The sequence below is a fragment of the Myodes glareolus genome, chromosome 23 (assembly GCF_982192425.1).
Source record: "Myodes glareolus chromosome 23, mMyoGla1.1, whole genome shotgun sequence".
Taxonomy (NCBI): Eukaryota; Metazoa; Chordata; class Mammalia; order Rodentia; family Cricetidae; genus Myodes; species Myodes glareolus.
This window is the reverse complement of record NC_142048.1, coordinates 17,329,395-17,617,752: the sequence shown is the minus strand read 5'-3', so window position 1 is coordinate 17,617,752 and position 288,358 is coordinate 17,329,395. Positions and strand designations below refer to the sequence as shown.

Sequence of the window (288,358 nt, the reverse complement as noted above, 5' to 3'; positions counted from 1 at the left end):
GTTTGTAATCTTATGGCTGGGGAGATGGACATCAATGGCCATTAGAGATCACTGGCCAGCCTAACTGGCTTACAAGACCCAGACCCAGAGACAGATCCTGTCTCAAGAACCAAGGTGCTGGAGAGCTGGTCCAGCACTTAAGAGCACTTGGTGCTCTTGCACACGCATGGTGGTTCACAACCATCCATAAACACAGTTCCAGGGCATCCTACAGACATGCACATGGTACACATACAGGCAGACAAGCAAAACATACACAATAAGTAAAATTGGAAAAAAAAATAAAGAACCAAGCTGGACGGCTCCCTAGGAATGATACCAAGGTTAACTTCTGGCCTCCACCGTCCAGCCCAGCCAGCTATTCCACATGTACATATTTGTCCAAGAGTAATAAATGCCCTGATCATACAAAGACTTATACAGAAGTGTTCCTTTATTGTAACTGTCCCAAATTAAAAAATGACCCAAATGTTCATTAACAGGCAAATGGATAGACAATTTATAGGATATACAATTGGACTACTTAGCAATAAATCATCTAAACCTCAAAACGACTGTACTGAAGTAAAACACATGAAAGGTTGTGTGCTTTCACATATATTATTTTATATAAAATTCTAGAATATTAACATTACCTATGGCTTCAGGAAGCAAATCAGCCATTGCTGAATGGAATAGGTAGCAAGGAGGGGAGGGATGGACGATAAAAGGGCATGAGGAATAAGGATATTATATGAATAATGTCTTGATTGTAGTGATGGCTTCATGGGGAAAAAAACACACCCAAATTTCACAAACTGTGTGTTTGAAGTATTTGCAGTTTATCGTATGTCAATTTCATTTAAAAAAAAAAGCTGTAAAAAAAGAAATCTTTATGCAATGAGTGGAGCCTATTAGTTCCACACAAGTACTTCCTTAAGGACTGATGGCTGTAATTTTTCCTGCCACATAGCAAAGGTTCACAATGTGGTGGTTCTAGTCTTCTTGAAAAGCAAAGTGTCAGGGGGTATGTGGTGTGGGAAGTCCTTCTGTCTATGTGTTGCTTTTATTGGTTAATGAATAAAGAAGCTGTTTTGGCCTGTGATAGGGCAGAATGGGGGGGTGGGGACTAAATTGAATGCTGGGAAAAAGAAGGCGGAGGCAGGGAGATGCCCTGTAGCCCACCCAGAGACAGATGCTGGATGAAACTTTATCCAGTAAGCCACAGCCATGTGGCGATACAAAGACTAATGGAGATGGGTTAGTTTAGGATATAAGAGTTAGCCAGAAATACACTTAAGTTATTAGCCAAACAGTATTGCAACTAATATTTCTGTGTGGTTATTTTTGGTCCGGGCAGCCAGGAAATGAACAAGTGGCGTCTGCCAACAGATATGTGGTTTTGTTTCTGAAGAAACACATCTGGTTAGTGTTAAGGAAGTAGCTGAAATGAGAACACCTCACAGCGTTAAGGTTTTCACCATATGAATACTGCTGGTATAATAGCGCGTGCACATTGCCAGCGCTCATGTGGAGGAGACAGGAGGAGCAGGGCTTCAAGCCTCTACATACTAGCCAGCATGGGCTACTTGAGACTCTATTTCAAAACGCAAACTAACAAAACTAAAAGAAAAAAATAAGTATGAATTATAGTCTACAATCTGGGAAAAGTCCATTTTAAGGCTATCATATATATATGCATATATATCTCATACGTAAATATTGGACTGTGATACACTGTAAAACTAATGTTTTGTTCTATTAAATCAGAGGCTGTATACATAGACCTCATTTTCGTCGCTTCTTTTAGTAATGTTTATAGATAAGAATTAAGTATACCCAATTTAAAAAATTATAAGCTGGATCAAAAATGACTAACTCAAAGGAGACTATGAAATAAAACTTGAAATTTTTAGGAATATGATGAACTATTTTTCTTCTCTAAACTTAAAATATCAGGCTTTATTGAACATTTCGTATTTTACCTAACATGAGCTACTCGTAAGCTGTCCCTAGTCATGGGAGGTCTCGTAGTTGAATTTCCTTTCAGTACTATTGTTCCCTGTCAAAGAGCAAGACTCAGAAAAATCAGATACGTGTTCACCCTTGTTGTGTGTGTGCGTGAGTGTGTGAGTGTGTGAAGTGTGTGAGTGTGTGTGTGTGTGTGTGTGTAAATGACAATAGATGGTGAGACCAGAAGGGGAGCAGAAGAGAGGGAAAAAAAGTCATAAGGAAGGGGGAGGGAAAAAAGAAGGAAAAAACCGATATAAAAGCAGAAAGGGGACTCAGGAGGAAGAGTGCAGGAGTTGGGGGGATGGAAGTGTACTGGGGGGCGCAGATGGGAGCAGGAGGCCAGAAAGCAAGTGAGTATGAAAATATCACATTGAAACCCACTGCTCTGTGACTTAATTAAAAACAATTTTTTAATTTTTATTTGACTTAGTAGTAAAAAGCAACAGTGGATATCTTTAATTATTAAAATTTGCAAGTGACTAAATCCCTCCTGTTCAAGACCCTGGGATTGTTCCCACAGCCCATTCAGTGAAATCATTCGTAGATCCATACATTCTTTCCTACTGGTCCTTTAGTCTCACCGGGTTAGCATATGTTTATTTTGTAGAAGAGACTCATGGACAGTTCAGCATCATAGTCTGAGATGTTTCTTTATTCTTCCTTTTTTTAATTTATTCTTTCTGTCTTTCGCATCTCTGTCCACTTCACTTCCCTGTCCCTTCATATCCACCCTCTGCCCTTGCAACCTGCCCCCAAAATAAAAAAATAATAATAAAATTTAAAAGAAAAAAGAAAATGGAAAAAAAAAAAACAGCCTTGTCAAGGAAGCTGTAGTGTGACCAGTGACCGCTTCTGTCCATATAACTTTACCTGCAAGTGTTCATTGCAAAGAGCCATTGATCTGGTTCGAGGCCTCTGGTTTCTGCTACACTATTGATGCTGGGCCCTCAATGGGACTCCTCTTGGTTATCCTGATGTTTCCTTGTGTTGTGGAGATCCTGCAGCTCTGGTTCTGCAGGGCTGGACCCTCGTGTGTTCCGGCAGATCACAGATGGGTGGATGCTGGGGTGAGCCAACACCTAATCCTGCTTCTGGGCCTGGGCAGTTGCAGAGTTGGTCAACCTGCCTGCTCTCCCTGGCCCTCACCAGCAGGGTGCGCTCTCTAGCATTGCCCTGGCTAGTTCACCCCTTACAGCACTGAGCAAGGGGCAGGGCCAGTTCCCCTGCTTTCATGTTCTCAGGGTTGGATCTCCCACACCCGCAGCTTCAGGTCAGCTCTACTGTGCTGACTGGGCTGTGGCATAGGGGCCACTCTCCTGAGTGCTGCGGACGAGGGGCAGGAACAGCGTTTCCATTGGTCTTATGACCTCAGGGCCAGTTCTCCCAGCTGCCCCAGGCGTTGATTGGTCAGGATGGGGAGGGGGAGGGGAAATAATGGCACATGCCTTTAATCCCAGCGTCGAGGACAGCCTTATCTACAAAGTAAATTCCAGGACAGCCAGGGCTACACAGAGAAACCCTGTCTCAAAGAAAGAAAGGAAGGAAGGAAGGAAGGAAGGAAGGAAGGAAGGAAGGAAGGAAGGAAGGAAGGAAGGAAGGAAGGAAGGAAGGAAGGAAGGAAGGAAGGAAGGAAGGAAGGAAGGAAGGAAGGAAGGAAAATTCTTAAAGTGCAAGGTTCCCCCCCCCCCCCCCCCCCGGTCTAACACAGAGTAGACTGATTACAAACATACCGAATACCCTAGTCCTGTGTGACCACTGTTAACTTAATCTCCTGGGGTACCACACTTGTTTTGTTCGGACGGAGACTGATGGGTAGAAGATAAGGAAGATTATTTTACAATAAGTGCGGTGTTAGAAGTCCGTCCGCAGAGTATGTTCACGTGTTCACGTAGCAGCTCCCCAAGGTAGGTGCTCATGGCTGCGCTAGAGGAGGGAGAAGGAATCCAAGCCTCCATTTTCAGTTACAGATTAGTAGTCTAGGTGGGTAAAATTATATATATAAGTTTGTAACAAGAATGAGTCCAAAGAATAATTCCAAGATATTTGAAAATAAGTGGACTATAAATATATCTATAGACTATTACCTGTGACTATTGGCATAAATCAGCTTCTTGTCCCAGTGAGAGTGGGACCTAGGCTCTTTGACAATGTTATGGTTCTATAGTATGTGAGACGTCAAGTTCATTTGACAGCGCTGGTTGTTCTACCAACTCTTATGACTTTACATTCTCTTTAAAGCAGCTGTTCTTGAAAGACTACACACAGACAAGTGACTTTGGGTCCGTTACCAAAGGCAGAGTCTCATCCCTAGTCCCTTCAGTATTGTTTTGTGTGTGTGTGTGTGTGTGTGTGTGTGTGTGCACGCGCACGCACGTGCATGCACTCGTGAGTGCAGCTGTGAGTGAGCCCAGGCACATGCACACCACGGCACCCATGTAGAAGGCAGAGGGCCCGAGGTTCTCTTTGAGGAGTTATTCTCTCTCTGTCCACCTTGTTGGCACAGAGCTCTGCTGGTTTTGCTGCTGGCCTGTCTGCTCCAGGCGAGCTGGCCCGTGGTTTTTGAGCCATTTGCCTGTCTCTTCCTTCTAACTCATCAACCGAATGATGGAATTACGGATGCAGGCCAACACCTGCGGCTTTTTACATGGTTTCCAGGGATCGACCTCAGGTCCTCGGGCTTGGGTGGCTAGTGTCTTTATGCCCTGAGTCAACTCCCTGGCCTTCACTATTTTTTAAAGTGGTGTCCAGATAATTGAATTTTTAGACAAGGATTTCAAATTTAAAAAAGGTAAATGGTCAGAAAGTTACACGGTGAGAAACACAAAGAGCACGGAAAAGAATAATTCCCCTCATACCCAAATGTATGACACCATACAAAACTTTATGCTCAGATGAATCCCACTTATTAGAAAACAAACGCTGACCTATTTCGTTTGTTATTCTATCTCAGGAACAAAAGCCATGATGAAATCGGTGGTGCTTGTCACCCTCGGGCTAACTTTGCTGTTAGGAGCCCAGGCCATGCCTTCCAGTCGCCTTTCCTGCTACAGAAAGATGCTGAAAGACCGTAACTGTCACAGCCTTCCAGAGGGCAGAACCGACCTGACGCTGATCGACCCGAATGTCCAGCATCACTTCTGGGATGGGAAGGGATGCGAGATGATCTGTTACTGCAATTTCAGCGAACTGCTCTGCTGCCCAAAGTAAGGGAACGAAGCTTCACGGCGTACTGCTGTATTTGTCGGAAAGGCCGCTTAAAGGATCAGGTTTTATTGCCTTGGGTTTTTTTTTTCCAAATGATTAATTTATAATTAGGTATCTCCACCTTTCAGTGCTGGTATGAACATAAATTTCCCAATTATTTCTCTATGCAAATCTTTAAGACACGGACTGTGAAAATCTACACAAATGCACATAACACGGTATAGCCAACTGACACATATTTTTAGCATTATTTTTATTTATTTATAAGGTTTATCATGATTATAACAACAACCAGAAATGCATTATTTCATTTTTTGAATGTTGTAGAAATATGACATTCAATGAAGGTTTATTATATGCCATGATGGTAAATTAATCCTTCATAGATATATAGGTATTAATATATTCCATCCACTCAATACACTCATGGTTCGGTTACCATCTTTTTTTTTTTTCCTGACAAGATCTCAACTGTAGCTCAAGCTGGCTGTGTTATATAGACCAGGCTGACCTTGAGACCTCACCTGTTACAATCCTCCTCCCTCAGCCTCCTAAGAGCTGGGTTCACAGCACGAGGCACCAGACCTGGCTTCGAGCAGGTTCAGAGCTAGGTTTGCTGAAATGAATGGCTCTCAAGTAGACTCAGATCCCAGCTGTTTTCAGAACTATGCAAGCTGTGTGGTGTTCTTGTTGAGTCGAGTTGTACAGGCCAGAAGAGCGGGGCTGGAGGCTAGCCTGAGCTACAGAGGCTAGCCTGAGCTACACAGTGAGACTGTCACAAACAACAATAGCAAAACCTACATAAAAATGTGAAAAATAATACCTTAGCCTGTTCAATTCTACATTCAAGTCTTACAACAACAACAAACATGTATTGGTAGTATAAATGAACTTCAAAGGAAGCATTGTAACTAATCTGGAAACTGATAATTTTTTTAGATTAGATGAATTAATGGACAGAATGGGGTAAGTAAATGGGACAGAAAATGTCAGTAAGGGCCATGGGAGGGTCTTCCAGCTCCACACATAAGTTAATTAGAAATGAAATACGCTTAAAACAATTTACATTTTGGAAAATACTAATACTTAGCATTTTGGTATATACTGAGTAAAAAAAAAGAAAAAATCAATGGAAGATTAAATCAAGTTTTTAGCCCTTGATTTTAAGATAGTTTTCCTTTGATTAAGAATTATTTCAAATACTTCGATCTTGGACATTTAATACTATTTCAAATTGTTTTCAACATCTGACATCATATTTTCATCCTTCGAAGAAGACTCTTACCACGGGGAAGGCAGATTGAAGTGACAGGTGACACCTCGCATAACTAGCTAATGCTACTATGGAGACAAAAACCCAGTTCAGACCCAGCTGGCTCCCAAAGCGAGCCTTCCAGAGCAGTGCCTGTTCAGTGTGCACCTGCCCTCGGACCCCAGGGCGCACCGACCGGACCAGGTGTGCAGGGCAGGCCCTGCCATTAGAGTTCAAGGGGCCCTCAGGTGGCTCTCAAGCAGGTTTCAGAAGCACTGTATTACATGACGCAAGAGCATGTCTTATTAACCCCATGAAGCGCGTTTCTGTACTGTAGAAATTAAATGCCAATCAACATTAAAATGCTTTTTCTCATTATTGGACTATTAAGCCAACTCACTGCAGTGGGCTTACATTTATTTTCTGATATAACTTTGTGACTATGACTGTTAACACATTTAAACAGAGGTGTAAATACACAGAAACTGTGTTTCCGTAACTTTGAGATGTTTTTCCAGCAGCAACAGAAAAACTATGCAAAGTGTGTTTCTAACAAGTCAGAATCCCACCTCCCTGTACATACAGTTTTATACTATCTCACGCATTTGTTGTTATCTTATCCTACCTTTCCTACCCAAAAAGGTAATCGCTTCTAGGATACTTTCATATGCATAAAATCTAGGATACTTTCATAAGCATAAAATCTAGGAAGCTGAGATAGTTAAATTAAATACAATAAAATAATAAATTAAATATAAGAATAAATCTAATAAAATTAAAAATATTTTAAATAAATATTTAAATTAAAATAAAAATTAAGTGTCTACCGATCTGTCTCTTGCCCCCAAATTTAAACTTCATAACCCATCTCCACAGCAAAGTGAAGTCTTTTGTATAAGATTTTAAAGTTATCTATTTTTTTCCTTTTATTTATAGACAAATAATAACAACATCAATGGTAAGTGGGCAAAAGAAAACACAGATACCTTTTTGGTCTTGAGGCTCCTATGGGAAGACCTCCTGCTTATTTTTTTTTTTTTTTTTTTTTGGTATTTGACTTGCCTATAATGAAATGAGATGAAACCCTGTGAAAAACCATCCAATTTTAATCCAGAAAAGACTAACATATGCCTCAGTTCTCCACTGAGTTTAACTGTGTTCTTCCTTTCAGAGATGTCTTCTTTGGACCAAAGATCTCCTTTGTGATCCCCTGCAACAGTCCTTGAGGATCTGCATGCATTCTGGAGAACGCGGTCCCTAATTTCCCACACACTGTATCAGTATAGCTACAGTTGTGATTTCTGTCGTGTCTGAAAGCCCAGATTGGATAAAGTCTCACTTGCCCTAGTAAACCTGGCTAAAGCAGCAATAAAAGTTACTTCCGTTCGGCTTGTCTCTGTGGATGTTGTTAGTACTGTTTAAAACGTTTGGCTAGAGGACTTTTATTTAGGAGGAGTTCACTACATCCAGTAAGGGTCCTGTCCCCTGATGGATAACCACAATCCTGATTCAAAGATAGAAAACTTCAGTTGTTGGTTGTGACTTTTGATCGGGCAGATTGAACAGAGAGAACCAGATAATAAAATGAATCTACTGGAAGGGAAGCTACACATTTTCTGTTAAAAAGGAGAAGAAGTACCCTTCCTTAGGTATATTGTTACATATGCCACATCTTTAAATACAATTTAATTTTTCTGTTTTGAAAGAAAAAACAAAAACCTTAAAGGTGATATTGTTAGTTCCATTTTTTTCCTACTCGAGTCTAAGATTACAACAAGCCAAAGCAGAATTTGAATACCATTCAAACACACAGTTGTATCCTTAGACCATGATACATTTGTCTGAAGTATCTTTTTTTTTTAAAGAACAAAAAGGTGCACTTTAAAAGACACAGAAAGAACTGGCATGTGACTCATTTGAAAGATGCCAGAGGCCTGGATTCAAGCCCCAGTACAACAGAAACTGGATGTTTTGTTTTGTTTTGTTTTGTTTTGTTTTGTTTTGTTTTGTTTTGTTTTGATCCAGTGACTGCACTGTAAGCCACTGCTGTCCTAGTCAGCAATTGCAACACCATAGCTCCCAGGAGTTCTTCGGTTGCACCAGCTGCGGTCAGGCTGGAATTCTGTGCCCTCAGGCACGGGCTAAAGGAACCTTTACCTAGATCTCTAGTCGTCTATAGAACTCAGGTGAAATTCTGCTCGCTCAGAGAGGCTGAATAGCAAGTAGCTAACCTTCTCTCCTTGCTCTTGTCTCCCGAAAAACAGGACGTCTTTCTGGTCAGTCCCCCCCCCCCCCCCCACCCAAGAACCCTAGCTACACATGGTTCCTCCCTACCACTTCCTGTCAGCTAGTTGCTGACTCAGCCTCTTGACCCCAGGTTAATTTTATTTCACCAAACAAATGTAACACGTCTTTGTATCTTTAGACAAATGTTCCACAGTATAAACGAATGCAACACGTCTTAATTAATATTCCACAACAGGATATGCTGGTACATGCCTTCACTCCAGTGCTGGGAAGGGAGAGGTAGAAGGATCACAAGTTTAAGGACATTCTCAGCTATTGTAGTAAGTTTGAGTCCAGTCTGAGCTACATGAGACATTATTTAAAAAGAAAAGAAAGAAACAAAGAAACAAACAAAAAAAAGACTTTTAAAAAGATGTTATAACCTTATGCTTTAAAATATAAGCGTTGACTCATAATAACCAAAAAAGTTAATTTCAGAAACTTCCATTTTTTACAAAAAACATATTACATGCTGGCTAGGTGCTAGTCATTATTAAGGTTCTTGGACTCTTAGTAATGAATAAGATAGGCATGTCTTCTCAGAACATGTGTTCTAACAAAGTTATCATTGTAATCAAGTTATTATTTGTAAACGTGAAGCCTGCTATAGGGAAACAGAGGGTACTGTCAAAAGGCTGTAGGGGAAAGTGTGAGACACAACACGTCTTGAAGGCAGGTTAGGAGGTACCATTCCGTGACAAAGCAGTAAGACTATGCATTGACGTCCTGTTAAGACCCATCCAGAAGAGTAACTGCTGTCTATTCAACACAAGTATTACCAGATTGAGGCAAACAATTTTCGGGTAATCTCAGTCCTGCCCCTCCTAAAAAGTCTTTACATATATATATATATATGTGTCAGAACATGTTTGTAAACATCACATCACTAAAAATGCATGAAGAAATTCAACAGAAAAAAAATAGCAGTTATCTAAATAGCATGCAATTTTATTGGCCTTTCTTCACTGACTGGACAGGTAATAAAGCCAGACTCAACATGAGATGTTGTACCTCCTTTCTGGACCAGCTAAATATCAGACAGCTAAATAAAGAAAACCATCTGTCATCTGTTTCATTTTCTGTCTGTTCTGACAGGTAAGTATTAATAATCCACGGTCTGGAAAAGTGACACATCAGAAGGAAAGCAGATGAAGCAACAGGTACTTTAAACAAGACTTTCCTTACTGCAATCAAAACCTGATCAAAAAAACCACCATTTGAATTAGGCAGGGGAGGGGGTGGCCCACACCACTCTTCCTAGCCCCCAGGAGCAGAGGCAGGGGAATCAGAAGTTCAAGGTCATCCTCAGCTGTACTTTATCTCAAAACAAAGGCAGAAAAGGAAAAAAGAGGGAGAGATGACTTAGCAGTTAAGAGCACTTGCTGCTTTTTCAGAGGACCTGGGTTTGAGTCCTAGCATCCTTAAGATGGCACACAACCATCCACACCTCAGTTCCAGGTAATCTGGTACCCTACCCTATTCCGGCCTCCTAGGGAACCGGGCACGTAAGTAATGCATAAACATATATGCATGCAAAAAAAATTTTAAACATAACAAAATACTATTTGAAAAGGAAATTCAATGACATTAACTGAATGCATTATAAAACCACACCCCTTCCTTTATATTACCAAGGAAACAAAGACATCAATGTTCACACAACTTGCTTTCCAAAACGTTTTCTGACTTGGTCAAAATGTCTTGAAATGCAAATGTTTAACTCACTTACATTAATGACTTTAGTTGCGTTTTTATTTACAATTTACTGCTATACTGCTCTCAACACTGACTTGCACCAACGAGGGACATAGACGGCATCTTTCTTCCTGTTCTGTGGGCACAATGGCCAAGGTTTACAGAAACTGTTGTGAGCCGCAGAGCTGTGTTTTGAATACAGGCAATCTTAGCCTGACATCTAATCTTACCCGCTACACTGTTTCAAGACGCAGCTTCATCTACTTCCTTTCCAGAAAAACAATTTCTTCTCGCCCGGACACGGGCTTGCACATTTCAGATAGCTCACCAAATGCGTTCTGCATTTTTGTCTTGGACAGTCTGCACCCTTGTTGCTACTGCCCTTAGTCCCATGTTGCCGAGGACAAAGTGGACAATCATGCATAAAAGGCTCATCACTTCCTGATAGAATTCTTCGTTCCCAACCAGCCCAAAAATCACAATCCCAGAGAACCTAGACAACAAAGACAACCTAAGAGAGACATACATGGATCTAATCTACATGGGAAGTAGAAAAAGACAAGGTCTTCTGAGTAAATTGGGAGCATGGGGACCATGGGAGAGGGTAGAAAGGAGGGGAGAAAGAGGGGAGTGGAGAAAATTGTATAGCTCAATAAAAACAATTTTAAAAAAAGAATTCTTCTTTTCTTCTTTGCCATGTTGAGGGGTTCCTTCAGCATTTACTCTGCCAGAAGGAGTACTTACTGATCCGACATGATTACTGGAGAGCTGCGAGCAACATAGACAACCAAAAGCAGGGTCTCTCAGCAGGAAGGGCAAGCGGTATTATACATAGTTCACTTCACAGTTTTAACCTCTATAACTGCTAATAGGTATGAATGAGTTCTTTTTATTATCACTTTTGAAGACAAAAAAAGGCAAATAAAAAGAATAAAACAAGAATGTGCTTCATCGGTGATGGTCAACCTACCAGAGAAAGTATCAGTCAGAGCAACTTGGCAAAAAAGAAAAAAGAAAGAAAGAAAAGAAAGAAATGGCATGCAAATAGGGAGGGTAAATGACTGTCCTTATTTACATTTAATATGACTATATCTAGAATAACTCATCCCGCATGCGCACACACACATCTTAAGCTAGTAAACAGCACAGCTGTTGTAGGGTCAACACACAAAATCAGCTGTTTCTATACCACTAACAACAATACAGAAAATTAAGAATGCAATTCAACTTAGTATAGCACCATAAGACTAAATGCCTACCAATAAATTTAACCAAGGAAGCTAAAGGCAACGGAAACACTAAAATTCTACAAAAATAAATTGAAGAAGACTTAAGCAAATGAAAGGACTCCATGCTCATGGCTTAGGATGCTTGACATAGTTCAGATGGAAATCTTCCAGCACTGCGCATATTCAACGACATCCCATTGGAAAAGTCTTTTTTCAAATTCATATGGAATTTCAAGAGACCAAGAATGATTAAAATAAGAACAAAGAATCAACGCTTCTTGATCTTTAAGACTCAAAACAAAGCTAAAAAATCTAATAAGTCAATGGAAAAGAATTGAAAGCCCAGAAATAAACTCTAATATTCTAGGCTGAGTGATTTCTCAAAGAGGAAACTAAGAACACCCATTAAGGAAATAGTATCTTCTCAAAACAATGCTTCCACAACTGGTTAGCAATAAAAAGAGTATTGCTCATTACCGTGTTATGTTTAGTATTGTATTGTAGACTCAATGCCAAAAGTAGAGCCACAAAAGAAAAACTACTTACACTAGACAAGGTGAAAACGTAAAGCTTTAGTGCATCGAAGAACACTATCAAAAAAAGGGGAAAAAAAGACAACATTTGGAAATCTCTAATAAAGGTTAAATACGAAAAATAGAGAGAGAACAGCTGAGTTAAAAAAAAAAGAGGCCGTAACTTTTTCTACAAAGCAGATATGTTATCTGCAAGCCTATAAAATGTTTGATATCATTGATTGGTCTCTTTATATTTAAAAAAATAAATATAAATCGGAGGCTAGAACTATGGCTTGTCAGTTATGAGCCCTTGTTCTTTCCGAGATCCGGGGTTCAATTCCCAGCACCCACACACTGATTCATAACTGCCTGTAGCTCCAGTTCCAGGGCTCCCTAGGCCCCCTTCTGGCCTCAGAGGGCACCTACATGCATGTGCGTTCACAGATAGACAAGGAAGTACAACAATGAACATAAATAAAAATCAAAAAATTAAAAAGATTATGTAAATCAAAGCCACAGTAAGATACCACTTCATACCCAGTAGCATGGCTTTAGTTAGGGGGAAAGGTACAGGTCAGGTGTGGTGGCACAAACCTTTAACCCCAGCACTTGAGGAGCAACCTGTTCTTGTTCTACATAGTAAATTCCAGGACAACCAGAGCAACATAATAGAAGGACTCTGTCTCCAAAAGAGAGGGAGAGAGGGTGGGAGGGAGGAAAGAGAGAGAGAGAGTACAAGTGCCATATGTCAACAAAGTCCCAGTCACTTGGAAAACTTTGACAGTCCATTGAAAAGTTAAATAGAAAATTAGTTTATGCCTTAGCAATTTTCCTGCTAGGTGCACACTCAGGAGAAATGAAGAAATGTGGCCACAGGAACACCTGTTCAGGAACATTCCTACAGTAACACTGTTCATCCCAGCTAAAGGCTGAAACTCAATGTTCAATGAATGGATAAACCTATCGCAGAGATACACTAATAGACACAATAAGAGGAGCATGCGTGAGGGAAAACATAGGAAATCAGACATGGCATAATATTGTGAACACACTGACTACCACTAAATTATGTACTTTAAATCGATTGACTGTGAATTATGTAAATTCCCCTTTAATGAAAAAATTACATAGTATTTGGGGGTTTTGAAAATCAATTTTAGCCTTTTCCTAATTTTTTTTGGTTTCTAAGTAATTTTTAAAGCCCCTCTACAAATTTAATATTCTTTCTTTATCCAACTCCTATGGCAAATTTGGATTCTTCTCGTGATGCTGTTAGAAATAACCTACACCCGTGTAAAGATGCGTTTCAGCCTACTTTTTATTGAGAAACAAATAAGTAAAAAGAATGCTAGTGAATTCATAACATTAAAAACTCAACAGCATAGGAACAACATTTTTATAGAAACCTCTTTATACTACAGCTTCAGTAGCTACTCAGTCTTGGTGAGATTGTAATTTTCAATGAAATAGACCCACTTCTTAAATGTTCTAAGTTGATCTGGCAAGAGCCCAGGAGATTGGCTCAGGGTGTGAAGATGCTATTCCAACAGGCCTGATGACCGAGTTTGATCCCCTGAACTCCTGTTATAAACTCGATCTTGTGGTGAGCATGTGTAAGCCTAACACCTCTACAGCAAGATAGGAAAGAGATAGGGAATCTCCCAGAAGCCCCAGGGGCTGGCTAGCTATATACTGTGTTGCAGCAGTAAAAAGAGAAAGCTGTCTCACTAGGTGAAAACTGGCTCCCTGAAGTGGTCCTCTGACCCCCACATGCACACGATCCCCAACTCACATGCACACACACGCCCCATTTTTTTAATACTGCTTTAACAAGGAATTGGTTAACCACCATTCAAAACTCTATTCTTCAGGGGCTTTTTATCATTTTATTATGCAAATAAGAGTAAGAAACTAAACTGCTAGTTGTGAGTTTGTGAGGATGCTTGAATCAAATCATTTCAAGCTCTTTGCACAAGGTAAGTTTTCATAGGGAAAAGCATATAGCTGTTAGACTCAAGAAATGAAATCTGTATGGATCAGGTAAAAATACAAAATATGGAAGAAAGATTATTTTCAAATAAACATCGACATCTTGCAGGTATGTGGTTCATTTTCGTACAGCTAAGAAAAACAAACAAACAACAACAACAAAAACCAAACCTTTGTCCCAGAAGTGTCTAGGTCACCACAAATAAGGTTTCCAAAATGCCTAGAATCATAGCTTCTACTCAACAATCATCTTCTACAGACATTTTAAATGCCGCTAAGAACCAAACACCAGCGGTTGTATTTTCTAGTTGTGAATACAATCAGAACACTTGAAAATGAGCAGTTAAACCTGATAACCACTGACAGAGAATAAACTTGAGAATGTATAAAACGACCTCAGCCCTTACACAAAGAGCTCCTTACACATCTAGACTTTAACCCCAGACGAGGTTTGCTCTGTAGCCAGGATGGTCTCGAACATGCGCTCCTCCTGGTTCAGCCTCCAGAGCTGGGATTATAAACACTCAGCACACACTAGATTTATTAACAGGGTTTGAATTTGCCAAGCAAACAGCACAGGATGTGAGTTGTTTTCTATCTTCATACCCTCGCAGCAAGCACCGCGCTTACCTTTGCTGGGTTGTTGGGGTGTTTTTGGAAAGAGAGAGGCACAGACATTACCCGTTTTTCTTCATACACTTTCAATGAATAATAATAACGCATAAAGGGGAGTTTAAAAGTGGTTGGAAATCAGTGTAAGTCTAGCTTTCAAATCTGCTAACATACATTGTAAAGCACTTCAAGAAAATACTGCTAGCTGCAGGTGGTGGTGGTGCACACTTTTAAGTCTCAACACTTGGGAAGCAGAGGTGGGTGGGTCTCCGAGTTCTAGGACAGCCTGGCATACAGAAAAACCCTGTGTCAAATACCGCCCCCCAAACATACACACACACAAACACACACACACACACACACACACACACAAACACACGTGAATGTTTACTTTACTTCAAATTGGCCTAGGGAAAGCCAAGTGCCTTATATTTATATCTGTTTTCTCCTTTACCTTAAATTACTTGTAATTTTCAAGAAAGGCTTACAAAATAAGAATCATTACCTAAAACCTTAATATCAATCCCTGAAAGCTTAAAATAAAAACTAAGTTTCACAAAATAAATACACTGAAGCAGCTATAATAGTAATAACCTTTATTTAAAATAGTTTTAATTTAGGAAGCTCAGTTTATATGAGTTTCCAACTAATTATTAGAATCAAAGACAAACAAAAAAAAAAAGCCAAAGAAAATCCTCTGTAGAAAAAATACACAAGAACATTTCTACATATGAAAAACAGTAAACATTCTTTACAGCCAGACACCCACGTGCTAGTGTGAAAGCCACCTAGTGAACACCACTGTCGACCTTGAGATCTGATTTGTTCTTGTCGTTCTTCACCGAGTAGATGAAATATGTTAGGGTGTCTTTTTCATTCACGGGAATAGACCTAAAGTGGCAACCAACTATCTGCAAAGAAGAGAGAACCACGTAAATATTAGATATAATAGATGCTGCTGCTTTGTCAAAGTGTTATAGAACCCCAAGAGATATTCTTCTGAAAATAAAGCTGTTTAACAAAAATATAAATAAGCCCCAAAGCACATAAAAACAATATATGATAAACAAAAGGCAGTCTGATTTCAAAGGACCCATCAGTCTACTCAGTTCATGTATATGAACTAATTCTAATGCTTTGGTACACTCCGTTCATGTGGCACTGGTTATGCGTATTTTTCCCTTTAAACTTTTCAACTAGCTTAGAAAGTACATATTCTTAAACATTAAATATCATTGAGATAAGAACTGAGGTACATCATATGAGGGAGAGTCTAGACTGTATTCCCAGGAAAAGATTAATATAAAGTAAACAAAACAAACACTGGTAACAAACTAGGATACCATAAATATCTTTGGTGCAGTTAATATTCATTCTTCATATGTTTCTTGCAAAATTTTCCAAATAAAACTTAAGAATGGAGAATTAGAGGAGCTAGAGGGATGCTCAGCAGGACCGCTTTCCTGCTTCCTTGTCTTCTCACTACACAGACTGAATGTGGACACAGCTACACCCGAGTAAGAAACGGAGCAGCTACGGTGTGCGTTCAGATTCTAGAAGGCTGCCTGTTCTAGAACAGAAAATAACTCTGAACTAATACAACTGTTTTAGAAGACCAGATTTGAGTTATATACTATATAATGCCATATAAATATAACGTTTGCATCAGTTCTTGGTTCCTGTCTGTTACAGAACACAGACGACTATGCTTCATTAATGTCTAGCATATTTCATCATAGTAGGGGGGATGTCTTTATATTTATGTAGTGCCGCAGTAAAAGGACTAGATCTTTTAAAGAAAAGTTAATTTTTGTTGTCTAGGCAAGAAATATAGGAGAAAATTTGGCTAGTTAGCACACCGAATTCTAACAATGTTAAAGAGCTTTCTGCAAAGAATTTTAACTTGTGTTTACCTTTTATTTACTATGTACATTAGTTAAGGTGAAGAATATGAGAAAACTCATGCAAACACACACACACACACACACACACACACAGGGAGAGAGAGAGATTTCTGTCCTGTCTATTCAGTGGAAATTTTTACTTTAGATATAAAGTATAATTATTTAAATCTGCAAATATGTTAAAGTGCACTGACTTTGTGGTTCTATTACTTCTTGAACCACCCCCTTCTTGTGCCACACACACACACACACACAGAGCTAACTTCCAAAGCACATTGAAAGAAGCAAAGTCCCACACAAAGCAAACTTTAAGCAAAAGCTTGAATAAAATCTTTGCTCTCTCTTGATGTAAAGAAAGCATCCTCTACTTAAAAACGACTGTTGACAACAGCCCAAAAGTGAAATCAGAAAGTTAAGAAGCCCTGCTTCAAGGCTCATCCTGTAGGCCTATTCCACAGGAACTTTGAAAACTGAATTCTAATAAATGCTTATAAACTTATTTATTTGCTATGCCTCAATTAGGTGTTCAATAAATAGTCACTGAATAATTGGAAATTTAAAGCGGATTTCTAGAATGATAAGAACTTCTTGCTGAAAACTTATTTGAAAAATCACTATAAAAAGACGCTGTGGATGGATTGTCTAGGTGGCAGACGGATGTTTCCAAACAACTCTATTCTCCCACAATAGACTATTAACTTTAGCTTTCCTATGTGTAATGTACTATTCCATATACAACATTTACCTAGATCACCATCACTTACTGACCCCTTGTTAGTGCAAACAGGTTTGTTTAAACTGTATAAAACGTACATATACCTCAACAAGTTGTGCTTTATTAAGACCTGGTCTGGTTGGAAGCTTGAAGTGTCTTTTGTATCTTCTAAGTGTATTTACTTGCAATTGGTACAAATCAACCTAGAAAAAAATTAATATACAAATTAGTTCACTCCGCTGGAAGGATAGCACTGATCTGCATGGCAAAGGGCACCTCCACCTCAGCGCAGTAACAATCTCATTTGCATAACCAGAGCTACAGTTTATTAAACAGTTCCAGCTCTGGGGGATACATAGTATAAACTTTTAGAGAACAAAAAAGGAAGTTATATGCCAAGGGCTATGAAAACTGTCACCTGAGATTTAACACGAGTAAATACAAAATTGTAGTATTTGTATTTAATTTTGAGATTTCTCAGATGCTTTAAACATTTAATACTTAGCGCAAATATTAAAGGCTAAAGTAAAAATACTAAAGGCTCTGGAATCGTCAGTCTGCCTATGATTGACACTTCCTGAAGTCTCATCTACCTCTGGAGTATCGATATCCTGGACAGGCGAATCTCCTCCATCGTCGTCACTCCCTTTCCTCTTCCTTCTGTTCCGAACACTCTGAATTAAGTTTTTGTGATAATCACAAATGTAAAGATGTCTTGCCTGAAACAGAAAAAGTTTCGTCGATTTTGAGTACAGAAAAACGCAGCTCTGTAATTAGTAAAAATGCATAGGCCTGTTATGCCCGAATCCGTGGGTCCCCATAAAAGCCAACAAACGAGATGGAGTCCCACATGTAAAAGCAAAGAGCCTTTATTTTAATCAAGTTTGCAAACTCGGTCTCCCCGCATGTCCAACGTATTGGAATAACCGGAGAGCCCTGAGCTCAATTAGAATAGGGATTTATAGTAGTAAAGGTGGGGGTGAGGGGTTTCTGAGTTTCTGAGGTTTTAAGACCCCTGATTGACTGACATTCGTCTAGGGTTTCTTGGTGACTTTGTGCTGGCAGGTGTTTCTATCTACATTGCTTGGAATGCCAGGAATTTCCTTGGAATGGTCTGTTCTTGGGTCGGGGGTCGGGTGATCTCAGCTAGTGGTTTCTCCTGCAGCCCTGCATCATCTAAGGGTAAACAAGGGAGACTCCAGCCTCCATCGAAATTCATCGATGGCCAGAGTCCCAGGTGATAATGGTTGGAGGAAGTAAAGAACTTCCTTTCTGCCCAGACTTAGATTATCATGGTTGGCCCTCACAGGCCCAAGTGAATGACTGAACACACATACAGTCTAAGCGGGCCACTGTTAAGACGATGTAATGTCCCTTTCCAATTTTAAAACGGGTGCCGGGCTCTAACATTAGCAGGTGGGTGAGGGGGCCGTCAGGAAGAGGTGAGTGGTACCACTGGAGAAAGCAGGCAGGCTATGCATTTTTCTAAAATGTGCCTTGAATCCATATCCTAATTATGTTTAAATTTCAAGTGCTATAGTTTCTTTTTTAAGAATTAAATGAATGTATTTATCTCTATCATGTTGTTTTCAGTTAAAGCAAACGGAAATTATTCATGTTCATTTGCAAAGTTTCTCATGGGCCCTACTGAAAAACTGCTTAAACAGAGTCACAAATAGAGAGAGAGAGAGAGAGAGAGAGAGAGAGAGAGAGAGAGAGAGAGGGAATACTGAGCTGAATACTGTCTCCCTCTCCTCCCTTTAAGGCTACACTTAAGGGCCGAATGAACACTTTTAAATTAACTTCTAAGCTAAGGGCAAGTTAAAAATATACACTATGTATGGAGGTTCTGTATCTTGTTCTTCCTTTGCCATCAGTCAGAGCTTTGAAAAGTAGCAATGGATCGCTCTTAAACCTCATAGTTGGCCAAAAGAGCAGACGTACATAAAAACGGAAAAAAAAGAAATCCCGATGGCTGCCGAGCGGGCTGTAAAACCGCAGAGGCTTATTTGCAGCCTCGGTTCGGAGCAGCTGCCCGAGGAGCTGACACCGCAAACGCCGTTTACAACCACCTCCCACCAAGGCACTGTTGAGCTCGGCTTCTCTCTCCGTGTACAAGAGAAAGGATTTCCCTCCTCTGTGTCGTGGGGTCCTGCCAGACACTACTTTCCCTAAAGGAGCGGAGCTACTCCCCGGGGCCAAACGCTGGCTCGGGCAGCAAAACAAAGGCGCCTCCATTCCAGAAGGGGCTGCCCGGCTACAAGAAAACTACTTGGGCCCTCAGTGCCGCGGTCCCCTTTGTTTCGTTTCCAGATCGCAGCAAAGGAGGAAGAGGGAAGCCTGGCGTGGGAGAGACGCGAGGCAGCGGGAGTCCGGGTGAGGGGCGGAGGGGACCCGCACCACACTGCGCCAGCGCGCGCTGGGGGAGGTGGCCCGAGTTGCAGCGACTTTGTTTCAATCGGAGAACCCACTAATCCCACCTGCAGCCCAGTCCCGAGGACTCGTGAACCCCGCCAACGACCCGACTGGGCAAGCAGGGTAGGGCAGGGCAGGGCGGTCCCGTTGCCACTTACACTCTTATCCAGCTCGATCTTCACCTTCTTCTGCGAGATGCTCTTTTGGATCCTCTTGCTGAAGCTGGCATTGCCAGCCGCGCGCCCGCACCGCTCGCCGTCCTCCCGCAGACAACAGAGTTGTCCGGGGCCAGGACCCGCCGCTCCGGGGGGTCCTGAAGCCGAAACCGCACCAGCACCCGGTACCTCTGCCCCACCGCCCGCCGCGTTCCCATTCCCCGCCGAAGTGGCGGCCGCTGCAGCAGCGACCACCGCGGCCACCGCGGCGGCCGCGTCCCCGCCGCGGCTCATCTCCTCCGGAGTGAAGCCGTTCATGTCTGCCAGCTCGGGGGCGCCGGCGCCGCCACAGAGCCCCGCTCTCCGCGCCGCTCCGCCTCCTTCCCCGGGGCGGCCGTTCACTCCGCACCCCAAGTGTGGCGGCGGCACGGTCCGACGCCCAGAGTCCCGGGCCTGTCGGTCTGTCGGCGCCGGAATAGTGGCCGCTTCCTGGGACTGTGATCAGGAGTGGAGTGGCTCCTAGAAAGGGGACCTCACTCACTGTCACATGGAGACTTCAGCAGTTGGACCGCGGCTCCACCGCCTCTTCCAGCCCCAGGACCTGCGCGAGTGAGACGCCCCTCCTCCGGCCCCGCCCCTCCAATGCCGCGCGGCCCCATGGGAATAGTAGTTCTCGGTCGCAGAGCCAATTTAAACTCCGTTCTCATTATGGGGTAGACGGGCTAGATGAACTACTCATCCCAGCGCGCACCGCGCGGCGAGCAGCCCATGAGGGTTTTTTTTTTTCCATTCCAAGCACCGGGCTAATCCGAGTATGAGGTCAGGCTTAACACTGTTTCCTCGCTTCTTTTCTTTCCTGCGAACAAGGGCTGTTTTTAGCTTCTGTTATGTCGCAAAGTTAGTGTTTTGGACGGCCAGCCGACTCCTGGGAAGAAGCATAAATTGTGTGTCAGTAGTGGGGTACTAGGGAGTAAGTGAGAAAAAGTTTATGGACTGTTTCATATTTATTAAAAAAACTCGGGCGATCTGGCGCTCATTAGGCGCTGGGTCCTGCATCTCCACCTCTTCGCCCCAGCGGACTTCTGGAGCATGGCAGGTCCTAGGCACACCCGTGTGCCCACCGGTTGACAGGCACCTGGCTGCTTTCCCCTCTACTGCCCGTTGAGTTCCTTGCAAACGGATCTAAGATTATTTAAAGGAACCTCGCTGCAGGACTCCTCAAAAACTTCACAGCGCTGGCTATAGGGAACAAGGAGAGAGAAAAACCTTTCTTGAGTCACACACATGCGTACACGTATGCTTGTGTGTGTCGCGGGTGTGTGTGTGTGCGCGCGCGCGCGCTCGCGTATGGGTACGTGTTTGTGCTCGCGTAAGCATGTATTCCTGCCTGAGCCTGTGGTGGGCGGGGTGGAAGGATGGGCGTGGCCGTGCCAGCTTTGCACCTCTGCTAATTGTTGGACTATTTAGCAACCCCACCGATTAAACTAAAATAATGTATTTCAGGTCGAGGAGTTTTGAAAGAAAGCCCGTTTAGACCTAGTCAATTTCCTAACATTTGAAACGTTTACGGAGAAACTCAAAGCTATCTGTGAGTTTCTGTTCTCAAAGCAGTGAAAATTAGTGAATACACTTTTATTATTAATGGTAATTTTTATCTCGTACTTGTTAAATTATAGATTAATATATTTAGTCAGTTGTTCGAAAAATCCAGGCTCTCATGACTTCCCCCACGTCATTTCTCCCGTCTCGGGGACTCTAATTCAGTACACGTTAGGTCTCCCACTGTATCCTTTGAGTTTCCTACCTAATCTTCAGTGGCTTTGTTTTGTTTTGAATTTCCTTTGAATTCTTTTAACCTGAGCTTGGTCTCACTTTGTCTGTTTAGGTGTGCCTCATCTGCTCTAAAATTCACCATAGTTTTGGGGTTTTGTTATTTTTCTTAGTCTTATAATTCCTATGTTGTTTTTTCCCCCCAAATCTTAAATGTCACCAATTTTCCAGTCCTCTGACAAAATTTAGAAGTTTGACTTTTTCTTCAATAAAGCTTGCGAGAACAATGATTTTTTTTAGACTCTTTATTAAGTCTGTTTCACTTGTCTATTGTTTCTTGTGATGACTCACACCTGACTCTTCCAATTCATTGTCTCTGCACACCTTTCGTTTTATGTGAAAGAAATAATTATAAAATAATTTGAGCTATGCTACTACAGAGCAGCTCCCAGTCCTTCTCTGTGGGGCTAAAAATCTTTAATGCCGGAGGTCTTCCTATACAAGTGGGTGTTCCAGTTCATACACCCATTGTGGGGTTATGGTCCTTCCTCTATAGTGAGTTACTTACTGTTGTGCCGAGAATTGAACCCGGGGCTTTGTGCGTGCTAAGTGACTGCCCTACTACTGAACTACAGTCCCAGCCCAAGAAAGACCTTCTGCCGTTCCTTAAGACAGACTGAAGTCCCGCCCTCTAAGTGACTGACAAACTCTTCGCTCTTCCTAATTTCTTAAGTGTCAGTGTTCGATTAGTCGGCCTGACACAGACCTAGATACACCTGGAAAGAAGGACTCTCAATCGAGGACTCACCTCCTTCGGATTGGTCTATGGGCATTTCTGTGGGGCATTTTCGGGGTTGTTGATTGATGTGGGAGGGATCCGGCCACCGCTGCTGGGACCAGCCGTGTGGAAGTGGGCCTGGACTGTGAGGAAGGAGGATGAGGATGCTGGGGGAAGCAAGCCAGTAGATAAGCTATGTTTCTCTGGAGGTCTCTGCTTCAGTTCCTGCCTTGGCTTCCTTTAACGACAGGCTGGAACGTGCAAACCAAATAAACCCTTTACCCAAGCTGCTTTTGGTCATGGTGAGAGAAGTAACTAAGATACCTGGATGTACCCGCATCTGCATTTTGATGCAATCTATAGTTTAACATTTTGCTCGGCTAAATCTGTGGCTTCTGCCGTGGTGGTTTGTTTCTCATCAATATAAAGTCACCTCATGCTGGAATTTGCTCTGGCTCTAAAATTATTTGTGACTAACTATCACAAAACTATTCCTTTTAAAAAGAAATTTAATGTGACTTAAAATGCCCAGGACCCCAAATTAAATACACAAATGTAAAGATTTGATGCTAAGATACAGTTGTGAGAGTGTAACAGTGTCTTTCTGGGTCTGGGTCACTTAGTGCAGCCTTTTCCAGCTCCATTCATGTACCTGCAGATTTCATGAGTTCATTTTTCTTTACAGTTGACTAAAATGCCATTGTGCGTAGACACCACATTTCTATTACCTCTCACCAGTTGGTGACTGTTTGGGCTGTCATGTCCTAACAGCTCAGTGAACACGGTGAGCGTGTAGTCTCCACAGCAGAAAAATCGAGTTCTTGGGGCATGTGCCCAGGACTGACCATCTGACTCATATGGTCAACCTATTTTTCATTTTCTTGAAGAACCGGTGCAGGGGTTCCCATTGTGGCCGTACCAGTTTACTCTCACCATCAGTGCCTGGAGGGTCCTCTTCCCCACATTCTTCCCAGAATTTGGTATCTTTTGTTTTCTTAATCTAAAGCCGTTCCGACAGGGCGAAGATGAAATCTCAAAGCAGCTCTAAGTTGTGTTTCTAGGGATAAGGGTGGGGGCCACTTTAAACATATGTCTTAGCCATTTGCATTTCTTCTTTGGAGAGCTCTGTCCAGTTCTATATCCCCCCCCTTTAAAAAAACTGGGTTGTTTGTTCTCTTGATATTTAGATTTTTTAATTCCTTGTGTATTTCAAACATGCATTTTTCTGTCAGATGTTTTGCTGCAAAGATGCAGGGAAAAAAAATTGCTCCCGTTTCTGTTGGCTGTCTCTTCCGTCAGTTAAGTTTGCTTTGTAGTATAAAACCTTTTTAATTTCATGATGTCCTTCCCACGTGTTGATGGTCAGTCCTATCTGCTAGGTGACCAGAGTCTGTAGAAAAAAAGTGTTGGCAGAGTACTCGGCCAGAAACCGGATGTCTGTCTGTCTGTCTATCTCTCTGTCTCTCTCTCTCTCTCTGTCTCTCTCTCTCTCTCTGTCTCTCTCTCTGTCTCTCTCTCTCTCTCTCTCTCACACACACACACACACACACAGTACTCAGGACCATCTTAGTTGAGGAGGTAGATAGACTGTAAAAGCCCGAGGTTGACAAGGACCGGCAGTGTTTAGCAGTGCCTACTGTACATAGCAGGACCCCTGCAGTCAGAGTTCACAGCCCCTGTGCTCGCTTGAACAAGACCTGCACCAGACCAAGCCAGACAGTGTCAGACAGTGTTTAACATGGAAGGTGAAGGGGTTCACAAGCCTCCTTCCCTAACTGAGGTGGTGTGGATAGTTGAAGGTGCCTCCCGAGGGACAGAGAGTCCCTTTTCTTTCAGGACATGTCAGACATGCTGTGGTACAGGCCCCGCCCCCAGGAGCATGTGGGTAGCATAAAATGGACTCGAAAGGCTGTAAACAGCAAAATAGGGAATATGAAGTTGGGGAGGCAGGGCTAGGGAAGTGAAGGTGGATCTGAGAGGAGTTCACGGGAGGAATGACTGTTGAAAATGATCAAAATACAATGCATGCAATTCTCAAATAATTAATAAAGTCATATCTGAAGTTTTATTTATTTTGAGACAGAGTCTCACTATGCGAATTATCTATTCTGGAATTCACTATGTGGACCAGGCTAGCCTTGAACTCACAGAGATCCACCTGCCTCTGCCTCCCAAGTGCTGGGATTAAAGACATGTGCCACTCTTCCCAGTTATAAAAAAATCCCAGGACCAGAGCTCAAGACATGGCTCAGCAGTTAAGAGCGTTAGATGCTCTTGCAGAGGTCCTGGGTTTAATTCCCAGCAACCACAGGATGGCTCACAACCTTCTATAACTCCAGATTCAAGGTATCCAGCGCCCTCTTCTGGCCTCTCCAGGAATTGCACATATGAGGTGCACAGATGTACATACAATCAAAATATTCATGCAAATAAAATAAAATGAAGAGGAAAAAAAATCTAAAAGGTCCAAACCAAGAATTCAGATGTTTAGCTGGCAAAGATGCAGCCAGCCCCACATGAATGCTTTCCTCTTAAAGTGTTGCCTTGATCACAGTGTCTCTTCACAGCAAAGAACAGTGATCAAGACAGGAGGAAAGGTTTATTTTGGCTTCCTGATATAGAGGAAATGCATGAGGGTAGACAAGGCATGAAATCAGGGTCCAGAGGATGCTCAGTGGGAAGACCTTGCAGCAGGGTCCAGAGGATGCTCAGTGGGTAAGGTACGGCAGCATGGTTCATGGGATGCTCAGTGGGTAAGGTACGGCAGCAGGGTCCAGGGGATGCTTAGTGGGAAAGACATGGCAGTAGGGTCCAGAGGATGCTCAGTGGGGAAGACCTGGCATCAGGGTCCAGAGGATGCTCAATGGGGAAGACCTGGCAGCAGGTTCCAGAGGATGCTCAATGGGGAAGACCTGGCATCAGGGTCCAGAGGATGCTCAGTGGGGAAGGTATGGCAGCAGGTTCCAGAGGATGCTCATTGGGGAAGACCTGGCATCAGGGTCCAGAGGATGCTCAGTGGGGAAGACATGGCAGTAGGGTCCAGAGGATGCTCAGTGGGGAAGACCTGGCATCAGGGTCCAGAGGATGCTCAGTGGGTAAGGTATGGCATCAGGGTCCAGAGGATGCTCAGTGGGTAAGGTATGGCAGCAGGGTCCAGAGGATGCTCAGTGGGGAAGACCTGGCATCAGGGTTCAGAGGATGCTCAGTGGGTAAGGTACGGCAGCAGGGTCCAGGGGATGCTCAGTGGGAAAGACATGGCAGTAGGGTCCAGAGGATGCTCAGTGGGGAAGGTACGGCAGCAGGTTCCAGAGGATGCTCAGTGGGAAAGACCTGGCAGCAGGGTCCAGAGGATGCTCAGTGGGAAAGACCTGGCAGCAGGGTCCAGAGGATGCTCATTGGGAAAGACCTGGCAGCAGGGTCCAGAGGATGCTCATTGGGGAAGACCTGGCAGCAGGGTTCAGAGGATGCTCAATGGGGAAGGTATGGAAGCAGGGTCCAGGGGATGCTCAGTGGGGAAGGTATGGCAGTAGGGTCCAGAGGATGCTCAGTGGGGAAGACCTGGCAGCACGGTCCAGAGGATGCTCAATCCATTGCATCTGAAGTCAGGAAGAAGAGTGCCATGAAAGTGTTCTCAGCTCACTTTCTTCTTTTTGGTTAGGGCCAGGACCCCAACCCCTAGAATGGTAGCGTTCACAGGTGGGTCTTCTCATTCAACTAACTGGCTCTAGATCATACCTTACAGGCATGTCCTGAGCCTACCCTAATCCAGATAATCTGCCACAGGTTTGCCCTCCAGGTAAACTGACATCCTATCAAGTTGACCATCAATATTAACCATCATATCTTCCCGCCCATAATTCAATGAAATTGAAATGAGGCCCTCTTAAACACTTCTGCTTCGTATTCCAGTAGCTTGTGCTCGGGAGAAACTTCTTGAAAAATCTTTTAGCAGTGCCATAACAAAACGTTGCTTTATCTTAAAGAGCCCCAATTTAACTTTTAAAAAATATCTATGTTATGATGCTGCTAACAAATCTTTATGTTATCTACTTTGGGTGTACTCTGATGTAGCTTTACGGTCAGAGCACGTCTATATAACTGATTCTAATTCAGATACTTAGAATTACAGTGTTCACTGTGTGGAGCCAATAACCAGAGAACTTCAGAGAGACTTTCCATGTCCTCAGAACACGTGCAAAGGGAGCTGAATCAAGTTCAGTTTTCTGCTTCGATTGTGATTTGTCTCTCAAGGTTCATGTGTTAGAAGTTTGGTCTCCAGTGCGGCAATTGTTATCACCTAGTGGCACATTCAGCATATGGAGACCAGCGAGAGGGCCACCAGGACACTGCCCTGCCCTGAGAAACTGAGTTCTCTTGCCAGTGGTTTGTTAGAAAAAGAACAGGGCTGCCCTGTTTCGTTTCTTTTGCTTCCTATATTGTGGCATGGCTCCTGTCATTGTGATGTCATGAGGTCTTCACCAGAACATACACAATGTTATGTATGCTCTTGAACCTTCTAAATAAAATTTCTTTTTATAGTGGACTTAGCCTCCACTGTTAGGAAGGGGGCTCCTCCAGAAGGGCATTACCATGGAACTAAGTCGTTGCTGCAACCATGCTTGAAGATACGGAAGATATTTTAGACCTCGGTAGCATGTAAAGGATGGAAACATTTGGAGGGATGCTTAGGAATTTGCATGTGATGCTGGCGAGGTACAGCCATGAGAAACCACCCTTGTCACACTGCTTACCCTGCTGGAACAGAGTTGGCTGTGATGTGTCCACAACCTACAGCTTTAAGGCACAATCTAAGAGTTACTTCATTAGGAAAAACCCCCAAAGTATAAAAGCATTTAGAAAGGGTATTTTGTGGGTTTTTTTTTTTGTTTTGGTTTGGGTTTTTTTTTTGTTTGGTTTTTTGTTTGTTTGTTTGTTTGTTTGTTTTTGAGACAGGGTTTCTCTGTTGTCCGGGAACTCATTTTATAGACCAGGCTGGCCTCGAACTCTCTGAGATCCGCCTGCCTCTGCCTCTCAAGTGTGCACCACCACTGCCTGGCTCAGTAAGGGACTGATGGCTGATTTGGGTCAGATTTACAGTAAGACTCGGGAGCAAAAGGAAACAGTTGCAAGGTTTTGAGGATGCGCTTCCTGACACATTTTCAAGTGTGGCAAGGGAGGAAGAGACAAAATGTATCACAGTGCAGCTGCCATGGTCCCTGCTGAAGATATTGGCCAGGATAAAAGAGAGCAGGGGCTGTGCATCCAGCTCAGTGGGAAGGAGAGGAAGACGGAGCTGCAGGAAGCCATGAGACTTCCTCTCCCACCACAGCTAGCTCATAGGCTAGCTCGCTCACTGGGGCAGAATGCTTCAGGAATGAGCATGAGGTCACCTTTTGTGTTCTCAGAGCCCAGGACCCACTTGGGATTCTGTGTGTGCTGAAGTGCTCTGAAAGTCCTGCCACCATAGTGATGTCACCCTGGGCTGGAAGTTATGACATCATAGCAATTTCCATGGCAGAGGAGGTCCCATGAGACTAGAGAGAAGTCTGCCGTGGAGTCTGAGCCCCTGCAAGAATTTGGTCACCAGGATATGTAGCAGAACCTAGGAAAGTAGAGGACTCAGTGGTATTGCAGGACCGACTTCATTAAGCCTCAGACATTAGCTTACTACCTGAGAGAGAACCCAGGCTTAGTTTATACAAAGGAGAACCTGGAAGGATTAAAGTGACACTGACTGCATCTAATTTCATATATATATATATATATATATATATATATATATATATGTATGTATGTATACATATATATATTATGATCTGTTTAACTTTATTTTATGTGCATTGGTGTGAAGGTGTCAGATCCCCTGCAACTGGATCTTCAGACAGTTGTGAGTTGTCATGTGAGTGTTGGGAATCAAACCCAGGTCCTCTGGAAGAGCAGTCTGTGCTCTTAACCACTGAGCCATTTCTCCAGTTCCTACATCTAATTTCTTGTGACTTAGTGTCTTGAAATAATGTACTCCAGAAGGAAAAATGACTTGTCTTGGGGTTGCTATGCTGGGCAAAAGAAAGAGAAATGTGCTCTTTAAAAGGCTACAGATCAGGAGCTGGTGGAATGGCTCCGAGGTTGGGAGCACTTACTGTCCTTCCAGAGGATCTGAGTTGCATTCCCAAGGCTGCTAGGGTGGTTTCCAATAGTCTGTAACTTCAGTTCCAGGGGATCTAATGCCCTCTTCTAGTCCCTGAGGGCACCAGACACGTATGTAGTGCACAGACATGTATGCAGACAAAACACGCAACAAGTAAATAAATAAATCTTTTTTAAGAAGTTATGAATCACTGGCTACATTCAACAACACTCGTCTAAAAGTATTATTACCCTTCTTTTCCTGACATAATAAGACTAGGAAAGGTACTCTTCTCCCCCCCCCCACCCCCCCCACCCCCCCCACCCCCAGCCACAACCCTGTTCTCCTGTTTGGACCCAGGGCTCTGCTGATGCTAGGCAATCAGTCTGTCCCTGAGTTACATCCCTAACTCTGAGGAGCTATTCTTACTGGGTCCAAAAGTAGACAATGCCAAAGTGAGATTGCTGATTTTCTTGCTTTTCTCCCATGACTCTGAAAACTGAATTCTCTACCAACGGCTTGTAGAAACAAGTACTTTTAAAAGTAGGAATGAAGGACAGCGTGGTTATTAAATAGGTGATTAAGAGTGTTCTTTACAATGATCTAGATTTTTTAAGAAGACTGGAAAAGGGATAGAACAAGATACTTTACATTTTTCTTTTTTAATCATTTATTTATTCCTATTTTTACGTGCATTGGTATTTTGCCTGCAGGTGTGATGGGTGAGGGTGTCAGATCTTGGAGTCAGACAGTTGTGCAAGAGCAGTCAGTGCCCTTAGCCGCTGAGCTCTCGCTCCAACCCCTAGATTTTTTCGAGATGAAACTATTTAGTTTAGTAGAAATTATTTATTGTCCTTAATTAGCTTTTAAAAGCAACCTGTTAACCTAGAAAATAATGTGTTCAGTTTTTAAATTGAAAAGTTCACCCACTATTTTAGTCATTGACATTTGGGGGCGCTGTCCTGAGAACTGCAGATATTCCCAGCCTTCAAGAAACTTTGGAACAAGAATTCTTTCTACCACACACTCTCCTTCACAAAGCTTCTCGGGGTTTTAATTCTTTTGAAATTCATAAGCTTTTTTAGGCAGAGGAATTTTTTATCTGCTGGAGAAAGAGAGAGGTAAACATACCATGCTCCTCACCCTTGCCTCGGCGTCTCTAACCTATTCTACTTCGCTGTTCATTTCTGTCTCGGGGAGTGGGGGGCTGGGGGGAGTTCTTTTTCCTAAGTGGAAGAAGGCAGCTCCATGCCCCACGTCGGGGCAGTTTGGAAATGTCTAAGAATGAACTACCTCCCATGCTGGCAGCCTTCCTCCAGTAAAAGATTGGTTAAACAGATCACCCGTCTCTCTTGGCTCTTGGGGGGATAACTCTGAGGCTCCCGTTGGTTCCCAGCGCTGTCCCGTGAGACTATGTTCAGGTCATTAGCAGTGGTGGCTGACTCGATGGCACACCCTTTATTGACTGCCTTCCCCCCTTTGTCCTGCTTCCCCACCTTCCACTGGTGTTTCCTCAATCCCTTAGATAAACAACTGCTCGAAAACTCTTGTCTGGGCTTCTAAAGGGCGTTTCCACTCCGTTCTTCCCCTAATACCTGCCCCTTAGCTAAAATACTTAGTTGAGTGCGTGGGCACATGATTTAAGAAAAGCCAGCTGGAATCCTTCCCAGGGAATTTTGCCAATCTGGAAGAGGGAGCTTTCGGCTCTCTTTTCTGTTCTGTTTTCTGTTTTATGTAGGCACCATTCATTCTGCATCCAAGGGACCACTGTCGGGCCCAAAGTAGAAACTTAACCGCCGTAGACTATTTAATGAAATAAATTGTTGAAATGTCTCTGCTGCCAACCTGCGTAGGTTGTCAGCCATAGACTTAAAGATTATGCAACCCTGTTATTTCAGCACACCACAGAGGCATCATAGCCTGTGACCATAGTTAGAAGCAGAGACTCGGGACCACTTGGGATTTACACTCTGTCACACGCCAGCTGTTTGTGCTGGCTATTGTTTCTCGCTTCCATCCCAGTCTTGTAGGACTCTTGGTGTCCTCCAAAGCGGTTCCCAGACTCACATGGTAATTGCTTTCCAGGTCACTTCTGATGATAGGAGAATAAAAGGCACGCAGGACTCTGGGAGTCTCTGCGACGTTCTGGGCTCTTTCACTGTGGCCCCTCCAGTGGCAGAAACAGGGTGACGGCAAAGCAAAGGTTCCTGCAAAGCGGCTGCCAGAGGTGCTCTGAAGACACAGTTATGTTGCGCTAACCTCGGGAGCTCCGGATTTGTGGGTCTGGATCCCAGTGTTCCATTCGGCTTTTCCTAGTACTAGGAGAGCGGCTGTTGCCTATCAACACTGGCATCAAATGTGAGCATCAGCAATTAAAAGTCACCTCTGAGTAACAGTAACTTCTCTTCCTTTTCCTCGGGCCCTTCCAGTTCTTTTGTTCTGATTCCACCAGCAATCAAGGTCATTAGACTTTTATTTCCGTTGATGAAGCCAGGCTAATGCTGTGGTCTTGAGCGAGCGCTTGCTCTTCACCTCAACGGACTCTTGTAAAACAAAGGCAATGGCACCCCCGCCCCGCTTACCTATCTCATAGGTGTTTTTGTGAGGGTTGAGTGAGCAAACGCTTCCAGTGCTTAAAACAGTACAAAGCAAACACGGTCCTTAGCTAAATAATTGATACTGAGTGTCATTCCATCACTAAATGTGTGGATGGAGTGTTGGCTGGATTATAAAATCTAAAGCGTGCCTTCGTGCATGGTTAACTCTGTGCGATTTGCCTTGACCGCCACGACTGCCTTTACTGCCATGGCTTCTGTGTGCTCCTGGGCCCCAGCCTTTCACGCAGCTCTTCTTTTCTAAGTCAGCCTGTATAGTGCCCAGTGTCCTCTTACATGGTTTAGACATACGATGGGTACTTTGGAGGCCTGTGGGCCCAAGTGTTCCGTGATATTCTGTGTGTGGGGATGCTGTAGCGGTGGTTACATGACACAGGAAGCAGCTCTGGCAGCAAAAGATAATTAGCTTTTTTTTTCTTCTATTGAAAGTAGGTTGGGTTTTTTTTTTCCTCTTTCATATAATATATCCTGAATGTAGTTTCCCCACTATGTAGTCCTCCCTGGTCCTCCTCACCTCCACTTCCATCTGGATCCTCTCTGTTTCTGTCTCTCATTAGAAAACAAATAGGCTTCTAAGGAAGAATAATCAAATTTTAAAAATTAAGAAAAAATCAACACTGACACATTGAAATTGGACAGAACAAACAGAAGGAAAAAGCATGAGAGAAGGCACAAGAATCAGAGACTCACTTGTTCGCACACACAGGAATCCCATAAGAGACACTAATTGGAAGCCATGGACCTGGTGCAGACTCATTCAGGCCCCACGCAGGCTGCTTCAGTCTCTGTGAGTTCGTATGAGCTTTGGTCATATAGATTTAGATGACCTGGATTTCTTGGTAGGCTCCAGCACGCCTGATTCTTACATTCTCTCCGCCTCCTTTCCTTCAGGTTTTCCTGAGCCCTAACGGGAGGGGTTTGATGAGGACATCCCATTTAGGGATGAATAGTCCAGGGTCTCTCACTCTCTGCATAATGTCTGCATGTGGGTTTCTGTGTTTGTTCCCATCTGTTGTGGAGGGAACGTCTCTGATGACAGCTGAGCAAGGCACTGATCTATGATAGAGCAGATGACGTTAGGGGTCATTTTATCTTAGTGCTACCTTTTTTTAAAGAGTAGTAGTATTTGGTTTCCCCATAGGTCCCAGGGCTATCTATCTAGTCTCAGATTGTTGGTCACCAAGCAATGGGCGTTATGGGTTTCATCTCGTGGGGTAGGCCTTAAGTTAAAGCAGATGTCTGTTGGATACTCCCACAAGCTTTGTGCCTTCATTGCACTAGCGTGTCTTGCAGACAGGGCACCACTGTCAACCAAAGGGTTTGTGTTTGAATTCCTACATTTTTCATTTCCAGATTTCCCAAGTTTGGGTTTTCTTTATTCTATTCCCACTTTCATTTCTTTCCACTGTTTGTGTTTTCATAGATTTCTTTAAGGGATTTATTCCTTTCCCCTTTAAGGACCACAATCATATTCATAAAAGCTATTTTAAGGTTTCGGCTATGTTGCAACACTCAGGGCCTGCTGCGATAGGTTTGCTGGGTTCTGATGGAGACAGACACATGGTCTTGTTATTCCTTGTATTTTTCTACTGGCATCTAGTCATCTGGGATTGGAAAGATTGTAATTCTAGGTGCTGATATCTGGTCTTGTCTTTGTTGGATGGGTGTTTTGTTTCTTGATTTCTGTTGCCCTCACTGGTCCTAGGGAGAATGTGGTGACTGTGTATAGCCTGGTAGGAAATTCTTGGATCTTGATAGTTGTGGTCACTGGGGGTTCCAGGTAAAATGTGTTTCTATGTCTTGGTAGTTGACACTTAGGAATGAAGGTGGACTAGGTGGGTTGGGAGACTGAGGGGGTCTACAGGAGGGAGGGTAGCAGGGTGGTTCCACCAGGATCGGCTTAGTTCCCTGGGAATGAGGACAGAGAGTGAGGGAGAGGTCACAGCAAAAGGTCCGCTGCTGAGCTAGGGATGAGACTGGAGAATTGAACTGGGAAGACTGGAAGAAGAGGGGAAGAGCTGTTAGTCTATGTGCTTTTCTCGCTGCAGTGGTCTGGGGGCTCCCAGGGCATGCCTGCAGAAATCAGGGGCTGGGATAGAACCGTGAGTCAAGGGAGGGAAGTTAGGAGCAAAAGATCTGTGTCATTCACAGGAGATGGGGATGTGGGCAAAGGAAGGATGAAGCCTTTGGTCCATTGCAGAGTGGGGATGGGGTGAGGTGAGAGGATTGGATTTGGAGGAGTTGAAGGAGAGATTTAGATCTTCAGCTAAGCCTACCTGCTACCCTGTCTGGATTAACTTGTGGATTCCCATGCATGCCTGCTGGTGTTGAGGGCCGGAATAAAGCCATGAGTGGGAAAAGAAGATCTATGTGGTAATTAGGTTTTATCAGAGCTTGATAAACACAGACTGTTGGTTAAATATTGTCCACACCACTTAAAATTTGAATGGAATTGTACTACTATCTTTTATTCTTGGATTTTGAGAATAGTTTGTTTTTTCTTTTTGTTTGTTTGTCTTGTTTTTTGTTTTTAACTTGAATCTGGGGCCTCCTGCATGTGAAGCAAGCTCTGTACTACCGAGCGGAATCCCCAGCTCTAGACTTGTTTCTGAACATAGCCATCCATTTTTAAAAATTTATTTATTTATTATGTATACAATATTCTGTCTGAGTGTATGCCTGCAGGTCAGAAGAGGGCACCAGACCTCATTACAGACGGTGGTGAGCTACCATGTGGTTGATGGGAATTGAACTCGGGACTTTTGAAAGAGCAGGCAGTGCTCTTAATCGCTGAGCCATCTCTCCAGCCGAGACAACCATTTTTTTATTCTAGGATTAGTTGTTCTGTTTCCAATCTTCAATACTTAGCCCTCCAGCAGCAAACACATGTGGGAATGAGTGAGGTTGAGAAGTTACTGGACAGACAAAGTGCTTCTGGAAATCCTAGAGTGACTTTTGATGCTTTCAACAAAGGGCACTTCTTTAATTTTTGCTTTCTGCAGGCAAATCCTACCAGACTCAGGATATTTTATCATTATCTTTATTATTACTATTGTGATTGTTATTGAAACAGGGTCTGGTTATGCAAGCGATACATCGCAGACACAGACAGGCTATATTACTGTATAGTGCATGTTGTCACTGTATTCTCTGTCCTACTAACTTCAGAAGTGCTGGGATAGCATAGAGCTGGGATGATAAAGTGGTTGCCACCATGCCCACCTGTTCTTTATTTAGTCCAGTCTTCTGATGTGGGTCTCCCCTCTTTATACTGTGAATATGTTTTGTTACCATTGGTTAATAAAAGAACTGTTTCAGCCAATGGATTAGCGGAGTAAAGTCAGGCGGGAAATCTGAACGGAGGTAGAGAGAGAGAGTAGGTGAAGTCAGAGAGATGCCATGTAGCTGCCAAAACAGAAGGATATGCTGGAACCTTAGAAACCTTACCAGTAGCCACAACCTCATGGCAATATACACAGTATAGAAATGGGTTAATTTAAGATGTAAGAGATAGTTAGGAATACACCTAAGCTATTGGCCAAACAGTAGTATAATTAATATAGTTTCTGTGTGATTCTTTGGGTCTGAGCAGCTGGGAAACAAAAGAGCAGCCTCTGCCTACAATCTTCAACTACTCATACATGTGTGTAGCATGAATAATAAAAATCCAGAGACAGATATTTTTGTTCAACTTGAAGATCAGAGAGGCAAAGCAGCTAACTACTAGAGAGACCTTTTACCTCTACCAAATCTTCAGACAGAAAAGGTGAGATCCTGTCTCCACGAATCCTCAGACTCCACACTCAACTGAGTTCCTGTCTCTTCCCCTTTATATTACTGTCTTCATCCAGCCTTATTGCTCCTGTCTCTACCTCCTTAGTGCTGGAATTAAAAGTGTGAGGCTCTTAAACACTGGGATTAAAGATGTGAGCAAACCTCCATCTGAATCTGTTTCAGTCTTGTGTAGCCCAGGGTAGCCTTGAACTCACAGAGGTTCGTTTGTCTCTGTCTCCCGAGTCCTGGGATTAAAGGTGTTTGCTACCATTCCCTGGCCTGTAGGGATGACTACAGTGTGGCTGCTTTGCCCTCTGATCTTCAGGCAATCTTTATTTATTAAAACACAAATAATATACCACTATATTTCCCCTGTTTTGTCTAAAATAAAGAAGGCTATAACAAATATAAGAAAAATTATATACAATAACTATATACAATATATACAGGCAATAAATACATCAACAATGTCTAATCTGTTTGTGCTTGAAAAATTCAGAGAAGATACTCCATATCTAGCCTAGTATGATGAGTTCAAAAAGTTGTACCTAATTAACTTTCTATTCTAACTTGCAACATCAAGTTATCTTTTAATGTCTCTCAGTCTTTTATACTTCTTTAGCGAATTTCTTTTCTGAGTCTGGTAAACAAGGAAAACTATAAATATCTAGTCTTCAACTCCCTCAGAGACCCAAGGAGGAAATATTATTAACTGAGTAAGCAGGAAGTGCAAGCAAACAACTTCCAAAGAATGTAAGAAATGACAGAAACAACTGGCTGCCTGGACAGTCACCCAAAGTTCCTCTGCAATGTTGGGGCATCATCTTCAGCCTACAGGCCTAAAATATTCAAAAGACTTTTCTGCAAAGCAGGATGTTCTGAAGGGCTGTCCCTCCTTGTCCTGACAATGTTTTGCAGTCAATCTCTTTTGTGTCCTGCTTGTCCATTTAGGACAGCATACTGTCAGTAGTCAAGGCAAGGGCATTTTCTTGCCTAGTGGCTTAATTTGCTACAAAGAAAGTAAACTCCATGTGGTGTTTCTTCAGTGCCTGTTATCTTCTCTGAAGTAGATTGATGCTGCCAAGAGCAGACATGTCTTATTGTCATAAAAAAGAACTTATGTTATTAAAACATCTTAAATGCCATATTCTATAGATCTCTGAAGTGTTTGAAGATGATCTGTCTATCTAAAATATATCTTTGTTTGACCTTGAAAACATACCTAATGTGATTACAAGTTTGATTATAATAGGTGATTAACTACTAACCTGCATTTCCTTATTATCCTAAACCATTGCTAATAACAATTTTCAAGTACTAGAAATTTGCATTACATTGCTAAATGAGTTGTATAGGTACATTACCTTGGAAAAGAATAGAAATGTGTGTATAGTATGTTCTAACAAAATAATTTCAAATTTGTATCAATATATAAAATTTGTATAAGATATACAAAAATCCGATCCACTGTAAAACATTTAAAACTAGTAGTTGCTTTTTAAAAGTAAATTCAATAATCTGCCTCTTTATCTTATCATATCTATACCTCTTTTTCCTTTTCAAATCAAGAACCTTGAATCTAATTTCCTTTGTTTAGTTTTTTACCTGACCATTACCAATAACAATTTGTAATCAATCACCAAAACAACAACAAATACCCATAACCCAATGAAAACCCAAAAACCACCCACCCCACCTCTTGGAATGTGAGCATCATGTTCTTAAATTTACTTCCTGCTGTCTGGAGGTATGGCATCTCAGGGGATTCTAAGTCCTGGGAGAGGTAGCTGCATCATTTATTGCCCAGTTTCTGCATCATGGGAAAGTGCAGGGTTTGTCTCAAATCCTGGCTAGAGTAGTCTGTTAGACTGGATCATCTCAGCTAGCCTCCTCAAATTTTTTCTGATCAGTCTGTAGTACAAAGCTGATCTTTAGGTGGTGTTTTTCAGCTTAGTGGTGTTATCATTGTCCTGGAGGAATCACTGTTATGGGCCCATCCTCCTTTTGGAGACTTCAAAGGTCGCTGTTAGGTATGCTCATGGTTCACTGCAGAAAACTGATAGAGACTCAAATCCTAAATCATGTACAGGAAAGTAGATGAAACTCTTTTCTAGAATTAACTAGTCTTCGATATGACCATTAACATCACAACAAAAAGTTTAAAATATATACACATTTGTCTTATAAATTTTATACCTTAGAGGAGAGAGCCACACTCCAGCTCCAAAGTCAGCTATAATTTTTAATTAGACTGAGACTACAAGAAGACTATTTGCATTATAAGTCTGTAGAGAACAACAGAAACAAATATTTGGGAAGATTGAAGAAATTTTATCCTGTTGGAGATGTGACATATCAAGAGGCCAATTTATTCTTTTTCATGAGACATTTTTTTTTCTGGATGATTTGTCCTTTTTCTTTAGATGTGTTATTTGTCCAGGGGTCTTCAGATTCCCTAGTTGGATACCCTTATTCTGCTGCAAAGACAGAAACAAAACCCTTCCTCAACCCTAATTTTGGGAAGATTCTCTTTTGGCAAGTTATTTCTGAGTAAATAAAATGCATTTGTCAGTGTCATAGGTTAGTTTAGATTAGACGCCTATGCTGTTTGAACTATAATTTCTTCTAATTAAGAGGTGTTTCTTTTTCAAACTGAATCTTTATAAATTTGATAGTATCCATAGCTTTTCTTCTCCTGTGGAAACAAACACAAAACCCTTCCCCAATATAGCACATGTCCTGGTTTCCATTATGAGGTTAGTACATCTTTAAAGTATATCGACTGATTTAATTCTTTAGTTTTTTCTACCATCTAATGTCTCTCTGCAGCTGTTGTTCCTTTCTTATTAACATTTAGAAAATTCAAAATTGATAAAGCATTATGCAGTCTATTTCTGGGGGTATTTATCACCCCTTTCTGTTTATTTAACATATCCTTTAGAGTTCAGGTTGGTCTTTCTATAACAGCCTGACCTGGGATTGTGTGGTATACCTGTAATATACTTTATATTATAATAAGCAGAAAACTGTTTCAATTTCTTAGAGACATATGCTGGAGTAAGAAAAGTGATAAATGTTTCAATAATTATCCTATCCTAAGGAGTCTAAGTCTTGTATTATAAATAACTTGGCCAAGTCATGAGAGGAAAGTAACTACAACTATCTAGTCTTCAACCCCATCGAAGACCTGAGAGATAAGATTACTTGAGTAAGCAGGAAGTGCAATCAAGCAATTTCCAAAATGTGCAACAAATAACAGAGACAACTGGCCACCTGGGCAGTCACCCAAAGTCTCATTTGCAACATTGGAACAACCAACTTTGGCTAAGGCCTAGAGTAACTGACAGACCAGTTTCAGAAGCAGGAAATTTTTCAAAACCATCTTACCCTGTCTTGGCAGGATTTGATAGTCTTTTTCCTTGTATCCTACTTGTCTTGTTCGAACACCCTGCATTTTGTCAGTGGTTGATGCATTGGCAGTTCCTTGCCCACAGGCCAGTTTGCTAAGAAGAAAACAAGCTCCAAGTGGAGTGTCTTTGGTGCTCAACATTCTCTCAGGAATAGATCAGCGCTGCAAGGAGCAATTGTGTCTCATGTCAACAGAACCCTACATTATTTAAATGCCATATCCTACAACTTTTTGAAGTGATTGAAGATTACCTATCTATGCAGAATACAATCTCTATGTATCTAAAGAACCTGATTAGTCTAACTATAAGTATGACAAACATGGATGACTATTGACCTATCATTCTATTCCTGATTATATCTTGAACCTGTATGAATAATGTAGTCAATTCTGTATCATCTTGTATAAATTCAGTGGTTTCAAATATGCAAGACAACTCTTTCTGCATATTGTGAATCAGAAACTATTTTAAGAAGTTCTTTAAAATCCCTTAACACCATGAGAATAGCATATAATTCTGCCTTTTGGATAGAATTATAGGGCTTTGTTCCACCTTACAAAAATCTTCTGATTTGTAACTTGCCTTTCCTGATATATTTGCATCAGTATAGAATGTGTGGGCTCCAGTTATTGGTGTGTCTTGTACTATGTGGGGGAAGGATCCAAGTAGTACACTTTATAAGGTTAATTCTATCACTTTGGGGATAATTGCTATTAATCTTTCCTAAAAAATTAGCATAAGCTGTTTGCCAAGTTTCATTGTCTTACCATAATTTTTTAATTTCATCAATATTAAAAGGCACTATAATCTCTGCTGGGTCTATACCTGCTAGTTGACAAAGCCTCAATTTTTCTTTTATAATTAATTCAGAGACTTTTACATATAAGTTTTTAATTTTTTGTCTTGGTTTATGTGGTAAAATATCCATTCTAAGATAATATCTTCTCTTTGCATTAAAATTCCTGTAGGGGAAATTATGAAAGGCAATATGACTAGAATGCAATTAAGATTTGCATTCGCCCTGTCCACATGTGCCTCCTATAATTTTTCTTCAACAACAATCAATTCCTTTTCTGCTCCAGCTGTTAATTCTCTGGGACTATTTAAGTCTTTATTACCATCAAAGGTTTTGTTTAATTGAACTATTAGACCAGGTGTTATCCCCAACAACTGGTCATAGACTGGAAATGTCTTCTAACAATCTTTGAAAGTCATTCAGAGTCCGCAATCGGTCTCTCCTAATTTGTGCCTTTTGTGTTCTAATTTTTGGTAAACCTATTTTATAACCTAGGTAATTGACAGAATCTCCTCTCTGTATTTTTGTCAGGAGCAATTTGTAATCCCCATTTTGGCAAAACTTTCCTTACTTCTTCAGACATTCTTTCTAAAGTATCTATGTTTGAATCAAATAGCAAAATGCCATTCATGTAATAGTAAATTATAGATTTAGGAAATTTTGTGTATTATTTCCAATGACTGACTTACAAAGTATTGGCATAGGGTGGGGCTATTGAGCATTCCATGTGGAAGGATGGTCCACTGGTATCTCCTAGTAGGTTGAGAATAATTATAAGTAGGCACTTGAAGGCAAATTTTTCTTTGTCCTTTTCTTGTAAAGTATAGTGAAGAAACAATCTTTCAAATCAATAACTTTGAGAGACCAACATTTTGGTAATAGAGAAGGCAGAAGAATTCCAGATTGTAGCAGGCCCATAGGTTGATTTATCTTATTGACAGCTCTTAGATCTGTCACCATTCTCTATTTACCAGATTTCTTTTTAACAACAAATACAGGAGAATTCCAAGGGTTGGTTGATTCTTCAATATGGTAAGCATCTAGTTGCTCCTGTATCAGCTGTTCCAAAGCCTGCAGTTTGTCTTCTGTTAATGGTCACTATTTAACACATATTGGTTTTTCAGTTAACCATTTTAAAGGTAGGGCTATTGGTATCTCTAAATTTTTGCTAGTTGCTTTGTGTTCTTGTACAGCCTGAATGGCTGGTGACCTTTGTGTATAGTACCTTATAATGTCCTTCCTAGAATTATGAGTTTCTGGGACTGCAGACATGTTAATCTGGGTATTTGATTGCAAGTCACAACCCCATAAATTCACTGCAATATTAGCCACATATGACCTCAGCCTTCCTCTCTGTCCTTCTGGCTCTATGCATTCAACTTATCTCATGCTTTGTTTCACTTGAGATAGGGTTCCAATTCCTAGTACTGAGCATCTGCCTCTTGAAGAGGCCAATTTGGATGTCAAAATTCTGGAGTAATGATACTCACATCCACATCTGTGTCTATCAAACCCACCATTGCAATGCCATTTACATGCACTCTTAGCTTTGGTCTTTGATCATTTATAGAAGTCTGCCAGAATATATATTTCCTATTGAATTTTTGATTTATTCTCCATGTTTATTCCATCATCGAGAACAGTATGTTCTTTTACAGACGGCTCTAGATGTTTTAAATTTTCCTGTTGAGACATGTCCTCCACAGTGACAGGGAATAACTGGACTTTTGGGCCCTCAAGGTGTTTCCTGATGGTATCAGGTTGCCATGCCTGTCCTTTGTTTATCTGCATCCATTGGTCCAATGTCAGCCTTTACCACACCTTCTACATATACCTGAAGGCCGAGTCCTCTTATTCTTGCCATTCCCAGAGGAGATATTATTCCTAGAAATTCCTTGTCTACAATCCCTTCTCAGATGTCCTGTTCTATCACAATTAAAACATTTGGCATTTTGATGTCTCCTCATTCCTTTGGAAATTGCTTCTCGTACCCAAGACTCAGTAGTATAGTCAAATGTCTCAAAGTTCATTGTATGCAGGATCCATTTATCCATTGGTGCTGATCTAACTTTCAAAGGCCCAAGTATTTTTTTGCATTCTAAGTTGACATTTCAAAAGCCAGAGATTCAATAAGTCCTTGTCTAGCATCTGGGTCTGTTACTCCTATTATAGCCTTAGTTAATCTTTGTAAAAAGTCACTAAAAGGTTCTCTCTGGCTCTGTTTTACCCTGGTATATGATTCAATTTGTTTTCTTAGTTCTTGAATCCTGTCCCAAGCATTTAAGGCTGCTTTGTGGCATAGGGACAAGATTTGCTCATCATAAAGAGCTTAAGCCTGTGGGTCAGAATAAGTGCCCTCACCAAGAATTTGATCTTTGGAAGTCTCAAGTCCTTTTGATTTTCCCTGTTGTTCTAAAAATTTTAGCCTCTTCTGTGAAATAACATTTAAATATCAGTTGAAGTCCATTATCCAGGACTGCTGAAACTAAAGTCAGTCGTGTGGCGTTGCTTTAATGCTTTGAAGCCCAGGTCTTTACCATCTCCCTAACAAATGCAGAATGCAAGCCATAAGTTACTACTCTAATTTCTTTTAGATCATTCATTTCTATGGATATCCATCTGCCTTCCTTGGATTCTTTTGGGCATTTAGGACTTGATGCTATGTCAGAGTAGATTACAGGATAGGAAGCTAAAACCCTGGGTAAGTCATCTCTGACAGCTACTGGAGATGTTAAATCCTGTCCTTGTGCCTTCTTTCCCTGATCATCAGCTCCAATAATTTCCTTAATTGTTTCAAATCATTTTACTACTATCTTTTGTAAAGCCTGAATCTCCAGGCCTGTATATATTTCTAGTGATTTAAATGAGGCACATGTGATTCTAAGGTATGAAGTTTTTCCTTTAAAGATAGCACCTCATCCTTGGACATTATTTGGATGCAGATTGCCTTCCTGGAGAGATACTCTGTCTGCTAATATATCATAACTTTTTAAGAAATTTTGATTGTCAAATTCAACAGTATGAATTCTTTCAGATCATTTCTCTGTATCCTTTGACATGGATTTAATTTTGTCTGTTAAATTGATGTTACCCTTTTCAATACCATTAACTTTTTCAAGTAACTTTTGATTTTCAATGATACTAATCCTGCCAGCTAACTGTTCATTATAAGTCTGTAAATACTGTATCATTTCTGATAGTGCCTCATTCTTGGCTCAGTTATCAAACCATTTTCTTAAGGATATAATACGAAGAAAAAAACTGAGTCCCAATATCAAATAAATGGATGTATCATAATAACCATATAAGCCTTGCATAGTACAATCTATAGTATTAGCAAAAAGTTACTGAAATTTTCTATGGTAATATTGTCTGTCATTATATGACTTTCAAGTTTATTGATTTATTAATTAATAAAATATTTATTTGTCTTATGAGGTCCAGTAAATTGCTTTAGGTGTAGTAATCTTTATTGTCCAGCAGGTATTGTGGTTGCAGTCACCACTAGCAGCGTAACCTATTGCCACAAACAGTCCTGAGCTGCTTTGGTTTCCCACCTTGATGCTGGTTAAATACTGAGAAATATGCTTTGCTTGACAAATTAAAAGCAATTAAATCAATTCTATACACAGAGCAAGAAGCCCAGAACTCAGGAGCTGGGAGTACAAACCAGAAGCTGCACAAGTCACCATGCAGCAGGGAATGTGACAGGGAACACGGCAGTGGGGGGTGGGTGGAATGTGCTTGAGCTTGGGAAATTTCCACGTTGTCACACGCAGTTAGCTTTGCTGTGTTGAAGATTTTACCAAAAAAAAAAAAAATTAACTGCTTAGTAGGTAAAAGCAAGCCAAGTTGTCAGGGGTGGGAAACTTTCTGGGTTGTGGTCTGGTTAGGCCCTTAAGCTATTCCACCCAGTAGGTGCGAAGTTCAGATCCACGTGGGGTGCCAGATGAAGAAGGAAACTTAAAAGAAATCCCACACTATCTCAGAATTGAGTATAATAGAGGGCTTTTATTTAGGGGTAGACTCACAGATCACAGTCCTCTGCTCGAATGGGGAACAGCAACCGAACCCTACAGCCAGAAGGGAGGCCAGATACATGCTTTTCATTAGCATATATAGTACAAGAGTCCACGTCCAAGTGGACAGGTAAGTTAAAGGCTACTGGCTGTAGGAATTCTACAGCACCTTCACCACTTTTCCAATCAATAATTGATCGATTTCTGCATTACCTTATGCCAGAGGACCTGGCAGACCAGTATGGAATCAAATGTGTGTGATGTATATGGGATGATTCCTATTCGTGATTGTATCTTGTAAGTGATAAGATAATAAAGTCAATTCTGTATCATCTGGTAAAAATTAGGCAGTTTCAATATGCAAAACAATTCTTTCTGCATATTGTGAATTGGTAATTAGATTGAGAGGTTCTTTAAAATCCCTGAGTATGATGAGAATAGCATAAATTCTGATTTTTGGACAGAATCATAAGGGCTTTGATCCACTTTACTTAAATTCTTCTGACTTGTAGCCTGCCTTTCCTGATTTATTTGCATCAGTATAGAATGTAGGGGCTCCAGTTATCAGTGTATCCTGTACTATGTTAGGAAGGATTCAGTTAGTTCTCTTTAAAGTTGAATTCTCTTGCTTTTGGGATAGTTGTTGTTAATCTTTCCCAGTTAATACAAACTCTTTGGCAGGATTTACTTTCTGTCCATAATTTGTCAATTTCATCATTATTAACAAGTACTATAATTTCTGCTGGTTCTATCTTACTAATTGACAAAGTCTCAATTTTTTTAGAATTAACTCAGAGCCCTTTTCCACATAAAGTATTTAATATTTTACTTGGTTTGTGTAGTAAAAACATTCATTCTAAGATGATATCTTCCCTCTGCATTAAAATTCTTGTAGGGGAATGTTTGGAGGGTAATATAGCCAGAATGCAGTTAAGTTTCATTCACATGTGCCTTCTGTAATTTCTCTTCAATCAAAGCCAATTTTCTCTCAGCTTCAGCTGATAATACCCTGTGACTATTTATGTCCTTGTCACCTACCATCTAAGTTTCTGTTTAAATTAATCAGTTCATCAGGTTTTATCACAATAGAGGGCCATAGATGGGAAATGTCTCTTAGCAATCTTTGAATGTCAGCAAGTTTCTGCAATATTTCTCCCAATTTGCACCTTTTGGGGTCCAATTTTTTGTAAACCTTTTTTATAACCTAAATAATTAATAGAATATTCTTTTTGTATTTTTCTGAAACAATTTGTAATCCCCATCAAGGCAAAATTTTCTTTCCCTTCTTCAAATATTCTAAAGCATCTACATTTGTATCAAGTAATAAAATGTCATCCATGTAATGGTCAACTATAGATTGAGGAAATTTCTTATTATCATCACCAACAACTGCTGTACAAAATATTGGTACAGGGTGGAGCTGTTTAACATTCCCTGTGGGAGAATATTCATTCCATCAATATCTCTTAGCAGGCTGAGAATTATTATAAGTAGGCACTGTGAAGGCAAATTTTTCTCTGTCTTTTTCTTGTAAAGGTATAGTGAAGAAACAACCTTATAATCAATAATTATATGAGGCCATCCTTTAGGCAATAGAGAAAACAAAAAAATCCAGATTGTAGAGAACCTATTGTCTGAATCACCTTATTAACAGCGCTTAGATCTGTTACCATTTTCCATTTTCCAGATTTCTTGTTAACAACAAATGCAGGAAAATTCCAAGGCTTGGTTGTTTCTTCAATATGCTGAGCATCTAGTTCTCCTGTACAAACTGTTCTACAGCCTGCAGTTTCTCTGAATTTAAAGGCCATTGCACAGCCCATACAGGTTTGTCTGCCAACCATTTTAAAGGTAGGGCTATTGGTGCCTTTGAAAGATCAGCAGCTGTTGTATCCTGTTTTTGCACACCCTGGATGGTTAGTGGCTGTTCTTTATAATATCTTGTAATATTTTTCCCAGAAGCATACATTAATTTTTCTGAGATTGTGGGAATGTTAATCTGAGTATTCTGTTGCTGTAACAAATCGCATCTGGTGTGAGAGGTCCTTTTATTGGTTAATGAATAAAGAAAACTGTCTAGGCCTGTGATGGGGTACAATAGAGTTAGGTGGGGAAAACTAAACTAAATTCTGAAAGAAAGAAGGTGGAGTCAGGGAGAAGCCAATGTAGCCCTACAGGAGACAGACGCCAGAACTTTACCCGGTAATCACAGCCTCGTGGCAATACACAGGTTAATGGAGACAGGTTAATTTTAGATATGAGTTAACCAGAAATACACTTAAGCTATTTCTCAAACAGTATGGCAAATAATATGGTTTCTGTGTGACTATTTCAGGGCCGAGCAGCCGGGAACTAACTAGTGGCCTCCTACAACACACATCCCACAAATTCATGGCTATGTGAGTTATGGTTTTAATATTTCTCTCTGAGGGTGTGGGGAAAAGGGAACACTTCTGCCTTGCTGGTGGGAATGCAAGCTGGTACAGCCCCTTTGGATGTCAGTGTGGAGATTTCTCAGAAGATTAGGAAACAACTTTCCTCAAGACCCAATAATACCACTTTTAGGTGTAGAGGACCGCAACCACATTCGCCATTGCAAGATGGCGCTGACATCCGGGTCCCCCGCCCGGTGAACAGGATAATGCGCATGTGTTGGCAAATTTCCAACGCTGTAGTCCCTGCCTCTCCCGAGGCGTCATCTGGGATGATGTGCAGCTGACCAATCTGAGAGTGACACGTCCGAGGCGGGGACTGTTTCCTATATAAGGGCTGGGCTCGCCTCGCTCTGGGTCTCCGCCATGTTGGCTTATGCTCTCACTCTCAAGAAGCATTAAAAGCTGTTCTGCAGAAGGATCCTACGTGCCCTGCGTCGTTCTTGCTGGCGAGACAGTAGCGCGGGACATTTAGGTATATATCCAAAGGATGCTCAATTGTGCCACAAGGACATGTGCTCAACTATGTTCATAGCAACTTTGTTTGTCATAGCCAGAACCTGGAAACAACCTACATGCCCCTCGATCAAAGAATAGATTTAAAAAAATGTGGTACATTTACACAATGAAGTACTACATGGCAGAAAAAAATAACGACAGCTTGAATTTTGCAGGAAAATGGATGGAACTAGAAAATACTATTTTGAGTGAGGTAACCCAGACACAGAAAGACAATTATCACTCATAGGTGGTTTTTAAACACAATGCAAAGAAAGCCAGACTACAAACCACAATCCCAGAGAACTTAGACAACAATGAGGACACTAAGAGAGACTTACATAGATCTAATCTACATGGGAAGTAGAAAGTAGAAAAAGACAAGATCTCCCGTGTAAATTGGGAGCACGGGGACCTTGGGAGAGGGTTGAAGGAGGAAGGGGAGAAGCAGGGAGGGGAGCAGAGGAAAACATAGAACTCAATAAATATCATGGTAAAAAAAAAAAGAATAAAGGCTCTTTGCTTTTACATACAGGAAAAAACATATTCCTTTCTGTCCTGAAGGCCCTGTACATTTGACCCATCTTACAGTCTGCTTTAGCTGAGATAAAGTTCTGGTCCCTTTAAACTGGACATATATGTCCTGAAGAGGCCAATTTGGATGCCAAGATTCTGAAGAAATTATGGTTACATCTGCACCTGTGTCTACTAGGCCTTTGATGTCAATTTCATTTATTTTAAATTTTAATTTTGCCTTTCTACAGTAGCATAATTTCCTTCTCCAAGAAGTTGATTTTGGCTGGGCAGTGGTGGCGCAAGCCTTTAATCCCAGCTCTCAGGAAGCAGAGGCAGGTGGATCTCTGTGAGTTGGAGGCCAGCCTGGTCTACAAGAACTAGTTCCAGGACAGGCACCAAAGCTACAAGGAAACCTTGTCTTGAAAAACAAAACAAAAAAAATTGATTTTTGTCAGATTTCCATACTTCTAGTTTATTCCATTGTTCAATGGTCTTAGCTGCTGTAAGAAATTCTTCAGCCAGTAGCCTTTAAGTTACCATCCCACTTGGGCATGGCGTGGCCTCTTATACTATAAACGCCAATGTAAAGCACATGTTCCCTCTCTCTTCTGGCTGCTGGATTTGGTTGCTGTTCTCAGTTTGAACAGAGGACTGTGATCTGTGAGTCTACCCCTAAATAAATAACCCTTTATTATACTCAATTCTGAGCTAGTGTGGGATTTCATTTTAACGTTCATCTTCATCGGCACCCCATGTGTATCCCAACGGGAAATTATGTAGGCTCAGGGATCTCTTTGAAAAAAAGAGGAAATTGGATCGGATAATAGATCAGTGTGAGCTGAATCGCACTAATAATAACAGTGAATAATGGAGTGAATACTTGTAAGCTATTATTTATAGGCAATTTACATTGGTATAGATTCTTGCATATTGATACAAAGTTAAATTATATTGAATATGTTCCTATTTTTGTCTATAATATTTGTGCACCTAGGCAAAGTTATTTTGTCATGTTGTATGCATGTTTGCTTCTACCTCTGCTTAAGATATTTCGTATATTGATACAATTTTAGGATATATTTATCATTTTGCAATACACATTCCTACCTCTGATCAAGATACTTAGACATTGTTTACATTTTGAGATCATTGTCCTCATTTGTTGCACAGTTGTTTAAAGATTGTTTAATATTCTAATATGAAATCTTAGTATTTAAGTTATATAGGTATTAAGAATTACGGGTCAATAGTCATCCATGTTTGTCATACTTATAGTTAGACTAATCAGGTTCTTTAGATACATAGAGATTGTATTCTGCATAGACAGGTAATCTTCAACCACTTCAAAAAGTTGTAGAATATGCCATTTAAATAATGTAGGGTTCTGTTGACATGGGACATGATTGCTTCTGGCAGTACTGATCTATTCCTGAGAGAATGTTGAGCACTGAAGACACTCCACTTGGATCCTGTTTTCTTCTTGGCAAACTGGACTTTGGACAAAGAACTGCCCATGTATCAACCACTGACAAAATGCATTATGTCCAGACAGGACAAGCAGGATACAAGAAAAAAGATTGTCAAATCCTGCCAAGACAGTGTAAAACGGTTTTGAAAGATTTTCTGCCTCTGAAAATGGTCTGTCAGTTACTCTAGGTCTTAGCCAAAGTTGGTTGTTCCAATGTTGCAAATGAGACTTTGGATGATTGCCCAGGTAGCGAGTTATCTCTGTCATTTGTTACACATTTTGGAAATTGCTTGATTGCATTTCCTGCTTACCCAAGTAATCTTATTTCTCGGGTTTTCGATGCGGTTGAAGACTAGATAGTTGTAGTTACTTTTCTCTGATGACTTGGCCAAGTTATTTATAATACAAGACTTAGACTCCTTAGGGTAGAATAATTATTGAAACATTTATCACATGTTTCTTGCTTGATGTTGTTTATGCTGCTTGTAATTCTAATTTTTATACTTGATATATGTTCTTATTGCAGATAATTTTGTATTAGACTTGGAACTCTCTTATTTAAACAAAAGAAGGAGGTGCTCTAGGAAATCCTTCAGCCAGTAGCCTTAAAGTTACCTGCCCACTTGGGTGTGGCCTCTTATAATATGCCGATGTAAAGCGTGGACTCCCTCTCTCTTCTGACTGTGGGATTCAGATGCTGTTCTCCATTTGAGCAGAGGATTGTAATCTGTGAGTCCACCCCTAAATAAATAACCCTTTATTATATTCAATTCTGAGCTAGTGTGGGATTTCTTTTAACATCTGTCTTCACTTAGCCTTTTTTCTGAACCAGCCATTCCATTGTAATTGTGAACCAGGCTCTAAAACACATTTAACCAGCTCTATCCAGTCTTTAGAGATAATTCTATTACAAACTGACCACACCTAGATATTGGACCCCCATTCCTGTTTTGTGAGTTTCCCTTTTAATAAAGAAAAACCTTAGTATACCCTATTTGGAGCTAGAGTGGGATTATTTAATTCGTTTTCCCCCACTTGATGTATTCTGCTTTACCCTCATACAGACATGAATACAGTCAAAACACCATTGAGTCAGAAAAGGACATCAGATCCCCTGGATCTAAAGTTGCATATTTTTGTGATCAACCATATGGGTTCTGGGAATCAAGTCGAGGTCCTCTTGACCACTGAATCTTTTCTCCAGTCCTTCAATATAAAATTAATATTTATTTTATTGACATAAAATAAGTATGTATTAATATTCTTTTAATTGTAAATAGAAACAAAGCGTAGATAAAAGTTATCTAGGTCTGTTGAAATAGCTCAGGGGAAAAGCACTTGCCACACAAACATGGAATCCCCAGAACTAGTGGTTCTCAACCTTCTTCCTGCTACAAACCTTTAACATAGTTCCTCATTTTATGGAGACCCCAGCCGTAAAATTATCTTAGTTGCTACTTCATAACTGTAATTTTGCTACTGTTATGAATTGTAATGTAAATATGCAGGGTGTCTGTCTTGACCTACAAGTTGAGAATCAATGCCCAGAACCCATGTGAAGCTGGGTATGGTAGTGCATACCTGTAATCTCAGTACTCTAATGGTGGCATGAAACTTGGAGACAGGAGAATTTCTGAAAGCTTGTGGGTTAGCTTGCTTGGTTCACATAGTGACAAACAACAAAAGCATGATCTTTAAACTGGAAGGCAAGGGCTGCCACTATACTTTTTGACTACCACACGCTCTCTGTGGCACAGACATGCATAAGCATGTACACACATATGAAATTACTTTTTCAAAAGAATTATTTTCCTATTGCCTGAAAGCAAGATACTCAGCTGAATATAGGCCATGCTAGTAAATCTACTACTACTCTAGAGTTGCCAATGCGTAACTGTCTTTCCTTAAGATAGATGTAGCTTTCAAATGATGCCTATCTTTTAATCCTGTATGTAGGCAGAAGTTTCCGTCCTACCCACCAGTTCCCAAACAACCAACACACACACACACACACACACACACACACAAATTAAAAGCTGGGCGTTGGTGGCACAGGCCTTTAATCCCATCACTCGGGAGGCAGAGGCAAGCGGATCTTTGTGAGTTCGAGGCCAGCCTGGTCTTCAAGAGCTAGTTCCAGGACAGGCTCCAAAGCTACAGATAAACCCTGTCTCGAAAAAACAAAAAACAAATAACAAATAACCAACACAGAGGCTTAATATTAATTATAAATGTTCGACAGACAGCTCAGGCTTGTTACTAACTAGTTCTTACAAGTTAAATTAATCCATTTCTATTAATCTACGTATTGCCACGTGGCTCGTGGTTTTATCTTCCCTCCAGCATGTCTTGCTCCCTCTGCATTTTCTGGTGACTCTGTCCTTCTTCCTCACAGGTTTTTCAGTTTGACCAGCCCCTCCTATATGTCCTGGATGGCTACTAGCCTGTCAGTTCTTCGTTAACCAATGAGAGTAGTATTTATTCACAGCGTACAGAAGGATTATTCCACAGCACCTGGAGTCTGCAGTTCTTGTTCTTAAAAGCTAAGCTGTCTTTGATCATTTTTATTTCTTGTTTTTTTAATGAGAAAATATTGTTTTATATTTTTTGTCTTGAACCATTTTTAATATGTTTTTGAATTTATTCTTGCACACATTACATCTGGCCTGCAGTTTCCTCTCACTCCACTTCCCCTAGTCCTGCCCCACCTCCCCTCTTCCCTCGTATTCCTTCCTCTGTTTCCCTGCAGAAAAGAGCAGGCCTCCCAGAGATATCCACTGACTGTGGCCTAACAAGTTACAAAAGGACTAGGCACAAACCCTCAGATCAAGACTGGACGAGGCAGCCCAGTAGGAGGAAAAGGGTCCTAAGAGCAGGCAAAAGAAAGACACCCCCCTCTCCCAAAGTTAGGAGTCCTACAAAAACCTCAAGCTATGCAATCACAACACGTATGCAGAGGGCTTAGCTCAAATCCACATGGGAGTCCACGATTGTCCCTTCAGTCTCTGCGACCCCTAATGAGCCCTACTTATGGTGTCCTCGACCCCTCTGGGTCCTACAATCCTTCTTCTCCCTCTTCTTCGGGGTTCCCTGAGCTACACCTAATGTCTGACTCTGGCAGTGGGCCTCTGCGTCTGCTCCCGTCAGGTGCTGGATGAGGCCTCTCTGATGATTGCTGGCCTAGGCACCAGCCTATGAGTATAGCAGAGGACCATTAGGAGTCACTTTATTATTATTATTTTTTGGACAGTCATGTTTGGTTCTGTTCTAGATCTCTGGCTATCCAACCTCTGGTTCCTGGCCACCCAGGCAGTATCAGGTGTGGGCTCCCTCTTGTGGGTCAGGCCTCAAATTGGCACAGTCATTGGTTGGCTGCTCCCACAAAGTTCTGTGCCACCATTACCCCAGTGCATCTAGCAGGCAGTACAAATTGTAGATGGAAGGTTTTGTGGTTGCGTTGATGTTTAATTATAGTAGATGGCTGGTTCAGGTTCCAGATCCCCCATTCCTAGGAGTCTTTACTAGGGTCACCTTCATAGATTCCGGGAAGTTTCCACATCACTCCCAAGTACCCCCAATTCCAGAAGTCTCTCCCTCCATCCCCCCAACTTGATTCCTTTGTCCCCGCCCTCACCCAACCCTAGTCCACGCACAGATCTATTCTATTTTCCCTCCCATGTGTCTATTTTCCAGGGAGATTCATGCATCCCTGTTTAACCATTTTGAATACAGTGTTCTACAAAAAGAAAAACAAGTCACTGGGTTTCCAAGAAACAGCTTTATTGATATATAATTTACAGGATATAAATTTCATCCATTTGAAATTAATTGATTTAATTATTTTTAGTAAATTATAGCTATGCCATCTTTACCATATAGTTTTAGAATACTCCTATTGCTACCGTGCACTCGGTCCTGATGCTCCCTAAGCCCTGGGGCAGCCAGTTCTCTGCCTTCTGCTTCTACGCACTTGCTTTCTTCTCAAAGTGTCATGTAGAGAGAATCACACGAAAGTTGGTTTTTGTATCTGACCATTATAACTCAGCATAATATTTTTCAGATTTATCTATGTTATATTAATAGTTAGTGTCAGTAATTATTCTTTTAGATAAATTGCATACAAGCACATGGATGTGCTATATGTCTATCCACAGTGAGTGGATATTTGGATTGTGTCCTGTTTTGGGTGTTATTATAAATAATGCTGCTTTAAATATTTTATTTGTTTAATATAGTGTCTCACTATGTAATCCTGGCTGACCTTGAATTTATGTAGTCCAAACCGGCCTTGAACTCAGAAATCTGCCTATCTCTGCCTCCTTTATTCTGGAATTAAAGGTGTGCACCCCCATGGCTAGCTCTGTGGTGAAGCACTTGTCTAGCAGGTGTTCATATCCAGCATCATCAAGAGAGACAGACAGACAGACAGGGGTAAAGGAAAAAATAACCTATAAGATATAATTAATTTATGTTGTTTTAAACAGTCAATATTGAGTCTCCAGAAGTCACTTAAATGCTGAATGAAGGTCTTGACAATCCTAGTGCTTGGCAGGGGAGCCATGATATCCCCAGAGCGAGCTGGCTAGGCAGACTAGTTGTAGCAGGGAGCTCTGGGTTCAGTGAAGAGACTGCCGGAAGAATGAGGTGGAGGACAACCAAGGAAGACTCTGTCCGCCACATCCATGTATACCTCCATATATGTGAACACCTATACACATAGAGACCCCATGTTTAAAAAATAAAGATGTTCATAATAATCACCGTTGTGAGTTTTTTTTCCCTCTTGGGGACCTAGGATATTTTTTTCTATGAGGGGTTGTTGGCAAATGCATCTTGGAATTTCTATTTGTCAATATTTTTATATTTGAGGGTTTTTTTTTTTTGTCTTTTGATACAGGGTTTCTCTGTTTGTAGCCCTGGTTGTCCTGGAACTCGCTTTGTAGACCAGGCTGGCCTCAGAGTCACTGCCTCCCTTTGCCTCCCACATGCTGTGCCACCACCACCTTTCATAGTTTTGTTTTTTTGAGACAGGGTCTCTCTGCATAGGCCTGGCTGTCCTGGAACTTGATTTGTAGACAAGCTAGGCTCGAATTTAGAGTTCTGCCTGCCTCTGCTTCCCTAGTGCTAGGATTAAAGACTTGTGCCGTCACAATCGGAAACACTTTTATTATGTATTATAATCACGAATTTGCAGTTCAGCCTCAAAATCAGTGATCTAGACACAAGCAGACACTAAAAGACTGGTTAATTAGAGGTTGTGTATGTAAATAAGTGAGTCACATCTTTTACCATTACCCATTGGAGTCACAGGAAAGAATGAACATGGTGAACCAACTTCTAAATCCTGTGACTTTGTTATGCCACGCCACTGATGTGGCTGGCTACATGAAAAAAATCCATTTGCACCCTTCCTCATAGTTTCTAGTGATTCTCTTGCCTAATGGATGAAGACTTAATTTCTTTGTGAGCTGCAGTTCAGCGTCCTTGCTCCTGACTTAAGGTCCTGGAATACTGTATTTGTATTTGCTCTCCCCAAGTTCTTTCTTCCTTAGCCCTTCCCTTCTTCTACTTAACACTTTCTATACTACTACTCCAACAGTATTCTTTCCTTACACCTTCATTGTTAAGGTGATTGTGTTCTTGAGCCAATTTTACCACTGTGTACTGTTTCTTATTTTTGTCTCTCTACACTAAATTTTCGGAGAGCAAAGACCACTGTTAAACTGAATGCTTGACATTTCAACCAACATTTCTTGAATAAATGCCCAACTTTTATATAAGTATAGTATCTCATGACACAGTTGTCTTTTAAAAGAAATACTAAACCACATGTGACGGCTATTCTTGGTTGTCAGCTTGATCACATGTGAAATCAAACCCCAAGTACACCTGTGGGACTTTTTTTCTTAATTAAATCATCTTAAGTGGGAAGACCCCACTTTTAACCAGGATCTTCTCAGGTGTAAAGATCCACTTTAATCCAGGCCACGTCTTCTGCTGGCAGCCTGTCTGAAGTACTAGAAAGAAGGGAACTTGCTCTCTGCCTGCTTGCTCTAGCTCTCTCTAGCAAGTCTCTTCACTGGCCTTCTTCAGGATTCTACAGATACTGAAGAGCAGCAGAGATATCCAATCTCGTGAACTGAATAACTTCTTGTTTCTTGAAACTTCCATTGGCAGATCGTTAGACTAATTGGCTCACAGCCTGTAAGCTATTCTAATTAGTCTAATAATATATGGATTCATTCTACTGATTCTCTTTAGAGAACCACATAAAATTTAAAAACACGGTCTAAAAGTGTAACATCAGTGATCTCACGTTGATACTTGAATAATATACTCAGGTTTGGTTAAGGTAAATTTGTGTGGTGTGTGTGTGTGTGTTTCGAGACAGGGTTTCTTTTCTCTGTAGCTTAGGAGCCTGTCCTGAAAGTAGTTCCTGTACACCAGGCTGGCCTCGAACTCACAGAGATCCGCCTGCCTCTACCTCCCAAGTGCTGTGGTTAAAAGCGTGCTACACCATCGCAAAGCTGATGCAAAAATTGCTAAAGCATTTTGGGTACTAAAATTCTGAAACCTGAACCAGGCATGGTGGTGCATGCCTTTGATTCCTAGCACTCGGGAAGCAGAGGCAGGAAGACCTCAAGTTCGAGGCCAGTCGAGTCTATGTAGAGACTTCCAGGACAGACAGGGCTACACCGGGAAGCCCTGTCTTAAAAAAAGTCAAAACTAAACAAAGAAAGGATCCTTTTAAACAGGAAAACACACCCCTCCCTTGGAACTGGCACCTACGCTCATCGCGGTAAAACATGAAAACCACCGCTGTGAGCGGCATTTGGTTTGCTGGCATTTGGTATACTGGTAATGCTCAGCCATCACCCACTTGCGAGGACAGCACAGCTTTCGAGTCTAATTTTTAATCGAGAAGGTAAACAACTGCTGGTCCTGCAACACTACTGAGAGTGACCACCATATACGAGCCAAGCGGGAGGACAGCCCCGCAAGTGCAAGCAAAGCTGCCGCCGGGGCAAAAAGAAAAAAAAAATATTTAAAATCCGCGAAAGGAGCGGTGTTACACATGGACCAATAGGCGAGCGTTTAGCGTCCAAAACACAGGGCGGACTGGCACGCCGGGGCGGACCCCCTGCTCGGGCGCGGCCGCGAGACTGGCGAGGTGAGGGCAGCTGGCTCGGGGGCTCCCAGCCGCCAGCCCGGCAGTGAGGCGCCGCACCCCGTCTTAGGCGGGTCCGCTGCGGAGGACCGGAGCCGGGGCGGAGGGAGGAACGAAGCCCCCGGTGGGACGCGGGCCGGGCTCAGGCCCCGCGCCACACGCCCCCAACCGTCACCCCGTTTGTTTATTGTGAACTAATAGCTGAGCCTCCGGGCGGCCGCGGCGCGGGTCCCGGCTGTGACGACAGGCACAGCACACAGGGGCTGGCGGCGGCGGGAGCGGCGACTTCAGTCACCCCCAGGCCCGCAGGAGCGGCCGCCATCTTTAACACCTGAAGCTCGGGCGAGCCGCCCCCGCGTAGTTTTAAATCTGGCGGGGCCGAGCCGGGGCTAGCCACACCCCTGTTTACGGTCTCAGCCAATCAGCGTCCGGCCCGCCATTTTTCAAACGCTTTTCCTGCCGCCAATCAGGGTCGAGCAGTACATTCCTCCCCAGACCGGTTCCAACGGGTCTGGGAGTTAACGACCTGGGAGACCCACCGAACCTGCTAGGCTGGGGCCAGAGGGGCGGGCCTGCTCGGACGCCGACCAATCAGAAGCCATCCCCGTGGGAGGGCGGGGACTCCCCAGGTTTGAATAATCCCGACAGCCAATCGGAGAGGAGGGGGCGTGACCGACGACGGGTCTCGTCAAGTTGCCGTGGCGCGGAGAAGTCTGCAAAACAAGAGGCTGCGGCTTGCGGCAGCGAGGAGCCAGTTCTCGCCGGAGCTTGGGGAAGGAAGTGTCCGTGTCGGTCTCGGAGGGACGCTCTCGCGCCAGGTAAGAGACGGCCGAGAGCCTCGGGTCCGGCGGCCCGGGCCTGGCCGCGGAGAGGGCGACGTCGGCCGGGCTTCGGCCAAGCGACTTCGGGGGGACCCCAGCGGGCGGGCCGGCTTTCGGGTGAGGGCCAGAGCCGGGGCCGCGGGGGCCGGGCGGGAAGCCCGTGGGCCCGACCGCGCGCCGTTTAGTTTTGACTTGGAAGTTTCCTGACGAGTTGAGCTTGAGGCCCGCGGCACGGAAGGCAAGGGGCTTTCCTGTCAGGAGGGCGCGCGGACGACGGCTTTTCGGCCTCGGGAGAGAGTCGCTGAGGCGTACGGGGCCGCGCGCAAGGAGGAGGGGCGCGGCGGCTCGGGTTTGGGCGGGAAGCGGAGCGCTCACCCCCCCCCATCCCCGCCAACCCCCGCGGGTCGCTCCGTTCCCGCTTCCCATCCCGCGGACCGCGCTGTCTCCCCCTTCTCATCCCGCAGACCGCGTTGTTCCCCGCTCCCCATCCCACGAACCGTGCCGTTCCCCCCACTTCCCGTCCCGCGGGCCGCGCCCCCCCATCCCACGACCCGTGCCATCCCCACGCTCCCATCCCCCCCGCCGGCCGCGGCGACACGGCTCTCTCCCCCGGCAGGTAGACGCCGCCCCACTGTCAGCGATGGGCAAGGGAGACCCCAACAAGCCGCGGGGCAAGATGTCCTCGTACGCCTTCTTCGTGCAGACGTGCCGCGAGGAGCACAAGAAGAAGCACCCCGACTCGTCGGTCAACTTCGCCGAGTTCTCCAAGAAGTGCTCCGAGAGATGGAAGGTGAGGGAGCAGGGCTGGGTGGGGTGCCCACCCCTTTCCGGGGCGCTTTTGGCGGGGCCCCTCCGGCGGCGGGTGACCAGGAAGTTCGGGCTTTGCCCAGTCTGGTGACCTGGGGAAAAATGAGTGTTCTAGAGCTGGAGACGGGAGGGGAACTTTAAAGACGCCCGGAGCACAGCCCTGCTGATGAGAGAGCTTAAGGATTCGGCCGTTCCCTCGCTGTATTTATTGGGACGGCCAAGAGCTTAAAAATTTTGCTGGTCTACTTGTTTGCTATTTATTTATTTGGGACGGCTAAGAGCTTAAAAACTTATTATTTCTATGTATGGCTAAGAGCTTAAAAATTGACGCGGGGTTCTCACCTCTCCTGTAGACCATGTCTGCTAAGGAAAAGTCTAAGTTCGAAGATTTGGCCAAGAGCGACAAAGCTCGGTATGATAGGGAGATGAAGAATTACGTTCCTCCCAAAGGTGATAAGAAAGGAAAGAAAAAGGATCCTAATGCTCCAAAAAGACCACCGTAAGTTGATTCAATTAGCCAAACCGCCTCCTTCCTTACCCCCTCTCCATTTGTTAACTATATTGCTTCCTTTCAGGTCTGCCTTCTTCCTGTTTTGCTCTGAACATCGCCCAAAGATCAAAAGTGAACACCCAGGCCTGTCTATTGGAGATACTGCAAAAAAATTGGGTGAGATGTGGTCTGAACAGTCTGCCAAAGATAAACAACCCTATGAGCAGAAGGCAGCTAAACTAAAGGAGAAATATGAAAAGGTATGGTGCCATTTTTCCTTTTAAAAACATATTTGCATACATATGTGAGCTGTAGAAACTGGGAGATTTATATAATTGGTGGTTGTCAGCTTTTGGAAAGGCCTAAGGAAACTAGCACTAGGAGGGAGATAAACTTTCTTTTGATTTAGTGTTTGTAGCCCTCGTAAATTCTGCCTATACACGCAAAGTTGTGTAAATCTGGAAGAAGTGCCAACTGTGTTTTAGGTGGGGAGGGGTGATGTAGAAGCACTAACATTGCTCTAAGGTAGCTCCCATGATTTTATCTGATTTGATTTCTGAAGCCTAAATGGAACAAATGATCTCAAACCTGTGGTAGTCTGAATTCTAGCTCATAAGGTTATTGGTCAATTTTAGGTTGTTTACATTTAAGTGGTTTTTCACATTGTGCAATGATACCGGATGCTGATCTTACTTTGACCATATTTCAGGATATTGCTGCATACCGTGCCAAGGGCAAAAGCGAAGTAGGAAAGAAGGGTCCTGGTAGGCCAACAGGCTCAAAGAAGAAGAATGAACCAGAAGATGAGGAAGAGGAGGAGGAGGAAGAAGATGAAGATGATGAGGAAGAAGATGAGGATGAAGAATAAATGGCTGTCCTAAAATGTGTGGAGTGTATGTGCTCAGGCGACTTATTTTGCTAAGAATGTGAAATTCAAGTGCAGCTCAACATTAGCTTCAGTATAAAAACTGTACAGATTTTTTGTATAGCTGATGAGATTCTTTGTAGAGAAAATACTTTTTTAAAAAAGGAATTTGTAGCTTTTTGGGGGGCTACAACATACAGTTAGATTTAAAGCTTTTGATGTTGAATGTTCCTAAATATTTAATGGTTTCTTTAATTTCTTATGGTAGCACAGCAAACATACATAGGAATTTGTATTACCAGTAAATTTTTTTTTAGGATGTTGCATTTTCTCTTGTTTTTTTTTTCTAAAAAATTTGTAATAAAATAATGTATATTACTTGCATTGTGTTTAATTTTCCCTTAAGTGCAGATTGGGGCCATGCCAGTCATTTTCCAGTTTTGTGTTCATTTTTTTGCTGATTTATTAATTTTCTTGTTTTGTTTTGTTTGGAGAGAAGGGTCAATTTCTATGACTATAAATTAGGGCATAGTTATTAGCAACAGGTTAAAGCTTCGTATTAGGGCCATAAGACTTTCAAACTGTTCTATTGTGTTAATTACAAGTCTAAAAATTTTCTGTTCAAATGGAGGAGTGTGTGTTGGTCTTTTTGGGTGTTAGGTCTTTAGTATACTAAAATGTTTTGGATAATATATTAGATATGGAGGTGTGGGATTTTAGTTATTTTGATTTACTTGACAGTTAATGTGGATTTGAGGTGGATAGATCTGGTGTTAGCTAATTGTACCAAAACTTAGTCCTGAAAGTAAGTTATGAATGATTTGAATAAGGATAGGGAACAGGCTCCATTCTGGACCAGCTACTGTTTTCAAGTGTGTAAACATGTATGTCTACCAGGCTGGGTGGTGGCAGGTATATGTAATTAGTCCCAGTGTTGGAACGTAGAGGCACGAGGAGTGGAAGTTAAAAGCCTACCCTGACTTGTATCTGGGGAGAAAGCCTGCAAAGAAAGTGCTTCTGTGGTACAAAAGGTAATAATAAGCATAGTTACATCTTTCCGTTTTGGGTTCTCCAGACTAAATCCGAGCAACAATCAATGGGAGCATAATCTGTGTGTGTATTGATATTACATAAGTAAATTCTTAAAGCAGTTGCTGGATTTTTTTAAATATCTGCATACTCCATTGAACAGGTTATAATTTTTTAGCTAGTTCCTTAAAAATTTTCCCTCTTGACAAGTGCTGCTTTCACTATCATTGTAACTCTCTTACGCCACTTAAACATTGCTGTGAACCCTGTTGTGGTAGTGCACACCTTTAATTCCAACACTGGGGAGGTGGGATATCTGAGATCAAGGCCAACCTGGTCTACAAGAGCTGGTTTCAGTACAAGTTCCAAAGCTACAGAGAAACCCTGTCTCGGGAAAAAAATGCTATGACTATTTTTATGTATGAAAAATATCCTTTAAGGAATAGCTGGGCTAAAAGGTGAATAATATAGAATTTGCTACTTGGAATAATCCAAACCCTGTTTTTCTTTTTTTTCTTTTGCCTTTAGCAGTGCTGGAGATTGAAGCCAGGGCCTTATGCATGCTAGGCAAGTGAACTAACTTTTTTTTTTTTTTTTTTTTAGTGTTTTCTTCCAAACTTCTACTTTGTTGAAACTGCTCTTGAGCTTTAACTCAAGCCTGGCAAAACTGCTCTAAGTATTATAGTAATATATGCCTCAAGAGTTTTGCAGTGCTTGTTCTGTTCCATCAATGTAATACTTCCCAAGTTTCATATCTCACACGTATCATATTTTCCAAAACATATTTTTCTCTTTGCTGTGATGTTTTGTCTTAGGTTTTTGTGACGAGATTGTGTATTGGGGAAGTGGCACTTGGTATATATGTTTGTGTGTATGTGTATATGTATATATTTTCAGGTTTTCGTTTGACATCTTTAAATGTTTGTTTTTTTTAAGATTTATTATGTATGCAGTATATGTAGTATTCTGGTTGCATGTATACCTGGACACTAGAAGAGGGACACTAGATCTCAGATGGTTGTGAACCACCATATGCTGGGAACTGAACTCAGGACTTCTAGAAGAGAAGCCAGTGCTTAAAACCTCCGAGCCATCTCTCCAACCCTGACATAATTTTTTTTAATGCACAAGTTTATTTGACTATAGTCAAATGTGTAACTCGAAGCCTATCTCAGCCAAAGACCAAGAACAGTTGTCCTTTGGTTTCTTAAAAAAAATTGAAGGCTGGGGAGATAGTTCAATAGTTAAATACTTGCTGCCCAAGCCTAATCTGAGTTCAGTTCTCAAAAAGAACGCTGAGAAAGTTGTTTCTGACCTCCGTTGTGTCATGATCACTGACATTTTTAAGTCTGTGTATACTCAGACATGTATGTGGGGCATAGGGTGCTTATAAATATCCACAATTTGTAGGAGTTGGTTTTCTTTCTACCGTGTGGGACTGAACTCCAGCTGTCAAGCTTGGTTGACAATAAGCACCTTTACCTTCTGTGCCATCACACCAAAAAAAATATTTCTAAGATTATTGCTGTAAGTAGTAAATAAATACATCTTAAATATGACTTCCCAGCTGGGCCTGGTGGCACCTGCCTTTAATCCTGGGCAGAGGAGGGTGCATTTCGGGTTGAGGCCATTCTGTTCTGCATAGCAAGTTCCAGGACAACAGAAACCTCATCTTTGAAAAAAAAATCTGACTTATCATTACTTCATATACCATGAAATGTGTTTTTGCAAAACACACACACATACTGATATTTCGAGACAGGGTTTCCCTGTATAACAATCCTAGTTATTCTGGAACTCACTTTATAGACCAGACTGGTGTCAAATTGACAGATCTACACGCCTCTACCTTCCGGTTAAAAGGGTTAATGGTGTGTGCCACCACACCTAACCAACGTCTTTTTCTCAGAATAGCAAAGGGAAAAAAAGTAAAGGAACGTCATGATGTATGTACTAGACTCTCAGAAATTCCTGCCACAACTAAATGGTGACACTAATCTTAAGGGAAAATAAAAGCAATGGGTTTCCATATGAAAATTTCATTTGTTTCACATCATTTGTTTTTATTTAGTATGCATATTGTCATCCCATAGGGACCACATAAAAGGTCCCTATCCACCTTTTGTTTTACTTATTTTAGTTCCCCTTAAACTTTAATGTCACATGGATTCTGCTATTAACTCAATGTATCTTCCTCCCCTCTCCTAATGGCCTCGCTATTTTTGTGTCTTAGACTCATTAGATTCTGCATGTGAGAGAACAGGTAGCAGTTGTAATTTTACCAAGACTTTAAGTTTTCTGGTCCCTGTGAGTAGACATTCAGGGGATTTTTTTTTTTTTTGGAAAAGAGGTGAGGATAAGAGTCCCAAAATGGGTGAAGTTACTTTATATTGTATAAAATTTTGCTGGTTTCTGAGATATTAAAATTTATTGTTTAGTTTACACTCTTTAAAAGGGAAAGGAACTGTTAGAGCATTTCATAAAATTTAGTTTTAAAGGTAGAAATACTTCTAGAAATGAGCTAGTTTTAGATTAGTTTTCCATGATTCCCAGTGAAGATAATAACCATTTTAAGAGGTTTGTTGGTTGATGGGAAGAGGTGTAGAAACTAGGAGAAAGGGTCAGAAGTAATGAGGTGTGAAGAAGGCCTGTACACTAACTGCCTTTGTGTTGCTGTATCTGACTGGCAAAATGTTCTGTGCCTGTCTGTAAACATGAATGTTAGGATAAGTGGGAGGGCACTATTTTTAGATCTCCCACATAACATTTTCAAGTAGAATCAGAAATTTTAAGTTTTTAAAAATTAAATCTGAATTAAATATTGGCAATTCACATTTTAGGGTCAAAGAAAACGGCTGTAGATAAGGTCCTATCCAAGGCTCACCAGTTTGTCACTTTTTGGTGGTTCTTAGGGTGCAGCAAAGGTAAAAGACATTTTCTGGGGGGTTCACTGAACCTCACTCTGCTCCTGGGCCTTGATCACCTCTTGGTAAGCTTCATTCTTCATGTTACAACATCTGCAGACTAACACAGCTAGAATGTTCACTTTAAAAGTGAAAATTGAGATCTGAGTAAATTGGGAGCATGGGGACCTTGGGGGAAGATTGAAAGGGGGAGAGGAGAGGCAGGGAGGGGAGCAGAGAAAAATGTAGACCTCAATAAATATATAAAAAAAAAAAAGAAAATTGGGCTGGAGCGATGGCTCAGCTCTTTAAGAGCACTGACTGCTCTTGTAGAGGACTCGGGTTCAATTTCCAGCACCCACATGGTGACTCAGCCATCTGTAACTCCAGTTCTAGTCCTGACTTCCTTGGGTACCAGGAATGCATCTAGTGTATAGACATACATGCAGGGAAAATATACATAAACTAATAAAATAATTAGAAAAAATTGTAAAGAACTCAGGTTCTCAGTAGTACTGAATTTCAAACCGATTCATCAAATTTTACAACTGGGAATGGCCTATCACCTGTCTTGTCTCCTTTCTTCACTAAGTGTCTCTGTAGTAGCTTCGGCTGGCCTGAGCACTAGACCAGCCTGCCTTTAACATCAGGAGATTGCCTCCTGGGAGCGCTCAAGGTGTGTACCGGCATGCCAAGCCTGTAGTTACTTCCTAGTTCAGACAACATAATAATCATTCATCAATTCCTTATGCCTTCTTTGATTTTCCTCATTACCAAAAAAGAGGTGACTTATATACAAAACAAGAACCTAACAAAATAAAAATTTATATAAAATCGACACTAAAAGAAATTAAGTGATAGCGAGGAGCTTAGATTTGGGAACAACTCTGTTTACTGATTTCATTAAGAGCAGACAAGGTACATAGCCTTTTGGTAAAATTTAAGCTAGGTGTGGTTGTACACCCTTAGAATCCTAGCCCTTGGGCCAGTGGTGCATGTGGAACCCGAAGTCCAGTCATCATGTACTATACATAGCAAGTTTGAGGCCAATCTTAGATAACATGGCATCCAACAGGAAACTCAACATGGACAAATGATTGGTTTAACTTTATATGTGTGCAACTTGCTGTATATCTTAGTTATTTTTGATATTTATAAAAAGTGCTGAATAAAGTCCCTTAGGATTTGCCCTTCTCACTTAAGACTGTATCACTAAAACTTATGACTGAGTTTGTTCATGCTTTTCATTGTCTAACACTACATTATATGATCTTATCAGCTGGGTATAGTGGTGCACACCTTTAATCCCAACACATGGAAGGCAGAGAAGCAGGGGCATCTCAGAGTAGTTGGAGGCCAGCCTGATCTACATAGTGACTTCCAGGACAGCCAGAGCTGTGTAGTGAGACTTTGTCTCAAAAAACCAAAACCAACAAAACATTGTTATACTTCCTCATTCTATCTGCTGCAATGGCCAACTCCCGCTGTTTCTGCTCAGCAGAAACTTGTTTGCCATTCTTCCTCTCTCAGGTAGACAGACATGGGAAACATGGGGTCCACCTCGTTTATTTCTTTTTTTTAAATTTAAAAATTTTTATGTGCATTGGTATTTTGCCTGTATGTGTGATGCTACCAGATCCCCTGGAGCTGGAGTCTATACAGCTGTGAGCTGCCTTGTAGGTGCTAGGAATTGAACCTGCATCCTCTGGAGAGTAACCAGTGAACTGCTGAGCCACCTCTCCAGCATGCTTTACCTGCTGTGGAGTTCCTGACCACAGTGTATTTTGTTGTTTTAAGGTTATTTAGGGATAGCAGGTTAAATGCTCTACTAATCACTGCATCAAATTTTCTACTGTGAGTTTTATTGGGGGGTAAAGTATGGATCATAATGAGAAAAATAAATACATCCATTCACTCATTGTCTTTAATTGGGGTCTACACTGTAGTCTGAAAATCAGAACTACTAACATTTATGTTAATGACCTTGATCGTGTGCTGGGAACTTTATATAAGAACTTTAGGCACATTAATTCATTTAATCCTAATAAACCTAAAAAGCAAGCTCTGTAAGTGAGAAAGCTGTGCTACAGAGTTTAAGTCACTCACACAAGGTGATCTGTAGTGGGACTCCACTCCATTTAGTCCAGCAGATTGTAACATCCTCTGTAAAAAGAAGCTCTCTGTTGCAGCGCTGCTCAAAGGGAGGCCTAAATCTAACTCAGTTATGGGCAATTCAAAATCTTAAAGAATTATAAAACAATTTTGTTGTTTTTGTTTTGTTTTTTGAGACACGATCTCTCTGTAGCTTTGGAGCCTGTTCTGGAACTAGCTCTTGTATATCAGGCTGACCTCAAATTCACAGAGATCTGCCTGCCTCTGCCTCCCAGATGCTGCGATTAAAGGCGTGCACCACCACCGCTGCCTGGCCTGCCCAATATTTTTAGAGATGCTTTCATGTGGAATCATCTTCATGTACCCAAACTTTGCCCATCTAGGTATCTGATGGCCAGATACGGCCTTGTTTTTCACTGATTTGTATATGGATTTCCTTTCGTTTGTTTTTTTGAAACATTATATAGCCTTGGGTGATCCAGAATCCTCTATGAAGAACAGGACACAAACATAAACCTTCTGCTTCCTAAATGCCGGGATTAAAGGCATGTGCCACCATGCTTTGCTTTTTTTTTTTTTTTTTAAAGTGATAGTATTTTTTTTTTTAAAAACAAAATTTGCTCATTTGGAGCTATTGAAGGTTAACCTCATATTTCAGGATTTTGGCAATGTTCATAATTATTTTATAGTAATTAAATTTTTCTATTTTACATACTGATCACTACCCTCCTCCCATTCCAGTCTGCTGCCTGCCATCTACCCATTCCCTACCTCCTTGTCCCTATTCAGAAAGGGGCAGGCCTCCCATGGAAGTCAACAAAGTATGGCATATCAAGTTGAGGCAGGACCAAGCTCCTTCCCCATCAAGGCTGAGCTAGGCAACCTAGCATGGGGAATAGGTTCCCAAAAGCTCCAGGGGTCAGGTCCTGATCCCACTGCTAGGAGCCCCACAAACACACCAAGCTACACAACTGTCACACACATGCAGAAGGTCTCATGCAGGCTCCCTAGCAGTTGGTCCAGACTTCACGTGCTCCCATGTGTTCAGGTCAGCCGTCTCTGTGGGTTCCCCTGTCATATGCCCTACTTTTATATGAGGACTGTTCTCAATCATATTCTGTTTAGAAATGAAAAATATTCCAAGGTCCCTGTGAGACAGTCTTAAGCAGGCACTTAGTTTTAATGTTTGTATCCATGTTATCTTCTGATATGGTTTGTTTTGCAAAGTCCTACGAACTATTTCTGGGTTTATTTTGATACACTCCAGTCTCGTGGCTTCTTTCTGTTTGTTGATGTGTTGTTTTTGATTTAAAAATACTTTTGCTGTCAATTGGCAATTTCATAATAGTAGGTACTACCAAGAAAGATGCTCATTCCTGAGACTGTTGTTTATCATTAGCTAAGTGAAGGACCAGTGTTAGAGATCAGCAACCTGAAAGGCTGTAAAAAGAAATCTTCATGTTTCTATAGGTAGGCATCTGTCACAAACAGCACTGTTCTAAACAACACTCAGGCACACATTCATCTAATAACTATAGTTTGTATTATTTCAGCTATATTCTGTAAATAAAAAGCCCAAGTAATTTTAAGTGTGCTGTTATGTATAGAAATGATTAAAAGCGCTGAAAAGCTATGGATTAAAATACATTTTATTTTTTCTCACCTAAAAAACAAGCAACCCAGAATTAAGATATACATAAGCTTCTCAAGTTTACCCTAATAAAATTTTGAGTATTTGTACAATTTCTACAGAAACATACAGTGTATCAAAATCTGCATAAATCAAATTTATAAAATGTGTAGAAATGCATAGTGATATTATCAACTTACAAAGCAAGGATATGGGGATTATTTTCAAAGCAGCCTAAAGTACAAAACAGTCATTATGGCGGCAGCTTCTGATGTTTCCACGTGTGATAAGGTTTCTGATTTCAATATATAGAATCATGTTCATATAGTATCCTAACAAATTGTACTAAAAACAATTTAATTTGCCCATAAAATGACATGCACAGTATGTGTGCCACCTTTCTTAGCCTATGCATAGATACAAGGTTACTATATTCAACATGGGAAATAGTGATTTCAAACACAAGTCATTACCAATTCGCTTGCTTTCCTTTTTATAGTTGATTTACTTGCAATTATATGAGCATATAAATGCATTTCTTTTTAAATATCCCTAGAGATGAAAGTTTAAATAGTGGATCACAGATCAGTAGCGAAATACAAACTGACAACTCAAAATTACAAATAAACCGTTCAGGATGTGTAAGTTTTATTGTCCAAACTGAAGAACTAAGGTTGGGAAAAAAAAGTTGTAGACTTTTTTTCTAAATAAATGTTGGCATTTTTTCTTTTTTAAGCTTTAATTAAAAATATTTAATTAAAAATATTAAAACTACTTCTGGCAGTAGTTTGTGAATTCTTTCATTGTAATGATTACAAGATCAAAAATGCTCAGTTTACTTGTCCCATCTAATCACACTACTTTCCTTTTTTGGCACTCAATGTAGACATTTTCATCTTTTGGGGTAAGAGAAGACTTCTTAGAAATGAAAATTTGCAACATTCGGTTCTCTTAAAGTATTGTCTTAATAAATGTTCAAATTAAATCTTTTCACTGGCATATACTAAAAAAGAAATACATTTCCTAAAATAGAAATTAAGGAACCGTACAGAACTAAGACCTAACTTGACAGAACGTAGTTGACATTTGTTGATCTGTGTTCTTAGATGCTAACTGTCTTAAATTAAAAACAATGTGCAGGGCGTTTCCTTCGGATGAAGACAAGTGTCAGCTCATCCTGGTTTCACAGCTTGGGCTTACTGCAGTTTTCTAAGGCTTCGTATCTAACAAGGGCTCGGGAATTCTTAGCTCAGAACCACCCTGACGTTGTTCATACTAGACTACTGTGTTGTATTCCTGCCCCCCAAGCCTTCTTTTCAAGTTTCAAACTGAGAATTATTTCTAGTTTTCTATAGTGACAGATCCTGGAGAGTGTAGATGCAAAGTGTAGGTGGGCAATGGTTCTTTAGCAGGAAGACCCCTTTGCTAGCCTAGAAGTTGGTGTGAGCAGAGGGCATCGAGAATCCCAGCAGACAGGGGAGTCTGCCACAGCATCTTCGGGCCCAAGGGGATGGCCTTGAGACGGTCCCCACTGTCATTCTTCTTCCAGCCATACACCATTCAACTTCATAGCCAATGGCAGCCCGGAAACTCATTTCTGAGTGGCAGAAGTATCCCCACACAGGTGACATTTCATCCATTGTTACCATCATATAAATTTCACTAGAAGCTCTCAAAAAATATACTGAGAAATGAAAGAGGCACTAAATGTGTTGAAATTCACCTTTCAAACAAGCAGCATGACTGAAGGCCACCATGGCTAACGACCTGTGGCAGTGCTTCAGACAGATGTGAGATTAAATAAAGACAGCAGGTTGATAGCCACCAAGTCAAAGAGGAAAGTCTGGGTACTTCAACCTTAGTTTTTCTTTTCAAGTGTGTTAACAACAACAACAACAACAACAACAAAAACCAAACTGCCTTTCAGACCCCTGAGTGTATTCCCAAAGAAGACAACATATGCTTTAACTCTGTTCTGAAAACTGAGTTAAAGGCACAAATTACCAACGTCATCTTAAAACAAAAGAAAAACGATGTAAACATCTACAGAGTTTAAGGTAAAAGCAGTTTTGTAAACAGTAACTGCAGATGAGAATGTTATTGTAAAAGTCACAGTTTATCAACATCCTTCGAGCTGATCAGAGGTTCCATGTTTGGAGCTGTACAGAATTAATAATAATGGTTGCAGCAGGTTCCAGGCGGTTTTCAGTCCTCCATAAATGTACTTGTCAGTAGGTAGATTGTTGGTTTCTTTTCTTCTTTTTTAAATACTGTGAATGTTGTTCATTTCCCACTTCTGGGTCGTCTTGCTGGAGTCACAGCTGGCGATGAACACTTGATGCAGGACCTCTGACCGATCTAAGCACTTTCCTGAAGGGACGTGAGTAAACCTGTGCAGGCTCTGGAAAACACCGCGAGGGGAAGGTTGGAAGTGAGATCCTGACATCGGAAGCTAGTACTGGGCTTTCTCAGAAGGCAGTGCAAGCATACTGGACCAGCTTGCATTGGACCTTGAACGCCAGCTTTCTTAGCCCTTCCTTTTATTATGTCACTACATACTGCTGGTACATCAAATTCAATACACACAAATTAAAGTTCAGTCCCTTCAAACCTTTGTCTTTCCTTCTTATTCTGGCTAAAGACAATCCCAGCTTTCCAGTCCTAAGGAAACTATATGCTTCTCTCTCATTCATTCATGCATCAGCTCTCCATGGCTAAGACTCTCAGTCTCTGGCTTACTTTTTTAACTCCTATTTCCCCTGCTCTAATACAGTTTTCATTGTATACTGTTTATTTCTTCAGTTCAGCTCAGAGCTTTTCAAAGAAAGGTCCTCAGACTACCCAAGAATGGGTGTGTTCAGCAAAACTCATTCTTAAAATGCAAAAGAATTGATTCCTTTGCGTTGTATTGACACTGCTCCATTGGGACAAAAGCCACGGTGAAAGCACTCAAGTCCCAGCGTCATCAAGCAGTAGCGTGTGACAACCTGCCAACAGTCCTACCTGTCACCGCCACGGACTCAGCTCAAACCCACCACACTTTCCTGTAAGGACACCCACAATGAAGGTGTGGGGAGGAGGGGGCTCAAGGCTGTTTCTTAGTATAGCCCTTGGAGCTATACTCACAGAGATCCATCCGCCTGCCTCTGCCTCTCAAGTGGTAGGATTAAAGGCGTGTGCTACCACTGCCTGTCAAAGCTTATTAATTTTTAATTATAATCTGACCCTCATGTATCATTTAAAAACCACTGAGATGAAACAGAAACTGTGCATCAAGGGCTCCCCATGGGAGAGCACAGTAGCATCTTGAGAAAGGCACATGAGAAAGGAATTACTACCCACTTTTTCGTACCCTGCCATTTTTATTCAATTCAACAAACTGTGATTATTCAAACTTGGATGTCTGTAACTATTAGAACAACAACAACAAAACAACTGAAAAAAAATACTTGACAGTGTTTGTTCTAGTTTTCAAGCAAAAGATCAGAATTTTGAAAAATCTTTCACCACTATGAGGACTTGACAAAATTTAGACTTCTCTAAAGGAACAATCCTTATATTTCTGATTTTTTTGCATCTTATGCAATGGAACATGTTAGCATTTGGGACATCTTCATAACGTACTGAATAGTATTTAGTATTAGTTTAGCATAATAGGAAACATAAAAAGTTATAAATTCTTATTTCAAATTTCAGAAATATTTTTAATAATAACCTATATGGAAGCCCCCTGGGGAGAGCATTAGTATCTTTCTATTGTTAGAAGAGGGAGAGGAAACTTCAGTTGGGATGTAAAATAAAAGAAAAATAATTCTCATAGCCAACAGGAAAAAAGAAAAGAAACAGGTTCTCAATATTGTAGTATAGGCTTATTTCAAATTACAACCTTTCCTACCTCTGTCTCACAAGATTGGAATTACAGGCTAGCCCAACAGTACTGAGTGAGTTTCAATAATCCTTAAGTCTAGGGGGATGGGGGGGATGCAGAAGCCAGAAAGTTTGAGAATTCGGTTCAAGCCGATCTTATCATCGACCTATTTATTTTTCGCAGTCCTTTATGAATAATTTTCCTAAAAGTATCCACTGTTTTCTATGGCTACTTAAAAAAAAAAAAAAAAGGCCAATTCAAATTAGGAGTGACCTAAAAGCAGTTCTCAGGTTTTCGTACGTCTCCATGCTGGGGCTTTGTTTTAGTTTTTTTCTATGAAAACATCAAAAACTACATTCTTCTCTTTTTTTTTCTTTCTAATAGCATTTTGCTTATTTTTAACTCTATGTTTTCTCCTCTACATTATAGAAAGCATGTTTTAGATATTTTCCACAAGCTCACGACGTCAGTGGAGTGACGCACAATTGTGTCTTTAAGAATATCCACAGCACATAGATTCTTTTTTCTCTAATTTGGGAATTGGTACTGAAGGTTTAATTTATTTTTAGCCCCAGACAACTTCCATTCTTTTGGGGTAAGGCCTCATAGTCCAGGCTGGCCTTGAACTCACAATCCTTCTGCCTCAGCCTCCAGAAAACTACTCATGACTTCTTGACAGTATTCGGTCTGCTAGATTCTTTTATAGTTTAAAAACTGCTGTTCCCACAGTCTCTACCATTTACTCCTCTTTATTTTTACTTGGGAAAATAAGCACTGTTTGTCAGGATTATTAATCCTGTTAATATCATGTTGTCCTTTCTAACTTGTTATAAAACAACAACAACAACAAAAACCAAAAGATTCAGCCCTTGTGAGCTGGCTTTGTTTCAAAGCTTCAAGACCTGAGTTTGATCCTTGAGCCCTACTTAAAGGTGGCAAGAGAAACCAATTCCACAGACCTGTGCACGTGGTTGTGAGTGCCCCTCTCCTCACAAAGATCCCACACAGTATACAAATAAGAACAATAAGTAAAATAAAATCCAGCACCTGGCATGCTTAGTAATTATGAAAGACGGTGCCTAGACATAGTACTGAGTAAGGTACAATGCCTTCACAACAGGAGGGAGAGCAAATACTAGACGGCTGGAGCTGAGGGCTCCTCTGGGCCCTTTCAGTTTGCAAAGGCTTTGCCAATGTTGTAGTTTATCCAAACAATAACTTGACTCATGCAAATGTACACTTTGAAAAATTATACATCCCCGAGTGTGTGGACAAGTGACTCTTGCGCCTTCTCTTGGGCTCTTTCCCTTCTTTAGGTCTCACCTTGTCACACTTTGATAGGATAGGGTCTCTCTTTTGTTGTTGTATTTTACTATCACCCCTTGAAAGCCTGTTGCTTTCTAATGAAAGACAGAAAGGGAGTCGATCTGCTTGGGAGGGACAGTGGGGAAGAGCTGGGAGGAACAGAGGAAGGGAAAACTGTAATTAACACATACTATGTATGTGGGGGGAACCTATTTTCAACCAAAAGGAAAAAAAAAGATTATACATTAATCCATTAATATGTTTGAATCTTGCCAGAATGCTTTAAATAGGCACAGCTGAGACAGAAAAGCAGCCTAAGGGCCAGCAGGGTCATATGAATAATGAAATGAAATCATGTGACTAGAACAAGCAACTCCTACACTTAGCAGGGAAAGCTGAGGAAGCCGGAAGGTTCCGTGTCCAGCTCTTAGCTGCCTGTCTGTACTGCCACCTGCTGGACAGCATGAGAAGTCAGCCCCTTTCTTTTTTAAAGGTCTGAGAACAATGCTGATATTTTAGTGAATGACTCATTTACATGTTTAACATCAGATTTAGATCTGAAAACAATGGTGGGAAAGGCCTCCAACAAGACCCGCATCCTTGAGCTTCTGAAATTCTCCATGCCTGTCACAGCGGTCTCACTGCGGGATGCCACTGCTCCAGGGAACAGAAGGGATGCTCATTACAGACCAGTGACTCACCGAGAGCCCAGGCAAACCTGCGCAAAAACCTAATGCAGGAAACCCAAGGCACCGACATGAACATGTGGTCTTCAAAATTGATCCGTCTAAATTCTACAGGCTAATTGTTCCTGACAGTGGGACGGCACACATTATCCCAGGGGCCGGCACACAGCATACCTTGAAGTACTGCCATTCCTTAAATTCATTCAGGTTGCAGTGTGTAATCATGACCTTGGAGCCATCGGGTCCTTTTGTCAAACACTGGTCATATTGCATAAGCTGATTTGCTTCATTGATTCGGAAAAGCTATTGAACAAACAAATAAAATAGAGTTTTGCAGAAAACTTAACTCCCATAATTAGAGTGAATAAGTAACTTATTGTTCTATAATTTTTGTGCATGTTGAGAACCATTAGCCACAGACAAGAGCTACACTCATTTTGAAATTACTGAAGGCCTCTCTTAACACTTGACTTACATTCTTTATTATTTAGCTTCTAATCCACAGAATGGGTAATTAACTCATATTTATCATGTATCAACAATAAGAAAATTAAAAATTAGAAGTAGACCAAATAGTGTTTCACAACTGAAATTGGACATGAAAGATATCTATATAAGTAAGCAAGAAAATATATGTATAAAATATATAGAACTGGCATAGCACCCTGGCTTATTAGGAAAAAGTGTGGCTTACTAACTACACTTGTGAAACCACAGAGGTTAGGCTTACTTAGTCCTGACTAATGTGTGTTCCCATAGGAATATGTTATTAATTTTCTGCAGACATTTCTACATTCTTATATGAAAATCAACACTGACAACATTCCCTGTTTAAAGAAGATGCTTTAGCAGTCAGACTTTACTGAATGTTTTTGATTTATCAAGACAAAAGTGAAAAAAAAAAAAAACCAAACTAAACCCTCTCCGTCTGTGATCAAGTCTGCTGGCTCTCAGGGCTGACCAATCCTGAGAGATGGAGACTTACCTGGTTCCCGCCCATCTTATGGCAGGGTCCTAGTTCAACAAATCCTCCATTTGTCTTCCCCATGCTGTCAATGCAGTACGCAGTCTCAAAGCCTCGGATCTAAAGGTACAAAGAGAACCAACATACAGGAAACAGTCTGGTTTGTAATAAGCTAGGACCGGAGTACAAGATTCTCAATGCACAATTCACAGAGAGTTTGGGTTGCAGTGCCAGGCTGTCCCTGGTATCGCTACCCTTTAAGTATGTTTTAGCATCGCCATCATCATCATCACTGTCACCATCAACATCTTTGAAATCATGAGCTGAGGCCAATATTGAAATGAGCTCACTCCACTTAAGGGCACTAGCCTACCATGTGCTAGAAAATACAACAAAGAAACAAAGTACAAGAGACCCTAAGGAAAATCCCAGGACCAGAGCACCCACGGGAATGAGAAGTAAACATAGGAAAGCAATGTAACTACGGTGGACATGCACCGTAGTTTAGACGTCTAGAGCAGACCGAGCTTCTGAGCCCTCTCTGGGTAGCTGCCTCCAGGCTTCTCAGTGCAAAGAGCCCCTGCAGTGGGGCTCTCCTCTAACTACCAATAATGGAAGCAGAAGCAAGCACAGGTTTCCATGTTTGGAATGCAATTTTGTGCTAAAATAACTACTTTTACCTGACTGCTGAACCTGGCAGTCTAGAAGGGATCCTGTGTGCGCACACCACCAGTAGGTGGAATGCTGTTCCTCAACACCTCCACACTCACTGTCTCCTGGGCTCACAATCTCAGCCACTTCTTAATCAAACAGAAATCAAACCAGCCCTCCTCTTTCACACATTAGTCTTCCCCATGGTTGTAAGACGCACCCGTGACTTACAAATTGTGTCCCTCAAATGTGTCCCATGCTCTCCACCTCTACTCTTGCCACCTCGGTCTGATCCACCATCAGTTCACTAGAACCGCCCTTCCCATCCTTACTTCTATTCTAAACGCTCCCAGCAGGCAATTCAAACTAAAACATAAACCAAATCTCACTGCCCTTCTGTTTTAAATCCTCCGTGGGCCTTTCTCCATCTTCAGGATGAGAGCCTCCTCGAGTCTCACGTCTGCCATTCCACCTCACGCCATTTCTTCTAGTCGGTTTCTCAAATGGGCAATGCATTTTTGTGGTGGTTTGAACGAGCATGCTCCGCAGAGGCTCATCCCCTGTCCCCAGCGGGTGGCACTGTTTAGAGAGGCTTAGGAGGAAGTATGTCACTGGAGGTGGGCTTCGAGAGACGACTCTCCTTTTCCAGCCCTCTCTCTGCTTTGAGCTCACAGTTCTAGACGCGAGCTCTATGCTTGCTACTCCAGTCGGCAAACTCGTTGACATCCCTGTTCGTTTTGATGGACTCGTAGCCCTGAGAACCATAAGCCCAAACAAATCCTCTTTGACGAGTTGCCATAGTCAGCTACTTTGCCACAGCAACAGAAAGAGAACTGAAGCAATCTCCTAACTTTGATTTCACCCCCTTCTTTGTGTGCAGTGCTCTTTCTTCCATGGCTCTCGGTCTCCACCATCCAGACTTCTGGTTAAATGTCACAGCCTCAGGGAGCGTCCTCCAGACGGCACCTCATGCTAGTTTCCTTTGTACCCATTGTCACCTTGTCATGCTCTCTGCTTCCTTCAACGGCTCTGGTCTCTCTCCCCACCCCCACCAGCATAAAAGATTTCTGAAGGAGGCTTGTCCGGTTTCTGCCCAGACAAATGACTGGCACACTCCAGGCCCTCAGTCAATGTTTACTGAATGTGCACATTAACAAAGACCCGTAATCCTGAGAGCTGACGGCATGCGCTGTGCATGTGTGAGTACAATCAGAAACGATGCCGCAGAGGCGAGTGGGAAGATCAAGGCCTTTGCTTTACTTTATTCCCACTGCCCAGTTCATCTGACAAGCGCTCTGTGAATAGCACTGCACCAGTCTCTGCAGTAGCCTGTTAGAGCCAAGGAAGGGGTAGGTCCAGAACTGGACTGCATGGAAGGTGGGCGGATGTGGAGCACTGTGAAGACCCACGGGACATCAGACCCCAGTGGCTCTGATGAAATGGAGACGAGAGAAATGATTTTCAGGATTCATGATCTCCAAGATGAGAGCAGCAGTGAAACTGGGAGTGGCCAAGACAGGGACACGGTGGGGGCCAGAGATGGGGAGTGTCCCACCCCCAGCCATGTGCATAAGGGCTGGAGGGGGCAGGGTGGCTTCGTGGTCAGGGCAGCTCTGATGGTTTGGTAGGCTAGTGTATACTATCAAACGGTTTCTAGTCAAACATTTCTGCACGCATTCTCTGCTTCCATGAGCACATTTCCTTTTCTCTCTGCCTCCTTTCAAACACTGAGTCCAAATATACACATTCTGATATCTAAGTATTGGCTGATACTTACTTCTCCCCACTCAACATTTTTGGGCGGCAGAGGGTAGTGGGCGGTGATGTCATAGGCTATTTCTTCCATGAACCACTTGAAACTCTTGCAGTTGTGGTCCTCCCGGAACTTCTTGAGCTCAGATATATCCCCATACGGCAGTGCCTTAGACTCGGGACGGCTGGCGTAGAAGTAGTCTTTGTATTCGTCCCACCAAACTTCGACAACTCGAACGTAATTCTGCGAAAAGGAAAACCACAGGCGGTTTGAGATGTAGAAGTAACTGGAATGGCATAAGCGGCCACCTTACATGTGCAGAATAACCCAAAATATGGGGAACTCACCTAGAGAGGGCCTGGCATTTAGTACACAATGATAAGAAGTGATCTAATAACCCTAACATGTCATTTTCCATGTATAGAAATGCCATCCATGTATATTCATTTAAAAAGCGAGATACATAAAATCAGACATCCCTGAGCTGGAAGATCATAAATTCTAAGATAAGGCAATTTATTCTGAGAGCAGATGAAGAAAGCGAAGCCCAGAGAGGGTTTCTGAGAGCCTGGGTGGCCAGTGGTGTTCCTTCTCATCTCATTTCCTATTAGAGCCATGTTGCTGACATATATGGGGGAAAATCCCATTTTAGAAACCATCATTACAAAGAAGTGCTCCGCAGCTCACTCTATTAATCTTTTCATGACTATAACAGAATCATTCCACTGTAACCTCAAATTAACTGTACATCTTCCACAGGTGGCTCACAAGGAGGAAAACCAGCTAGTGACCAATAGAATAAATTGATACTGTCATTACCGACAAAAATTTAACCCTCAGAGCTCGACAGAATTAGTGAATCCTTGCAGGAATGTATGATTGGATGGGTGTTTACTCTCCCCAGTCCCCTTGATCTTCTACATCACGCAGTAGCAATTTCTCCATAGAGAAAGGTGTGAGGGGCTGGGAGATGGTTCAGTAGATAAAGCACTTGCCGCTCCAGCATGAAGACAAGAGTTCGAATCTCGAGAACCCGTGCAAATGCCAGACGGGAGTGGCAGCCTACCTGTAATTCTAGCACTTTTGAGGAAGACAAGTGATCCCTAGAGGGAGTTGGCTAGTTAGACTAGCGGTGCAGGCTCATTCTAGGTCCAATTGGAAGACCCTGCCTCAGTAAAGAAGGTGGAAAACCATGGAGGAGACTCCCAATGTTAGTCTTGGGCCCAGGTACCCCCTCACACATGTGGACATGCAGACACACATACACGCACACCACACACTGATGCAGGACTCCGTTTCGTGTCCGCAGCCATTCTTCAGACCTGCTAGAAAGTGACAGCTGTGGCCAGGCCCCAGGAGGCTGGGTATGGTTTGCTGACCAGTTGCTGGCCTCTGTTTTACATCAAGAGTAGGCACATTTAGTGTTCAGATTAAACTGATTTCTAGGCTAAAAGATAGGTATTAAAGCGGGAACAGGTCATCATACCAAATAAAAAGAGAAAAATCGTTAAGAATAAATTTAATGATGGAAGCGAAAGATCCACATACTGAAAGTCATCTAAAATGACAAAGCATGGAAGCATCCCGTGCTCATGGACGGGAAGAGCTAATATCAAATATCAGAGGCTCCTCAAGAATACTAGTTTTTCGTTTGTTTTTTTGGGTAGCACCACACTCCCCAAAGTGATCTACAAAATATCAATTATAATTTTCATAGATACTGAAAAATTCGAGGCTGGTGAGATGACTCAGTGGGGGAGGCGCTTGCCTCCACGCCCTGAGGACCCAGGTCTGGTCTCTGGAATGAACGTGGTGGAATCCACATAGTGGAAGGAGACAGCCGAGTCTCACAAGCTGACCTCCAGCCTCATGTCACCATAAGGCCGCTGCATCCCCACCCCCCACCTCCACTAAAACAGATGAATGAAAATAGAAGAGAGAAAGAGAAAAATCAACCCTAAAATTCGCATGGTTCCAGTAAAGAGTCCGTTATAATAACCAATGTAATACTGATCAAAAAGAATAAATCCAGGGGCACTACACTACCCGATTTCAAAGTTTACTACAAAGACTAGTAATAAAAACAATAAAACCAGAAACAGACACCGTGAGCCCTGAGGTAAATTCAGGCGCACACACAACTGATTTTCACCCACGGTGCCAAGAATGCACGGCAGGAAAAGACAGCCTCCATCAATGCTGTTGTTGAGGAAGCTGACTATCTACCCGCAAAAGAGTAAAATTAGACCTTCTTCCCATGGACACATGAAAAACAACCCAAAATAGATTGAAGCCTTAAAGGTGAGACCCACTCCCATAAAAAGCTCTTAGAAAGAAATGTAAGAAAAGTTTTCTGACATATTTTGCACACGCGAGCAAAGCAAAACTACACAAATGAGATAAGGGCAAACTAAGAACCTCGGCGCTGCACAAAAGAAATACACCTCACGGACAGAATGGGCCTGCAAACGACACACCTGCTATGGAGCTAATCTCTACGATGTTGGAAAAATGCAAAGCAACTCAAGAGTAAGGGTACAAATAACCTGATTTTTAAATCGGGCAAATCACCCGACACACATTTCTCAGAAGCGGACAAACGGCTACCGGGTACGTGCCAGGATGCGCAGTGTCGCTAACCGCACAGGGGATGCACGTTAAAGCCAGAAGGCAGCGTCGCTTCACATCTGCTAGTACAGCTACGGTCCAGAGATAAAAGGGAAGTGTGTCTGTGGGGATATAGGTCAAATGGAATTCTTTCAAACTGTTGGCAGGAATACAAATTATTACAGTCATGGAAATCAGGATGGAGGCTCCCTCACTGAAATGAAAATAGGGGGCTGGGGCGATGGCTCCGTGGTTAAGAGCACTGACTGCTCTTCCAGAGGACCCAGGATCAATTCCCAGCACCCACATGGAAGCTCATAACTGCCTGTAACTTCAGTTCCAGGGCACCTGACACCCATGGCAAAAAACATCAATGCATATAAAAGAAAAATAAATAATAAATATAATTAAAAGAAAGAGAGAGAGAGAAAAACACTCCGTGACCCAGTGCTGTGTTGTCTGTGAACATCCTGAAGGATGTTGACTTGGTCTACCAGTGAGATGCCCGAATCTCTGTGCAGAATGACTAGTATTTGGAATCAACCTAAGTGTCTGCCAACTGGTATATAAATAAAGAAAATGTGATATGCACAATGGAATGCCCAGTCTTTAAAAAAAGAAAGTTCTGTCATTTGCAACAACACACAGGACCTTATGTCATTTGCAACAACACACAGGACCTATGGTAAATGAGACAGACAAACTAGGTACAGAAAGAGAAAAGTGTGTGCCCACTCACAGGCAGGACGTGAAAGAAACCAGTGTATAGAAACGGTGGAATGGCAGTTACCAGAGGCTGGGAAGGAGGAAGGCTGGGGAGGTATTTGGGCCAAAGACACAAATCTCTACCGTAGGAGAAGCAAGTTGTGGCGATCTCTGAACATGAATTATGACCATTAGTAAGAAAGCGTTGATTAGCATGTTATGAAGTATATAAGCTAAATGGACTTCAAGCATTCCACAATGTATGCATATCAAATATTGTTATACATCATAAATACACTCGTTCTTTATTTGTCAAAACACAGATAAAAAGGAACAGGGCTAACCTGAGGAATAGTAAAGACTTGCAGGAGTCAAGTCTAGCCTTGGCTTACGGTGAATAGACTTGCAGGAGTCAAGTCTAGCCTTGGCTTACGGTGAAGAGCCAATGTGACTGCGGACGAGCTTTACCCCAGCCAATGATCTGAGAGTGATCAACACGAACAACAACACCTCACCTTGAGAGTTGGAGAAGACCCGACATATAGGGGTGGAGGATTTCCTTGCCAGCCCTCAAGCCGGTAGATGTGCCCAACACGAGAACAAGGGACGAAGAGTAATTTACCACCGCACTGCCAGATCTACCAAGAAAAATGGTATATTGTGAGAGTGGTTAGAAACACAAAAAGGAAAAAAAAATAACGGGACATGTGTTCTGTAAATATAAATTTTAAATGAGACATAATGGGTTCTAAGCTAACCGAATTCTAAAACAATCCATTACTTTAGAAACACGCATAACAAGGAAGGCGTATTATATGGTAATGCATATAATAAGCTACAATTAATGAGTTACCTTCTATGTACATGTAGATCCAAGAGCCCTTTCTCAAATATAACCTTCCAAAGTAATATAAATCCTTCATTCCTAACATCACCTGTTGTTTCTGATGCTAATCTGTTTCCTACTTGGGTGATTACTGTAATAACCTCCTAACTGGCTTCATCACCTTGAACTCTTCTCTACTTAACTCTCCTTATTTATAGCAAGAGATTACTGCAGCTTTGGGTCATGTTACCCTCTTCCCTGGTTGCCACCAGCCTATTGAACACGGCAGTGGGAATGTCTTAACTCAGCGTTAAGGACTCTTTAGTACGGTTCTAATTGTGCTTGCTCACTTTACCTTGAGTGTCTTTCTGAAACAGGCTTCTTGATCCCACCGGACTGCTTCTGCACTTGCTAATGCGCTCTTCACATTCACATCTTGTGCCTGCCCGCAACCTCCACACCTAGGAGGCCTGCTCGCTTGTCTGTTTCTCTCTGCTTCGTGAAATCGGGCATCTGATTTCTACCTCAAATTCTACCACCATCACGGTGGCATTTTCTTCAACCAACTGAATGCCTCTGCCTTTTTCTAGATTTACTATATTATGAATTTACAAATATTTCTAATCTATAAGGGTTTTTTTTTTTGATAGCAAGGATTAGTTGTCCCTAGTCTAACCCTCACAATACAAAACACAGACTATTTAAGGCAAGAAGCAGTGGATATCTATCTGATCAATGTAATCTTTCCCTCCTCCTGATCTCTGAAACTGGGGCGGGACTGAGGCAAAGTTGCACGGAGCAGGACACCTCCACTGCCAGCAGGAGGCTGTCAGTCACTATGTGAGTACCCTGCCTTCTATTACTATGTCCTGCAGCGGCCAAGGATGCTGTGTCAGAAGACAGTCAACACACAGCCCTCCAAAGGGCTACTATTAACCAAGGCTCCAATGAACAGGCAGCCTGCGAGCAGGAGAGAGGCTATTTCCATTTCTGAAGCTTGCTGGCTGTAATTCTGGGCTGATGTCTGTAGACAAGTAATCATTTTACTTTATTATCCTAAGAGTTATGCTTTATCGAGGCATTCTCAATAATTTAGAGAAATTCATTATATACACTTTTTTTTGAAAAAACCTAGCTTTATTTGAAAGTCATAAAAATTGGGTAACTAGTTAGTAAACCTGAGGCAGGGTGTGAGGGCGCATGCCTTTAGTCCCAGTACTTAGCAGGTAAAAGCAGATGGACCTTTCTGAGTTCATGGTCTACATATTGAGTTCTAGAACAGCCAGAGCTACATAGACACAGACATGTCCCTTCAAACAAACAACCCACCCCCAAATAACTAGTTAGAAAATAGCATCTGTTTGAGTGAAATGTTACCTTGTATGAGATTTCAAAGTTTTCACCACCCCAGATCTGGAGACCAGGATCATAGAGACCGAGTTCGAAGAAGAACTCTCTTTCAATGGCAAATAATCCACCAGCCATAGCTGGAGACCTAAGGAAAGATACTATATGCAGTAAATGTAGAAGCAATGCCCCAGGACCCCTTCACCAACAGACAGACAGCCTTTGGGAGGACAGCGTAAGAATGCACAGAAGAGGCAAGACTGATGGCCAAACATAAAGAAACTGTCAATCTTTCATAAAAGAATTTGCTCTTGGCATGAATTTACCAAAACTTCTGAAATACTTTTTTTAGTTAGTTTCACCACTAGAGGGTGCCTTGGTTCTTTTGTTGAGTCAACATTTCTTCGTAATTAAGAATTTCTTTTTCTCCCGAAATACAGGGCATCCTGACACTTTCTACTAACTACTCCTTCAGTGATTTGTGAGTCATTCTAAGAGGAACGAATCTATACACCATGATGTAGTCTGCCATAATGGTGTAAGTCACCCAAGAACAGCACGGTTCACTGAGTTTGCAAACAGCACAGAATGCCATAAGGGAGGGGCGGGGCATCTACTCTCACTACAGCAAGAGGTGAGAGTGCCCAAGAGTGCCCTCTGGGCTTCTTGCACAGACCTTAATTCGGTGCATTCTAGGAGAAAGAAAAGCCAGCCTATGACTTTTCACGTCACTTCTACTACTGGAGAAATGACAGCAGCCTAATTTCATGGCGTTCTGGGCATTCCTCCCAACCACTAAATAATAATCAAGGCACTCTGATTCTTCAGCTTTAGAGAGCTCGGTACAACTCGGTACTGTTACAGTTCCTAATTCCTCACTCACTAATGTTCGTCTCTCACCACATCCCACGGATTCACCTTGAAAAGCTGTGTGTGATCTGTGCAGCGCTCACCATAGCAGACATCCCGCAAGAACACATTTGAATTATTTATATGTTAATTTTTCTGAGGTGGGGCCTCACTCTACAGTTTTGCTTGGCCCAAATCTTGCTACGTAGACCAGGCTAACCTAAGCTAACAGAGACCCACCTGCCTCTGCCTTCCTGGTCTGGGATTAACAGCAGGCATCACCATGGCAGCAAGAGAACCTATTTTTAAAAGGTCACTCCCCTCTACGATAGTGGCTGGTGCACAGTAAGCAGCCAACAAGCATACGCTGAGCAGATAGAGTTGGGTTAATTTTTCGTCCTGACGGGAAATCACATCAAGAGCTGTTCTCTTATGCCTTTCTTGAAATATGCTCCTGAAATTACTAAACTAGAACATTCTGGTCATACATTCATGTCATATTTACTTAGCTGCCATTCAACGTTATTTCACTATGGTTGTACCTTTTTGCTCTTCAAACACATTCCCATGCACCTCAGTACATATTTGAAGATGCAGCTTTAACACGCTCACTAGTGTGCTAACTAAACAGAGCCCGCTTAGACTTTCCTGGTTTCCTTTAAAAACGTGCCTTTATGGAACTGGTGGACAAGCCAAGGTAGGCAGCGAACCCTTTCTTTTCCTCCTAGGTGATCTGTGGGCTTAAGCAGGTCAACAACAGATCCCTGGATTGCTCTGAACCTTAAGTTTCTGAACGAAAATTTGGAAGGTGTCCCGTGAAAGCAGGACATCCTGTAATTTCCTCATGTTTGCCATTCAGTGCCCCGATCACAACATGCCCAAATCCACCACACGGAAGCACGTCCCCAAATGAACTCTGACATGAACAGTGGGAGAGGGAGAAAGAGAACGCAAGCAGAACTGCAAGATCAAATCAGTCAACCAACAAACAGTAAACATACAACGGACATGGTCACACTAACATTTCATTTGGGGGTCATTTTTTGAAAGACTGTAAAATGTTCCAATTAAAAGATTAAAAGGAACAATTGTTCTATTTGAAGAACCACAAGAAGGGACAAAAGCCGATTTGGGGATCGAGCTTTCTTTTAATTAAGCATTCTTTTGAGAACCAAGCAACAAAGGATTCTATACGCTTTCTAATGCCATGTATTCGTATTCACATTTAATGGATACAAAATTAGTATCAGAGCTTTAGCAAATACAACAAAAGGGAGAACCCCAAAGTCTCCGGCTAGTGTGCTCACTGTCAACACTGCACCCAAGACTCCAAGGTGCAAGCCGCAAGCCTTGAGTTGTTGAGCAGTTGGCGTGTGAATTTATAGAATACACTCTGCCGTTTGGTCTCCTAAGACAGCAGCAAAAGGCTGTTTCCTCCTTTCCTGCTATGCTTCAAATTTCTAATGCCTTTCGCAATACCTTTTCCCCAATGAAAGCGTATAATTCACATTAGTGGGGCTTGCACTTAAGGTAAAAGCTGTTACAGGAGCCAATGTGAATTCGAAGCCTTGAAGCTGCAAGGAGCCAAGGGCTGTCAGGATCTGAGACGACAGCTCCAGTTCTTACAGCGGGTTTTCAGCATGGCGAGAGGTTAATAGGTTAGCAGCAACCAGTGAAAAGGAGGGAGGTAAGTGATTTAGTGATTACCGATACGGTTCAGTTTTTGTCTTTCTCAGTCTCTTCTCGCGAGAGGTCAGAGGCACCCGTTTCCAGAGCATACTCCAATCCCATGCTCCTCGGGCATACCCATCTTCATCACCACCCCCTTGGGGTACAATTGCATAAGTGTTGCCATTTATGACATCTATAATCGGCACAGTGCAAATGGTTCTGTGTTGTATTGATGATGCAGCAAGATCAAATGGAAACGAATGTATGGACCCACATGTTTATACGAGGTCATAGGGAAGGAAAAAAAAAGGACTTAGGTAAACAGTCAACGTAGAAAAAATAAAGTAATAGTCTTTACCGATAAGGTTCAGTTTTATGTTTTCTTTTGGCCTTTTCCTTGTGGCTTAGTGGAATACGTTTCCATAGCATACTCCAGTCCCAGGCCCCTCTGGCAAAACCATCTTCATCCCCACCTTGCTGGGGTTCAATGGAATAATCATTCCCGTCTATGTAATCTATTAGAGGCACAGTACATGTAGCTCTGAAACATTTACAGAAAATGAAAACGCATTTAAGAACCCCAGACTGACTAATTCAGCGTGCCTAACTACGTGGGCTTCTTTTGTACTCGGTTTCATTTGCCTTGGGAGACTACAGTCTAATGGGGGTGGAGACTAAAATAAGGTCTTGGGAAAGTCAAGGCTAGCATGAGCGGAGAATGGAAGGGGAGCTTGTCCTAGCTGTCCAAAGAAACCCTGGGCAAAGAGCCATGCCACTGAGCCTGCTAACTGCTTTCTCCCTTGTACTTGGCGTTACAGGCAGCTGTCTTACAGGGATTCTGTGGTCTTCACAAGACTTTTCTGCCTGCTGTTTTCTCTCTGTGTCCTCCATTAGAAACATCTCCAAGGTTTTGTCTAGGCACAACCACCGGAAACACATCTGTAACAGCTTCAACTTTTCGTCGCCCCTTCAGAGGCGGTTATTATGCACACATCCTTCTGTGTTTTTGCTTAAATTTCTTCCCTCCTTTTACTACGAAGCAGAACAACTCCCTTACCCAAACTAAAACCTCACACTCTATTTTATTTCACTGAAAAAAAAAAAAAAGGCAAGAAAGAGCCTGTAGTACCCGTTGAGGAGTGTCAGGAATGAACTAAGGTTTGCAGGAGACAAGGAAAGATAAATCCCTTGCATTTGGGTTTTGTGAAATGCTAGCGGAGCTGTTACTACAATGATCGGAACCCTGTTCATCATATCAGAAAGGGTTGAGCATGGAGATCACAGAAAAACAAAAATCTGTGGGACTCGGAGCCTTGCTATGAGGGAAGTAGATTCTAAGAGAGCTTCCTTCTCTCCTGAGCATGGCCTCAGAGGAGGGCCACTGTGTGACACACAGAGTTCCCTCTGGAAGCTGTGGAAAGCCACTTCCTTGGTGCTGGGAGGACTTCCACATCGCCCTGGAGACAGGGGCTGGCTCCCGGGTAGCTATCTTTCCTCTCGCCATGTTCTTTTCGCCATTTAGAATAAACGTTGGAATGCAGAAAAGCACAGAGATCAGTCTGACAGTTCATTAAATATCAGATTTATGGCAAATTCATTTTTCCTAGGCTTGGGGCTGGTTTTGCAAAGTGTTGCAAATCATCTCTGTCACAGGGCTGCTGTGGAGATAAAGCCAGACAGCGCGTGCGGTGTTTACGATGGGCCTTCCCCTAAAATCTGAGGAGAAAGTCTGCCAACTGTCACAAGAATATGTTGCATTCGCCTAGATTCTGAAATACAATTCTGGACAGGAAGCAACCAAGGTTTGGGAACTAAGGCCTTTAGCTCTCTTTTGGTGTTTTAGAGATTTCTTTACATTAATGGTGGGGACAGTTTCCCACAGTTGTCTATTTCCAACCCTGGAAGCTTTCATAGGAACTCAAAGGCTTGATCTGAGTCACAGGTGGCCTTTATCTAATGTAATCATTTAAAAGGTCACAAGAAACCCAAAGGGTTAATTCCAAGGCATGCTTCTTCAAGTCTTCAGAGCATTTACCCAGGGTTGAGGGAACAATTAGGATCACTCTGCGAGAAAGTCTCAACAGAGCGCCAAGACAACTTTGCCAGGGGCCACCTAGATTTTTCCAAATACAAGCTGGCTAAGTTTGAACAGTCCAAAGCACCCACCTAGCTCCACCCAGGAAGCAAACAGTTCAGGGAGAACACATCTCACACAACAGCTGGCAAACCGGATGGAATGGGGGTGACAGGGGAGAACAGTGTTTGTCCTTCTAGGACAAGGTTTACTTTTCAACTAGGAAAGAAAAAAAGCAAGGTGATGTTACCTGTCCTTAGATATGGGAGCTACAAGTGGAGCATACCAGTTAACTGCCACCTCACAGTGGGCATCAAGGTATATCAAAACCTTAAAGAAAAGAGGCAGGGTGAAAGAATACTCCTCACAGACGGTACATCACATATCACACACAATTTAAAATTAGGTGCTAATGTAAATTAGCATTTTAGTCAATTTTGCCACATCAATTATCTGTTAATACCCACATTCTCATTTAAATTAAAACAAAGCAAAGCAAAACAAAACTGAACGATAATTCAAAGCATATCTAACTTTTCAGTTGCCAACAAGGAAGTGCTGACCCTGTAAACAGGACATCCCTCCTACCTGTCCCAGCTTAGCCTTCTGTGCACCAATGCTTCGAGCCTGAATTAAGCCTTCTCTTCTCTCATTTCGAAACACCTTCACAAGGCCATTCCACAGCTTTATGTAGTCATCCAGTTTTTCTTTTAAGTGTTCTATGAATTAAAAAACAAACCCATTATAGATTCTTACATAGAAACTTTTTTTTTCTCTCCCAAGAAACAAAGATTGGCTACAGATGTGCAAACTGATCTTATATGGATCAGACCAACTGCTCAGTCAATTAAGACGGAATGGAAGGGCTGGGGGCATCGGTCAATGGTAGGCCGTGTGCGGAGTGTTCATGAGGCCTTGTGTTCAGTCCTCTGCCATCAAACAAAAGGAAGACGGAGGGCAAAATGTGTGACAAGCTAAGTTGTAAGCTTAGTCTATCTACAGAGGAGTGGGTAGTATGAAATTTATCAAGCATCCCTGTGAAGTTTGAATAAATATTAACACTTAGAAAATGTCAGATTTAAAAATTAGAAAGAAAAGAACATGCAATATTTTGCAGCTGAAAGAAGCTGTGGTTCAGGATCTCTGAAGATACAGAATCTACTGATAATGTCATTGTCATGTGACTTCCTGGAGTCTGCACGGGGCACAGGCTGCTTAACAGTTTGTTTCTGGGCCATCGTTTCTCAACCATAATAGGTACTGAAAACTGCAGTCTTGCTGTGATGAAGGCTGGCCACCAAGTTAGTCTGGAACAATCAAAAGACCCATTTCTGTCTCTAGCTTAGCATTACCAATATGTGTATAATTAAATTATGATTATTATAATTACATACACATATGCATACATGTTTGTAATTTAGGAGGTAAATTCTATGCTGTGAAAACCATGCACCATTGGCAAAGTTTACAGCTTGGCTTCCCATTGGAAAATAACAGCTTTTGTTTATCACTGTGAGTCCAGGAAACTGGCTCACCAGCTAGAATCCCGATCCTGCTGAGACGCTTCCCAAGGACGTAGAAATTGCCCTAAAATTGTTAAAAATCTGGCTCTCATCAGTACAAAAAGCACCAAAAAGTTGTTGCATCTAGATACGAGCTGGAGGTAAAATGGATATGTTAGACCATCTATTTAATATTTGCTTGTTTAGGAGGCTTTTTAAATGTTTCTGTTTGTTTCCAGATAGAGTGTCATATTGCCAAGGCTGGCCTCAAATTTACTATTTACCTGAGGCTGGACTATATAACAGTCCTGGCTGTCCTGGAACTTCCTCTGTGGACCAGGTTGGCCTCAAACTCACAGAGATCTGCCTGCCTCTGCCTCCCAAGTGCTGGGATTTAAGGCGTGCACCACCACCACTGGCAATTTTCCCTTTCAAAATTAGTTGTTTCTTTGTAAAAGAAGTCTTGCCTTGTATCGGGGCAAAGTACAAACAAGTTTTTATTTGGGCCCGATGAACCAAATACTACAATTTCCCTGAAGTTAGTAGCAAAAGCTTTTAATGTTGTCTTGAGATCGGAAACACTAATTAGACCTTCTGGACTCCGGTTCCAGGAGAGTCTAAAAGTTTCCACCTACTGTCAGGAAAGTAGATCCTGCCTGAGTGGAGACAGAAGTGTAGAGTGTGGACAGACACACTGACAGCAAGAGGGAAATCAGAGGCATAAACACCGCAAGCTTTAGGGTCCCCTGTTCTTTTTGGGGACAAAAAGTTATTTTAGGATGGTAAAGTATGTATTCTTTTTATAATGCTGATTATATATTAATAAAAATGTTCCTACCATCAGTACCAAGTCAGGAGAATTCAGAAAATAGTTTCATAGATTTAGATTTTTTTATACACTTAAGAATTACTGTATAAGTGTTCACTTTTGTGTCCCTGGAGGCCAGAGGAGGGTGTAGAATCAACTGTAGGATTAGAGATGGCAGGGACTCATCTCCAGTCCTCTAAAGTAGATTTTCAAATATTTGTCTTGCAGAAAGAAATATCTGATAAAAGCATTTATATATTTTATAAATATATAAAAACTGCAACCAAGATAAGACAGCTAAGTTAAATATACTGCATTTAGCTAAAACATTTAAATCTCTACACCTAGAGTCATGAAAAATGATGAGTTGAAAAAAGTTATCAGCTGCAAAGAAGTGAGAGAAGGAAAGAAATTCTAATTTTCCTTTTTTTCTGGTGCTAGCATATGTGAGCACATCACAATTCTAGTCCTGTCCTTGGAGAGGCAGTGAAAGTTCACCCAGACTGGGAGAGTTCTGAACTGCGCGCTGGAGGAAGCTCAACATAGGGAGCTGTATAAAGCCACCCGGGAAGGTGTTGTCACGGTACTCATGTCCTACCTTCAATCCTAACCCAATGTCAGATTTGGTGGTCACACCTTATGCAATGCAGAAAACCTTGAGATGGGTTTGTCAGAGGGCAAGCAAGCAGCTCTTACTGAGTACCTGAGCGCTTCGGTCAGTTCCAAACACTTCAACTGTTTGGTAACAAGCAAAAATAAACAAACACGCAGATTTGCATTGAAGAAGCAACATTCATTTTTCATTTGCGTGTTGACTTAGGACCTGGGCCACAGTACTGTTTCCACATTTCTGTAATTAGGAATATGTATTTAACTTACAATAATGTATTGAAAGAAATAATTCACAATGAACTTTAAAAATTCACTTCTCTAGAAAATCGCCGCTTGACCACTCTCTTGCCTAGCTGAACCAAGATGGCCCAACACTTGCCTACGTACTATCACTGTCTCCTTTAAGGAATGAAGGGAAAGCCAGGTGCAGCCCGTGGTGACAGTGCTTGGGAGGTGGAGGCAGGAGCCAAAATCGAAGGCTATCCTTAGCTACACGAAGGGTTCAAGGCTAGCTTGGGTCTCCCACACATTCTCTTTCCTTCCTCTCTCTCTCTCTTTTCTCTCTCTCTCTCTCTCTCTCCTCTCAAAACAAAACAAAACAAGAAAACCTACATGGGATCTACAGACCAAAAGCAGCAGGATTTCCACAGCACAGGGCAACAGCAGGATAACCTAGAGGCGCTCCAGTGAGGGTCCAGCACCAATGGTGTAGCAGAAACCAGGGGCCTCAAACCAGACAAAGGACTTTGTGCAATGATCACTTGCAAGTAAAGATGTGTGGGTAAGGAGGCTGACCACGTGATTCACTGTGTCACACTACAGCTTCTATCAGGAGACTGGTTTTTCTTTTATTTTCGCTTAAATTTTATTTTATTTTATTTTCGGGCAGCAGAGGGAGTTGCAAGGGCGGAGGGCTGATACAAAGGGATGGGGAAGTGAATGGGATGGAGAGGCATGATGTGAAAGACACAAAGAATAAATAAAGAAGGTTAAAAAAACCTTCAGAGCTTATGTTTGTTTACTATTTTAAATCAAATATAGAATAAAATGAGCGGCAGATGTGTTCTAGACTTAAGAAGCAGCCTGGTATGACCAGCGTGATGGTTAATGGGGAGCCTGGTGGGATCCAGCTCCGAACGCTGGAGGCTGCATCCCATGGACTTGGGTCCTTGACTGAAGAGAAGGAGAACATGAGCTGAGCACCAACATCAATCTCCCTCCTTTTCCTCATCATGGACTCAATGCACCCTAAACTGAGGGTTAAAAGAGCCCTTTTCTCCCTAAGTTACCTGTGTCGGGTATTCTGCCACAGCAACAAGGAAAATGACTAATCCACCCCCATCCTCAGGCCAAATTCAGTGTTTGTGTCATTGGTTAAGTGTAAAGTGAAGCCTGTGAGATGGGTACGTGGGTTTCAGCTCCAAAGCCATGGCTGGAACTTCAGGTGGCATAGCAAAAATACACATGACCCTGTTGTTCAATCTGTCAGTAAGTTATTCCTGTGACCCAATTTGTGAAATCCACGTCCCACAGAATTGGTACAGCATCAGACAATGCTTAAAGACAGTCTTGAACTCAAGGATTTGGATCCAGCAGTTAATGACTATATCTGTGACTGCTGGCAAGTCACGTGGTTTCTTTGAGCCTCCTGCATAAAATAGAGGGAATTATAATATTGGAAAAGCTGCTGTTAGGATTAGATAAAATGATCCATATACAGTGCTTGGCACAGTGCGAACACAGTAACAGAACAGTAGATACCCAACATTTTTAAAACTTAATTATTTTGTTATACCATTTTAACAGTTACTTATGATTAACTTACTTTCTAGCCAGAATTTTTTTCATATTTATTTATTATGTACACAATATTCTGTCTGCGTGAATGCCTGAAGGCCAGAAGAGAGCACCAGACCTCATTACAGATGGTTGTGAGCCACCATGTGGTTGCTGGGAATTGAACTCAGGACCTTTGGAAGAGCAGGCAATGCTCTTAACCGCTGAGCCATCTCTCCAGCCCTCTAGCCAGAATTTTATAGCCAAGATGTCAAGTCTACAACCATTATTACCTTTATTGCTGAAATCATCAATTAACACAATTTCTGCTAAATACTTCCTTGGTGTCCTTTTGATTACACTGTGGACTGTCCTCATGAGGGTTGACCATCCTTCATTGTGGAAGACAATGACAACGCTTGACGTGAGCAGGTTCTCATCATAATGCCAATACTTGCATCTGTAAAAGGAAAATTGCATCATATATAGTTAAAGGGAATCTATAACACTTGGCTTCAAATCTCTGTGATTGAATTTTTCTGATTGGATTAAATACTATTGACTCATCTAAGGAACAGTATGAAGAGCGTTGGATCTCAGCAGAAACATAAGATCAAAGAGAGAAGCTGTTGTTTAAAGTTACTCTTAGATAAAGCTCCTTGGTAACAGCACACTGTGTGATAAAAGACATAGTTTAGGAATCAATGCTGAGGATGCTAAAGATACTATTACAGCTATCGGCTTGTTTTCTATGACACAGAGAGCACTTTATAGTCCATTCTGAAACTTGAGCTTTAAGTGCAAGAGATTTATTCTGTTGTCTAATATGACAGTAAGAAATATTCAGAAAAAAATGAAGCAGGCTAAGCAGGGACACATGGGAGTCTTTGGAAAATTTACTTGTGAATGAGTACGGCTCTAACATCGTCTGGACCTACTGGGTTGACGAAAGAAGGATCATTGGTTATTCTACAAAAAGAGTGTTTGAGACAATGATAGCAGGAATAAAGCTGTTGGGAGCCTTTTCCTAGAAGGAATCCCAGAGCAGGGTCTAAGGAAGATTCCAGAGTCAGGGAAGACTTGATGAGCACATCTGAACAGGGGTAAGCCAAAGTTGAGCCTCACGTTCTTCCAGGGTAATTGTTCAAGATACAGAAGTAGGAAAGGGTAAATCTTGGGCCTGGGCCTGTGGGACAGACCAGAGGGTAAAGACACTTGCTGGGCAAACCTGGTCAAATTCCTGGAACCCAGCTAGAAGACAGAGTGTGGGTGTATTGACATGGCTTTCAACCATTACTGTATAATATTCCACAGCATGTGCTGTTCCATAATGGATTTAATCATTTTCTTATTGATGGCCATTTCACTTGGCTCTTATGTCCTTAACTAGGAATCTGTCCTTCTAGATGCTCACGACCTTAATCCATTAAGGATAGAGAGTCATTCGTTCCATTCAGTGCCGTGTTCCCAGCAGCTAACACACAAGAGCTGCTCCATGGTTGGGGAGGGTAGTTTTGAAAGCCATTTGATGTGTTTTCCTCTCTTTCTATGTCCCTCCCGTAAGCCTACTCTGAGAAGCCTTGGCGTCCTGATGGCCCATATTCTGTGGAAGGGGAGTCCTTCCCCTTCCAGAAAAAAAGGAAGCAGAAGATCTCCTAGGATGGAGCGGTGGAAAAATCTGGAAAAAACAAGATGACAGAATGTAAACACAAGCAGATGAAGAGCCAGGATGGTGGCTCATGCCACCATAAGGAAATGTGCCCCGGAGGTGGAGGCAGAATCAAGTCAAGGGCCACGTCAGTGACAGTGAGTTCTAGGACAGACTGAGCTACAGAGTGAGATCCTTTCTCAAACTAAACCACAGCAGCATCAAAACTAGTAGATGATGGAACAGGCTTGCCACCTCAGTTTCTTTCCAAGCTTCAAGAGACAGCTCACTGTGGAGTGTCTGCAGTGCAGAACTCTAACAACTGAACTGTATTTAGGCCGAGAAAGGTTGGTCGCTATCCCACCTCTCCTTACAGTCTCTCCTGGCTCTAGATGGACACCCAAGGGTCAGACATTTCCACAGGACTTCAGTAGGGAGCAGAGGAAGTAGCTAAGAGTCCACAGCTGGCTCTTTGCTGGGTATCAGAGTGGTAGGAGGGGACCGAGCGTACAGAGAATCTACGACACGCACGGAAGCTTGAAGCCAGGGTTTGGCTCTAGACAAGCATGACTCAGAGGATCCAGTGAGGACCAAGGTGGAGATGCTACCAGGGTAAGGGTGGCATGGAAGCAGCCACTAGTCCCAATGGCTGCCAAAGTCGCCAGGCCACTGCAGCATGATTTTCTGTGGTTAGAATGTGTCCCCAAAGCTCCAGTGTTGCAAACCTGATCCCTAAATGCTCTGGCATTTAGTGTTGGGAGGTGGAGGCTTGAGGGTGAGTAAACACATTTGTCCCTTATCATCACAGTGGGTTTCTTAAAGCCACAAGTTTAGCGCCCCCTATTGCTTCCTCTCACCCATTTACACAGGAACAAGCCTGCTCTTAAACCTTTCCCCGTGATTAGATGCAGAAGGAGGCCCTCAATCTGAAAGCTTCTCAGCCCTCACAGAATTTTGAGAAGTTGCATTTCTTCCTAATTCTCACCGTGAGGTCTGCTGTCGTCACACAAAACGGACTAAAACCAGTGTCTCAGAAGCTGATGAAGAGTTCAGCGTACTCAAGGAGACAGGGGATCCCTCTCTCAGAGTCCGAAGAAGGGAGCACCTCAGGAATGCATGGCCTTTCAATAACTGAATGCAGGAGAGAAATGTGACCTCTGTAGCACAGAAACATCCTACAGAAGTGTGCAGCCTGGGCTAAGGAGCCAGCCCAACCAGAGCTGTATGGCGATACAAATTGTGGTCTCTTTAACCACAGGTTTCCCTTTGCCACAAGCAGGCTGAATGAATGCAGGTTCTTGACAAAGTTTAGCTCTTGGGCAGCTTTTCTGGTTTGCTGCGGTGAGAAGAAGCCAAAGCACAGTGCTCACCGAATGCTCATCAACCTCAACGCCTTTACATGAACACAGGGGAGTAAGCTACACCCTGGCCTGGCAAGATGACTCAGCGGGTAAAGGTGCCTAACCACTGTGCCCAAAGATCTGAGTTTGATCCCTACGATGGAAGGGCAGTGCTGACTCCTGCAAGCTGAACACTGACTTCCACACACAATAAATAGATGTGAAAAGGAAGAAAACCATCCATACACTAAGGTAGAATCCTGTTTGCATCATGTCTGACCTTACTGCTGGAAAATGCACAGTAGAGTAGTCTCCCTTTATCTGAGGATTTTGCTTTCTGGGGTTCTAGTTACTTGTGGCTCAGGAACAGAGTACTTACTATACAGTTAAGATATCAGGAGAGGCACACTCGAGAACTTATTTTATGATCAGCTATTGATCTTAGGATACTGAATTTGCAGTCTACTTTTTTATCATAGGGATACACTTTTAGGAAAAGAGGAGGTACACACACACATACACACATATACACGCAGGATTGGTACTGTTTTTGCCTCTAGGAAGCTACCTAGGGTCTTGACCATATCCTCCAAGGATAGCTTACTGGGAGCTGTGCAGGAAAGAAAACCAATTGCATCAAGAAGCCACGTTTGGGTGGACGGGTCTGGTTGCTTGCTTTGACTCATTTCTGCTCTCTAGCATCTCAGGCTCCAAGAGAACTTTCCGATCTTTTAGCATCAAGCACAGTACAGTAGTGGCTCAGCTATGCTGGAGAGCTGCTTTGATCACAAGTATTCATATTCGGATTAGAAGCTTGGGACGTGGAGTGATCCTTGTCATCCTAGGGAAGGTTTTCATGGTAACTTCTGAAAGCATCTTTGGGTGCATTGTGTAGGGAAAGGAGGACATCAGTTTCCTGGTCTATCACTCTCTGTATTCCTTTGAGACAGTCTCTCATTGAGCCTGGAGCTACATCAGCTGCCAGAATGCTTCACACAGTGCTGGGGGTATGGGCATGTGAGTTCACGCTCAGTTTTTAAAAAAATGTGAGTGCTAGGCGGTCAAGCTTAGGTTCTCACACTTGTGTGACAGGCATTCTCACCCTGAGGCATCCTCCTGCTCCAGGCATTTTATAATGACAACTGCAATTTACAAAAGTAGATTCCAAATCCAAAAAATGAAACACGTATTAATACGTATTTGAGCTATCTCTATAGTTCTGGTATCATTTATAGTTTGATATAGACCTTTGTCATAGGGGCTAGGAGATGATGCCAGAGTTGAGAGAGCTTGCTGCTCTTCCAGAGGACCCCAGTGAGGTTCCTAGTACCCGTGGGGGTGGCTTACAATGTCCCCACTGCATCTTCAAAGGATCTAATGCCTTCTGGCCTCCCACAGGTACCCGCACTGTGTTCCTTAATAAGACACACACACACACACACACACACACACACACACACACACACAGAGAGAGAGAGAGAGGTGCGCTCTCTCTCTCTCTCTCATAGTTAAAATAGAATAATTTAAAAACCTTGTAATTAGACTGTCAATAAATACTACCTAGCTAAGCAGAGTCCGGAAACCCCAGTAGTCTGAGGTCTTAAGTTGCTGTGATTTACACACACTATCACTAATCTACAGTTCCCCATGTATGCACCTGTGGGAGCCTGGAACTCACCTCGCGTCCTTTTGGAGCCGCATCTTATTTGTAGATTATTCCCTCAAGTCCTTACTTTGACAAGAGTACTTTTAGACTCTTGCCTGTTAATTCTGCAGGAAGTTTAAATCTAACAGGGAGGAATTTTTAGGCACAGGAATTAAACCCATAATTTGAGAAACACTGACTTTCTTATTAACTACCTTCTTCCATCTAAAAATAAATATATGGAGCTTTCCCTGCCTCCAGCTGAAATTACTGTTTATTTAAATAATTAAAGGAAGAGAATAATGCTTAGAATTTACTTGAAATGGCGCTTACACCAAATTCCCAAACATATTAGTAATGCAGACATAAAATTTAACTTAGCATTCAGAAATACTTATTTTCTTTTCTGCGGGTGTGTGTGGGCGGGATGTTGAGACAGGGTTTCATTGTGTAACCCCGGCTATCCTGGAAGTAACTTTGTAGACCAGGCTGGTCTCAAACTCACAGATATCTGCCTGCCTCTGCTGGGATTAAAGGCCTGCGCCATTTTCAATGAAATGGAGAGTTATAACCTTTAACCCCAGTACGTCAACCTCAACAGACTGGGAGGGGGTGTGAGTGTGTGGTTTCAGTGCACTCTGGGTGGAATGGTACAGTGTTAGCACCTGAGAATATAAATGCTTCAAATGTGTTATATGCATAAAAATACAGAATTTAACACCAACAAAACAAAACACCTATAATGGCTGGGTGGTGGTAGCGCATGCCTTTAATCCCAGCGTTTGGGAGGCAGAGATAGGCAGATCTCTGCAAGTTCGAAACCAGCCTGATCTACAGGGCTGACGAGTCCAAGATTAAGAATATAGAAATATAGATTCCAAAAATAAGAACGTAGAAATAAAGAACTATAAAGTTGTAAGCCTAGGAGAATGAGAGCAGGCTGTCAGCAGCTTTCTCAGCAGTTTAAGGATTAACTAGTAACAGTGGGCTACTTTGTTTTACAACCCATGGCTGGGTCTGCAAGGCTGAAGAGGCCTCTGCAAACCGAGGATCCGCTTTTAGATAATGCCCCTGGCAACTCATGACCAGCAACTGATGGGAGCTGAGTTAACCTTTAAACGATGGGATGTACATGACCTTTTGGTTTTGCATTGTCCCATCTCCTTCCCTGCTACACAAAAGTGGCAGTATCAGGGGAATGCACAGCTTCGGGAAACACCATCAACAAGTACCAGAGAGAAAGAGCAGGCTAAATGCAAACACTAGTTTAACTGAAACTCTCTGTTAATGAAAATTGTAAAAAAATAAAATAAAATAAAAGCAATTTGTATCTGAGTTTTACCTTAAGATTGTAAAAATTATTTTGTTTATGCCTAATGCTTGCTTCTTTATATAAAGCTCCTAAAAAGGGGAGCTGGGAAACCGCCCAGGGCCACAGCCTTCCAAGTCCATTTCCGGCTGTGGTCTCAGCTAGCTGATAAGCTTTTTGTGCCCCATGGAGATTTATTTTTTTTTAATTTTTAATTTTTTTCCTGGAGTAAAGTTTGTTTCTGGTTTAACAGCCTTTGGTGGTCTGCCCCATCTTCGCGCGACCCCTGTGGCACCAACAAGAGCAAGTTCCAGGACAGCTCCAAAGCTACAAAGAAACCCTGTCTCAAAAAACAAAAACAAAAACAAACAAACAACAACAACAACCAAGCCAAAAAAGAAAACAAACAAACAAAAAATCCCAACCAAAACCAACTATAGCGCCACTTCCTCATTAGCCCTCTCTGGATGTGCATCTTATCAGCGTGGCTCCTGGGAAGGACCTGACGGTTCTTAGTCCACTTAAGGGTGCAGAGCTTCAAACTGGGTCTAGGTATAATTAGGCAGCTGGGTGGGGTACAGTGAGCACCGTGTCTTTGGTCCCCTAGTCTAGCCTCCTTATAGACTGGCCCTTGCTTAATAATACGGTCTTTCTTTTGACTGGGCACAGTGGACTCGAGCTGCACTTGGTTTTTGTCCTGATCATTTTCTCAGACTTCCATCTGTGAAGAGCCTGTGCCCTTTTCCTTCTCAGCTAGACACTAATTACTTTCCCCTAATGTCCTTATTAGTCAGTCCTCCCTGGACGGTCAAATCTGAGTCCGGGGTAATAGAACTCCCTCTTCCTAATATCTGCAAAATGAAAATATCCGACAAGCTAAGCTCAGTTCTGCCCAAATAGCAAGAATTTCATGATTATGTCAATTCTGAGTACATATCTGTTGATTTGATTTCAAAATGTTTACAGGTCTACTCTATTCCAGTGTTGCCTGAACACCATCCATTTTTCTGTAATAATGAACCAAATAGTATTGACAGGAAGAATAATAAATCTTACATTCTTTGGGGAGATTGAAAATCAAGTCGATTTACACAGAATTAATGGCTGTGCCTGGACAAAAATTTCTAGTATATCACCCTGTCATATCAAAGCTAAGCAAGAGACAAAGTACAGCTGCTAACAGTCGTCCTTGCTGGGGTGTACGCTATGACACCCCAGCTGGAGAGCACAGCAAGTACGAAGGTGAAGCCCGTGGACAGCTTGGGCCTGCCCCCTCAGGTAAATTCAGCCTCAATAAATGACAGTTGTCTGTCACGTGCACAAGGTTTAAGGCCCGTGCTGCAGCTAGAGCCGGGTTACTGCATCAATTCCTGAGACGAAAGCCTTGTTCTGGGGCCGAGCTAAGATTTTGAGGATTAGCTCATGCCCAGCCACTGGACTGGAGGAGAGGAGTCTGTTTGAGCAAAACAGGGTTCCTAGAATCTCTCTTGGCTGAATGCCGGGCTAAGAGCCACAGGAAAAGCAATACCAGCCACAGCCTTCTGCAGCATGCACAAGCTGGAACACTGTGACCTCTGCTGACTGGGATGGGGGCCAGCATGACAGCATAGCATGCATAAGAGATTCCCCAGGGCCCACAGAAAGATGGAAAGAGAGAGACAGACTCACAACTCCTGCTCTCTACACAGAAAGTACGACACACGTGCCCATCCTCCTCCTCTCACACACAGAGCCCCCGATAATACAGACAATGAAAAACAGACGCGATCTGGCGCGTTCAGGGTGGGATGGAGGAAGGGTGGCTATGGGAGCAGGGAAGTAGATATCTTAATTAAGGGAACCATTTTAGGGTTTGCAAGAGACCTGACTCTAGAGGGGTTCCCAGGTCCAAGGAGAGGTCCCCAGATTGTTCCTTGGGCAGCAGAGGAGAGGGTGCTTGATCTGGCCTTGTCCCATAGCCACACTGATGAATATCTTACATATCACCATAGAACCTTCATCTGGTGATGGATGGAGATAGAGACAGAGACCCACATTGGAGCACTGGACTGGGCTCCCAAAGTCCAAATGAAGAGCAGAAGGAGGGAGAACATGAGCAAGAAAGTCAGGACCGCGAAGAGTGCATCCACCCACTGGGACTGATCTAATGGGAGCTCACCAAGGCCAGCTGGACTAGGAGTGATGGAGCATGTGGTCACACTGGACACTCTGAATGTGGCTGGCAATGAAGGCTGACTGAGAAGCCAAGGACAAAGGCACTGGGTTTTGATTCTACGGCGTGGACTGACTTTGTGAGAGCCTGGTTTGTTTGGATGCTCACCTTTTATAGACCTGGAGGGAGGGGGGAGGACCTTGAACTTCCCACGGGGCAGGGAACCCTGACTGTTCTTAAGACTAGAGAGGGAGGGGGAGGGAAAAGGGAGGCGGGGAGGAGGTGGAAATTTTTAATAAATAAATAAATAAAAAAGAAAAAAAAAACCAAGAAAACCCCCGGTAGATATCCATTTCCATTCTCTTTGTGAGGCAGTCAGCGTCCTGTCTCCCCACAGTGCAATATAGCTGCCCAGAGATTAGCCATGACGTCAGCCTTCCTTTCCCTCAGTTCCCCATCCAGCGTCATACTCATGGTACGGTTAGAATTCAGAGCTCCTAACGAGTCAGAGGAGAGATATATGGTGTCATCTTCAGAGAACCCAGCTTGTGTTCTCGGTAGTAACCTGGGTCGGGGACCTCCAAGAATGAGAGCCGCTCCGTTTCAGCCACCCAGCTGGGGCTCCCGCTCTGGTAAAGTGCCCAGCAAGCCGAACAAGAAGGAGAGTTCACGAGCCAGAATTCTCGAGAACTGTGCAAGAAGACACGGGAGAGACAGGAACAAAGGGCTGATGACAAACGTGGTTGCCGTGCGCCTGCCTGCTGAGGAAGCAGGTGGCATCAGAGACACACAGGCTAGAAGCAGGGGGCACTAGCTGAGTGGACAGCACCGCACTGAACACAAAGCGGAAACACAAGTGCCCGTGAGGAATCTTAGAGCAGCCATTTCCCAGCACGCGTCCAACAGGCTTGGGCTCTCAGAACCCACTGTGAAGAATCTGAGGGCGCTAACAATCCTGCAGGGTGGAGAATGTTTGAGCCAGGCAACTAGTACTTCTGCCACCAAGTACACCGCTCGTTTGAGCCCAGACAGGAAATATAGTTCTAAGAGCTGTCCCTCTTTCCCACACATATGATCTTATCCAAGCTTCCTTACAATCTTGCAAGGTAGGGAAACACTTTTAGCATTCATTTTCTACACACAGGGACTGTGGCTGTTAGGTTATACGTCCTGCCCAGTCAGTTAATAACAGCAGTGAGTCTAAAAATGAACCCTTCGGTTCTAGCTTTAAGTTCTGTTCCCTTAAACTACAATTTACTAAGTACCACTTGCACATACATGCTTATAGAGCCAATAGGTCAATGAAGTCCCTATTTTCACCCATACACAAGGAATGCATAGCGCCTAACACAAATGACTGCATGCAGCGTGGAGCATTTCTGCCTGGCTTTAAGGGTCAATGATACTAATTATGCTTTAAAAAACTAAGAATGCTGAGTTATGTTTTGCGGATAGCTGCCTTCAAAGTTTTTCTTTTTTCTTTAATTTAAAGAAAAACATACTCAGACAGATGTGTCCAGTTAATGATCTGAAACCTCAAACCACAATTTGGGAAAAAAATCTGGCAGTGAGTCTTAGGACAGGACATATGTTCTTGTATATTTCTTCAAAATCTCCTGGGAAAGAAAGAAAAAAAAGGACATTTCACAGTGCGAGCCATATGCTTATAGCTATATCAGACTCTCATTCCACAAATGTGCTTACACAGGATCTTCGGATTTTATAGAGATACCAGCTTATCAAACACCGATATATTTGAGCCAAAGCAGCAACCACTAAGAGGAGGTAAGGATCAACACACTGTGGACCACGCACAGTTGTGAAAGCATCAGTAACCAAGAAAGGCTTGCAGCTTGGAGCTAGCTAATTGATGCTCCGCCTCACTCTGTGCAGGACTTCAGGTAGCAAACAAAGACAAAGAATGAAACATTATAGGAAATAAAAATAGAAGAAATGTATTTTTTAAAACAAAAAAGGGCGTAGAAAAAGAAGTAAGAATGCAGTTTATAAAGTGCATGGGAGAGTGGGAAGGGCTTGAACAAGCATAATTCGAGGGCACTGCCCACAAAGAACACACAATAAATGGCAATGGCGCTACCCTGGATTCTGCTAATGGTGCACCCCTGCTCTAGATACTGTTTATGAGGCTGCCAGTTTGACTAGAAGTTTTTAGATCTAATCATGGTTAGGTCTGTGACTAATGTTCTTGATGTGAAGTCCAGATGGCAGATATTTTTTCCTTTTAAATGTGCAGTTTCCTATGGCAGGGACAAACAGTAATGAGCTTCACCGAGCTCTGTTTCCATGAACGTCTCAGCGGCGACCATGTCAGCAGCATCACGCCAAGTGCAAGTCATTAAACACAGTTGTGCAGAGAACAGTCTGAAGATCGCACTTTGCCAATATCCCTCCAGATGCTTCTTGAGTCATCTCCCACGTCACCTTTCCTCACTCTGTGAGTGACGAGACGCTTCCTAGTGTTCTAATTACAGTGTGGAAATCACATTGCCCATACAGAGGGAGGACCCACATTTCCAAAAGCACATTTCAACTCTGTTAACGGCCGAGGAGGAGGTAGATGCTCACAGGGGTAGCATGGCAACTTCAGGTTGGTGTTAGCGGATAATTTCTCCACAGAGAACTGTTAGCTAGTGCAGGCTGTGTAATGCTTAGTTATGGATTCTTCCACCATGGCCCACATCAATCCCACAACTGCAAAAATGAAGGGAAGCCCTACATCAGTTTTTGAAGAATCTTTGGTTATGGTTGTTGTTATAGATGTTGAGAAGAGCACATACTCCACAGCACCAAGTATTTATCAGCTCACAGACCAGTCAGCTTCTGCAGCTAGCGAGGCTATATTAACTGTGTTTAGTGACTTACGCGATTAAAAGTATTAAGAGTCCAGGTAGTTCACCTAACATGTAAAGACTATCTAGTAACCATTAAAGAAAAGAAAATCTAATAGTACTATTTCAAGAAGTTACGAGTCTTTTCTGGCATTGAGTCTTTATAGTTTTGTTCCCTACCCCCAAACCCCCTGGTCATATGTATCCTAGGCTGGTCTCGAACTTCTGATCCTTCTGCCTCTATCATTGGAGTGCTGAGAGGATAGGCTTAAATCAGCACCCCAGGATTATGTGGCACTTGGGCCTGAACCTTGGTAGGTAAGCACTCCACTAAGGTACATTTCTACTTCCTGTGTTTATTTTTCTTTTACACTGTTGCAGGAATTTCGCAGAACACTTTCTGAAGCCAAGCCACTGAGACGGAGTTGATGCTGGTTATCAAGTGGCTTGTTGCATGGGATTCTATGAACTGAGACGGTATGTGAATTCTTACCCCGAAGCAGGCAGCTGACAGGAAGGCTCTGGAAAGCATTCTACCTCACTGAAAATCTCGAAGGGGACCCAAAGACTTGAGACAGGCCCACATTACAAGTGAGCTGCTGCCACTGCCACATGGAACAGCAGATCACGGACTTGTGTTTTCTCCTCAAAGTCCCTGAATTTTGAACAAAATTAGAGATAAGCCAATATGTGAAGGAGATAGTTATCAAAAATTAAGGAAGGAAGGATAAGGGGAAAAGGCAAAACAAATCCACTCTGTATGGTGTGGATGCAACATGGAACCAGAACAGGAGGAACAGCTGGAGAGAGACTCCGGAGTTGGAAGATACAACCGAGTAAAGGGAAGGTCATTGGTTCTTTGACAGACATTCCCTTAGAAATCTGTCCTCCTGAGATAACAAATAATGGGCACAGAGACTGAGGCCTAGGCTTGACCATCACAGCATTTTTTATAATAGCGAGAATCTAGAAATATTTCCAAATGTCCCAAAATAAAGGGCCAACAAAATGAATTGCAACCAACCAGGGAGAGGAATGCCTAGCAAGCAGACAAGAAAACAGTGCTTCAAAGAGAACAAACAAACATTTAAAGAACTTAAGAAACCTTAAGAAACTAGACATCAACAAGCTAAATACTCCATTTAAAAAATGGGGGTACAGATCTAAAAATAATTCTTAACAGAGAAATCTCAAATGCCCAAGAAACACTTAAGGAAATGTTCAACATCCTTAGGGGTTCATCAGAGAAATGCAAATCAAAATGACTCAGAGATTTTATCTTACACCTGTCAGAATGGCTAAGATCAAAAACACAAATCACAGCTCACTCTGTCGAGGATACAGACGAAGGGAAACACTCCTCCATTGTTGGCGGGAGTGCAAGTTTGGAGAGCCACTTTGGAAATCAATATGGTGGTTTTTCAGAGAGTTAGGAATCAATCTACTTCAAGATCCAGCTATACCACTGTTGGGCGTATACCCAAAGGATGCTCCTTCTTACCACAAGAACACTTGCTCAACTACGTTCATAGTAGCTTTATTTATAATAGCCAAAAACTGGACACAACCTAGATGCCCCTCAACCAAAGAATGGATAAAGATAATGTGGTACATTACATAATGGAGTATTATTCAGCTCTTAAAAGCAATGATATCATGAAGTTTGTAGGCAAATGGATGGAACTAGAAAAAATCATGTTGGGTGAGGTAACCCAGACCCAGAAAGACAAACATGGTATGTACTCACTTATAAGTGGATATTAGCTTTAAAGTAAAAGATAATCGTGATATTGTCAGTCCACAGACCCAGAGACGCTAAATAACAAGGAAAGTTTAAGGGGTGGAGGTGAAGTGGCAAAGATGCCCCTGGGAAGGGGAAATGGAGTTTCAAGGGTGGACTTGGGTCAGGTGGAGTTAGGAAAAGGAGGGAGCAGGTGGCAGGGGAGGGAAGGAGAAAAAACTGGAATTGGGGGCAAGGTGGAAGCCTAGTGCACTGGAAACTCCATGAACTCTACCAGAGTTAACCCTAGCAAAGATTCCTAATAATGGGGAGCACAGACCCTGAATGAGTCATCTTTTGTAACCAGACAAGGCCTCAAGTGGAGGGACTGGGACACCAACCCAGCCACAAAACCTACAACCTACAGTTTGTCCTGCCTGCAGTGTTCTGGGACCAGAGCCTAGCAAAACTGTCATAAAAGAGACCAGAGAGACTTCATCCAGCAACGGATGGCAGCAAACGCACAGTTCCACAGCTGATAGGTGATGCTTGGCGAGTCCTGCAGAGGATGGGAAGGAAGGACTGAAGGAATCAGATGGGTCAGGATCACCATCAGAACACGGCCCACACAATTGACTGTCAGGGACTATTATTGTCTATAAACCACAACTTGCTTTGCTTATAAATGGAAAAAGCTTCTTTGGTGTTCTGGATATTGGTGGTATTTCTGTTACAGCTACCAGTCAATGGCCTTCAAGGTGGCTTAAAACAGCGACTACTACACAGTTACAAGGGATCAGTCAGCCTCAAAATCTTGAACAAAGCAGCAATGAGCTTTACTGGAGAGATGGAGAGGGGTACGAAGGAACTTTTCGGCATGAAGGAACATACATTGTTCCTCATTTATGTGTAAATTTGTGGGGTCGAGACATTATGACCAAAACAGGGGCATATTTCTAGTCCCCTGACACAGTTTTTTAAATTAAATGTTCCAGCAAGGGTTATTGCCCAATCAAGGGCTTGGCAAGGTGAATGAGGAAAGGACTGATCCTATCACACCAAGCAAAAGGCCTCCCAGGGCAGGATTAGTGAATTTTTAGGAGAGGCCATTGAAAAGCCTGCACTCCATGCAGACTCAATTATTTGGAAAAGTGACAAATCTGTATGGGTAAATCAGTGGCCTCTAACAGAAGAAAAATTACAAGCCACCCAGCAGTTAGTGAACAAACAGCTGGATAATGGTCAAATTATGCCCTACAATTCCCTATGGAATTCTCCTATTTTTGTCATTAAAATGAAATCAGGAAAATGGAGGTTGATACAAGATTTAAGAGAGGTTAATGAGACTATGCAGTCAATGGGAGCTTTATAATCTGGGTCACCTTCTCCTACAGTCATATCAAAAGACACCTATAAGATTATTTTAGATTTAGCCGGGTGGTAGTGGCTTTAATCCTAGCACTCAGGAGGCAGAGGCAGGCAGATCTCTGAGAGTTTGAGGCTAGCCTGGTCTACAAGAACTAATGCCAGGACAGGCCCCAAAGCTACAGAGAAACCCTGTCTTTAAAAAAGAAAACAAAGAAAAAAAATTATTTTAGATTTAAATGATTGTTTTTATATCATCCCTTTGGTACCACAAGATTGTCAAAGATTTGCATTTAGTATTCTATCAGTTAATTTCAAAGAATCATGAGAAGATATTATTGGAGTGTCTTGTCTCAGATAATGGCAAGCACTACTATGTTATACCAGAAATTTGTGGCTCAGGCTATACAAAACGTCAGAAATCAATTTCCACAAGTTTATATTAGCCATTATATGGATGATACCTTGCTTGCCCATAACAATGAAGTTTTCTTCGAGACATATGGACTTCAGCAGAGTCTTAGGCATGCAGGGTTAGCTACTGCCCCAGAAAAAGTGCAAAGGCATCCACCTTTCAGGTATTTAGGTCATATGTTATGTCCTAAAGAAATTAAACCTCAGAAATTGGAAATGAGAAAGGATAGCTTACAGACTCTGGATGATTTTCAGAGATTGTTAGGAAATCAGTGGCTGAGACTTTATTTAAAATTCCATATGGGAGACCTTGAGCCACTAAGTGAAATTCTTAAGGGGAGCAGTGACCCAAATTCCACCAGGCACCTTTACAGACGCTGTGGAATATGCAACACAGAAACTGCAGGTACATTATATTAATCATAATCAATCTTGGAAAGCATGTATAGTACCTACAAAACTTACTCAACTGATCACTTTATCTCAGGCTGAGCTTGCTCAGTGATCACATGCTGTATGTCATCAACATAGTAAAAGTTTAAGAAAACATAACTCATTGATTAAAGGATTTTTCGTATATGAGAATCCCTAAAATTATAATGATGGATAATGGGTTTGGATATGTTAGTAAAACATTTCAGTAATTTTGTTCCCAATGGAATACTGGTCATAAATCTGGCATTCCTTATAATCCCCAAGGATAAGGAATTGTGGAACATGCCCATGGCTCCCTGAAAACACAACTTCAAAATATAAAAATAGGGAAATTATACCCCCAGCTGCCACATACTGCCTTAAATCATGCCCTTTTTAAACTAAATTTCTTGAATGTGGATACTTGTGAGCAATCTGCTGCAGAAGATTCTGGCATGATAACACCAGAGCAAACTGCGCTAAAGCAAAACGGAAAGACTCTTGCACTGGGTTATGGAAAGGAGCGAGCCTGTCTTAATATGAGGTTAAGGGCATGTCTGTATTTCTGTCACAGGAGGATGAGGTATGATGGCTTTCAAAACATCTGGTCTAGTGTGTGCAGCAGGAGGGCGCCAACCCTGAAGACACTGTAACCACGGGTGCCCCCACAGCAGAGTCTGACAGACCCTGAAGACACTGTGACCACGGGTGCCCCCACAGCAGAGTCTGACAGACCCTGACGTCACTGTGACCACTGGTGCCCCCACAGCAGAGGCTGACAGACTGCTGACCCTCGAATGGCAGGGTCTGAGAAAGGAGGGAAGATCGTGGTGATGGCTGCAACTTCCAGATTCTTGGTGGACCTACTGCACAGACTTCCAGACCTTAGTGAATACTATTTCCTTTGGAGCCAGCCTAAGAATGCTGACTAAATGTTTGGAAGTTTATCCATACAATATCTTGGAAAGCAGAACTCGTTTTTGTCAGTATGGTGTTCAGCCTGTTGTTGAAATAAAGGACCTAGGAACTGAGACTTCAGAAAATTTCCCCTGTGGGGAAAAGAGACTTGTTAGAGCAATGGAACACTATTATGGAGGCAAAGGTGATTGAAGTTCCTCTTCAGAGATGAGGGATGGCATAAAAGTTTTTGCTGCTACTCAGAGACTGGGACAATTCGAACTTTTCTTTAAAAGTTATAAGCAGCAATTGGACTATAGAAAAGGAAAAAAGACTCATAGCTCACCCATCTCAGAAAGCTTTCTTGTCTTTTGATTAGAACAAATTTAAGAGAATTGTGATTTGACAAATTCTGTGCCTATTGTTAAGTTTCATACTCTATTTATGGTATTGACCTATTAATGTTTGTAACTGCTTTAATGTTCGTAACTGTTCACTATAAAGATGTTACTGCTTAGAAAAAGGTTAGCACTTGTCTGAGAAAAAATTGACACAATGCCAACGAGTCTTTAGATTTGAAATGTTTAATGAGACAAATTTAGATTTTGATACTGCTAAAAACGGTTAAAGACATCCTAGACCACTTTAAAAAATGCCATCTCATCTTGGTCATCCTCCACTCCTTTATTAGGAGATATTGTGGCTATAAGAGCATATGTATCAGAAAACATTATCTGCTTGCATATGATTATCTAGTTCTCTATGAACTCTCTGGAAAGTTGGCTCAGAGGTACACAGTGCCTAGCTGTACATTCCCCCTTAACCCTTTATTTACAGAGGCTCCTACTCAATGATGGATAAGATCTTTTTCACTTAAGACAGGATGTATATGGCAGAATGTATGTACTGATGATGGGTGAGTCTGGAAAGTGGAAGAAGGTGGCCTAAGCCAGGCACAATCGTCTGTCCTGTAGCAGAAGTACAGGCTTTATTAAATAATTAAAAAGGGAAGGATATGTGGGAGGCCACAGAAGTGGAACCATTCCACTTTGACTAAAGGTCAGAAAGTTCAGGCCTAGTCTTGTTCCTTCAAGGTTATTGACAGGAGATATAACTTATGGTGTGGCTACTAACAGGATATATTAACCAAGCGTGTGGTTACTTGGTGTTTTGGGTGTTAAGATGGTAATCACTTTGTTTGTTCCTTGTATCATGATAAAAAGTCTTTTGCTTTCTTCCCCTCTTGTGGATTGGGGTATTTAAAGACCATAAGAAATAAACATGGATGCATTCAGTACACACTGGCTTGCCCTCCTGGCACTATTCTCTGTCTCTGCATTTCTTTTATATCTCTGTTCTTCTTGCCTAATATTCCTAATCCTCATGCTCCTACCCTCGAATGTATGAACCCATCAGGGTTGGACCCCAACAGATGTCACCCCAATGTGAGGCTACGGTACATTTCTGTCTCTTTTTGCCCTCATTATACAAGTTGGTTGTCTGTCTAAATTCACATAATTTATAGTCCTTGCAGATAAATGCAGTAATGTAACAGATCCATTACACACAACACAACCACCAAGAAGGCCGTTTCTGTAAGGATCAGGTCATCTAGAAAAAAGATAAATGTGTTCATGTACAAAGGAAGAACAAAGAGAGCACTCTGGAGAAAGAGATGTTTACCTAGGGCCAGTCCTAACATTTGCCGATCTCTAAATCCAATCTGGAAAGCCAGCACTAGAGCATTATAGAGCTCCAGTATAATGTTTCAAATATTATCCAGTAATTCTATTTAGTTTTCACCACTTTAGAAATAAAGTACTTCATGCAGTAGAAAAATTATACCTTGTGCATACACTTCAGAAATCCTTAATATTCTGAAGCAACTGGGATGGGCTCCATTATGGATATGTCATGGATAAGGAAGTCTGAAATTCCTTAAATGTCATTTAAGTCATTATCTTAAGACATTACTAGATTTTATTTTGGCACAAGATAAAATGTTGTGGTAACTAAAGCAACTGTATTCATGGAAAGCTTGTAATTGATGTCTCAGTGCTCTGTTGTCTGAATGCCTGTCTCATACTCCAGCCATCAAAAGCCAGCTTGTTTGTGGCAGGCACTGATGACCACTGGGGCGAGCGCCACATCATTACTCTTTGTGGTCATAATTTACACTAAAACCTTCATGAAAAGAGATCAGTGCGGAAGCTTCCTCCATACTGAAGACATCACAGTGCTGACCATCAATTCTACTAAACTGTAATTCAGTAGATCCATCGAATACTGCATGTACCGCTTCCTGAAGCTTATGTCTCTCTGCTAAGTCTTTCCTCGGAGAGCACAGACACTTGTATTGTCCTAAGTTAAAAAACAAAACAAGATACATGTTCTCACCCCAGGAATGAAGTTCTCCATATTACACAAGCCACAAGACTTTCAAATTGTTGCCCTCATCCCTAGGACCAGACTGCATGGTCAGCTGAACTGTGTCACATTTGAGGCCAAAACTGATTCAATAGAGCAGCCACCTGTTGAAGAAAGGTGATGTACTCGGTACCTGGGAGGAGGAGGGCCCTGCTATGTTTACACAGTCATCAGCACCACTGGACTCTGATTGGGTAGGCTAATCAACAGAGACTACTGCTACACAAAATCGAATAAATATTCCACACAGTGTAGAAAGCTGCCAGTGTTCCATCGCTTATGCCCCAGACTGCAGCAGCCTCTGGGGAGCACAGTTTGGGAGGACTCCAACTTCCTTCTAAACCCATTTTAGCAGTGGAGCATCCGTAAAAGGAGATGGTGGGATAAGACGAAGAAAGGTGGGTGGGGTAGAGAAAAAAGATGACATATAGGCGACATCATCCTCATCACAGGCCAATTTATTTCTGTTCTTCGTATCGAAAAATTTTAATATTCTATGCTTTTTTTACTCTTGACATTTCTATAAGTCATTACTAGATTTTATTTTGGCACAAGATAACAAATAAAAATATTTACTAACTTAGTGGATCTTTACTGTTCAGTCTTTGTCCACAATGAGGACGGAACCTGTAGCTATCTGACAGGCTAGCAAGACGACGCTCTCATTGTCTCTGCTTTTGTACAGAGAATCTATCCTTATGTAGACTATTTAATGCCCCATTGTTCTCCATTTTATACTTTTTGTTGAGAACTTCGTTGTTTAAAATGGCCCCAAGTGTACTACCAAAGTGTGATCTAGCGTTTTGAAGCACAAAGACACCATGCTGTGCCTTACAGAAGAAAATCCTGCTCCATAAGGTTTGTGTAGGCATGAGTTACGGCCCCATGGCCATGGTTTCTGTCAAATACTCAACTGGATACAAAGAAGGAGTGGGAGGTGTTTTAAAGCAGTCACACACATAAAATAAAATTAAGTATTGAAAAAATGTTGTGGCCAGGAGTTTGCAAAGCCTAACCCTGCATTTTCCTCTTGTGAGGTGGTCTGAATAGGAATGGCCCCCAGAGACTCATGTGTTTGAATGCTTGAATGGTTTGAATAGACTATCAAGAGGTGTGGCCTTGTTGATGAAAGTGTGTCACTGTGGAGGTGGGCTTTGAGGTCTCACAGCGTGACTTCTACTGCCTGTGGATCATGATGGAGAACACTTAGTTATCTCTCCCGCACCAGGGCTGCCTGCATGCCTCCATGTTTCTCGCCATGACAATGATGAACTAAATCTCTGAACAGTAAGGCAGATCCAATTAAATGCTTTCCTTCATAAGAGTTGCCATGGTCATGGTGTCTCTGCACAGCAATAAAGCCCTAACTACAACACCTTGGAGCAATAGCTCAGTATTGAAAGACAGTACTGTCACTAGAGAGCAGCCCTGCGATGAACCAACGACACATCAAATGTAGGGCACAGATATGACATTTCATCCATGGAGGCAGTTATTGAAAAGTCAGCTAGAAAGACAAAGTAGGTGGTGCAGCCCTGCAATCCCAGATATTTGGGAGGCTGAGGCAAGAGGTTTGTTCATTGAAGATTCATCTTGGCTACAGAGTAAGATGAAGGCCAGTTTAGGCAACTTACTAAAAACCACGTATTGGGAGGTGGGGCCGCATTCTTACTATATACAAGGTTCTGGGTTCAACTCCTAGTATTGTATTGAGGGAGGAACGGGAGTTGGGGTCAGCTATGGAATTTGTCACTCTTGGACTGCTCACTAAAATATGAACTGTGCTGGCCAAACGGATTTCCACTCTACGGGCAAATGCTTCTATATGCAGGATGTGAAAGACAGAGATGGAGTTACATCTTTTCAACTAAAATTAAATGTATGCTCTGATAAAAACCTAAACGATGCCAGAGAGTAGTCAATAGACTCATTTAAAAGAAGTCAGGGTAAGTCAAGAGCACTCAGTGAAATATTTAAGGACACAAGGCATAAAAGTGCCCTGCAAGCTGAAGCTGCCAAACGAACAGCAAGAGATGAGGAGGGCAGCCTTGCCACTTAGCAACAGCAGTAACCAAGAGGCAGTCAGAGGGAAATTAGCCTGCTTTATGACAACCTACCCTTGCAAGGACAATGTGCTCTCTTCACAAGATGCTAGGTTAGCCTACAAAGATGCTTAGCCAAAAGAATTCTAGGGCTAGATTATAGGGTTCTGTATTCAGAAATGACAAAGGTGTTCTTTACTAAGAAGTATTTATTTAATATTACTGAAATGCTAAGCCCTACACCCATGATGCATTTTCTTCACTCCCTGTGATGCAAGGTAGAGACTGATCTCTCACACAGAAAAGCAAAAGCATCTCTTTACCCTCTGCTGGCGCGAAGGCTGTGTTCTCTCCCTGTCTTTAGCGCTCCTACCCTCCTCTGTAGGAAGCAAGGATGAAAGATGAGGAGGAGGCTAACGCACTCCTTAACTCCTTAACGAGGATAAGGGTGAACGCCATACAATGAGGAGGAGGGGGCGTCTTTTCAGAGGCAAGAACCCCTGCTCTGTGACACAGGAGGAGAAGACAGTCCCTCACCATCCTGCTTTCCAACCTCAGGACTCCTGTTACCTACTGGGACAGACACCTTTGGAGCTCTTTGTTACATTTGTTCCTCACAGTAACTTTGGGAACCAAGCTTTATGATCCATATTCGCTAAAGAGGAAATCAAAGCTCTCTAAATGCTGGCTGTCAGGCTGACTGCTCTCTTTGGCTCTCCATGGGACTCTGAGGTGCGTGAACCCCAAGCACCCTGTTCTCAGGCTCAGACTTGCTAAGATGGTATTCCGCTGCAAAGCAATGCTGCTCTGCAAGGTTCTGTTGTTTCCAGGCAGGGACTCATTCTGCAGCTTTCTTTATTCCCGCCTCTGCCTCCCCAGTCCTGGGGTTGGAGGTACCTGGCTCCACACCTTTACTCTTTACAGTTGCCAAGGCCGTGGAAGCTGCTTCACAGAAGCCTGCAGCACAGGCTGGCAGAAGCCTGTTGGAAATTCTATCCTAATCCCCAAACAAAAGTCTATTGAATTTCTTTTTCGTATGAAACTCGCCCACTACTCAAAACCAAACAGTAAGGTTCTCTTCCCTGTTCCTGGGAATCGAACTTAGGTCCCCACGAGGTGCTCTCCCAGCATCAAACAGCAATTTTAAAAGTCAAACATTTGGACACAATCCATCCAGTAATTTGATCGTACGTGGTGATGGATGACAATAGAAAGATATTGGCTTTGTTTCCTGCAGCTTAATTGTGTTTCTATGAAAGCAGAAAACATCATATGTATTGTGAAACACAGGTCATCCATCATATACCGTATGATGCATGTATATATCATACACTGGAACAGCTGAGGTGTTCCAGACAGCCTCTGTGGGCCCTACACTGCAAGACGGCGTGTACAACGCTACGTGTACAGACTGTACGGCCAGAGCCAGGGCTGCAGAGAAGAGAGAAGTCCCATGATACAGAATGTTTCTGTCTGCAGAAACACTTGGGGCTCACTCATTATTGACTAGTTCTGAATTAATTTTTGGTTGCTGCACATTTAGAACTTTTTTTTTTTTTTGCTACTGCCAAAATTTTCGCAACTTCTATACTTAGTTATGTGGCCCCATATGTGACCATGGCTAAGACTCTGGGGTCTTAGTGATAGGCGTGACACGATGCTTACGTTGGCCTAGTTCCTCAGTGCTCTGGTCTTGGGGAACTTTTCTGTTCTCTTCTTGGTTTGAGTTCTCCGCTTTATGTTTAAGCAGAAGCCCTTAAACCTACAACTGAAAATTTATTTTTATGCCCACACTTTAAGAGAGTCAGGTAGGGACTGATATCATACTTACTTTGCTTTGATGTTAAAAAAATTTAAACTTATTGCTTACATTGGCATCCAAAGCAACGGGTCACGTAGCATCTTCCTTCACCATGCTTTATTGCATTTGCTTTCCCATTGCATTGTGAGTGGATGATACATGTGGGGGGGGGATGGGGCACACATGTGCGTGTGTGGTCAGGGAACAACTATTGGAGTTGGCTCTTCTCTAATACCATGTGCCTCTGAGGGACAAAACTCAGATCACCAGGCTTGGTGGCAAGTGCTTTTACCCACTGCGCCTCTTGACATTTTTCCGTCTTCGCTGTCCCTGCATTTTATTACTATAAAAGTGCTTTGTGACTGTGCCACAAATATTGCACATGAAACTACTGTCATAAACAGCCTTTCCTCATTTTTTTTGTGGAGGGACAGCAGATGTGGTGAAAGATCCAAGAACATCTGGATTTTCCCTGGGCAGCCACCTACTCTTTGACGGTCTCTTGGAGATTCCCTGTGCTCAAAATGAGGAAGGAACATGGAGAGATTTCTTGGTCACCGTAGCCTCTAAATTTCTATGAATCCATGACATAGGGAAGATACTATGAGCAATGTTCTTAAAGTGCCCAGGCCATTCCCAGGAAAGCCACTATGTGACATTGATTCTTCTGCACAGTTCTTATCGAGTCTCGTCAGTGTGATCTGGGGCATTTGAGGAGTGGAATGAAAGCAAGGATGTGGACTCAGAGGAAGAAGACAGAAAAGACAACAAACAAAACAGAAGGCCCTAGGAACAGGAGCATGGAAGGAATTCAAGGCCATGTCATATCACTTGAGAAAAGGAGCCAGAAAGTAAGCAGCCTTACACCACCTTCACTGCTATAAAGAGCTGGTCTGTTTGGGCGCTTTGTGTATGCTAGGCAGTCTGCAAGCCATGTCACGGGCTGACACCACGGAGGGAAGACTGATGAGGCTTAAACACAGGAAACATAAGTGATGATGACCCCTCTTGGCACAGCGAATTAGTTCTTACGCCCTAAAAATCAGAAATGTACAAATGCATGGTAGAAGACCATGACAAATGTTCACCAGACAGCGGAGGCTGCTGGACACGGAGAAGGGAGAGATAATCATTCCCTTTTTTCACTTACAGAGCAAAGGGGTCTTCCTCCATCCTGCGAGCTGGCACACACGAAGGTTTTCCTAATAGGACTGTATGTTGGAAAAGCAGGCGGGTTGAGCTTGGCAATAGCAACCAGTGACTGACTGTCATCTTAGCTAATCCAGCCTGATCCCTTGCCTACTTTGGGAAACCTAAAGAAGGGTGAGCCTGATCCCTCTTTTACCAGCCTGGACACAGTGCTGAGTGGCTGGGCACCGAGTGAGAGTTCTGCCCAATGAGCGCGGATTGCTAATGTGCCGGACAGAACACAGTGCGTGCCTCTGCTCGGATGTTGCCTAGCCTACTTCCGAGCCTCTGCAGCGCTGCTGCTTTCCAACAAGAGCTGTGATAACTGGCAGTGGCCCAGGGGCCGGCTGCTGCCAGCCGCCCTCAGACCTCTGAGAATACAGAAAAAAGCAACACTGAGAGAGAAGGCGCTGTAGCAACCTTGAGCAATTTACAGCCGAACACAAGCTGCTTGCTCGCTGTTTCTTCAGCTTCAGAATCTAGAGAAATGTGGCAGAAAAGCTAAGGGAAAATGTGAACACAGGGAGATGAGTTCATTCTGATACAGGGGAGAGTTCTGAAGACCATCTAGGCAGTGATTTCTAGACTGCGTCAAGGAGCAAGGATTCCAAGGAGAGGAAAAGAATGGAAGCCCAGAGGTGTCGAAAAGAACCGTTACAGAGTGGGGCCGGAGGATCCTGTGGATGAAACTGAGTCAGAACACGCCTACAGCTTCCCCTTTTTACAAATAAGGAAACTGGGGTCCAAGGAAGATCTCTGGAAATAATGCACTCTACCTTAACAAGCCTGATCCACAACGCCACAAGGTGTGTGTACCCACATATCTTTCTCTGTGACGGCCACTGAGGGGGCAGGGATGATTTCACCAACTCGCAGGGCCAGCTTTGTCCTGCGGCGTTGTGTCTGGGACCGCAGCCCCTGCTACCTTCTTACTTCGGAACTGTACAATAAATGTTTTTCTTTGGAAATCAAAATGTTGCTTGGGATGAAAAGAGAAGAAGATGCCATCCAGTTGAAAATTTCCTGTTGAAAATCTGGTGCTAAGATTAATTTAAAAACGTAAATTATTTTGTGTCTATCTACACTACCTATGGCAAAATGTATTCCCTTTTATAGTCAGTAATTTGCTAAAAAGGGAAAGCCTTGTATAGGTTACACAGGGTCCTGAGCCCATAAATTGAAAGTTTAAAATTGAGGTCATAGAAATAATGTCTCATAAAAAGTTGGCATCATATAAATACTTACATCATATTGAGATTTACCCTACTGCTGTCTCTAGACTTCAGGAACTATGGATAACTTTTAGTTATCTTGCTAAATTTCCAAAAGCAATCACTAGAAAACATTAGCTATTATAATAAAGTGCCCAAGCGACAGAAGGCTGAGCTCTGAATCCCGTAGGTGAACCCTGGTTGCCTTCACGAATTTCATTTTAATTATTAATGACAACGGCCAACAACTTCACTATGCCACTTAAAGCCATTTCTGTCCTAAGACTATCAATGCTGGCGGCCACAACTCCTATGTCATCAGTGTAGAGACAGGATTTCATAGCGGCAGGCCAACGGCCTCTTCACAACATAACACCAAGCTCTTTATCAATAAACTAAAATAGGCTGAGGCAGGAGGATCCAAAGTCGGAAGTTACATGGGACACAAGAACAGACCCTATCCCTACAATGATAACAACTTGAAAAAACAGAAATAGGATTTTTCTGTAGTGTGGTTATAATGTAATAGTCATAGTAGATAATTAAATTTTCTGAGGTTCAGAAATTGGTAATAAAAGGAAACCTTGTGTTATTCTAATTGTTAGTAAGGAGCGCATAGAGGAACCGATTAAGCTAGACTTAGTTTTCGAAAGCCTATTGGCTCTTTCCTTAATCCTTGTGCTTTACCGAAAGCTTTCTGCAAGGTTCTGCCTTCCTTCAGCCCCACCCTCACCGGGCGCCCTCTCACTCCAGGGAAAAGATTTTCAGGAGGCCAAGGGTCTGCGGCTCTGTAGCGCTGGGCTCTGGGGGGTGCTCTTGCCTGGCAGAGAGATGGGCCGCCCTCTCCATTCAGTGAGGACTCCCAACTCTTCCCTTTACCGCGGCAGCTGTGCCTCTCGAGGGCGTCAGGAGCAAATGTGGAGTTGGGACCCTCAAATCTTTCTCCAGAGCCCTTTATCCTCGTATTTGATTTTCTCATTGGGACTTTCCACTCTGAACAGATACTTTCCCCTCTGATTGAAACGACAGTGCTCACTCTAAAACAAGTTACTGGGTCATTAAAACTGTGACTTTTTTTTCCTCCCGCAAGCTAGCTACATTTTGAAGATGGAATCCCTCACAGTATTCAGTGAGGAGGAAATTGCTATAGGCCATTTTCCTGTGACACACTATAAGGTATGGCTGAGATGTAATTAAAGTATGTTATTTATATGGCTGTAACTTGTGTAATTAGCTAGGCTTTGGTGCTGATTTTTTTTTTTTTTTAGCCTTTTAGCACATCTGCCTTATACATCTCAGGAATGACAAGACGACAGTCCTGCTGATGCTGTAACCAAGTGCATCTTCTACACGTTTAGCTTCCAGTGCGCAAAGACAATTACCTCACTCAAAGCGTACTTGGGACGTGCACACCTGTAAGCGCTCCTGCTCCCACGATCCCCACTGAAGAGTGCTGCTCTGTCTGCCTCCAGGTCTCCCCAACAGCTTGCCTTCCCCCTGGGATTCAGCCTCACACTTAGTCTTGAGACAGAGAAAGCATCCTAACTGACTCTAATCTGATTCGACCATTTTGACAAATTGTCCCCTTTCCAAAGCCTCAAAAGGGGCAAGGTTCTCAGCACAGGGTTTTACGCGGACTGTCATAGTGAGCCCCTCACTAAACTGCTCAAGGACAATACCTGCTCAGGGAGAGCCGTTTGTTTTTCAGAAAGAGAGCTTTGTGTCTAGAATAAACACAGAGGTGGGGGATCTTCCTTTCCCTTACACATGGCAGGAGGTCACCTCCATAAATGACAGATGTGGGAAAAGTCCCCCTTTTTACAGTTGCATCATACGACCTCCCTCGGCGCAGTGGTCTGGCTTTGACTGTTCTCTACAGTCAAGAACTTCCAAAAAGATGTGTTTAATATTCCCAGGTAGCCTTTCATAAACAAAGACAAAAGACAGGAAGAAAAGATTGAAGGTAAGCCAGCATAAAATCAGATGACTCAAAACTTAGGAATAAGACCACCTAAAACCCCTTGTTTTCCAGTTATGGGAGCAAATCCCGAAGAAAGGCAAACACCAGTTCCAATCCCCAGACATCAGTACTTCACACCACAGCCCATCCTCGCAGGCTTGTGTTCTCCGTTCTGCAGATTTGGGGAGACATTAGGTTCTGGTACAGAGCATTTAAGGGTAATTATAAGTCCAATCTTTGGACAGCATTGCTCGTCAATCACTCCCTTTCAGCTTTCCTGGATGCACTTGTAGTTTCCCTAGAAAGCACAAAAGCATGCCAGATTCACTGGGTTTCGAAGCCACAAGGCAACGCAAAAAGTAAGGTCTATTCTGTTCACCTCTCAAACCACAAGGGGCCTGGCCTGATCACCAAACGGTAACCTCTGGACCCCCAGGTCCTCCACACCAACTCAATGTCACTTCCCTGTTTCCCAAACGCACAAGAGCCAACACACAGTCAAGAATCGCACACTGTAAACAGGCTGTGTCTAACGATTCTGGCTGCTGCGGCTCCCAGTCTGGGCTAGCGAGTTCCCAGAGGAACCGTGTTAAACCACAGAGGACAGGCCTACACTCTGCTATTTGCCTTGAGCTTCCATACGGCGGTCCTTCACACCGCTGGAATGTCTGAATCTATTGGAAGTGGTTCTCTTTTCCGAGGAATTGACCTTTGAGCAGAAGCCAACGGCAGATCGCTTTGTAGAGATTGACAGGCTCCTAGTCTGAGGCAGTCTAGAAAGAGAAGGCACAAAAGACATCCCTCAGGGTCCCACTGGTGTTTCTGATAGGCAGGAAATACACTCTGTTTTCTTTTTAAAGTTGTGGGTGTTAGGTAGATATATATGTGGAGGTCAGAGGTCAATGGCAGATCTCTTCTTCTATTGCTGCTCACTAAACCCACAGCTCCCTGACCAGGCAACAAGCCCCTGGGATCTGCTTTTTTTCTCGGACCCAGCACTTGAGTTATAGGCGTGTGTTTATAACTGGATATGCGGACATATCTAGCGGTTACTTGGGTACTGGGGATCTAGCTCGGTCCTCATGTCACAAAGCAGGCACTTGATCCTCTAAGTGTCTCTCCAGACTAGGAAACTTAGTCCAACAAGAAAAGAGAGCCAGTGTTTACCTGAGATTCTGCCACTGAAGTGGGATGGTGCAGGATGCCTAGTAATGCCACCACACATAATTCTTCAAAGATTTAAAAAAATATTTATGTGTGTGTTTTGCCTTCAGGTATGTCTGTGCACATGTGTGTAGTGCCCATGGAGACCAAAAGAGGGTGTTGGATCCTCTGAGACTGGAGTTACATGTGTTGGTTAGCCACCATGTGAGTGCTGAGATCCTAACCAGAGTCTTCTGCAAGAACAATTGCATTGAACTGCTGAGCCGCCTCTCCATCCTACCATAAATATTTTTAACTGTTTTCTAGAAAAGCTAGTCTAAAAACTCCTGGTTGGGATCAGAGGGTTGGGAAAAGCCAATCTGAGCAATGGGCATTCCCAAGTCTTCATCAGACACACTGGATGATGTGTAAGATGGGAGGGATGAAGAGACGAGCTACAAAGACACAGGGCCAGCTCGCCTGGACCAGCAACCTGGACCATCGGCAGCAAAGGGAAGAAGCTTGTGTACCTAGTGAGGCCCCAGCAGTAGACGAGGAAGCGAGCCCCCAGAGGTGCCAAGGAAAGGCGTGCCAGGAGTGGGCAAGGGGATTTAAGATTTCTCGTGTTCTGATGATGGGAGCTCAGAGCAACATATTACCAGTTTCTAGTCTCTGTAGCCTCATCCTGTGAACTTGGTACCCTCTTCACTGTGTGGAAATAAGGGTGACTTGAGACCACCCTCTGATTTCTGTAACAACTGAAGTTTGCTTAAACATCCCTCCTGCTGTTAGCCAGAGCCTTAAACAGAAACCAGCTCTGTGGTCACAGCTGGGGAAAGTCCCGAGGGCAATGTGTGTCCCTGTGAGTCTCCTAGTTTTATGTGTGTGCTTACTGGAGAAAGAAGAAGCAGGGCATCGGAGCAGAACTTACTTTTAAAGTTAACCTGGGAAATCCCTAAGCCCGCAGAAAGTTTCCGAGAGAGAGACATTTCAAGGCAGTTAGTTAGAAAGTACCTTTCGGATTCAAAGAAGGAAACATCCACTGCCGCTCATCTAAGACCACTTTCTAGCAAGCTTGCTATATATTAGATGACAGACTGACAAACCAAAATTTGCAAATGAGACATATTTTGGAGTTTACTAGAGAAGAGGTCGAAAGAGATCGTTCTTGTTATAAACGCATCATATACTCTGATACAGACTCAGAATCTATTCTGATGTTCATACAGACCCATCTTATATTCAGCTTAATATAAACCGGGGCAAAGTACAGAAATGCGTTCATGTACATGACCCATCCATCCATATGTATCTGTATGTGACATGTGTTACTCAAAATGAGTGTTTTAATTTCCTATGAATGGCTCCAAATTTTAGTTTGCTCTCATTGGACCTTACGAGTCACAATAAATAGAAACTGAAATGAAAAACAAGAGCCTGGGGCTGGGCATGGAGGTATTCCACAGTCCAGCACTGGGGAAGAAGATGCAGGAGTCTGGTTACATGAGATATTCTTGCCTCTTGAACTCAAAAAGAAAGCATTTTAAATAATTGACACCGTTCAAATACTAACCACTTCCTAAACTACATCACTGTATCCTGGAAAACCTAGTAGACAGGAGAGAACTCTTAATGGGGCTGGAGAATGGGAAAATCTCATGACCACAATTCACCTTAAATAGAAATTTGAGTATAAAAATCAGTATTTATTTTGAAATCTGTTAAGAGAAGAATTCGTATGTCTAAGGTATGGGGATGATTGTATTTCCAAAGCTCCTCTATGTTCCACAGAAAAGCTCCAGAACGTTCTTAACAACGACATTAACTTTTCTGTAGCTCTTGGAGTCCTCAGAGTGTCTTACGTCTATTATTACTCTTCACGGTGTAACTAAGAGAGCTTTATAAACTGAGATGCAACAGGCGTGCAAGTGGGAGGCAGGGTTAAATATTAGAAGAAGATGAATTTCCTCAAGTCAAAACATTTAATTCATTTATCTGAAACAAAACCAGCTTGGAGTCTATACATCTGAGTGGCTGCCTTCTTGAACAGAAAAAGGATAGAATTTTTTCTTTTTCATGTGTCTGCATCAGTCGTTCACAATACTGGAAAGAAATCCCAAGCTTCATTAGAAGATAATTTATTATAATCACAAGTAGAACTTTCCATTTCTTAGCAGAGATGTGTTCCTCTTGCTAACTGGCTGTGTGAATTCCCTAGAGTTGAGGAGTGAACTTGTTTAGGCAAAGGGGCTGCGGGCAGAGCAGCTTGTTCTTGCCGACCTATCTCTACTGCCTCCGTTTCTTTGTTATGGGGCCTGAAAGCCGTGAGTTTATTTTAGACGCTTCCTTCCACTCCATCACTGGCCAAGCCCTACTGAGTCTTCCATGAGTCTCTTGCAACCTCCCTTGGAGTTACTACTCTACCACCAATAACCCCTAACTGGTCCTCTCCCCCCTCCAGATCCATCCTAGACACGGGTCTCGCAGTCCCAAAGTTCGCTTCATCACCCTTCTGACTATCGAGCTCAAGACAAACTTTGTGAGTGGAATTACGAACTGTCAATGGCACCTACGGCACCAGCTTTGTTTATTGTTGTTTTCTACATACTTTCATCATGATTCAAGCAAGCCTGGCCACTCATTTGCGATGTTTTAACATACCTTCTTCCTTGGAACATTCTACACACTTTTGGGTTTTCCCCAGTACCCTCTCCCTGGATCCTCGGCCCTCTCCCCATGTGAGCGCTGCCTGTCCTGAACCCTGTCTTTGCTCACACGTTTCTGACGGCTCTTTTACTTTCCAACATTCTTCCTTCCTCCCTGAGGACAGAGGGTGAGCCTCTGGGGACAGAGGCTATATTTTCTCATTGTTGGATCCTGTGGCCGGCTAACTGGATATACCAGATACATACCAGTTAAGACATGCTGAACTACAATACATTATACTTCGTTGTTACAAATAAATGAGAGGGCAAGAAAGGTCATTCTTGGCTCAAGTCTTAAAAAAAAAAAAAAAAAAAAGGACGGAGGTTCCAGTGCACTCAGAATACTGTTAGGCTCTTAATAAGCTATCAACAACCAGTAAATTACTGAGCCAGCGAATGCAAGTCAAAGCACTACATCCATGAGTCATGCTGCCAGCTGGGCAGCTCTCCCCAGCTGCTTGGGTACAGAACATTCATCAGAGACGGCTTGGGAACAGCCCCAAGGATGAGCAAGTTAACCGCAGTGTTAGCTGTCACAGCTGGACCAACAACCCAAAGCCGGCCACTAAGCTTTGCAGGTGGCTCGCTTATGTGAACGGCACCGGCAAGGGTACAGCCGCAGGGCGCCGGCGCTCCAACAGTCCCTGGCGGGATTAAGAAGCGCATTCTCTGTGAGGGGTGCAAGAGCATGGTGTGTGCCATATGCATGCTGCTCGCAGGCTGTTCGTAAAAACATAAAGCACTGACAGAGAACGCTCTTAACAGAGTTGACTTAACATAAACCTACTAAATTGTTTGTTACTTTACATCGAGTTTTCAGTGTTCAAAGAGGAAGAGAAGCTACGGTTTTCTTTTTGGTTTCTTGCATGTATGTGGTGTTCACACGTCTGTGTGGAACCTAGAAGTTTCCACTAAGTGTCCTCACCCGTCCCTCTCCATCACCGATGGAAGATGAAGACAAGATCTCTCTTGGTGAGCTCAGAGCTCGCCAATTCTAGTTTGGCTAGTTGCTCGCTCTTGCCCGTCTCTGCCCTTGACGTGCTGGGGTTACAGGCAAAGCTGCCACAGCTGCTTGGCTTTCACACCAGTGTTAGGGACCTGAGCTCTGTTCCTTGCATATTCATCTCCCCAGCTCGGACACTGCGTGTGTGCATGCATGCGTGCGTGCGCGTGTGTGTGTGTGTGTGTGTGTGTGTGTGTGTGTGTGTGTGTGTAAAGGAGTTCAATCTTAAAAATAAACTGCATTCAGTTAAGATGTTTCTGACGGTAATTATATTGAGTCTTTTGAAATATGTTTTCAAAGAAGGGGGTATCCTTCTTTGAAGGCTCAGGAGCAGATGCAAAGGTAGAATGCGACTTATTTGATGGGCAGCGACGACAGTTAATAGGAGTGACGGATGAAAAGAAAGCAGGTGTTATTTCTAGGTTCTGCTGCAGACGTGGAAGAGAACAGAACGTGGGAAACAACTGGCCTAGGGGAGGCATGAAGAGGACAGGAAGGGACACTGCAGATAGAAGGAAGCTGGATCAGGCAATGGTGATGTCTCCTAGAGTGACAGAGATTATCAAGGTTACACAGTAACTGAAGACACTCCCGTGTGATGGTAAGGTACTGGGAAAGATCCACAGCAGCCAAATGAGCCAATAATACTTAAGGTTTTCATCAACAGGATCGTAGGAAAAGACCTTTGGTTTATTATGCCATTAAATTCTAATCCCAGTCCTGAGAGATCTGTATCGTCAAACCTGTTGTTAAGAATCAATAACTAAAGTTGGAGAAGGTAAATGGCAGCTCAAAGATCTCAGGTCTGGTAACAAAGCCAGGGGCAGAACACTGGCAGAACTCATTCATTCATTCATTCACTCAAAAGATATTTACTAGGTTGGTCCTGCTGACCTGGAAGTCCCTATTGAAGAAAACAACATTCTCCATCTCATCTTATCATCTGATAAGAGAGTTAATTCACTAAATCAGCCAGCATCTAATTTTGAGATCTGATGAGTACTATAAGAAAAGTGGCCATGGAGAAAAAAACAGAACCGAACAGAACAGAACAGAACTTGGCATTAGAAATTAGATGCCAAGGGTAGAGAAGTCCCACTAAGTATGATGTAAAGAATGGGAAGGATCCAGCATGATAAACAGGAGAAGGCAGTCGGGAGGACGGCAGACAGAGGTCTTGAGAAGGGGGCACACAGGAGGGAGCAGGGCAGCAAGAGGAGGCTGCCAGGCAGAGTCACGCAGCAACAGCTGCTGCAAGTTACACATCTGCGCTTATTTCAACTACAATGGAAAGGCACAGAATAACCTTATTTGGGCTTCTAAAGGATCACACTGGTCACTATGTGAATAACAGGTAATAACAGAAACAGTGAGAGCAGCCGGGGAGGAGGGGTGGCGCACACCTTTAATCCCAGCGCTAGGGAGTCAGGCAGGTGGGTCTCTCAGCCTGGTCTGCAAAGTGAGTTCCAGGACAGCCAGGTTTGTTACACAGAAAAAAAACTCATTTGAAAAGCAAAACAAAAAAGGAAAGAAAAGAAATAGAGCAGTTAGCAAGCTTCTGCAATATTTCAGGAGAGACATGGTTGATGGAGAGAGACTGTGGGGGTGGCGATACAAAAAATAGCTCTGAGAGCATTCAGATATGTCCTCGGTGGTGACAACCCAAAGCCCCTCTCCTGTGAACTGTGTCTGATGTTATTGTCTTACCACATGTTTACATCAGAAACTAACTATGCTGCGCTGGTGTCTTACACCATGTATTTTAACACACAGTACACGCTTCCACACACAAATGCCTACTGGCTGAGTCGTACCTTTGCTACTTTCTTGGGTTTATACGATTCTGAACCTTAGGCTTTACAAACACAGGTGAGAACTTTTTCCCAGGTTGGTCGTGAGAACTGGTCTAGCAGCTCCAGAATACTAGGACGTCCTGGCATGCAGGAGAAAGACAACAATGATGGACACTTTCTCCGCTCACCCTATCCGTCCTCCAACAGTGGCATAAGAGCACACAGAACGCTGGAGTACAAGGATGAGGGCTATGTTCAGATAATGGGAACAGCCTCAAGCTTCCTACAGACCTTGTAACCTGAACTAAAGAGCATTTACACGGTAGGTCCAACCTTTGCAACATCCACCTTCACGCTTGACTGGGAGGGTTGCCAGATAAACCATGGGATGCCTAGCTAAATTTAGATTTCAAATAAGCAAGAAAAAACCTTAAGCTATGCCCATATTTGACAACAATTTATTCTAACGTTTTTAATTATTTATGTGAAATTCAGACTTAAACTAAATATACTGTATTTTGAGTTGTTAAATCTGGCAATCTTATGACTCAGGCTCCAGTAGGAACAAATTGTCCGAAGAGTCTTCCTTCATACCCCCATGAGATGCTGACACTTCTCTGTATAAGATGGATGTCTCTCACCATCACAGTGCCGTTCCTCCATTTCCACAGTTTTTCATATTTCATTCATCGCTTCTCAGTCTAAATACTAGGTGTATGAATGTCAAAACCTAAGGAATGGTACTATATTGGGAATTTTGCCACACAGCCGTAAAGAAAGCTGGTCCATGCGTGTGTGTTTGTGGGTGGATACAGCGGTGTGTGCGCACCTGCTGTGTTAACCTTTTAAAATAAGGATTACCATAACAGCACATCAGGAATACCGTTTAAGAGTTTTCTAGTCGTAGCGAATTAAATTTGCATTCACACTCATGAAAGCTACTTAGATCCCACAGTAGTAGAACCAATTATTGAATAAACTAGAAGAGAAAGCTCCGAGTTCACTCAATAAGCACTGTCTATCAAAAGCTAAGAGCTGAAAATCCTTCACTTAAAACCGTAACATGTGGAAAGAGTTTAAAAGTGTAGGCCATGGTTTTCTCTGAGGACCCCTCGTGTATATACGCAACTGTTTGGATTTCTGTTTCAGTATTGGGGGGGAACGTCCTGGGACGCATAAATCCAATTAAGGACATGAGATGGCCAAAGCAGCATTTGCTACTGTTTCACGAGAGGAGCTTTCTTGTCCCAGAATGAAAACACACAGAGAAAGTTCTGCCATTTGAAAGACAAATTATTTAGTAATATAGTTTCTTTTCATTCTGGTACAAGCTCACTTATGTATTATGGACTAGAAACAAAATATCATAGACTGATGGTAGTCTTGGGACCATGTTTTGACTACCATCAATGTAGGAGACCCCAGAAATTAATACTTCATATCTTCAATATGATAAAAATATAGACCTCCTCCTCCTGACCAAAGGTCCTTTTATTTCACTGAAACAAAGGCACAGATATTTTCTTCATTCCTAACACCCTCTCTGAGTCTAAGGTTCTATAATAACAGAAGCTGCCCCAAGTTTAGAAAGAAGAGGATATGTGCTTACTCTTCTTGGCGTAAGTCATTGACGCTGCGGTCCAGTGAGATCATGTCACTTGCCACCATGTTAAATCCAAACTCCTTAATGCTGGCTTGAACTGCTTGCTTGTATTCTGGTCCCAGAACCAACGGCTTGGCTTTCTCTCCAGGGCCGCCAACCACTCCGTGAGGCTCGGGTTCTTTGGGTTCAAAGTTCCCGAGGACCCCTGGGCGTAGCACAGGATCATGGTAGGTGAATGTCTGAGGCTTAAATGTGAGGAACTGCCTCTGTATTATGTCTTTTTGGGAATCTCCTCCAGCATGACGCTCCTGTTCATTTTTGGCCTTGTTTTTTCTTCTAATAGACTCTAAGTCCACTTCTACTCCTTCAACATGAGGCCATGGTACCACAGGTTTGAATCTGTCATCCCCGGGAGCTAATCCATTGCCTCCTCGTTTAGGCATGGGGTTAATGACATCTCTGCCTTCCTATACAAAAGGGAGGGGATATACAATGAGTACACGAAAGCACACCAACCACAGCAGAATTCAAGATACAAACTTCCACGTTCAAGAAAAGGTTGAGGTGAGGATAAAACATTTTCAAGTGTGAGATGCAAGCGGGACATCCTGTTAATCAGGATACTGCACGGGAAGACATCTTTCAGCCTGGGAAGGAAGTACGATCCCAAACAGGCTATTTTCTCACCTTATTATTTCAAAATAAATGAACACATTTTTACTTGTCTCTTTATAAATTCAACACTCTTTAAAAGATTTCTCAGTGATTGAGGCAGATACTTAATTGGGCTTTGGTACAGCAGTGGTTTTCAGTTAGCTGCTATATGACAAAGAGAACCTTTTGTTAGCCATACAGCCATATGGTAGCAGTGATATCAGATGGATGTCACCCATCAGCCAGCTGGCTTTGTGCCCCAAATGGCGGAGGAACAAGGTAAACTCATGCATTTGGTCCAAATTCAGAATTGTCTACTCAGTCAGAGTTTGGCTGAAGAGCTACAAAAACAAACGAAACCCAAATAACTGTAACTAAGACACCATGTGTTTTTAAACTTCTCTGTATTTGACTTTGCCACATCCAGGTCATATGGCAAAGACAGGCCTGACGTGGAAGACTATTCAGTAAGGTGCTCTACCTTCAGTTTGGACCCTCGTCACCTACATAAATCTTCCAGGCAGAAATCCTCAGTGCTTTCTTTACTTCTGAGGCACAATATGCGAACGTCTTGCTAAGCCACTGCCATTCTTTCCATCAAGCGATGTTTCTCAACGTTAGCACCATCTCAGGGGACCTTAAAGGATACTAAAGTGCCTGCTCCCGGGCACTGTGTTTTAACTGGTCTGGGCATGTGGAGTTTTGAAAGCACCCCGGGTTGTAACATGCACCCAAGCCTGAGAGCTACTAAGAGCTACTAGCTTAAAGGCAGAGTGTTAGCCGTAATTGGGCATGGGAGATAAAGGGGCCAGCACAGCTGGGTAGGACACAAGATGCCCCGTGAACTGTAAAGTAGGCCAGCTCGTCTGCCAGGTCACTGCACACTTCAATGACACCCTCCCCTAATGTCAGTAATAGAACTAGCACAACCCCCCTCAAAGTTTTAAACTAAACGACCGTGAGAATTGAAGTTCAAAACTTGAGTTTAAAGAATACGTGAGAGCTCTAGGAACAACAGGGATGTTTAGGCTGCTGTCTACTTTTATTTATTTATTACAGATAGAGACTTCTGTAGTAAGTCATTCCAGATGGGTATCTAGGTAAGGAGTGACTAAGCACTGACTTTAGAGAATTCAAAATCAGTTTTTAAAAAAATTCTCAGTTTATGTGAGTAAAAGTATAGTTTCTAATACGCTAAAGCAAGGTTTTCTGCCTTTCCTTCTGTAGAGGCAAGCATAGCTACCAGCCGCTTACGAATTTCTCCAGAGATGCATATGAACATACATGTGTGTTTATATAACAGGCGATTAACATGGAAAGCAGATGTTAGTTACACCATTAACAAGAACCTGCAACATGTTACAATGGATTCAAGGGTAAAACCAAAGAACAAACAAGTACATAAATGTCAAGAAGATTAGCTCACACAGGGCAGCAATCAATTGTATCCTATTATAAACAATTTCCATTTCGATGGACAAGAATCCTTTGTATATATTATAAAATGGCCCAAAGATAACAAAAGGGTAGAAAATAGGAGAACTGGGTGAAATAAATCAGTCACCATTTGGGGTCACTTTAAACTTTTACACAGTTGCCCCTGAAACATGAAATATAAGGTACAGTAGAGCTTGACTGTATTAATGCAAAGCCTTTCTTCCAGGAGACAGGACTTTTGAGCCCCAGGGCAGTGTAGGAGAGACTTAGCTCGAATCTAACTGTTGAGCCCTAATAACATCAGCCGCAAACAACTAGACAAAGGAAGGGCAATGGGAAAAGAGAACAGAAGAGGGGAACTTTGGGGGCGGGGAGAGAACAAGCCAGAGGGTGGCAGGGGTCCCAGAAGGGCAGTGGGAAAGCGGAACATAAGGCGCCGCACAGAAATGCCACAGTGAAGCTCACCACTTTTACATAAAATTTAAAACCATAAGAGTAAATAAGTAGAGGGCCATCTTGCCAAAAATGTTCATGAAGGATTGGAGAGGACCTCAGGATCAGCCGGTCATTGGAAGAACGCATCCTAAGTGTGAGTGATCCTGTCACAGAGGGGCAAACATTGAAGCCACGGTGTGATGAGGGAGTGCCGCTTTCTCTAATCTGTTTCTTGACTTTTTCCAAATGCACGCAGTATTGTAGATGAGTCAAAACAGAAATCACTAGAAAACACTGTAGGGTGTGAGAACAACGGTTCTGACATCGAACCAAATTTAACACAAGAAGAAGGCAGGCGTTCTCTCCTTTCGATTTTTCGTATTGTCGATGTGAGAACTGGTAAAAGTTGGGGGAAGGAAATGGTACTGGATACGGATGAGAGGTCTGGAGAGCCATGCTTCCACTAACTTACTGTGGGCAATAAAATTTAGTCCCCGTAATCTCATAGGAAGTGGCACTAATTAGGAGGTGTGGCCTTGTTGAAGGAAGTGTGTCACCGTGGGGAAGGACTTTGAGGTCTCCTATGCTCAAGACACCACCCACTGTCACAGACCAGCTCTTGTTGACTTCCGATCAGGATGTAGCCAGCACCATGTCTGCCTGTGCACTGCCATGTTCCCCGTCATGATGATAATGGGCTGAACTTATGAATTGCAAACAAGCCATCCCAGTTAAATGTTTTCCTTTCTAAGAGTTACTGTGATCGTGGTGTCCCTTCACAGCCAAAGAAACCCCAACTAAGACACTTCCCTAACGTCTCTTAGGAAGAAGCAGTGTCAGAACAGAATGGAACAGCACATGAAATGGATTTGAGATGGATTCTAACTCCATGTGCACCCTCCACCAACAGCCGTTTTGCTCTTTCCTTTGACTCAATGGTTCTTTGTAAGTTTCAAGCTGTTAGCGATTTTCAGGGTTCTATAAGAAGGGTGTTCTCTCTTTGTCCCTGGTTACCCACTTCCTCCCAAGCTCCGTGACCAGTTTTACACTGATGTTTGGCTTCTGTTCATTCCCCAGGCCACGCCACACTTCTGACTTCCAGCTCTCCTACACTACTGTTTCCCAAACCGTATCCACTTATCTCTGTCCTCGCCACTAAACACACGCACAGTGGACCTGTCGCTTGCCTCCCACGACATCGCCGCCTTCCCTATTTCAGCCCAGGGGTCACCCGCCCTCTATTGGGCCGGTGAAGTCTGAAGCCACAACGCATGTCAACTGCTTTGTTTTTATCTGTTTTACTGACATTCAGTCCCTCGTGACCTCCTGCCAGGTCTGCCCTCTGGGGAGCTCTTGAATTTTGCGGCTTTCATTCTCCTCGTTGTGACTTACTTAATTTTGACCAGTTACCTTTAGGAAGTATTATTCCGATCGCTGTATCAGTGATGACCGTGCACACTGTATTCCACATGCCTCTCATACATGAGCCTGTGCCATCTCATGAGCGAGGGATGATCATTATCACACAGGAGGAGCTGACTAGATTACCTGAGACCAGAATCAGTACCGAGTGCAATTCGAACCTGCACCCTGCCGGGTGAGGCTGAGCCCCATGCCACCCTCATGCTCCCCCTCGTCATGCACGCACCGTCTCCCCTCATCATCGTTTCTTCACAACAGTCAGACAGACGTTCCTGAAATCAATTATGAAGATATTAGCTTTGGTTGCTTCTATTTCACCCCTGGCCACAGCTCTCAGTGGACATTCTCTAACATATCGACAAGGCTTTTCTACACCCCAGGCTGCATTCGTGGAATATCTCTATTATTACCTAAGAAGCAGGGGCTGGGTGAGTTTATCCAAGAGTCAAACAGTACCTTTTTTTCAATTTTGCAAGCCACAAGGTCTCTCTTACAGCTACTCAAGTTATTGCAGTGTGAAAGCTGTCACAAATGCTACGTAAATAAATGGAGATGATTATGTTCAATAAAACTTTATGTGTAACGACAGGTGGAGGACTGGACCAGGTCCCTCGACCCCTGCACTCGACTGGAAGGTCGGTGAAGGCACAAAGGTTGGGTCTATCACGTCCTCACTATCTCTTTGTATGGAATTTCTCAATAGAAATTTACTGAATAAGTGAATCCTAAAACCTGTGCTTTTGGAGTAAGACAGAGAGGGGAGAAAAGGGAAAGACATAATGGGAAATATAGAATCGGGCCCCACAGGCTCGGATCAGCAGGCAGACCCTTCTGAGCAGCAGTTTATGAATTCACTGGGGACATAACTACACTCTCTGCATGACATTGTGCTCTAATGATATATTACAGTGTCAGAAAAACGGAATCTACTGGCTTCTTGAAGCCTGTATGTCATTAACTGTGAAGGTAGAATCAAATACTGGAATTGTTTGTCAAACCCCATGTCAATTAGGAATAATCATGTCAGCCCTTAATGTTATATGATTCGGAGAGCAGCTCGAAAGCAGTGTGATTCTTAACTCCCCTAAGAGGCAAGCTGTGCACTCCTTCTTCCAGGGAGTAAATGAGAGTCAGAAGCCTCCATGACTCATGGTACTATAATAGCGGCTGACTTACTGTACAGCCAACGTCAATGAATCACTGTTGGCTAGGCAGGCAAAGAGAACCAGAAGGTACCTTTGCAAGGCGGTTACATTCACAAAGGTGGAAAAGGACAGAAAAACACAACCACTTATCACAAGACGGCAATGGGAAATAGAAGTGAGGTCGGACTAGTCAGGATCCACCTTACATTATACAATGCTCCCTGCTCTGAACCCCCAAATCCTTTCTATGTGTGCCATTTTCTCTCGGATGATCACGCCTTAGTAAAGATGACACTAATCTAAAAGGACTATAAAAATGGTCTTTAGAGCAAATGACAGTAATCTAGAGTGAATGTGAAATCCTAAGTCCCCAGAATGAGCTTATGTAGTCACATGGCCCCGTGGTAAGCAACGGTTTAGAGAAAATGGCCATTGCTGAACGGCATCACCTTCATGAGCCACAGAATTTAAAAAGTATCACACGGTAAGTTTTATTTAGTGGCTAAAACCTCTCTTAACCAAAACAAGCAAGTACACCAAAGAAAAATTTAAAAATCAAAAACCACCCACTCCTTTAACTGGAAAACTTATATCATTTCTTGGGCTGTGCTCGCCACTCACAATGGAAGAAACAGACAGAGGAAGGGAGGCTGTCAAAATCAGCTCAGTGCTACCAGCTTTAAATGAAACAGTATGCTTGCAGGCAGGGACCCTCGGGCTAATCCACATGTGGCCGGATGTGAGTGGGGATGTAGGATGCTCAGGCCTTGGTGTTCTGCTTAACGACAGCTGGACTCTAAACTAACCCACCTGATAATGCGCTGACCAGACCTTGGAGGGTTTCTGCTTTCAGAGCACGGAAAGTGGTGGCCCTACTGGATGCTGGATGGTGTGTGTGTGTGTGTGTGTGTGTGAGAGAGAGAGAGAGAGAGAGACAGAATCTGTGTGCACGCTTGCACATGTGTGTGTAAGGAATAATTTGTGCTTAATCGGGGCTTAAAAATGATAACTCCAAGATTAAATAGAGATCCTTCTTACCAGCTCTTGAATATCTAGGGCAGTGGTTCTCAACCCGCGGGTCGTGACCCCTTTGAGGTCACACAGCATATATTCTGCATATCAGATATTTACACTACAACTCAGCACAGAAGCAAAATCACGGTTATGAGGTAGCAATGAAATAATTTTATGGTTGGGAGGGGTCATCACAGCATGAGAAGCTTATTACAGGGTCTCAGTGTTAGGAAGGTTGAGAACCACTGTTCTATGGTGTCATCTCTTGTAAGGAATGACTCTATTTCCAAACAAGACTCTTGAACCAGGAAGACACGTTGCCATGGGAATGTCTATGTGAGGGGCTAGGGCAGAATTGAGGTGTGTTTCTACGTTCAGGACCTTTATGCAAGTATAGAAATTCCATACAAGCTTTGGGTGTGATGTAGTAAGACAAAGGTTGACCTTATGCCAAGATGAATCACCTAGAGGAAGGAACAGACCACCTTAGGGGAGGGTGTTTGTGTACTTCTGTTGTTTTGAAGGTACCAGACTTAACAGACTGGAGACAAGTCTGCAGGTGACATTACAGTGATCACGTCACACAGAGAATCCCAGCTTAGGAACTCAAAAGATGACCGACAGACTTTGGCAGGGCAACCAGGCTGAGTACCGCACCTTAAGTCACTTCCTCAAATGTAACCTTGAGACTGAAATGTTAGATCCTGAGGGAGAGCTGCCTGTTATGTTACATAGCTAGAGATGACACCCTTCGCTTGACTTTCTCTCAAGACTTCCCACACACTACAGAAACACAGTCCCAAGGGTTGCAACTATGCTTTGCCAGATTAAGTACTGGGAAAGTTTTCTACCAGGTTTCCAGATACACAAAGGAAAACAAAACCACATCCTATAATGTCTGTTCAGGATCCTAAACTGTTTTGTGTGACAAGCACAAAAATAGGTATCTTCCTCAAAAATGGTCAAATGGGATTTTTGAACATTTAAACGTCAGAACAAAGCGACGCTTAAGAGCATCCCGAGATGCCTCACCATTGCACAGCTGGTCCAGCCTTCTTCGCCTTTTCTTGCATACCCAAGTATCTTTTGGTATTCCCTTCTTTGTCTTTTGTTTAGAAGACACCAGGGAGTAAACATAGGGCCTTCACCATGCTAGGTAAGTTCTCTACCACTGAGATCCTGGTTTTTTTTTTTGAGGTAGAGTCTCACTAAGTTGCCTAAGCAGGGTCCGGGACTCACTCTGGAGCCCAGGAGGGCCTTGAGTTGTAATCCCCTTCCCTCAGTTTCTAGAGTCACTGAAATTATAGGCCCGTGTGATCAGCCCAGCTTCATTTGTTGTTCTTAAATGAGGCATCCTTCTACACTGACACGATCATTTTCTCAAGTAACCCGAGTAATCAATCACACGTCAACAACAAAATAGCCCAAGACAGCACATTTAAAGGCCCTGGATCTTTGCGCTAGCTTTAACAGTTTCTTCTCCATTGTTAGGATAAGAAAATTTTGTGATTTTCCTCACTTCATGAAAAAAATCAAATGTACTGAAAACACTACATACTCAGTAGGAAAATGCCCATTAGTTTAAGGGAATCAACCAGTGGACTGATGATAAACTCCCTAAAGTCATCTAAAATTATCTCTGTTTCCTGATGTCTGGTCCAAACATCCTTTCTAGCTTCCTCCCCCTGGACACTGGATCCCCTTCTTAACGGACGACAAGGGTGCAGAGACATCCCAGGAACTCCTAATCCACTGAGGCTTTTCCTCCAGGTGAACGAGTCCTGGGTGTTCCGAGTGGACAACTGCTGCTCCCCTTAAGTGGTTAACATCAGCTAAGAAACCGAACAGCGGTTAAGCCAGCTTTTTCCTACTACTTAGTTTGGTACAAAACCAAGCAAACAAAACCCCATGAAGCCCGACATCAGCTCTGGGAGATGGCTCAGTGGATCAAATGCTCACCTCGCAAGCATAAAGGCCTAAGTTCAGGTCCCTGGCACCCATGTGAAAAATAAGGTATAATCTGACTTGTGGGAGAGGAAGAAATGGAAACAGGTGGATTCTGAAAGCCCACTGGTCAGCCACCCTAGCCAAAACGATGAGCTTTAGGTTCAGTGAGAGGCCTTGACCTAGAACAGTGAAGTGGGGAGGGAGAGACGGCTCAGGGTTAAGAGTACTTGCTGCTCTTGCAGAAGGCTTGGGTCAGTTCTTGGCACTCATATTCAGCTCACAGTAGCCTGTAAGTAGCTATATTCAGGGCGATCCAGCACTCCTGGTAGGCAAAACATTCATATGCATAACATACAAATAAACGAATCTTAGAAAAATAAAGGTGGGGAACAATAAAAAAAAAAACTTGACATGGACCCCTAGCCTCCACACTCATGTACATACGCATACGCGTACTTGACATGAACCGCTAACCTCCACACTCAAGCACATGCGTGTACTTGACAAGGACCTCTAGGCTCTACACTCATGTACATACATGTACTTGACATGGAACTCTAGTCTCTACACTCAAGCACATGCGTGTACTTGACATGGACCTCTAGCCTCCACACTCAAGCACATATGTGTACTTGACATGGACCTCTAGCCTCCACACTCAAGCACATACATGTACTTGAGATGGACCTCTAGGCTCTACACTCATGTACATACATGTACTTGAGATGGACTGCTAGCCTCCACACACAAGTGCATATGTGTACATATATACATTAACAGGCATAAACAACATGTGCGCACACACCCGTGAGCACACACCTGCGTGCGCACACCCGCACACAATTATTGACATTTCTGTATGTCCTATCTTTTGATAACGATTATGCTGTGATTATATTCCAGCTTTACATTGCTGTTCTCGATCCTCAAAAGCCATCTCTCTTTGAAGAGTCACCTCGTAGGGTTTGGTCGCTCTCGCTCGCGGCACTGAACACTGTGACGCTGTGTGTGTGGGGGAGGCATCTCTTCCTTTGGGTTTCAGGAAAACTACTTTTCAACTGGCAAGAAATCATTATTATTACTTTATCAGAATCCAATACTAATGGACAAATATAAACTTATTTGCAAAGCATGGATTTTTAAAAACTATTTCAGAGACAGCAGCTTATATTAACGATAACAGCCAAACCTTTAGAAATATAAGAATATTATTTTGAGTTTTGGGGGTTGGTGGTGGTTTCTGAGACACGGTTCAGGCTGGCCTTGAACTCTGCCATGTGGCTAAGGATAATCTTGAGCTTCTGATCCTCCGACATCCAAGTGTTGGAATTACAGGCATGTGCTACTATGTCATACTTCTTTTAAATTCAATTTTTAAGCTTGCTATTTTGGAATGTTATAGTATCCCAGTGATTGGACATTGCTTACAAGTATCTCTGGAAGCACTATAAGCACAATGGGTCACAAATCCATTCATTTGTTCAGAAGTATACACTACAATTCTAAGCAAAACTTAGCATATACAAATGAGGCCTGAAGTAATTTAAATTCATGAAAGTCATGCGTAAGAACAAAAACAAAACAAATAAGCAAAGGCACAGGGTCTCACTACATAGCTCTGATTGGCCTGAACCACACACTGTAGAACTCTCAGAGATGCCCCTGCCTCCGGCCCCTGAGTGCTGAGATCAAAGCCCAGTTAAAACTGTTTGAATCTGTGCAAACGTCCACCATTCTGGACTGCCTTAGTGTCCATTGACATGTTTCTTCCTGGTCAGGCAGAAGTCAGTGTATTCATCTGGGAGTCCCAGGACCTGGCAGACAGCTGTTTCCGGGGTATGCTTGCTGATGGCCGAGCGCATGGGAATCATCTAACTGTGGAGTGTCTGCCTTTACAGTACTTCCTGGAATAGACACTGACCTCGGGTGCATTACCTTGTGCTTGCTTGCTCTGGTTAAGCCAGTGCTTTGGAAAGCTAAAAGAGACAACTGCAAACGGGTCTTCCTTCCACATCTAAAATTTAATGAATAATCCTTTTAAAAGTTTCCTCTTGTGTTCAGCTTTGGGTAACATCTTCTCTGCAGCTGAAAGCTTGGTGTGCCGTACAGCACTTCATTTAAAGAGGAGAAAGGAAACCTACTGACGCCTGTCTTAGATTTCTAGACAAGCGGCACCCTGCTAAATTTTATACTGCAAACAGAGATTTTAAATCAGACCAGAAAAATCTAAGGTAATGTTCAAGAGGAAATATATTTTTAAAAAAGAAGTGAGAAAACGAAATATGAAAATATGGTTAATATGGTTAATTTTTATGATAGGAATGCCACAAGCAACAAATCGATATTTTTAACAATAAAAGACTATTTTTGTTTGTTTGTTTGTTTTGAGACTCTGTAGCTCTGACTGGCCTGGACCTCTATATGTAGATCAAATTGGCCTTGAACTCAATAGAGATCCACTAGCCTTAGCCTCCCAAGTGCTATGATTAAAGTGTGCTCCACCGTGTCCAAAAAACTATTTAATTGACCAAGATTAAAGTTATTATTAGGGAAACCTGTCAGAAAGCTAGCCGGCAGTTGTGGCGGCATATGCCTTTAACACCAGCACTCAAGGCAGAGGCAGGAGAATGTCCATGAGTTCTCTGGTGGTTGCATATGCCTTTAATACCAGCACTCAGGAGGCAGAGGCAGGAGGATTTTCATGAGTTCCGTAACACCCTGGTCTACATAGTGAGTTCCAGCACAGACAGAGCCGTTACACGTACACGCACGCACGCGCACACATACACACACACACACACACACACACACACACACACACACACACACACACAAAACCGTGTCTAAAAAACCAAATATAAAATAAAAAATACCCAAGAAGCTTAGGGAACACAAACACTATAAAAACATTTATAAACTCCAGTAGTATTTACTTTCAAGGACTTCATGGTTTAATTCCCAAGACGAATCATAAATATACATATTGGAAGACATCTTATTGTGAATACTTAATATTAACTAGTTAGCTGACTGTAAAAGATTTTTAGGAGTCAAACACAAGTATTAAATAAATGATCAATAAAACATTTCACAACACATGTCAAAAGATGCTCTCAGGCTGCATCTGCCAGTCTGCTGCTGTTTCAGCACTAAGAACACAGATTCTTAGAGAAAGGCTATGAAGACCAGGCATACCAATGCCATTCAAAAACCTCATCCAAGGTAGTGAAAGAGAACTGTCATTTTTAAATAAACCATTGAAAGCTGTAGCATAGATATTTTTTAACTCTCAGTGTGTAGAAGCCACATGTCTATCGAATCTTAAAGGAAAGCTTCTAAGTAGAATTTTATCACTTCATAGATGATACGGAAGCTACACAGAATATTTTAGTAAAGCTGTCAATATTTTATAATAGGTCTTATCAGATTATTTTAGACAGAATGAGCTGTTTAAGAAGTAAGAAAGATGTTTAGGAAACGTGAAGAGACTAGTGGAAAATTTAAAACAAAGCAAAGGATTTTAAGATAAAAATCTGTGAAGATTTTAAAACATGAATAATGTATGCCTGAATATATATTATGTATGCACACGAGAAGCAGAAATATACATTTTAAGACCAAACAGTTTAGAAAGAAGAGAAATTAACCCTGCTAAATAGACCCTTCCTAGGAACAATCAAGGCATTTCATCAGGTACCGAAGGAGGAAGTACTTAAGGCTGAATTGATGGAGATGAGGCCACATCCGTTCAGCCCACTGGCATCGTGTGTTAGAAATTTGTTTCAGCATGTGCCAATCAACTCTATTTTCTTCCCCAGAACTGCTCAGGAAGATTCCACTTTACTCTACTTTCTAACCCATCTTCTCAAAGCCGATCCCCAGCATTAATCCCTGGAGACCATACTCATGCGTATGTGTGTGTGTGTGTGTGTGTGTGTGTCTGTCTGTCAGTCTGTCTGTGCACGCACATACGCCCTTTGACTCTTATTGCCAATATGACACTCAATTTTATAATTTAATATTACCGAAAGGCAAGCAAACAATTTAGCCCTTAATCCTGCTTCCCATCTGGAAGGTTCGGTGAAGCTACATAACGATTTCCAATCTCCCTGAAAGTCTCATAGGAAAATTATAACACCAAGAGAATCCTCAATATTCCTGACAACATTCAGGAAAACACTTTACCCAGTGAGAGGAGAATGAAGTCAAACATGGTGACTGTGTTGGGAGAGAATGTTTAAAGTCTTCTTGAAAACTAAAAGAACAATGTCCTATTGTCCCTCTGGGAAGAAATTCAAGAAGAGAACACAATGCTCCCCCAGAGCCCTCCACCCCCCCCCCCCCCCCCGGGACTCCAGCAGCTGTGGCTGGATAAAGCACCTTTGCTTTGAGGTTCCTGGCTCTGCCTAGAATGCTGGGCTATTCCTGGCTCTGCCCTGAATGCTGGGCTCCACAATAGGTCAAGAACAAAGCCTGCAACAGGAACTTAACAACCACGTACACTTCGATTGGTGTAAAATAATCTCCTCTTGCAAATCTAGAAAATAAAAATGAAACTACTTCATTGCGTAGGACAGCTGACCAAAGCTGTGCTACTACGTTATGACCACAACCTGTCTTAGGGGAATACGACATAGGAACATAATTAGAGGAGACCGAAACGTCTGAACGTACATCAGGTTGTTTATGTCATAAATGTCTTAATATTTCTTTTTTTCTTTTCAACTCTCAACAGGCCTGGTCTCCGGAGGAAATGCTTGCCCAATTATTGTCTAGCTTGTCCCTAGTGTCCTGTGGCCTTCAGGTGAGTATAGATACATCATTAGAAGACACACGAACCGTCTTCTTACTTCTGTTACGTATTTCAGTTTTCCAATACGCCAGATGCTCTGCCTGCGGGGAGGAGTCAGTACCTGAGGAAGCAGGGCCTATGCCGGGAAAAGCTGTGGCCTGGGACCACAAGATGGAAGGATGGGTCCACTGGTAAGGAGACAGGACAGAAGGTGAGGACAGAGTGTTTGGGTGACGATAAAGGCAAAAGTGCAGAAGCTGAGGAGAACTACAGTTCCTCACAGGCCCCTTCAGAGTGTCGGGGGTCCGGACATCACCCTTAGATACTGGAGCCATACGAGCGACACACACTGACAAGTGCCTTACTGTAGCAGACAGGCCGGAAGGGAAGATATGGGAGATGTTTTTGGAGACCGAAGGGGGGAAAATGGAAAAAAAAAATGCTAGAGAAGACAGCGTGAGAGAATTTCAAGAAATGAAGGTCCAATGGGCCTACCAAACCTGGGCATGATTGTGGCCTTTGGGTTGTGCCCTGCTTTGTTACTCCATACTGTGTGAAACGCAGGCGCTCAGGCTGTGCCTTGCCCTAGGACAAGCATTTTACAAGCAGCATCTAGCCCCACCTTGAACGCAAACACAAGTTAACTCATACCTCCTATATGTAGACAACATCTCCCTTTTGAGACCAAGCAGCAGTCACAGACCAGCAAAGAAGCTATTCCAAAAACGCAAGGTCACCTGGAACCAATGGACACACGAGCAACTGAATACCGCTCCAGAAAAAGCAGGCTGGAGAACTAACCGGACGAGCAACAGAGAGGAAGGGAGCAACAAGCTCACCCTGTGAGGAACACAGTGAAGGCGATAACCACCCAGGGTCTGACAGGCAGAGAATTCCAGCTTTCTCGGGGGCTCCCGGTAAAGCTCAGTACTCGGCGCTGATTTGTTTAGAAAGATGATGGATCCTGTCAGTCTCTCAGGCCAACCTCAGGCAGCAACACCCCTTGGTCCAGTTCCCTCCTCCTCTCTCCAGGTGTCATTTACACCGAGCTGAGCTCCCGCCTGCCTGGCTCTCCTTGGCATCTTTCTAACTCCCAAACTGCCCTTCACGTTAGTCTCTCCTTCCTCAACCAGAACAAAAGCTTTATTTGAGCAAAACCTTACACTTTCTTCTCTCCTTTTCACAGTACAAGTGCCTGACAAAACCTGAAACCTCTTGTTGGTTTTTTTTTAAATATTTATTCATTTATTATGCATTCAATATCTGCCTACACGTGTGCCTGCAGGCCAGAGAGGGCACCAGATCTCATTACAGATGGTTATGAGCCACCATATGGTTGCTGGGAATTGAACTCAAGACCTTTGGAAGAGCAGGGAATGCTCTTAACCACTGAGCCATCTCTCCAGCCCTCTTGGTTTGTTTTTTGAGACAGGGTTTCTCTGTGTAACAGCCCTGCCTGTCCCAGAACTTACTCTGTAGACCAGGCTGGCCTTGAACTCACAGAGATTCACCTGTCTCTACCTCATCAGTGCTAGAATTAAAGGCATGCGCCACCACTGCCCGGCTGAACCCTCCTTTTTTAAGCATTTAACAACAGTATCGAGGCATTTCAAAAAAGACTGTTGAGAATGACTTACACTTTCTAGCAGCTGAGAAACTGACACAAATAATTAATTTTCGGAGCCCTTAAAAGCCAATTAGCATATCCACTGATGTATCTTTCGTCTGTTTTTTAATTACATTATAAAGTCTGGCTTTGGCATACACTCATGCCAGAGAAATAGCCAACTGTGACACTGAGCAATGAAATCTGCCTCGTCAAAGCCTCTTTGCTCCTCCAGCGTGTGAGGTTATAATTTCTCTTGACAGCAGGCGAAGCAAGGGGAGGGGAGCGTTTCCAGCACAAAGAGGCAAATCAGTCTTTCTGAGAATTAAAGACTAAAGTCTTTTTTGTCTTATTTGAGCTGACTGTTTTGAAACGCTGACTTTTGAGCTGTCAACTCACAGATAAAGAACACCCAAGCCTTCTATGACCAGCAGGATTGCTGAGGCCAGGAGTGTGCCCGTGACTGGGGCTTCCTTTGCAGCCTAATCAAAGAAAGAACTTATCAAATACTTGGCTCCACAAAGATGGCCAAAGATCATTACATCATCCTGAAGGACTTGCTGTTTCTTAGGACAGGCTAACTATGCTAAAGACTGGAGTTCTGGGGACTGAAGAGAAGACTCAGACACCAAAATCACAGGCTGATCTATCTAGACGACCGGGGTTCAACTCCCAGCACCCAGATAGAACATCACAACCGCCTGTAATTTTAGTTCCAGGGGATCTGATACCTTCACACCAATCACATTAAATCAATTTTTTAAAAAAAGAGGAGCTCTGTTTATTTTTCCCCTGTAATGTAAAAATGTATCAATGCAGAGAAATAAAAGCACCCCCCCACCGAAAAATGATAAAGACACAAACCAACCAACCAACTGACTGACCTACCAAAATCTACATTCTACAAATGCAAGCAGTACTCCATTCTCTGCCTCACAGGAGAAAGGTTTCTGTGAAAACTCCAGGTGAAACAGAACCAGACCAAGAACAGAAGAGCGAGGGGCGATGTTGAGCCACTGCCTTTGCAGGGTGTAGGGACACACTACTCTAATGCCAGCGTTCAGGAGGCTGAGACAGCCTGAGCTATCCAAGGCCATCACAAAACAACAAGAACAAAACAAAAACAGACACAGCTTTATAGAGAATGATTCAGGATGTTTTTTAATCCCTAATTTATTAGAAAGTAAACAGATTCTATTTAGATTATTAGAACATGAAAATTTTGTAGCAGTAACTTTTAAGTTAATTTCTATTCCTTAATCTTGCTAACTACCAAGCAATACTTTGATTTTATTCTAATGCTGTTCAAAAACACATATTTTTTCTAGAACACAGAGCTGGAGCGGCCGTCCCAGGAAACTCTGAGTACTGTGGGTTTGTATTTTTTTTTTTGAGACAGAGTTTCTCTGTAGCTTTGGGTCCTGTCCTGGAACCAGCTCTTGTAGACCAGGTTGGCCTTGAACTCATAGAGATCTGCCTGCCTCTGCCTCCCGAATGCTGGGATTAAAGGTGTGTGCCACCACTGCCCAGCTGTGAGACCCTATTTTAAAACAAACAAATTTACATGTTCAACTAGCAGGACCGCTGTCATGCTAGGCGAGTGCTCCGCCCACTGACCTACATCCCAAGAGTCAACACCGGTCTCTTCTCATCCCTGCCAGATACCCCTGACGAAGGTACCATAAATCCTCAGTTACAGGTAAGAAAAGGCAGGTAGAGTTTAGCTCTCTGACAGCCTTGACAAGAGGCAGCAAAGACAGGAATCAAGCGCAAGGTCACCAGCTTCAGAGCTCACGTTCTTAACTGTTCTACTCTTGATTCCTCTGGACTATAAAATCGTAGACCTAGAAATGTATTTTTGGAAGATAATTCTAATTTCAGAAATGACATTATGCATACATGTTCCCAAATGAATGGGATAGTCAAAAAATTATGCTACAATTAAGTACATCACTTTTAAAAACTGAAGCAAAAAATATTTTTGTTAAAAGTCTTGGTTAATTTTAAGGGTAGAATTCATCATTGGTTACATATAATGCTGATAACGTATGGCCTTAAACACGCAAAAAAATGAAGCAAAGTTTGACGTGTTCTCCCGTGGTCAGACTACAAGTAATTCTTTGTCTTTTATCTCAGCTTTCCTTTTTTTTTATTGAATCCACTTATACAACTCTCTTAAATTACTAAGCTTACTGCTGAACTTGTTTTAAAAATATTTATTGAAAAGAAAATTTGTTAGGAAGTTTATATAATGACCCAAGGTTCCTCGTTCCCCAGCCCTTTAAGGAAGCTCTTTGTCACGGTATACTGCAAAATTTATTGGCTGCCAAAAAGATCATCCTACAAAATGCAAGGACCAAGCAGAAAGCAATTCTATGAGCAATTACGAAGGTCTCAAGAGCCCAGTATGAAAGCATTTGGCTCAAAGTTCATAGACAGGGCATAGGGAGGAATTTTATTTCCCCCTTTTTTTTATTTAAGGAAACAAGATTAAGCAGCACTAAAAACAACTACCACCATAAAATAACAATAAAACTCAAAACAAACCTGAAAATACCCTCATGCCTTTCTCTTTTCACAAACAAAATCTCCTGTAGCCCAGGCTGGCCTCAACTGGATGTGTAGTGAGCATGACCTGATCTTCCTGCCTCCATCTTGTCTCTTTAAGCAATTTTTTCAAAGGCCTAAAAATAAGATACTGTGAGGTAAGCTATTAATCATTCAAACAACAAAAAGAAAGCACACAGAATGATACTGTGTGATACCTTCAACATCAGGCATTCGGAAGCCAGAAACCCAAGGTGTGCAGCACAGTGTCTTAAATGAAAACACAAAGTTTGTTTGAAAAGAAGGTAAATTCTTGGGTCCTTACTGAGTCCCCCACTCTCTATCTTCTGTCAGCTCAGCTTCCTTCATGACATTGGTTAACAGGAGTTAGGATTAAAACAGTGAGAGACTTGTGGATCGGTAGAAATCTTGACACAGAAATCACGGCTATGGTCACTGCTTTGGCCATCCCTCAGGACTCAATGGTAGGGTTCCACTGCTGAACACAGCCCAGGTTCAGGTCACAGAGCATGGAGAAACCAAGCTGGCACTAACCCGGAAGCTCCATCCGCCTGCTTAGCGTTCCCAGTGCTGGAAGGTGCTGTGCTTTCTACCAACTGAGCTGCGGTCTAGCCCAGACATGTTTTGTTTTAAACAGAACCATAAAGAAACCTTAAAGCTTTATTCAGTATTTTATTTTTTGTGCTAATAATATCAACATTGTACTTTCAAACCAAATAAACAAACTCATTAGTTAGAAGTAAAATTGTCAATGAGATACAAATATTAAAAATTAACGCTGCATTTTTTTAATTAGAAATCTCAATGTGAATTCATGAGAAAAGGAACCAAACCTATTTCCTTGCTGGAAGAGTCTAGAAGCGATGCCACCAATAGGGTAGGTCTGCTGAACACCCAGGTCTCAATTACTAAATGCTGTCTCCCACCAAATGGAACCAAATCTCCTTTGGGCAATTTTAGGTCAGAGGCAGAAAATTATAAGGTAGGTGGATCTGGCGGTTGACAAGAAAACGGCACTGAAAACTCTGATTGGGGAGACCTAGTAGAAACGTGGTAGTTAAAGGGAAGAATTAAGTATTTACCCTGACTTTTCAGAAGTAATTGTACCTCATTTATATTTGATGAGGGAGCACTGCCCTTTACATAGGCCAGCTAACCGTGGTAGGCAGAACAATGCAGTCTGATGGAAACTTAAGCAAATTTTTCTTTCAAAAGCTTACAGGGAAAAAATAACATTGAAATAAGCTTTCTAGGTGATTATGATAACCAATTAGCTTGTCAAATTGGGGACTGCATGGGGTTTTCTTTATGAGAGACAGGTTTATTCCAAACGTGAACTAAAGGAATTAATTCCTAAAGAAAGCACACAATAAAATGTGGATCCAGTTATTTTAAATTTTAAAAAAATCCAGCATTTTAATTACTAGACAGAGTTACATCATAGGGTGGTTTTATATGCAAGGTATTATACATAACTCAAGGTTTATTTATAAAAAATATTCTTCAAACACTACTTATTCGTCAAATTCCTTTGGCATTTAATATGTGAGAACAGTGCAGGGGAGTGGGGGAGCTGGTTCAGAGGTTTAGAGAGCTTTTACTGATTTTGTAGAGCACTTGAGTTCAGTTCTCAGGAGCCACACGAGGTGGCTCACAACTGCCTGTAACTCCAGCACCAGGGGGTTGGGCGCCCTCTTCTGGCCTTGGTAAGCACTCTCACATGCACATACACAGGCACTAACACACAGTTAAAAATAAAAACAAATCCTCAAACAAATGAACAAGGCAGGATGGTACATTACAGGGGTGGGTGGGAAGTCTAATGCAGCTCAGATGTAATAAAGGAGGCTCCGTGCAGAGTACAGACACTGTGGTTGGGGGCTTGATGATTCTTGTCAGTAGTAATAGCAGGAATTCTCAAAGACGCTCCTTGGCTAACTCTTCACGGGCTCATCTTTTATTAAAACGCAGTAACTGCTTGTCCTTAGGAAACTAAGTAGGCGTAGTTCTGAGCACTGATTCAGACAGGTGCTGAGGTTAGGATCTGGGGTTTGTTTTTAAAAGAATAATCCTGTAGATAAAAAACTGTGCTATTTTCCAAAAAGATTCAGGGTCAGAAACTAGCAGATTTTCACCAATAACTACATATTACTGTGACCTCAGCGGCAATTTTATTTAAAACAGTGATGGGGACGAACGACAGAAAGGGACTAATCTGGGCTCTACAGCGTCAGCACAAATCCCTGGTCCACCACCGTCTTCCAATGTTTAGCAGCTGACTCTGGAAAATGGCGGTGATCGTGTGTCCATCTCTGTGGAGCTGTCGAAGAGGGTCCAAGGACATAATCTTACCTAAAAGTCACTAATTAACCTGGTGCAAGGGTTTAAGCGTCTAAGGAAGCATTTGAAATAGTTTGCCTTCCTTGCTTTAAACCCGTAATCTCACAAAACCCAGACCTTAAACCAGTATCAAACGTAAGTCTGTGGCATAGATTATTTGCCAACGTCAAGGTCCCTCCAGTGAAACATGCGTTCCATTCCTGCACATGTCACCGAGGGGCCACAGATGCTGAGTCTCAGCATGCTGGGGAGCAGCTCCCCTCTGGGAACTGTGATGGTTCCTGGAGGGGAGACAACTGAGCACAAAAAGCCAAACTCAGCATCGAGACTCTTGCACTGCCTCTGAGAGCTTAGGTTACCTTCCTACGAATTCATCTTTATTGTAGTGTGTAAGGATAACGGCTTGCAACTAAATGTGCCCCCTCCCAACACACTGCTTTAGCAGCTCATGGAGGGAACCACTGTAGAGAATTAAGTTGTGAGAACAAAGTTCCGGCTCCTTTTTAAAGCCACACTAAAATGTAAGCACAAGCACACCTCTCTTTCGTGCAGTCCCTCTGAACAGCAGGAATTAGAGTGCAGGAGAGGCTGAATAAGATGGAATTACATTGTATTGTGGGAACTGTAATTACCTTAAATCTTTGCCTGTGCCATAAACTACATATCACGGCAACTTAGCATTAAGTCATACATAAAAACTGGTCATATAGCTGGGCGGTGGTGGCGCTCGCTTTTAATCCCAGCACGCGGGAGGCAAAGGCAGGCGGAGCTCTGTGAGTTTGAGGCCAGCCTGGTCTACAAAGCCAGTTTCGCGACAGTCGGAGCTGTATACAGAGAAACAGTGTCTCCAACAAAACAAAACAAAATATATATAAAAAACCCAAACTTGTCATATCTACTACTTTTTCATTTTTTAAAGAAGGTTTAACTATCAGTAACTCTTATATAGCTGACATTGAAATATTAATGTTCTCAGTAAATCACAGAGCATTTTTTAAGTTTAAAGAGTTTAGCTCAGTGACAATATACATGCTTAGCTTGCTGGAGACAGGGTTACATACCTGGTACAAAAATAAAAAGAACTCAAGTCTAACAGTTAAGCAATTATAGAATGTAGTTTTCTACTGATGGCTAACCCGTTAGTCTTAAAGGAAAAGCAAACTCCGAGGACTGATTATGTATCTGGGCACAGGTATTGCTAACAGCTCTATCCTATCTGAAAACTCTATCTTAGCACACTGGTTAATTATTCTACTCAAGGTAACTTTTATTGAGCCAGGGAATAACATCATAAAGGAAAAGGCTATCCCTGCTATTATCTGCTATATCTTCAGCAGCGAGGAGACAGAGTATTGCTGAAAATAAATAAAACACGAAACAACTGAAATGACCAAGCCCTCGCTGAAGGCTGAGGCTGGTGGAAGAGGGGAAGAGAACCGTGACTCATATATCAGGGCGTACCGCATATGGCATATTCTCCTAGGTGAGCTGAGAAACTGGGAACTGCAGCAGAGAGAGAGAGAGAGAGAGAGAGAGAGAGAGAGAGAGAATGCTGCTGGATAAAATAAGAGAGAATGAATAGCTGGCTGCACTGGGAAACTGCCCACACTGAAAAGAATGCATACTTGTCTCTAAGACGTTTGAATATTCATTCTAAAATTAACCGAGTAGAAATTGCATTTCCCTGTTGTTATTTAGACAGCACGGCTAATTTCTCTATAGTCAACATAGCATGAATGGTAATGGTTAAACTACAGAAACAGAAAACTTTTAAGTGGCTGAGAAAACTGCCCAGTTGTTCTTTCTGGTGTACATGGATGGAACATACTTTAAAGAGCACACGCGAACTTCCCACTAGCCACTGCTGGATGCTGTTTCCATGGCAAAACATACAGAATAATGAGGGAGAATTTTAGGTCTCATACTAGCTTGTTATCCCAAATAATGACAATTTCTAAAATCCTTTTTAGAAACTTTTTACTTTTCAGAGACCCTTATTCCATTAGGTTCCATTCCTTCTCACCTTTATTCCATTAGAACGATAATTGGAATAAAACCACCCACTCAATCCTAAAATTAAAAAAAAAAATTAAACAAGCCTGGGGCAATCAAGTAAGGCTTATTATTCTGAGCATCGGAAGCCGTGTGTCACGCCACATGAAATGGCTTCTGCCTTACAGGAAGCAAGGGCGTAAGATTTAAGGAGAGTTTGTACTATCATTTAAAATTTCACAACAATTCAACTCACCTAACGAACAGCAAGAGACACTGGAATCTAATCTGTCTTGTCTTGTCTCCTGATGCCAAGAGGCAATTTAATGAAGGGATATGGTTACAAAAAGGAAAGCTATTAAGAAATCCAATCAGAGAAGTCTTTGGAGTTTGAGAGTCTATGACAATACTTTATTAACACCTATCAGGACCCTCCATAGTTTTTCTTCATCTTTAAGTTTACAACCTTTAACAACTTGCGGAGTGGTGGCAGGCTTGAAAAGTATCTCGACCTCTCCAAATCTGCATAGAAGTTAATAAGAATTCAACTTAACATTCCTATGTGTCTTAGAGGATGTTTAAGGAAAATCGTAAATGGCGAAACCACCCCTTACCATCAAAGAAATCTGTAAGACAAATCGCTAGTCTTCTGAGAAACACAGTCACTAAGCCCAGCTGCAGTATGAAAGGTCTTCAGAGCAATTGGTGTACCTGCTGGTGGACAAGCAGGAACTTATTTTGAGCTGCATGTGGTAGTTCCTAGAAGGACAACATTCGGGGAAGTAGAGGAGGGAGAATGCCACAAGTCCCGGGCCATCCTGGGCTACACACAGAGACCCTGTGTCAAAACCAATCAAAAATGTACAAACTAGCTGACGGTGGTGGCGCACGACTTTAATCCCAGCACTCAGGAGGCAGAGACAGGCGGAGCTCTGTGAGTTCGAGGCCAGTCTGGTCTACAAAGTGAGTTAAAGGACCGTCAGTGCTATTACACAGGGAAACCATATCAAAAGAAAAAAAAAAACAAAAACCACCCTCCACACACAAACTAAAAAACACTGACACCAGCTCTGTCTCCCATAGATATTAAAATGTACAAGATGCTAACGGGACAGACTAACGGCTGTTGTCATGTGAAGTGAAACATGTTTTCTGACAAAAGTGGGTACGATGCTGCATTTATTTTTACTGCTGTGCCCAAACACCTAACGGAAGCAACTTACAGGGGGAGGCGTTCTTCAGACTGAAGGTTTCAGAGTACATCATGTATCAAAGGTACAGCCCAGGGCTTGCTTGGTCCATGGCAGCAGAAGCATTCAGCAGTGGCCCTTGACCTCTCCATGGAAGCAGAGCAGATACCACCTTCGAGGCACACCTACACTGACCCCTTGCTGCTAACTTTGCATAGTGTTAAAGATTCCACAACTTCCCCAAACAGTGGACCAGCTAAGGACAAGCAGGAGACTCTTCATATTCAGATCATAACAGATGTATAATTTCTGCTTTGAGCACCTTTTTGCAAGTTACTGTACCAAACTATTCTCACTGACACACTTGTCCCTACTACAAGTCACATATGTAAAAAGGGGAATGACTGTACACTAGCTAGTTGACCCTGGCACTTGAAAAACTAATCCCTGAGATTGTCACCTACGCAATCTGTATGGACTCTTTTTCATAAAAGTACAGTTCTCTGTTAACTGGGTTAACTGACTCTGTCCTCAGAGGAAATGGCTCACAGATAGGAAAATGTGACCAAAGATGAGAATCAGATTTCCCATAGATTTCCTAAACTGAGTGCAAATTCATAATAAAGACACCATACAAGAAATGCAATTCACAAAACCAGGAGACACGGCAATCTTGTTTCAGGAGCCCTCACAACCAAACCCTGCAAAAACACCCATCACAGATTTGTCAGAAGAGGAACCATGCCAAGTGCTTACCAGTGAACCTACGCTAGCAGGCATTTTCATACATACTTATCTCAAAGAAATCTTGACAACTACAGTTTTTATACATGAGGGTGGTGGAACTTGGCAGGTGAAATAATTTGTCTAGCTCAATGTAGTTCTTAAGTGAGAAAGCCAGGGTTCAGACATAGACAACTTTGATATCAAATGCCTTCCTGAAATCTCCACAAGTAAGAATTACAGACTTAAGAATTTTAAGCATTTGCATTTTTGCATAAACCATTTCATTTATATTCTACTTTGAAATGCCTGACGATCTGTGAGATTTAAGTATAGCTTTGGACTCTTTAGGAAGAAAGTGTCTCGAGTCAATTAGTGGTTGGAACAACACCTAGAGTGGACATACTGTACAGCTAGCATTATAGTCCACTTTAAAGTCCGTTTCTGGGAGCTGGATGTCTGTAAGGTGAAGCTGATGTCATCCGGTCCAATCCTGGCTTCTATGCTGTGGGAGCTCCTTCAGCCAATCGCCTATAAGAGACCACGCCCAAGTCAACAATTTAATGTAGGCCTCTGTGTGTTTCTATGAGAATGAACAGCCGTGGGACCAGGCGGGACAGAAACCTGTCAACACTACTAGAACCGTTTCCAAACAATAGTGGTTTTTATGTGCACCTTGAAAGACTCCTTGAGTTGGATGAGGTTCTGTACCCTGAACTCGGGTCTCTGAGTCAGCAATGGACAGCTCTGAGTTGCACCTAGGATGTGAAAGGGTTACAAGCAGGAAAGCAGAAGCTTGAATGGTTAGATTTGCCCCTTCAAGTTCTTTTGCACACCCACTGGGTTTCGAGCGTTGCTGGCCCTAGAATTAGAAGCAATCAAAGCCATGGCATCTGCTCTCAGCTTGGACTCCAGTGGAGCAAAAGGAGTCAGATTATGATAAGATTACAGAAAGGAATGAGTCCACACGCCCAAACCACAACTTGGCTACACAAACTGGCATATGGCCATCACCAAGGCAGTGGGTGTATTCCTGAAATACAACCGCGGGCTGTGAGCCAGGATGAGTTGATACTGCCTCTGCTATTTGAGAGGTATTGAAGAACATTGTGGGAATGCTGTCCAATGGCTGGAGTTAGAAAGCGTCCAACTTAAAAAAGAAATCCATAAAGCTGTTAAGCCTGGGAGCAAAATGAAGTCAGGGGTGACAGGTTTTCCATCAAAGCATTCTGCAAACTCTTTGAGCCAAATGCCAGTCATCTGACTCCACCAGACCTGGGAACCTACACTGAGACCAGTGGGTGGAACAGCTCTGTTGGTGTCCATGGTGAGTAGGCTCCAAGCACTTAACTTTTCCCTAGGGCTAAACTGAGTTTTTTCAATCCCTTTTCTGTACAAAGACTTCTTAAAATTCAGTGTTCTTTTAGTTCCCATAGGCTTGATTTAATCACACGAGATCTTGACCTTTTTTCTTAAGCACACTCTGCATCCCTAGGGGCAGGCAAGTTAGAGATAAGAGACTGGAAGCTTCTGTGACCTTAACAATGTGATCTCCACTAAAGCACAAGTTAATGACTTCTCACAATACAGCCGAGGCTATCAGAACCCAAAGGTGAAGACACCACAATACTGACACCTGTGTTATAAGACTTTTAGAGCGCGCCTGTAATCCTAATACAGGGGAAGCTGAAGCAGGAGGCCTAAGAGGGCAAAGCCAACCTCAGCTATAAAGAAAATCTGAGGCCAGCCTGGGTTACCCAGCGTGTTGTCGCCAAAAAAAACCTGGAAATGTACTGACCCTTGTTTTGCAAATCAGAAATTGTCTGGGGTTTATCAAATTTGCCTGGAGCAACAGAAAAGTCCCAACATTAACGTTATGAAGTGAAGCATTAGATTGTAGGGATCTCTTCAAATAAGTGTGGTGGAACAGTCCATGTTAGGTTACCTAAAAGCCCTGGGTCTAAAATCAAAATGTGCTAGAAAAATTACGAGGAATCCTTTCAAGTAATAATGGGCAAAGGTGTTCATATAATTTTCTCCAGGAGAAAAAAAAATAAGATCTTTAAAACTAAAGTTGGTAAAGGCCTAATGGACAGTAAATGAATACATACGCTATGCTATATGCTTCTCAGTTTTTCAATATTTATCTGCAGGAGTACTTTTGTAATTTAATCTTTAATTTCATAAAGCTGAATTTTTTATAGCATTTAGTTCATAGGCCTTCAAAATTACTCAGAAATAATCACTATACAGTCATCAAATTACAGTTTTCAGGATATGTGCAAATGGCATCTCTTAACAGCAAAGCACAACACGTGACAAAGAATATCTCTCTAGGATTCTTACAAAGTATCGCCAGCCATACTGCTTACCACAGCTCAGGAGCCTTAGGAATCATTATCTTGTTGCCTGAGCAGTTCCACAGACATTAGTATAGAAATAAATCGTTTCTCTTGCATACTTCTAGCCTAGTTCTCGAACTGTCTTGGCTAGCAATCCCTTAAGCCCAACAGCCACCAGAACAAAGTACCGTTTAGAAAATTCCAGTTCAGGGGAGCTGGCCTTCACTAATGCCACCCGAATAGCACCTAGAGCTTAGAATCAGGTTCACCAGTTTTAATTTCACAATAAAAATAATGTCCTATGTGATAAGAGGAAAAGTTGGACAAGAGAATGTAAGAAGAGGTATATTTATCTTTTCTTATTTAACATAAAGATACTGAATGCTAAGGATAAAAAAAAAACAACAAAAAACCAAAGCCTTCCCAATAGGGGTTTCCATTTTAGCCATCTGGTTACTGAGATACGACTGACTGGTAAATCGAACAGCACCGCGCTTTCCCTCAGGTCTTTAGTAAACTAAAAGCCGGGCAACATGTTCCCCTGAGCATATGCACCCAGCTACAGACACTTGCCCAAATCGATCATCGTCCTAAACTAAACATGGAAGTGAGAAAGTGGTTACAAACATCAGTATTTGCCATAAAAGTCATTAAAACTTTCTGACTCCTCATCTTCAAGAATTCTGCTTTGAAGAAATGATTATTCTCTAGTAAATGCCCTGTGATCCACAGGACACAGGGAGACACGAAAGTCATGTATTGCCTTTGTCACACTGTTCTGATAAACCCTGCAGACTCTGAGTCAACATACAACTATCACTTTCTCACAGCATCATGGCTCTGCACCACATAACGACAGTCTAGCAACAGACATGGCGGTCGAAGACAAAGGACAGCAGAGGCAGTCAGAGGCAGTGGTGGAAGGAACCTGGGCTACCCAGCCTGGATTCTTCACACCTTCCTATTCCAGGGTAAATTTTCCATTTCGAAGGAGTCAGTCTATTTCATAAATGTGAGTATAAAGAATCATGAAAATATTAAGTTGTTAAATTCACTTGACTTAAACAAGATAAATCAAACTTTAATGATTTCACACTTAGTAATAGCTATTCTTGTCAGTATAGGCATGAGTATCCTCACTGGTCACAAAATTAGTCTTAAAAAGCAAACCTTTTCCTCCATATTTTCAATTTGCCCAGGCTAAACCCTTGAATGACCTTTGGATGACCTTTCTGAGGTTGGCTGCCCTTCAGTGAGTCCCTGCGCTGCCCTTCCCAGCTCCACCACGAGCAGCTATTGTGACTCAGCCTGTGCAGAGCTCCCTTCAAGTCACAGAGCAGGCAGCCATGGTGCTGCTGGCTTCCAGCAAGGTTGTCATTACTTAAACATGAACTGTTAATCTGATAGATGCAGGGCTGACACCTTGGGGGAAAAAAAAGGCTGGAGAACTGTGTTAGCTCAGATACCTAGAGATCCACTAAAGTGACTTCAGCGGCCTTTGATTTTTGTTTTTGTTTTTTGTTTGTTTGTTTTGTTTTGTTTTAGGTTTCTAAAACAATTTATTGGATTTCTACTTAGACAGTTAGCTATGTGTTTTAACACGAGTTTTTGATATATATCAAGCTTTATATAGATTCCATCACATCCCCTTCCCTCTCCTCCCTCTAAGCCCTCTCAAGTACTCCTTGCTCTTTCAAGTACTTGGTTTCTTTCGCGCTAATTGTACCTGCCCCACCCACAGAGTCTTAAATATATAAATACAGCCTGCTCAGTCTGGATAATGCTACCTGGACGAGTGGATGAGTATGTTTTCAGGGCTGACCATCTGTATCAGATAACCACTGGTGAGCTCTTCCAAGGGGAAGATTATTGCTCCAGCACTCAGTACTCCTTAGCTGCCTGTTGTTCTTTGTGGAGGTCTGAGACCCGGCGAATCCCCTCCACCCCCCAACCCACCTTACATTTTAGCATGCCTATTGGCATTGTCCTTGTTCGGGTCATCTAATTGTTACTTTGACACAGTAGAAAGCACTGATCAGGCACGTTGGACAAGGCACCAAATCAAGACAGTGGAAGAACCCAGAAAACTCTGCACAGCAATGAACATCACAATGAAACTTGAGCTAAGAAAACTATGTATGCAAACCTTATGAGCTGGGACCCACGCCAGGGCACATTTCATGTTCTTAGAGTCCGAGGATTAACCTGAAAACACTCGTGTCCCTAACCCTTGTTGTAGAAACAACTGCACAATTTCTTGCCCGGGTTTTCTCATTCTGTGTCAGAAATAACTGCGGTACAGTAAGCAACACGGCAGGCTTCCCTACGGAAGGCCACAGTCTGAATTATCACTCTCTGTGTAACAGTATTAAAGTTGGAGCTGCTTAGTCGTATCAAAGATGAAGAAACTGTATTGTCTCGGGAGTTTTTAATTAAGAGATGCTCGTCTGATGCCCAGTGTACTTTTCTCAAAGCACACATGCCTGTGCTCCTTACAGAGATTTTTACTTCAGTAAATTTGGTGGAAGTGGAGGTTCAAAATAGGACACCGGAAAAGAGAAGCTACGCACTCTAGAAATGAGGTGCTCGCACACGTGGCTAGAGCCACTGGAGGGGCTGTCACGGGCGATGAACACCAGACTTCAAGCAGAAAAGAACGCAAGATAGCTCCCTTAAAGACTGTGAACCATATGGTGGTTTATTACTGAACACAGTAGGTTCAGGAAAATGCTGGCATTGATTTTTGGTGAAGAATCAAAAAGACAAGACTAATATAGGCCATACATAAGAATACATAAATAAATATGATTGTTATTCTGCTTGGTTGCTGCTAGAGATTATGGAAAAGGTGAGCATTTTTCATGTAGCTCTAAGTATGTTTAGGAAACAGCTAACGAAGGTGAGTTTCTCACGGCTGAAATTCTATCCACCTCAAACACTGGCTCCATGCCTGCAGAGAATCCACAGCTAGGGTTTTCTGGCATGCTTCCTACCAGAAAACAAGTACTAATTCTTCTGGCTTGAACCTGTCATAAATGAGCTTCACTGTTCCTACATAGGTATAATTTAAAACGTATGTCTTGAGTTGCAACGACCCTATCTGTGTTCTGAGCCAGAAGCAACAGAGGCCAGAAACCGTTTGTGCTGATAAGAGAAGGCCAAAGAAGGACAAGGAAGGAAAAGGGGTAGGAAACAGAGTGTGACAAACGGCCAAAGGCTGGTCACACATGGATGGAGGCAGTGATGGAGGCTGGGTCAGATTGCCAGAGATCGGGAATCAGTTTGGGTGACTTGGAGGAGCTGGCAGGTATTGGCAGGTGCCTGGGAAGGGGAAGCATGACTGTGGTATTGAGAGCGAAATCCAGCTAAGCGATTAGCTTTCTTTGGCTCCAAGGAGCTACACACAATGGCCAGAGAAGATGTGTGTTTACAGAATCAGCCCATATCGTGCTTTTCAATTCTGGATCTGGAAAAGCGTGAGAATAAAACCTGGGAGCAAGAGGAAGCTACCACAGCATAGAGGTTTATTCCAGTGCCCAGGTGGGGGAAGCGCTGAAGAACGGCCAAGAGATGGTGCCAGTCTTGTCAAACCCCTGCTGCAGTGGTCATGTGGGTCCTGACCTGTGGGTCCTGACCCCTTTGGAGATTTGGTGGCCCTTTCACATGGGTTGCTGCCGGGAGGGTGGGGTGGTGGGTGGGGGAGGTCAAAGGACCCTTTCACAGGGGTCACATAGCCTGTGTAATAGATATTTAGAGCACAATTTACAACAGAAGCAAAATTACAGTTATAAAGTAGCAATGAAAATAATTGTAAGGTTGGGGTCACCGCAACAGGAGGAGCTGTATTAAAGGGTCGAAGCGTTAGGAAGGCTGAGGACCTCTGCCCTACGGCATTCTTCAGTAAACCTTTCTTCTTGTAGCAGGGGGGTGAACAATCTCAACGTCAGCTGAGAATATTTTGAGACAGAAGAACAATGATGGTGGAAGGTGGAGATCTGCCTTTCAAATATTAAAATGAATTCTGAAATCTACAGTATTAAAATAGAGCAGTCCCTAAAAAAGATTCACTTCACTTTAAAAACACAAATTCATTGAAAGCAAAGGGCAGGAAGACTATATTCTATGAACATGGAAACAAAAAAAATGCAAGGGTATTTATACTTGTAACTGGCAAATAATATCTATGCAAAAAGCTGAAGAAGGTGGCCAAGTCACCATACAGTGATAAAGCAAACAGCCCGTAAAGAGGCTATCACTATAAATGTGTATGCACCTATATACATAAAGCAAACAGTAGATTTGCAGGGAGAGGGAGTAAGAAATGAATCTGCAGCAATGCTGGCATTATGGTTTAAATCAGAAACCCGATAGGCTCAATACCTGACCGCTTTCTCCTAATGTGTTCCATAACTGACGCCACTGTTTGGAGGTGGGAACGCTACCCGGGCGAGCCACTGGGAACCCTCCCGCCTCGGCAGGCAGAGCTCAGCCTGGCTTCCACTTTGTCTAACGTGCTCTGTATCCTCTTTGCGCGAAAGGAACTAAAACCATGAACCTCAAAAAATGAAAAATAAAAAAAAAAACACCCACCAAAATAATGGCCTGCCTTAAATGGACAGGGAACATAGCTCTCTGAGAAAGCAGAGCATCTGACAGGGCTGCCACAGAACAAAACAAGCACATGTTCTTACTCAATAAAATGTAAAACTCGGTGCATCAGGCAACACGGAGGCTGAATCTCAGACGCTAAAGTGATCCAACAGTAGCCCAACTCAGACTCAGGTCGTACGGGCACAGATGCTGTAAATGGACGGCAAGGCTTCCAAATGAAAGCAGGACCTTAACCAGGTGAGGAAAAAGCAGAAAAGAGGAGAACTGGTGTTTCAAGAAAGGTCTATCCAAATTAGGAGGAGATCAGGGCTCTCGCCTTTCCTTGACGTTTTCTTGTCTTTATTCAATTCTATGAACTTCGTGAGTCTTCACAGAAATCCGCTTAACTGGCCCCTTCCTGTGTCCTCCAAGTTTATGAACTTCTAACTTCCCTCTCTTCTTACTGATCCTGCTTCCTGCCTTCTATGATGTCTGGCGTAGAACTGGAGAATTCTCACTTACCCTGCTCTGAGCACCCGTCCTTAGCCAGGAGCTGGATAGACACTGGGAAGGATCCAGAGACAGCAATCCAAATATTGGCTGCCTTCCCGTTTCCAAAAACACGCATGTGTTTCCCTTTGGCAAAAATAAAACTAATCTACAATATCAAGATCGCTCTGAAACAGCAGCAGGCCCCGGGAAACAGAGAAGAAATCAGTACTATCACTTTTCTAACCCCGCCTGGCTCCTTTTATTCAAAGTGGACTTCCTACCACACGACACATGCGCAGAATCTGCCGGGTTTCATTTGGGGAAGACTTTTCTGGCGTCGTTAGAACACAGGCGTGCACTTAGGACAGCTCTCACTGTACTCAAACTTCAACATCTAATAAGAAAAACAGAGCTGCAACCTCCTTACCTTACTACAAGGAAACGCCACAATAAAAATATCCTAATGAGAGGTGATCTATAGCTATTTGTGGGGTTCTAGACAATCTGGGTGAACATTAACAGTTTGCTCAGGAAGTCCAAGGAGCAGTTACCAAAATAAAGATTTTTTTTTTTCCTAAGCTGTCTTCTCTGATTTTACCTGTTGGTCACGTGCTCTAAATGGGAGCTGGCATTTTCATTAATGTTAATACAGAATTGAACTGAAGTCTGCAGACCGAAAACATATGGATTTGGCTCAAAGTAGAAATAGCATATAACCTAGTTCTCTTTGCTTAAAATAGATTAACTCTAAGTCATACAATAGCTGTGAACCCTTTCAAAGCACTTGAAGTTCTCATTTTTATCTTCTATAGGCAGCAAAATGCAATGGGATCAGCAAGTATAGTGAAATTTGAGCTTACTTTGACTCTTTTAATTCCCACCCTTGCGACTTCAGTCAAGCTTGTAAGTAGTCCATTCATTGACCTAATATCTTACTGTAAGGAGGCTATGAGGTCACTATACCTAAAAAGACGTAGGATAAAAACACATTTCAAAATGCTGGGCTGAAAAGAAGGGTTGGGTAGAGAGGTAGCTACGGAAGGTTTTCTAGAGACTAAGGAGACAACTCCGCGGTAGAGCGCTTGTCTAGCTAACACAGACTGAAGGTCCAACAGCAAGCGCACGGGACAGAAAGCATTCTAAAGAGCCTCATAAATTACTAAAGATAGGTTAAAGCTGGAACTTCATCGATGGTGAAACAAAATAAAACCCGAACAATAATTTACAAAATCATTACAAACCCGAACACCATCACCAACCTTGAATGGTTAGCGACCACATGAACTGCTTGTGAAAGCACCCAGCAAATCGCTAGAGCAGACAGTAGCTGCTCTGGAAATGCCCTTTCTTCCCTTCCCATGATAAATTTAATTTAAGCAGGAGCTCAAAATGGGTATTTGAGAAATATATGTTGTTGAAAATGCTGTTCTAACCCTGCTCCATTCAGGTTATTACTCTGGTCTCACTGAAATAAAAAGCAACACACAATACAATCTATGATACAGAATTTCAGGACTACGGAATCTTAGCACTAAAAAAATGGGAACTAACTAAATCTTGCAAAATCTGTTCGGGGCCACAGTCTTCGTGAGAACTCTTTAGCATATCCTGAAGAACAAAGAGGCACAGAGTTCAAGAAAGACAAATGAAGGGCTGGAGACATAGCTCAGCGGTTAAGAGCACTGGCTGCTCTTCCAGAGGACCCGGGTTCAATTCTCAGCACCCACATAGCAGCTCACAACTGTCTGTAACTCCAGTTCCAGGGGATCTGAGACCCTTATACAGACATGTAGGCAAGCAAAACACCAACACATATAAAATAAAAATAAGTAAATTATTTTTAAAATTTTAAAAAAGAAAACTACTTTTTAAAAAGGATAATCAGAGCAGCTATTAGCAAAAAGGAGAAGATGTGCTAGCCAGCTAGTGCGATTACCCGCTAATCATCCTAAGATGATCTGCAGGAGGCTGCCAGTTCTCTGATATCAGCGCACTAACGGGCTACTCTCTTACTTCTGAAGAGCCAACCCATTGGCTTCAGAAAGCACTGTCTCAGAGCAAGGCGGCCCTCGAGCGCGCATCAAGGCTGACACACGCAGATGATCGACGATGGCGCTAAACACACTCATCTGGGTGGCCATCGTCTGTTTCAGACAATCTAGAAAAAAAGTGGTTCTCTATAATAGAAAGACCTGACATTTTCATTCTGTTGGCATAAAGTTGTCATGTGCAAAAGGTGACTGACTTTTAAAAGAGCGCAATTAGTTTAATTCCAGAGGGCTGCCGCAGACGCCCGTGTGCAGCTGGCTAGCTAAATGGCCCCTCCAGCGCACTGACAGCACGCTACTAATTTCCTTGACTTCATGAGCTTTCCTTTGTCTAAAGGTCGAGTGAGGAACGGATTCCTTCAGAGTGTTTGCAGCAACTGCTATCGTCCTGTTCTCTACACAGATTGGTAATTGTGTAAAAAACTGGAAGCCAATAAATTGTAAGAAAACAATTTCAGATAATTTTCCTTTCTGTTAAAGAACATGGCGAAACTCTAAGAGCCCTAAGGTCACTGCTAGGATATTACAGTGGCAGTACAGGTCTGTGGCTCTCTTCCAGCTGAACCCAGCAAATGCGCGCTGCAGAACCTGATTTACACCACCCTGCATTTAATCCTAATGCCACCACCATCCCCACTCAGGAGACAAGCAGGAGTTTTAATCACCAAGTATCTTTTACTCTGGGGTGGGGCAGTGACTGAAGGACAGCAAAAAGTTAATGGATAAAAATGAGATGAGGCGTGTTTCTCTCTTTCCTTTGCTGGGCAGGGACAGCGCTAACACGTGATGACATGAAACAAGGCGTGTTTCTCTCTTTCCTTTGCTGGGCAGGGACGGCACTAACACGTGATGACGTGAGGAGCTCTATCAGCAAGCTGCAGTCCCACTTGCCAGTGAAGAAGACACTGAAGCATCCAGACGGAGCCATGGCACTAGGTGAAAGATTACCGTCCACAGCACCGCAACAACTCTAAAAAATGGGATAGGCGTTATTACCAGCACAATCACCGACCACATTTTAAATAAAGGCTTCCGTGCCTAGGAACTATTCTAAGAACTTAGCATGTACTAATAATCCAACAATGTTGTCTAATGTTCTAACACAAAGGTTAAACAATTTGCCCTAAGGTATAAAACAAATTTGAACTTACATAGGCTGCTTAACGTCATACACTATACATGTGTACTACCTAATCCCCTAAATGTTGACTCTCTCTCCTGCCTTAGTCTACTCTCAGTGTGTCTGCCCCTGTGTCCGTGCCACAGCAGGGCACAGGGTCTAGCATTTGATGCTCAATAAGAATTCCTGTCTCAAAAATCTGACTAGGAAGTACTCGTGCACACATACGGGATCTCACTCTCCCTCGTTTCCTCAAAGTGTGGTTCTAGAGAAAAGGAACTCCCCTGTTGCTCTTCCTTTTAGTCCACAAAGCCTCAGCATTCACAGCGCTTGTAGGGGCCTTCCACCTGCGTGTTCTCAGTCATGCCCTTCCTAGAGCCTTCTGTGACTTTCTCTTCCCATCTACAGGGCACACTAGTAATCCTCAGACTACCGTAATCACCCAAACCACTGCCACTAAAACCCTTTACCCTCTTTCTCTGCGGCCTTCTAGCACGATCCGACCGAGGTACTCCACAATGGTCTCTGGCACACACGTTCTGAAATATTACATATTTCTACAAATTAATTGTTCATAGACTGTCACACTAATAAAGATTTTGTCTTTAATATGTTGGTGAAACACTGGCTTAGAAAAAGTAAGGACATTTCCTTAAGTGTTTTCAGGTTTGAGACTCACCAAGAGTCAGTGTAACAAACAGCTTCCGCCAGACTTAGGTGGTAATAGAAATTAGGCAGCCATGAGAATTGTTTCGATTTTTATTGACTCTCGCATGAATCCTCTGAATCTGTTTAAGACCAGAAGTAATGTTTGCATTACCACTGGGGCCTACACACCGCTTTATGAAGTGGCCTTCTCTCCAGTCTTTCTCACTAATCAAATGATTTTTAAAAAGATAGGTTCCGGTCAAAGAAGGCTGAGTCACACTCTCAGGTTGTGGTGGTTTGGATGTGATGGCCCCCATACATCTCAGGCATTTGAAAACTTGGCCTCCAATTAGTGGCTTCTGTGTAAGGTTAGGGGTGAGGTCTTGCTGGAGGAAGTATGCTACTGGGGGTGAGCTCTGAGGTTCCAGAACTCTCTGCTTCCCTTTGTGAACTCCCAGCTACTGCTCCAGCACCAAGCCTGCCTGCCTGCTGCCTCCCGTCCTCCCGTCCTCCCATCCTATCCTTCTGGAACTGTAAGTTCCAAATAATCCCTTCCTTCTACAGAAGTTGCTTTGGCGTGGTGTTTTATCGCAGCAACAGGAAAGTAACTAAGACATAAGACGGCATGAGAACCAAATGTGATCTATATGTGGCTTCGTATTGTAGCTCCCTGGCCTTCAAGGCAGCACTGTGCAGGTGGCAGCTTCCACTGTACAGATGAGGGGATGAGGCTCTGACCCATTGCGTAGTTGCCTCGAAGAGAAACAGCAGGACCAAACAGCGAACTGCCTGGGCCCAAAGTCATCTCCACTCTATCTCTCCGCTTTCCTCTCTGTCCCTCCACTTCTCTCTACCTAGAATCTGGGTATCCTGGGTCTGGACTTGGTTTAGATGGCCAACCTGGACCAGAGACAAGGACAGCATTTCTTTCACCTACATGTGCTGGCACTGCGGCACGCACAATCCCAAAACAATGGCGATGGTGACAGCTTGTCTAATGTTCACCAACATGAGGGGTGACGGAACCTGATTTGGTGCAGGTCTGCATTCTGTCAATCATGTATTTTAATAAAACGCTGATTGGCCTGGCAGGAAGTACAGGCGGGTCAACCAGACAGAAAGTAGAGGTGGGGCAATGAGAACAGGAGAAGGCTAGGAAGGAGGAAGCTCCCTCCGCCACTCCTACGCAGACCACCAAAGAGGCAACATGTGAGCTGTCACACTGAGAAAGGTACTGAGCCCTGTGGCTAACATAGATAATGATAATGGATTAATATAAATTACAAGGACTAATAAGTAGCCTGACTTAATGGGCCAATCAGCTTATAACGTAATGTAGACATAATGTAATGTAGACTCCGTGTGATTTTATTTGGGGCATGCCGGCTGTGGGGTACCGGGCGGGACAGATACCCCAACAAGCAGGTCCTCTTCATGTTACACTGATTGTCTAACACGGTAGAAGCACCTCTGACTGTCACTAACAACTATTTTTAATCTCTTTCTTGCATAAAATTTGAGAAGGAAATTTTATGCATTTATTCTGTGTGTGCTGGGGGTACCTGCAGGGGTACAGTGAGGAACTCAGGTCGCCAGACTTGGGCACAACCCCTTCACCAGTCGGGCCACCAAACACTCGTTCACAGCACGCAGAGGGAAGCACACACTGAGGGAAGCCTTCTTTTTCTCCGTACTGCTGAACTGATTAAAGGATGAATCAGCTTTACCATGAACATCTGGTCCAGAGTTCATCAAACCATCCCTTACCTTCTCTTTGCTCTCATAGACATGGGCTTATTTCCATTTCTTAAAGAGGCCAGAGTCCAATGGTTCCAGAGTCATCATCTTGATGAAACAGAAGTTTATTTTAAGAAACCCGGGTCACAGAAACCCTGCAGAACAGCTTTCTTTTATTTAACAAGGAGGAGGAGGGCTGACACAGAAAGAGAGAGAAGAGAAATAACAGGATCTAAAAATTTCACCTTCTCTGAAGTACATGTAACTTTCTACGGAACCTCTAAATGTCTGAGCAAAGAACACATTTCTTCATGAATAAACCTGCTAGTTAAACAACAGAAGCTCATAAAGATAGTGCTTACAGAACAAAGCAAGCAGTGGCCCTGGGAGCAGCTCTGGCGTTAGGTCAGCTACTGCACTACTGCACCAGCAACACAAAACTACTTCATCCTCATGACACACAAACATCAATAATCTTTATACCAAGTCATACCAAATGGTCATGGCTCCAATTCTAAGATCTTTCTATAGGTTTTAAGGAACATATGAAATGCTTCCGTTCTAAACAATAAAACACACACTTCGACCTAAGAAACCTTTTACAATTAAAATCTGAACAAGGAAAGTAGTGATTTCCTATTGTCTACCTGTTAGTTGGGGAATTACCAAGTATCTTTAACTTACCACATCTGAAAGTAAATAAAGCCAGCATAGGTTGTTGTTGTGTCCATATTAACTTAAAGGCGGCTACTCTTGACCACCTAACAGACATGGCTAAGAGGCACATTTAAATTTTAGGCTTTGAAGTGTCAATCAATCAATGTCACATCATGACGGACACTGGTTTTCCTCAATTTTTTTGAGGGGCTAGAGAGATGGCTCAGTTACGGAAAGTACGCTCTGCTCTTGCAGAGGACCTGAGATCTCAGCACCCATGTTAGAAGGCTCACAACCACCTGTTACCTCCAGCTCAAGGGGAAAGGGGACCCAACATCTTCATTCCGTTCCCTCAGGTACTGCTCTCAAGTGCACAAACCCACATAAACACAGGTATAAACGTAATTTTAAGAAATTAAAATATCAGTTACTATGAAAAACACCATGACTCAAAATAACTTAATGGGGGAAAGAACTCATTTCATGTTACAGATGAATCCCATCTTTGAGAGACATCAGGGCAAGAACTCCCACAGGGCAGGAACTCGAGGCAGAAACAACGGAAACAACAGAAGTTCTCTCCTAGGTTCAAGTTCAGCCACCTTTCTGATAAGGTCCATGCCCGAATGCCTGGGGTTGGTGCCACCCAGTGGGCCCTCCTACATCAACTACTCCAATCAACCAAGAGAATGCACACAGTCACACCCATAGGCCAATCTGATCAAGGCAACTCCCTCAACTGAGACTCACTCAGATAAATCCGGGCTGCACAGAGTTGAGAGTTGAAGCTAACAAACTAGGAGGCTGTGTTGTCCTAGAGAATAAAATCTGTTTGTGGGTTATATTCAGGTACTGAAGGCACAGGGGAAAGGTTGAATTCAATGCCACTATTGTTCCTTTACATAATGTGCCCAAGATTCTGGAGAAATTAGATGGTCACTCAAGCATTTGGGGCATGGGAAGGGATTAGGTTCAGAGAACTGATTCAAAAGTGAAATGCATATAGACTCAGCACCTCTGGTCTTCAAAGGATTAACTGTTTTCACGGATAGGCTCTGTGTCTTTTAAGAAATAATTCGTTTTAGCAACATGAGAAGTTGTCACAAACGTTTAGAGAAGAGGATGAATAAGAAAAATAGCGAAAAGTGTAAGAGCCATAACAGATAATTAGGGACACTTCATCAAGTCCAACCCTCAATACTAATTCCAAAGCACACCGGCAGATTTTGCACTTTTGTTTTGAAATTAAAGGAAATAAGTGACTTTATAAATACTTCATGTATATAAAATACAATCTCACGAACAAACTGAGTTATTATTAAGCCAGTACTGGAAATTAACACCTGCCACTTACCCACTGATTCCAAATGGAAATTTAGCTAAAGGAAACCAAGCCAAAAGATCTTAGGTTTACAAATCCTTCTACTGATTTGTTGAATAGCAATAAAAAGTACAGAGGACATTTCCAAAATTCAGACTTGAATGTTCCTATAGCTGAAAGCCACATTAAACTAACTTTCTATAAGACCAAACAGTCAAAAGACTACTAAAAATGAATGAATAGATAGATAGATAGATAGATAGATAGATAGATAGATAGATAGATAAAGACTAGTCAAAGATTCACATCAAAGCACCTTTCAAAACAATGGCTTGGATTCGAGAGAGTTAATCATTTCATTTATTATCAGGGAACATCATCTTTCCCTTTTCTTCTGAACATAATAAATTCTTCAGTTTACATTCAAACCCACAGAGTATTTCTACAAATGTGGAATAACTGGCAAAAAAAAAAAAAGAACAGTTTTTCAAACATTTTTTAAAAGTCGCAATGTGGTTATGTGCTAGCCCTCAGGCAGAGAACGGCTTTCCAAGTAGATAAGTAAAGTGTCTCTTTAAAACTAAATCGTCCCTTTAAACAGCCCAAGGCGTGTTCAGAGCATGCCTCCTGTAGTGCTGTATACAAACATGTTACATTAAACCTGACAATAAGAACCCCAATTAGTTTATACCATTAATCTCCTTAACGCTCTATTATCTCCTAGTGCTTTTTGCTTTCTGTACCTTGAGCAAGCACAGTGAAATAAATAATGGTCACAGAGCAATTAGTTCAGCCATTAAAGAAATATTTAATTGGTTCCTTGACTATCAAAAGGACTTTCGATCTATTTATAAACAGAAAAAGGAGAAAGCTAAAGTCTAATTGCTTTTACTATCTATAACTACACAGCATATAAACAAAATGAATACAGAAAACTGACAGGGAAAAAAAAACCAATAAATTCCTAGAACTGTCAGGCACTGAACATACTTAGTCTGGCCTGACAGTTTAGTTTCCTATTGTACAAACTATTCCAATTCTTTGGTAAATGGAAGAATTATTCAAATGTATTAAATGCACATCCTTTAGAAAGGTGACTAATGATGATACTTAACAATTCTTGGGGAAAAAAATTAAAGTTTCGGGGTTTGGGAGAAGGCAACTGCACTATTTATTAACTATATTAGCTGAAAAACAACAATCTGGGACACTGATAATAATTCCCTTTCCCTCTTCCAGTGCCTTCTGGCTTCTCCATCTACACAGAAACTTCTCTCATAATACGTATCACAACTAAAGACTCCTTTCTTGTCAAAAGAGATGATCAGCAAGTTAGGTATAGAAACAAAAAATATATAAAAATAGACTTTTACTCTAGCATAGAAACATGCCTCTTCTCCCTTCACGTCATACCTCAAAAATACAATAAGGCAGACACAGCCCCAGCTGAGGAGAGCTAAGACACACAAGACTACAGGGCAACTGCACAGCAACCTTAGGTACAGTTTTGAGGTCCTGCTCAAAATTCTCCCATTTTATCTAACACACGAGGTATCCGTAATACTGAATTTCCTAGGTTAAGAGAGGAGCTTCTGTCTATGCTGCCCGGAACAATTTGCGCATGTTACAGAACGTATGCAGGCTGGCACTTGTATGAAAACGGCACTTATTACAAGGACTCAGGCCCATATCAGGAACGCTAATCCGTAGCAGGTGACAGGAATGAGAAGGCCCGCCGAGTCTTTTCTGTTTGTCTCCTTCAGTTGAACCCTCCTTGTCCTCTGTTGTCCCGAAGTCTGCTTTACGTCCCTTCCAGAGATCGGATTCCCTGACAAGACTGAGACGGTTTCTTCCCCCACAACTGTACCTTTATGGGCAGTTAACAGTTAAACAGCCGACACTGACGTCACATCTACAGTCCATTGGGGACAACAGTGGTGGGAGGAGCCACACGACTCACAGATGTAAGGATAAAGCTCATATTTCGGAAATGTGAACTCCTTAAAATCAAAACAGCAGATTTTTTAGGATGAATGAACACACTAAATAAGAACGGTTACTATATGACATGCCCTCTTAATAACTATTTCCCATTTGTATTACAGTTCTAAGTTCTAGATTCTCTCCCTACTCCACCCTCCACCCAAGCACACCTACATCCGCTCCTCTGCCAGCCTGGCCATGCTCTACTTGGGCTGAGGGCCTTAAAGGCTGATCCTTTTCCAAGAACCCTCGTCTCTTCTTCCCAATGGAAAATTCTACTTTAATCTCACATAAAATATCAAAACCTTTACATTAGCTTGTAGTAAAACCAGATCGTGGCCTCTCTGGGGACAGGATAGTCAACTTTGTATCTTCAGGATCTTAACACAGCACCAAAATAAGTAAATGCGCGCACACACATGTAAAAAAATAAAAATAAAAAGGTTCCCCACCCCCACCCTGAGACAGGGTTTCTCTGTGTAGCCCTGGCTGTCTTGGAACTCACTCTGTAGACCAGGCTGGATTCGAACTCAGATACTCAGCTGCCTGATTAATGGTTTGTGCCACCACTGCCTGACTAAAAATAAAATCTTTTTAATACAATAAGAGCTTCCAGAAATTTCCTCAAGGAAGGAGGTAACAATAGACTCATCCTTAAGACACAAAGAGAAGGCTGGAAGATATGCTTTCTTCCACAGAAAGAACTGCAGTGAGCTGAAGATGTAAGACAAGGTTGAATGGACCACACTGTCCTATTCAGATGCAAAGAAGTGACTCTTGGCAAACGCAGTATGCCCCTGCCAATATCGAGGACGCCCTCCAGCTCCTATCACACCAATCCAAGTCCACCCCTCAAATTTCTCTCACGGTAATGTTCAATGAAAAAAAAATCACACCAACTTTCCACAGAAAGCACTACCCCAGCACTGTGCCGGTTACTAAACTGCCCCCACCCAGCTTTCCCGGCTCTTCCTTGTGAAACTGGTTTTGGAACGTCCTAAGCTTTTCTCCTTCGTCAGCCTCCTCCTGTCAGGAGCAGGAGGCTCCAGAGACAGAAAGTCTGTTTCTGGTGGAAAAGGCTGGTTCTTGTCCTTGAGCTAAAGGCAGCTGGGCACAGCAGCCGGAGTGGGCCAGGCTCCAGCATTCCTCCGACCCCATTTCCACCACCCGACCCAGCCTCACAGCTTTCTAGAGCTACAACTGGCAGCCACGCGGCCAGCCGACTCCACTTCTCCTTTATTGCCTCAGAGCTAGCAGGCTTATTCTTAAGACTCATTTCTCTCTGTTTCCAGTGGGGTTTTTTTCCTCCCCCAGTGCATCAATATATCCCACACGATGGAAAGTTTCCTCTTTTTAAAGGACTTTTTATTAGTTACTTGATAACTTCATACAATATATTTTGGTCATATGCACCCCCTCCTCCAAATGCACTCCTTGAACAGCTGAGCCATGACACCAGTCTGATTTTTTTTCACATTAAAACTTTGCATTATTTCCCATCTTTGAGGCTTTCGCTCAACGTGTCTTCATCATATTTGCCCTCTTCTCCCAGTTCCTCCCAGGTTGGCCCCTGCTTCCCCACAGAACCAACTCTGCACAGTAAAACCCACTGTGTCTAATTTATGCTGTCCATATGCTACTGGGTGTGTGGGCAGCTCCTGAATTGTGATCTCCCTATCAGAGGCCACACCCGTAAAGAAAACTGATTCTCCTATGCCCAGTAGCTAGTAGGTTCTCAACCAGGGTTGGTACTTTGTGTCCATCTCCCCTATTCATGCTGGAATTTTGTGTGTGGACTTGGCACTGGTTCTTTTACCTCCAATGACCATTTCCATGATCCCCTGCAGCACGGGGGTTGACAGTCCTTCACCAACTCTACATGGTCACCAGAATAAAGTTCCAGCCCCAGTTTCTCCCAGTGACTATGTCTTCACTAGTGAGATCTGGTGATGTCTAAGGTGAAGCAGCCAACTTCCCTTCCTGACTCACTCCCACTGGAAAACGAGCACAGGAGAGTTGTGCTTTGAGTGGCAATGGTCCCGATAGGCTCAAATACTTGGTCTCCAGTTGGTGAAAATGTATGGGAAGGATTCGGGGGTGTGGCCTTGGAGGAGATGTATTTCTGGGAAGACTCTGAGGCTTTGAAAGCATCTTGCCATGGCCAGTGTGCTCTCTGCTTCCTGTCTGTGGGTAAGGATGAGTTTGCAGCTACCGTCCTGATGCCACGCCTGCCTACTGCCATGCTCCCTGGCATGCGGACTCCTATCCCTATGGAATTATGAGCCCTAAATAAATCCTTCTTTCTACAAGGTGCCTTCGTCATAGGGTATTTCATCACGACAACAAAAAAGGGACTAAGACAAAAGTGAAATCTTGGACCATTAGATAGGAAGGCCAGCATAAGGGGTCATGGGCACAGGTCCTTATGACATCGTATAGGACTGTGAGGAGCAGCCTTAGGAAGGTGGAAAAAAAAACCAATGTTTTGGATTTCTATGATAGTATCCAGAACTATATTCTAATTTATTTAGGCCTCAAATACTTAAGCTACCATTCTTTAACAGTAACACATCAACTGAGCCAACTGACGAGGGAATCTACTGTCAGCCCAGCATCTATTTCCCCAGGAAGGGCTAGGTTGCTGGTGCATCTAATGTTTCACATCAGGCAGCGTTCAGACTTCACAGGCATGTGTATACAGTGAACACTGAGCAAAGCATCGAAGACAAATGGTGTTAATTTTGTACACAAAGGTTCCTCGGAGCCAAGAAAGAGCACCCATGATTATTGTAGGGAATTTCTGGAAGAGAAGGTGGTGTTTTCAGAGCAAATGTTATTAGACTAATACTTCAATCTTGCCAACGCAGAAAACCTTTTCCATGTAATATGCATTACAGGGCTTTGGTTTTGCATTCTTGAAAATGTTTGTAAATGCTTCGGTTGGTTTGGCGGCTTAGAATATTCCCGTGCTTTGAAACAGACATTCACCTACTTTTATAAGAACAAAGCTCTAACATGGGTCATACTTAAAACCACCTGACCTCCCACCAAAGTCAAGGCCTACCCAGCCTTTGTTGAGGTTCCTCGTACAAAAGAAACTCCTAAATACAAACACTGAGCACGTATGAAATGTGATGGCAACAGGACAAAGCAGAAGTGACACACAAGAGATGATTATCTTAAGAAACCTACTAATGGATCAGTAGGATTTTCCCGCAATTGTGAAATACCTTCTCTAAATGGGGATATAAACTAACGAAAAATTTCTTAAAAAAATAAATAGAGCAAACTCAAAGAGTGCTATCCAAACGAGGCACAACATAGGACGAATAACTGCTGAGAAAAATGAGTATTACTGTTAAGTAGACAAGAGCCACTACAAGGCTTGAGGCTCCCTCCTCCAGGGACTAGTCGGCAGAGGACCTGGAGGGCAGCTTAAAAGCCGCACCCATCTGCCCTCTGGGAGTTTAGGGACAAGTCTGGAAGCACTCCTAGATAACAGCATTACAGTTGGTATCGTCAGGGGCCACACGGGAGCCTTTCTGAGATTGGCTCCATCCCTGTGGAGTTTAGTGAATAGAGGCAGCATCAGGAAAGAGGGAGACCCCGAGTGGACTGAGAGAGTTAGAAGACGGAACGGCATACATGAATATAGACATAAGAGAGTTCTAAATGCAGGCAATTCATCAGCCAATGAAGCTAAATTCTTCCCTAGAGAGTCTATCTGTTCACACAGCGCCAGCTGCTAATATCACCCAGGTAACTTGCAACTAGTTTGGCTAACAGCAAACGATTTTTCCGGGAGACATAACTCCTTCAATGAAGACGAGGTATTTTGTCAGGAGTGGATGGACCAGGTCAGTGAGTGACAGCTGCTCTCCACTGCTGACGGTCCTTTTCTCTATGACTCCCTATGGCTGCTAACACATCAGCCAGTGTGCACTATGAATCTGATGGGGTGATATGATCCACAGCAGCTGTCAACCTTCGTGGCTCAAGGGCTCTTTTTTAAATAAAGTAGCACACGCTAACATGCTAACAGATCTTGGCTCAGAGAAAATGGTTAGGAAGTCCTACTTGATTGTACCAAATCCTTCCTGAGAAGGTGGACCTGCTGTTGAATTCTAATCTCATTATTGTCGGGCCAAGGGAATTGGGAATGTCACTTCACCTCCTTAAACACAAATTCCTGCATCGACAACATGCTAGAAGAAAACACTGAGTATACAAACATGCCTATCAGATGGCAGTGTTCAGAAGAAAAAGATAAACTAGTAATACTCGGTGCTCCTCATGGCTCCACACTTGAGTGGGAAGTGGCCTGACCTGTGATAGAGCACAGGAAGTGTGCTGACTATAGATTTTATAAATGAGACCTATACACTTAGAAAGACCCAGAGAGACAGCCTAGTGGCAGAGAGCTGCTTAAAACGTGCAAGCCTTGGGTTCGAACCCGAGTAGCAAGTAGTATGGGCTCTAATAGGCTTTAATAAAAACCTGGGGTCTACATATTGGGGAAAATGCTGAGATCAGAGAGATGAAGGAGCAAAACCACAGCCAACTCAACCTCCCAGCCGAAAAGAGAGTGAGTTCCTCTCCTCCAGCCTTATCACTTCCTCTCTCCGGCCAGTCATATCACTTCCTGTCTGTCTGTACATACCTCCAGACCTCTATGATTAGCTAGTGGCTACCTCCACCCTCTGATCTTTAGACAAGCTTTATTTGTAAAAGATCTCACCACAGTACCACAAACAGACACACAAGACTCTGAAGACGACAAATAGATACATAAGCGAGAAATACTTCCAAGACAGTCTGTGGCTGTGTAGGGGAATCAGCGTAGCTGGCTACACAACGGCTTCGGTTTCGCTCTACACACTCACACTATGGAGGGAAACACTGCATAAAATCCGAGTAGCTGAAGTTAATTCAGCAGAAGGGAGGAGGGGCAAGGGGACTCAGACTAAATAAAGAGGGCAGTCATGTACTCAGCCTCATGGCTGACTCCACTGCAGCGACTCTGATCTCAGCATTAAGTCACCATGCAGAGTTTAAGGGCTTTGGAGAGTTACAAGAACTCCAAGTCAAAGTTCCCTGTGGCCTGAGATGGGTGAGAAAGGAGGAAGTGAATGTGAAGATGGTAACTTTCACACCCTTGCTCATCAGGCCCTCCCTCAAACAGCTTCCCTTTCCCTTCATCTGGCTGGCTGCTGGTTTGCCCAGGAAGCACCAAGTTCTAGTAAATCATAAAATCTTTTAAGTCCTATAAAATGCGGAGTCATACCTAAGCTCTTTAAAAAGGGCAGATGAAAGTAATTTTGCAAATGTAGTACGGATGTGATTCCCAACATACACACATTTCTTCTCTCTTTCTTCTTTCCTCCCCCATTTCCTTTCTTTCTCTTTTTAATGTCCTCTTCCCTTTAAAGCATCTTATTGCTAAACTGGTATTTAAAGAGAGTCAGCTTAAGTAAGAAAACACGTCTGAAATGAAAACATGTCTACTGTGAAATTTTCTACAAGGCAATCCATAAAGCAGTTTATGCACCGTGATGTGCGCTGATGTGTAAATATCTTTGTGCAAGGAATGCAAGCAATGGGCCACACGGTCAATGATAACTATCTTTGCATAGTTATACAGGTGCATTTTAGATTCTTGTTTGCTTTCAGCAATAAACAAAATTTACATTCTGAAAAGCATGCATTTTAAAATTAAAAAGTAGTTTTTCTTTCTTTTCCCATTTGAGATCCCTGGATCATGAAAGACATAACTAGGCAAAGAACTAGAAAAAAAACCCACAATACTCAGCTTCTTTTTACCTAAAATTTAAAAGAATTACTTTACAATATATTTGAAAAGCATTTTCCCTTGAAACTCTGTACAAATTATTATTCTTATAAAAGAAGGAAGCAAGAGGAGAGAGGGAAGCCAGCTGAGTGTGCCCCAGGGAGCCTAATCCTAGGGGTAGAGGTAGGAGGATCAAGAGTTCAAGGCCAGTATCTCCAACGTGGTGAGGTCAGCTTGGGTTCCAGGAAAGTCCACTTAAAAAAAAAAGAAAGGAAAAGGAAGGAAGAGAAAGAAGAGGAGGGGGAAGAAGAGGACGAAAAGCGCTGCTGAAGGAAAACAGCATTGTGAGATTGTATGTCAAATCCTGTACGTCCTGGAGGCGCTGGACAGAGAAGACCAAGGACTAAGGTAAGCAGAGTAACAGCGGCCATGCCACGCTTTAACCCAGTGAGAGTCCACGGATACTTTAACCTCTCGACATCAGCTTTCATCCAGCATCTGTCAGCTTGTGAGGAAAATTAAACACAAATAATTTCTTCATGGTAGTTAATACTGCTGGGGGTTAATCTTCTTAATCACTGATCCAATTATTTTTTTCAAGAGAAAAAAATGCATGAACAGTAGACCCCCCTCATCTTCCTACGTTCCAACTCCCATTCAGATATCTGGTCTAAGGCTGAGGGGGCGGGGCGAGACGGCCTTGAAGTCCTAGTATTCACTTGAGAGGCTGAGGCAGGAAGGTAACAAGGTCTGCACCTGCCTTAGCTACCTAGCCAGGCACCACTGCAAGAAGTAAGAGTGAAAAAAAAACCCAGATGACTGGCACTTTGTGCGGTGCAGCAAAGCCCTCCTGCTTCGGAGTGGCGCGCTCTCCTGCTGACGTCCGAGAGAACATCCTCCCTGCCCTACCCAGAAGCCCCTTATCATCACCTTAGATGTAAACGCCTGAGGGACAGTTTGACTTAATTATGGACATGTCTGAGCTTTTTCAAATTTTCAGCAAAACAGTGATGAGAAAAAAAAAAAAACCTCTAGAATGTCACGTGACTCTCAAATCTTGGCATTGCTATGACTCTCGAGCCTCCAGAGAGCTCATCTCCCTTATCCGAATAGCACACAGTTCCCCTAAGAGAAACTGGTAGAGTTCACAGGACGGCAAACGCAAGAGCGCTGCCAGGCTTACACCGGGGGACAAGGAACCTGCCCAGCAGCAGGAACTAGTTTAACATCACAAATTTATTATTCCTGAGTTGTAGGTCCCTCTGGCTGACTATCAAGCACATTGAAATCATTAGATTGTCTGGGACTGGACGCATTTAGCAATAGTAGAAAATCAAATAACTATAGAACCAATTTTTATAGGATCAGGGATTTCTGTCAGTGAACTAACTATAGCAAACAGAAATCTTAAATCACACTACCCAAAAAGCTTACACCCTCCAAAGTGAGACACTGAGCGGTAGGTACCCTTTATAGTAAATTACGGACCCGAAAGGCTGTCCTTACAGGGTCCCAAACACCGCTGAATATACTACTCTCTCTTCACACCCAAGGAGGGGGCTGTGCATATAGCAGCATGCTTTCACAAGGCGGGTGTGAGAAACTAATCAGCCCATCTATTCAGAACAGGTACGACGCCAGTGGCTGCCACTGCGGGCAGGAAATTTCTCTTGTGTTTTATGTCACCACAAACTAAAGCGGCCTGGCTCTGTTTTGGTTTGTACACTCTGGATGTCTACAACTAATATATGTTTAAGTGTATACGTGCACTATGCTAAATAAAGACCGTGAATATCAAGACTGATTCATGGGTCTGGAAATAAGTAGCTCAGATAAATTAATCGAAAAATGCCAGAAATAAAACAGGAACTTGACAGGACACGGTGTATTTCCAGATCTTTCTGCACCCAAGTGGTTCCTAAGTGAAAAAGTGGCAATTGAGCCATGCTCCTGCAGGGGTGAACGGAGAGAGAGGAGCAGGTTCAACCGCAGTGATCAGCTTCCAGAATGCCAGGACATCTCATTTCAACAGCGCTATTCTAAGTCAGTTTTTAAAAATATTATCAGCAAGACGGTCTACTTAGAAATTTAAATTTGATTTGATTTTCATTGCTGCATATGTGAGGCAGTTTAAAATTAAACCCTTGTCAACCCAGGAAAATCCACAGTTCTTTGACAAAAAGGATTTGTGTGAAGAAAAAAAAAAACCCACCTCTGATTGTTCCCCTGTTCCTAGTCAATGCTGGGCTCCCATCACTCACCCGGGGCCTTACAAACCCATGGTATTTCACAGGATGCAGAGACCTCTGAAGACGACAGGCTTTCTCTCTCTCTCTCTCTCTCTCTCTCTCTCTCTCTCTCTCTCTCTCTCAGTGGGGCAGTGTAAGAGGAGGGGAGTGGGAGGGGACGCAGAGATCCCACACAGCAAAACTTAACAGGTTCATTATCTGCAATTGGCGAAATGAAATTTCATTCTCTCATTAGCACTGGCTCATGAGCAAGGCTATAAGGTTCAGTTATCTTTAATTAAAAAGAATCAGGTAAAAAGAGAGAAAGGGAGAGAGCTGGATATATTCCGAAAATGCAACTTCTCTGTCTGGTAATTGTAAGTAACCTGCCAGGCTGAGCTCCCAGAAGCACGCTGTGCCCCAATGGCAGGTCTGGACTTTGTACCGCACAGACTGTGTCCCTCCAAGTCTCTCCACTTCATACCTGACCTTGAAGGAATCCTCACATTTAACAGCCACGGGGACCCAAAGAAACTGACCGACCACTCAATACAGGCCAGGCCTCGTAATTGGAGAAAAAAAATCCTCTGTCCAAGGATAGAAACAAAGAACTAAATAAATAAACGGCAGTTGTTTTGTGACGACTGAGGGACCAGTAGGAAAGGTGTTTCAATCCATTAGAAAACGAAAACTGCACTGAATAAATTTGTATTATCTTTGCTATATCCCCAAAAGGGTTTATTCCTTACCATCATTTAGAAAAGCTTCCTTCCGCTCTTTCTGTATTTCATCAGGTCTTTTAACATACATGAGGTATACTCCCATTTAAATACAAGTACCTGTTATACAAGCTAAAAGTGGATGTAAATCAGAATGAATGTTTCAAGCCATTCGCTATATCTTTTGAGTGTGATTACTGCCAATGTCCACGTGGTGTGTGTGTGTGTGTGTAGGTGGGGGAGGAGGGAGGGAGAGAGGGAGAGATCACGAGCTTGTGTCAGCACATATATCACAGGGTGCACACGGAGACCAGAGGACAAGGACGGTCCTTGCCTTCTCCCTGGTTTGAGACAGTCTCCTGATAGCTGGATCAAGCTCCGCAGGCCTCGGTCTGCCTCCCATCTCGCCGAGATTAAGGGCTGATGTGGGCTTTGCCATACTTGGCTTTCCAAGGGTTCTGGGGATTCAAACTCGGAACCTCATGATTGCACAGCGAGTGTTTTCCCCACTGAGCCATTTCCTCGGCCGATAGACGACTTTAACGTTCACTTTTTGCTTAGTGTAACCCGTTAATTGAACAGAAGTCAAGGATGATATAACCATCTCTTATGAACCATGATTGTACTACAGTGAATCTATTCATTAGACTCTGGCTGGGATTTTCTTCAGTGGAGTCAGGGGAATAGCCTGCACTGGTTCTGTGATAGTAATTAATGGAAAATAAAATGAAGCCGTGTTTATTGAAATCTCTTCCCATTTTCAAGTCAACCTCGGAAAAAGCAACGTGAGACAATCCACACGATGTGTACGTACTCTGGTCATGATGTCCTCAATTCTTTTCTCGAGCTGAGACCACACCAAGGTCAGGGGAAGGGTGTGGTATTTTTGACCCTGCAGACTGATACTACCCTTCAAGATGGGACTGTACTTTCATGTATTCGGCATTTATTTTACGACATAAATATTAAGTGTGCTTTGTTGAGTCTAAATGTTGACCACAAGAAGAGCAGGAGTGAACTGGCCATCTCCTGTGACCAGTTTGGTGCCCAGTCCAACGGTCATCAGAGAGGCTTCATCAACCAAGTGATAGAAAGAGACCCAGAGACCCACAGCCAACATTTGGCGGAGTTCAGGGAATCCTGTAGAAAGGGAGAGAAAGGATTATAGGAGCCAGAGGTGTCAGGGCCAACACAAGAAAACTCACAGAACCAACTAATCTGGGATCACAGAGACTGAACCCACAACCACAGAGCCTGCATGGGACTGACCTAGGCACTCTGCATATATGTGACAGCGGTGCAGCTTGATCCTCTTGTGGGACTCCTAATAGTGGGAGCAGGGGCTGTCTCTGACTCTTTTGCTGGCTTTTGGGACTTTACTCCTCATACTGGGTTCCCTTGGGCAGTCTTAATACAAGGGGATGTGCTTAGTCCTACTGCAACCTGATGTGACAAATGTTTTATTGATATCCATGAGAGCCCTGCCATAAAAATCATACGTAGAAATGGAGTGGAAGTGGATGGGAAGGCAGAGGGGTGGTGAGGGGAGGGACTGGAAACTGCAGCCTGGATTTATTATTTATATATAATAAATAGGTTAAAAAAAGCATTGTGAAAAAAACAAAAAAAAGGAATAGCAGTTACCAATTCACACAGACAATGTATTTCTTTAAAATACTAAGGTTTAAAAATTATCCTCTTTCGAAGAGAGAATTTTAGGAAATTATTTGCTTGCTAAACAGATGTAAACTATTTGCTAATCATATTTTTTTTCTTTGCCATCATCATTTCTCTGCACTATGGGAAAGTTTAGTGGCCAACTACTATAGAAACACCCTCCAGCCTTCTCAGACAGACACCAGGCTTAGAATCTCCTCTGAAGGCATCACACAAGAAACCACAGTTAGTTAGACGACACACCTGCATATCCTTATTCTAGCAATCCAGTTTAAATGCTGAAAAAAAAAAAAACTGGATTTCAACTTTACCAAAGTCCACAGTCTTAGTGATCTTTTAGGTTTTTTTTTTTTAAAAAAAAAAACTAAACATCTAGCACAGTAAAGAAAAAAATCGTAATGTATAAAGTAATAACATTTCAGCCATTTCTAGTCTACAACGCTAAAAAGCACTTTGTAGTCATTTATTCTACATCATAATTTGAGAACATATTTGCCAAAATCTAATGGACTTTTTATTCATTTTAAATCACTCTGGCAAGAATTAGTCGATGTTTGAACAGGGCGTTTTAAATGGATTCTTTCAAAAGAAAAGATGTAAAACCTTTCAAACCGATTGTAAAGGAAACAAACACTAAGACTTCCATAGCTTACCTTGCTGTATTAGAGATTAAAATATTAATTCTGTAGGATTAGTTGGATTTTAAGAAGCACAATCAAACTATCTAACACAAGCAGCAAGGCGAATACTGAATTGGCCACGAGAACTCATTGTAGAGGCTATGCACCCATTTCAACCACTGCTAGTCAGCATAGTTATAAAATCCCATCTTTTAGGGCTGGGGCGGGGCGCTGCTGCAGGTGAGTTCCTACAGTGGTTGCCTAGAATGCAGAAAGCCCTGGGTTAGGTCCCCAGCGCTCCAGAAACCAGGTGTAGTGGCATGCTTGTAATCTCAGCACTCAAGGGTTATAGGCAGGAGGACCAGCATTCAAGACCATTATCGGGGCTCCGATCAGCGTGAGATGTATAAAATCCCATCTCAAAACAAACAGTGGCCACACAGAGTGCACCTTATACGTATACAGGCTGCTGTCGACAAGGAATCCCAGGACAATATACAACATCTGGGGTACATTTTTCTAGGAAGAAAAGTTCACTCACAAACACACATTTCACAGTGTAGTTAAAACAAATATAATTTCTTAATTGACTTAACCTCACCAGATTGTAAAATATTTGTGTAACTGGTTACACACTACAAGCCTAAAAGAATTAGGATCCGATCTCATGTTCCCCTTGCCATGTCTGATACCTGGATGTGCTCACAGGGACCTCCAAATGCACACAGCTGCCTACCCCACGTTAGTGTACTGCTCGCCTACTTTCATCCCAGAGTTAGGAGGCGGGATTGTCTGTGAGCCAGCAGACAAGTTGACTCGGCAATGAAGAGCACTTGCGGCTCATCCAGAGCTGGCGTACAGTTCTCAGCACCCAAGCTGTGCTGCTCCCAACTGCCGGGAGCTTCAGCTTTGAAGGATCCAATGATCTCTTCCGGCCTCCTAGGATACCCACATATACCTGTGTACACACGTGCACAGAATCACACACATAACACCTAAAAGGTAAAATCTTCTTGGGAGGTGTATGAAATAGTTACCTCAAATTCAACAGTAAACGCTGATGCGCAGAGACTTTCTAGAGTACTCCCAGCACGTGCCTTAGGACTACATTCATAATACATAACTGCACCTCACTAGTCTGTGCTTAAAAAAAATTACTTAGCCTTCTAAATGAACGTATCAAAATGTAAACTCTCAGACAACTAGAAAGATACTGCATTGATGTGGTGGCTGTGTTTTTACCTCTTATAATTATTAATTCCTAACATTCTGTAAAACTATCCCAAAGTCTCCTTTGTTACACTAAGAGTTTGTCACTATTGTTGTATTTGAATAGCCAGGATCCTTGGGTTAGTTTTAAATCAAGGACTCCTGGGAGGAGGCAGGCCTTCACACCTGTAAGCTAAGTGCACACCTTCCTATCATTAAAGGGAAGTCTAATGTTTGCGGTGTTGTCTCTCTTCCTTTCCACCCTTCTTTCTTGTTTCTTCCTCTTTTGGTGTCTTTACTGAAAGGAAAGTCAGAAGTCAGAGGAGAACGCAAACAATCCAGCACAGAGAAACGCCGCACACTTACATACCGACCGGGAGGAAATTTGGTAAAGCGCTAGCTTCGTTTCTGTTGCTGTGAGGAAGAACCCCGACACAGAGCAACCCAGGGGAGAAAAGGTTCACTTTAGCTCACAAAATCAAGGCACAGTCGATCACAGCAGAGCAGGCGAGGCACCAGGAGCCTAAAACAGTGAGCCCATCACAGCCACAGCGAGAGCAGCGAGAACGAATGCACGGATGCTCAGCCTGCTTCCTCATCCTCATCCAAACAGCACCAAACCCAGGGGATGCGGGGGCCCACTGATAGGCTGGGTCCTTCCCATGGCAATTAAGACAGAGGTTCTCAACGTTCCTAACACTGCGGCCCTTTAATACAGTTCCTCGTGTGGTGACACCCCGACTATGAGATTGTTTCGTTGCTACTTCCTAACTGTAATGAACTGTAATATAAGTATCCGATGTACAAGGTATCGGATATGGGACCCTACGGAAGTTGTGACTTACAGGTTGAAAACTGTTGATTAAGACAGTCAGGATAAGCCCCAAAGACATACCCATATGTCCACCTGATCTAGACAATCTGTCCTTGAGACTCTCTCCCCTGGTTAGTTCAGGTCATGCCAAGTTGACAAAACTATCAGAGGTAGCTTCCCTGCAAATGCCTACTTAATACCAAGCCGTTATATAATACATACACACAGTGTGTAAATGAGTATGTGAACACTACAGTATATTATAAAACAATTTCGTAAAAGCCCTACTAATGGAGGCTTAGAGAGATTGCTTAGTAGTTAAGAGGGCCTTAAAGAGGACCAGAGTGCAGTTCCAACACCCACCCACCCATAACTACAGTTCCAGGGGATTTGATGCCCTCTTCTGGCCTATAGGCAACTAGACACACATGCAGTGCACATAAATACATTCAGGCACACACACACACACACACACACACACACACACACACACACACATGTACACGCACACAAACACACACACCCTTAAAAAAATTCTACAAATGCTAAAATTACATCCAGACCAGACAATTGTTAAATACATAAGCTTGCTATTGAAGAGAGTATCATACCTCCTGAGGTCAAATGTATCCTAAAACCCAGAGAATCAATAGAAATTAAAAGATAAAAAAAATGATTAGAGCTCCATTCTCTTACCAAATGGTTCCCAGTAGTGTGTGATTTAATTTTAATTCTCCAGTTTAAAAAAAAAATCTTGGTAATAACAAATTCCAATTGCTCTGCTTAGCTGCCTATTAGCAGGCTAGTTGGTATTGATATAATACTGCAGTTAATTGTGCCTTCTAGATTTGAGGAGCAGGACCACGCTGCAGCAAACCTAGAAATCCAATTAGATAATGCAAAGTGAATTTTGTTCCGTCAAGTTTCGGTGTTCGAGTTCTTGTATTCGGTGAACTGAAGCAAGCTTCCCTGTTGGCATGTCAAATACTTCTTCGGGAGATGCACGGAAGCACTACGAAGACCGGGGAGCCACGGGGGAATGCATAATGGGGAAGAAGGGGGAACATTTCTCATTTTGAAATATTCAGGATTTCTAGCAAATGAAGTAACTGCAAGTTAGATCTCCCTCCTTCAAAAAGGTTTATGAAGCCCCGGGCAACTGGTGTTCAAGCTGCCTGTAGCTCTCAAGCCCACAGGACTAAACTAGAGTGAAATAGTAAACCCCAACTTTAAAAACACATTGCTATATCATAATCTTAAAAAGTCATAATTAAAAAAAATCCAGATTGCTGAAATGCTGACGACATTTTTCTATTCTGCCCCCTCCCCTCCCGCAAATACACAGCAGTCAAATGAAAGTATGAGAAACTAACACTTGGTCTTATATTCTTGGCATCAAGCTTCCTTTCTAACTTAAAAAGTAAGATGACTTTTTAGACAGTTTTAAATTACAGGAGTTCTGACTGAAAAGCACAAAATGTGTAATATATTATCATAATATCTAGCATATGCATTATCGTGGTATCATAATTACAGACTACACATCAACTTCAAACACATAAACATGTCTATACATACACAGTGGTATGCAGAGGGAGATAGGCACCTTATTAGATACAACCCTTCTGTCCCTCTACGACTGTAACGGTGTTCTAAGAATATTCGTCTCCTCCGTATTTCCCAGGATGAACTATTTACCACTTGAACTTCTTGTGAACCAGTTCTCAGGTCAACCCATTTACTGAGATCTGCTGAAGATGCTACACAGACCCCCCACCACCCGCCGTCTCGTGGCTGAAGCAGCAAAAGTTGGTTTACTAAGGACATCACTGTCATGGCCACTGGCATGTCATTCTTACCAAGCCCCATGCCAATACTGTGGCCTTTGAGTCTGCTGGTGACCCTACCCTTCAGTCACCTTTTCCACACTTTGTCTGTAATCTTAAATCCTCTCTCATCTCACCAAGCATCCATCCTCCACTCTAGAGCAATTCTCCTCCCAAAAACCTCACCCTGTTTGTATTCAGCCTCTGTGCCCGTCTCATGGGTAAACTTTATCCTAGCCTCTAGAGACGATTATCTTCTACTGGCATTTAGCCTGGACTCTGTTTCCATATTTTTCCTTACCACTCAGCTCCAACAATACATATAACTCAGTCTTTCCGGGTTCAGGTTTGTTCATTTTTTTATGGTCTCCAGGACTGGCCATGGTTTTTCATGCTCTTACACACGGTGTTCCTCCGTGGTACCCCCCACCTTGTCCCCTTTTAAAAAACAAGCATCATGCTGGCATTCAGTCCAAAGGAAATTAGATACTGGTTCTCTGTGATTTCACAAGATCCAGTGGGGTCGGCTGTGAGTTCTCCTCTTAGCCGGTACAGTTCTTTACATCTGGCCTGCAAATCTGCGGCAGGTGTGTGTGTATTTCTGTTTACCTAAGACCGGGTCTTGTGAGTGAGATCGTCATCTGTTTGCTGTGCAGCTCAGGACACTTGAAAGCAAAAGGGTGATAATGGCTAAAGGACAAAGACTATAAACTGAAATAAACAACCATCCTAATAGCAGACCACACAACCTACACTCCAGGCAAGGGCTCGGACAGCACCTCTAAGTTCATCAAGTGCCAGACTCCCTCGAAGGGAGACGTCCCAGCTGCGCTGACCTTTCTGTTCCTCACTCTAAACTTGGGCATTCTGTGCGTCTTGTTCCTTCCACTTGGAACACTCTTGCCTCGGATTCCCAAGGCAGGCTTCCCTGACCAGCTGTCACAGGGTTTGACTGAAGCAATCCCGCTAGAGTTTGCAGACCACCATTCCAATATGCTCCACCTGAATGCCTTAAGGTCAGTGCTGAAGGGTGAATGAAAGGGGTGGCAGAAACGAGGAGGTGGGACCTAGATAGGGAAGCAGGGCAGTAGGAGCATGTCCTTGGGGGCCACATCTTTCCCTGACCCTAGCCATCCCGCTACCCTCGCTTCCTTGACACAGGGTGAGCCAGTCTTCTCCACCTCTTTTCCCTCCCATGACACTGAAACCTCTGAGACCGTGAGCCAAAATACATCTCTCCTTGTTGTTTAGTGTAGGTATTTTACGACAGTGCCGAAAATGCTAACCAACACAGAGGGTGTAATGCTGCCCCTGGCCTACCACTTGTTAGGACAATGATCCCGAATACAGGGCTGACTGAGGCAGCTTCATCTGTACAGCCAGGTTACATCAAATTGGCATTCAAAGGTTGTCACGATTAACACTCTATAGAGAATATTTATCTGATCCAAATTAAGAATTCAATACATGGTAGCCACAACTTGTTGTCACTACTTAAAACCGTGTAGTATGACCAAGACCTACAGCAATGAATTAATGGAAAGCACTTAGTAGATATTTCAAATATTCAGAGTAAATTATTAAATAGAAGTTGATATGTAAAGGTTTCTGCCTGTTCCTTCTCACTTCAAAAGCCTCGGAAGTTACTTTAATGACTAAATCAACAAAACCCCACCCAGTTCCTGAACCACTCATTGAATTGCCTTCAAAATGTGGCCACAACTCTCTTCTCCAATCATATTCCACCGTTCTTCACCAATAAAAAACTGACTTCCTTCCTGGTGTCAGTAGGTCCAGTCAGTCTGGTTCTCTCTTGCCTCTCCAGCTGGTCTAACCCACTGACATTCTGCTGCTATCGAAGGCTCTCCTTTTGTTTTCCCTCTCAACTTTCACCGAGCTCTTTAAAGACCTCCTTTTTGTGAGTACTGCATTGTCAACCACACAGGCACACGGCTCATCTCTCTTAGAAGAGACCCAATGTCCTTGTCATTTCTGCGTCTCCAGAGGACAGCCTGGTGGTACAGAAAAAGGCCTCAACACATTATTCTGAGCAAATGGGAAGCTGAGGGTTGGGAGGTGTTAAGAGGTCTAGATCCTTCTCTCTCTCTTTCCCCCTCCCTCCCTCCTTCCTCCCCCCCCCCCCGCCTCTCTCTCTCTCTCTCTCTCTCTCTCTCTCTCTCTCTCTCTCTCTCTCTCTCACACACACACACACACACACACACACTTAACAGTTATTACTATGGACATTACTGTGGCCCTATCAGGTGAAGACTTAAAAACATCTTCAGTATTCTCTGTTATTTATCACCTCCAACCACCATAGCAACGGATAACACTTAGTAAACACTCAAAACTGTGATACACAAATGTTGGATGAGTACCATGTTTATAATATGATAGCAAGAGACGAGGGGTGTGGCAAGAGGAGTGTCAAGATTGGCATCTGAGAAAAGCCAGTTAGTTGGCAGAGAAAACCTGGAAACTCTTCCCCACCTGAGCTAAGGAAACAGACAGCACATGGGAGAAGAGCTCATGCCGTGCGGCCTGAGGAGAAGGTGTTTTGCCGTGCTGATGGTGGAAAGGATCTGAACCGTTAAGCAGCCGGGCTTCTGAGAACCTGCCCCAGCTCACTATCCGACTTCAACCTCTAAGAGTGATTTTTTTTTCTTCCGTAGTAAACTGCCTCTGTTTCTCCCCTTGCTCATGTGTCCCTCACCCAGTTCACTGTCCTAGAACACAATAACCTGGACACCTCAGTGGCTGCAGTTCAGACTCCCATCCCTGCTTATTACAACATCAGCGTCTCCCAATTCCTGCAGAAATCTGGCTACGTTAATACTCCTCTTTTTCACCCTTCCCCTCTTGTACCTTAATAAAAAAATTATACAATTGCTCCATTCATGGCCGTCATCAATTGCACACAAGAGATCCAAATTCTTTGTTTGGCTACTTTTCTGTTGTCAGACTGTACATTCAATCTTCGGGAGTAAGAATTAGCATTCAAAATATGAACAAAGACAATTATCTGCTTTGAAGCTGAATGATCATAATTTCCCTGCGCTCAGCTATTCACATTCTGCTGACCATTTTTTTTAATTTTTTTTTAATAACAACTAAGTTAGAATCTGCAAACAGCTCAGTCACTAGTGCCTCAAACTGAAAATTTTGCTTTCCATTTCTGATGCATTCCTTTCTCTCCATCCAATATGCTACACGATGCAGCTTAGACACAAAGCCACGCTCTCCCTCTCTTATCCACATGGCCAGCCTACCAGACAAAGTAGTGATTCCAATCCAACTGCTGCTCCACAGGCTGGCCTATAGGTAAGTTTATGGGGAGTTTTCTTGATTACGGATGAATGTGGTGTGGGAGCGCCCAGTCCACTGTGAGCGGTGTCGTTCCTGATCCTAGGAGGGATGAGGGAGGCAGCTGCAGTATGCAGTCCTTCTTCAAGACTCTGTTTCAGTTTCTGGCCCCCGCTTCTTGCCTTGCCTTTCCTCACTGATGGACTGTAAAGCACACGCTGAAATACACCCTTCTCTGGCAAACTGCTTGTGGTCCTGGTGTTCACCACAGCAATGGCAAACACACCAGGACACAGTTCCTTGAGACACTCTGGTGTTTTTCCTCACATGACTACCGGATTAAGGAACAGCTTTGTTTCGTTAGTTTCTTTTTGCCAAGTAGAGAAGGTGTGCTTGTACTTTGCATATTATGAGCATCCTCTATGGACTAAGTAAGGGGCAGATGGGGGGTGGGGCACAGCTGAAAGTGCGGTGGTACCCGACCCTGCCAAGTCTCTCAACAGAAAACTATTCCCACAGAACCAACGAATGCAGCGAGTTGGGGACTATTTATAGAGGAGCCACAAATAAATGCAGCACCTCACTTTAGGTTATTTGACAAAATAATAGTAACAACAACAACAATAATCAGTCTCCCATAAATTGAGCACCAAGGAGAGAGCAGAGATACTTTATGATCAGGGAACAAGATTCAGACTCAGTCAGTGTTCTGAAGCTTGAAAAAAAAGAGTTTTTTACTCCCCCCCCCCTACACACATACTGGGGGGGGCAGGCTTTAGGTGATCTATGAACTCAAATTCCTTAGACTTAATGACCTGGAGTTTTTATTTCTGGGTGGGAGCCGGACAGTTGGAAATGGAAAGTGGCTAAAAAAACAAAGGCCTTCTAAGGCCTCACTGGAGGAAGGCCACTGGAGGCTTTGTGTTCTTGCTAAGCGACAGTTTCAAGCAAATGGCATCTGCACTTGAACAAGGTCTCACGGTGAGGAGCATCATCACTGGGTGATGTGACCGGCTCTACCTCACTGAGATCCGTCAACCCAGCCAGAAACACCAAGTTAAGCTAGATTCCTTTCATCTTCTCACCATGTTTCTCACAGAAAACCTCTTGCAGAGAAATAGTTGCTGAGTTGGTCCTATCACAAACGCCCTGAATTTAGGGTGTTTGACCTCTGTATAAAAAGTGATCATTTTGTGCACGGGTCTGCCCAGTACTGAACATCGGAACAGAAACTCTAAAGCTATGGTCTGTCAACATTTCCACTACAAACCTTTCTTTCCAGAGCTTACAATCCAGCACTAAACAGTCAGGGGTAACACCTGGGGAAAACGGTGTCACTCTGAAAAACACTTGTTTTATTTAATTAAAAGAATGTTCTGCTCTCTTCAAGTCTAAACACAAGAGCTTAATAAATGACGACCTTAAAATACCCAGTTAAGGCTAAGCTTTCTTGTAAACTACAAATAGAATGTCTAAACCTTGCCTTCCTAACTTGTCCTGAGGTAACAAACACTTGTCATCCTAGACTTCCTGAAGTCGCCCCTTCCACATCCATTCATCCAATCCCAGTGCCTTGGCATCTTCAGCAGATCTTGAATCTGCTTCTTTTGTCTCAACAACCACCTGGCTAAACAAGGTCATACATGATCCAGACTATTATCATGAGACTCCTGCTATCTGCTCCGCAAACCAGCACACGCACACTTCCTGCAGGGAGCTGCAGTGATCGTCCCAAGACACAAATATTGCCAAGCCTTCCCCTACTTAATCCTTCAGTGGCTTCCCACAGTTAAGATGTAAACTCTTCTCATGGTCCCCAAGATCCAGCCCTTTGCAGCATCACTCTGTCTAGTCTCCCTCCCCATGGTTCCTCTGTACTGATCTTCCAGTTTCTCACCGTATCCTCGCTACTTCGTTTCTCAGAAACTTTGCACACGCGGCTCCTCTTGCCCCACCCCCAATTCATCAACTTCTCTTGGTCAAATTTTTAGAATTCAGCTCAGAAGGCAGTTATTAAATAAGACTTGCATGCTCAAATTTCTCCGTTTTCTTGTCTCCTATAGTTTTCCTTTGTACACACGTGTATTCATGGGTTTCTTTCAGACAACAGTTGTCAGTGAAAATAATCATATGATAGAGTTGTGGATATAACTCAGTTGACAAAAATGTATGCCTGCCACGCACAAAGGTTTCCGGGCACACCACAAACCCAGCATCTTGATACCTGACTGTAATCCCAACCCTTAGGAGGTAGAGGTAGAAAGATAAAGAGCTCAAGGTCATACAGAGTTCAAGGCCAGCCTGAGCTATAAGAGAGTCTGCCTCCAAAAATAAAACAAATCAGATTAAAATGCTTACTTGGGTCATTTTACATATCATTCGCCCTAGAAAAGCAGCAAGAGCCTCAGAAAGAGAGAGTTTTGTCTTCACTTGTTCCTCAAAATGAACACAAAGGAATCTTCAAAGGACTCTTTAGTTCCAGCAACACCAACAATACAAGACAGAAGTGGCCCTGGCTGGACTGAGCCCAGCACAATTGGTGGCAGCAGAGCCAGAACTTTCTCTGGGTAAGGTAGGTCATTCTGGCCAACTCAGGCCTTCTGGAGGGACCAAAGAGGCCAGGTGCAGACCCACATCCAAGAGGAGCAGGTTCTCAATGGATGGAAGGACCTGCAGGCACACTGTAAAAGTACCAGAAGGCAGAGGGAAAACCTAGGAGTTCGCATCTGAGTCTTCCCTAGCTGGACCTCGTCCAACACTGATTCTCAAGAACCCCTAGGTTGATTTTATTGTAGAGAAGTAACAGTCCCTGATTTACACGCTTATGACATCGACACCCTAAACTGCACAGGCTACTATTTGCTGGTAAGTCATCGTCTCCTGACACACAGCGTCCTTTTTCATACTGTGCTGGTAAATCTTGAAAAAAAAAAATCTTAGTTTGTCTTTGGCTAATTACAGAAATGATAAGTTATACTAGATCCACAGACAAACTTATCAAATACAGTGGGCAAAAACATGAAGCTACGCTTACCTCACAGACAGGTGGGCACAGTTTATTACATATCAACACTAATAAGCTATCTAGACAGGTGCTATGATATGTCTCCACTTCTTTTCCCAACTTCTTGAGACTAGAGTCTCATGTAGCCCTAGCTGGTCTTGAACTTGATACAAAGCCAAGAGTGACCTCCTTCAGCTTCCCAAATGCTGGGATTATAGGTAGGCTTCACCTTGCTTGGGACATTTTGAACATAACTAGCTTTGGCAGGTTTTCCTTTTTTCTTTTCAGAAAAATAGGGGTTAGGATTTCCAGCAGTATATACAGCGCTCTTTTATAAAACGGTATTTGATGATTTGAGAAAAAATAAATTTCAATATTCATCTCATTGAATCACTTTGAGAGCAACCATGATTTTAAAAAAAAAAAATCAACCATCGCTGCAAACACACTGAAAAGGAAAATTTATTGTTTTATCAACTTAGGTGACTTAGGTGGGGCTCCACTTCAGAGGAAAATTTTATTGTTTTATCAATTTAGGTGACTTAGGTGGGGCTCCACCTCAGTGAAGTCAGTCTCAAGTACAGCAACTTACAGACTTAAGTTGTGGCTTCAGCCACAACTGATAAGGGGACCTCCTCCTGGGAGTCTTCTTGGACGGTCGTCACAAGCTTTTACACTCAACTTCCTGACGCTAACTTTCCAAAAGTAAAGTTAATCAAACACATCGTGTAGATGCAACGCTCATTTTGCTAAAGGCACCTGACTAGACTCCCACCACTGCTCTGCTTCTGTGTCCCGGAACCCTTAGCTGTCTTCCACTCCCTTCTGCGTCTGACCTGGACTCAGGCAGTGGGCATCGAGGGCGGGGCGGGGGGGCGGTGGTGATGAGGAACTCGAGGGGGCTGTAACGGTTCATTCTGCTAAGGGTGGGGGTGGGTCAGCCTGGGGAGGTGGGAGCAGTGCAGTTCGCGCCGCCAACTGCTGGGTGAGCGTAGCGCAGTGGCCGGATCCCGGTAACTAAAGTTCGGAGCAGCTTGACTAAACCCTCAAAGCCCGGCACTGTCAAGGCTAACACCAGCGCCGAGAGCGGCAGACGGATGCGTCCCAGCGGAGCGCGCCTCTCGGCGTCAGGCTGATGGAGGGGGCAGCGAGGGGCGGCCGGCAGCCGGCACAAGTTAGGTCCTTGGCCGGAGCAGCCCAGCCAGGGCCCGAGGGAGAGGAGCCCGCTCGGGATCCGCAGGACAACCCGAGAGCTCCGCGAGCGGAGCGGGGGTTCCCCAGCGCCCGGGTGCGGGGACGCCGATCGGGGTGGGGACCCGTGTCTCCCCTGTCCGGGAATCGAAGGGACAGCGGGTGCCGGGCGAGGCCTCAGCGGCAAGTCGCACCCGGCTCCCGGCCACGGGAGTTGCGGGGAGGCGGCGCCGTGGGCTGGAGCCCGACGCGGACAAGCTGGGGGCGCCCCCGGGGCGAGCACCCGGGCTGGGCGGGGACCTCCGGGGAGGCTGGACCGCGGGGCCTGCTCCACCGGACCACGGCGGCGGCGGCGGCATCTCGCCTCCTGCAGGCCTGCACGCGCCACAGGCCGCAGCTGGGACCAACCCCGCGTCCTCCCGCCGCCACTGCGGGGTTCGCTGCTCCGAGTCGGACACGGAGCAGCCTCGGTCCCCGGGACCCGACTCTGTCCCGCGATTGCGTCCCGGCAGTGCCGGCGTTAGAGCGTCCGCCTTTGCTGCCGCCGCCGCCGCCGCAGCAGCAGCAGCGCGGGTGACGGCGCGGAACCCGGGGCGGGGACGCGCGGGAGGAAGGGGCGGCCAGGGGGCGGGCCGGCGGGCGGCCAAAGGGGGTACCCGCGGTGTGGGGCTAGGCGCCCCCGATCGGCCGGCGCAGGGCCAGCACCACCTGCGGAGCTGCGGCGCCCACGCGGCCGCGACCCCGCCGCCCCTCGCTCCCGCCACACGCGCGCGCAAACAAAACAAGTTGCAGGTCGCCGCTGCCGGAGGGGGGCCGGGCGGGTCACTCACCCTCATCCTGCTCAGCGGGCTCGGGTCGTCGGGCCGCGAGGACAGGGAAGACCAGAGGACCACGAGCCCCAGGAAGCTTCCCACCACCAGCAAACTGCGTAAGATGAACCCGATCTTCAGCCTCATCTTCCTCCGGCGGCGAGAGACACACAGCCCGGCGCAGCCGCCGCCACCGCTCTCCCCTCCCTTCTTCCCCCTCCCCCGGCCCTCCTCCTCCTCCTCCTTTTTCCCCCACCCGGATCGCTACGCCCGCCGCCCTCCCCACCGCCTGCCCTCTCCAGCTCCAGATCCGGAACTCCCCTCGGCTTTACCTTCCCCTGGCTCTCTCCCTCCACCCCCTCCCCGCGCCTGCCTCTGCTCTCCGCTGCCGCACCCCCCTCCCCTCCGGCGGCCTCCGCAGAGCTCTGACCGGCCGGAGTGGCTGGCTCTCCAGGCTTCCTTTCTACCTGACCGCTCTAGCTCCGCAGTCCCCCCTCCCAACTCCACTCGCGACCGCGAGAACCCCTCCCTCCCCCGCGAGTCCCTAGTAACCTTGGAACTAACAACACTTTCCCCCAGGTCTGGTCTTAGCCTTTGCCCTACGGCTCGGCTTCCTAAAGCCTCCAGGTCCCCAAACTTTTATAGTAATCGTGGACTAAAAACTCTGTCCTTGACCAAGCCCATGCCCTCCCAGGATGCTGCCACCACCCGTCGCCCCTCAGGTGAACCTGCAGCCTTTCCTAGGCGGCCCTTTACTTCCTGACGCCCACTGCCCGATCTCCCCTGCCTGAGGCTTGCAGGAAGCAAACCAGGAAGTCAGCTACCGCTGCTGCAGCAGTAGCTCCACGTGGCTGATTTATAGCTGGAATTTTTTTTTTTATTATTGATCTTATTTTTTTCACAGGGCTTCTTAAGGAGGTGGATCTGTAACCGAAAGGCCCAGGTGAGATGTGCAAATACCACAGAACTAGAGAGGGCTCCCTTGGAAATACAGAATTACCTGTTCTCTTGAGCTAATTGGAAAGCCAAGTGGACTAGCTAATACACAGTACCCTCCTTGTTGATGAACTTGTGAGTTTCTACTCCGGGGAAAAGGGATTTCGGGTTTTTAAAGCATTTCACACACTCACCATTGCGTCTCTTACAGCCGACTTTTCCGGGGAAGGATATTGGCAAATGTTTAGCTACACGCCTCTCCCTTGTACATTGTGCCAAAGATGTCAATCACATTATAGCACAGTCTACAGCATGTGCCATACTCCTAAACTACCCAATTTGTTTAACAAATGCTTTTTGATAGCAGGTTTTAGAACGGTGTAAATTGACCTTTTAAATCCTAATATTGCCTTGTTTGCATCTATTTTGCTTTAAAACAAGTGAAACTTGGTTTTTTAGTTTCTCTGAGTGATCCCTGCTATTATAAGTGGTCTTATTCAGTCAGAGATAGTTTTTCATCAGGGAAATGGGAAGCAGACCCTTTATGCTTGTGAGCATAGTGAGAAGTGGTCCTCCTCACAGGAGTGATGGGAGCTGCCTCTCTGCTGTCAGTATTCGGAGTAGACCTGCACCCCAACCCGAAATATGTGTGAAAGGCTAAAAAGTCAGAAGCTGACGAACAGGTACATGGTTGTAAAAGCCCTTGTTCCTCTGAGTTGCTAACATTGTTTAGGAGAAACTGAAAGTCTACTTTAAAATACATGCTTTTCACCACATTTGCTGGCAGGCAGCCTATGTAGAAAACTCTTTGGAAAATGAAAAACTACATTAAATGATTGGGACAAGAAAAGTCACGCTTAGCCTCTCTAAGCCTGGAGCCCTTATCAGCCAAAAATCATGATTATAATACTTCACGATATTGTCAAAAGGAATAATTGAGGCCAAGTGCACACGAAAATATAAAGTGCAGATGTTGTGATGGGGTAAGTCTTAGTGATTATGGGCAAAATTCTTGTGAATGGCAGTATGTAGGGATTGTTGCTCTGACTGATGTCCAATTTGACGTAAGAGACTAAAGATTAAACCTAGTGGGAGGGATATTGAGTGAGAACCAGTGGTCTCTGAGAGGTTAGGAAGTCACATGCGAATGGTGACGGGGTGCCTTCACCTCCAAGGCCAGCCTGGGCCTCGGAAGTAGAATTGCAAGGGAATAACGTTTCTGAGCAGCTGGTCTGTGCAGAATGAACCAGGTTTGTTGTTTAAGCTTTGAAGTGCCCGAGACTGGTGTCCGCTGTTCTTAGAATTCAGAGCAGGTTTTCTCATCTTGCCAACACACGCACAGTCTTTGCCAAACAGTATAATCACCTCATGTTTATTATATAAATGCTGTCAGGATTCCACAGGTCAGATCCTAAAAGTTTGGTGGTTTCTGAAATTTATCCCCACATGAACTCTGCTAAAGAGGAACCCCCAACAAGGAACTAAGCCCACCTTGGGGCTGCACTCCTCTGAGGCTCTCAGCAGTCCCTCTCATTCTGTATCTGAGCTTGAGGTCTTTGGCTAAATGTCACTGCCTGCCTTCAGGCCTCTCTACAGGGATTTCTTTCCACCTGCCCTATCTTTTGACACCTTAACATTAAGCTTCAATGTCAGTTACAAAATCCTTTGTTCCCAAATTCTATCCTGTCTCTTTACAAGAAGATATTGGCCTGGTACCCTGCGTTTCACTTCTTTTCACCCTAATTACTGCTGTGTTGTGATTGCTTAATTTCCATTTGCAAGGAAAAAGTAACATGATGCTGGAGACTTGTCTGTGGAGTTTAGCGTGTTCCTGTGTCTGATGTGTAGGAAGGGTTTAAGATTTTTGGTGGAACGCTGAGTAAATAATTGTATTACAAATACGAGGAAAAAAGAGGGCTCAGGGGCACTTCAGCTTGGATTGTGCTCGCCCTAGAAGCTGTTTTTCCGGGAACGTTTTGGAGGTTTTATTTCATTAGGTCAGTGGTTGCCTTACGGTAGTCAGTAACACTTGGTAAGCTGCTGTTTGCCTACCGATAGTGTACTGATAGTAGACAGATACTCTATTGATAGTAGATAGATACTCTATCAATAGTCTACCGATAGTAGATAGATACTCTGTCGATAGTCTACCAATAGTAGATACATATTCTATCGGTAGTCTCGATAGTAGGTAGATACTCTATTGATAGTCTACTGATAGTAGGTAGATACTCTATAGTCTACTGATAGTAGGTAGATACTCTATTGATAGCCTACTGATAGTAGATAGATACTCTTGATAGTCTACTGATAGCAGGTAGATACTCTTGATAGTCTACTGATGTAGGTAGATAGATACTCTGTTGATTGTCTACTGTGGCTACTTGTTTCAACTTCAATTCTGATTTTCTCCCTAGCATAGATTACTAGTTATATCATAAACTTAATGGATAATTCCTGTGTTGTGCACATCTGGAATGAAAAACTCATCAAGGGCTGCCATATGATGAGATTAATGGTCTCCTACAGTGTTTTGAAGGCTAAAATAATCATGTAAAGCTCCCTTTGACTTCATACTGTCGAACGCTACCTCTTCATAGCTGGGTACCGCTTGTAGCACCTGTAATTCAGAGGCTGTTCTGATTTATGCATTTGTTTAAAGGTCATCGAAACACCTTTTTGTGTCTCTTCTTTCAAAACTTTGTTCCTCTTAGAATTAGTCCTGTCCACGTGGTTTGTTCCAGAAAATGTAGCTGGGCACCTATTTTGATACCTCCACTCTTCCGGTTTCAGTGACAGCCATGCTGACTGCCATTTCCCAACAAGTTCTCTCTCACATCTTGACCTGTGCGCATATTTCTCCTTTGATGAAAAAACTCTCTTGGTGGTTTTTAACACCAACTGCCCTCATAAACTCCATAATCATTCAAATTTCAGTTTATACATCATTTTCCCCCCAGAAGTGTTACTCTCGTAGGCGCTCCGCTTCCTTGCTAGGTTGGGAATTTCTGCTTCATATAAGAATGACCTGGAAGATCCCTTTCTGAGCAGAGCTCAGCTTTTGTGTTTGTTCAATGTCACCTCAATTAGAACAAGTTTTTAAGGGCAAGGACTGTGTTGTCATTTAGCATTGCATTCCTAGGATGCTGCCAATGCCTTGCACAGAAGACATGCTCAGTGTGTGAGGAGTGGACAGGAAAGCATGTGCCTCATGCGTTCACTGGCAAAACATTGAAAACAAATGGCATATCCTATATTTACAAACTAATACCTTAAAATAATTATATCTGAATGTTTGAAAAACTATTTTGTTAAATCTATTATTTCTCTCTTATTTAAAGAGTTGAGAAAGAAGGGAATGATGTTCAATGCCTTATCCAACCAATGTGTATGCTGTCATCTAGATAAACGGATAGTTCATCCAAGCTAACGATCTGCTTGCTGAAATGAATATATGTTGCCCAGAACCTTATGGTCTTTAATTGAGAACCTGATGCCTACAAATTGAAAAGTAGCCTGTGTTTTTACTGATACCGATAATCACCGTGTTCTTTATGAAATGGGTAGAATGGAAAGAAACTTGCAGTACAAGGGCTGGAGAGCCCACTCTGCCCTTTAGAGCTAGAGGTTGACTAGATTTAAACTTCTATTATCCTTTTACAGATTTGCTGAAGACTCAGGTTCTCAGCAGAATGGTTGAGTGATCAGAAAGGCTCCACAACTGAACTCTGTCAAGGTATTACTATAAATCCTGTTACAGTGTGTGCCTATAGACACCTGCCTGGACGAGCGGGCAGGCAGCTTCAAACAGCCATCCTTTTCTTCTCCCAACCTCCAGAGAGCTTGCTTATTCAGCTATGCCCCGAACCTCGCTGTCTTTAATGGGAAGATCTGATACTTAGCAGACAAACTAGCCTCTGTCTTGTTAATACTGATAATCTCTTAGATACAGAGCACAACTGTTCCACAGTGAGTGGGATGGAGAGAAACCACGTCAGTAAAAGGCCCAGAGAATCCACGCTTGCAATTTGTAAAACGAGAGCTATCGTTAGACCATACTGGACCATACTGGGCAGGGCCCTGATACTCAAGGTCTCTGGAGGGATGGGAAGGCTGTTGAGATCCGGAGAGGAGGGAGGGTCAGTTCTGTGCTCTTTCGCAGGAGCTGATGGGAAACAGAGAAGTATTTGAGCTTCCCTTCACCTTTCCAACGTCTGTGATGAGTTTTTAACAAGGGTGGGGTATTCTTGGTAATGAACTAGTCCTATAGCCTTTTTAGACATTTCAGAGGCGATAAACAGAGCTGAATACAGATGAAGAAATCTGAAGGCAGACTGCAGAGAGATTCTGCAGGAAGATTATCCCAAATCCAGGAATTAGAGGCTGGACGGGAACTCATTATCTGTTGATTCAGCCCTTCTGCTTTCGTATGCTGGCCTGCGTCTCACTGGTGTTCAGAAAGCTCATCTGGTCTGCAGCTAGTCTCTAACAACTGAACAGCGAACAAGTATATTTTCTCTTTTGTTTGAACACATGGCTCTATATTAAATGACTGTTTGGAGAGTCACACCAGGGACTTGTGAGCCAAAAATACTGCCCTTCCAGTGAGTTCAAAATACTGTCTTTCAAATAAAGGTACCTTTTGGAATATTGCTAAGAATTTCAAAATTTGAATTTTAATGACATTTCCTTTGTGAAGAGCAGTCATTGAGGACTTGACCTTTTGGGATGTCTTCTGTTTCTCAAACCATAGAATTTTTTTAAACAAACAATCCTTTCCTGTGATCTTTTATTGTATATTAATAGCAATTTCTATTTACTCAAAGCACTTTTTATGCATGTATCATGTGTTAGCCCTTCGTCCTAGACACTGGGCATATAGTAATACTCCAAAAGAGCAATAATCCCTGTCCTCATGGAGTCAGATAATAAACTGCATGTATAAATCATTATATATTGTTATCAAGTAAACCGCCGCCTCACTTGCGTGCCGAGAGTCTATGAAGATTAACTCACAGCCTGAGATAGTGTATTAGACAATAAATACAGTGGAGTGGAACAGAGCAGGGGTGGCATTGTAGAATGCTGGATGGGTGTGAAGAGAAGTTTCCATTTCAGGCAGTTGGAGAAGGTCTCATTGAGAAGATGACATTTGAACAAGTCCTGAATGGGGATTGGAGACAGAGCGAAATAAGAAGGGATAGCACCAAGCACAAGGAATAGCACATGCAAAGGCCCTGGGGCAGAAGCGTTTCTTCTCACACGGTATGGGCGAGGTGGGCAGCTGGGGGAGGTTTACTGTGAGGTGGCCAAGGTATCATATCTAAGTCGGATCACAGCCTCGGGCTTCTGGGTTTGGCAGGCAAAGCACCAAAGCTAAAGGCAAAGATATAGGTATATATCTTATATGGGTAGGCTCTTGACAAGCCAGGTACAAGACTGCAGGAGTGTGGACTGGGATTGTAGCAGCAGGAATTGCACTAGCTCAGACCATGGGTAGGTTTAATCCATTTCTCAGCTATTATGGTTCCAAATAATTTAGTTTATTGTTTTGCTTCTAGACTGTAAGCAGTTAAATTAATAACCTGTAAAGCAACTCTTTAACTACTCTGGCAAAACACATTATTTAAAGAAACCATGTAAGCAATTACTCAACAATTTAATTAAATCTCCCGTGCAACAATAGCGGGTTAGATGCCAGGCTCAACAAAGCTGATGAAAACAATTGAAAATGGCAGCAAAATATGGTTTTGACGGGGCTTGGGGGGGTTTTGTTGTTGTTGTTGTTTTGTTTGGTTTTGGTTTCTTGAGACAGGGTTTCTCTCTGTAGCTTTGGAGCCTGTCCTTGAACTCGCTCTGTAGACCAGGCTGTTCTCGAACTCAGAGATCTACCTGCCTCTGCCTCACATGCACAGGGATTAAAGGTGCGCGCCACCACCACCCAGCCCAAAATATGTTTTTAAATTAAGAAAAATGCACCCACGAGATAATAAAAGAACTTTAAGGTCAGAGACTGAATAAAGGAGAACCCCTTCCCTGCTTTTACATTAAGCGCCATGGCCAAACTTGAGTTAACCTGAATAGCATTTAGTTTGCATTTATGGATTTAAGAAAGCAGGTTACAAACTGACCCCAGACTGGAAAGCCTGCTAGGTCTGCAGAAGGCCACAGGGACGCCCAAGGTGAGAGAAGGAAACCTGTTCGTCTGGTTTCTTGGAGAGAAACTTATCTCTGCTCATATCCACACCCACACCGTTGTTTAGGGAGTCATAATCATAAACTGCTTCTCATAATCTTGCAGTTAACACGCAGGCCAGCTGGGCAGCTAGAAACACCTTAGAAACAGGCATTTAGTTAAGAGTGATTCCAGGCCAATGTCATGAGGCATCTGAAACGTTAATCTAGTTTCCCGTGCTTTTCTTATTCCATTTTTCATCCAATCCATTTTTCATACAATGCATTTTGATGTATTCTCCCCATCTCCCATCTTCTTAAATAACACACGTGCACAGTCATCATGGACTCCTCCTCTGTTGACTAACTGCTGAGCCTGCCCTAGAGCTGAGATGCCCAGTATCACTCCCCATTATCAGCTGCAATGAGCTTCTTGCTTAGAGGTGGAACTTGGTACCTGCTTCCCTTCTCTGGGCTGAGATTTTTGTCTGACTTGAATTCGTGCAGGCTTGTCTCAGTCAGTCTCAGTCCATCAGCTGTTTTGTGTATGGAAAAAGCCGTTTCCTTGGATTTACCCACCACCTCCAGTAATTACAATCTTTCTGCTTAGATCTCTGAACCTTGGATAGGGGTAGTAAAGTGTACTGATATGTTGTTTGTATTTTAACAAAGCTTGCTTGAAGATCAGAGCACAGAGATATGCCACTGGAAACCAGGGAATGGTGGCACATACCTTTAATCCTGGCTCTTGGAGCCGGACAGGGGTGGTGTACACCTTTAATCCGGCACTAGGAAGGAAGTGACAGGAGAGATATGACTGGGCAGAGACAGGAACTCATTGCAGTCTGAGGTTTGGTGGAGACAGCTGGAGTCTGGAGATGCAATTGGAGAACAGGTTCTCCCATTCTGTTTGAGTGTTGATGGAGGTAAAAGAACTTTCTAGTGGCTGACCTCTCTGCTTCTCTGATCTTCAGCATTAACCCCTTTACCTGACTCTGAGTTTGTATTAAGACTACAGTCAAGACCTTCCGTTTAGGATTGAGTGTGTGCGCGCACTCATGTGGAAATCAGTGGTCACCTTGGAGTTGCTCGTCTCCTTCCACTTGGTGAGTTTCAGGGACTGAACTCAAGTCAGTTTTGGTTACAAGTGCCGCTCCCTACTGAGGCATCTTGCAGACCTAAATAAAACTTTGTGTAAGGGACAATGTTTATGTATCTCTTGCATGCCTGCCGACACATACCTGCCCTGAACTCCCAAATCCACCTCCGCCTCCCAAGTGTGAAGATTAAAGGTGTGTGCCCCCATTCCCAACTAAAATTTATCTTTAAAGAACTCACATCACGGGGCTGAAGAGGTGGCTTAGTAGTTCAGAGCACTGGCTGCTCTTACAGAGGACTTAGGTTCCACTCCCAGCACCCACATGGCAGCTCAAACCCATGTATACCTCCAGTTCCAGAGCCTCTGACACCTTATGGCCTCTGCTCACACCAGGAAGCACACACGTGGTGCACAGGTGTGTGTGTAGGCAAACATACAAAGAACTAATAATAAAAGAACCATCATTCCATGCTTTAAAAAAAAAAAGTACTGTTCTTGTCTATTTAAAAAGTCACACTTGCCAGGCAGTGGTGGCGCAAGTCTTTAATCCCAGCACTCGAGAAGCAGAGGAGGCGGATCTCTGTGAGTTTGAAGCCAGCCTGGTCTACAAGAGCTAGTTACAGGACAGGCACCAAAACTATAAAGAAACCCTGTCTCAAAAAAACTAAATAAATTAATAAAGTCATATTTGATGGTTCACTCGATGTCCTGTGAGGTACAGGTGGCAGAAAGGTGATACCATACTTAAGAAATGGCAGTTACAGCTGGGGACACAATAGAAAAACATTTGTTTCAGACATTTGAAGAAATGAAAGAACTCTGAAAATACGAGGAAAACTGAGAATATACTCAAATTCCAGAAGAGAAAAATAAAACTGTGAAGATTATGGATTGGTTGAATTGCAGAGTCGAATTAGCTAGATTTTTCAGTTGGTTTCTGGAGTCCCACTTTCTTCTATCTTGCAAAGTCACGCTCAGTTTCAGACTCTCATTTCTCTAATAGGGGAGAGTCACTTAAACTTTAGTCTGAATTTGTTTTCTCAGTTTTAAATATTTTCCTAAATTAACACATTCATAAGGATTCACTTAACGTTAATAATTTGCAAACCTGAGTTTTAGAACAGATTTTTTCTTTTTGTTTTAATTTTATGTTCATTGGTGTTTTACTTGCATGTTAGGGTGTCAGAAGTCCTGGATTTGGAGTTACAGACAGATATGAACTGCCGTGTGGGTGCTGACAACTGAGCCCGGATCCTCAGGAAGAGCAGTTAGTGCTCTTAGCCACTGTGCCATCTTTTCCAGTATCCCCTGACCCAAATAAGATTTATTTATCTGGTTTTTCAAGACAGGGTTTCTCGGTCTAATAGCCCTAGCTGTCCTGGAACTAGCTCTTATAGACCAGGCTGGCCTTGAACTCACAGAGATCTGCCTGCCTCTGTTTCCCAAGTGCTGGAATTAAAGGTGTGCACTATCACCACCCGGCTCCAAATAAGTTTTTTTTTTTTCCCCTCAAAATTGCCCATGAAAGAGCATTAGACACAGTAAAAACCTGATAAATTCCCCCTGGTGGAATCAAAATGCTATAGACTCGCGCTACCAAGCATGAAAAGGAAAGCGTTATGGAGCGGTGCTTTCTCTGATGACACCATCTAAAAGGCCATAACTGGCATACAAAAGGACCACACTTTCTTTACATGAAGTCCTTAACTTGAGTGTAGCACTCAAAGCACACTGTGAATGTGGCAGAGATGTGGTGAGGTAGCTATGGTAGCATTTCCTGAGCATCGCTCGTTTGGGACTCGTTACAGCATTTTCTGTCATGGTTGAAGTTGCAAGTATGCTATTGTTTTGATCAATAACACAGCTTTGTATTAAATTTAGTTCTGTGCTAAACAGCAATACAGTGGTACTGTTTTCTACATATATAAATAAATACATATAGTTATTATGATTAAAGATATTTGTGTTTGGGGGTTCTTACGGATCATCTTGTTATCCCCAGCTTTACCACAGCTTCGGAGTAACTGATACATGACATACTCTATTTACCTACTTAGTGTCTTAAGTTCAATTAAGCCCACATGGTTTAGGGATTACAAATGATGCCTGTTTGGGCATCTAGGTTTTTGTTTGTTTGCTCCCGTTTGTTTATTTTGAGATGCTGTGGATTAAACCCAAAGCCTTGTGGATGCTAAGCAAGCCTTCTGTTTCTGAGATACACCTCCTGCACACTGTCATCTGGTTTTATGACTTTGGCTCTAATTTCATGATTTGTCTTTTTATATAGGTTTCAAACATGAATGTTTTAAGTTATGTGGATGCTATATAGAGTGGCCTGCCTTAAAAAAAAATAAAATAAAGCAAATCAATACTTTGCTCTCGTTTCTCCTCAACCACCCATTCACAGTAGGAGTTACTAATAAAATGTAGAATATTTCTATTTTTCTTACTGAAGCACTTGGTAATTTAGATAGCATATGAAAAAGGTATGTTGTGTGCATATGTGATTGTGTGGTATATTATGCACGCATGCATGTGTGAAGGCTATGCGTTTCACACTGGGGTCTTCCTTATTCTCTCTCCACCTTTTTTGTTGATATTACAGGTTTTCTCACTGAACCTCCATCCTCCCAATTCTTCGGGGCTAGCTCTCCAGCAATCCCCGTCTCTTCCTCTGTTATATCACTTGCGTATGTCACGGATTGCACGCACGCATTGTTACATCCAGCTTTTATGCAGCTGCTCCAGATGTAAACTCAGGTCCCCATCCTTGCCCAAAAGCAACTTCAACAACTAAGCTATCTCCTCAGCTCCCTGGAACGTTGAAAAAGTGTGTGTGTGTGTGTGTGTGTGTGTGTGTGCGCGCGCGCGCGCGCGTGCGCGCGTCACACACGCGCACACGAGTGCACGCAGGTGGCCAAGAACAGAGGATATCAGATCTGGACTGGGAGCTACATATGGTTTGGGGCCACTTGGTAGGGATGCCAGGAACAAAACCTGGTCCTGTGGAAAAGCAGTAAGCACTCCCAAGTACTGAGCTGTCCCTCTAGGCCCAGGGACTTTTATTTTTTAAGTTCAGAATTCTTTGCTTTGTATGCAATCTAGATGAGTTAGTTAATGCTTTAAAGACTCCTGCTTGGGGTCGTAATCCTGATCCCACAGACATCATTTCTTTTACACTTTGGATGAAGATTTCTTTGTGGTTGTCAAAGACAAGGCAAGCTCTGGATTCAGGAGCCTTTAGAAAGAAGAGGAAATTTTAGAGTCTGGGAAAAACCTTAAGACAGAAACTTGTTTAAGATGATTTATAGGTTGTCTGAGAGTACGGATGTGGTTTCCGGGTTATTTTTGGCTTTGTGGTTATTATGATTAAGTCTTGTTCTTATGGGCAAGTAGTAAGAGAGGAGGGAAGCCATAAAGGACAGGGTGAAGTCCACAATTTAATCATTGTCATACCTAAAAATTTATTAAATCAATAAGTTCACTAGGTGGGTTAATCAGTAAGATTTGGTTTTCCCCTATTTTTTTTCTTTTTTCTTTCTATTATTTATTTGTTTTGTATTTTTCAAGGCAGGGTTTCTCTGTAGCTTTGGAAAAGCTCTGTCCTGGTACTTGCTCTGTAGACTAGACTGGCCTTGAACTCACAAAGATCCTCCTGTTTCTGTCTTCCGAGTGCTGGGATTAAAGGCATGCACCACCCCCCCCCCCTGTTGTTTTTCCCTCTTTTTAAAACAACTAAGAAAACCCCATCAACAAAGTCTGTAAGTGATCAGCAGCCAAATGGTGAATACTTACCATTTATTTGGACACAACCTTTTGGGATGAGCCCTTTTGTGAATACTAATGACCTTGAACACATTGTCTAAATTATTATTGCAAGTGAGTTGTAACTGGATTTCTATTATGTGTGGTCATTCCATCATATGAGTCTATGTTTGGGTTGTTTTTCTTATTGAAAGACCAGGTAGAATTGGGAGGGAGGATGCCCCAGAAAGAAGCCCAGTGTTTTGTGTAACATGAAGGGCCTGCTTGTTGGGGTTTTTGTCCCACCTGGCAAGCCCCAAAGAAAATCACACAGAGATCTCCATAAGTTGTAAAACTGATTGGCCCATTAGCTCAGGCTACTTATTAGCTCTTGTAGGTTATATTAACCCATTATTTTTTATCTATGTTAGCCACATGGCTTGGTACCTTTTTCAGCCAGGCAGGTTACATCTTACTTCCTGGTGGTCTGGACAGGAGTGGGAAGAATGGGCTTCCTTCTTCCCAGAATACTCCTTTTCTCCTCGCCCCACCTCTACTTCCTGACTGGTTGACTTGCCTATACTTCCTGCCTGGTCAATCAGCGTTTATTTAAAATATGATTGACAGAATACAGACAATTCTCTGTACCACTTCCCCCTCTTTTTTTTTTTTTTTTAAACAAAGTGGGAAGAGTGAGGAAATAGGGGAAGGAAGCACTCTGGATCCGAGGGCCTTAGGAAATGTCATATTTACTCCAGGTTTCACATGTGTGAGACATGTGACCCCTCCTCACTGTAATGTGACCCTTCTTCACCATACTGGGCTTCATGGATTGAATGCCATACTGCACCATTCTCTCTAACACTGTCTTTGTACATGTCTTAAACATACTGTATATTGCATGTGTTACCCTATAATGCCCCATCTGTTTTGAAGCTGATATAAATTATAAATAATAGACGGTGGATTTGGCCTCAATTTTGATTGACCTCATTAGACATGAACCACAGGGAGCCAGAAATGTACAACTCAGTTGTTTTGGCTCTGAAGTGTAATGCTTAGAATTCATAAATAAAATAACAGAAATGATTCTGTCTTGCATGGACTGCAGGAAAAACAACAGACAGTTGTACCTCTTGGCCCCTTCTGGTCAGTGAGCTAGAAAAATCACCCATGAGGCAGACTGGCAGGCCCGGTCCATTACACTCCGAGCATTTTCAGCTGTGCATTCAGGGACAGGCCTCACAAAGCTCTGTGGAAAAAATCATTGGGGTTGGTATTTTCAGCCATGTTACATGGACAGCAGTGTAACCGGAGACTGCTCATTCACTTCCTGGCTGCCCAGACTTGAAAAATCACACAAAACCATATTAATTACAGCACTGTTTGGCCAATAGTGCAGGCGTTTTCCTAGCTAGCTCGTCTATCTTAAATTAACCTATTTCTACTAATCTGTGTATCACCATGAGGCCGAGGCCTACCTAAGGTTCTGGCATCGTTCTTCGGCAGCTACATGGCATCTCTTTGACTCAATCTACTCTATATATATCTCTTCCAGCCTGGCTATTTTCTGCCCTGCCATAGGCCTAAGCAGCTTTATTTGTTAAACAATAAGAGGAACACATATACAGAAGGACAGTTCACATCACAGCAGTCACATTCAGGAGGACCAGAGTCTCTCTCTACAATTTATGCTTTTCATCTAGGTATTCTGGAGGTGCTTAATGATACCCGATATCTTAGGTTGGCCTAGGTGTTCTAGAGGTGCTTAAGGATACCTGTTCTCTCAGGGTCAGCCAAAGAAACCCTTCTGGAAAAAGTAGTATTTAAGAAGACACTACCAAATAAATAGGTAGGTATTGTCCATGGAAGGAGATGGGAAGCTAAGGAACATACAGAATGTTTGAAAGGAATAAAGAAATAGAAATATGGCCGGAATGAGTTCTGCAGTGGTCAATAACTGAGCCAAGGATTTTATTTTATTTTTGTTGGTTTTTCTTTGACTAGACAAGTTCTCATTGAGCTCAGACTTGCCTCACACTGTATATTCTATGATGTCAAGGATGAGCTTTAACCCTGATACTTCTGCCTCTCGTCCCAAGTGCTTGGGTTACAGGCATGCTGGGATACAGCTCTGGCCCATCATGCCTGGATTAAGCCAAGAGCTTTAGAAACTATCTCTATTAGATGTTTTGTCATTATGACAAAATATCCAGGATAGGCAGCATAAGGGAAGCTGGTGGGATGGGCCAGTGGGTGAAGGTGCTTACTCAGCAAACCTGACAGCCTCAGTTAAATCTCTGAATCTTTGTCAAGATGGAGGAGAACTCCTCCTCTGTTGCTTCTGGGCTGGTAGTAAGGCAGAACACCATGACAACAGGAGCAGGCAGTAGACGCTTCTCAGGACAGCCAGGAAGCAGAAGTGGGTGTGTGTAACCGCCCCAGCCAGCCTCAAACTAGGATCCCCTTTGAGAACTTTCCAGAATCTCTCCCTATACCATCCTGGCTGGAGATGAGACTTTCATTAGATGACTCTTGGGGAGAGACACTTTGTTCCAAATAACTTAGCCCATACAGTAGTGGTAATTTTCTTAGACCATCAACTTCCCTGAGTTAGGAGTCATAGGGAACATTAGCATGGAACACTCCAGAATATACATGGGGCCAATGTATTCCTTCCCCTCATTGTACCTGGCATTGTCAGGAATACACAGTTATTTATTTCCTCCAAGTCGACTGGAAGTAAACCTCATGATTCCTGACAGGATGCTATCCTGCAACTTATTCAAAATTCCTTTATTAAGTTTCTAACATGTTTATGGGCATGTACCACTTTGCCATAGGCATGATTGAATGTTCAGTGTATTGACTGAATACTTGCTCATTACACAGACTTGTGACCAGAGAGGAGGTAGAAGGTCTTGCTTACAATGATCTGGCAGGGAATTTAGGACTAAACAAACAGACACAACTGAGATTACCAACAAATAGGCATTTTGCATATGCTCAATGTTTTAATAAAAAGTCAAGTTGATCTGTTAACCAGAGATAAAAGAGTTTGGCTATTTTTTTTTAGCTATTATTTGAAAAATATTCAGAACTAGCTTCAATTTCATGTTGCCTATTTACTCTTTGCTTTAAAATAGGTGTGAACACCATAATTCAGTCATTGTATTGTGGATATAAATTGAAGACATTGTTCCTGGCTTCTGAGGGGCCTACACACAAGTGGTAACTATAGATACAAGAGGAAGTCCATTGTAGTAACATGTGATACAGAAAGGGATTCAACCTCACAAGTCAGATGGGACTCGAGATCCCTGTGAAGATTCGACATCTACCTTAAGTAGCCCTGAAGATTCGACATCTACCTTAAGTAGCCCTGAGCCTCCAAATTAATGAGGCTTCTCATGGTGCCTTACCCACCCCCCAAAGCACTGGCCCTACTTCTAAACCCGGTTCAGCTCCTAAAACTCTTTTTCCTCTCGTTGGAAGAGTGGAAACGAAGCTCCTCTTGGGAAGGAAGGAGAGCAGGCTCCCCAAGCTAGTGTGTGTGTGTGTGTGTGTGTGTGTGTGTGTGTTCATGGCAGCCCTTTATATCATTCCAAACCTGATGTGAGCAGAGAGCGGCTTTGTCACATGCATCTTTTTATGGAATGTCAGACTGGAAAAAACAAAGTGCTGGTGAAGAGAGGGAGAGCAGGGGTTAGTGTGTACAGCTCCATCAACTACTCTCAACTGGTCTCCTCTGTGGGAAACTGAAGGGAATTCATGACGTCTATTATTTCTCTAATGACACAACTTTGCTTTATTCTTTGCTTGTTTGTCTTGTTTTTGAGAGGAGGACTTATACAACCCAGGCTGTCCTTGAACTTGCTATGTTGCAGATATGACCACCTAATCATCCTGCCCCCAACTTTCCAAATGCTGAGAAGACAGTATGTATTCCCTGCTCTAATTACACAATTTTAAACAAAATGACTGAAATCCAGTAGACTCTTGTTTTCTTCTAAAATTTCCAGAGTAGTATGCCTAGGAGCCACTTCCTGTTTGGGAAATTAAGCTGTCATTCAAAAAAAAAAAATATATAGCAAGTTGCATTCCAAAAAAAATCATTTAGTCAAAGTAGCAAATTACATTCCAGAAATCAAACTTTTAGTCAAAGTAGCAAATCACGTTCCAAAAATTAAACTTTAGTCAGAGACATTTTTAATGTGATTTGACAGGGCTCTGCCAGCACAGGTTAAAGAAAATCAGGCAGTCACTGAAGTACAGAAGACTGTTGGAATCTCTGGTCGCTTTTAGCACTTAGTAGTAAGAACACTTACACAGCTTTCTAAATGGAACACCGATTTTCATATGTCAACATGAAAAGCTTCCTGGTTTTATTTAAAATGTGAGACATTATTATAATCATTCATACATGATTTTAGTGATGCAATTATTCTACAAATATTGATTAGTTTACCCAACTAATAATTAAATCATATGCTAAGGTGTTTCATAGTCTAGAGAACTCCATTGAATGATTAATATTACTATTTTTAGATTTTTTTTTCCTTTGCCATTCTCCACATCTTTAATTCTAAAGAGTTGAGGTCATTTTAATAGTATTCTCAACCATCAGTTTTTAAAACGCAGAATTGTGTAGCATGATTAATAAAAACTCAGAGACAGGTATTGGCGTTCTACCTGGAGGTCAGAAAAACAAAGCAGTCAGCCACTGACTCTTACCTCTACCTCAGTTCGAGAGGGCAATCCTGTCTCCAGGAATCTCAGAATGAGACTGTGTCTGAGAGCTGTCTCCTCCTGTCTTATATTCCTCTCTAGGGCTGGGATTAAAGGTCTGCACCACTACCACCTAGTTTCTGTGGCAACTAGTGTAACTACTGGGATTAAAGGTGTGTGTCACCACTGCCTGGTCTGTAAGGCTGATCAGTGCGGCCATCTTGCTCTCTGAACTTCAGGCAAGCTTTATTTTTTAAAGTACAAATGAAATATCACTACAGAATCGAATGTCTTTTCTGGTTATATTTCCCATGGTTTTATGATACACTGTCTCGCATCATAAATTTTGTTGAAACAGCCATTGCTGAGATTTACTCTGGTGAATTCTTCTGTTTAGAAAAGCATGCGGGGGGGAGGGGGTCCATATAAATATCCCCAAAATTCTTTGTGACAATCTATGATGAGAAAAGAAAAACAGAAGTAAAAGTTTGGACGAACGCTTCAGAAATACAGGAAGGAAGGAGTGTGGAGATGTGGAGATAGATTTATTAAACGAATCAGAATTTATTTCCAACCAAGTTTGGGGAAAATAGGAGGTTAATAGTCAATGCAATCTGAATAAAATCCTTACATAACCCAAGAACTGTGAGCATCCTGAATCAGATGTGATGTCAAGAGGAGATAGTTAACTGAATTCCCTGTAGCTCATCATTAGATAGTCACTTTATCCCCCGAGTGACTAGAAATACCCTTATTTCCTAAGACTAAGTCAAATAGATGATTGCAAAGCAATCTGTGATGTCTGATTTCACAAGTCATTTAATGCTCAATAACAAAAACAAGTCAATCAATGGGAGGAAGAGTAGAGCTAATCAGCTGATTTTGAGACTTTAGATTTATTTTGCTTCGTTGATTTTGATATCTCAGCATCACAAATCAGGATCCCACCTTACATTTCTCTTTTCCTCAGAGGGTTTTAGGTGACAGTATGTTTGATTTATGGTGTTACACATATAAATCTTGAAGTGTGGATTGTTTTGCTTGATGGATTTTTGAAAGGTTGGATTGTAGAGGTGGAAGTGGCTGTGAATGACAATTCACACCTGCCTGGTACAAGCAGACATTTTTTTTAAAAACTCCGTATTCTGAATATTCATGCTTATACTTCATAGAATTACCTTGGCTTGCGTTTATTACAACCCCAGGGCTAGATTACTGGTGAGTTTAATAGCACCACAACCTCACTCAGTATTTCTCAGCATATCGCACAGTCCAGTCCTTTCTCCTTTGCCCAAATGCCAGTTTGGAGGCATGAGAGCCATAGCTCAGTGGCGGAAAGACTGGCGTGCAAACCTACGTAGTTCAGAGCTGCCATCAGGTCCTGAGATGACTTTGACTGTGGTCATAACCTTGTTTGTCTCGAGTCCTAAATGACATTAGTTAATACTGTGTATGGTATAGAATTTCTGTGACTCATACACAAGTAGACAGATGGAGCAGGGAATAAACAAATAGACTGAATAGATCACGAGATTTAGTGTATGTTTCCAACAAACTGCCTTCAGAAATACCAAAATTCTGCAATAAGCAGCCAAATTTGTGGGGACTTTGTGATATCAATCAATGCAAAGATGGCCTAAGCTTTTTTCACCAGTTCAGTTCTGGAATGTTCGAACACTAGAGTCTCAACAGTAAAACTCCAGTCATGTGATAATAGTCTCTTTTGCAAAGGCTTTAAAAATAAGTGGCCTTTGTTTCTTTGTTTTGTTGTTGTTTTCGAGACAGGTTTTCTCTGTGTAGCCCTGGTCATCCTGGAACTCAGTCTATAGACCAAACTGGCCTCCAACTCAGAGATTCACTGGCTTCTGCCTCCCAAGTGTTGCATTCCAGGTGTATTAGACTAGAACTACATCACTTCCCCTCCCCCTTTCCTCAATCCCTCCTCCAGCATCTCCCTCCCCCTTTACTCTCTCCTTCCTCCATCCCCTTCCTCAAACCCCTTCTCTGTCCCCACCCTGGGGTTGATAGCATATTTTTCTTTGATTATTATTGTTACACAAGATATAGCATATGATGTGTGTGTGTGTGTGTATACACATACATATATATACATACAAATATATACCCTGTAGGTCTGTTTTTATTTGTATATGTGTGGTTTCAAGGCTGACCATTTTACACTGGACAAACCAACAAGGACACTCATCTCTGGGAGACACTAATTCTCCTCTCAGCAGTCATCTCAAGACTCGGTTTGGTCAGATCATCTTTTGTTAAATTTTATTGTGTTTTATCTTACATTGTGTTTGCTAAGTTGGGAGAATAGCATACTTAGCTGTACCCGAGTTTCCTGTAAACCTCCTCAGAATACAAAGAAGCATGAAGGACTGGCTTTTGTTCTCAACGACTCTGTTTTCCTGTATGATGCAGACGTTGCAAAGCTTTCATCAACAGTTACCGGCTACTTTCATTGTTCTCGTGCGCCAGTTCTGAGAGACTGTTTGAGATGCATTCAAGGACTGGGAGAGTGCACAGTGCAGCCTTCTGTACTAAACAAAGAACAGCAGAAAACACACACTTCTACCCAACGTGCACCCAGTAGAGCGTTAATACAAACAAAGCAGGTGCAAGCCAGAAAGCCTGCAGGAAGCCAGGGGAGGAGGACCGAAATTAGGCTCTTCGGATGTGCACGGTGCAAAGGAAGTACGATGCTGTTTGTAATGGACTTTGATGAGTGATAGATTTGGCCAGTCAGTTCTTTATTGATTTACCAAGACCCTGATCCAAGTAAAAGGACACCCTCTACCTCCCCCCCTACACCCTGAAATACCATATACAACACTAAGAGGAAGAAGTCACATAAGTTCTGCCATTGTGTCTGTTCAGGCCAGTGAAAGTCACTTACCATCAAGAAATTACTAAATTGTATTATATTTAACAAGCACGCTGCCTCACGGTTTTCTCCACAAAATATGGAGGAGGTGGATTACAGTTGGAAGTCAGAGAAATTGCGAAGGTTGTCTAGTAATCACTCTTCATATTAATTAATGCCCTTTCAGCCACTGAACCCTAGATGGAAAACCCATATCATTTTGGACTTACCCAGAAAGTATTTTATGTCAAATTCTTCTATTGCAAGTACAAAATGATTTACTTCTTTGACATTAGGAAAGTGAAGTATCTAATTAGAGAATATATTCCAGATTTATGATGGCACATGACAGATACCCCAAGAACTTCCCAAATTTAATGCACTATTATAAATTATACAATGATCCCATTAGCATGATTGTCAAGGGAAGATGCTCAGTACTTTAAAGGAATGTCACTCTGGGAAAGAATGTGATTAGTAAAGATTACCAGAGGAGCGTGGCAATCAGTGTGGTAGTCTGCAAATCCCACACTGTCTGTTTCTCAGTATATGGTAGGATTAGACTTCCTTGTGCAATTGGAATTCGATGTAGCAGGCGATGTCTGTGGCTAGAGACCTGTCTCTCTCATCCCATCCGTCTTCCCCTCGGGCTCCATGATTGACAATATTTAAGATGGCAGCTGGCTTCACCAGCCCAGATGCCTGAGTGATTACTGGAGGCAGAGTCTTGCTTCCAACCTGCTACCGAAATAAAACATAGCAAGAAATAGAATTTGCACATAAAGCCACCGAGATTTTAGAGTGTGTCGGTGTCATAACTGAGCCTACCTGGTCACCATCCTGTAGCCGGAAATATGCAAGGATCACTCCTGGAGCATCACAATCAATGGCGATATCAAGGCAGTTTCTCTGTCTCCGTTCTGCTCTGCTTTGCAAAGGGAACTCCAGTAGTTGCTATGAGAAAAACATTGCCAAACTGTGCCAATTAGCAGAATTTGCAGAGATTCGGTGGGTGAGACGGAGGGCAGGTGTTGCATTGTTAGAACACACAGAAGCTGAATGCTAGCCATGGCAGGCAGTGCAAGGCATATCCGCCTGCCCTTACTTTTATTACAATTAACAAGACAAATGTTAGTTTATTGTTTAAAACAATGCATGACTCTCCCATTCAGCCCTGATATTTATTTTTCCGATCAAAAATGAGCCAAGACAGGAATGTGGGAGTTATTTTTATCATTAAAAAAATTCAAATGCAAATGTAGGTTCCATTGACTCCATTTAATGTGATATTGTTTTTATTTTTTGAAGGACAGGATCTCATTGCTCTTATTCAATGTTGTATCTTAGAATGGAGCTTAAAAGGGAACATATACTATGTGGATCAAAATGAGCCTTTCGAAAGCTGATTGCACCTGCAATTTTGCTAGAAGTTCTCATTAGTTAACAACGAGTTTCTAGTCTCATGTAACACCTCTAAAGTGCAAATGCCATGTTAAGCTATAGGAATAGACACAAGAGGCTTGGGTCAAGTGGCTAGAACTCATCCCAGTAAGTCATTTGGAGTGCAATATTTGGCTAAACATAGACACATATGGAACAATAGTTACTAAATTCTTTTGTAATGTTTCTCTAAGTTTTTTTTCAATACAGTGTGGCCCCAGAAAATGAATAATATTTGTAAGACACAATTGAATAAAAAAAAGAAAGAAAAGCCCTAACATGATAGCAACAGCATGGGCTCCTGGCTCAGCAGGTAAAGACACTTGCGGCCAGGTGTGACGGCCTAATCCAATCCCTAAGACTAGAGGAAGGAGAGAAGTGACTCGCAAGTATTGTCTTCTGACACCCACACATTCACCATGGCGCACATGCCCACACACGATAAATAAAGAAATACAGTTTTAAGGAACTAACCAATTTCCCTTAGATGATCCTTTATTTCCCATCCAAGTTGGCGCTTCAATGGTGATAATGAAGGAATGTGGTGTAGAAGACGATGAACAGAGAGAGGACTGTTTTCATTCTTCAAGACGCGCGGTGCTCAGGAGAGAGCATCAAAATGTGTGCTGCACAAGTACACGAAGGTCATTGCCCCCCAGAAAACAAAGTCGTTTGCCTGACATCCTGGGAAGCCATGCCGCACAGGGAGAAACACAACTCAGCTCGGAGAGGAGAATTAAAGCTACAGTGCATGTAGTTATGCTAATTTAGCACCTTTAATGTAAGACATTCTGCATCTCTTAGCATGTTTAATCTCATTGATGACTATAGATGGGTGTAATTTCTTGTGTTTCTTTTTTCATTAAAGAAATAGGCTTAGACACTCACTACCCTTTCCTGGTTTCTATTCACTAGGACAGAACCCCAATATCATGTGGCTTTTTATATTTTTGGCAAAAAGAAAGATTTTATATGTACATAACTACCTTCAAATGTAGAAGGAATGTTTCGTGGCTGAGAGAGTAGGCATTTTTTTATGTCCTCAGAGGTTGGTCTTGTAATAAGCAAAGAAGAAACCATTTCAGGATAAGGAAATCTGTTAGAAATTTTTCATCATGCATGATGTTTTAATAAAGTCATGTAAAACTGTGTTAAGACTTTTTCTCTTGGGCTAAAGCTGTGTCTTCGCCGGTAAAAGTAATTACCTGGCATGTACCAAGTCCTGGGCTTGTTCCCTGGCACTCCATTAGACTAGGCATAGTAGCACATACCTATAAAACCATAACTTAATAGGTAGAGGCAGAAGGCTCAGAAGTTCAGGGTCTTCGGATGTGGGATTCCCCTCTGTGTGCTGTGAATACCATTGGTTAATAAAAGACGGCTTTGAGCCTATAGCAGAGCAGTGCAGAACAGAGCTAGACGGGGAAAACTAAAGTGAATGCTGGGAGAAAGGATGAGTTGGAGAGAAGCCATGGAGCCTCTGCCAGAGACAGACGTGTTGAAACCTTGCCGCCAGTAAGCCACTGCCACATGGCAATACACAGATTAATGAAGATGGGTTAAATTAATATTTAAGATTTAGCCAATAAGAAGCTAGAGCCAATGGGTCAAGCAGTGATCTAAATAACACAGTTTCTGTGTGATTACTTAGCGAGTCTGGACTGCCGGAAACCAACAAGCAGCCTCCTTCAACAATCTTCTTTAATATAAGTGAGTTCAAGGACACTCCAGGATTTGTGAAATAGGTAAAGGTGTCTGCCACCAAGCCTGATGACCTGAGTTCAATCTCCAGGGCACACATGGTGGAAGGAGGAAGAATCCAGCCAGTTGTTCTCTGATCTCTACCAACATGTTATAGCATACTTGTGTGAGCACATATAAAATAAACAAAACATAAATATGTATGCTTTTCTTATATTTATCAAGAAGAATTTTTATTTTACACTAATTGTATGGAGATAAAAATCCCACTTCCACTAGAAAGGATTCGGTAGTTTTATAACTGTTCAGAAATCCATTCATTCTAGGAAAAGAAAACAAAATCAAATTGCACCCTTGAACTTCCATCTGCAGCAGGGTCAGAGTGAACAATGAGGCTCCAGTAGGGAGTGCATACCAACTATCAGAAGGATCTTAGAATACTACTTTCGGGAATAGAATAATTTTAGCACCTTTTTATTGTGTATGTTAGAGAAAGACTGTGCCAGGGAGTGGTGGAGGAGAACGCCCCTTTCCTAGATACATTTTGATATTCTGCCTTTGAATACCAGTTACCAATTGAGGCTACCCTAAGAATATTTTCATCCTGGACTGAGGAAGAGAGGGCTGAAAGCTGTGGTGGCCACTGCACAGCGGGGAGCAATTGCAGGGCTGGGAAGTGACACCATCACCCCCACCCTTCTCTCCTCTGCCTTCGTCTCTCCTTCCCACGGGCCAAGGCTTCAGGACCAGAATGAATTCTAACCCTGATGAATCAGACATGAGTTTGAATCTGTAACTGTTATCTCCCTCATTCTTCATTCCCTAAACCAGAGATGACTAATACAGCTAAAAATTTCCCCCTTCAAAATATTTACTACGCATGTTCTCTTTCACAAGGGTGCAGTCACTGTCTTTTGATTCAGTGCTAAGGTGTCCGCTGCCTGAGGGGTGCAGGCGGGTTGGCCAGTGCTGCTAAGATGCCAAGGCATAGTGCAGCATCCCGAAAAGCAGTACTGTGTAGATAGAGTTGGAATTTTCTTTGCATTGAGCCGGCAGCTCTGTCTCTTAAACACTAACAATCACCCAGATGCTCATGTTATGCAGGTTCAAGACAACTGCTGGTGAATTAGTTCAGCCGCCATGATGTGGGCCAAAGAATGAGGTTACAAACATCTTCATTGAGAGAGCAGTGTCATTTTTTATTAGTTTTCAGAATCCTCCAGTTAGATTCCCACTGCTTTATTTTTGCTCCTCAATAACATTTACATTTAACTTCTTGTTCGCCTATCTTACTCCTTGTTTTTTTGTCTTGTGTGAGTTTCATGCCTTCAGGTACATATGAATTATTTATGCACCCATATGATTTTCCTTCAACATCACTGCGCTGTGTTTTAAGGGGGAAGTTATGAAGGAATATTAAATAAGATCAGAGCAAAACCAAGAGAAACGCAATATGGTTATGCACGTGCACTGATAATGCCAACCGTCAAGTATTATTGCACTTGGCTGAGCAAACCAAACAGGAATAGCTGCAGCCACCTTCTCTGGTTGCCCATTTTTTCATGCCCTATGGCAGCATTACTTCCAGAAGGCACTCTTCAGTACTGGGAACCCTCCTCATCGCTAATCTCCCCAGCCCACGCACCTGCTCTGCCCCCAAATACAAGTCCTTGAGTGAAGCATAATACATTTTGTTAGCAGTGTAGGAAGTGGATGGAACAGAAAGGTAGAGGATAAATGACAAAGTGTATTTCCCCCAACCAGATGCATTTTGCAAATCAGACCCTCCAGTAGCTGCAAAAGGCAGACATTGCTAGCTCGACTCATATTTTGCATCCGTCTTAAGTTATAAATCTTTTGATGCCCTTTAAGTCCGCATACAGAATTATATTGCTCTTTCCACGCCACTCACAGAAAGCAAAAGAATTTGCCACGCTGTTCAGTCCCAACAATTCATATTCTTCACAGGCCTTTCATCAAAGCCCTGTCTCTCTCTTAAGAGTCTTCCAAAAGCTGTAAAATCAAGCTTTTTCTAGAACGGAGAAACAGTTCTAGCCTAGAATCCACGATTTTGCATTTTCATCTTCTAAGCTCCGCTCTGTAGGAAGTAGCCCCTTTCTTGGCTTTCGGTTGAGGAAAAAAAAAATTCAAAGGCTGTTTCAAGTGTAGCTTGATCTCTACATCTTTCTGTCACTCGGCACCCGTTTCTGTCCTCTAACCTGAGTTGACCATCAGATTCCTGTGTTAGAGATTATACCCCATCCTTCACAGAGCCGTAGATCAGAAAAGGTCCCTATCAAGGCCCTAGGAAAACCCTCTGTTGTCGTCCAACTGGCTTCTGGGGTTGTGCAGAGCAAAGCATTCTACCGGCCTGTAGTATTAAGGGAGCAAAACCATAGTTAGCTAGAGCCCGTGACAAGCAACGCTCACCTCCCTTCTCCCCCACATCCCCTTAATCCTGTTCCAGTGTCTCTAGTGGAATTCTTTAAACTTTCTTCCCCTTTGGCAGCACATGGAAGGCAGAAAAAACAACCATGCTTTCATGTCAAGTGACCTCTAAAACAACCTTGCAGTGATACGGTTAGAAAATTCAAAGTGACCCTGCCTGCTGTGTAGTTATTGGCAGCTCTCTTATTCCCTAGGCATCCTGGGAGTTCATTTCTCTGTAAAATATACCCTGTCGTTTATCTACTGTAGTAGTGACAGACCAAAAACTGTAGAGAATTTTCTTAACTTCTATCCATCTTCAGTATCTGTCTTAAGAGACCCATGGTCATTGACTTTCAGATAACAGCTGTGCCTCATTTTCTGTGTCTGTATCTCCGGCTTTTAATGACTGACGCTACTTCATATTATTGTTTGCCACCCATATTAAAAAATCCAAGGATGCTAAATCGCCACTAAAAGCCTTTTTCTTTAGTGTAATTCCTCTATGAAGCTGTTCATTTTAACCCCTCGTTTTCCTAGATTGTTAATGGCGAGATGCATCTTTTCTAAACTGCTCTCAGGAGAGGATGGCACGGACTCATTGGTAGCTCCGTCTGCCGGCGGACTCGGCACCCCCATCCATCCACTGTGCCTCCGGGTTAGAGAGAATTGAAACATCAGTTAGAAAGTGTGTCAGCTTCAGCTCCAGGGCAGAGGAGACCAGCCAAACCTCTGGGTAGCTTTGATATTAAAAGGATTCCCAGGCCTTCCCTCCAAAGAGGATGAGCCGTACACTCACAACACTGGGCCATCAGCACAAAGGTAGCCACCAGTGCGGGACTGACTTAACTCTGCATGTCCTGTGGGTCACTCCAGCTGAAATATAGCAAACGCTGCCACAAGCCTTGGGGTGTGTACTGCTCCAATGACCTGCTAGTCAGACTGAACATATATTTTTGTCCCTACAGAGATGGAGAAGAGAAGATGATTGGAAATATATGGCCCTCGAGCCACATCCTGATACATATACTTTTAATACTCTGATGACAACGCTACCGATCACCAATATTTTGGCTTTAACAACTGTGGTTCTACAGTCAGAGGCCATAAACCTCTACTTTTAATCAGGAGTGTGGAAAACATTTCCATAAATTCTGTTCCTAGATTCAGTTTAAGCCCTTTTAGATAAAAGCCAGAGTTATAATGCAAGAGATGACAGGGATGTGAAGCGGTGCAAACTTCGTGTCTTCACGTGTCTCGCAAGCTATCCATGGTGGGGTGAGAAGAGGAGCCGAGGGGAGCAGTGGAGCGGCTTCCTCTGCATCCAAGAACTCCACACTGTGATTCTGCAGCCTGTTCACACGTCCTGAAGTTGGCATGAAAGCAGCTTTGGCTGTATAAGTCACAGCGGGGATCATGCTCTTCGGGAGGAGTGGTACCAGGGTGAAGAAATCCTCTTCCCTAGCAAAAATGGCCATGTGGAAAGAGCTGTTTTCTTCTCTTTCCAAGGATTTTTTTTTTAATGAAATTACTCTAAAATCTACTACATGAATTTTCTTTGTCATTCTTTTGGTTTCTGCAAAAGAGCATCCATGTGCCTAGTACTAAGAGTTGGTATGCATCCCACCATGCTCTGTGTGCGCACGCGCGTGCACACACACTTAAAAATGCTTTGTAACAAATGTACCCATACAGTTGACAAATGATAGTCTCATTTTACATTCACGTTAAGTCTCTTAATGCTAACAGAAAATGCAAAGCAGGTGTTGGGAAGAGCCTGCAGCAATTATAGCAGGGATGACACACCAGTCGCTGTTATAATGACTTAACAATTAAGGGTTAGCTGAAAACCTCGTTACAGTCAGGAGCCTGTACAGCATCCCTGTGCCATAGACGTGCAACAATTACGCTGGCTTCCTTGCCACATTGGTACGCAGAGCTGAAAAACGCCCTTCGGATTACTGTGCTCTCATTTTCCGGCCTGCTCATTTTACAAAATGACTCTGCTGACTTCTGACCTGCCTTCTGCGGAGAGATTATTTCTATGTGTTTCCCCTTCCATGTCCCTTACCCGCAGCATAAGCCACACATCAAATCCCACATTTGGTAAACTGTGCTTAAGCTAAGTCTTTAGTTCATAAAATTATGAAGGCGGTATCTTCTGAAATAGTTTGTATGATCAGCACTGAAGCTAACAAGATAGACTCAGTAATAGTTCCAAGCCCTTCCCAAGGCTTCCTGAAACGTTAGCTCAGTTTCCACAATGATCATGGTATAGATGGGGCAAAAATCTTGGTTTTTGTTTTCCAAATGCTCAAAATCCATCTAACTCCTCTTCTTGTATCCTTTCCCTGTTTCTTTTTAAAATTTGACCGGGATAAGATTTCCGTTCTGTGGGCGCTATTCCTGCTTTCACTCAAAGGCTATAATTAAGTCTTTTGTTTGTTTCCACTGCAATTTATTCCTGGCCTTGGATAAGAGCTCAGTCACTGCTTCTGCAGGTTCTTCCCACAATGAAACAGGCGGCAACAGGAGAGTGATTACTGGCTTCTCTAATGTGAATCGTAATACATATGACAAAACAAATTCACTTTAGGACAAAATGGGATGTAGAATTTTATTTCATCAGCCACCTGTCAAACCAACCCACTTAGAAGTTCTAAAATAGTTTCTAACCTTCAGATTAATGTTTCTTTTCATTTGGATCCTCAAAAAAAATCACATCAAACATCAAATGACAGCCTCTTTCTTCAGTTTATGTGTCTTCCGCTTTTCAAAAGCAATTAGTACGTTATGTCAGAAGCATTGCCTCATTTCCTGTGCTTTCGTTTTCTCTTGTCAGAGCTACACCAAATTCAGCATGTTCTAGAACTAAATGTTGGTAAGAAAAAAAAAACCGCTTGCTTTGTGACTACTCTCATGCAACCTAGAGTCATATTATTATGGCATAAATTGAACATTGAAAAAATAAGATTGACTTTATCATCTTAGGCTTAGCATGAGATTAGGTATATAGAAAACAATCTAAAACTACTTAGCAAAGTGAAAAGTAACAAAAATCATTGTATTTTTAGATGACTCTCACTTAGTATTAAGCCCTCTGTAATTCAACCAATGAAAGCATAAAGAGTGTAAATGTAAAGTAGATAAGGGGAAGGGCTACCAATGCCGGTCTCCAGCCTCCAGGCTGGTGTCTCATCAGCTTGTTAAAGAAGGCGCTACAATGCTCATGTTCCAAAGGATGTAGTTCTTCCCTTTGGAGTTTCTGGGACCCAGCAGACTTCATATGCTCTTCTGACTATTACAGTGTGGATCGCTGTAGTATGACCTTTTTCTGAAGTTTTAATCAGTCGGGTAGTGTATTCATTCATTCTTTCTCCCGCCCTGAAGCTAGGGCTTGAACCTAGGGCGCTGGATATGCTAGGCAAGTGCTCTACCGTGGAGCTATGCCTCCAGCCTTTCCTTCCCTTAATTATTCAAGGCAGTTGATCCATTGAGGTCTCTACTTCAGCACCACACTGTGTCTGTCCCTGCTCCATTGCTTGTGTGTGATGCTGCGATTCTGTTCTCTACTTCCTGGCTTCCATTCTGTATGTTTCGGTCCCAATCTTGACCCTCCTAGTAAGTCTTCTCTTGATGTCTGCTGCTCAGTCTTTCTCTTTCCTGAGCCATTTCAATGATATCTGTACTATTCTCTTTCGACGAATGCTTTTTTAATAGATAATAATTGATAAAATAATAATATCTTCATTTTTGGACTTCATGGTCACCTTTATAGACTGCTTCTTTAAAACAGGAAATCGAAAGTCAGATTTTGGGTTTCCATAATGGCAAAGGTAACAGATTCAGTGTAGGTGCAATGCACCTCTAGCGCCCTATATCCCTTAAGTCCACCGGCTCTGTTTTCTTTCCTGACTGCTTAGCGTCTGCTTGAATCACTCACAGGAGAAAACCACTATCAGCCTTAATACTTAGCAGCGTGTTCAGCATTCACATTTTCTTGACTAAGGGAGTCTAACCATTACTTTAGTCCAGTGATGTCTTATGATCTGATTATTACATTTATATAGAAGATATGACCATCTAGCTTTCCCAGAGGTGATCATTGCCCTTGTTTCTTGAGAATTATCAGAGACATATGGGAATTTTCTTTTTCCACAACAAAAGCATAGAGTGGACCCAGAAAAGCCGGAACCAACTATTTAAAGCAAGCCGCTCTGCTCAGCTCAGTGCCAGCATGTGAAGAGACTCAACCCAGTCCGGGTTTCTCAGTTCACAGAGGAAGCTGGGGTAATACAGGCAGAAACTTGTTGTTTCAGGGATTGTTGAGCAGTCTCTGAAGAGAGAGAAGACACAGTCAGAGGAACCCAGGAGGTCTGAGAAGGAGTCAGACAGCCACTGGAGAGAAGTAGCCCCTGGGCGCAGTTAGCGTGACTTCACCTGTCATCTTGCCCACACTGATAGGATCGGCTGCCAGGGTGACTTTGAAGAGTCTCGGATGGAATGTTCGAACTGATCGCTAGGCCCACGCCACAGACTGCCCAGGGCTTCCATCTGTACCAAGGTCAGGAGGCCACCTCGTAGCCACTGATGGCCACTTGGCTGTTGCGGAACAAGCCTTTTTGAACACTGTGAAGATGTTTTGCTCTCGTTGGTTATAAAAGAGCTAAATGGCCAATAGCTAGGTAGGAAGAGTTTAGGAGGGACTTGAGGACAGGGAGAGAACTCTCTGGGATGAAGAAGGGCAGAGTTGCAAGTTGTGGGGAGAAGCAAGGTGTTAATATGTCATGCTGACAAAAGGTATCACCATGTGATACAGTGTAGATAAGAAATGTTGGTTAATGTAAGCTGTAAGCGCTGGTTAATAACAAGCCCAAGCGATTGGCTGCGTATTTATAATTAGTAAGTATCTGTGTGCTTATTTGAGAGCCTGCTGGGCAGGACACAGTTGGCCGATGGGACAGGAAAGTTCACCAACACTTGGGCTCTCTAGCTCTGACATCACTAGCTGTGTGAACACATGATCTAGAGCTAAAAGATCTTTCTCTAAGTACCACTTTGCCACATCACCAACTTCAGTGTTGGTCTCGAGGGTCTCCTGAAATAAGTGGCCATTGGAGAGATGCTGGAGGCCAGAGTTCAGGTTGTACTCTGGTGTGTGGTACTGGTGCCCAAGCTGGCCTGCCAGAGGATGACTGCTTGTAGAACTTTGGACACCTTGGCCTTGATAGGGAGAGAATGGCCTGGCTAGTAGCTTGTAAATGTTGTTGGCCCTTGGCCTCTGTACCATTTTATATTTTGTTTTTACTTATATATGCCTTTGCATTATATATTCCTCATGGGCTGCATTTCATGCATCTGTAGCTACTATTGGTAAATAACACTTCTGTCTATCTTATTTAAATCCATTTTTAAGTTGGGGGGTTAAAAATTACTAAGGCACTCCTTTTATTCCTCTGTCCTCCTAGATCTGATGATGTACACTGGAGATTTAACAAAACGAGTGAGTCAGACTACAAACAGGGAAAAGAAAGGAAACAGAACCCAAGGCAGGTTATTAACAGGAAGGTTTTAGCATGCAGAACTCTTCACAAGCTGGAGAGCAGCAGAGAGGAGCAGCAAGAGCTAAAGGGAAGAAGTAGTAGGATTAGTAAACCCAGGAAGTGGCCAGCACTCCTAGGGCCAGAGGGCCAAGAAAGGTGGTTTTCCCAGTTTCTGAGCTGAGGTTCTTCACAGGGGGCAGTGGCCACTAAGGGTAGGGTTTACCCAGAATCCTGAGAGTGTTGAGCAGACACACCACTGCCAGAATTACCAGCCAAGGAAGGACCAGGAAGAGTTATTCTTGGGCTTACCTAGGCTTCTTTCCATCTCTTACACTCCGCACTCCTGCCAAGGACTCTCGGTGGCCAAATTAAACAGAGACCAACTGGCTAAGAGGCCTGGGCCGTGTTTTGCAGAGATCATCCCTCCATGTGCAGAGCGAGACAGAGGAAGCAGAGAAGTCCATGTGCAAACAACCGACCCGTGGATGGGGAAGCAGAATCAGAGCCGGTCCACACGTGGGAAAACCGCAAGCAGCTCAGAGTAACTCTGAAGCAGCTTGGGTTTCTGTATCTTTATTGGCAGTGTCAATTCCAAATGACCTCAGTTTAACCATTTCGATTTTTAAAATAAAAGCTAGTGGCTCCCTTTATTTTATTCTAAGTAAGTGACAGAATGTAGCCTTTGGATCGTTGGCCTGGTTTAGAGGTTGTAGCTATTCTGGTATCTATCTTTCATATCTGAATATCTTTCATATCTGAAATATATGTCTGAATTTTATCTGATCTTTTAAATTGTCTGCCCCCTTGCAGCTTAATGGATTTTTTCACCTGGTGTACCTAACAAAACTAATTCTATACTTTACCTATTAGCTCAGATTTTGACTGTGTGTTCATGTGGTTGCTTATGTGAACGCATGCATTCTTTATTTATGTGTGTCCTCCCCCCACACACATGCACACAGACACATGCATGCACACACACACACATGCATGTATGTACACACACATTTGTGCATTGGAGGCCAGGGGACAATCCAGGCATTATTCCTCATTCTATCTTGGTCTCTGTTTGTTATTTGTTTTGAAGACATGTTCTCCCCCATCCCCGAAATCACCTGAGTAGACCACACTGCTGGCTAGTAAGCTCCAGGGATCTGTTCACCTCTGCCTCCCCAGTGCTGGGATGACAGTCATGATATTCCACTGCACTCAGACTGTTTTCACATGGGTTCTGGGGACCTCTCTCAGGCTGTCACGCTTGCAGACCTAGCACTGTACTGACTGAACCATCTCTCTATTACCTGTTAGCTGAGACTCACTTTTCTCCCTCCAAACCCTCCTATACCCCCTTCTTCCAAACCCTCCCTTTCTCCTCTCCTCTCAAACTGAAGGCAAAATTCTCCTTAATTTTATATGTGCATATGTGTGTGTATGCATGGGCACGCATGCTGAATCTGTTCAATGTTGCTTGTATGTAAATGACTTTTATGGTAGGCAGATTGGTGCTGGATAACCAATTAGGGAACTGATTTGATCCCTGTGAAAGACTAATTGTTCTTTCTCAACAGTCATCAACTGCATGCAGCTCTTTGCCTAAGGGGGGGGGGCTTGAGATTTTCCCCTTCCATGTTAGGGTGGCTATTGATTTAATCATTGTTCAGATCTTGTTTAGGAAGCCATATTGCTAAGGTGTCGTGGTCCCTGTTATTTCTAGGAGAAATAATCTCACAACAGATTTCCTGGCTCTCTATATATAATCTTTCTGCTCCTTCTTACACTAAGATCCCTAAGCTTTAGGTGCAGGAGTTATGTTACATATTACATATAGGCATATATATATATACATATATACACATATGTGTGTATATATATATATGTGCATGCTACACAAACACAAACACACATCCATTGGGTCTAAACACCCCACAATGGGTTGATCTCTGCATTTTAACCTGTTGGTTCTCCGGTCTTTACTGCAAAAAGAAGTTTTTTTGATGAGGACTTGCTGTAGGAACTCCTTAAGATACTGGCTCACTCTGGGCATGGTCACATGTTTTGTAGATATACAGATGTAGAAACATGTGTGGACCACTTGGTTCCTTTTCCCCGCTCATGCAGAGGGGAACTGCTGATCTGTGAGGAGTCTACCCTTAAATAAAGAAACCTTTATTATACTTCATTCTGAGCTAGTGTGGGACTGCTTTATTATAACCGACAACATTTGGCGCCTATGTGGATCCAGAGTCCACGCCTACTGGGGCCTGCCCAGAAGGTCCGAGGCCCAGAAGGTCTCCCATCCCTGCCAGCCTGGCTTGATTTCTCCTACTAAGTGGTTTGAGCTAGTGTGGGACTACTTATTAAAATCGACAACAAGGGGTGAGAGCTGTACTTATCTGTGCACATAAGATTACGTTTTAGAATGAGAAATTATGCTGGCATAGTAGATAGACAATAGTAGGTTCTTCTCTCAGATTCATGACATTATTGACTCAGAGGGGCTGACTAGGTAGCTAGTACCAAGGATGATTTCCTCCTGTTGAATGTGCCTTAAGTTCAAATAGACAGCTACTGGTTACCACCAAGCTATGACTGTCTTCTAATGCACCTTTAAGGATGTCTTGTTATGCTGGACATTGTGGTTCACAGGTGTCCCAACTGGGTAGCACTATTGGTTGCTCTCCTCTCTTGGTGGCTTGATAGCACAGTCTGGTTCTATGAAAGTTAGACTTCAGGGAAGAGGCTTTCATATCAGATTCGGCTTAAATCATTCATCCTGTGTCCGAAGTGTGTGGGGTCTTCATCTATGGAAATCATCTTCAACCTCTGGGAAGTAACCAAGGGCAGTAACAATAGCCTATTTGTTTTGAGAAGTACTCAAACTACCCTGACCAACAACTCAGAAGGAGCTGTCTCATGCCTGTTTTGGGGGGTTTTATGGCTCTCGTAGGGAGCATTCTCAGTCCAACTGGCATAACTTTATATAATAAATTCACATATATTTATGTATATATGCATACATTTTAATTATTACATGTGTTTTAGGAAAGTATAAAAAAGTATGATTCCTTAAGGCTTTTTTCAAACATCTTTAATGTTGTTTGTCCCTTTTCCTCTCTCTCGTTTTAATGATCTTTCACCGTCTCTCCCATTAAAGTCACCCTCTCCATTTTTCTCATTCCCCACTTCAGAAACCCAACAAAACTAGCTTTGACAAAATGGAAAATGTGTTGTCTGAAAAACCTAAGTCTAGACCTCCCTAGACCTCCCCCCTCCCCCACCCCCTTTTTTCAGGCTCCTGATGCGTACTATACAGGCTGATCAACCTTAAGTGTAATCCTGGCCGACCTTGGACTCTTCCACCCCCCCAGCTTCCTGAATGCTAGGATTGCAGGTGTGTGCCACCACACCCAGCTTTAGTATAAATCTCGTGTTTCTGGTATAGCTGGCTCTGATGTTATTTAAATGTTATTAAATTGTTTCTGTTCCCCCATCCTTTCTCACTCTCCTTCTATTGCCAGTTCGCTATGCCTCTCTCTAAAGCCCTACTTCAAGGAAAGTACTCCAAGCAGAGCTCTGATTGGTTTGCCTGGGTCACTTGTCTGCCTATAGCTGCGTTCACCAAATCCTCCTCAGGCGTGGATTCTGACTGCACAGACTCAGGCAGAAAAAGAGTGCAACTCGGGGTGTGGCTGGCACATTAGAGTTTGATGTGTGTGTGTGTGGATTGCTTTTAAGAAAGGGAAATTGAGATGGGCTGTGGTTGTGCAGGCCTTTAATCCCAGCACTCGGGAAGCAGAGGCAGGAGGAGTTCGAGGCCAGCCTGGTCTACAGAGTGAGTTCCAGGACAGGCTCCAAAGCTACAGAGAAACCCTGTCTTGATTGAGACAACTCTAGGGGAGGGGACTTGGGGTGGAGCTTCCACTGGAATATTCCAGATTCTTTAGGTATATGAATGCCAGGGGCTGAAGTGAAACTTCCCCCTGATGGATCCCAAAGCATTCTCCCTGCGTCCCAGCCAAAGATAACTCCAGAATCTGCGAACGTCTGCTGAGGGTAAAATACCCCTGTACTAGAGGCTGTAACGTACTCATTTGTTATTTTACACTCAGAGTGTTCTGTCGGTTCAACAGCGTTTCTACTCCCATTCCCTCCTCTTTCCACACCACACTGCCAAGACAGTCCCCTCGAAGTACCTCACTGGTTACAAAAATAACCTGATAAAATTTCTGCCAATTCCTTCCACTCTTTCCTCAATAAAGACCATATCCTTTAATCTCGCATTTGTAATCAAACCCATAACCTATTACTACTGGACTGAGCGAGGGACTGTGCTCTACTCTGAGCGAGCTTCCTGGCTCTGCTTATGGTCTCCACTGTCTTACTGTTAGGTATTCGACCTGGTGTCATCTCAAGTTCTGCCCGTAAAACTGTCGAGCGCCCGTGATTCCCCTGAGGTCCAGCTATGGTGCCATGTTTTGTCTCCCTTGGAGAAGCCACCTCGTACTGTCTTCCTTTCTCTTCACTCTGGCCATTCCTCAAATACTTAAGCAAAGAGTTAACATAGGAGTCGTCAGTTCTACTCAAATGGATCTACCCCGAGAGAAATGAAAACATACATTCATACGTTATACTAGCAATATTGCTTCTCTTAGCCCAAAGGGGTAAGAATCCTAACATTTACCACCTGATGAGTAATTAAACCAATATTATATTCGAAACAAACGAATACTAGTCTCCTAAAAATAAAATAATAAAGCATCTGATGATGTTAGCCCACACCTGTAATCTCAGCACTCAGGAGCCAAGAAAGGAAGACAGAATTCTGGGCTAACCTGGACAACATAGTGAATTCTAGGACATCATAGGCTAAATAGCAAAACCTGTCTCAAATAGTCAAAAAGTAATGAAAAGATAGCGTACTACAAGAAGGATAAACCCTGAAAGCATTTTGCTGGCGAAAGGAGAGAGTCGCAAAAGACTTCATATCATTCCATTGGTAGAAAATGGCCTCAGCAGATTCAGAGAAGAAAATAGATTAGTGTTCGTCATAGGGATAGGGGCAGGAGGACGATGGAGTCAAAGGGCTGATTTCTGCCATGACAAAATGTTCCCAGACTGACTGGGGCGTGGTTGGACTTCTTTGTGAATATTCTAGAAATCGCCACGGTGATCTGAGTGAGAATGACCCCCAAAGGTCAGCTATCTGAATGGCTGGCACCCAGTGGGTGGAATGATTGCGATGGGATTACCATGCGACACTAGTCTGCACCACAACCACCCGGTTTCTATGGCAAACTAGTGTGGCTACTGAGCTTAAAGGTGTGGTGTGTGCCACTGCTGCCTGGACTGGAAGGCTGACCAGGGTGGCCGTTTGACGCTCTGATCTTCAGACAAGCTTTATTTACTAAAGTGCAAATGAAATGTCACTGCACAAGCAACCACCCATGTGTGTTTTAGATGAATCAATCATGTCAGTAAACGGGGGTATCTGTTTCGGTTTTTGAGATATGGTCTCACTATGTCGCCCTGGTTGTCCTCAAACTCAAGATCCTCCGGGGCTCAGCCTCCGCTGCTGAGAATACAGATGGATCCTACCAAGCTCAACAGTTATTGTTATAGAAGAATGAAAGTCCTAACCGACTGTGATGTTGACTTGCAATTGTTTACCTGATGAGGTCCACAGTCACTCAGGAGAATGGCCTCTGCGCATGCCTGTGCGGGGTTTTCTTTTCTTTTCTCCAATGTTTAAAAAAATTTAAATTCATTTTTAAATATAATTTCTTTGGAAATTTCACATTATGCACCCCAATTTCACTTACCTCCCAGTCCCCCCATATCCTCCCTTTACCCCTGCAGCATCCTTTAAAAGAAAATTTTAATAAGATCAAACCAAAACAAAACATAGCAAGCAAACAAACACAAGAATAAAACAAAACACAACACCCCCAAAATCCTCTTTGGTTTTTCACCTCTCCCGCCCATCCAAGCCGCCTATGGAGCAGTGTGCTGTACAGTATACCTTTTTGCCCAGTTGACTTTACTAGCAAATGTTCATTGCAATGAGTCATTGGTCTCGGTCACGGTCTCTGGTTTCCGGGCACATCGTCATCCCTGGATCCTGACTGAAATTCCCCTGGGATATCACAAGGCTTTCCCAAGTCGTGGAGATCCTGCAGGTGTCTTTCCACGGGACCAGTTCCTTCACAAGCTCCAGAGGTCCTAGCTGGGGTGGATGTTAGGGACAGCCTACCCCACGTGGTCTGTGGGCTTGAGTGAGAGCTGAGCCGGTCAGTCCGAGCCACTGGGGTCACCAGCCTCAGGTGAGGGGGCAGAGCCAGCTCTTCTACACCTGTGCCGTCAAGGTAAGTTCTTGCTCGCCTGTGGCAAGGGGTGGGACCATCTCTCCTGGCTGCAGGGGTCAACTCTCTTGGGAAGGTTGGGGCCAGCCCTCTTGCTACAGAGTTCAGCGAGAGGTGGAGCCATCTTTCTAAGGACCAGCAAGGGGCAGGGCTGACTCAGCATGTCCCTCTGATCCAATCACATGATTCCGACAGCCCCCTGAGGTGGCACAGGCCACAGACATCAACGCAGACCCCAGCTGCTGCTGGACCATTGGCCCAGACATGGCCTCCAGCAGCGGCCCCAGCGCCAACAACATCCTGGCGCTTGGTGGAAGCTCTGGCCACTCAGATCAGGATGGCGCTGGCAGTGCCGGGACACCAATAAGGTCACATGTTGCTGCCTCCACCCTGGGCTTCCATGTGACTTTTGGTGGCAACACGGGTCTCGGACTTCAACATAGAACCCAGATGCAGTAAGATCCTAGACCCAGGCATGGCCCTTGGCAGCAGCTCAGGTCTGGAGGACACCATGGCCCCAGGTGGTCGCTCACGAGATTGAGACCAAGCTTCCTGGTTGTTCCATGAAGATTTCAACTTTCACGCCCCAGGAGAGGTTGCGAGAATCATAAAGTCCCATTATATTAGGAAAGATGAGATTAAGTCTATGAATGGGCTGAAGAAATGAAAATTGTTCCGTATGATTCATTGGCGACTCGTATCTGAAAGAGCAAAGGCAGCAGACTGCCCCGAACTTCGCTTTGCGCCACACGATTTAAGCACATGTGCAGAAAGGGATGCGTTCAAAGGCTCCCTGTGTGGAGAAGCCAGGACTTTCTTCTCTCCATCCCACAGTTCTTTCTAATAAAAATTCCTGCTCTGACAACCAGACACGGCTAAGTTAAAACCTGAAAATTAGTATCGGCAAGTTAATAGAATTCTATGGATCCGTGAGTCACTCGGTGCGGCATCAGATAAGACTACAGAAGCGGAGGGAGACTGCCAAGCACGATTTCTGCCGGGGGGAATAAGAATGAACGCAGAGCAATCAAAGTACGAAGATAGACGACACGTGTGTCTATCTTGTCTCTAGACTTAATGTGCTAGCATTTGGTTCACTTGCTTGTTTTGATTCAAGACATTTGACGGAAACTGGTACATGGTGGAAGGTTGGTGTTTTTTTTTTTTTTCCGTCTTAGTTGTTGCTCTGTTGTTGTGATATCATACCATGGTAAAATCGAGTTAAGGCTGGAGTGGCTTATTTTGGCCCCCAGCTCCAGGTGCCAGGCACCATGGTGGGGAAAGCAAGACAGCAGAAGTGTAAAGCAAATTTTACATCTCCAGACTACAAGAAGCGGGCAGTGAATTCTTTTGTTCAGCCCACTTTCTCCTGTTAACACAGTTCAGGATCCTACAGCATGGGATGGTAACTGAAGATCTCCTACCTCAATCAATATAATCAAGACAATCCGGAAGGCCCCGGACTGGAGGGAAGACACCCACGGCCCCCACTCAGATGGATGCTTGTAACATGAGGGGGCCGGCTTATTGGGGTTTCTATCCCACCCGGTACACCACAACTGGCAAATCCCAAAGAAAATCATACACAGGACTCTATAAGATTATAAACTGATTGGCCCATTAGGTCAGGCTACTTCTTAGCTCTTATCACTTATGTTACCCCATTATTCTGATCTATGTTAGCCACGTGGCTTGGTACCTTTTTCAGCTGTCAGCTTACATGTTGCCTCTTCGGTGGTCTGCGCAGGAGTGGCAGAGGAACCTCCTTGCTTCCCAGAATTCTCCTGTTCTCATTGTATCACCTCTACTTCCTGTCTGGTTTTCCCGCCTATACTGCCTGCCTGGCCAATGAGCGTTTTATTAAAATATGATTGACAGAATGCAGACAATTCTCCCACATCAGGTGCTAGCCACCCACATGCCAGCCTGGGTCCTCATGGTCCGAGTTGGCAAGAAGACATCCACAAGCCTGTGGTGCAGGACAGATGGATCCCTTTATGATAAGAGAATACGTGGTGGAAAATGGGAGAGAAAAAGAAGTAGTAAAGAGTAAGCTGCTATGGGAGGGCTGCTACCCAGTCTGGGCCATGGTGATGTCCAGGCCGGGCTGCTGCCAAGGACCCCATGGATTTGGGGTATCCATGAGTTGGGCAACTTCTGTTGGTTTTCCTGAATTTCTCTACATGGCTCCTTTTTGCTCTGGGCACCAGGATGATGACTTCAATTATATCAAGTCTTGCATCAACCATGTTCCAAGGATAGGGTTTCCACAGATTGGAGGGAGTGAGGTTGAGGATCAGCTTCTTTGTCTCTCTGACCTCCGACTGTTAACTCCACGTGTCCAGCTCCTGCCTGGTGACATTACCCATTGAGCCTCCTCTGTCTCTATGTTCTAGTGACCACTCCTTCCCTTTACCCACTTGGACTGAAGGCTTGTATTGCTTGCCTTACAAGCCCCAGGAGCTGCAAAAGCCTTTTGTGGCTTTTTTCCCCACTTCGTCTAGATATTTGTAAATAAACCCTTAATTTAACTCTGACTTTTCCTCTTTTGAGTGGGCCTTTTGTTTTGATCAGTGCAATTCCTTTGAGAGTCCCCTCATTCCTGGCATGGCTGCCTTTCACTTTACACCCATGAAGGATCTAGTCGCTGGACAAACTGTCCCCTTTTCCACAGGAAGGGAAGTGAATGTTCATATTCCCGAGTCCTGTGATTTTAAGTAGGATTCTGCTCAGTTTCATGGACCTAGGGAACGCAGGGATTATGGGTCTCTCAGTCTGGTTCAGTCATCCCAGGGATATGGGTTCGATGGTACCATTTTAGATAATTACAGGACTCTAAGGATGTACAGAAACTATTTTTTTAGAGACATCATGAACTGACCTAAAGCCTTGGACCAATCTTTGTTTTGTTTTGTTTTCTCTTTTTTCTTCTGATTTAAGAAAAAACATTCTCTTTATTAGCAGGCTTTGATCCACATCTGCAGGGACAGCCAGTCTTTATTGTACCTGGAGTTACTGAAGGCAGGCTCTTTATACTTTACCTGGATGCCTGGAAGTGTAAACAAAAGGCCTTAGTGACTTTAGCAGTCCCCTGGAGAATGTTACTAACTTTTATTAAATTCCTTTAATTTAGTTTTGAGGCATGCCCATCTATCCATCTTTATTCATGAGGAAATTGGGATTAGAACCTTTGCTTCTTTGAAACCGGCTTTTTACCTCACTCTCCACCCCAGTTCTGAATGCAGGAGAAATTACGATTCCTGGAAATGGGTTTTAGGGAGAAAAAAAAAATACCTCTTGACTTTGTGAAATATCCCAAAATTTTCTCGAAAGAAATGACAGCCGTTGGCCAGGTCAGAAATGAATTTTCCAGGTGGGAAAAGCAGTGTGGGAATGCTTATAGGTGGGGGAAAACATGAGCACACATGTCCGCTCCCAGGCTTGCGTTCTGGGATGGCAGCCTTGAGAACTCAGGTGTGTGTCATTAAGGCCACATGGGTGTGGGAAGCTGGCATCTGTACGCAGGGCGATCGGCGTCCTTGCTGGCTAGGACTGTTCCAACTTAACACTAACAGTCCCAGGTCCCAGAAAGCTCAGATGCTGCAGTCAAATGCAAGCAGGAATTCCTGGAAAGAGTGGACACCTGCCCAAGGGTCATTGATTGATTAGAACTGCATCGGTGGGGAGGAGAGGGAATGTTGCAGGTCTAGAGGTCTAATGACCTGGTTTTAGCCTCCTGGATAACAACTCCTTGACTTCCGTGCTGGACTAATATCCTGTGACTAATACCTAAAACCCTCGGACTCTATGAATTTTAACAGCCCCCTAGCTTCTACCAACTCAAGAGTCAAGCATGCTGTCCTGTAGCTTCTGAGGTCTGGAAGGGAGATCCCTCCCTCTTGCTATAACTGGCTCTGCGGTGTTTCCACCATGTGGTTGAAAATTGCCTTGATTTACAAGTTTATTTGTTTCATTACTACAAAAAGAAAAACAAAACAAAAAACAAAGACAAAACAACAACAACAACAACAACAAAAACAGTCCATGAAACTGCTTTTGTGTTGGAACATGGAACCTGAGGTAAGGCAGCTCTGTGTTTCCTGGGTCATGTTCCCTCAAGTTTTGTTCCAGAATAAACTATCACGTTCTTGTTGAGAAGAACTCTCTTTCTTTTGTATCAGCACATGCCAGGGCAGCTGCTTACCCTCTGCTACACAAGCAAATGTTAAATATTTTAGATATCTTTCCTGCATGGATATGGTAAGGTCCTGGGCTGCAGCAAGGGCTTTGAGGGAAAAGGGCTTGCCATGAAACCTCGAGGATCTGAAATCAGATTCCTAGAGGCCCTGTCTGAAATCTCAGCATTCCTACGTTAAGATGGGGGCGGGGCAAAGACAAGGCTGTCTGCTGTTCACAGGCTAGCTGGACTTACACAGCAACAAACCACAGGCCCTGTCGCAAGTGAGGTAGAGGTGGGGACCCACACCTGAGGTTGCCCTGTGACCTCCACGCATGTGCTGTGGCATATGGGTGTCTGCATTCAGATGCACTCACCTGCATGCATATATGCACACCACACACACATGCATGCACACAAGCATGCATGAGGAATAAATACATAAACTTATGTATTTATAAGGCACAGACATGTAATGTGTCGTGCACACCTCTAATGCACGCTCTGAATCTTTGCTTCATAAGCTTGAATCTTCAACAGTTCTCTTACTTTTTTGTCTCCTGGGGAGGAGTTCTAACTTGTTCCTTCTTTCTCATGCATTGTTTAAGATAACTTCCCCTCCCCTCAGCAGCCTAAAGTACTTTTCTAGACGCGTAGTCTCCGAGGCATCTTGAACTCCCCTTCCCTGCTAGCGGATGAATTCCCCTCAAGGCTCTTTGAAGAATCCTCTTCAGACTTTTCTGCTTACAGGAAATTCCATTTTCGTCCCAGAAAGTGACTGGATGCATGAGAAGAACTGGAGTCCTGGAAAACACGGCGAGAAACCGCAGCGCCGTTTTTAGTTCTTTTCCGTCCCCGAATTACGTACTCACTGTAGACGAATCTGCAAGAATAGCAGATCCTCCAGCTGATGCCTGTGGCAGGCAGGCAGAAGTGTTCTTCCTATCTGCTGCCTTCAGAGCCAAACAGCTGTGCTCCGCCTCTGTTCCCCAGACACCTGCCAGCCCTCCATGCCCGCTGGAGCGCTTCCCCGCAGCACAGCCGTGCCCAGCGGCTGAGAATGTCCCTAGCCAGACCAAGTCGGGTGATGCACACACCACAGAAAAAATTTTGTCACAACGCCTTCCCACACACATGTGAAAGGGACAGGCCTTTGTAAATGATTTACAAAAGGCTAATTTCCTGATTGAATCTGAGGCTCGCGATATTTCGGCTCAGTAGTTAAGAAATGTTGGTGGTGTCTAAGTCATGGTGATTGCAGTTCTGAATTTTCTACTTTGCAACGGTGCATAAGACATACACGTTTCATATAAACAGCTCTGATTTTCCATGCTGATCCTGTCTTGGGCTCACAATACCCTATCAGAGTCTCTTCCTGTCGGTTACACAGTGAAGCTTCCAAGCTATGGGATCCTGCTGGCTAGATGCGCAGAATGCATGTTCAAGTTACAGTAGTTTCACGTTGTAATGGCATTTTTGTGGTGTAATCCCATTCCAAGCACTTCATTCCGCGTTTGAAATAGCTTACTTTGCTATAGGCCAAAGCAAACATCTACAGCTCTCACCACCACCACCACCACCATCATCAACATTGCCATTTTCATTTTGGTCAAGTCAGCTTTGGAAATAGGAAGAAGTGCAACTATCCAACCTGAGTTTGTGTCCAGAGGAATGAGTTTCATTGTCACCCTCGTCCCCACAGTCACACTTCCTCATGCTGCAGCCTCTGTTGAGTCCATATCAGTGGAAATAACTACAGGATGTTAGCTCTGCTGTGGCCTTGGGTGCCTGTGAGGCCCTCTCACATGCGAGACGCTAGAGACAGCCTGCTTCCTCAGCTGTCTGTTGGTGACAGTTTCAGAGCATTTTGGGGGGAATGTTTGGCAGAAAGTACAAGCCAATTCATATTACCCGTACTCTAAATTATATTCTTATCCTTTCAATCCTATGAGGAAGAAACACACACCGTTTAGAATCGTGAAAAATAAATATCTTTCTTCCATAAAGCTGCATATTTTTAGAATTTCAAGGGGGATGGGATGATCCTGTGTTTGTAATTTCTCCAGGCTATTTTCTTTCTCTTCATTCCCAAAGGGCTGCCCCTCTGCCCTTTCCTGTCCCTCCTGAAAGGCAGGGTTGGTTTATAGCAATTCCACCATCTTGTCATTTAGCGAATTTCAGGTGTCTAAGAAATGCTCAAGCATCGGTCTGTAAATGACTGCAAGAAGGCGCAGTTCCAGGCAGGGAAGGGATCTATCTACTCAAAGTTCTAAGTCAGAGAGGGACAGTTCCTTGTGATTTCTGTGTGTCCTTCAGCAATACCTGTGCCCAGTGAGAAGACCTGAAATCAGCCTTGGCAAGGCTGAGTGGAAAGCGTGAGTCAGATCAACAAGTCCAGACAAACCGGCCGTGTTGTCATGACTTATTGCCTTCGTATCAAGAAAGCACCTGGCAAATCAGGCATGGGTGGGGCGGAGGAAAATGAAAAGCAAATGCCCTGTCCAATCTGGGAGAGAGACAGAAAGAATTTTGAAGGAAAGCAGTATTTGCATTTCTCTGAGGGAACTTCACTAACGTGCTGGTGGGAAGCCACTATTGTAGAAAATTATATATGAACATAGAAAATTGGGAGATATTAAATGTACAGATTTGTTTATGTTCTATGTGCTCTGAGCTACATCCCTAGTCCCAGAATTCTTAGCAAAGATTGTCCTGAGTATGGGATCATGTGGCACTTTTCTTTACTATTGTCTGTTTCTAGTCAGTTCTCTCACCCTTTAAAACAGGGTAGAGGCTCATATCTCACGTTATAGCACAGGCTGGCTTTGAACGTTCTGTGCAGCCCATGCTGGCCTCCATCTCCCACATTCTAGAATTACAGGTGTAAGCCTCCATCCATGTCAGGCTTAAATTGGTAAAAATCCCATACAAACTACAGACTTACCTCTTTTTCCCTTTTGTTTGTAAACTTCTAAAACAATTAAAATTATATACATTTTTTATTTAAACCAACACTGGAGCACCGACTATAAATATAAACTCAATAATTTGTGTGAAGATGCTTGCAATTTTTTTTCTTGTCTAAAAGAAGTAAAATCACTATGCTATAAAAATGTAAAGAAGGCATGAGGTGGTTTTGTAATGGTTTCCAGTGTCAGGTAACTCTGTGCAAAGGTTGGGGGTATGAGACACATGTCCATAAGATGCAAACATAGGCGATCCCTCCTCTTGGACTAGAATACCATATTGCAATTAAAAATGATGAGTATGAACTTTAATCAATACAGAAATACCTAAAAAATGTTAGTAAGTGGTGGGACAGTTGCAAAACATTTTGTCACTGCATGGTGGAGAAAACACCATGAACACCAGGGAACATGAGAGCACATGGCTCTTCGGGATGAAATAATAATTTTGTGTGTATCAGCACATTCTCTTGGGTGAGGAAAGGCGATGTTCATGTATAGACTTCGAATGGCTTACAAGACAGTGTCAGGGGTTAGGGAACCATAGGAAGCTTCATGATGAAGGAAGAAATCCAATTTTACTTGGCAAGCAGACATTTAAGAAGGCTTACACAACTGCATTCCATTTTTGCGTTGGCTCCTCTACTTGCTAACATTTTTATATCTTTTCGCATCAATAGGCCTGAACACATGTAGTGAGGAGGCCACGTGTTCATTCCCGGCTGCCCAGACCATGAAATAACCACTCAGAAACTATATTTTTAAATCACTTCTTGGCCAATGACTTAAGAGTATTGCTAGATATCTTTGGTTAACCCATTTCTATTATTTTATATTTTGCCACAAGAGTCATGGCCTACCGGCAAGATTCCAGCTTGCTGCTTGCATCTTTCTCCTCTGGTGGGGTTACATGGCTTCTCACTGACTCCGACTTCTTTCTCCCAGCATTCAGTGTAGTTTTCCCACCTAGCTCTATTCAACTAAGACATTGGCCGAAAGCAGCTTCTTTATTCATTAACCAATAAAAGCAACACATAGAAAGAGAACTTCCCACACCACACACATATCCTTCTTCATTGCAACATAGTCTTCTATTATATGAAAGTTTCATAATTCATTTGAAAACTTTTTGTGACTATTTAAACTAGTTCAAATATTTAGATTTTATAAGCCCTATAACTCAAACATCATGTGTATGTATGTGTGTGTGTGTGCATGTGTTTGTATGTGCATCACTTGTCTAAATCTAGGACTTGGTGCATACTAGGCAAGCATTCTACCATTGAGCTACAGCCTCAGCTGGGATGAATCATTTTAAATGTTTGTCTTATCTAGTTACTATTTTGGGTCACTGTTTGGAACTACCCTTTCTAGCTCCTTTCTAAGACCTTAGTCTTTCTCTTTTGTGTTGGTAAATTTCCTCCCCTACTCCAAGAGTTTACCAATGTTCACTTTTATTAATATTAATGTTCAGTGTTATCAATTTGTCCATGTATGTTTAGCCCAGTGTTCTGTGTTAGTTGGTGTTCTCTTAGCAAAACAACTGCCCAAGACAACCAACTTCTGCAAAGAGAGGGTCCGTTTGGCTCACAGTCTTGTAAGGTGCCAGCTGTGATAGGGTTCACTGCCTTTGGCTCATGGTGAGGCAGCAGTGCATCATAGTGGGAGCACCCTGTGGAGGAGACCCCCATGCCTCATGGTCAGGGAGCCAAAGAAGAGACCAGCTAGAGTTCCACAATCCTCTTTGAGGGTTTGCTGCCAACAATCTGAAGAGCACTTTCTTAGCCCCGCCTTCTCAAGAGTCTGACATCTCCTAACTGCTACTCTGTGGAGCAGATGTTTGGCGCACGGACCTGTGGGTACATTCCAGATTCAAATTCTAGCACCTGTCTTAACTTTATTTTAGGCTACAACATGGGCTAGGGCATTAGACTCAATTTTTAGTCTCTTTCTGACTCCCTTACATGTATTGGGCACAAGGTTTAGGTGTGGCACACATCCCATTCAATGGCCCTGGGCGTAGGACCACACTGCTTTAATCTTTGTAGCTTCCCAGTGGATTTAATACACAAGAGGGACGTCTCCCTTAGTCTACATAATGTCAGGTGGTTTTCTATATTTCCTGTAGGGATTATCTGTACCATTTCAGTGTTTGTAGTGTATTTGTATTAGCAACCTTCTTGTAGCAAGCTTTCTTGGACTGCTAGGCCCCAAATCATGACACCGAGAATTATTATTAATTATGCAGGCTCGGCCTTGACTTAGGTTTGTTTCTAGCTAGCTCTCTTTCATTATTTTTTTTAAAACTTAACCCATTTCTGTTAATCTGTGTGCTGCTCTGAGTCCCATTTATCTCATCTGCATTCTGTCCATCCTGCTTTTCTGCTTCCTCATTGTCTGTCTGTCTGGCCTCTGTCAGCCTGGCCCCTGGTGGACTAGCCTTGCTTATCCCTCCTTTGCCTAGTTATTGGACATTCAGTTTTTTGTTAGACCAATCAGGTGCCTTAGGCAAATAGGTCAAACAGCAACCCATTTTTACATAGTTAAACCCTTATTATGCAACCCAAACAAATGCGACACATCATTACCTAGTTAAACAAGTATTCTATTCCACACCGCTTATTGACATGGAGGGTGTGGCCAGGCAGATTCACTCTTACAGAAGTGGTACCAGAAGACAGAGATATGTAAGTGCAGAAGTAGGTGATGGAGAGGACTGGTGGATTAGGAAACTAAAGCGTGCATTACATTGACAGTAAAACAGAATGACTCCAAATGATTGTGGCATTGAAGACATAATATTATATATGCCATACATTTTTTAAAAATTAAACATAGTGTGTAAGTGTGTGCATGTGTGCTCATATGCATGGATGCACACCACAGAATGCATGTGGATATAAGGAACAACTTGTGACAGTTGGTTTTCTCCTTCCACCATGTGAGTCTTAGGAATGACCACAGGTCATCCAGTGTGGGGCTTGAATAAAAATACCCGCCCCCATAAATCCCTAGGGAGTCTCACTATTAGGAGATTTGGCCTTGTTGGAGTAGGCATGGCTTGTTGGAGGAAGTACATACCTAGATGGTGGGCTTTGAGGTCTCAGATGCTCAAGCCATGCCTAGAGTGGTAGTCTCTTCTTGTTGCCTGCTGATCCCAATGTAGAACTCTCAGATCCTTCCCCAGCACCATGTCTGCCTACATGACCACATGCTTCCTGTCAAGATGATGATGGGCTAAGCCTCTGAAACTGTAAGCCTGCCCCACTTAAATGTTTTCCTTTATAAGCGTTGCCAAGGTCATGGTGTCTCTTCATAGCAATAGAAACCATAACTAAAACAGCAGGTTTGATGGGAAGTGTTTTTATTTGGTGGGCCATCTCATACTTTTAGCTTTGTTGACTGTATAATCATTCCGGGAATATCTCCATGCTGTTTTTTAAGGCTGCACAGGAAGATTTCATCACCAAAGTCTCATGAAGGTCAACTATAGAGGAATAATATGCGAGCATTTGGAAGTGTCAACGAGAAGACAGGTTTCTCTGCACCTGGAAAGTATTGATCTAACTTGCCCGATTTAATCATTCTCAGATTTATCTGGCATTTTGCAGGTTTATCTTAGCTTTCTTCAGTTTCGAGAATGTGTTTGTGTAGTCCTTATTGACTTATCAATTTGCCTAGCTTTTAGTTTCTGTGACCAGCTTTTGGAGTGACCTGCTGTGTGTACCGCTCGAGTCTCACTCTGACTAGCTTCTGGAGAAACCCGCCATTTGCACGTTTGAGCCTCCCTTGCTATCCATCTTGCTGCTTCATTCAGGGGTTAGCAGCGGCATAGTCAGAGGCATGACAGGGTTAGTGGCATGACAAACGGAGATCGTGAGGCGCTTCCATCTGTCAGTGATCCTGGCGACAGCATTGCATATCAGCGGTTTTTCCAGTCTCTCGGACTGCAGCTTTCATATTTTATTTTTAAAGCTGGGCGAGCATTTCAACATAAATATATTACCTCCCCGATAGGCTGAGTGATCTGCACAACTCAGGACTAGCACAGCTCCCCTGGCTCTGAATCTAATGATTGTTTTTCTCAAATTCCCTGGTACACTACTAAGTCATCTTTGATTTCCGGTATAAACACCATTTTGGTGCAGAGACAGGTCTTATATGCTAATCTCTTATTTATGATTTTAAACCTGTATTTAAAAATCATAAAGGCTTCCCTTTTTATTTGTATCACCTTTTCAGCTTTGGAATAAACATCAGGTGCCAAGTGCTTAGTATTTTTTCGGACCCTTCTCAGGTTAAGGTACAACAGAAACAATCTGGTCTATATTTGACTTAAAACATCCAGGTCCTGCTGCGCTTCTTAATTCTGTTTTTCATTTGCTTTTAAAGAATTATTTTATGATTGTTGATGTATTAAAATGTCTACTCGTATTTTCAGTCAGTACCTTTGCTTCCTGAGAATAGCTTACTTGTAACTGAGATTCGACTTTTCTGCTGCAAAATTATTCTGATTCTTTTATAATAAAAAATAACATAAATCTTGTCTGCCCCCAAGGCATGCTCTAGTTCTAATTTCTACTTCTGCTACTTGTGTGTCTCTGTACATCTTTTTTCTATGAAGTCTGTTTACTATGGTGGTCTTTCCACAACATTATTGAGAAAGTGGAAGAGACGCCTCCAAACATAGGAGAAATTTGATATTTTTGTCGTCTTAGTCTATGCTGAGACATGCATCAAGCTCTCATATTATAGTGATAAACCTTTCCTTTTCTTACTGATTTTCTCTCGCCCCTGTTTACAGGCAGCTTAGCTCAGGGCATAGGTGGACAAAAGTTCCTATTGTTATAATTTTGTGGCTCATATTTTCTACAAATATGGAAGATATACCCCCCAAATCAGTAAATGTTCATTCATTTGAATTCAACTTTTGCTAATTCAAGACATGGTTTCTCTGTGTAACTACCCTGGCTGTCCTGAAACTCACTCTGTAGACCAGGCTGGTCTTGAACTCACAGAGATCCACCTGTCTCTGCCTCACAAACAATGGAATTCAAGGAGCGCACCAGCACCACCCAGTGCGTTAGCTGTTTTTCGACAAAATTCGCCTGCTATATATTTTAATATGATTTAAAAATAAGTACTTCTTTATTTGTTTATGGGAGAGCGTGTATCATGGTGCACACCAGAGGACTTGGTTCCATCCTCCCTGGAACTTAAGTTTGTCAGTCTAAAGGCAATCACTTTATCCCGAGTCTCCACGTCAGTCCTTTCAATGTAATTTCATTTTGTATAACTTTTGTTTGCTTCGAGGTCTGGCCAACTAGGCCTGCATACCTATCATATTGCACTTTTTCTTTTACATTTTTTGAGCTATATTTTCTGCCTCCGTGGTTGACCTGGAACTCACAAACTCATAGAGTTCTGCTTGCTTCTATCTCCCGAATGCAGGGATTGAATGTGTGCACCATTATCCCTACCTTTGCTGCTTTAACAAGGACTAACACAATATGCTCCAACGTGTCTATCTTGTTCTTCTTTCCAGTTCTGTACAATGCTTATGTAATATCTGAGTGCGCTGAACTAAGTTGTGTCCAAGCGTAGATACCCAGTTTGATGGTCTTTGATTGCGAACTCTTTGGCAGGTCACACTAAAACACTTAGTCTTACCCCCAAATATTCCAGTCGATGATGGGATGGGGGATGGCCTGGAGAGACTGACATTTCCTCTCTCCCATGTGGTACTGTTGCTGTTCGCCTGGGACACCCCATGTTAAGAGTCACTTTTTAAAGAAACAACATGTATGTTACTTAATGGATCCGTTTGTCAGGCTGATGCAGCTTCACAAGTTTTGTTTATGCTTAACATACTTTATTTTATGTATGCTTGATATTTGGTAGTTCAAGCTAAGGGGAAAACCAAACAAGCATTAGCTTCAAGTTACAAACAGTTGTCTTCCACGTTCCAATCTATTTAAAAATTATTCTGTTTTTTTTCTTACTTTTGAGTAATATTATTCTCTGTCTTTTAAGAACAGTGTTTTTATTTATTATTAGTTAAATTTTGAACTGGCTGGTGGTGGCACACACCTTTAATCCCAGCAGTCAGGAGGAAGAGGCAAGTGGATCTATATGAGTTTGAGGCCAGCTTGGTCTACAGGCCTACAGAGTGAGTTCCAGTACCGTCAAGGCTACAAAGAGAAACTGTCTCAAAAAAAATATTAAATTTTAAGTGAGAAAAGCAATCATGGTGTGTGTGTGGTACGAGAATGTGGATGCCTGGCTTCATATCTTTGCATATATAAATATGTGGTAACTAGATATCTAAAAATTTGGAACACTTTCTGCAAGTTTTTTTTTTTTTAATGCTGTGCACCTTGTCCATTTCTGCAGCACTACCTGAGTTTGACTCAAATGATTAAATGTTCACTGAAGCAAGTCTCCTAGTGGTCATCCCACAGTGCCCATTGGTACCCAAGGAATTCAAATGGATGACAGAAGTTAAGGATGCACCGTTCTCTCTTGTATCCTGTTGCTTCTTTCTCCCTTTCTTTTGAGATTTTGTTTTCAGGCCCAGAAGAATGTTTGCACCTTACTTTTCAAACTTGTCTTCATATCTGCTTTACATTATGCTTTTAGAAAATGATCCCATGCATGAACCATATAAAAGAATTGTGTGTATCAATGTGTGTATCAGCATCAATAGGACATTAGCTACAACATTAGGAAATGCAGTTATTAGCTGATAAGGTTTCTTTAACCTGAGCGTTCCTTGTGTCTTGTAAATAAGACAGCCCTGCGTTCTAGTGAGTCTCCTTAACTTAAACATTTGAATGTGCTCTGCAGTTTTTCTGATTTCTATTACCAGCCATTAGGTGTTGAGCTCAAAGACTGCCTATTTTAAGCTCTAAGTATTTTAATTTAAATTTTCAAGTAATTATTACTCCTTGAATTTGAAATGCATATCCCTTCAAGTGCAAAAATCACACTCAAGTGACTCAGCTTAGGCATAAATACAAGCAACCTTAGAGTAAAGGAAATCTAAATTAACCAGCCTTGTATCAGCTGTAATCTGAACAAGCTACACTTAATGTTTTAGGCTGGAACAGTCCTACTTCAGCTTAGCAACTAAAAATACTACCTGTGTGCTTAAGGGTAAGTTGTGACTGTCATGGGGACCATAATTTTGAGCTTGATATTTGCAGGTATAAATCTCAACTCTGCTTCTGCCTTAGTCAGTCTCTCTCTCTCTCTCTCTCTCTCTCTCTCTCTCTCTCTCTCTCTCTCTCTCTCTCCCTTCCTCCCCCCTCAAGTGTTTGGAAGCTTTCCTGTGATAAATGCATTTGGCCTGACTCAGATAGCAAGTTTATTATCTAAGGCTGTTCAGATATGGCCGTATTTGAAGATCGACCCTCATGCAAGCCCCTGATTGGCTATCACTGGCCTGTATGGTGAGCATCATATGGACGACAGTCCCAGTATACAGAGACACACTGAATGGTGTTTAGTGCATAGACCATTCTAATAAAAGAAATAGAGCTGGGCATGGTGACACCCACTTGTAGTTTCAATGCTTAGGAGATTGTGAGTTTAGGGCCAGGCTAGTCTGGGCTACAGAATGAAATCATTTATCTAAAGAGGAAAAAGCAAAACTACCATCAACAACAACAACAAAAATCCACCATTAAACAAGCAAACAAAAAATAGAGGAAGGAGAAGAGAGAAGAAGATCAACAAGGGAGACATACACTGTTTGAGTTATAGCAAACTATATGTTATGACATACACGCATGTATTGTGTTAGGACAAATAATTCTGAAAAGAATTGTCTTCGGACAAATCTGCACTAAAAACATATCTGAGGATGGTGAGAAAATTGTACTTATTTGAGTAATAATGTGAACTATTTGAGCATAATTAGACATCCAGCTCTGCAAAACAGCCCCAAATCCATCATCTTAAAACAGCACACATGGAGGGTGTCTCAGATTCTAACTGGGGATGTGAGCATGGCTTTGTTTCTCTCCTGGCTCCAATTAAAAGCATGATTTCGAGTTAGAGTCTAATGCAGAGCTTTGGCTAGAGAAGTGTTTACCTCCCATCTCATTCAAGACTCAAGTTCTTCCAAGGTTGCTGGCCTGGGACCTTAGAAGCAAGTTGTTGGCTGGGATTGAAAGCATTGTAGTAGATGGACAGGAATGCAGAATCTGAGTACTTCCTTTCTGTTAAGCACTATCTCAGTTAGAGTGGGTTCTGTTGGGAAGGTTTCCATGCCTTCCTGGAGTATAATCTTGACGCATGAGAGTGCATAGGCAGGAATGCAATGGGGGCACGAGTCAGAGGTCTCTCTTTAATTTAACCCAACTAGGCCAGTAACTGCCAGTCTGTTGCATTCCACCCGCTACAAGGAACTCACAGCGGGAAAGGAACCACACAAAAGTGAGAGTGACCAAGAGGTGGGATCCTCAGACACCATCTTAAAATCAGCCTATCACAGTAACTAAGATGGAAGTAATAGAATATTTAAGTTTATTAAAACCAAGGGGTGACAATGAAGCTCTGACAGAGTGCTGGAGTACCACGTGCAAGGCTTGGGTTTGTCCCCAGCACTGAAAAAACAAATGAACGTAAGGGGTAATAAACAAAATCCCACAGACCACCTATTATGTGCCAGCCATTTGGACAAAGTATTTACAATTAGCAAATTCACTTCACTCTTCTAACAAACTTAGAAAGTAGGCACTATTATTGCTTCCATTTTTGATGTGAGGAAATTAAACACAGGGAGCCTTAAGCCACCATTGGGCAGTGCGGAGGGGGGGGGAGTTCAGGAAGCCCCACCCTTCTCTTCAAGATTGGCAGTTAGCAGTTGTTGGGCAAGTGCCTTATTTCTTCAGTGGTGTAGCTGCTCATAAGCTGTTTATGCTTCTCTAAGCAACCAGTCCCTCCTGCTCCTGTAAGTAAACACAGTCAAACTCCTTGGTACACCAAGCTGCACTCGGATGGAGCTGTTTCTGTGTTCCTGTCATTGCTTTTATGCTTTCTGGGGGTGAGTACATGCTTGTTCACATCTTAGTAAAAGGTCACACAATAGTCACACAACTGATAAGTGGCAAAGCTTCAATGTGAACATTTCAATTATAGAGTTCTTACTCCTAACCGGTTTCACATCATATATATTTAAGGGCTGTGTGCCATCAAACTATAAACAGTAATTTATTCTCAAATGTGATCAGTATTGGACTATCGTTTATTTTCTATACTACAGGTGTTTTTCTTGTGGGAAGTAAACATATACTCAGTAGGGCAGGTAATATATGTTTTAGTACACAGTGAGTGCTTAGTTTGTGTTTGTGTTAGTTTCTTCCCCTTCATTGGAAGCTAAACAGCTCAGCACAGTGAGGATAGCATTCCAAATGCACTTCTTTGAATGGATCAAGGTTTGACAATTATTCTTTATCATTAACTCTTAGAGGGTCAAAATGCTCATAAGCATGTCATGGTAACAAGCTAATGTAATTAATCTCTTGAGATAAAATCATTTTTGCTTTCAGAGTGGAACACAAACAGGATTGAACAAGTCACGGATTTCGGATGAATGATTTCCAGTTAAAGAGTTGAGCAACATTTGTTTGCAGGGGAACTTGCTGGGTCTATTTTAAATTCAGCTACCAACCTTTGAAGAGTCTGACAAATATGATATCTTTAACATGCCTTCTACAAGTGATAAAAAAATATCCCCTAGCCTTTCACCACACCTGCCGGCTTCTGTTGCTTTGAGGCCTTGTTTCATGCCTCAAAGCCCAGTGCCTCACTAAGACAAATAGGATGGAGATACCTATGAGTCCACACAAGATTTCTTCCTACTCCATTTAGAATGGATATTTTCCTGTACAAGGGTAGAACAGAGTCTGCCCTGGGCCATCTGAATTACATTGTTTTTTCATTGAAGATTTCTATGAGTCTCTGGCAAGATCTCTTCTCCCTCAATTTGAAATGTGCATTTCCCTCTGTGAAGGTATAGCAGAGTCTGCCCTGGGCCATCTGAATTATATTGCTTCCTACATTGCACGACATTTGATTATTAGCAGACTGAATGAAAATGAGGACATGACCGTTCCTCCATACCATCGAGGAGAAAGGTTTTGTTGAAGATGTGAGGGAGAGAACAGGCAGAAGCCCTTAGAACAGTCCAGACTGAGCAGAGCCATGAGATGTGGAGTGAGAGAGGAAGAGAGAGAGTGCAAAGAGAGACATGGAAAACAAGAAAACAAGGAGCCAAAATGGCTGGGTTACATGGGAGAAAGGAGAAGCTGGGCAAGGGAAGTGCAGCTCAGAGGCTGGAGAGGCTTAGGGTAGGGGGCATGGTATGCCAGTCAGGATGACTCTGTAACAGGCACTTGGGAGTAGGCACTGAGGGAGCATAGAGGTTAGCATAGACCTTGACATGATAATAGACACCCCAGATGTAGGTGAAGACGAGAGCCACACTAAAAAGGAGCCACAGGTCCGTTTTGTCTGTGATGAGGAGAATGCCTCATATTAGCAGGCAGAAATGATCTTAAGTCCCTGAAGGAATGCTGGCTCATCTAAATGTCAGACTTTGGCAGTTCTTGGGATCTAACATAAGCAACAGTTGAAACTGTTTTCTTTTGATACCCAGGTAATTGGAAAATGTGTTCAATACCTTCACTAGTGTGAATAATTGAAAGCTTATTATTCCTGGCAGTATATGTCATATGCATGTGAGTAAATCTGTGTCATACAGAAAAAGACTAATTCTTGAACGGTTCTTTAACAAGTTGAACAAGTTTAGAGCAGTGGTGTTATGGTTTGGCTATGAAATGGCATGTATACTGATGATGCCATTCTGAGATGTGGTAGACACTTTAGGAGAAAGGGCATCTCTAGAGGAAGTGGCTCACAAGGGGCATCCCTTTCAAGGCCATACCCAACCCCTGGTCCCTGCCTCCCCCTTTGATTCCTTGTTACTTCCCCCCATGACTAAACCCTTGGAGAACCAGAGCAGGTATTCTGTCACGGTGATGAAAGGTCTGTTGACCATTGCTAGTGACCACCAGTAAGTTTAAAACGTCTTCTGGTTTGTGTGTAAAATTTCCCTCATGGCTCATGTTTGCAGACTTGTTCCCTGGTTGGTGGAGCTGTTTAGTGAAGCTATGGTATGGGGTGGGGCCTAGGTGGAGAAAGAGGGTTACTGAGAAGCAGACTAGCCCCATTTCTGGTCACAGTCAATCCCCCTCATCCCTGTCTAATTCCCACCCCCACTCTTTCTCTGCTACCCCATCCACCAGGAGTAGAATCAGAGCTGTGTGCTCCTGCCCCCATGAACTTGACTGTGCTGTCCCAGCCACCATGAACTTTGCCCTCTCAAATTGTGAGCCAGAACAAAGCCCTCCTCCTTGAAGTCCTCCATTAAGTAGTTTTTCACAGCAACGAGAAAAGCAATTGATACAAAAATGCAGACATTAAACCTGCATAGGAATCTTTATCTATAGGATAGTGAAAACTTTGAAATGCTGCCTTTTCTAATTTCATTTTTTTCTTGCTGTTATGAAATACCCCAACAAAAAGCAATTTAAGGGAGAAAGGGTTCATTTCATCTCACAATTCCAGGTTCTCGTCTACCATGCGGGGATGTCAAGCAAGCAAGTCTCACTGTAACACCAGCAGAACCAGAGACAAGCAAAGGCCAGAGCCCTGCGGCTATGCTTTACTCCTACATCGTTCAGAATGGCCGGACTAGGGAACGGTGCTGCCCACGACGTGCTGCAGGAGCGCCTTCCGCTTCTTCAGCCAACAGCCGCTGAAATACCAGCCCTCTGGGGCATGGTATATTTCTCTTTTAAAAAGAGCGGTAAGTCTCGGCTCAGCCTCTCTTGGTTCTGGCGCTTGTTTCCGGCCCCCTGCTCCAGCGACTAGTCTCCTTTCCTGTCGGTTTGTGTGTATGTAAGTTTTACCCCCCCCCAAAATAAATACCCCTTTAAAACCTGACTGGTGTGGGATTGATTCGCTATTAACGACTGACGGATGAGTCTTTCCATGCAAATTAGCTAAGACAGCCCTCACCCCTATCCTCCCACACAGATGTGCCCACAGGCCAACCCAGTGTAGGCAGTTCCTTATGGAGACTCTTCCTAGGTGATGCTAGGTTGTGTGGTAAGTTGGCAGTTAGAGTTATCACACTGTTATAAATGAAATTGGCCCCTCCCCTTCCTCTTCAAATCTCTGTATTAAAGTGACTGTATTTGAAGACAAGGCATTTAAAGTGATAACTGGAGAAGGAGGTAAAGATGTAGTTCATAAGAAGAGTACCTGTTTTCACGCACTAAAGTTCTGATTTGATCCCCAGCATCACCACCATCACCACCACCACCACCACCAAGAAGGTAATTAAGGCTAAATGGGGTGAAAAAGGTAGGTCTTGATCCTGCCATCCAATAGGACTGGTGTTCTTAAAAGAGGAAGACATGAGAAATCTGTCTTTCCAGATGTGCACAAAGGAAGGTATGTGAGGACACATGACAGACTTCTAAAAGTCGGGAAAGAAATCCTCACCAAAACCCAACACTTGACATCTTGATTTGGGGCTTTGTAGCGCATCACACCCGTCTGCGCTCTATGCACTGCCATACAGTTCATGAACGGGGCAAGGGGCTGGAGATTGAAACACACAAAGACATACAGACAGAGACATGCGTCATTCTTGAAACAAGAATGCCCTAAGAATGCCCCTTTTATTGTATACCAGAGCTGCTTGTATTGAGATCCTTAACTGATAGCCACACCCCAGAAAAATGTACCAGAAAGCACTCTCCTGCCATCAGGAACTTCTGAGGGTCTCATGCTCAGAGCAGCTGCAGGCTGGCTCAGAGCAGAGGAAAACAAGTTGTTTACAAGAAATTCAGGATCTAGGGATTCACAGCTCCCAACAGGGCTTCTAATGTCTGTAATGGGAGAAAATAAATTTCTGTTTAATCCATACAGTCTGTTAAACCTTGTTACAGTAGTTCAAGGAGAATAAAGCAGACTTGCTAAATGCCCTATTACCTACGGCCTTATGTGGTTACAGAGTGAGCTCCATTGATCTGGCTAACAAGCTCCCATGTAACCTTCCCCATGAACACAGTCATCTCTGCTGTTCTACTTGGTCAAGCTCATTCAACACATGCTCTCTTGAGGGGATTTGAAAGAAAAACTCAGAACTTACACTTAATTTGGGTAAGATACATGAACAGAAACAATATTTGAAACCTGAGTTCCTGTGGCTTGTGCATCCTGGGCTAAGGAGAGAGGTCTTGAGAGAGAAGGAAAAGAATAAAGCCAATGATCATATGTGCCGAGGGGAGAGATGAGAATCCAAGACGGCGGTCTTAGGGTGTCCTTGGCTATACATTTTCTAGTACTGACTTCCGGTCTCATGAGAAGCCTTCATCAAATTGCTTACTTGATTTTCACAAAATACCCTTGATCATTTATCCAAGTTACTTTTTATTTTAGCAGTCTCTTGGCAGGTTCTGTTCCCTGCAATCTAAAGATTTTTTTTTTAATAAGACTTATGGAAACAAGTCTAATCAAGGCCTACAGCTTGAATTAAGATGAAATCCAGCAATGAGCTAAAGATTAATTCATGACTTTGCTAATTGTTTGCTGTTGCTGTGGAAATTATGAGAACTTTGCTTTTAATCTGTAACAGTTGTAGGTCTCTATTTAGCTCAGCTATTTTCATTTCTTCTTCAGATCCTATACTGTGTATTTTTTTCCTCCAGGGGCCCCTGCTGCTGGTCTATTATGTATGAGGATAGGAATAATATATTCTATTCATTAACTTTAAAAGTGTTTATCTTGTTTTTAATTATGTGTATGTGTAGGGGTCTGAGTGTAGGCATGCTCCCATGAGTGCAGATGCCCACAGGGGCCAGAGGCATTAGATTCCATGGAGCTGGAATTATGAGATGCCTGATGTGGGTGCTTGGAACCCCACTGGGGTCCTCAGCAAGTGCAGAACTTGATCTTAGATGCTGAGTTGTCTCTCCAGCCCCTATTCATTATTCTTTAAAAACAAATAGCTGTGTACGTATAAACAAGGTGCCGAGATATGGCCCATAGTGTGTGCTACATAATTCCTGAAGCCACGTTCAAGATTACTGTGAACAGTGTCTCCTGGGGTATGCATTCATAACTAGAATGCAGCCCTGAAACTGCTGAGCAGAAACCTAAGTGATTTGTGCTGTAAGATGTGTGAACAAAGCCAGGTTAGGCAGGAACATTTCTATCCACAAGAGGAAGACCAGATGAAATTCAGTGAGGGTTACAGTGAAGACGAGACATTTGCTGTCTAGGTGGGAATTTTCCACCCATAATAGAAAGAGGATGTGGACATTCCAAACATGGGGAATGGAATCTGTCCCTCTCCCAAACAGAGAATGGCACAAACCATAAAGTGGCATAAAAATGAACGGAAGGAATGGTTGAGTAAGGAACGCAAAGAAGCTAACCGTCCCCGAAATCCACTGAAAACACTGTACAGTCAACTTTTTCAAAAGTCCAGAAATGAACCAGAGGCTTGTAATGTCTTGGGGAGCATTTTTGAAGAAAAAGAGCAAAATTTGAGAACAGTCGCTGTGGTGTCCCTTTTTTTTCACTTGCCCTGGTTCTCCTCTCTACCATCGTGAGCTCTGTGTAGCCTTTGACAATGAATGACTTTATGACTATGATCAATGGTCATTGTGCACACAAACAGCCTTAGCACCCTCTAGAGCTTGAGCAGTTTGGAACAAGGTCCATTCCCAGAGAGTTGCTACCATTTGACTGGATTGACAGTTCACTGAGACTGAACTATCCTCAAGATTTGTTTTCTCATTTGGCTTGGATCAGAGCTTGCTGTGTGAACTGTCATACTTGCGAGGCAATACAACTCGTAAATAGGATTAAAACAGCAGCAGCAGCAGCAACAGCAACAACAACAACAAAAACAGCTCATAGACACTGTCTCAGTAGAAGCCCAGAAGTTGGCTTACTGGACTTTAAACTTCCTGTTATAAATATTTTCAAAGGCTTTTTAGGAGTGCTGGGGAGGTAGCTTAGTCAGAAAGGGCTTGACTCAGAAGTGTGAGCATCTCAGTTTGATCCCCAGCAGCTATATAAAATAAGTCCTAGCACTGGGGAATCAGAAGCAGAAGGGGCCCATTCCCGGTGTCTGCTTACTAGCCAGCCTAGCCTATTTGGCAAGCCTCAGATCTCAGGGAGAGACCCTATCTCAAAAAACAAGGTGGACAGTACCCTAGAGAACACCCGAGGATAATCTCTCCTTCTTTCAACTGACAGACAGAGGCATACACATTGGTACACATGCAGACATGCTCCTCTTCCAAAATATTTTTCATCTGGGCTGTTATGAATTATTATGAGAAGAATATTGAGTTGTATGAACAAATGAAGTGATGAAATAATGGGCTTCACAGGTTGCGCATTGCAAGAATGTCAGGGAGTTGCCGTGCTAATATAGACGGTGACATCCAATGGTGGTGCTATTTGATAAAGTGTTTCCTAAACACTTGAGCATAGAAATAAAATAAAATAAAACTCATAAGCAACGATTCCTTAAAAATAGCTTAGGAAATATCAGTCTAGGCTATATTCTCCTTAAACAGAATGGTTACTAAGACAGGGACGCTGTCTTATATAGTTCACAAGTCACCAGTTACAGTGTTCTCTACAGTCCACATGTTCTGCACATGTTTACCGAAAGAACATATGTAGGTGGACACACTAGAAGAAAAGTCAGAGAAATTCTTACAGCATCAAAGGAGAACAAAAGCCCCTGTATGTCCCACCCCTCTAGCATGTCCATGCTAGATGACCCCACCTGTATGTGAATGTGACATCTTTCCCTCTGTAAGATCAAGGCAGACCTCATCGCAACCCAAGCTTCACAGGATCCCTCTGAACTGCATACGCATCCTCCATCCTTGCCCAGGAAAACCTTTGGGACTAGTCCCTAAATTCCAGTCTAGTTGACTGAAAGTTCCCATTTGTCTCAGCTAGGATCCAATTGCTCATCACCGTGACTCACTTCTTTGGTATTTTCCTAATCTTGGCCTTGGAGTGTAATTTCTGAGATACTTGCTTCCCTTTGCCTCTTCTGTGTTGTGCAATTAGAAGGCACTTGGGATTGACTGGGCAGTGGGCAAGATGCAGACCTCCCAGATGTGAACAGGCGTGTGGACTAAGGTGCCCCTGGTACCCCTGATCTGGACATCATCTCTTGCAAACATCTTGCACTTTCAAGTCAATGACTCACTATTACTCTCTGCTTCTTTCTTTTGCTACTCTACTGTGTAGGACAAACCTCAACTAAGCAGCAAAGCAGGGGAAGGGACCCTAACTTAGAATGTTTGGTGCTGGTAGATTTAGAAAGAGTAATGAAGAGATCCATGAAAACAAGAACACCCCCTTAGTCCTGGAAATAATGCAATGTTATCAGTTGACCATCCCAAGTACTGTCACTGAGAGGGAGAGGCTGAGGGCTAAAGGGTGGTAGTGAAGAGAAGCTAAGTTAGCTAGTATTTAAAAAGAAAAAAAAACCAATAAGGGCATCGAAACTTCAAGAATCGAAAAGCAAATTAATCTTATGTAAATGCAGAAATGTACCAGCAGCCCCTCAGAGCTCTCTGGTAAGTGTGCAGTTAGCAACAATAGCCAATTTTCCTGGAACTGACTTTATGGCAGATTTCGATGTAGACCCTTTGAATAAAGCAATCAGAACTGTTTGTTATGACAATGGACAATGAGATTGCAGCTCGAAGAAAACCAGCAATTGAGAGCAAGCAGCGCGTCTAAATACGAAGAAGGTGGGCGTTTTGGCTCCTTGCTTTCATTGCCGCTCGCTGAGAGATCCTCAGAGCACTGTCAGGAGGACTATTCTTGACAGTAATTCATGTTCCTCACCTGTGCCTGTCTCTGGGCGTCCTTGGGAGAGACTCAGAACGTTGAGATCATCTCTGGAGTAAGTCACTTCAGAAGACGGAAAAGGCAGTCTTCGGGTGTCAGACAAAGGCAGTCAGTGGTGGCTCGTGCCGCTATTTGCCTTTGGAGAAGGAGAGCAAACCTGACAAACTCCAGGCATTGAAAGAGTATAAATCGTAGGGGAAAAAAAGGAAACAACCCACACGGAACGGCTCAACACCCTCAGCTGCAGGAAGTGTGTCAAAATTTGCTGACACAACAGTTGTGGCACAGTGAAGAGATGGTGGGCAAGCGCTCGGCAGAAAGGGAAACATGAAAGTGTGGGAGACTGAAGAGAAGAAACACCGCACACAAATAGAAGATGCACACACACATGATAAACAATTTAGACTTTTGCGAGGTACTGCATTAGTGTTCTCTAGAGGAATGGAATTGATAGGATGAATATGTATTACAAAAGAGGATTTATTTGATTGGCTTACATAACTAGAACTGGACAGCTAGCTCTTCACACTGGGGAGGCTGAGAACCTGGTAGCTGCTCAGTCCACAGTGCGGATGCCTCAGCAGTCCCAATCTGGTCCCGAAGGTCTGGAGGATTCCTGGAGAGCTATTGAACTTTAGTTCACATTGAGACACCAGTTGTCTTAGCCACTGTTCTGTTGCTGTGGAGAGACATGTCAAAGCAACTCTTATAAAAGGAAGCATTTAATTTTGGACTGGCTTACAGTTTCAAAGGCTTAGTCCTTTGGTTTTTTTTTCAGTTTTATTTATTTATTAATTAAAAATCTCCACCTCCTCCCATTTCCCTCCCGCTTCCCCCACTCCCCCTCCCTCTCCAGTCCTAAGAGCAGTCAGGGTTCCCTGGCCCGTGGGAAGTCCAAGGTCCTCCCCCCCTCCATCCAGGTCTAGGAAGGTGAGCATCCAAACAGACTAGGCTCCCACAAAGCCTGTACATGCAGAATCAAAGTCCAGTGCCATTGTCCTTGGCTTCTCAGTCAGCCCTCATTGTCAACCACACTCAGAGAGTCCGGTTTGATCACATGCGCGTTCAGTCCCAGTCCAGCTGGCCTTGGTGAGCTCCAATTAGATTATTCCCACGGTCTTCATGGGTGGACGCACACCTTGCAATCCTGATTTCCTTGCTCATGTTCTCCCTCCTTCTGCTCCTCATCTGGGCTTTAGTCCTTTGTCACCATGGCAGGGAGCACGGTGCTGCCAGGCAGGCATGGTACTGGAGAAGTAGCTGAGAATTCTCTAATCCTTATCTGCATGCAGCAGAAAGAAGGCAGTGGGTGTGGGGGAGGATGGGGAAAAGGAAAGGGAGAAGAAGAAGGAGAGGGAAAAAGACTGGATCTAGCTGGACTTTTAAAACCTCAAAGCCCACACTCCCATTGACAAACTTTTTGCAACAAGGCTGCTCCTACTCCCACAATGCCACTCCTCCTAATTCTTCTCATATACTACCTCTCCCTAGTGACTGAACAGTCACAGATGTGAGCCTATGGTGACCATTCTTATTCAAACAACCACACCGACAAAACTGGATTCTGTAGGCAGCCCCAACAACAGGCAGGTATATTCCCCAACAGTAAGTGAAGTCAGAGAAGGAGATAGCTCTGCCTTTTCCTCAGACCTCTTTATATCTGGGCCTCTCAGACCTCCCACACCAGGAGAAGGTGCTTCTTACTCTGGAAGAGCATCACCCCCTCTCAATTAGTCCTTTCTGGGAATGTCCTCATAGATCTGTTCAGAAGCGGTATCTTTGTTGGTTCTGAATTCAATCAAACCGACAAAGATTAATCATCGCAGATACCTTACATTTGCCAACTACTGAGCAGTCATGCTACAATGTGGGTACTACCCCTGAAAAATAGGGTGCTACCTCTGAAAAATGGGTACTGCCCCTGAAGAATGAGATACTACCCCTGAAGAATGGGCACTACCCCTGAAGAATGGGGTACTACCCCTGAAGAATGGGGTACTATCCCTAAAGAATGGGTACTACTCCTGAAAGAAGAGTGCTACGCATGAAGAATGGGGCCCTACCACTATATGGTGCAATGCTGCCAATGTCCACCTCTATTAAAATTTTCAAGCTCCATAAACTACTGGACCTGTTTCCTTTAGCCTGCATAAGACTTAGAATTTAGCCAGGTGGTGGCGGTGGCACACACCTTTCATCCCAGCACTTGGTAGGCAGAAGCAGGTGGATCTCGACAAGTTTGAGGCCAGCCTTGTCTACCGAGTGAGTTCCAGGGCAGCTCGGGCTACACAGAAAAACCCTGTCTTGAAAAGCAAACAACAGCTACAACAAAACAAAACAGATTTAGAATTTAAGGACTTAACATTTTATTGCTACATGTTTATTAAATTGGAACTACCTGCTTCCTTTCCATATACCAAATGCAAGCAACAAATTTGTACATTGTTCCTGGTAAGTTCCAAAGTGGAAAAAAATCTAAGATATACTCTTCCAAGGTCCTTCTCCTACTTTACAGACATAAGATGGGTGGACAGAAGACCCACAGAGAGAAGCATCCTTTATCCCTCACAGCAAAAAGAGCATCCGGAGCGGCACTAAGTATGAGTCCCTGCAATGTCCAGATGATGATGGATGAGCTAGGTGTTACCTATGGAGTACCTGTGTATATCACAGGAAAAGGACCTCCAAATCAGTGCCCCTGAGCTCGGCTGGCTATCGGTTTCCTTCCGCCCTTTGGAGAGAGATTTCTCACTGTCCTGAAATGCAAGCAAACATCCTTGGCAAAAGAAGACCCTTTTATCTGTATCACTTGATTCTCAGCTTGAAAGAATTGGATGATGTCTAGAAAATGGGTCAAGGTCACTTCTGGGTGTGTCCGTGGGGGCGTTTCTAGAGTTGATTAGCATCGACACTGAGAGAATGCCGAAGCACATCTCACTAGGAGTTCTTGAGAGCTCCCTGATAGTGTTCATTTAAGCAACAGTGGGGGATTTTCCCAGAACTGCCTTTTATGGTCACTGTCCGATAGGCTGGGGGATGGGATTGGAGCAAAAATGAAAGATATGGGAGCTGGGCTAGGTCTTCCGCACAGGCTTCATTCTTCACGAGCAGGTGTGTTTGAGGCTGCCGTGGCCGTGGCCATCCCACACCAGCTTCCCCAGCTTTGCATGGACACCCATACCAAATCCTCCAGGGAACTTACGGGCCTTCAGTCTTGGACTTGACCACGTCCTTGTTCTCTCTTGTAGCTTTTTGGAGGCAAATACTGGGCTGTGTGAGATCCTGTCTTAAAACAACAAGGAAAACCATGCTTAATTTTGTTTACTTTTGCCCTTTCTTTGTTTTTATATGTTACCGTTTTTAAAAAAATTTCCCCTCCTTTTGCCATAATAGACTTTATTATATATATAGTTTTTGCCATTAGAGTGATTTCTTTTCTTCATCTTCTTTTCTGGTTTCATCATATAATCAACATTAATGCATATATCTTTAATCCCAGATCTAGAATCACTGTATCCCCAAGAGTTTGAGGCCAGTCTGGTCTATGCAGTGAGTTCTGGGCCAGCCAGAGCTACATAGTTATAACCTGTCTCTAAATAAAGCAAAACCAAAACAAAACAAAGGACAGAAATATGTCGTGTTGAAATAACTCACTTGCTATTTATCATTAATTTCTTTTGTGATGATCACTATAAAGCTTATAGCACACCTATAATATTTTGATTTAATTTGACTTTGATACAGCACACTTTCCAATGGTAGTAAGAACAGTTGTCCCCAAATCTGTTTCTCTAGTCCGTGTCTGTTGGTTACTTGTATCTTCAGACTGTCTACAGAGTGGGCCTGTCTTCAAAGCCTTAGAATCCCACTCACCCCAGAACAGCAGAGAAGAGAGACCCTTTTTCATGGTCTTTAAAAACAAATAAAGCTGGGAGCCCAGATGTGCTCAGACCCTGCCTCTTTGCTCACAATGAAGCACAGCGGCCCATGCTCCTGTGTTTAAAGCCCCCTGTATAGGACACACAGCTACCCCTGCCTTTAGAGCTAAGTCATGAGGCAGCTAAGCTTCCTCTCCTTAGGGTTCAGCATTACGTCTTCTCTACCATCTTCTTTTCCCTTTGCATTGCCAAGGGCGAAACTCTGGGTCTTGCTCATGGCAGACCAGCTCTCTAGCGCTGACCTAGGTCCTGTTACAGCATCTGTCTTTCTGCTATACCCCTCAGCCTTTGTGTTGAGACTCACACAAGGAATTTGCCAGTAGTGTTAGAAGCCTCAAGTGCTAATTGCCTTTCCCATCTGTCTTTAACACGTGATTGGCTATGTCCTTATTACTTTCCAATATTAACATTAACTTTTTACACATATGACATGGAATCATTTTTTTTCCAAATAATCCTGAAATCTCAAACAGCAAAGCAGTCAGATTATAAACACAAAAAATTTTCCTCTGCTTTATATTCATCCCTTTTCCGTTTTTCCCCACTGGAGGAGATTCACTGTACATGGTGTGGTTCTATGAAGTTTTAAAACAAGTTTTAGTTCATTGAGTATATTCCCGCCTTATACTCCTTTCCCCTAGACTTCATCTTCTTCCTTTTCCATTAGTCTTTTATGTTCCTCAGGACAGTTCTGTTTCTATTTTCTTGTTATATATACCTATATAGGTATATGATTTCACATAAATGCATGTGTGCGCGCGCACACACACACACACACACGATTTTAAGCATCTCTTTAATATCTAGAAACCTTAAAGGAGAGAACTCAGGTGATACCTGTTTTTCTAACAACAGGCACCATGCACTTAACATGACCATCTCCATTCTTTGCATCTTTTAATTCACACTTTTGTAAAGGCTTGTGCAAATCCATCTGTTGCTTCATCTTTCTTTCCAAGTCAAGCACACCAGAAAGCACACACCGAGCTGGGGTTTAGTGGTCAAAATGTAATTCTGGAGGCTGCCAACTGAAAACTGGCAATGCTTCTAGCAGCTGAGGCGAAGAGGGGTCTGTTCAGCCCATCGTGATGACCACCTCACTTAGAACTTAATTTATCCTGGAAACAATGGTATGCAAAGGTTTTTTCTTAAAAATATTCTTCTTATTCTTTGATAATTCATATGTATATATATATATATACACACACACATGCACACACACACACACACACTAGATAGATAGATAGATAGATAGATAGATAGATAGATAGATAGATAGATAGATAGATAGATAGCCATTCCTCTGGGGCTTTCCCAATATTCCCTTCCCATCCCCAATTTTATGCCATCTTCTTTTTACTTACTCTTCGAGTCCAGTTAGTACACCTATATGTACAAGGTATGAATGGGGCCATCCATTGGAGGATGGGGAACCTACCAGCAGCCATACCCCTAAAGAAAAATGACTCCTCTTCTCCTGGCAAGTCACAATTATCAGTAGAGCCTCAGTTGGGGTGGAGTCTCATCAGACCTCTCACCACGCTGGAATATTGATGGGCTTGATCTTGGGTAGGCTCTGTGCAGGTCACCCCAACTACTCTGACTGCATGAACACACACACGCTCTGTTCTTCCTCTGGACCTTATATTTTTGGAAGGCAGCTATGTTATCCTCTATGTATGTAACATACATATGTATGTTATGTAAAACCAAATTTTCATCACGGATGAAACAGTCTTTCTGTCACCTCTTCTGTGATAATCCCTGATCTTTGAGGGTCCCTTTTGGGGTTAAGCGATCAGCAGTGACTTATTCCCAGTACCCTTGTCCAGTTTATGAATCTTTGTGCTGACTGTTGCTCACTGCCATAACAAGTTCCTCCGACTAAGACAGAGCAGCACCCACCTACTGGCATAAACACCAACATTTAGAAGGCATTTGATGATATGCCTGTATAACAAAAACAAAAAAACAACGCCCCCTCAAAAAAAAAACCCAGTAGTCCTTTCTTCCTTAGCCCCTAGATCTCCCCAGCCATAGGCTTTGACCATGTTTATAGTACCAGGTCTGAATTTTCTCCCATGAAGCAGACCTCAGATCTAGTCAGAGCATGGTTGGTGACCTCGTAACAGCGATTTCATTATTGTACCAGTGGACACATCTTGCCTGGCAGGGCCGTATTATGACATGAAGGATCTACTGCTAAGCAGGTCCACTGATGTTTCTCCCCAGCATTCTACACAGCGCCATCTGGCATTATGATGGTGGTGTCCTGTAATTTCTAATTTGATTTCCGTATATCCTGCAATGGAAGTTTACTATGTCTTCAGCAATAGGGTCTTACCAACTCGCCAGGATGAAAGACCATGCCCAATGGTAATAGGCTGTGCTGCTTTGGAGGCCTCTGGGGCCTCTCTGACCAATACTTTGTAGGGAAGTGTCCCACACGAGGTACTGAGATTTTCACTTAGTAGCCCGTGTCCTCCTCTGGGGTACGCTTTGTCCACCCACAAGAGGCCTTCACTCAAATTCTTTTTCTCTGTAAAACTGTATAGGTAATTTACATGCAGTGGATCCCTGTAAGGCAATTTCTTAATTTGGGTTTAACTCATCCTTCACCCCATCCCCTAAGTCTTCTTCCTCTCAAACCTGCTTAAAACTTTAATCTTCAGTGTCCCCTCCTGCTTTCATATCCTACCGCCTCTACCTCTTCACCCTCCCCTCTCTGACCCCTACAGACAGCCCAAACGAAACATCCCAATCTAGGATCTGCGTGAGCGTGACTACGCAACATTGTTCTTTCTGAGCCTAGGTGGCCGCATACAGTGCTCGCTTTCCGGAGCCTTAGCGCTTCTCCTGGCTATTATTTAATCTATTTTTAGTTTCTAAGCCACTTTCATTCTTTATTCTTTTCTTGCATACTTAAAATGTCTGTGGGAAATGTCTTTAATCTTGTTTGGCTTCTCTTCTTCCGTATCACTCGGGATGCTGTTGACAGAATTGTCTACCGGAGAGTGTCTTTTGATACTTAACTCCAACGATTTAGCCCTACCATCTCCAACATGCACATGATGAAATACTGGCAGTCGGGAACACTTGCTTTGTTCTTTAGAATCATTGCTGTGTGCTTTCTGATGAGATTTCCCCTGTATCATATTTTAATAGGTGGCCTGCCCCCTGACGCATTGCAAGGACAGGTCCTTTCTCCTTTTGATCATGACCCTTATATTTTCAATTTTGCCTCTTTACAGAAACTTCCCTATTTACTTTTGCTGAGATGTGCAGTTCAGAGAGTTGACTAATCAAGCAAAATTGAGATCCCTCCTTGAGTAAATCTGGGGACTGAGGCAAGTCTGAACTCATAGGTAGATTGGTGAGAAGTTTATTTGCATAAATAGCTCGCTATTTGCATGAATTTACAAAATAATCTGAAGAAAGGGAGGAAGGGACTACAGGGGCCTGGTTTGAGCCTTTGATAAAGGATCCCATTCCTCAATGGCTCGTGTGTGTGTGTGTGTGTGTGTGTGTGTGTGTTACATGTAAGTGTGCATGTTCATTGGTTTCAGAGCATATTTGCCCCAGTGTGCACGCATATGCCAGAGGTGTCAGCCAGAGCCTCAGATGGCAATCTTCTTTCTACCTTGCTTGAGACAGGGTCTTTTGTTGGTTGCAAATGGGAATGGCAGCCCCCGAGGACTCTTTGGTCTCTACCTCCCCTCTCACCACAGGACTTCTGGGATCAGTGAACTATTCTGTCCAGCTCTACATGGGTTCTAAGCTTCTGAACTTACATTCTCATACTTGCATGGCAAAGCTTCATCACCATGGCATTTCCCCAGACCCCATGCATGAGTCTTAATGGAGAGAGGGACTCAGAAGGAAACAGTGAGGGCTGTCATGAAAAAAGTCATTAAATACAGAAGCACAAGTGGCCAAAGTGACAGATTTGGCTGGAGGAAGGGTGGGAAGAGCGGGGGAGTACCTTTCTTCTTTCAGGAACTCAATTTCATTCCATAGAAACATGAGATTTATTTGGCAGTGGAAAGCATTTGCTTGGAGATTTGCTAGGCATCAGCAAGCCGCAACCTTAGCCTATATCTTAGCTAATCTTCACATTACTCTAACAAATACCTAACAGGAACAGCTCAAGTAAAGAAAGTTTACTTTGGCTCACATTCTTGGGTAAAGTCCAATATGGCAGGGAAGACATGAGCTTGGGATGGCTGGGCACATTGTGTCCCCAGGCAGGAAGTAGAGAGACAAGCGCAAGTTCTTAGCTCCCTCTCTCCTTGCCCATGTAATGGAACTATCCATAGTTAGGGTGGGTTATGCCACCTCAATTAACCTAATCTAGAAAATCTCTCAAAGACATGCACAGGACTTTGTCCCCTAGGTGAAGCTAGATCCCATTCATTTGGCAATCAGTGTTACTTACTACAGTCTGAAAGTCTGGTGGGAAACTTGCTTGAAGAATGTTTAACAACTTGAAGGACTGAGAAGTTGTTCATCACGTGTTATCTAGGTACACCATCTTCTCATTTTCCCCAATGGCCCTTCTTACATTTAGTGACACCCATTTTCCTTACAAATGCCAACTAAGGGCATGTACCTTCTTTCTTCCTTCCTAGGTTTATGGCCATTAAGGTAATCTTTTAACGTGTATCCTTCTACAATTTACACATAGAAGTCCTAACCTCTGGTTCATCAGAATTTAGAAATAGAGTCTTTTGCATAAGGTCATCTTCTAAGCTAATCTAGTATAATGAGTGCTCTTAGAAAGAAAGCAGATCCGGGCACAGGCTCACATAGACGGAGAACGGTAGGTGAAGCAGCACAGGGAGAAGACATACGTCTGCAGTTAGGAAGGGAGGTTCTTCCCTCACAGTGCTAGGAGGAATCGACCTTTAATCACAGACTTGTGTGGCTATCAGTAGCAACTTCTTGTCTATGAAAGCATTCTCTGCGTTATTCTGTTAGCACAGCATTAGCAAACTAAGATGTTAATCATTTCACATTCCGTCTTTTCAGCTTATAGTTTTTTATTGTTTCGTCCTTCTATCTATCTATCTATCTATCTATCTATCTATCTATCTATCTATCTATCTATCATCCATTTATTTATTTATTTGATTTCTTAAGATAGGGTTTCTCTGTGAAACAGCCCTCACTCCCCTAGAGCTGACTTTGTGGACCAGGCTGGCCTCAAACTCACAGAGATCCACCAGCCTCCGTCTCCCAAGTACTGGGATTAAAGGTGTTCTCCATCAGACTCAGCTTGTAGTCTACAGTTTTAAAAGTTAGTTTGGAGTACATTTTGAGCTCACTACCTATCCTGGCTAGTTTTGTGTCAACTTGATACTTGCTAGAGTCGTCTGAAAGGAGGAGACCCTCTTGAGAAAATGCCTTTAGAAGATCTAGCTGTAGGGCATCTTCTTAAATGACAATTGAGTATAGATGGAAGTTTCTATCCCACCTGGTCATGAAGCCGTTCAGTCCCAAGTAGGCACACAGAGCTTTATAGTAATTATAAACCACTTGGCCTATTGCTCAGGCTTATTGCTAACTATCTCTTACAACTTAAATTAACACATAATTCTTATCTGTGTTTAGTCATGTGACTTGGCACCGTTTCTTATTAAGGCATCCTCATCTTACTTCTTCTGCACCTGGCTTGAGACTGCATTTCTACCTTTCCTCTTCCCAGAATTCTCCTAGTCTGGTCACCCCGCCTATGCTTCCTGTCTGCCTACTGGCCAATCAGTGTTTTATTAAACCAATACAAGTAACAAATCTTTACAGTATACAAGAGAACTTTCCCACAGCAATTGAGCCTGCAGTCCTTGGTTCTGTAAGAAAGCAGGCTGAACAAGACATGATGAGCAAGCCAGTAAGCAGCACCCCTCCATGGCTCCTGCACTGGGCTCCTGGCTCCAGGTTCCTACCCTGTTTGAGTTTCTGTCCTTACTTCCTTCGGAGATGAACAGTATGCAAAAGGATAAGCCAAATAAACCCTTTCCTTCCCAAGTTGCTTTAGTTAGAACAGCAATAGTAACCATGACGAAGACATCTGCCTATTGCTACCTCTTACTGCCCTTCTACACATAAGTGCTTTGCACTCTACTTCTGCCTCCTGGGAGCTGGGTTTCTCTGGGATTGGATGATAGGGTTATGACTTATAGCTTCCTACAAACTCCCTCTCTTTTTCATTTTCACCTCACAGCATGAACCTTTCCATCTTATCTCAAATTCTGATTTCTGTCTGCAACTTACACCCTGTGACATTCCATTTCCTCCTCCACTGCAGGTCTAGCTAGGACCCTGCATTTTGATTTTCCTGACACCTTCTCTGACTGTTCTCATTTCAAGCCATTCCTCCTCTCATAGTTGCCAAGGTACTGCTTTGGAGGAAATTATTTTGATGACTCTTTCTGATAAATACGGTGCCTATTTCTTCTCACTTTTTCACTGCCTCAAGTCCATTTAAAAACTGTAAATAATCTACATCTCTTTTATAAATTCTTTCTCAGGGCCCTCTCTTCTTTGGAAACTTTCTAGTTTTAGTGTCTCTTTGAAGGCAGCATTGCTGTGGCTGATTCTGCCTCCCTCCCTCCTTACCTTTCTATTAATATATTCTTCAGTGTTCCGCACAGGGGCATTCTTTTAGTAATCCCAAATTCTCATGAATCTATTCTTGTATTTTCTTCCACGAACCTCATAACAACAAACATAGAATCCAAACACACTCATCTTCTAAGGAGAATATTATGGTTGTTTCGGTTTTTCACTTTTCATCAACTAATATTGGTTTGATGGCAGCCCAGATTGTTATAGCAGGCATACTGATGAGCCACAAATGTCACATAGTAAAAAGAAATGTTGAGAGTTCCTTGATTTTCAGTATAATGCAGTAACACTTAATCCATTAAGTCCATCGCTTTTCTTAATATTTACATCAAAAGAAGTTCATAGTGCTCTTTTAATTTTTACATTTTCTTTCCTTTTCCCCCTTCTTTTGAAGAATGCTGAAAACACTAGGAAGTTTTCAGTGAAAACACTGAAAACAGATAGGAAGACTATCTCTAAAAGCATTAATATTTTGAGACTACATTTATTTTAATGCTCTTAAACTTTTATGAAAGCTTCGCAGGAATCACACACAGTGAAAACCAAAGGCCTTGAGAAGCTGTTGATAATTTAGTGTCTGAGTTCACGTGGGAATGTTAATCCCACTTACCAGAGAAGACTTCACCGTGACTCATTATGATTAAGACCTTGTAACTGTGGAGATGTGGTGGTGTGAAAATATGCTATTATAGACATACTGAGCTGAAGATCCAAATATGCCAACCAAATGGATTATGAATTTAAGCTCCTGATGAACGTTTCTCAAGGACATACTTTAAAAGGCCTCATTGCATGCTCTTGTAATCTCGCCAGTCATGAGTCAGAGGCAGGGGGATTACTGTCAGGCAGCCAGTCTGTTCTGTATCATTAGGTTTATATAGTGAGGCCTTGTCATAAAAACAAAACAGGGCCAATAAATCAAACTCTAAAAGTTAAACTCATATCTAGACTTTGCAAACAAGGGGGCTGTTATCCAAAAGAGCTTCTGAGACTATCTTTGGGGTGCACGAGAGCTACTTTCGTGATATTTGGAATTCAACTAGTTAAACAAAAAATGCAATCTTTCAAAAAAAAAACATTCAAGAGTGGTTGTGAGCTGGGGGCTAGTTTGATGGTAGAGTACAGACCTAGCATGCTGAGGTCCTACATTCAGTGTTTACCTTTTTAAAGAAATGTTTGATTCAGGCTGAGGGGTAATTCAATAAAGTGCTTGTCTAACACACATAAAGCTCTGTGTTAGAAAATGCACTAATTTCTAGTGGCAAATAGCTGGTCAACTCCCCTTCAGTTTTATGAGGGGTGTGTGTGTGTGTGTGTGTGTGTGTGTGTGTGTGTGTGTGTGTATGTGTGTGTGTGTGTGTACCAATGAAATATAAAAATATATACATATTATATATAAATATATGATCGAACTTTATTTTCTGCATCTTTGGAAAAGGCTGTGTTTCGTTATAACTCTCTTAAATGTAATACTATCTGATTGAATTCAACTCAGCTCAATGACTTCATTAGTATTTGTAAGAGAAGAGATCAGAATTTCTGGGGTCACCACTGTGGTTTTCTACAGATTTGTAACCTCTTTTCATTGAAAATAAATACCAAAGGGTTGAGATGGGTCTCGGCTGATAGTGTGCTTGTCTAGCATGCACGAAGCCCTGGATTTGATCCTCAGTGCTGCACAAAACCCAAAGGGGGGGGCACACTTCTGTTATCTCAGCTCTTGAGAGTTAGAAGCAAGAGGGTCAGAAGTTCAAGGTCATCCTTAGCTCCATAGTGAATTCAAGGCCAGCTGGGCTACGTGAGACTCCCACCGGAAGAACAGGTATTCCATCTCCAAAGGTTTGGATGGAGACAAAGGAGAGCCTTAGAAAGACAGGGCTGCCAGTGCGGAGGGGTTAAACTAAGATCTTGAGGTTGTCACTGGAGAGCCTGCTCCTTGGGGTTTTGGAGAAGAAAATAAAGTTGCTAACTTTCTCTTACCTTATATGCTTCTGAGGGAGACAGGGTTGGGGCTCCTCGCTGTTGTTTCTGGGTAAGCTCCAGTGTTGCTGAGGAGTGTTTCACTTCCTAATAACTTCTATTGTTGTCCATTGTTGTTGCTCCATTACTCCTCCCTCACTTATGAATGAGCTTGAAGCTCGTCTGATAGTAACCCTTTCACCTGGGTTCCTAGTAATCATGTTGTAATGCATGGCCATACCATTCCCTGGCCCCCATTTTGTTGATTTCTTTCTCCAATGACTTTCTCCTTTGTGCCACCTCGGCTCTCTACTGTCTGAGTCATATCCTGGGGGCAGAAAAGATTCGCAACATCTCTGCTCCTCCGTCCCCAAACCTGATCACAGTTTCTATCTGTCTAGCCTTCTTAGTCAGTTATCTGCGCTTTCGTATGTCATTGAGCCCTGACTATGAACAACTCCGCCCTCATTCTGCTCACTAGCCCGCCCATCTTTTATTGTCTCCCATTTCAAGCTTCGATTCTGTGCTCTATGGCTTCAACACAGCGTTTTCTAAGACTCCAAAGAATTCTATATTGGGTCTTTGGTCATTTTCATCAATATATGTACCAATCCTGGCTGTCCTCCTTACTTTTCTGTTATTCCCAGGTAGAAGCGGGGCTATTGAAAAATGCTTGCAGCAGGACAGGTGCATAATCGGACACTTCAGTTCGGCTTTTGATGTCCTTTGATTCTACCCTGATTATATTATCTACCTTTAAAAAAAAAGGGAAAATAAAAGCCAGCGCAGGAAGAGAACAGGCTTAACTTTTCCTTTCTTTCCTGTTCATCTGCGCCTGATGGGCATCCCGCCCTCTGCTTCTTGCAGAAAGATGGTTCTAGTCATGTATTCTTTCATCTTTGGGTGGCTTCCCCCATCTGTTCGCCGGTGGGTCCCTCTGTGCAGCACTGACGCATGCTTGCGTCTCATCCGTTAAACATATTAGAGATGCTAGGCGGGTTCCATTCTTCCCTCCAGTATCCATTCTGCCGTCCTCTTTCTCTTCCTGCCCATTTCTTAAGGATTTTTTACCTACACTTGCATCTTCTCCTCACCCTCCACCGATGTCCTCCAACTCGGTTTCTGTTCTTTGACACTGATGATTTTTTTTAATGGTAAAAAATAACTTTCAGGACACTAACCCAGGCAATTTAATATCCTTATCTCATATTCCTCACTTGGGGGGAGAAATAAACACCGTCTCAAACAGTGTGTGCACGTGGGTACCCCCACCCAAACCACCTTAACGAGGCTTTGGTAATAGGGCTTTTTCTTGCTTGGAAATGACATTATAATCCATCCATTTATATAAGGAAATGGAAAACTTGTAACTTACCCATGACAGTTCCATCGTCTGTTGGCTATAATGCAATTTATGATCAAGTCCTCTTGATTTCATCCATCTCTATTGCCAGTAACATAGTCCACGCTATGATTGGCTCCCTCTCAAGCTGATACTATAGCTCCTAGCCTTCCTCCCTCTACATCCATCTTCTTTCCCTTTTGCAAGATGTAGAAAATGTGATCCTTGAAAGATGCACATCTGTTGTCACTTGAATACTATCACCCTTCGAAACGCACCGCCCCTTTTTGTATTTTGAGACAGTCTTCCTTTGTAGCCCAGGTTGGTTCGGTACTTGTAGAGATCCGTCTGCCTCTGCCTCCTGAGTACTGGGATTAAAAGTGTGAGCCACTAGGTCCAGCCACTCCCCATTGCTTTAAGGAACCTCTTATCTCATTTCCTGGAATGCTCCATCCCCACTCCTCAGCTCCTGTGTGCTATGATTCTCTAACACAGGGCTATTGCACAGGTTTCCTGTTCCTAGCATGGTCTTCTCCATTTCTCATTTTACCTTCCTTTCCTAAAGCCACACTCTTAGGAGAAATATCCAAGAATAGGCCTTTTATAAATCAGAAGCCCTCCTTCATTTTGCTTTGAAAAATGTTTTTCTTCTTTTAGAAAACATGGGGGGTTAAAGGATTGGGTACATCAGCTGTGATTCTTATGCAATTTATATCAAAATCTGAGATTCCCTTCCTTATAAGAGAAACTTTAATATCTCCAGAATGTCTTGCCTAAAGCCTTTTTTTTCTTCTGCGAGATTATACTTGTTTGTCTTTTTATATAGGTTTGTTTCTCTGTCTCCTGAAGGAAGTAGCAGAATATAGGGTTGGTAGTCTGGGTCCTTCGGGATGGCAATAAAAATCAGAACATTGTCTGATCGCTTGCTGTGTGCAACAGCTCACCAGCAATTCAGAAGGACCATGGGTTTGCAGTGACATCTAGAATCTCAATGAGGTTGAAAGAAAATTTCACCTGCAGACAAAAAGCCGGAAGCAGAGAGGAAAGAGTTATTTTTATTTGCTACGGTATAAAGAAAAAAATAGTAGCGTTCGGGTTCATTTCTCTTTGTACCTTGACGCTTGCGACACACGTTTTAAGTTTTGAATATCAGGATTAGAAGAAGGCCCGGTGAGGTGGCTCAATGGGTAAAGGTGCCTCCTGCTGAGCCTGGCATCCTGGATTTTATCCCTGGGACTGAAAGGTGGAAGGAGAGAAGCCACTCCTACGTTCCTACAGGATGTCCCTCCCCACACACGCTGCAGTGTGCGTATCTGTCTGTGAACCAGCTCAAGCCGTCTGCTGTGATTTCATAGCGCTTGGTAGCTTCGCCTCGGAGTCCTTCATTTTTAGTTAGAAGATCACAAGTTCATCTAATGACTATCTAGCTTGTCTGCCAGAGCGCCAATTTTGAGAGAGCAGCAGGAACCTTACCTAGCACGTCTCTTCTGGACGTGGAGGACTGCAGTCTTGGCTGATGCTGCTTACTAGACACCCGTGAACGGATGAAGGAGCAGAGGAGCGTTCGCTCATTGTCAGTACAGTTAGTCTTAGAAACGCAAGTCTGGAACTTCATGATCCTGTTCTAATTCTTGAGAAACACTGAGTCAGACTCAATTTTTTTTTTAAACCAATATTTGAGGAAACCCAGGAAAACATCCAAAAAGGGAAAACGGTGCTTACTGAAATAGAGATAATTTCACTGACATTGTGGTTATGGAGTGTAGCTGTTTAAAAGGTGCCCTTTGCTTCTCAGTCCCTTCTGTGTGTCAGAGGTGCCGGCAGTGAGAGTGTCAGGCTCTATGTGGGGTTGCGTGTGCTCATGAGCACAGTGTAGACACACAAGTGTGCATTTTCCAAGGCGTTCTTTTCTGAAACCCTTCGTAATATGGATGGCCCGGTCTTGGCTTTGGTCACCGTTTGCAAACCTGCCCTTGCCTGCCCCTGTTTTTGTGGCCCTCATCCCTTGTCAACACCCCTCCTTCGTAATGACTCACGGTGCCCAGGTGCTGCCATTGCTTCACAGCAGGGCCTGGTGATTGCCACATGGCCCGGTTTTGTGATTTCACTGTTCCTTCTGCGGATCTCGCTCTGTTTCCGCTCTCCGCGTGACAAATGCCGACTCAGCTGGCCACCTCTGAAAAAATGGGCTGCTTTAAGCGTGACAGCGGGGCTTCTGAACACACTCTGCCTTCCAGGCTGGTGCCCAAGATCTTGCTTGCCCTTGCGTCGGCAAAGTGTGCATTTAAACTCGACCTTGAATTCTTAAGAGGCATTTTGGGAGTAGACAAAATGACCGGATATTTTTGCGCCGTGTTAACTCAGGAGGACCTCTCGGTGCACTCTAACAGACAATATATTTAATGAGTTTTCACATCAGTCAGTCCAGCCTTGTAACTACGCTGTTTGGCTTGCGCCAACATTGTAAAGAAATCACCTTCTCTTGTTTTAAATTGTGCTTTATTTTAGCCGTGATTCCTGGCTCCTTTCCTCTAAAAAAATTATATTATATAATATATATTTATTTATAAAAATAAATGATATATAAATATATTTTAAAAAGTTTCCATCTGACACACCTGCCTTTGTTATTCTTGCAATGAGAACTCAGGCTCCTACTTTGAGAGGTTTTCTCCTCTTTTGTTTACTCTGTTCTCACTAGTGAGGGTGGTAATTCATTTCCTTCCTCACTTCCTGATCTGTGGAGTTGCTTTTGGTATAACCCACTACAGCTTCTACTTGGTTCCACCCAGTTCCTTTAACTAAGATGACCCATAGAGGTGCTAGGCCAAATTGGTTTTTATTTTCTTCCAAGAAATTTTGAACAAGGTGGAACTGCTTTGATACTTCACTATTTGAAATGAACAAATACAGTCATGATGTAAGTTTAGTGAGTTATTTAATTATTCTGGATTTTGTTATATAAGCATTTTTTTTACAAATTATTTATTTCCTTTTATTTATGTGCATGAGTGTCTGAGTGTATTGTCTGTATGTGTGTATGTATGTGTAACACATTCGTGCCTGATGTCCTTGGAAGCCAGAAAAAGATGTCAGATCTTCTGAAACTGGGTTGCAGACAGCTGTGAGCTCTCTGTGAGAGCAGCAAGTATCCCATACTGCTGAGCCATCTCTCTGGTCCCCTATTCATGTAGTCTTTATTTTATTTTTAATCCTTGTGGAGATTAGGTTACACGTAGCCAAGGCTGGCCTGAAACTCACTGTGTAGTTAAGGGCAACATTGAATTCTTGAGCCTCCTGCCTCTACCTTCTAGGTGCTAGGATTACAAGCATGCATCACCAAGCCTGGCTATAACTTTTTTTATACAAGAACTTCTCTCTTTAGGAGGGAGACTCTTATCCCTAAATAAAACGGCAGGGTCTAATCACCTGTCACAGATCTTTGGCGATTTCAATTTTGGATGCGTGTGTAATTCCAACATTATAGATGAGAGCCTGCTTGGACCAGGCACTTTTCATTGCTATGACAACACTCGGAGGAAAACAACTCTTGGGAGGAGGGACTTACTTTGGATCACAGTTTTAGAGGTTTTGGTCAGAGGTCAGCTGGCTCGATGTTTCTGACCCTGGGCATATCATGACAGAGGGCTGCTTCCCTCGTTGGTGGTCTGTTCTGTCACACACAACAGCGCAGAGGGGTGTAGGCACAAGATACGTTCTTCAAAAGCGAGTCTCACGTGACCGGCTGCTTCCAGCCCTGTACTGCTTCCCAATAGTCCATCCAGCTACAAAATCACCAATGGGTAAACCCATCTAGACAAGGGAGCTCTCAGGATTCTATCAGTTCTCAGAAGTCCATCAGCTGCGAACTCAACAATTTCAACCCACAAGCCTTTGAGAGACATTTTTATATCCAAACCATCATGTTTAAGCATTTACATGACAATGGTGTCCAGAAAGAAGATTTTGTCCCTTGTTTAGGGAGGTAGATAGTAGTAAGCTTATACTACTATAAGATTTTGAGACAATCACCCCGTTGACAAAAGTCCCGTAGCATGTTCACGTATAACCTATTTGTGAAGTTCCTTGTTCTGGTATAATCTGTCACTTTCTTCCTCTACTCCTGTTTTGATTTGTGTGCGACACTTGCCTGGTTTACACCTTGCTGCTGTTGTCATGAGACAGGGTCTTACTATGGAACCCTCACTGACCTGAAACTCACTGTATAGATCAGGCTGGCCTTGAACTCATGGAGAGCCACCCATCTCTGGCTCCTGAGTGCTGGAATTAAAGCCATCATGAAGGGCTTCCTGCCACTGTTTTACTCATCAGTTCCAATACCATGAAGCTGTCCTGGAGCTGAGGTTGTTTGATACCTTCTTGTAACAAGGGGAAAACATAATCAATCAGCAATCATTTTACTAGTCTGTGATACGTGTAATGTTTTCAACACTATTTTGAAATAGTCTATGGGTCATCATCTTGACATTATAGATAGTCAGTCTTGTGTTGCCCAAAATTTTAGTTAACATACTGATTTTATGAATTATTTGTCTAGATGGGCATCAGTATGTAATTTTCCTATTGTAGAAATTTTAATTCATCATGTGAAATTAAGGAAGTACCATTAAAAAAACCTACCATATAGTTTTTTATAATTTTTTTTACTGTGAACTATCACTTAAAGATGCTTGCATTGTCTCACAAAATTAAGGGTTATTATTTGCCCATCTCCTTTTAATTCCGCGACAGTCCAGTTTTGAAATCAGGATGGAGGCTGTTCAGTTGCTCTTTGTCCTGTAGACATACTTAACACTCAACTCCAACCTTCAGATATCCTTTAGGCTGCATAGCCATAGGCATTTAGTGGGCATTTCATTTGATTTTAATGAGGTTAGAGTTATAGAAACGCTGTACAGTCTTTACTCATTAATCAATCCAGAAACGGAATATTTCCCTTCTCTCTGGAGAATTAATTAACTATTCAGTTATTTTTAAAAAGTTGAAGGGCAAATTGTGAAGAAGAAACACTTTTGCTGTAGAAGACACTCGAAGACTCCGGTCTAGAATACATCACGTAGGAGGGGGTGTAACAAGCAGTCTCTCACCTTCGGGTTTCTGAGTCCCTCCAGATGTCTCCTGTGCTCATTTCTTCCCCGTGCGATTACATCAGTGTTTGGGGAAAGACGATCTGGTGGAGAAAATCTAGAACTGTAGGCAGCAGGGGGACATTGTCAGGGTGTGGGAACGTTACTGACGAGAGTTCAGTGTGGCTCTTTTCTGCGGCCTCCCTTCATGACTTCCTCCTCCAATGTCATAGTTCTGATCTGCTAATTGGATGCCGTTGGGATGTATGTTCAGGGTAATGATTTGTGGGAGGAAATGAGTCCTGTTAACCTATTAGACTTAGTCTCGTGTCGTTTTCTACAGGAATACTCTATGCAGAAACTCGTCGTGAATAGATGCTGAGAGCTGAATGCCAGCACGGTGGTAGACCAGAGCTTTCCAACGTATTGTCTCTCACATAAATGTTGATGCAGACAACTTGCCACCAAGGGAAGTACTTCCTGCAGAGCAAATTCCAACGAGTGTGTAATTATAGTACAGGAGGGAGGAACAAAAATGAGACGCACTAAAAAGGGTAGGAAGGGAAGCTTTATGCATTATAGTGGTCTAACCCTATGCATCAGAGAACAGATGAAGATACTCTGTGTGTGTGTGTGTGTGTGTGTTTGTAGGGTGAGTGCTGGAGTTTATTGCTGACTCTACAATTAGCCCTGCTCCAATAAAATCCAGCACTGGACCTGGCAGAGGTGGCGCATGTCTTTAATCCCAGTACTCGTACTTGAGAGGCAGAGCCCGGCGGATCTCTGTGAGACTAGCCTCTTTAGAGTGAGTTCCAGGACAGCCAGGGCTACACAGTGAAACCCTGTTGAATCAATCAATCAATCAAACAAACAAACAAATAGCAGTGGATGCTGGGGAGCTAGGTCACCGGTTAGAGTGCTTGCACACAACATGAGGAGCTGAGTTCAAATCCCCAGAACTCGTGAAAAGCTGGTCATTCCTGCCTGTAATCCTAGAGATGAGGTGCGAAGTTGAGCTAGGAGAACCCTCAGAAGCCATGGGCCAGCTTGTCCGATGTACCCAAACAATAGAGACCTTGTCTCAAACAAGATAGAAAATGAAAGTGAACACCTCTGACTTCCACATGCATACCATGGAATGTGTGTGCCCACCCCTACATATGAATACATGCCTGCACACATATCCAGCCTTGGGTAGACCACTATAGTCCTAGACACTAGGACAGCACCCATAGGTGAACCTCTAAGTCACAGTCTCAGGTTCCAGACCTACCTGTTGAACTCAGTCTATACCAGTGATAGACCATTCACTTCAGGCCTATATTTTGGCCCACAGCGGCAGCTCAGTCCCTACAGACTCCATTTCTAAGTTATATCCTGTAGTCCCAGCTCTGGTTAACGTTCTCCTCTAGGTAGGCCTGCACACTCTCAGGTCTCAGGACGAGACCCTACACAAGTCTAGTCCCTATAATTCTAGTTGTCAAGTAGCTCACAGGCCCAGTCTTAAGGGTACCTACTGTGACACGGGCTCCAGGCCTTTCAAGTGACAGGTGAATCCCTAAACTGCTGTGGGACAATGGTCGGTACCCTGTCACTTGTATTTTAAATAAACACTGATTGGCCAGTCGCCAGGCAGGAAGTAGAGGTGGGGCAACCAGGCAGGAAGTAGAGGTGGGGCAACCAGGCAGGAAGTAGAGGTGGGGCAATGAGAATTCTGGGAAGAGGGAAGTTTCAGTCTGCAGTCGTCATCCAGACACAGAGGAAGCCAGACACAGAGCAAGCAAGATGTGACTGACACGTGGCTAACACAGACAAGAATTATGGGCTAATATAAGTTATAAGAGTTAATAAGAAGCCTGAGCTAATAGGCCAATCAGTTTATAATTAATGTAGACCTCTGTGCGTTTATTTGGGACTAAACGACTGTGGGACCTGGTGGGACAGAAACCTCTGTCAATACTGTACTCCTAAGCTCTAAGCCCATATTAAGATATTAAGAATGTCTCAAAGCTAAGGAAGTTCACAAATTTTGGGTTTCATGCTTACCTGGTCGGCACTGCAAACTTCAAAATCTAGGCCTTCTGTGTGCTAGGACCATGTCTGTGACGCTACCATCCAAGCTGGCACTGGTAGTGCCAAAGTTTTAGAAGACTAAGCGCATCCCAGTAGATCTTAGTGTTGGTATACCCTAAGATAACCGTCAAACCCATATTTGACGGTTATCTAACAGCCCTCACTGGCCTAACTTCCGTGTCAGCATTTGTACACCCACACTTCCAGTTGGTTCTCATGAATCCACACCAATCGTGCCTCAGTACCATGGCAGTTCCAGGTTCCAGGAGGGTTTCTATGGCTTCAGTGATCTTGGAGTTCAGGTGTGGTCTTAACAGAACTAGGATCGGGACTGATCCTGGTAGATCCCGGAACCAGACTGGTACCTGTGAACTGCGGTTCTAAGCCAGTGCTGTGTGAACTCAGACTGTGGCTCTAGACCCACGGTCCACGCTGGACTCTGTGCATGTAAACAGGTCTGTCTGCCTGCTGATCCAGACAGGCCAAGCTGTCTGAAAAGTGCCGAGAAAGCCAAGTTTGCTTGACTTCCTATCAGACAGCATGCCCGGGACCTCTGCCTCAGTGGGCTGGTGGATAGCTTTCCTAGAGAAAGCCAGTCGGTCTACAGTTTCTGCACGGAAGGAATAAGACCCCACTTCGCTAAATGTGCCATTGTATAGCAACAGCATCTGGAACAATCAAGGAAAGGAGATACCCTTAAAAGAAGAAATGAGATGCCCATCAGAAATAAGCGAAAACTTATGAGCCCCCTGAAAAAGAGTTAGATAATTACTTTACTGTCTTAAGGAAGATCAGGAAATCTTGGTTTTTGTGTGTTTGCTTGTTTTTTTTTTAAGGTTCACCTTTTTATTAGATATGTTATCAAAATACTTAGTCAAAAAGACCAAAGCCCATGTCGTCATTAGACTCCTCGGACTCGGATTCTTCCTTCTTTGCTTCCACTGCTGGTGCGACTCCAGCTGCTGGATCAGGCCCACCAGTCCCTACATTGCAGATAAGGCTCCCAGTGTTGACGTTGTTCAGGGCCTTTGCAAACAAGCCAGACCAGAAAGGTTCAACATTGACACTAGCTGCTTTAACGAGGGCCTTGATCTTATCCTCCATGACCGTCACCTCGTCGTTGTGGAGGATGAGGGCAGAGTAGATGCAGGGGAGCTCAGAGAAGGAGGCCATGTTGTGGATTGCCGGCAGGGTGCTAGTCTGGATGAAGTGAGGGCCTCACCCCAATGCGACCTTAGCTTCCTCGGAAGGACTGAGTACCTTGGCGGCAGCAGAGAAAAAGCGGTTTGTCTGTTTTCAAGTAGAGAAATGATTCAGTAAAGTCAGGAATACAGGATCAGACTGCGAAATTTAAAATGTTTATTTTAAACATGAAATATTTATCCATTTACATATACATTCTTGATGTGAAAAATAAAATGAGGGAAATAGGAGATATAAGACCATAAATAGAATTGATCAAGTAGAAAGAAGAGTTTCTTAACTCTAAAACTGATTATTTCACAATAATAGTGTGTGTGTGTGGAGGAGGGGTAGAGAATGCAGAAGGAAGAAGGCTTGTGTGATTTGTGGGATAAAGTATTTGGGTCTTAGGAGACGCAGACTAATCATGGTATATGTAGTACAAGAGCAGATAAACTAAGATTAAAGTATCAAATTTTGGGCTGGTGAGGTGTATCAACTGCATGCTTATTTATTACTTATGCCAAAGACCTATAATTGATTGCTGTCTTGGACAGGGTGACTACTGCTGTGATAACCACCATGACCAGGTAAGTGACATCGGGAGGGGAGGTTTCGTTTCCCTCACAGTTCTAGCTAGCAGTTCATCATCAAAAGCATGTGAGCAGGACTCACACAGCGCAGGAACCTGGAGGCAGGAGCTGATACACTGACCATGGCCGGGCGATGCTTGCTGACTTGCTCAGCTCACTTTCTTACAAACCCAGGACCACCAGTCCAGGGATGAGGCCCGCCCCCATTGATCACTAATTAGGAAAATGCCATAGAGAGGGATCATATGAAGGCGTTTTCTCGATTGAGGCTCCCTATCATCCTCTCTGATGACTCCAGCTTGTGTCAAGTTGATGTAAGATTAGCCAGCACGATTGCATTTCCTTTCCTAAACACCGTGACTCTTATCTAAAACACATGCTTTGTCACTGATCATGGCCTGCACCATGAGGTTTTTATTTTCGTTTCACTCAGCTACTCTTTCCTTCTTCCCTTACTTCTTTCTCATACTCTCGGCTTTTGTTTTGTTTGCTTTTTGAGACAGTGTCTCCTGTAGCACAAGCTTGCTAAGGCTGGCCTTGAAACTTCTGATTTTCCCATTTCTACCTCCAAAGCTCGAGATCCTGAGCATGAACCATCATATTTTGCTGCTTATGACTTTCTAAACCCCATTTGCAACTGAAAATCCACCTACAACTGATCTCATGGGCATTCTTTGGAAGGAGATGAATGAGAAGGAAATGGTAGGAGTCTGATTTGGCACTCTGAACTTTGTGTGAGCCCAGGGTGGGATGCAGAGAGCTCACCTCTCCATTCAACCTGGTCTTGGATGAGTAATGAGTTCCATAGGGGAAACCCTGGGCAGTATCTGAAATCTCAGAAGGTTGGAAAAAGGCATAAAGTAAGGGCTGTCGTTGACAGTGAATTGTTTTGCTGATGTTTCAACTCCTAGTAATCATGGATTTACTAGAGACCTTATACACAGGTTCTACACAACATTTCATCAGACTCCTTTATAATGAATTAAGAAAGGCAATCTGTTCATTCTTATCTATTTGTTTATCTTCATAGGTTCTCTTCATGCAGTATTAGCTAGCTTTATCGACAGAAATTTTGAAGACGTACCGTGTCAGATACAACATAACATCTAGCAAGCTCTTCAGGCTAATATTAGCTCTATATTCTTAGACTAGTCTCGGATTATTTGGAAGCAAAGAATAGAACCAATTATACCTAATGACTAATTAAAATGTTTTGCTTATATTCTTCTCCTGGTTGCTAATGGTTAGGACCCTAAGTGCTCAAGGGGTGAATACATCTGCTAAAAGGAAAACAAAAACAGTGAATTGGAAAATGAGCCTATTATCTGTCCACTTGGGTCTACTCATGTTGTCATAACAGAAGAGGTTGGTGTTGAGTGGGGTGTTGGGATCCTGCTCAATGGCAGAGTGGCTGCCTAGTGTTCCAGAGATCCTAGCTGCAGTCCCTAACACTGAACAAAACAAAACAGAAATAAGGAAACAAGCAGCTATTGTGACGTTCTGGGAATGATTTGGGAAACCCTCTCCTACTGTACTCAGAGAGGATACTGAATATGGTGTGCCAAGTTCGAATGTAAAAGCTTCCCCAGGGGTTTTAGTACTTGGTCCTCAGCTCCTGTCACTGTTTACATGGTTGTGAAACCTTAGGGAGCCTTGCTAGTAGAAGTGAGTCAGCAGGGGGAGGCCTCAGGTTTTGATTTCCTTGCCCTCTGTCCTGTTCTCTCTTCTGGTTCCTGACCAAATGCAATGTGGCCTGCTGCCTTACACTGATGCTGCCACACCTTCCCCACCGTGATGAACTTTATACCATCTTAAACTGTGAGCTAAGATAAAGCCTTTTCCCCTTCAGTTGCTTCTTGTCAGTTATTCATTCATAACAAAAAGAAAAATGATTACGTAAGGCTTTTGTCGTTCCATATAGACAGGTTTCCCAAGAAATCATATTGCCTATCAAGAATGGAGATCTGGGTGATCTCACTAAGAAAAAAAACTGCTGAGGAAGAAAGAGAATTTTATCTGTGGCCGAGTGACTGAGCGCAGATAGAATGATCAGAGATTTCCTTTCTACCTGCTTCCTTCTTTGCTCTGATATTTGTAAAGAACAGCTCTTGCAGTCTGACCTCTTACTGACTGAACTTAGAATTTAGTGGCTTTAGGTTAGAAAGGCACGGGAATGCTTGCTAGCACCCTTTTCCATTCTTCTACCTTTTTCAGCACTGTCGAGACCAAGTTGATCTTGCTGCAATTTGGTCCATTGTTTGCTGGATGTTGAGATGTGGCAGCCATGCTCCTTAGAGGAGACACTGTCATTCACAGACTCTGGAATAGAGTCGGTGCAAGAACTGCTTATTTCCTTTTTGGAGAAGATTAGTGCTTTTTTTTTTTTTTTTGACTGTGTGGACTATTTGCATTTGGTTAGGAAAGAGTGGCTTCAGCAATTTTAATGAGAAGAAGGTCAGGAATGGAATTGAGCTAGTCAGATTTTAACCTGGAGGAACTCTCTCACGGTGTGAACCTCCACTGAGGCTGAGTTCTGCCTTCTGTTAAAGCAGATGAAGAGCAGACACACCCTCACTCTGTCCCGTGAGAGCTTCGGCACACATATGTAACCTAGACTTGGCCAGGAGGTGCTCCCAGTGAGGAACCAGAATTCAGTGTGAGAAAAAGGGATGCAGAGATCCTTTAGATGCTTGCAGCATCCACTCTCCTTGGCAGCAGGGTCTAGTTTATGGCCCAGTGACAGTGATGACAGTAATTCATGCAGGCACATCCTAGAGGCACCAGCCTGCCCAAGGCTTGGTGATCTTAGCGCCCACACATCATCTCACCTGATTCTAGTTAATTCTCTGAATTCTACACAGCTTTCCGAAACATTGATCTTTTATGTTTACATTTTCCCTTGTGGTTTTTGCAACCAAGAGCGCCGATGCCTCAATTTCAGGTGATAGTTGGACCACTAAATGGTATGTTAATGGGCTAATAGTCATAGTTATAATCATGTAGTAAATATTAGAGTGGAAATTTTATCTCAGATCTGTTTAATGCTAGCCTGCATTCTGAGCTACGAGTACTCTCAGCAATTAGTCAAGCAGAGAGTATCACAAAAGATTGCTGGAGAATTATTTCATTGCTTAAGGACCTAAAAAACACCCGTATTGCGGGGTGATGGTGGCGGCACATGCATCTAATCCCAGCACTTGGGAGGTAGATTCAGTTGGATCTCTGTGAGTTTGAGGCCACCCTGGTCTATAGAGTTCTAGGACAGCCAGGACTACTCAGTAAAAACCTATTTCAAAACTCCACCCCATGAGAGACAGACTGGGTGGCAGGGGGCGGTGGGGGTGAGAGGGAGAGAGGAGAGGAGAGAAAACACACATATTAAATTGTCACCAACTATGAGGCTACTGCTTGAACTGCCTGGAGAATCCAAGATGGGCTGATGGGTTAGACAGACATCTGTGCCATCGGTTCCAACACAGAGCTACTGCTGTTGCTGACGGACGGTCTGTGGTTCCTTCTTCCAAGACTCTAGACGGGGGCGTGTTTCCAATCCCTTCTCAGCTTGCCAATGACCTGTCTCTTTCCTGTGGTTCATATTACTTATTTATTTTCTTTCACATAAGCTTCCCGTGTTAATGCCCACCTATACTCATTGCTCTCAGATTATATATATATATATATAAAATATATATATTTCCTGGTCTTTGAAGAGAGGTATTTCTAGCCCACAGGACAGGAAAAACGCTTATTGAGGACATGGTGAAATGTGACCTTTCAGAATCCTTCAGAAGATGTCTCATAATTACCCTGGGGGAGATGTCTCGCTGTCTGGCTGCTCTTCCCATCATGGATATTCAGTTCACATTTCTCTGTCCTTAATTTCACCCCAATTTATTTCTTCTATTCAATTCCGTAATGACCCTGGCTGCTGTTTACTCTGTGGACGTTTTCCAGTGACAGGCACATCTCTCTTGGTTGCTGCTCGGCAGAACCGGCCTGTTTAGCATCTTTTAATCATGTCTATTCACATGTCGGTTCCCGTGCCCCCGAGTCACCTTTGTGCAGCCATCTTATCTCTCTGCAGTTTTAGCCCAAATGGAAATATAATTAACATAGAGTCCCCCCTCCCCCAAGGATTTTTATGATGTTTTTTAGGCACTGATTTTTTTTTTTTTTGAGAGACAGATAAAATAGAATCTTACAAACTTCATCATTCCCTGGACCATTTATTTTCCTTTAAAGCCCTCTTTACGCTAGTTCTGCTTCTCACAACGGGAAGTTAATTGCAAGGCTCTGATCAGATGGTCGGGTGGAGTTTGTGTTTGATGTAGTTCTTTCCCCTAGGCTGTTCGTGTCTAACGATAAAGCAAAACCCTGATTTTCAGTTATCCTGCCAGTTAACTTCAGGCAGTGTTACGTATCTTGACGTGGATCATGGAACGCTTTAAATGTTTCTTCAGTGACCTACTGTTGCTTTAATCGCCATCCCTCTTTGGAAGCAGGTATCACTTGTGCCAGGATGGTTTCCGTGACCCTAAATTCCCATCGCCTCTAAGATCGAGAGGTAACTTTGGCAGCTGCCTCGTTAGCCAGCGGCACCCCTTTTTTTCAGCACAGGAGTGTTTATCTGGAACTGCACAATTTAACTGCCTGTAAGGATTAGCTTCCACTATTTACCTATTGGATTGGCTAGAACTGGCAATTGGAATAATAGTCTTCTTTTTCCAATGACTGGGACAAGTGGCACATCTCCCGCCAGGCTGTAAAACATATCTGTGAGCTGTTAAATATATCTCTTTTAAGAGAAATCTGAAGCCAGTCAGTGAGAAAATCGAAGCCTGCTGAGTGTTGCTAGAGAAATTTCCTCGTTAGTTAACTGGTTGGGGTGGCATGAAAATGCAGGATCGAAGAAGGATTCATGGAAAGAAGCTGAGGCGTGACCCCAAGTTTCAAGGTCAGAGTCCTGAAAGAGAAGCCAGAGAGCCACTGGTGAAGGGTCAACCTCAGCTGAGTGAAAACCCTTGACTTGAAGGAGTCATGGAGAGAAGCTGAGGCTTGGTACCTTTTGACAGGGTCAGTGTCCCTAAAGAGAGGCCAGGAGACCATTGCTTAAGGTGAAACCTCAGTTGCAACAGAGACCCTAGTATATTAGAGATGCTAGGCCCCCGGGATGGCCTCTAAAGACAACAGCAGGTGTGGAGAGGGGCAGCCCTGAGCCTAAGAGATAACCTCTGTGTGCTGTGGTAGTGAACAGCTGGAGAGTCGGGGCCACCCATCAGATCATGAATGAGATCTAGACATCCAACCCTGAGTTCTTTACACTGTTAGATTATTATTATTATTATTATTATTATTATTATTATTAATGTGGTTTTGTTGATTGTAGTCATACCCTGATTCTTCCTTTTTGAAATAGGAAAATGTGTCATTTATTTTGGGTTTTATAGGAGCCACATTTAAGAGACGTTGGCTATTTTTAAGAGACACTATAATCTATTGAAGTGTTGAGTTTTAAAAGACGGTGGGGCTTTTAAAAGTAGGACTGTGCTTTATGTTATGATATTAACTTGATGTTACTATCATAAATACCATTAATAAACCAGAAAGAAAGGTTACTTAATAGTGTTGAGTTTGTGTGTCGAGTTGACAAGGGGTCCATTGTGCTGGTCGGTTTGTCATCCTGGCACAAACTCAAGCTACCTGGGAGGTGGGAGTCTTAACCGAGGAGTTGCTTCCATAGGACTTGCCTGTGAGGCATGTTTTTGGTGGCTGACTAATGTGGGAGGGCCAAGTCCACTGCAGGCAGCACCATTCTGGGCAAATGGGCCTGAAACTTATGAGTAAGATAGCTGAGCAAGTCAAGGGAAGGAAGCCATAAATAGTGTCTCTCCATGGTTTCTGCTACAGTTTCTGTCTCTGGGTATCTGTCTTGACTTCCTCCCTTGGATTCTCTTGGTGATGGACTGAGAGCTCTAAGATGAAATTACCCTTCCAGACCAAACTTGATGTTGTAAGTGTTATCACAGCAACAGAGAACAAACTAGAACAGAAAACAGCTGCTCCTGTGAAGGGCTCCATGCTGGCTTCCTGGAGTAGGTTGCATCAACAGGAGTGGATAAGCTTCTAGGAGAACAGGTTTAGATTACAGAAGTGTGATTTCTCCATTCTGTCTCCTTTTCTCTTGCCTCGTGTGACCTCTCTGTCTCCATCTTGTGTATGTAATCTCATTATGTGATGCCATTAGCATGCTGTGACAAAGTAGAAAGCACTTACTAGAAACCAAGTCGTTGTTTCTTCAAGGTAGGATTCCTTTGTGCAGTCATGGATATCCTGGAACTAGCTATGTAGACCAGGCTGGACTGGAACTCAAAAAGATCTGCTTGCATTTGCCTTCCAAGTGCTGGGATTAAAGGTGTACACTACCACCGCCCCACTCAGAGACCAGGTTTTATGTACCATCTCTGCTGACATCGGAAATCCCCCATATGTCCTGTGGACTAGAAATACCTCTCTTCAAAGACCAGGAATATATATGTAGTTTTTCCCACCTACCGATGTTCTGCCCTATCAACAGGCCAAGGCAGTTTCTTTATTCATTAACCAATATGAGCAACACATAGACAGAAGGACCTCCCGCACCACCTGTGGCAGCTGCAAGGCATCTTTTTTACTTCACCTACTCTCTCTCTACATCTCTGTGTGAATTTCCCATCTGGTTTTACTCCGCTAAGCCATTGGCCAAATCAGCTTTATTCATTAGCCAATAAAAGCAACACATATACAGAAGGACATCCCACAATACTACATCACAGTATAAGTGAGTAGAAATTATTTTTGAAAAAATTCAGATTTCTTTAACTCAATAAAAGTGCAGAAAATTTGTATTTTACAGGTTATTAATTTTGAAATATCTAGTTACTGACCAAGAGACTTGACCAGTATCTTATTGGATAGTACCAACAAGAGTCCAGATCTGCTCCCTGTGGAACACTGCTCATCCATAAGTAACTGGACCAGGAATGAGTACTTAGGACAAAGGAAGACAGAGCCATCTACTCCCAAGGCTGGCTATTCCTAGTATTTTTCCTGTAGTGAAGATAAATGGATATTTTTATTTTATAAAGGCTGAAGACTTTGAGAATGCATATTTTCTTATTTTCCAAATCATCTTCTGTTGCTTAAAATTTTAGTTATCTTTTTATAAAAAATAGTAAGAAAGTATAATATTACTATAAAGAATAGCTTTCTTTTACATATTATATCTGGCCATCATTTTCTAATCCATTGAGAAGATTTTCAGACCACTGGTGAGGTTTATAGAGTATTTGACTAGTTCTGCTAAAAATTTCATTATGTGACCAAGTTCACAGGAGAAAGTTTTGCCATGAAGCAGTATTATGAACACTTGTAAACTCATGTGAGCTAGTATCTCCCAGTTACACAACAAAGGCTTGACTAACGAATCAATCAGTAACTCATAGAATGAGTAGATCACAGGGTAGCTCACATTTTTAGTGGTAGGTGGTAGTGTTTCTTTGTTCTGTCTGACACTACTACTGAATGCACTTACCTGACTTCTGCAAATGAGACAAAATATGGTCCCTATCTTCTAGATTAAATTATTGCTTTTAAATATGATTACTCTTTTTGACTTTATTATTATTTTAAAGTCATGTATTATTTCCATTTGTAAAGGATATTACAGTATTAAACAATCAAAGAATGAAAATCCTTAATTGAAAGCATTGGAACTGGTGGATGGCTCACAAGTAAGAGTGTGTGATGTATGGGCCTGATGAGCCATGTTTGAACCCCAGAACCCACCTAAACAAAAACCACTGTGGCAATGTGTCTCTATAGACCGAGTACTCTATGGCAAGAAGAAGAAGACTGAGGAATTGCCTGGAAGTATGTGGGCTAGCTAGCACTGGGTATTGTGGTGAATTGGACGAGAATGGCCCTCATAGACTAATATTTGAATACTTAGTCACCAGGAAATGACAGTATTAGAAGCTGTTGCCTTTTTTGGAGGAGGTGTGTAATGGGGGCTTTGAGGTTTCAAATACTCAGGCCAGGCCTTGTGTCTTTCTTCCTACTGCCTGCCAATCTAGATGTAGAACTCTCAGTCACCTCCCCAGCACCATGCCTGCCATGCACTAACCCTCTGAACTGTAAGCCAGCCCTAGTTAAATGCTTGCCTTCTTAAGTGTTGCTATGGTCATGGTGTCTCTTCACAGCAACAGCAACTAACTAAGACAGGTCCTCGGTATAGGAGGAGAAACTGGAGAGTTCTTGCTTCATTGAGGTGGAAGGAGAGGAATAACTTCTGAAAGCTATCTTTTGACCTCCACAAACATAAATTAATTAAATTAAAATCATTACATCATGGACCTTTGGCGATATAGCTACTTAGGAACAAAGCTGTACGTCTACCAAGGTAGAGTTGGCGGTGACACCGAAACTGGAAACACGAACAAAACCCAGCTTTTCTACACGAGGAGCCCGTTCCTCTTGCAGCAATTTAGAATAAGCCCAGCTGTCCAAAGCATCGCTTTCTCACACGGGGTCAAAAGAGTCACCATTAGGAAAATAATGACAGCCATGCCTTTTGCTTGTTTTCCATTTGTGTGATTCAGCAGTGTGAGCAAGAGGAGGGAAAGTTTATAGGTCAGTCCGTGACTTCAGTTCTGTCTGGAGAATTTTTATGACTGTGTGAGAGCCCAGTGTCTGCCTTTGACAGGCCTCCTTTCTCAGTTTCAGGCATTTCTTGTTGCTTAATTAGTTTTGGAAATCAATATCGCTGCCCTGCAAGGCTCTCAAACCGCAGACTCCTGCTTACAAATGGATAATATGAACATAGTGGATAAACATATTTACCCGGTTTTCACCATTTCTTCATCTCGCCGAGCTTCTGGTACCCTGGGGTCCTCTTGGAAGGATTAGAGCTCATTCCATTAGCACTGATGAGTCCTAAAGCTACTACACAAAGGGTCCCTCCTGCCTTACTTTACCGAAATCTAAGCTATTAAGATGTGTATCTCCCCCAAGTGACTCACTATAACAAGCCTATACTTGGCATTTCCATCAGTTAAGAGGAAACCCCCATGTATTTGTGTTCTTTCTAGTTTACCTTGAATGCCCTCTCCCTTTCTCAGATTCCTTTATCTACTGATGATCTCTGGGGAATATTGTTGCCGTCCACATTTAGAATAGGATAAAATATCAGTCTGAGTGGGAGAGAGGATAGTCCTTTTACAAACCTGCTTCTTCCGAATGGGGGGAGAGCAGGAATTATACGGATACAGGGGCTCAGAGTCATCTAAGGCTCAAAGCAGACGTTAATTTGAGCTCTTTTATGAAGTCTTTTATTTCCGTTCACTCATCAGTGGGGTATGAATTTCACATATTCTCTGTTTTTGCTTTTCTAGTGATGCAACAAGGATAAAGTGATAGGGTCATGGATATAAAAATATCCAGTTAAGATACGTTTCCTTATGCTCGAGACAGCGGGTTGCACTCAGATTATACTGGTTTGTAGTCTCCCTTCTCTCTGGGTCTTTGCTTTTGCTTTGATTTTTCAAGGTGAAGTCGCAGGGAATGTTCACAGTAGCATAGGACAGCGGGCATTATGCCCATTGTTCCTCCAAGAATGCCAGGCGTCAGCTAATGTGTTTTGGATGAGCCGAATGCCTGCCTCTACAGACCCATTGCTGGAACAGCGGTTTTAAAGCCTTACATTGTTTAGTTGTTTATCTTGATTCCTTTGGTGTGATTGGGTATAAACAAGATGATTAAATTATCTCCTTATTTTTTGTTAGGACTGCAATATACCCTGTCAGGAACAAACTGTAGAAAACAGTCTCATTTCATTTCTTAGCAGACTTTCCTCAATTTCATTTGTCTTAGAACGGAGGGAAACCTGAACAGACTCGGCTCATCCCACATTCTAAACATGAGGTCCATTTATCAGCGAAGTCTTGTGGCATCACCAGCATTGTTAGAGGATGTTCGTGTGGTGCAATGTTCAAATCCAAAGAACTAAATTAGCAATAAAAACTTAATGTCTTCTGCACTATTTTGTTTTATGGCTAAATTTTCTGACAGCAACCTCCTTCCAAAATCTTCATTCCTCCAGTAAACTACAACTCTACTGGCAATATATCTAATTCAAAATAATTTTAGTATTGTGCAAGAGATATCGTGATTTGGTTGTGTAATAAATTCAACATTTATTTTCTGTACATTTTGATTAGTCTATCTAATGGAATAGATGAAGAGCAGAAGGCTATTGCCTATTATTATTATTATTTTGGTTTTTTGAGACAGGGTTTCTCTGCGTAACAGCCCTAGCTGTCCTGGAACTAGTTCTGTAGACCAGGCTGGCCTTGAACTCACAGATATCCACCTGTGAGTGCTGGGATTAAAGGCATGTACCAACACTACCTGACCATGATTGCCTTTTTTAAAAAGTTGTTTTTTATTGAGCTATATATTTTTCCCCACTCCCCTACAGATTCAATGCAATCACCACCAAAATCCCAACACAATTCTTCACAGACCGTGAAAGAACATAACTCAAGTTAATATAGAAAGACAAAACAAAACAAAACAGCCAAAATAAATCTATACAATAAAGGAACTTCTGGAGGCATCACTGTCCTGACCTCAAGCTCTACTATAGAGCTAGAGTAATAAAAGCAGCTTGGTATTGGCATAAGAACAGACACCTGGATCAATGGAATCAAACTGAAGATGCTATTGCCTTTTTAAATAACCCTTTTAAATGAAATTAGTTATTTTTGAGTTTTCAGTAGCTCAGGCTAGCGTGAAATTCTCTATGTAGGTGACAATGACCTTAAATTTCCGGTCTTCCTCCCAAGACAGTTCTAGGGATCCAAACACAGAGCCCCAAGCAAGCTAGATAGGCACTCTACCAGCTGAGCACAGTCCAAGTCTGCTTTCTTGTTTTTCTTATGTATTTTAAAGTTAATTGGGCATCATATTGATAGCCCTGATATGGTGAACAAAGAGGCATTTTCAAGCAATGAGTAGCTTATATATTATAATTATGGTAGCACATAGCAACTATGTTTTAGACTAAACTTCAGGAGCGAATGTTGAAACAGCAGAAAAGAACCAAATTCTTTAAAAAAAAAACCTCTCTCTCTCTCTCTCTCTCTCTCTCTCTCTCTCTCTCTTTCGCTCTCTCTCTCTCTCTCTCTCTCTCTCTCTCTCTCTCTCTCTCTCTCCCTGTGTGTGTGTACACAACTTGAAGGAGTTCGTTCTCTCCTATCATATTGGCTTGTCTTCATTGCTTTTCTACGGCTGTAATAAAACACCATGATCAAAGGCAGCTTGGGGAAGAAAGAGATTTGTGGACAAGAACTGATATGGAAGGAGTCCTGTTCACCAGCTTGTTCCTTGTGGCTTTCTCAGCCTGCTTTCTTGTAGCCCCCAGGGCCACCAGCACAGGGACTGACGGCACAGTGAGCTGGGTCCTCCCACATCGATCATCAACCAAAGAAAATACCTTACAGGCTTGCCCACAGGATGCTGTGAGCATCTTCTCAGTCAAGGTTTCCTCTTCTGAACGGACTCGAGCTTAAGTCAAATTGGCATAAAATTAGCCACACAAGATTCCAGACTTCAAACTAGGATCGTCAAAGTTGGAGGCAAATGCCTCTCCCCAGTAAACCATACCCCCAGCCCAGAACCATGTTCTTGGTTTTAAAGAGTGTCCCAATAAGAATCCAAGCGTTCCTGAGTGGTATATTCTTGCACAGACTCCTTGAATGTTGACTACATGAATTCTGTTTTAACTGTGCATCTTGTCTATACATCTTTTGTTCAGTGTCTTTAGGGATCACCATAAGTCCTGGTTGCCTGCTTGCTTTTCTATTTTTCTTGACTGTTAGCTGACTGGCGTCTGAAGAGTGTAGAAACACAGTCTTCAGCTCTCATCCCAGTAAGTCCTTCCGGTGTTCCCAACCAAGAACATCACTCCACTTTCACAAACTGTGTAAGGTTTGCACAATAAACTCTACAGTCTATCCGAGGATCACTTTGCTAAGTCTTCAGTGGAAGGGATAAGCTTCCATTAAATATTAACTGCGTTCATTTACATCTTGGCTTGTTAGTTACAAAGCAATATCATGTTCATTAGCATACTTCATCATTACCATAGTCCTGAGAAGAATGTTGAGAGAAACGCCATGTTGGCCCAACCTTGACCGGGAAGGAAAGGCCACAGCAGCTGTTTTTCTTTTTACAACCAAGCAGACATCTATTATGTCTCACGTCTTAATACTCAATAAACATGTATTGAGTTAAATTTAGAGATGGGTTGGATCCTCAGAGAAAAATACCAACTGTAGACAGCTCACGGTGCCTGGGGAGTTGGGGGGCGGGGGACGGGGCAGAATAAACTGACCGAGATGATCCACAGAGGACCAGAGAAATGGGCGTGTGGCTGAGAGAAACTCTTAACTTCATTGCATCACCGAGGAATGACACTTTTGCAACAGAAATAAAGGAGAACTTAGAAAAGAGGAGCAGTGTGATTTTGTCAAAGCCTCCCGTCTTGGTCAGAGGCTCAGCTTTGGGGTGGGGGGTGGAGTGCGCTATAGTGCTCTCAGGAAAGCAATCAGGGCTCCAGAAGCTGCTGCTCCTTTTTCTTAGTTTTTTTACCCTGACAGGTTTTAACCCTGGACCCCGTGGGCAGATTTCTGGCAGAGATCTGACGCCTGAGGCATGGAGAAACAAGGTCATTAGCTCCCTTTCTGCCACTCCCAAAGAACCTCATCTCTGAGTGCTTTCTCAAGCAGAGGCGTTTATTCTGCAGATGAATTGCCTCAGAGATGGTTTTATTTTAAGCATTTTAGTGACTGGCTCTGCCTCCTCACCATTCACTACTCCTTTGAGCTTCCCTTCTTTAGAAAGCCTGGCTTTGACGGCAAGTGTGTTTGGAGAACGTTTGCGCCGACAACCCTCACCATTTGCTGGTGGGTAGACATTAATGAGCAGCGGTTTCCTTCCTCCAAGCGGATTTCTTTGGTGAGGTTATTTTCCTTGACATCTCAGTCACTCAGGAACTTCCCTGCTGCTTGCTTCCTCGGGGACATTAAAAAAAATTGTTTTTAGGAAAATGAAGCTTGGCTATTTTTTCTTTCTCTCTGTCTCCCTTGCCCTCACCCCCGGATACTTGACCACCCCCTTTAATAACTGCTTTATTAGGATGGTGCATGGTAGCCAGGAGTTTAGTCTTTGCTTTTTACTAAGCATTGAGAATTCCAGTCACGGAACTTTATCCTTTTGATTTCCAGATACAGTGCTTAACCTTTTGATTTTAAGAGGAGCTTTTGGATCTACAGCAGTGTGTGTGTGTGTGTGTGTGTGTGTGTGTGTGTGTGTGCACATTTATGTTCATGTGTTCATGGGCAATTGCATGTGAAGGTCAGAGACACATTTTATCGCCTTTCTTTTTTAAAAGATTTATTTTTTAAAAATTACGAAGGTTTTTGTTGTCCTTTTGGTTTCTCCAGACAGGGTTTCTTTGTGTAACAGCTCTGGCTGTTCTAGAACACACTCCGTAGACCAGGTTGGCTTTGAACTTACAGATCTGCCTGCCTCTGCCTCCTGGCTGCTGGGATTAAAGGCGTGCACCACCACTGCCTGGCTAAAATTGTATTTTATTGTTTATATGGGAATGCGGGTATGTGTGCTCAGATGGGTGCCTTTGGAAGCTAGAAGAAGGTTTGGATCCCTGGGAGCTGAAGTTACAGATGATTTGAGCCACCTAACATAGGTGCTAGGAATGAAAGTCAAGTCCTCCTCAAGAACAATGAGCTCTCAACCTGAGCCATCTTTTCAGCCCCCACCTTCTTTTCAGCTCCTGCATTGGGCGAGGATGGCTGGCCAGGCCCTGGGATCCACCTGTCTCTGTCTTCCCAACACCAAGGTTATCGAGATGGAGCAAGCCACTGCACACAGCTTTTTATGTAGTTTCCAGGGGCCAAACTCAGACACATAAGCTTATAAATGCTTTACCAATAAAGACATTGTCCTAGCCCAGCATTTTATCCACCATAAGATCTATGTGTCTGGAATTATTGGCACAGAAGCGCTTTATAAATCTCACATCAGTTTGCTGGGTGGTAGAAGTTTGAATAGCAAAAAAATGAAACTGGCTTCCCAAACATTCTTTAAAAAGGTAACGAGAAGAACTTGTTCTGTGTGCTGTTGGTGGTCAAAGCTTAAATCAACTAAAAAGAGGGGGGGAACAACCTGAAAAAAGTACTTTAAATTAAATTTTTATTTTTGGTAAAAGAATGAGGCAGAAATAGCCTGGAAAGAAAAGTACCTTAATATTTATTTATACACAGCAGAGTTTCATGTAGCCCAGGCTGGCCTTTGAGTTACCATGTAGCTGAGGATGACCCTGTGTGTCTGGTCTTGAACTTAGCTCCTCCTACCTCCACCTCTCAAGTTCCCAAGTTCTGGGGTGGCGGATGGCTGTCCCCACATCGAGGTCCCTGTGGCCCTGGGGATTAAGCCCCTGTGCATAGCAGGATAACTCCTGTCTGAGCTGCACACCTTGCCCTGGGTATGCTTTTCAATGGAAGGAGTTACAAACCCATACACCCCACAGCCCTGAACCACGGATACTAAGGTCTTGTTTTCCTTCCATGACTATCCGTAATGATGCCCTTGACCCGCACTGCACACAGCAAGGAGTGTTACACTTCTAAGAATTTTAATTAGGCATATGGCCTTTCTTCAAGATGGCAAAACCACGGTTCAGTCATATCCACACCGTGCCTTGAAAGGGAAGCTGGGCAGATACTAGCCACTAGAAATTAATGTGTGTGTGTGTGTGTGTGTGTGTGTGTGTGTGTGTGTGTGTTTTAAAGATAGAACTTGAGAGTGAGCAAAAATTGGATTAAATACTAGAGAGTAATATTAAGTGAATTGTTTAGCCAAGGTATGTCTTATTTTGAGTCTCAATACTCTTTTCTGAAGGTTACTGGTAGTTCGAAGCAAGAAGCAATAATCAAGTTATTAATACTCCACATGGGACACTCAAGGCAAGGGTCTTGATGTACTATTCATTATATGTTAACTTGAACTTTAAGTGAGGGTTGGAGAGACGGCTCAGAAGTCAAGTTAAGTACTACTCTTATGGAGGACCTGAGTTCAATTCCCAGAGCCCATATTTGGTGTCTCACAATTGCCTGTAACTCCAGATTCAGGGGATCCAATACCCTCTTCTGGCCTCTGCAAGCAATGTGCCTCCTCCACATAACCCCCCAACACACACACACACATACACACACACACACACACACACACACTAAAAATAAAAATGTAATCTTTTGCTGGGTGTTGGTGCCTCATGTCTGTAACCCCAGCACTCGGGAAGCAGAGGCCGATGGATCTCTGTGAGTTCAAGGTCAGTCTAGTCTACAAATCAAGTTCCAGGACAGCCAGAGTTGTTACAAAGAGAAATCCTGTCTCACAAAAACAAAAGAAAACAAGACTATATATAATATATATATATATATATATATAACATATACTATATTTGTATACACTACATGGTATGTAATTATAAGTTATGTCGTATATAAATAATATATATTATACATATATAAAAATTTTATATATACATATATGTAGCATGAGGGGGCCGGGCCTGTTTGTTGGGATTTCTGTCCCACCCGGCCCCCAAGCTGTTTAGTCCCAGAGAAAAATCACACACAGATCTCTGTAAGTTATAATGCTGATTGGCCTGTTAGGTCAGGCTACTTATTAGCTAACTCTCTCATCTTGATTAACCCATTTTTCTGATCTATGTTAGCCATGTGGCTCTGTACCTTTTTCAGTGGGACAGCTCACATCCTGCTGCTTCGGTGATCTGGGCAGGAGTGGGAGGAATCAACTTCCTCTTCCCCAGAATTCTCCTGCTCTCCTTGCATCATTTCCACTTCCTGTCTAGTTTTCCCACCTACACCTCCTGCCTGGCCAATCAGCGTTTATATAAAACACGATTGACAGAATACAGACAATTCTCCCACACCACTTCCCCCTCTTTTTTTTTTTTTAAAAAAAAAAGGAAAATAACCATAGTCCATTTTTTGAGAATGTGGGCGTAGTATTCCAGGCTATTTCCAGCTGGTTGGGGGTGTTGATAATCTTATGGGGATCTAAAGAAAATTTAGAGTTATGATCAAGTCCTGACTGAAGTATCCTGTGAGTCTTTATCATCTCAGGCAGCAGTCTTGAATCTGTTCTGGATGAAGAACTCAGACATCTGTACCATCTGTTCCTACTGGAGATTGCTCAGGTGGTCTCCCTTGGTCAAAGATGATTTTTCTTAACCCTGAATAAATCCAGAGCCTCTCATTTT

General features: G+C 43.0%; 5 protein-coding genes across 6 annotated transcripts in view; 2 read left to right on the top strand and 3 right to left on the bottom strand.

Moving 5' to 3' along the window:
* Scrg1 (stimulator of chondrogenesis 1) overlaps positions 1–7,836 on the top strand; it is a 20,963-nt gene extending 13,127 nt beyond the window's left edge. The window contains exons 2-3 of the mRNA XM_048455700.3: positions 4,943–5,195; positions 7,620–7,836. Coding sequence (XP_048311657.3) covers positions 4,954–5,195; positions 7,620–7,674 — 297 coding nt within the window. The 5' untranslated portion in view covers positions 4,943–4,953 and the 3' untranslated portion in view covers positions 7,675–7,836. The remainder of the gene's footprint in view (positions 1–4,942; positions 5,196–7,619) is intronic.
* A 7,519-nt stretch (positions 7,837–15,355) lies between these two features.
* Positions 15,356–20,581, bottom strand: Sap30 (Sin3A associated protein 30). The gene is made up of 4 exons (XM_048455679.3): positions 19,967–20,581; positions 17,987–18,112; positions 17,498–17,596; positions 15,356–15,685 (listed from the first exon to the last, which is right to left on the bottom strand). Exons 1-4 carry the CDS (start codon positions 20,279–20,281, stop codon positions 15,563–15,565), a joined length of 663 nt encoding a protein of 220 aa, XP_048311636.3. The 5' UTR covers positions 20,282–20,581; the 3' UTR covers positions 15,356–15,562.
* Positions 20,582–56,018: 35,437 nt separating this feature from the next.
* Hmgb2 (high mobility group box 2) lies at positions 56,019–58,695 on the top strand. Its single transcript, XM_085680322.2, has 5 exons — positions 56,019–56,152; positions 56,772–56,945; positions 57,316–57,461; positions 57,538–57,712; positions 58,162–58,695. Exons 2-5 carry the CDS (start codon positions 56,796–56,798, stop codon positions 58,318–58,320), a joined length of 630 nt encoding a protein of 209 aa, XP_085536448.1. The 5' UTR covers positions 56,019–56,152; positions 56,772–56,795; the 3' UTR covers positions 58,321–58,695.
* A 7,297-nt stretch (positions 58,696–65,992) lies between these two features.
* On the bottom strand, positions 65,993–188,232 carry Galnt7 (polypeptide N-acetylgalactosaminyltransferase 7). Of its 2 annotated transcripts, none has more exons than XM_085680324.2 (12): positions 188,040–188,232; positions 124,631–125,091; positions 90,289–90,455; positions 85,886–86,016; positions 85,548–85,627; positions 83,582–83,764; positions 80,734–80,851; positions 79,046–79,168; positions 75,243–75,461; positions 72,836–72,934; positions 72,025–72,153; positions 65,993–68,392 (listed from the first exon to the last, which is right to left on the bottom strand). In XM_085680324.2, exons 1-12 carry the CDS (start codon positions 188,163–188,165, stop codon positions 68,255–68,257), a joined length of 1,974 nt encoding a protein of 657 aa, XP_085536450.1. In that variant the 5' UTR covers positions 188,166–188,232; the 3' UTR covers positions 65,993–68,254. The 2 variants fall into 2 exon arrangements, with proteins under 2 accessions (XP_085536450.1, XP_085536449.1); XM_085680323.2 differs by lacking the exon at positions 83,582–83,764 and adding an exon at positions 83,260–83,442 and having other exon boundaries at positions 188,040–188,231.
* Positions 188,233–271,048: 82,816 nt separating this feature from the next.
* On the bottom strand, positions 271,049–271,459 carry LOC125414034 (large ribosomal subunit protein P1-like). Its single transcript, XM_087900976.1, has 2 exons — positions 271,286–271,459; positions 271,049–271,204 (listed from the first exon to the last, which is right to left on the bottom strand). The coding sequence occupies exons 1-2, from the start codon at positions 271,349–271,351 to the stop codon at positions 271,049–271,051; spliced, it is 222 nt and encodes a 73-aa protein (XP_087757102.1). The 5' UTR covers positions 271,352–271,459.
* Positions 271,460–288,358: the final 16,899 nt, after the last annotated feature.

Excerpts from the sequence above, each read along its gene's own strand:
- Sap30 (XM_048455679.3), bottom strand. The coding sequence starts at position 20,281 with ATGAACGGCTTCACTCCGGAGGAGATGAGCCGCGGCGGGGACGCGGCC. Across the intron at positions 18,113-19,966 it reads AGATCGAGCTGGATAAGAGT|GCAAGACATCTTTACATTTG; the intron begins GTAAGTGGCAAC and ends TTTCTGTTTCAG. Across the intron at positions 17,597-17,986 it reads AGGATATCGATACTCCAGAG|GTTGATTTGTACCAATTGCA; the intron begins GTAGATGAGACT and ends ATTTTTTTCTAG.
- Hmgb2 (XM_085680322.2), top strand. The coding sequence starts at position 56,796 with ATGGGCAAGGGAGACCCCAACAAGCCGCGGGGCAAGATGTCCTCGTAC. Across the intron at positions 57,462-57,537 it reads AATGCTCCAAAAAGACCACC|GTCTGCCTTCTTCCTGTTTT; the intron begins GTAAGTTGATTC and ends GCTTCCTTTCAG. Across the intron at positions 57,713-58,161 it reads TAAAGGAGAAATATGAAAAG|GATATTGCTGCATACCGTGC; the intron begins GTATGGTGCCAT and ends ACCATATTTCAG.
- Galnt7 (XM_085680324.2), bottom strand. The coding sequence starts at position 188,165 with ATGAGGCTGAAGATCGGGTTCATCTTACGCAGTTTGCTGGTGGTGGGA. Across the intron at positions 79,169-80,733 it reads ACTTTGAAATCTCATACAAG|ATCTGGCAGTGCGGTGGTAA; the intron begins GTAACATTTCAC and ends TTTTCTTGGTAG. Across the intron at positions 68,393-72,024 it reads AGGAATGGCAGTACTTCAAG|AGCCTGCACAGGTTTACTCA; the intron begins GTATGCTGTGTG and ends GGTGTTTTCCAG.
- LOC125414034 (XM_087900976.1), bottom strand. The coding sequence starts at position 271,351 with ATGGCCTCCTTCTCTGAGCTCCCCTGCATCTACTCTGCCCTCATCCTC. Across the intron at positions 271,205-271,285 it reads TCCACAACGACGAGGTGACG|GCCCTGAACAACGTCAACAC; the intron begins GTCATGGAGGAT and ends TTGTTTGCAAAG.